The sequence below is a fragment of the Lepus europaeus genome, chromosome 5, assembly GCF_033115175.1.
Source record: "Lepus europaeus isolate LE1 chromosome 5, mLepTim1.pri, whole genome shotgun sequence".
Lineage (NCBI taxonomy): Eukaryota > Metazoa > Chordata > Mammalia > Lagomorpha > Leporidae > Lepus > Lepus europaeus.
This window is the reverse complement of record NC_084831.1, coordinates 148,443,234-148,731,591: the sequence shown is the minus strand read 5'-3', so window position 1 is coordinate 148,731,591 and position 288,358 is coordinate 148,443,234. Positions and strand designations below refer to the sequence as shown.

Sequence of the window (288,358 nt, the reverse complement as noted above, 5' to 3'; positions counted from 1 at the left end):
TTTTTACTCTGAAATACTATGCAGAAATGAAAATGCCCAAGATGCATGACAGATGATGTGTATCGTGTGATCCATCTTTGTAAAATTGCATTCATTTATTGTGTGTATGTGGGAATATAGACACAGAAAACTGGAACAGTCAGCAACTTGTTTAAGGTGCTTTAGATAGTAAGATTTCCTATAGTTCTTCCTTTCTTTTTTGTGATTTTATGTATATCGTTTGGATTTCTACTTATATGCATATGAAACATATACTTTTTAAAAGAGATTTACTTATTTATTTGAAAGGCAGAGTTACAAAGAGAAGAAGGAGAGTTAGAGAGATCTTCGGTCCACTTGTTCACTCCCCAAATGACAGCAACAGCCAGGGCTGGGCCAAGCCAAAGCCAGGAGCCAGGGGTCTCCCACGTGGGTGGCAGGAGCCCAAGCACTTGTGTAATCTTCCACTGGTTTCCTAGGTTCCTTAGCTGGGAACTAGATTGGAAGTGGAGCAGCCAGGACTCGAACAAGCAGGCAGTGCCTTAACCTCCTATACCACAATACCAGCCCCCTAAAACGTATTTCATATATTAATTTTCAGAAGCAGTATTTTTATAAAAGGAAAACCACGAATGACAGGAAGCCCATTCAGAACTCTGCATAGTGGGACTAGGGTGGTAAGAGGTTGAGATAAAGTTGTGTGATAAGCCTAAGAAGTGTACTTTCGTTTCTCTATTGTTGCAACATGTACTGAACACCTGCTGTATTCCAGCAGAACTTGGGGCTCTAAGCCCAGGAGCAGGAAGGCGGGACTCCTTTCCTGGAGGAGTCTAGACCTAGGGAGCAAGGAGCCCCCCCAGATTCTGCCACCCTGGGGCTGTGCTGTGAGGGGCCCAGGCTCCACGCCTAAGAGAGAGGCTTGGAAATCAGGGTGAGAATCTGAGAGGGAGCAGAGTCCAAGGAAAGCTTCCCAGACCCAGTCTCCATGGAGTTAATAGTTGAAGGCGTGGGTGGATGGAGAGAATTCCAGACACAGGAATCATTTCCAAGGGTGGCCAAGACTAAAAAGAAAAAAAAAAAAAAAAAAAAAAGATAAAGCATACTATTTTTAAAGCTTAAGCTCTTCCACATTCTAGGGCTGACAAGAGAATTCCTTTCTGGAACTTTTTTTTTTTTTTTTTTTTTTTTTGCTTATAGAAAGGTAGGGCCATCAGCAGAGTCTAGAAGAAACAGATTGAGACCAAAGGTCTGCAAACTAAGGAGGAAGACTGTTTTCTGTATGAGAAGGAGAACACTTTGTCAGAAATTATTGCAATTATTTTAATTCTTGAAATTCACTTACCTGTATTTTTTTGTTTGTTTACAGATTTATTTATTTATTTGAAAGAGTGATTGAGAAGGGGAGAGAGAGAGAAAGATCTAGCATCTGCTGGTTTACTCCCCATGTGCCAACAATGATCAGTCTGGTTCAGATCGGGGCCAGGAGACTGGAACTCCATCCTGCTCTCCCATGTGGGTGACGGGGCAAGCATTTGGGCGGTGATCTGCTGCCTTTAGAGGCACATCAGCAGGGAACTAGACCAGAAGAAGAGCAGCTGGGACTTGAACCTGTGCTCCAGGAGGGGATGCTATCCTTGCAAGCAGTGGCTGAGACTCTACCACAACGCCAGCTCCTGAAATATATTTGTCTTTATTTATTTGAAAGGTAGAGAGACGTCCCATTGCTGGCTCACTTCCCAAATACCCACAACAGCCAGAGCTGGGCCAAGCCAAAGCCAGGAGCGGGAAACTCAATCCAGGTCTCCCGTGTTGGTGGTGAACATCCAAATACTTGAGCCATCACGGCTGCACCCTCCCAGGGTGCCTATTAGTCCATAACTAGAATTAGAAGCAGGGCCAGGACTAGGACCGAGGCACCCCATTTGGGATGCACAAGTCCCAAGCTGCATCTTAAACCTGCAACAAAGTCAGCTGCTAAAAGTACAAGTGTAACTAAAGAAAGTGGACAGAAACCCGAGACCGGCCCAGGAAGCAGAGGCCTGAGCTTGAGAGGAGACAGACTGGGGCCTGGAGAGGGACCAGCTCATGATCAGTCCTTCCCTTCTCAGCGACTCCTTGAGGCTAAAGGAAAACATATTCATTGTTAGAGTGTGAGTTGTCTTCCTGTGCAAAAAGAGGCCTTGAAGAAGGAACGGGGCAGGGAGTTACCGACTGCAGGGGCTGGCACTGTGGCAGAGGCACCTGCAGCGCCAGCATCCCATACGGGTGCTGCTCCACTTCTGCTCCAGCTCCCTGCTGATGCGATGGAAGATGGTCCGAGTGCATGGGCCCCCACACCCACCTGGGAGACCCAGAAGAAGCTCCTGGCTCCTGGCTTTGGCCTGGCCCCACGCTGGTTGTTGTGGCCATTTGGGGAGTAAACCAGGGGATGGAAGATCTCTATTTCTCTGTCTCTCTTTCTCCCTCTGTTGCTTTGCCTTTCAAATAAATAAATAAACCTTTAAAAAAAAAAAAAAAGGAAGAATAAAAGGGTAGGGCTCCCATGGTTGAGACTAATAGAGATTACCAGGTCAGAGGCCTGTGTAGCAGTGTCCCAGGACACTGGGACAACCAGGACAGGAGGCCCAGGGCACCATGAGGTAGTGGGCTCTGGACTCCTTGCAATCACCCTTGGAGACTCAAATTATTTTATCTGACAACTAAAGGGAACAATCATTGTGAAAGACTTGGAAACATTTCAGAATTAAAAAATAAAAAGCAAGCATCTGGCACAGTTAAGCACCCTTGGGATACCTACATCCCATATCAAGGACTGGTGCAAGTCCTGGTTCCCCTCCAGTCCAGCTTCCTGCTAATGTGTACCCCGCAAGGCACCAGATGGTGACTCAAGTCCTGCTGCCTTTGTGGGAGATGCGGACTGACTTCCCGGCTCCTGGCTGTGACCTGGCCCAGCCTGGGCTGTTGTGCACGTTTGGGAATGAAACAGCCAATAGGACTGTGTTCTCCCAGTCTGTCTCTGTCTGCCTTTCAAATAAAATGAAAATAAAGAAAGAAAACTTAATAAATAAATAAATAAATAAAGCTTGTGGACCTACACTTGACTAGATGTGGTTCGGGGAATGAAAAGAAAAAAAATAAATAACACGACTCCAAAATGTTGAGATCTTTAACAAGGGCCAGCATTGTAGCACAAAGGGTTAAGCCACTTCCCACAAAGCCAGCATCCCATATGGGTGCCTGTTGGATTTCTTCCTACCTGTTCCACTTCTGATCCAGCTCCCTGCTAATGCTCCTGGGAAAGCAGCAGAAGACGGCCCACGTGCTTGGGGCCTTGTACCCATAAGGGAAACCTGGATGGAGTTCCAGGCTCCTGGCTTCAGCCTGGCCCAGGCCCAGCTGTTGTAGCCATCTGGGTAGTAAAACCAATGGATGGAAGATATTCTGTGTGTGTGTGTGTGTGTGTGTGTGAGAGAGAGAGAGAGAGAGAGAGACCCTCTCTCTGTGACTCTGCATTTCAAATAAATAAATCTTAAAAAAAAAAAAAAAAAGATGTTTAACAAGGAGAGTTTAACTTCATACAAACTGGGAAATGGGGAGGGAGGGGCAGTTTCCTTAGGACAACAGAGTTAAGATGTGAGATTTAAGGGCCAGCATTGTGGCTCAGTTACTGCCATCTGAGCACCTGTTCAAGTCCCAGCTGCTCTCTGCTAATGTACCTGGGAAAGCAGTGGAAGATGGGCCCCTGGCACTCACATGGGAGTACCAGATGGAGTTCCAGGCGGGCCATTTGGGGAGTAAATTTATGGGTGGAAAATCTCTCTCTCTCTCTCTCTCTCTCTCTCTCTCTCTCTCACCATCATACTACCTTCAAAATAAATAAAATAAATCTTTTTAGATATGGGGAGAACTGTAATAAATGGGGATTTAACTGGAAATGCCTAGCAGGCGTGGTAACCAGTTACCTAGGACTCTGAAGACCCACAGAGCTTCGAATTCGGGTTTTCCAGCCACCTTACAGCGGGTCAGTTATGGAGCAAGGGGACCGACATGTGGAAAAGCAGTTATGCAGTTGCCTGTTGGGATGCCGGCATCCCACATGGGTGCCGGTTCGAGTCCCAGCTGCTCCACTTCCGATCCAGCTCCCTGCTGATGGCCTAGGAGAAGCAGTGGAAGATGGCCCAAGTGCTTGAGGCCCTGCTACCCAGATGAAAGACGTGGGTGGAACTGCTGGCTCCAGGCTCCCACCTGGCCCAGCCCCAGCCATTGAGCCCATCTAGAAAGTGAACCAGCTTTGTCTCTTCCCCTCTCTCTCTGTAACTCTGACTTTCAAATAAAGAAGAAAATCTTTTTTTTTTTTTTTATTTGACAGGAAAGTTATAGACAGAGAGAGAGAGACATAGAGAAAGGTCTTCCTTCCATTGGTTCACTCCCCAAATGGCTGCCATGGCCGGTGCTGCGCCGATCTGAAGCCAGAAGCCAGGAGCTTCCTCCTGGTCTCCCATGCAGGTTCAGGGGCCCAAGCACTTGGGCCATCCTCTACTGCCTTCCTGGGCCACAGCAGAGAGCTGGACTGGAAGAGGAACAACTGGGACTAGAACCCGGCGCCCATATGGGATGCCGGCGCAGCAGGAAGAGGATTAACCAAGTGGGCCATGGCACCAGCCCAATAAGTAATTATCTTTTTTAAAGGTTTACTTATTTATTCAAGAGGCAGAGCTACAGACAGAGAGAGGGAGAGAGAGAGAAAGAGAGAGAGAGAGAGAGATCTGATCCGAAGAGATCGAAGAAGGGCCTATCTGAAGCCAGGAGCCAGGAGCTTCTCCCAGGTCTCCAAGCACTTGGGCCATCTTCCACTGCTTTCCCAGGCTACTAGCAGGGAGCTGGATCGAAAGTAGAGCAGCTGGGACTCCAACCAGCACCCATGTGGAATGCCAGTGCTGCAGGCAGAGGCTTAACCTGTCGCACCATAGCACTGGCCCCATAAATCCTAATTTTAAAAAATTGAAATGGAGTAAAAGAAGGAACAAACAGTAGGAGATCCCAGATCATGGTACATCACTGTCCTCAAAAGAGAGACTTTCAGGAAAACTTGGTTAATACCATCAGACAAAACAGACAGAGCAGGAGCTGAGAATTGTTCATGATTCACGTGTTGGCGACCTGGGAGAGTAATTGCAGAAGACAGGCGGTGGTCTAGAACTAAAGAGAAACAGCGTTGGGGGAACCCAAGTGCCAGGCGTTGCCTCAGCAATCAAGGAAAGTAAGGCAGCAGCTAGCGGCAAAATTCAGGGGCAGGTTGGAGTTCATGTGGTTTCTGTTTCATTATTTATATCTGCTTGTCCCCGACCTCAGAGATATCATGCATATTTCTAATCAAGAGCCCAGTGGAAAGAAAATGAAAGTGAGCATGTGGGAGAGAAACTGATTGCTATAAGGACGAAGTCTCAGAGAAGGCACGGACCAATGTAACTTTGGAAAGAGAGACTTAGAACTTTTCCTACAAAACGGGGAGGAAGAGAGCTGCAAGCCCGGAGCAGGTCAGGTGTGGGAGCAGCCCTCAATCAAGCAGGTGCTGTGCAGAAGATGGCTGGAGGTGGGACAGTTGTAGTGGATGTTTGGGACTGAGCTACAGCTCAAAAGAAAGGGCAGGTAGCAGAGCAAGTCCTGTGGTCTTCTGTCTTCTGCAGAAGGAGTGAAGAGAAACTCCATCATCCCTTAGAAGAGTTCTAAGGGTGCCAAGCCTTTGGGACTGTTTTGTTCTTGAGGTGAATGGAAAAGGTGCACAGTGCTGGCAGAGGCTAGAGACTACAAACCAGCTGCTTCTGAGTACTGACTGCCTTGAGGGAATGCAGTCCGATGACTCCAATGGTAATCTGTATATAAATGGCTGCTAAAACTTTAATGCTAACTATGCCAGCAAGCCTCAGTTTCCTTGTCTGAGAAATATAAGTGATAATAGCCACCGTACCTGTAACCTACATCAGAAATAGTTCAAATAATAATAGATAGAATTAAAAAGGAGAGAATGACCCAACATGGGAAGCAGGCCATACAGCAGACTCATAGAATGACAAATGCCCTAAACAGCACTCTGGCCTCAGAATCAGCCCTTAAGGCATTCAGATCTGGTTAAAAAGCCCACGAGAGTTTCTCAGGCATGGAAAGCCAAGACACTGTGGCTAGAAATGACCTAAATGAAAGATCTCTGTGAGTGAGATCCAGTGGAAAGAACGGGCCATCAAAGAAGGAAGTACCTTTCTCTGAAGGGAGGAGAGAACTTCCACTTTGATTATGGCCCTGTCTAAATAAGGTCAGAGTTTGTGAACTCAAGAGGCTTCCATAGCCTTGGCAGCTCATGACAAGAGCCTTGGGCGATGACTGACATCAGTGGATGGCAAGGACACAGTTACTTTAGCCATTACCTGCTACATCCCAGAGTACTCCAGTAGGAAGTTGCAACTGGGGCAGAGCTAGCACTGGAACCCAGGCACTGCAGATGGCACAGGGGCTTCCCAAACGGAGTGTTAACCACTACACCAAACACAGACCCCTGACACAACTTTCCACAGTATGGCATTCTGAGAAGCAGATGGAGTTGGGGCCAGGGTGCGGGGTTGGGGAGGGGATGGGAGACGGAGGTCCAGGTCCTCACCCACAAGGCGACTAGGTTCTAGTAGAGAATGCAAAGCACAAACAAAAATGCTCCATTATAACATATTTGCCAGGTGTCAGTGCCTGTATTAAGCACTTTATATGCATTATCACAAGCCGCACAACCACTTTACAAGGAGTGGCTATTATTACACCTAATTATGACAGTAAAAACAGAGGCCGAGAACACACAGCATGCTCCCAGGCATTCTGAACCAGAACCTAGAAAGCAGGTCTGTCTTGTGGCCATCTGGGGGCTGAACCAGCAAATGGAAGATTCTCTCTCTCTCTCTCTCTCTCTCTCCCCTTCTATCTCTGTATCTCAGCCTGTCAACTTCAGATATATAAATAAATCTTTAAAAAAAAAAAAAAAGGAAGAAAGCAGGCCTGTCTAACTCTTGGGACCACACTCCACACTTGGACATAAAATCTAGGTAAATTATACACTGCCTATAAATTAATTACATCCATGCCTGCAGTTTGCAAGTGGTCTCTCTAGGTTCAAGGTAACCAACTACATAGAACAATAAGCACTGTGAATATATCAATGATGGGAATGTTTAACAAAGTGCTCAGGTAAATCAGTTGCAAGAGAACAGACTGTTCAACAATGTTGTAGAACAACTAAAAGCTATTAAAAAAAAATGTGCTCTTGGGGCTGGTTTTGTGACGTAGGGGATTAAGCATTGCTTGGGATGTCTGCATCCCTTCTCAGAGTGCTGGTTCAAGTTCAGGCTACCCTGCTTCTGATCCAGCACTCTGCTAATGTGCCTGGGAGGCAGTAGATGATGGCTCAAGTATTTGAGTCCCTGGCACTCTTCTGAGAGACCCAGATGGAGTTTCTGGCTCCTGGATTCCACCTGGCCAAACTCCAACTATTGTGGCCATTTGGGGAGTGAACCAGGAGATAGAATCAGTCAATATCTCTCGCTAGCTCTATCTCCCTCCCCTCCCTTTTCCCTCACTCTGCCTTTCAAGTAAATAAATAAAAACAAAAAATATATATTTTACCTCATATTGTACATACAAATTAGCTCAAAAGAAATCACAAATCCAATTGTAGATCTGAAACTATAAAACTTCTAGAAGAAAACATACCAAAAAAATCTTTTAAGACTTTCTTAGAGACAAAGCTGTAGTTTTTGTTTTGTTTTTGTTTTGGGGACAGGACTTTTCCATAAAAGAAAAAAATTGATAAACTGGATCTCATAAAAATTGCACACAGTTACGACCATGAAGAGCCAGCTAGAGCCAGCCTGCTCCAGCTGAGGGCCCACGGCTGATGCTGCAGGATCCCCAGTGCTTTGCCCAGAGCCTGGGCTACTCCCATCCATTGAGAACTGCACTTGGAGCCCAAATGACGGAGTTCCCACCAGCAGTGGCCCCAGACTCTGCTGTGGCCTCAGAGGGTCAGCAAGGTGAGCAGGGTTGGGTGGGTCTGTATAGAAAGGTGGGTGTTGTAATAAATCCCATCAGAGCTTTTCAAGATGGAGTGGGCCGTCTTGTGGAGCAACGAGACCCCTCTCACCGGGGGCTTTCAAACAACAAGTAGAATAATAATAAAAATATGTAGACTGATCTTTGCCAAGATTTTTGAGAGGAAATTCTAGTAATAAGGACTGTAGCAGAGGCACTAAACATTCGACTGATTCAATCCAAAACTCGGTGTGTCTATCAGCCCTATAGGTGTAATGACAGCTTAGGGCATGGTGCACTTGGTTCCCTTGACTTTCAGTCTTCCATGCATTTTTCCTTTTCCAAAGATTTATTTATTTATTTAAAAGGCAGAGTTAGAAAGAGAAGCAGCCAAAACTGGACCAGGCTAAAGCCAGGAGCCCAGAACTCTGAATAGGTCTCCCACGTGGGTGGCAGGGGCACAAACACTTGGGCTATCCTCGGCTGCATATCTAGGCTCTTTGGCAGGGAGCTGGATCGAAATCAGAAGTGGAGCACCAAGGGCTTGAACTGGTGCTCCAATATGAGTGTTGCAAGTGGCAGGTTAACTTACTGCGCCACGATGCCAGCCCCTTTAATTCAGCCAACACTTACTATAAACATCACTTGTTTCCTTGTGTATGTCCAGAAACACAGAACCAACAGCAGCAGACCTAACAGGGTCGTAAAGGACACGCACGTGATGCTAAGGGCTTGGCATTTCTGCAAGTGATGGAAACCCGGCTTTATGGGTTTGGGAGAAAAAGGCTTGGATTTACAGCGTGCGAAGCTGTCTCTGGCAATCAAAGGGAGAAAATTCACTTTTGGGATTAGTCACACAGAGCACGTGGCTAGGCACCTGCTTAGAAACCACAGCCTAGGTAGCAAAGCTTCTGATTCTGTCCATTAGAGGACTAAGGTTATCTCTAGATGCTTAGTCTTCCTGTCAATATCTTTGGAAGCAACTCCTGGAGGGAAATTTTAATAAGATTTTTTTATTAGAGAGAGAGAGAGCTCCCACCCACTGGTTCCCTCTCCTAATGTCAGAGATTGATAGGACTGGGCCAGGCTGGAGCACTTCAACCACACAGTTTCCTTCCAGCAACCACACTCAGAGTCGGTTCTCTGACCATGCTGGACGGGTACCAAATCGGTCAGATGTCCAGCAGGAAGAGGTCTAGAGACCACCGGATCCACACACTTCAGATCTCCAGCAGGAAGAGGTCTAGAGACCACCGGATCCACACACTTAATCATCTAGACCCAGGAACTGGCTTTCGCGGCCCTCCTGGGTTCTCAGAATTGGGAGGAGGTGGAGGAGGGAGGAGGAAGTGGAGGAGGGGCCGACGAGGCCCCTGCCCCAGATCACTCATAGGCCACTTTCACTTCAGATTTCCAAAGGCTGGGAGTGTCCCGCTGAGAATAAGAAGGAAAGTGGAGGCTGTGGCCATCACTGTCAGTGTTACACCCTGAGGGTGAGCAGCAGAGCGGAAAAACTGGCAGATCCTGAAGCCCAAACGAAGATGCTCCTTCTCTTCTTCTTCTTCTTCTTTTTTTTTTTTTTTTAAGATTTATATATTTATTTGAAAGTCAGAGCTACACAGAGAGAAGGAGAGGCAGAGAGAGAGAGAGGTCTTCCATCCGCTCGTTCTTTCCCCAGTTGGCCGCAACGGCTGGAGCTGGGCTGCTCCAAAGCCAGGAGCCAGGAGCTTCTTCCGGGTCTCCCATGTGCGTGCACAGGCCCAAGGACTTGGGCCATCCTCCACTGCTTTCACAGGCCATAGCAGAGAGCTGGATAGTAAGTGGAGCAGCTGGGTCTCGAACCGGTGCCCATATGGGATGCTGGTGCCTCAGGCCAGGGTGTTAACCTGCTGTGCCACAGTGCCAGCCCCTCCTTCTACCAAGCCATCCCTCCAGGATGACCAGATGTTTTCTAGCTTTTAGTAAAAGATTAGATGCCCCGCCCCCAAGAGTTATTATTTGAAGGCAGAGTGACAGAGAAAAAGGAAGGAAGGGAGAGGGAGAGAGAGAAAGAGAGAGATCGATTTTCTATCTGTTCACTCTCCAAATGGCTACAATATCTGGGATTGGGCCAGGCCTAAGCCAAGAGCCAGGAACTAGCCAGGTCTCCCATGTGGGTAGCAGAGACCCAAGGACTTGGTCCATCTTCCACTGCCTTCCCAGGTACACGAGCAGGAAGCCAGGTTGCAAGCAGAACAGCCGGGATTGCAACCACTCTCCAATGTATTGGACTCAGATGCCCCACTGCGTGGGACACAGTAAGTGGCAGCTTAACCCACCGGGCCACAGTCCCCAATTCATTTCCCTTTTTAAGTTTAAAATCTGGGGCCGGCACTGTAGTGCAGTAGGTTAATCCTCCGCCTGCGGCGCCAGCATCCTATATGGGCGCCGGTTCTAGTCCCGGTTGCTCCTCTTCCAGTCCAGCTCTCTGCTATGCCCTGGGATAGTAGTGGAGGATTTTGCTAATGCAAACCCTGGAAGGCAGCAGTGATGGCTCAAGTACGTGGGCCCCTGACATCCACGTGGGAGACTCAGATCGAATTCACAGCTCCTAGTTTTAGCCTGGCCCGGTCCCAGCTGGCCAGGCATTTGGGGAGGGAAGCAGTGGGTGAAGCTTTCTCTCTCTGTCTCTCTCTTTAGATTATGAATTAATAAATAATTTTATCACATATCTCCTAAGAATAAAGAAGTGTTCCTACACAAGTTCAATACCATTATTACTCCTTTTAAACAGGATTATGAAGCCGGCGCCGCGGCTCAATAAGCTAATCCTCGGCCTTGCGGCGCCAGCACACCGGGTTCTAGTCTGGGTCGGGGCGCCGGATTCTGTTCCAGTTGCCCCTCTTCCAGGCCAGCTCTCTGCTGTGGCCCGGGAGTGCAGTGGAGGATGGCCCAAGTCCTTGCGCCCTGCACCTGCATGGGAGACCAGGAGAAGCCCCTGGTTCCTGCCATCGGATCAGCGCAGTGCGCCGGCCATTGGGGGGGTGAACCAACAGCAAAGGAAGACCTTTCTGTCTGTCTCTCTCTCTCACTGTCCACTCTGCCTGTCAAAAAAAAAAAAAAAAAAAAAAAAGGATGATGAGAGGTCATTGTTTTATTTTGCACTAGAACTTCTGCTAGAGGTCCTGACAGACCAGAGCAAGCCAAAATGGAGTCATCCACGCTAAGTGCCGCATAAGCAAATCGAGACACTGAAGAAGCAGACAGATGCCGAAACAAACCACTTCCCCCAAAAACAGGACGCTCCAGGCTACCTGAGCCCCCTTCGCCTTTACCTGTACAAAAGAGTCACCTGAAGTAGCCGAAGCGAACAACGGGCTTTGTTTCCACTGCTCACTGGTCCTGGTTCCCATCTTACAGGACCCACGTCTGCACTGCCTAGCTGGGGCTCTTGGCCTGTTTTGTAGAGTAGAGGCTGCCCCAGCTCAGGAAGCACAAATAAATGCCGATCGGCTCTATTACCGAATGCCGATCGGCTCTATTACCGAACGTGCTGCGGTGTCGTCCTCCGACCCTCCCAAGAAAAGATTTATTCAGACAGGTTCTCAACTTTGTTATTACACACAAGGCCCAATAAAACATCACGCATTGCATTTGGTCCTGCTTCTTCTGCCTTCTTCTCTTCTTTAAGATTTTATTTATTGGGGCCGGCGCTGTGGTGCAGCAGGTTAATGCCCTGGCCTGGGGCGCCAGCATCCCATATGGGTGCCGGTTCGAGACCCGGCTGCTCCACTTCTGATCCAGCTTTCTGCTATGGCCTGGGAAAGCAGTGGAAGATGGTCCAAGTCCTTGGGCCCCTGCACCTGCATGGGAGACCCAGAAGAGGCTCCTGGCTCCTGGCTTCAGACTGAAGCAGCTCTGGCCGTTGCAGCCAATTGGGGAGTGAACCAGCGGATGGAAGTCCCATCTCTCTCTCTCTCTCTCTCTCTCTCTCTCTCTCTCTCTGACTCTCCTCTTCCTGTGTAACTCTTTCAAATAAATAAATAAAATGTTTAAAAAAAAAAAAAGATTTTGGCCGGCGCCATGGCTCAATAGGCTAATCCTCCACCTAGCGGCGCCGGCACATCGGGTTCTAGTCCCGGTTGGGGTGCCGGATTCTGTCCCGGTTGCCCCTCTTCCAGTCCAGCTCTCTGCTATGGCCCGGGAGTACAGTGGAGGATGGCCCAAGTGCTTGGGCCCTGCACCCCATGGGAGACCAGGATAAGCACCTGGCTCCTGGCTTCGGATCAGCGCAGTGCGCCAGCCGCAGCGCGCCGGCCGCGGTGGCCATTGGAGGGTGAACCAACGGCAAAGGAAGACCTTTCTCTCTGTCTCTCTCTCTCACTATCCACTCTACCTGTCAACAATAAAAAAATAAAATAAAATAAATAAAAAAGATTTTATTTGTTTATTTGAGAGGCAGAGTTTCAGACAGAGAGAGGGAGAGGTCTTCCATCTGCTGGTTCACTCCCCAAATGGCCTCAGTGGCCAGACCTGGGCCAATCTGAAGCCAGGATCACTCCCATGCAAGTGCAGGGGCCCAAGTCGTCTTCCACTGCTTTCCCAGGCACAGTAGCAGGGAGCTGGCTCAGAAGAGGAGCAGCCAGGACTCGAACCAGCAGCCAGATGGGATTCCGGCACCACAGGTGAGGCTTAACCACAGCTCCTGCCCCTCTTCTGTCCTCTTTATTCTAGCCATCCTCCACTGCCCACCTGCTGCTTTCCATGACACTGGCTCCTGCAGAGTCCAGCCAGGTCTTGGCATCTGTCAGTTGTCCCCTCCTGATTAGGTTCAGGTTGGCAAGAACGTGGGATATGCTGTGTACTTACCAGGTGACCTCAGTGTGTGCTCCTTCCACGGATGCTAACGCCGGCCCCTGGGTGACGTGGGAGGTGGCAGCCGACTTTCTCAGGTGTGAAGACACATGTTTGCTTTGGGCATTAACAAGCGAACCGACAGGCGACTTGAAATAACGGCACAGCCTGTGAGGTCCCTGTTAGTAGGATGATGGATGGGAAAGGCAGCCCGCTGACTTCTGTATCTAGCATCTGAAAAAGAAACAGCGAATGCACGCACAGTTATGGACAGAAAAGCAGCAAGGGACACACGTCACGACCTCTGAGGGACGAGGCTGCAACGAATTTTTAGTTCCTTTGCCCCTTTTTAATGTTTTGGTCGGACTTCGACCATGAACAAGTATTGCTTGTATGGGTGAAAAGAAAATAATGTTAAAATATTTCAGTAGTAGGCCGGCGCCGTGGCTCAACAGGCTAATCCTCCGCCTTGTGGCGCCGGCACACCGGGTTCTGGTCCTGGTCGGGGTGCCGCATTCTGTCCTGGTTGCTCCTCTTCCAGGCCAGCTCTCTGCTGTGGCCCGGGAGTGCAGTGGAGGATGGCCCAAGTGTTTGGGTCCTGCACCCCATGGGAGACCAGGAGGAAGCACCTGGCTCCTGCCTTTGGATCAGTGCGGTGCACCCGCCGCAGCGGCCATTGGAGGGTGAACCAATAGCAAAGGAAGACCTTTCTCTCTCTCTCTCTCACTATCCACTCTGCCTGTCAAAAATAAATAAATAAAAATAATTAAAAAAATATTTCAGTAGTAGAACAAAGGAGGGAGAAGCAAGCCCCTAGGCCCTGCAGTGGAGAGTCTTGGTTGGCACAGGGGGTGGGGCGGGGTCGTGGAGGGGATGAGAGAGACAAGGCGTTTCCTGCCCTGGTTCCCTCCTGGGTGAGGTCAGCACAACTACTCACCCAGTGACTACACCAGGCAGGTTTCCTCCTCCTCCATCTGTCTCCCTGGGCTCCAGCTGTGGAGCCTGTATGGTTGCTAACCCCCACGTATACATTTCTCCTACAGCCAGCAGCTTCCCTGGTGACCTGTCCGTTGTAGTCCATAAACCCACGTGCTTCTCCTAACTGGGATGAACTGCTTTATTTTTATGGGACAGTGGCGAAATGGGGCCCTCCTGTTTCTGCTGCATGGCTGTGCCTGGCCTGCTCCAGGGCTCAAGTCTCCCCTACCACATCCCCTCCAGCCACTACTGACACCAGGTGGTGTCCGGTAGCTGAATGAATGAATGAATGGACATATCCTCAAACAATTGGGTCCCAAGCAGCGGATGCGTATATAGGAACAGGTTGTAAGCTTGATAGACATTTTGGCCCAACTCTCCAAGTGTAAGAGGCATAGGACAGGGGCTGGTATTATGGTGCAGTGGATTAAGCCGCTAGCAACGCCAGCATCCCATAATGGGTGCCGGTTTCAGTCCCAGCAGCTCCACTTCCAATCCAGTTCTTGGGTTAACGCCCTGGCCTGAAGCGCCGGCATCCCATATGGCCGCCGGTTCGAGTCCCGGCTGCTCCACTGCTGATCCAGCTCTCTGCTATGGCCTGGGAAAGCAGAAGATAGCCCAGCTCCAAGAGTTTGTGCCCCTGCACCTGTTAGGTAGGAAGTCAGAAATTGAGCCTTAAGTGTGTATGAGAAAGGCCTGAAGCCCAGCACCCACTGCGGAAGCCCCAGAAGCCCAGCATCTTGCAATTCAAAGTCCTGCCCAGACCCTGATGACCTCCCAGGTGGTCCCAGCCCTTCCCCCAAGGAAAGCTCCGGGGAGAATTCTCTCTCCTCAGGACCAAAGGGGTTAGCTGATAACATGGGGCAATAAAACCTTCTCAGAGCCCTAAGGGAAGCCCCCCTACTCTGCCTGGGAGCCAGCAAATCTGGGGAGAATTTGCTAATTTTCACCCAGCAAAGGACTCTCCATCCTTTGTCCAGGAGGAGAGGGGGAGGTGGGTAAACAGGCTCCCTTAAAAACCGAGTCCAAACAGGCTGCGCCCCCCAGCCCTCTGCTCTCTGCTGAGCCGCCCGCCTGGCCTGCCCAGGTGTATTCTCTCCACTCAACCGTTTAACCTCGCTCTCCCCCAGCCCGAGAGACTGGGCCCTCTCTCTCTGTCCCTTCCGTTCGGAAGGATGCCCTGTCCCCAATAAAGCCTTAGCACTCCGCTCTTTGTCTCATGCCTGAATTCTTTCTTGCGTGAAGACAAGAACCCCACGGCTTCCACGGCCTTAGCTTTGGTAACACCCACGTGGGAGACCTGGAAGAAGCTCTTGGCTCCTGGCTTCAGCCTGGCACAGCCCTGGCCATTGGGGCCATCTGGGAACTGAACCAGCAGGTGGAAGATCTCTCTCTCATTGTATCTATCTAAATCTATCTTTTTTACAAAAAAAAAAAAAAGCATAGGCATAGCACATTGGTACAGAGCTGGGTACTTGACACCTACACGCGGCATCTGGTGCCCTCACATTGAACACCGTGCAGCTTTTTGGAGAGCGATTCCAAAAAGTCTCTCCATTACAATCAGGCACAGTAGATAAATCTCACTGTTGATTCTCAGACATTACAATGTCTAAAACATGGACATTGTATAGAGAAGAACTCCAACCTCAGCTGTGTTTTAAATGAGAAGGAAAAATAAAAGAAAGCTCTCGGCTCTCCTTTATCCTCATCTGGTACTTTTCCTAGCTGCAGAGTAAAAATAGTTTTAAAAGTTGGAAAATCACGGCAATTATGTTATTCATTCATAAGCAATGAAATCATAATGTTCTCATTGTTATTTTGCCCATCGTGACAACTGTTCCTTTTGTGCTGTTAACGAGAGTGTAAGAAGGGCTCCCACGCAGTCTGGCCTCAGGTGCTCCACGTCATGTTTAACCCATGGCCTCAGGTGCTCCACGTCATGTTTAACCCACGGCTCCCGTGTTGCCTTCACCCGCCAACTTAGCGAATGCTGGCTGTGGGGTAGACGCTGCCGTCCTCTCCTTAAGGACTTACAGTCAGTTCAGCTTGGCTCTCAAGACTTCCCCCAGGGGCTCAGCGGGTTAATGCCCTAGCCTGAAGCGCCGGCATCCCATATGGCCGCCGGTTCGAGTACCAGCTGTTCCACTTTTGATCCAGCTCTCTGCTATGGCCTGGGAAAGCAGTACAAGATGGCCCAAGTGCTTGGGCCCCTGCACCCATGTGGGAGACCCGGAAGAGGCTCCTGGTTCCTGGGTTCGGATCAGCGCAGCTCCAGCCTTTGCGGCCATCTGGAGAGTGAACCATCGGATGGAAGACCCTTCTTTCTCTCTCTCTCTCTCTCTCTCTCTCTGCCTATCCTATCTCTGTGTAACTCTGTCTTTCAAATAAATAAATAAATCTTTAAAAAAAAAAAAAAAAAAGACTTCCCCCAACCCCCAAGCTGTGAAGTCCACATCTTCCTAGGCTCACTACCTCATTCAGTTGGCTAAGACGGATTTTATAAACACAATAGACAGTGCTAGAAGAACCAGGAGGAAAAACAAAAAACAAACAAACAAACAAAAAAAAACCGTCTAGTCCCTGGGGAGGACATTTAAATACCTTAAGATCAAATAGTTGGAAATACACCTGGCGCTGGGAGGGAAACTGGCTACCCTCTTTGTGGGGTTTCCGGTGTAGCATTCCTGGAATGGCTGCAAGGCACCTTTAGATCATTCTAGAAGCTCCCCACCGCAGGGAGGCCTTCAGCCCTTCTGCCCATTAGAGGACCCGGGGCCCTGGCCGCGTGGGGGACGGGGGAGCCATCACCCCGCTGGGCTCCTTGGCTGAGGCCAAGAACCATTTTCCCTTTGTTCCTTAGAACGAAGCCCCGGGTTCTAGATTCCCGCCGGCATCCCTCGGGGCGCGCCATGGCCACTGCTGGGCGCTGAGGCTGACCATAAAGCGGCCACCTTCCAGCATGTTCCCCAGGAGTCGGCGGCACACACACAGCAGGTGCGCTGAACCCCGCACCGGCGGGCGGACGGCACCCGGGGCCTGGCCGCCCGGTGCGGGCGAGGAAAGTTAGAAACGCGCGTCCGCCGCTTGGGGGGCCACCGGACGCGAAGGGAGAGCCTCCCTGCGGTTCCCCTCCCCCGCCCGGAGACCTAAAAGATGGAAGGTTAAGATTGAGGACTAAACCCCTCCTTCCCGAGACTTCCATTACAAAGGACTGGTCCGTCCCTGGGGCTCATCCCAATGCCCCCAGGCCTGCTTCCGGGCCCCTGGTTCCCCTACTGATCCCAAAGAATTGAGTGCAAAGCCCACCCTCGGCCTCCCCCCCCCCCCCGAGGATATGCGAGTTTCTGGGGTGGGGGCAGGGCGCCCGTCTGCTCCTCTTTCCCCTCCCCGCGCTGCGGTTTTCCTCTTTTGCATGGTAATCTTTGTCTTTGTTCCGGTTAACCTGGTGAGGGTGGAGGGGAAAGGTGCCTTCGCCTCTCCCCGTGCAGATAGAAGATAAGGGGTGCGGGGCGGTGGTGCCCCAGCCGGGTCAGCGGCCGCCTGCGCCTGTGTTGCCTATGAGAGGTCGGCTGCACTTCCAATCCAGCCCCTTCCCTGCAGCGGAAGGGTCCCTGCACCCCCAGGGGAGACCCCGGAGGACTTCCTGGCTCTGGCTTCAGTCTGGCCGAGCTCTGGTTGGTGCTGCCATTTGGGGAGTGAACCAGAGAATGGAAAGGCTGGCTCGTGCTCGCTCGCTCTCTCCTCTCTCTCTTTCTGTCAAATAATCTTTTTTTTTTAAAAGGTGACTCAAACCTGCAAGTACAGTGGCCCCGGGGTGTGTTGGGAAATAGAAATTAAAAACAAACTAGCTACAGGGCTTTGCTTCAGGGTCTCCGGCTGCAGCAAATTTTAGCAGGAGAAAAACATTTCATTTCTGTATGCATGGACAGGAATTCTCAAAAGGATTCAAAGAAGGGCCAGGCTTATCCTGTATAGCCAGAGGAATAAAGGCTTAGGGCTAAACGGGACAGGGTAGAGACTAGTGATGGGTGAGGTTAGGGTTTGCCTGGTGCTTAGAACTTGCTTTGTGTCAAAGAACAAAATTACCAACAGTTCAGCTTAAAGATCTTAATTGGCTTTATTCTATATTCTAGAACACTTCAGTCCTCAAAACAGAGTTAAGTGTTCCAGAGAGTCAAGCGGAAGAGCTAGCTTACTTTTATAAGACAGAGAGAGAGGGGCTGGTGATGTGGCACAGTGGGTTAAACCACTGCCTGTGAACCCGGATCCCTCATGGGCTGCGGTTCAAATCCCGACTGCTTGTGGCCTCAGGGTGGCCCACCTGCAACAGTGGACAGTCGCAGCTCTCTGGGGAGTGAACCATTGGATGGCCGCTGTGTTTGTCTCTCTCTAACTCTGCCTTTCCCATAAGTAAAATAAAATCGTTAAAAAGAGAGAGGCTGCAAAAAGCACAAAGCAGATTGGCCATTTCAGATAGAGCAGGGACAACAGGACAATAGGGAGACAGTGGGTCCTATGCTGTGCCCTTACGCCCCTCCTCACTCCCCCTTTTCTGTGTAAGGAGCAAGGCAGAGGAACTTCATTAGCATGCACCCTGAAACTGGTCCTCTGGGGGATTTGTGTGTTACTTCCCTGATTCTAATTTCTCAACAGGTCAGATAGCAGATTTGCTTTGGTCTGGTGATGTGAGAGATTGATTGACTGATTTAGAAAGTCAGAGGTACAGAGAGAGAGGAGAGACAGAGAGATCTCTCATCCTCTGGTTCACTCCCAACAGCCAGCACTGGGCCAGGCCAAAGCCAGGAGCCAGGAGCTTCATCTAGGTCTCCCACCCTGGGCAGCCCATATGGGATGCCAGTGTTGCAGGCACTGGCTTTAACTTTAGCAGTGAGTGACTCCACTTTGTTTTTAAAGATGTACTGATTTGTTTGAAAAGCAAAATGACACAGAAACACAGAGTCTTCCATGTGCGGGTTCACTCCCCAAATGCCTATAACAGTCAGGTCTGGGCCAGGCTGAAGCAGGGAATCAAGAACTTCATCCAGGTCTCCCCGCAGGTGGCAGGGACCCAGGTACTTGGGCTGTCATCTGCTGCTTTCCCAAGTACAATAGCAGGAAAGGGGATCAAAAGCACAGAGCAGCCGGGACTTGAACCAGCACTGATTTGGAACCATCACATGGAAGCCCTCTCTCTCTCTCTCTTCCTCTTTCTCTCCCTCTTTCTCCGTAACTCTGCTTTTAAAAAAATGGAATGCTGGTTTAAAAAGAAAGCAATAGCTTAGGACACGGCATCCCCTATGGAGTGCCTAGGTTTGCTTCCCAACTCTGTTCAGACTCCCTCTTCCTCCTCATTCATGCCCTGCGAGGCAGCAGGTGATGGTTCAAGTACTTGGATCCCTGCCACCCAAGTGGGTCACCTGAATTGAATTCCAGTCTCCTGCCTTTGGCTTGGCCATGCCAGGCCTGTTGCACCCATTTGGGAAGTGAAGCAGCAGATGGGAGATCTATCTCTGTCTCTCTGCTTTTCAAATAAATAAAATAAATGAGACCCACAGTTAAACAAAACAAACAAACACAAAGCATGTGAATACTTTTTATTTTTTAAAGATTTATTTATTTGAAAGGCAGAGTTACAGAGAGAAACAGACAGATAGACAGAGAGGTCTTCCATCCCCTGGTTCACAAACCAAATGGCCACAACAGCCAGAGCTGAGACAATCCGAAGCCAGGAGCCAGGAGCTTCTTCCTGCTCTCCCACGTGGGTGCAGGGGCCCAAGGACCTGGGCCATCTTGTACTGCTTTCCCAGGCCATAGCAGAGAGCTGGATCAGAGGAGGAGCAGTGGGGACTCCACGTGGGACGCTGGCGCTGCAGGCGGTGGCTTTTATGCGCTACACCACGATGCCAGCCACAGCATGTGCACCCTAAGCAGCCCCTTGCTGGTATTACAGAAACCTCACTTTTTACATAGCTAAGCAGGCACACAGCGAAGTACTAGACGTGTTTCACAACTCAGGTCAGGGGATGGCTCCTATTACACCCATCTCCCAGGAAATGGCGAGGGTGTTAACTTCCTGGATGTTTCTGTTTCAAAGAGGAAGATCCCAGGAACCTCAGGAGTCATTCCAGGGTTGTGAAACTGGCCGGAGGCCTATGTGGCTCTTAGATCTGCACAGATTTTAAAAGGACAGAAGCTGAAGTTCTGAAAGAGCGAAGGGGCGCAGTGCCTGTGTGTGAGCTGCTGGGCGCAGGGTGCTCCCAGGGGCGGAGCCAGACCTGGGAAGGAGGTCTGTATCAGACTTATGAGTTTGAGGAGTTTACACATCCAGGTGGGCATGCCAGAGGGCGGTCGGGCGTGTGGCAGGGAGGTAGAGGTGTGCCCGGGAATGGTCACTACGCTGGAGCTGGTGGGAGCCGAGCCTGGGGAAGCTCACCTTGGCGCGGTGGGGAGTCTCTGTGTAGACTCTTCTGTATCCCAGCTGGAAGGGTGGCCGGGAAGGCTGGCTGTCCCTGCAGGGCAGGAGGCCCAGAGGAAGCGGGTCGGGTCGGACCCCAGAAGCTGATGGGCGTGGCTGAAGGAAGGGACCAGACATGGAGAGAAGGGAAGCAGCCCTCTGCGGCTGGGACTCAGCGCACCTGCACCGGCAGCCACGCCGGCTGTCCTCACCCCCAGGCCTGTAGGCGCTCCGCTGTCCCTGTGCCTGTGTATCGGAATCCTGCTCCCCGGAGGCTCCACTCTGGCCCCGTGGACTCACTTCACCTGACATTTCTGTGACCATGCGTTATTCTGAAAATCAACTTCTCTAACACCTGGTCAGAGCTGGTCCCCCTGTTTATATGTGTTGGTAAGTCCCTCCTTAAGATGGAGTTTGGCTGGGCCTTGGCACTCCGGGTAAGCCCTGGGCGAGGTGCCCACCACACTCCACATCAGAGTCCCGACTCCCCACTCCGCTCCTGATGCCAGCTTCCTGCTAATGGGCGGAGGAGAAGCAGGTGATGGCTCAAGTACATGGGTCCAGGACCCACGTGAAAGAACTGGATTGAGTTCCCAGCTCCTGGCTTCTGCCTGGCCCAGACCTAAATGTTGCAGGCATTTGGGGTGGTCAATATCTGAAACAGGTGTTTCTTGCAAAGTGATGAAGAGTTGGATCTGTGTTGTAACAAAAATTCAAAAAAATAAAGAAAGAAATAGGATGGTTGGCCGGCGCCGTGGCTTAACAGGCTAATCCTCCACCTTGCGGTGCTGGCGCACTGGGTTCTAGTCCTGGTTGGGGTGCCAGATTCTGTCCTGGTTGCCCCTCTTCCAGGCCAGCTCTCTGCTATGGCCCGGGAAGGCAGTGGAGGATGGCCCAAGTGCTTGGGCCCTGCCCCCGCATGGGAGACCGGGAGAAGCACCTGGCTTCTGGCTTCGGATCAGCACGATGCGCCAGCCACAGCGGCCATTGGAGGGTGAACCAATGGCAAAAAGGAAGACCTTTCTCTCTGTCTCTCTCTCCCTCACTATCCACTCTGCCTGTCAAAAAAAAAAAAAGACATAGGATGGCATTTAAAAATTTTTTTATGGAGGGGCCAGGAATATGTTGCCTACCAGCATCCCATTTGGGGTCTGATTAAAGTCTCGGCTGCTCTACTTCCCATTCAGCTCCCTGCTAATGCACCTGAGAACGCAGTGGAAGATAGCCCAAGTGCTTGGACCTCTGCACCCATATGGGAGACCCAGAAGAAGCTCCTGGCTCCTGGCTTCAGATCAGCCTGGCTCCAGCCATTGCAGCCATTTGGGGAGTGAACCAGGAGATGGAGAATCTCTTTCTTGCTCTTTGTGTCTCCTTCTCTCTCTAATACTCTGCCTTTCAAACAAACAAACAAACAAACAAGTCTTAAGACAAAAGAAGAGACTCAGAGATAGACACATGAGGAAGATAGACAGGGCCACCAACACCGAGGCTTGCCAGGAGCTACCAGAAACTGGAAGAGGCAAGAAAGCTCTTTGGCAGAATCTCAGCCCTGCAGCCACCTTGACCTTGGACTTCTGACAGCCTGACTGTGACGGGGCAGCCCCGAGACGCTGTTACAGAGGGTTAGAGCCATCTCTTCTCTTCAAGGTTAAGCACAGGTGAAATAAGATCTGCCTGTGTTGGTCCTTAGCATCCGCCCGAGGCAAGGAGATGTGGCACCTAGGAAACAACGCAAGGTGGACTTTCTTCAGCTCTCACAGATCCCGGCCCAGACTGAGCTGAAGGTCCGAGAACATTACGCAGTTTCCTTTCTATCAGTAGCAGTTTTCACATAACAGCGTGAATTAGGGTACACACGATTTCATTGCTCAGCAGTTCTGGAAGCCGTGGCAGCGAGCAGCCTCCACAGTCACGCACAAGGCACGCGGGTGACGCCGGATGGCCACCTCCAGTGTGGGCACAGAGCCTGCTGTGAGCCCTGGGAAAAGCCAGACCTCCAGGCAGGAGCCCGAATGGCCAAATACGGCTCTAACTCAGAGTGGAGCGGAGTAGCCACTTGCCGACTGGCGCTTACACACCTAACTCTGTGAAGGTCTGGGTTCCTGGAAAAACCACTTTTTGGCCCTCGCCTAGGCTTGTTCCTGTCGGGACTGCCAAGATAGACAGCCTGTGGGAAGTCCCGTCTCCCACTGGACCTGACCGACGGAATGTGACCTATGGTCCATTTTGAGCGTTGACCAATGAGGACCTAGCGCCTTGCTGCAGGAGTGGGAACCTTTGGAGACAGCTCCTCTCTTTGGTACTCGGGAGGAGGGAGTGCACGTGTGAATTGCACTGTAGGCTGCTCCCCCCCCCCCCCCCCCCCCCGTTTGCAAACTGCTTCTGAAACAAAGTCCCTCTTTATCTAGGGATTCAAAATAAGAGATTTACTTATTTGATTTGTAAGGCAGAGTGACTGGGGTCAACAGATCAAGCCACTACCTGTGATGCCGGCATCCCATGGGAGCAGCAGTTCTGGAAGTATTCACACATGGCTGTCCTCACTGGTGTCTTAACTTCGAGGCCAAACACCTGCCCCCTCAGTGGCGTTCTACTAACACTTTTCCCGACACTCATGCCTGTTTGCCTTGGAGCATCTCTACTCTGGCCTCAGGGGATGGGACCCCGTCTGTCCTCGTCAGATACAAATGTGAGATCTCAGGGGTGGGGGGCGCAATTTGAAGTCATTTATAAAAATTAAAGTTATTGGGGCTGGTATGGTGGTACAGTGGGTTAAGCCATGGCTTGCAGTGCCTGCATTAAGTATGGGGACCAGTTTGAGTCCTGGCTGCTCTACTTCTAATCCAGCTCTCTGCTATAGCCTGGGAAAGCAGTGGAAGATGGCCCAAGTCCTTGGGCCCCTGCACCCACATGGGAGACCTGGAAGAAGCTCCTGGATTCTAGTTTTGGCCTGGCCCACCCCTGGTCATTGTGGCTATCTGGGGAGTAAACCAGCAGATGGAAGATCTCTCTATATATATATCTCTCTCTTTTAAAAAAAAAACAAAACTCTTTAATAATTAAAGTTATTAACAGGAGGAAAAGCATTCAATGAACTCCAAGAAGAGCCAGATGGTTGAGGTTGAAATATCATCTTCACTGGGGAGTGGGGGATTGTGGGGGGGAATAAATGCTTCTTAGGAGAAATGAATGGACCTGGAGAACCACTGGACAAAGGTGCTCTGGGCTCTGGGAGTGGTGGCAAGTGAGGGGTAGACCTGCATTAAGAGCAGAGGTTGTCTTGCCCTGGGGACAGTCCCTCAGAGGGTAACCCACAGAAAGACAGAGAATGGATTTAGTGTAAACGGATGGAGACCTTAGAGTGTTTCTCCTATGAGCTAATTTTCCCTGGTTAATGGGTCCAAGCCAATTTCATTGCTGTTTCTGAGTGTCCTTCCTGGGGTCCAAGCACGTGGGCCATCTTCTGCTTCTTTCCCAGGCGCATTAGCAGGGAGCTGGATCAGAAGTGGAGCAGACGGGACTCGAACTGGCGCCCATATGGGATGCCAGCGTTGCAGGTGGAGGCTTAACCCGCTGTGCCACAGTGTCGGCCCTGAAGCCAATGGCTTTATAGACAGAAAAGGACTTAAGAAAGCAGAAACAGGGAACAAAAAATCGGATTGGTCCTGTTGCTGGAAATAAGCAGGATCTGTAACAGTGTTAACATTTGGTTTATTGAGGGCAATCTATGCATGACCTGTGTCTGGGATAGACACAAGCCCAGGGCCTTCGATGAGTCCGGGGAAGTGTTCCACAGTGCTGAAATTCTAGTCGGAGTCCAAGTATTACACAGCAAGCAGGCATTAGCTGGACCCCAAGCAAGTGGGCTGAATGTCTCACTGGTTGGTTATTACTTTCTCTAGAATGCGATTGGCTACAAGGCCCCTTCAGCAACAAGGAGAGTATTGTCTACTGAGAGGAAGGCTGCTGGCTAATTTTAAAGAGAACATTTCTGGCAACTGATAAGGTGAAGAACAAAGGGTTGCTCAACGATGAGACAGGACAGACCTTGTGTGCGCATCACCCAGGCAAGTCAAGTTGACCTCATAAGCTCCATGACTGTCGGCACTACTCAGGTTCAGGTACGCCTTAGTAGGTGTTTCTATTAAATGCTTTGCAGGTTTTTTTTGAGGGGCAATCTATTGTGAGTTCTTTTACAGTTACTTTATAGAGTTAAAGCCAAGGGGACTTCCTTTCATGCTGTCCCTGGCAAGTGCCCCTTCGGACTGGCTGCTGTGAATCTCCTGGTTTGAAATGCTGACCTGTTTCAGAGTCTGGTCTGGTGACGTGGCCCCTAGCATGAGTGACTCCATTCTGCTTTGGTCTGTCTGTTGGGTCCAGTGCTGGAGCTCAGTCCAAACAGTGACCGCCGTACGTTTCATTCATTCATTCATTCTTTCTTTTCTTTTTTTTTTTTTTTTTTTTTTTTTGACAGACAGAGTTAGACAGTGAGAGAGAGAGACAGAGAGAAAGGTCTTCCTTTTTCCATTGGTTCACCCCCTAAATGGCCACTGTGGCCGGCGCGCTGTGTGGATCCGAAGCCAGGAGCCAGGTGCTTCCTCCTGGTCTCCCACGCGGGTGCAGGGCCCAAGGACTTGGGCCATCCTCCACTGCCCTCCCGGGCCACAGCAGAGAGCTGAACTGAAAGAGGAGCAACTGGGACAGAACCGGCACCCGGACAGGGACTAGAACCCCGGGTACCAGCGCCACAGGTGTAGGATTAGCCTAGTGATCCATGGCGCTGGCCAGAACCAGGACTTAATGCTGGACTTCTCTGCTCATAGTCCTTTTGTCCCTTTCTTGCCCATGAACTTGTTCTACCCCATGACAGCCTTAGTCTGTATCATCTTCAATTTAAACATCTTTAGAAACTTCATGAGGAGCCGCCATTGTGGTGCCATGGGTTAAGCTGCTGCCTACAACCCAGCATCCCACGTTGGGGTGCCGGTTCAAGTCCTGCCTGCGCCACTCCTGATTCAACTCCCTACTAATGGACCTGGGAAGACAGTAGAGGATGGCCCAAGTGCTTGACCTCTGCCACCCACATGGGAGACCTGCAGATCCTGGCTCCTGGCTTCAGCCTGGACCAGCCCCAAGCGTTGTGGCCATCTGGGGAGTCAACTAGCAGAAATAAGATCTCTCTCTGGGGCTGGCGTTGTGGTGTAGTAGGCTAAGCCTCACTCTGTGGCATCCCATATGGGCACTGGTTTGTGTCCCAGCTGCTCTTCTTCTGATACAGCTCTCTGCTAATGCCTCTCAAATAAATAAACAATATCTTTTTTTAAAAAAAATGTTTATTTATTTGACAGGTAAAGTTATAGACAGTGAGAGGCAGAGACAGAGAGAAAGGTCTTCCTTCCATTGGTTCACTCCCCAAATGGCCACAAAGGCCGGAGCTGCGCCCCGAAGCCAGGAGCCAGGTGCTTCTTCCCGGTCTCCAATGCGGGCACAGGGGCCCAAGTGCCTGGGCCATCCTCCACTGCTTTCCCAGGCCATAGCAGAGAGCTGGATCAGAAGAGGAGTAGCCAGGACTAGAACCAGCGCCCATATGGGATGCCTGCGCCAAAGGTGGAGGATTAACCCACTGTGCCACAGCGCTGGCCCCATAAATAAAATCTTTAAAAACTCTATCTCTCTCTCAGGGTGACATTGTAGCGTAGCAGGTTAAGCCACCACCTGCAGCTCTGGCATTCCTGGTTGCCCCAAAACTGCCCAGGGGGAATTTATGACCCTACTCTCTTTATATGTATGTATTTATTTATATGTATTTGAAAACCAGAATGCCAGAGAGACACGTCTTTCATTTGCTGTTTTACTCCCCAAATTCCCTTAATTCCTGGGGCTGGATCAGGCCAGAGCCAGGAGCAGAGAATTCCATCTGAATCTCCCGGATGTGGAGCAGGTACCCAAGTACCTGAGCCTTCAAATGCTGCCTCCCAGAGTATAACACAGAACACCCCAAAACTGGTTGGCAGGGTTGCTATGGAAACCCCCAGCCTGGCCTGAGACCCAGGATGTCAATCACTGACCTCAGGAGAGTGGAAGAAAGTAGATTTATATAGCAGAGTGCAGATCAAGGAGCTGGGTAGTTATTGCTTAATTCCCAGGTTCCCCAAGGGGTTGGGAGTCAAGGTTTTTGTAGGTTGACATTGGGGCTTAGAGGTGCGGCGTGTTCAGCTTGTGTTCAAGTTCCTGGTTGCTCTGCAGTACTCCTGGCTCTTTTTGGTTGGCTAGCAATGCTGCATCCTTTAGGGAATTTTGATGTTGGCAAAGTGGGCTCCAGTTACCTTGTTGCTTGGGGCCTGGGGTTCCTTGTAAAGGAATCTCTTGAGACAAGAGGGAACATGGAGGTGTTATCTATTGGAGAAACAGATGACCTCACGGGTCCAGAGGTTAGAACCTTGTCGGCTGGTGATCAAGGACCCTGTAGAGCCTGCCGCACCACTTCCTCAATGCAGTGAGTTAATTCCAGCATGGAACCCGATGGTGTTTAGCGTCTGCCTTCAGAGCTCTGCACAGGGGCTTGGTTTCAGGTGTGCCTACGGCAGCTGGCTTAGAGGTACAGTGAGGCCGCGAGGCCCAGCACCGGCATGTGGGGTGTAGGTGCTCAGAGCAGTGTCTTAACTGCTGTGCCAGACATGTGCCCTGCAAGCTCTCTTTTCTGGCAGATAAAGGGAGTTTAGGAAAATTTAAAACAAACAAAAGCTCTTCACAGTGGTGCATTCTGAATCCCTTCCTAAACAATTTTATACAAATGAGTCTAAGATCCGTGATATTCCATAATACGAAGAGTACTTAAGAAACATTAATAGAGGCCGGCGCCATGGCTCAACAGGCTAATCCTCCGCCTAGCGGCACCGGCACACAGGGTTCTAGTCCCGGTCGGGGCGCCAGATTCTGTCCCAGTTGCCCCTCTTCCAGGCCAGCTCTCTGCTGTGGCCCAGGAGAGCAGTGGAGGATGGCCCAAGTGCTTGGGCCCCTGCACCCGCATGGGAGACCAGGAGGAGACACCTGGCTCCTGGCTTCGGATCGGCGCAGAGCGCCGGCTGTAGCAGCCATTTGAGGGGTGAACCAACGGAAGGAAGGCCTTTCTCTCTGTCTCTCTCTCTCTCACTATCCACTCTGCCTGTCAAAAAAAAAAAAAAAAGAAAAAAAAAAGAAAAAAGAAAAAAGAAAGAAAGAAACATTAATAGAAAATGGAATTAACAGATAATTTTATTTTGGTGCAGAGAAATTTTGAAAGCCATGTAATTTTTTTCATAAAATGTATTTTCCATGAACTTTTGGAAGATTCTGTCATATGCATGGATTTTATTTTCTTTTGTATCAAGATAAACTTATACTTTAACTCCATCTTCCACAAACTTTTTTTTTTTTTTTTTTTGACAGGCAGAGTGGACAGTGAGAGAGAGAGACAGAGAGAAAGGTCTTCCTTTTTGCCGTTGGTTCACCCTCCAATGGCCACCACAGCCGGCGCACCACGCTGATCCAATGGCAGGAGCCAGGTGCTTCTCCTGGTCTCCCATGGGGTGCAGGGCCCAAGCACTTGGGCCATCCTCCACTGCCTTCCCGGGCCACAGCAGAGAGCTGGACTGGAAGAGGAGCAACCAGGACAGAATCCAGTGCCCCGACCCGGACTAGAACCCAGTGTGCCGGCGCCACAAGGCAGAGGATTAGCCTGTTGAGCCGCAGTGCCGGCCCATCTTCCACAAGCTTTTCCAAGTACCCCCGTGTGTTTCTTATTCAGTCGGACATTGTAGACATCTGCATTAGTTTCCTAGGTGATGGAACAAGCTACCACAAACTGAGAGGCTTAAAAACCACAGAGACTCGTCTCACGGAGCTGCGGGCCATGGTCTGAGGTCAAGGAGTCAGCAGATTGGGTCTTCCCGTCTGCTCTGAGGGGCAGCTGTCCCATGGTGCTCTCCTAGCTCTGCCCGTTGCCAGCAGTCCTTGCTATCCCTTGGTTTGTAGAGGCACCTTTCAGTCTGGCTTCTGTCTTTGCATGTTCTTCTTCCCTGTGCTTATTAATATTTACTATCTACTTGAAAGAGTGAAGGGGGCGGGGTGGGGGAGATCTTCCGTCAGCTAGTTCACTCCCCAAATGCACTCCCCAAGTGCTTACCTGTCTTCACATGACCTTCTATTAGGCCCGCACTGCATGGGGAGCCCACTCTCATCCAGAGTGATCTCATCTTACCCAAGACGCTTGAATGAGCTCCTTTCCAAATAAGGTTGCTTCCTGAGGCTCTGGGTCATCACGGACTTTGAGGGGCGCTCCTCAACCCAGCACATTTTCCGAGTCCACAAACAAGTGGGAAATTCTTAGCATGCTATGTGCTTTGGAATTCAGAATTTCCTTAATTAAATATATATATATATATATATATATATATATATTTTTTTTTTCATCTACTTGAAAGAGAGAGAGAGGGAAAGAGAAATCTTCCATTCTCTGGTTCACTCCCCAAATGTGTCCAATAACCAGGGCTGGGCCAGGCCAAAGCCAGGAGCCCAGAACTCCATCCAGGTCTCCCAGGTGGGTGTCAGGGACCCCAGCACTGCTGTCTCCCAGGATGTATTATCAGGGAGCTGGATCAGGAGCAGAACAGCCAGGACTCGAACTGGAACTCCAATATGGGATGCGAGCCGTGGCTTAACCTGCTGAGCCACACCTGCCCCATCTTCCTGAACTAAACGATAATTAAGTGGACGTACCACAGATTCCACCATATCCCAGAAGAGCCTATAATGAAATGCATGGATGCTGCCTGCAAAAAAAAAAAAAAAAAAAAACTTTATGCCAGATACGTCAAGTTTTACAGCCAGGGGCCAGCATTGTGGCACAGTGTGGCCTCTGCGATGTAGGCATCCCATCTCAGACTGCTGGTTCGAGTCCCAGTTCATCCTCTTCTCATCCAGCTCCCTGCTAACGTGCCTGGGAAAGCAGCAGCAGATGGTCCAAATAGCTGGGTCCCTGCCACCCACGTGGGAGACCCGGATGGAGTTTCTGGCTCCTGACTTCAGTCCGGCCCTGGCCTGGTTGTTGTAGGCATTTGGGGGGTGAACTAGCTGATGGAAGATCTCCCCGACTCTGCCCCCGTCACTCTTTTAAGTAGATAGTAAATATTAATAAGCAAAACCTGGCAGATCCGATGAGGTAGCGTATGGAACTGCCCAGCCCCAAACGCCCCGGAAGTGACAGCACCTGCCATTGTGAAATCGTGTTCTTGGCCGAGCTCTGTTGCCTACAGAGTTTACTAACCCAGTCGTCTGCTGAGGAACCTTCCCATTGTTTCTAAAGTATTGCCATGAGGGTCTGTTCCACATCCATCTTTTTAGATTAGTGAGACCGTGTCTGTGAAAATAACGGGAAAGACTTTGAAATGAGTGAACCGAAGGGTGAGCTATTTAATAGTTATTTATGCATCAGAGTTATTTATGCCCCTCATTGTTTTTTAAATAATTTAAGGCTCTGCAATTATAGACTAATGATAACACAAAGGATGTGTGTCCACAGAAATGCAAATTATGCTCAATAGGATGCAGTCAGTTATTGTCCTAGGGAGACGAAGCTCCAACACTAACCTCATTTCAGACTTCCTCATTTCCCAGCCAGTGTTGTGGCATAGCAGGTAGAGCCGCCGTCTGCAATGCCAGTGCCCATGTGGGCACCGGTTCAAGTCCCTGCTGCTCCACTTCCAATCCAGCTCCCTGCTAATGCGCTTTGGAAAGAAGCGGAGGATGGCCCAAGTGCTTGGGGCCCTGCACACACATGGGAGACTTGAAGGAAGCTCCTGGCTCCTGGCTTTGGACTGGCTCAACCCTGTTCATTGCAGCCATTTGGGGAGTGAACCAATGGATGGAAATCTCTGTCCCTCCCTCTCTCTCTCTGTAACTCTGACTTTCAAATAAATAAAATAAATCTTTTGAAAAAAAAAAAAAGAATTCCTCATTTCCTATAGGCATATGGCTCTTTGAACTCTTTTTTTCTTTTAAAGATTTATTTATTTGAAAGGCAAAGTCACAGAGAAAGAGAAGGAGAGGGAGAGAGGGAGAGAGGGAGAGAATGTCTATCCGCTGGTTCTCTCCCTAAATGGCTGCAACAACTGGGGTTTTCCCAGGCTGAAGCCAGGAGCCAGGAGCTTCATCCAGGGCTCCCACATGGGTGCAGGGTCCCAAGCACTTGGGCCATCTTGATCTGCTGCTTTCCTAGACACATTAGCAGGGCGCTGGATCGGAAGTGGAGCAGTTGGGACTCGAACTTGCGCCCATATGGGATGCAGGCTCTGCAGGTCTTGGCTTAACCCGCTGCACTACAGTGCTGGCCCCTGTTCTTTCAAGCCAGTTGGTAATCGTGTTTTTTTTTTTTTTTTTTAAGTTATTTATTTATTTATTTATTTATTTTATTTTTGACAGGCAGAGTGGACAGTGAGAGAGAGACAGAGAGAAAGGTCTTCCTTTGCCGTTGGTTCACCCTCCAATGGCCGCCGCGGCTGGCGCACCACGCTGATCCGAAGCCAGGAGCCAGGTGCTTCTCCTGGTCTCCCATGGGGTGCAGGGCCCAAGCACTTGGGCCATCCTCCACTGCCTTCCCAGGCCATAGCAGAGAGCTGGCCTGGAAGAGGGGCAACCGGGATAGAATCTGGCGCCCCGACCCGGACTAGAACCCGGTGTGCTGGAGCTGCAAGGCGGAGGATTAGCCTGTTGAGCCACAGCACCGGCCGCCAGTTGTTAATCTTAATTGAGTTAAATAAAATCTTTGACACATGTTCATTTTATATCATGAGTCATGATTATATTCTCTTTTAAAATTTTCTTTTTGTTTATGTTGAAGAGACTCTTCTTTGGGCAGCCTCTCTCTGTAAATTTTATTTGTTTATTTTTATTTGAAAGGCAGAGTGACAGAGGCAGAGACACACAGAGAGAGACCTTCCATCTGCTGCTCTGTCCCCAAATACAACAGCCAGGACTGGGCCAGGCTGAAGTCAGGAGCCTGGAACTCCACCTGGTCTCTCACGCGGGTTTCAGGGACCCAAGCGTTTGGCTGTCACCTCCTGCCTCCCAGGAAGCAGGATGGGGAAAAGAACAGGGACTTGATGCTGACATCGCAAGCAGCATTTTTAACTGATGCGTGAAATCCCCACCCCAAAATTTATTTTACTATCTCCTAAGAATACGTTCCCAAAATAGAACTGCCAGGAGGTGGCTGGCGCTGTGGCGCAGTAGGTTAATCCTCTGCCTGCGGCACCGGCATCCCATATGGGCGTTGGTTCTAGTCCTGGCTGCTCCTCTTCCAATGCAGCTCTCTACTATGGCCTGGGAAAGCAGATGCACCTGCATCCATGTGGGAGACTTAGAGGGAAGCTCCTGGCTCCTGGCTTCAGATCGGCACAGCTCCAGCCGTTGTGGCCAATTGGAGAGTGAACCCGCGAATAGGAGACCTTTCTCTCTGTCTCTCCCTCTCACTGTCTGAAAATAAATAAATAAAAAAAATCTTAAAAAAAAAAAAAAAAAGAACTCTCAGGAGGACAAATAGATACACTTTACGTTTTGATAGTATTGTCAAGCAGCCTTCATTCAAACATTGTAATTTACACATCACGAAACAATGCATGTAAAACCTATTTCCTCTCACCCCGATGAGTATCCCACTTTATGTATCGTTTTAAAAAGCTGTTTATTTATTTATTTTCATGTAGTTTGAAGGCAGAGCAACAGAGAGACACAGAGATGGAGAGACAGAGATTTTTTCCCCCAGAAACCTTTTATTTAAGGAATACAAACTTCATATATTTCATAATTACAACTTCAGGAGCATGGTAACTCTTCCCACTGTGCCTGCCCTCCCACCTACTCTCCCCCCACTTCCTCCTCCCTCTCCTATTCCCATTCTTACTCTTTACTAAGATCTATTTTCAATTAACTTTATACACATGTGATTAATTCTATACTAAGTAAAGAGTTCCACAAATAGTATAAAAAAAAAAAAAACACTGTTGCTCAACAGTCAAGACAAGGGCTGTTCAAAGTTATCACATCTCAAAGTGTCAATTTCACATCTATAGATTACATTTTAGGTGTTCTATTAGTTATCACAGATCAGGGAGAACATATAGTATTTGTCCCTTTTGTGACTGGCTTATTTCACTAAGTATGATGTCTCCAGTTTCATCCATTTTCTTGCAAATAACCGGATTTTTTTTTTTTTAACCACTGTGTAGTATTCCATGGTGTACATATCCCATCATTTCTTTATCCAGTCTTCTGTAGACGGGCATTTGGGTTGATTCCATATCTTAGCTGTTGTGATTTGGGCTGCAATAAACACTGGGGTGTAGATAACTCTTTCATATGCTGATTTCATTTTCCTCAGGTAAATTCCCAGGAGTGAGATGGCTGGGTCATATGGCAAGTCTATATTCAGACTTCTGACAAAGATCTTCCGTCTGCTGGTTCACTTCTCAAATACCCACAACAGCCAGGGCTGGGTCAGGCTCAAGCCAGCGACCCAAAACTCCATCTGGATCTTCCATGTAGAAGATCCCAAGTCCCAAGCACTTGAGCCATCACCTGCCGTCTCCCAAGGTGCTTAACAGGAAGCTGATGGGAAGCAGAGTGGCCAGGACTCAAACCTCTACTCCAGCATGCAAGTGTCTCTTATGCCTGCATCACAACGCCCGCCCCACCATTTTATGTATGTTAGTCTCTGATAGGTGAAAAATATCACTTCGCATAACGCACATGGCCATGGTAGCTATTGTGGCTGTGATGAGTTTACTCTTCTGGGAAATGAGAGCACTTACAGGTACTTCCTGCTAGGTCTTCCTAGGTGGGTGCTTCCAAAACTTCAGTGAGTCAGAACCTCCTAAGGGCTTACAGAGTAGGGATTCTGGGCCAACCCCCAGGGTTTCTGATGCGGCTGGTCCAGGAGGCGCCTGCGAATTTGCATTTACAGCAAGCTTTCCTGGACCACACTCTGAGCACCACAGTGCTGCTCGGTGTTCCTGCCCAGGGCTGCTGCGGTTTGAGATAGCATCGCAGGAAGTGAACGCCGGGGTGAGTCAGCAGGCTGGACAGGCCAGAGACTGTGCTGGGATCCACTTGAACTCGTGGGCCGGGGTCACATTCCACAGTCAGGAATGCCAGCCTGAAGCCATTCCGTGAAAGAGCTGGGGCGGAGACCCGACAAGAAACCCAAAGTCCCCATCCTAAGGGACCAGGCTGTCTGACAACTGGAGTTAACAAAACGCAGTTGATGATGGAGGCTCACCCAAAAGCTGTGCTTGGCAGGGTTTTCAGAAGGAATTGCTGATGGTCAGTCAGTAATTAAGTCCCCCCCCCCCATCAACACTGTATAGTTTTAAAATGCATTTTATTCATTTGAGAAGAAGAGGGAGATGGAGAGAGGGAAATGGGGGGAGAGAGAGGCACACTGTGCTGCCTACAGTGCTGGCATCCCATTTAGGCACCAGTTCAAGTCCCGGCTGCTCCACTTCTGATCCAGCTTTGTGCTATGGCCTGAGAAAGGAGTGGAGGATGGCCCAAGTGCTTGGGCCCCTGCACCTGCGTGGGAGACCTGGAAGAAGCTCCTGGCTCCTGGCTTCGGATACACTCAGCTCCAGCCCCTGTGGCCATTTGGGGAGTGAACCAGCGAATGGAAGATCTCTCTCTCTCTCTTTCTCTCTCTCTCTCCCCCTCCCTCTGTAACTCTGCCTTTCAAATAAATAAATAAATCTCTCTTTTTAAAAATGATTTATTTATTTATTTATTTATTTATTTGAAAGGTGGAATTATAGAGAGGCAGAGGCAGAGAGAGAAAAAGAGGAGAGAGAGAGAGGTCTTCCATCCACTGGTACACTTTCTAAATGGCCGCAATGACCAGGGCTAGGCCAGGTGGGAGCCAGGAGCCAGGAGCACCTTCTGGGTCTCCCACCTGGGTACAGGTGCCCAAGTACTTGGGCTATTCTCCACTGCTTTCTCAGGCCATAGCAGAGAGCTGGATCAGAAGAGGAACAGCCAGGACTAGAATTAATGTACTCTGCCACAGCGCTGGCCCCTCCCATAAATATTTACCCCCCCCCCAAAAAAAAAAGTCACTGTGCCTTTGTAATATATTAAAAAGAGAGAGAGGGCCGACGCTGTGGTGCAGCAGGTTAACACCTTGGCCTGAAGCGCCGGCATCCCATATGGGCACCAGTTCTAGTCTGCTATGGCCTGAGAAAGCAGTAGAAGATGGCCCAAGTCCTTGGGTCCCTGCACCCTCATGGGAGACCTGGAAGAAGCTCCTGGCTCCTGGCTTTGGATCGGCACAGCTTCGGCCGTTGCGGCCAATTGGGGAGTGAACAAGTGGATGGAAGACCTCTCTCTCTCTCTGCCTCTCCTCCTTTCTCTGTGTAACTTTGACTTTCAAATAAATAAATAAATCTTTAAAAAAAGTAAACATAAAAAGAAAGAGAGCGAGATCTTCCATTCATTGGTTCACTCTCCAAATGGCCTTAACAGCCAAATGGCCTTAAGAGCCAGGGTTGGGCCAGGCCGAAGCCAGGACCACGTCTGGGTTTCCCATGTGGGTATCAGGGGCCGAAGCACTTGGGCCATCTTCTGCTGCCCTCTCAGGTGCTTTAGAAGGGAGCTGGATCTGCAGGGAAATAGCTGGGTGGTATGGGATGCTCGGGTCAACACCACAGATTTAACCTGCTGTGCCACAACACCCTTAGACCTTTGAATGGACTGTGATATCCAGTGGTCCAAGTACCTCTGGGATCCGGTTGAGGCCTAGAGACCTGGATCCAGAGCTGCTGGGAACGAACACAGGGCCTTTTGCCTGCAGCTTGGGTGTTGCCCGTCGGAGCACAGGCACAGGACCTCAGAAGTTGAACTCCTTCCTGTTTTACAAAGGCTGATCAGCTCCAGGGCCATTGCTCCCCACATCCCGGCTGGAGTAGCCAGCCTTGTAACCAACACAGCCTCCCAACTCTGTGCCGGCCTCAGGCCTGTTCCGCCCCATTACCCCTGGATTTGGAAGAAGTCCAGCAGGCCGCAGGGCTCCTTCCTCCTGTGCAGAGTTGGGTGGGAGGCAGGCTGGGTCCTCTCCGGTAGCTGACCTCTCTGACCTGGTTCTAAGTAAAACCACTGCACTCAGACGTCAGAATCCTGGAACCGGCAAGGTGGTCATCGGGGCTGGGGGAGTAGCGACGGGAAATCAAGGCCCAATGCGCAGAGAGTTTCAGTTTTGCAAAATGAAAAATTTCCCCAATCTGTTGCACAACAACATGCGCTGACAAGTCACCAAGGTGACTGACTTCATGGTATGGCGTGGTGTTTTTTTTTTAACCATTAAAAATGTGACGGTTTTGCTCACCCTGCATGGAGAGTTAATATTTGGTTACCTGGGACTTAAACTTCCTAGAGACCCGGAGGAGAATCCGGGTCATCATTCACCGACTGACCACACCTTCCTCTTCTTAATCCTTTGCCACCCCAAATTCTGTGCTACCAAGGAAATACTTTCTAGAAATTTGGTAATTAAAATGATTTGCCGAGGCCGGCGCCGTGGCTCAACAGGCTAATCCTCCACCTTGCGGCGCCGGCACACCGGGTTCTAGTCCCGGTTGGGGCGCCAGATTCTATCCTGGTTGCTCCTCTTCCAGGCCAGCTCTCTGCTGCGGCCCAGGAGGGCAGTGGAGGATGGCCCAAGTCCTTGGGCCCTGCACCCCATGGGAGACCAGGAGAAGCACCTGGCTCCTGCCATCGGATCTGCGCGGTGCGCCAGCCACGACGGCCATTGGAGGGTGAACCTACGGCAGGGGAAGACCTTTCTCTCTGTCTCTCTCTCTCACTGTCCACTCTGCCTGTCAAAAATAAATTAAAAAAAAAAAAAAAAAGATTTGCCGGGCAGGTGTCTGGTGCGGGGTAAATGCTTGTATTCTATACTGAAGCGCGCCTGCGTTCAAGTCCTGGCTCCATGATTTCAACTTCCTGCTCCTGTGTGACCTGGGAGGCAGCAGGTGATGGCTCAAGTGGGTAGGTCCCTGTCACCCACATGGGAGTTGAGCTCTTGGCTCCTGGCTTTGACCAGGCTCAGCCCTGGCTGTTGTGGGCATTTGGGGACTGAACCAGTGAATGGAAGATCTCTCTCAAGCACTCTCTCTCTCTTTCCAAATTAAAAAAAAAAAAAATCATTTTTACAAAGCATTACCAGAAGTACAAGCGCTAGAATTCTGTGAATATCTGAGTCTCTTTTTAAAAATTCTTTATTTCTACTGAAAGGCTCAAAAATGCTCCAACATTTGCTCACACAGGTAGAACAAGTTTAGGGGGACAGTGGCACTCGGTCGGCCAGCAAACAAGATGGCGAGCTGGTCGCCCTATGCCGGGCGTGTTTCAGGGAAGCAGGCCCGAGATCAAGGAGGATCCACGCACGGATGAACAGGGGCTCTGACGGAGATGGAAGGCGAGAGACCTAAGCAGGAGCCTGCTCTGACGGGGAGACCTTGGGCGGGGCAGCCTAGGGCAGGGACTGGCCTCAGCCCAGGGCCTGGACATTCTCTCTGGACCCTGAGTGAGGCTCAGCCAGGCTCCCGGGCCTCAGCCCCAGCCCCAGCCACCAAACTCTGGAGGATCTAGTGAGAGTCACAGGAGAAGAGAGGCAAGTGGCCAACAAGCATGAAAAAAGGATGTTCCATTCATTAGTAATCAGAGACAGGGCAACGAAAGGAAGATATTATTTGTTTATAGATGTATTTTTATTTATTTATTTGAAAGGCAGAGTTACAGAGAGAGAGAGAGAGAGAGAGAGAGGCAGAGAGATCTTCCATCTGCTGGTTCACTCCCCAAATGGCCACAATAACTGGGCCTGGTTCCAGACCAAACCTGGGAGCCAGGAGCTGTTTCTGGGTCTCTCATGTGTGGCAGGGGCTCAAGCACTTGAGCCATCTTTTTCTGCTTTTCCCAGACCATTAACAGGGAGCTGGATCAGAAGTGGAGCAGCTGGGACTTGAACTAGCGCCCCTATCGGATGCCAGGGTTGCAGGCAGCAGTTTAACCAGCTACCCCACAAGGATGGCCCTAGGAAGATATTTTCACTAAGCAGATTGGCAAAAACCTAAAAATCGAAGATAGCCACAGTTCTGAGAGCTTTGGGGTGCTCAGGTGAACGCTGTTGGGAAGTATGAATGGATACAGCCTTTCTGTAGGGCAGGTGTGCAGTGTGGATGGAAATTGCAAATACGCATTACCTTTCAATGTCTTTTTATTTTAATTGAGATATATTCCATATGTCATAGAGTTGAACATTTGGCGCTGCAATTAAGATGCTGATTAGGGGTCTGGTAAAGCCACTGTCTGCAGTGCTGACATTCCACATGTGCTCCGGTTCGAGTCCCGGCTGCTCCACTCTGATCCAGCTCTCTGCTAGGGCTTGGAAAGGCAGTAGAAGATGGCCCAATGCCTTCCATCCACTGCTTCACTCCCCAAATGACCACAACGGCTGTTGGTGAAACTGGAAGTGCCAGGACCCTCCGTGGAATACTGTGCAGCCACTGGAGAGAATGGTAGATACCGTGTTCTGACTTGGAAGGTTGTCTAAGCGGGAAGCCCATTGTGCGGGAGGACATAGGTATGGACCATGTGCTAGTGCAAGCTACACTTCTGTATGAGCGAGTGTGTGTCTCAGTCTGGCTGAGACGCCGACTGGCAGGGCCCTGTCTCCTGTATCATCCGGCATTCTTTGACTTCCTCATAGCAACGTGTATTTTATCTAATACGCGAGCCCGTTGTTAACACTGGAACTAAAAAAACAAAGCAAATACAGACAACAAACCGCCATGGTGATGAATAAGGGAAGCCACTCACGGGGCTTATCTGTAAACCACACTGCCAGCTGTCTAATTCAGAGCGAGCACACGCAGGTATGTGCCAGTCCCAGGGCGCCTGCTTCCTGGTGCCCAGCTCCCTGGGAAAGCACCTCTGTGGTCGGCGTTGCTTGGTGAGCACAGCCGCCAGCAAACAGAGCGCAGATTGTTGGTTGTTATTCTGGGGTTAGTTTTGTTTCCAGAGCTGCACACCCCCCCACACCCCACCCCGAGCTGTGGAGAGGCTGTTGGAGCCTGCCACAGCCAGGGCTGAGCGAGGCTGAAGCCAGGAGCTGGGAACTCAGTCCAGGCCCCTCATGTGAGTGGCAGGGACCCAGTCGCCCCAGCCACCACCTGCTGCCTCCCAGGATGCTCCAGGAACTGCAGTCGGGAGCGGAGCCGTACTTGGACCCAGGCGCTCTGCTATGGGACGTGGGCATCCCAAGGATGTCTTAGCTGCTGCACCAAAAGCCTGCCCCTAAAGCAGAGTTTAAGCTTTGCCTTTGAGGCCTTCTTAGGGGCTGAACTGTGTCTCCCAAACATATACGTTGAAGCCCGAGTTCCAGTACCTCAGCATGTGGCTGTTTGGAGAGGTGATTCTAAGGTACAGTGAGGTCACTGGGCTGGGTCCTCATCCAATATGACTACTGTCTTTATGAAAAGGGGAAGTCACTGGGGCCGGTGCTGTGGCCTAGTGGGTAAAGCTGCCACCTGCAGTGCCGGCATCCCATATGGGCGTTGGTTTGAGTCCTGGCTGCTCCACTTCCAACCCAGCTCTCTGCTGTGGCTTGGGAAAGCAGTAGAGGATGACCCAAGTCCTTGGGTCCCTGCACCCACATGGGAGACCCAGAAGAAGCTCCTGGCTCCTGGCTCCAGATCAGCCCAGCTCCAGCCGTTGTGGCCATCTGCGGAGTGAACCAGCAGATGGAAGACCTCCCTCTGTGTCTCTCCCTCTCTCTGTAACAAGTAAATAAATAAATCTTAGAAAAGAAAAGAGAACATCAGACAAGGAGGTTGTCACGCACAGAGGTGAGGGGCTGCACAGAGGCGCAGGGGGCTGACGGCTGCTGACAAGCCAAGGAGAGAGGCCCAGCTCCTGCAGTGCCTGGCTGTGAGTCCCCAGAGCTGTGAGGATAAATTTCGGTTGCTGAAACAACCCAGGCTGCGGCAGCCCCAGAAACGAACGGGGGCCCGGCCAGTAAGTGCTCTCAGATTATATGTCGTATGTTGAGAATTCTGTATTCTATTCCATGAAACAGTTGTGGGCTGCTTAGCATTCTGCTAAATGTGTTGTCAGTGGTTGTGTCATTGTGGGGACATCACAGGATGTGCTTACACAGACATAGCATGTGGCCACGGTGTCACCAGACAGTGTAGGCTATGGGATCGCCGTTGTTCACGTAGCCTGTGGCTGAATGAAATGTTGTTACACGCTGTGTTGTCTTTTTATATATATATATATATATTATTTATTTATTTGAGAGTTAGAGTTACAGACAGTGAGAGGGAGAGGGAGAGAGAAAGGTCTTCCTTCCATTGGTTCACTCCCCAGATGGCCGCAACGGTTAGAGTTGTCCCAATCCAAAGCCAGGAGCCAGATGCTTCCTCCTGGTCTCCCATGCGGGTGCAGGGGCCCAAGGACTTGGGCCATCCTCCACTGCCTTCCTGGGCCACAGTAGAGTTGGATCGGAAATGGAGCGGCTGGGGCTCCAACCTACAACCTATGGGATGCCGGCACTACAGGTGGTAGCTTTACCCGCTACACTACAGCACTGGCCCCAATGATTTCCCCTTTATTTGAAAGACAGAGCATCAGAAAGAGAAAGGGAAAGACAGAGAGATCTTCCATCAGCTGATTCACTCCCCATATGGGTGCAACAGCCAGCGCTGGACCCAGCGAGAGCCAAGAGACAACCTTCCTCCAGGTCTCCCACATGGATGGCAGACGCCCAAGCACTTGGGCCATCTTCTGCCACTTTCCCAGGCCACAGCAGAGAGCCAGATCAGGAGCAGAATAGCTAGGACTCCAACCAAAACTCGGATAAGCGATGCCAGCATTGCAAGTGGTGGCTTAACCCCCTGTGCCACAACACCAGCCCCTTCCATGTATATTCTTCCTCTTCTTCCTCCTCCTCTTCTTCTTCTCCTCCTCCTCTTCCTTCTTTTTCTTTGCTTCAAGATTTATTTATTTATTTGAAAGTCAGAGATACAGAGACAGAGAAGGAGAGAGAGAGAGATCTTCCAGGTCTCCCATGTGGGCGAAGGGGCCTAAGGACTTGGGCCATTCTCTACTGCTTTCCCAGGCGCATTAGCAGGGAGCTGGATCAGAAGTGGAGCAACCAGGACTTGAACTGGCACCCATAAGGGATACCAGTACTGCAGGTGGCAGCTTTACCTGCTACACCACAGCGCTGGTCCCTCCTACTCTTGAAATGACAAAATTTTAGACATACAGAATAAAATAGTGCTCGCAGAGTTAGAGAGAGGAGTGGGGAGGAGGGGAGATATGACAGAGGCAACAGGAGGCATCCTGGGGTGCTGGAACAGTTCAGGGTCTTCGCTGTGGTGGGGTGCATGGGAGCCTGCACAGGTGATGAGGTTAGGTAGGTCAATGCACAGGCCCCGCCACACAAGGTCAGGATGCGTGCAGGGAGAGCTGGAGAGACCTGAATGGGGCTGGTGGATTGTACGTTTCCTGGGCGTGTTAGTGACACCGCACTGTTGTTTTTCAAGATGTTGTCATTGTGGAAAACTGGTTGAAGTGTATAAGGGCTCTCTCTAGAATCTTTCACAGCTGCATGTGAATCCATAATTTTAGTAAAAATTAAAAACCCACAAGACCATTCTACTAGGTTCCTAGGACTGCTGTAGCAAAGTACCATAAGGGAGTGATTTACTTGTTTTTTAAAAGATGTATTTGTTTGAAAGGCAGAGTGACACACACAGAGAGAGGGAGGGAGAGAGACAGAGAGATCTTCCATCTGCTGGTTCCTTCTACTAATGCTCACAACAGTGCCAGACCAAATCCCGGAGCCAGGAACTCCATCCTGGTCTCCCACTTGGGTGGCAGGGGCCCAAGCACTCGGTCATCTCGGCTTCTCAGGATCACATAAGTAGGGAGTTGGGTCAGAAACATTCCAATCTCTGCCTCCATTGTCACATGGCCTGGGGCTTCCACAAGTCTGTTGGAGGAGACACAACTCAACCCAAAACAACCCCTGTGGGCCTTTTTTGCAACTGAGAGAAAGGGCCTCTTATCCTTCCCCTATGACTGGAGAGCACCTGACCGGCGCCTACTAAGTCAGCGGTTCCTCATGTGGACCTCAGCCCATTACTGGAATCATCACCAGCTTGCCTTGCAGGATGCACACCGGCAGGAAGCCAAATGGGAATCGGAGGTGACTCAGAGCCAGGCACCCCAGTGTGGAATGTGGAAGTCCCAGGCAGGAGCTTAACCACGCCTGCCCCTATATGCTAACTCATTCACGATGATGTTTGAGTCTCTTGAAATGTTCTCCTTCCATAAATAACCTAATTGGGGGGGGGGGGGTGCTGTGCTGCTTTGGAGACTCACATCTCCTGTCAGAGTGCCTGGTTCAAGTCCCTGATCCTCTGTACCTCTGACATGGCTTCCTAGTGATGTACCCGGGGGCCAGGGGATTATGGCCCAAGCACTTAGGTTCCTGCCATATGCATGGGAGACCTGGATGAAGTCCTGGTGTTAGGTAGGAAGTCAGTTATGAGCTTATGTGTGTGTGATAGGCCTAAGGAGAAGACATCTATGTCCAGCATATGCATCTGCATCTCAAAGTCATCCTGACAATGTTTCAGGGGCAGCCCACAGTTCGCATCCTGCCTGCCCTGGCCCCTTCTACCTGATAACCTGCCAGGTGGAGGCCCCCACCCCTCCTGCTTCCTGCCTTACAATCTTCCACAATCTCCCAGGTTCAGCCCAGTATCTGCATCTCAAACACCCTGCTACCTTTCTCCTGTCCGACAACATTTGCATCCATAAAGTCCTTTGTTTCAGACCTTCCACAGGAAGAAGCTTCTTAACATTTACATCCATTAAGTCTTTCTTTCCTGGAGGAAGCATGTGAAGACAAAGACCCACTTCTTTAAAAACCCCAGCCTAAATGTAGACTGGGCACTTTCTCTCTCAGGTCCTGTCTGGAGAGGTGCCCATCCGTTTTTACGGATGTCCCTACCATAATAAACTTTGCTACTTTTACCTCCCACTACTCTCTGTCTCACGCCTGAATTCTTTCTTGCGCGAAGACAAGAACCCTGCAATTTCTCCGGTAACACTGGTTCTTGGCTTCAGCCTGGTTCAGCCTGAGGTGTTGAGGGTATTTGGGGAATGAAGTAGCAGCTGGAAGATCTCTTCTCTTTTCTCTCTCTCTCTCTCCCCCTCCCCTACTCTGCCTTTAAAATAAGTAAATCAGATCTTTAAAAAAAACTCACAAATTATAATCACTACTACTTGAACAGTCGTAATAATTAATTTTTTTTATTTGCTTACTTTAATGTGAAAAGTAGGAAGACAGACAAGACAGCGAGATCTTCCATCCATTGGTTCAACGTCCCAAATGCCTACAACAGGCAAGATTGAGCCAGTCTGGTGAAGCTAGGAGCTGGGAACTCAATCCAGTCTCCCAGATGAGTGGCAAGGACCCAACTGCTTCTGCCTCCCAGGGTGCACATCGGCAGGAAACTGGAAGTGGAAGCGGAACTGGAACTCAAACCTACACACTTCTGTATAGGATGTGGACATCCCAGGCAGCAGCGTAACCACTGCACCAAACATCTGCCCCCCCCATGGAAAAAAAAATTTTTTTGACAGGCAGAGTGGACAGTGAGAGAGAGACAGAGAGAAAGGTCTTCTTTTTTGCTGTTGGTTCACCCCCCAATGGCCGCTGCGGCCGGCACATCTCGCTGATCTGAAGCCAGGAGCCAGGTGCAAGGCGGAGGATTAGCCTGTTAAGCCACCATGCCGGCGGAAATTTTTTTTAATGTTAAACATGATTCTCAGGCCGGTGCCACGTCTCCACCTGCGGCGCCAGCACCCTGGGTTCTAGTCCCGGTTGGGGCGCCAGATTCTGTCCCAGATGCTTCTCTTCCAGGCCAGCTCTCTGCTGTGGCCCGGGAAGGCAGTGGAGGATGGCCCAAGTGCTTGGGCCCTGCACCTGCGTGGGAAACCAGGAGAAGCACCTGGCTCCTGGCTTTGGATCAGCGCGGTGCATGGGCCGCAGCACGCTGGCCGCAGCGGCCATTGGAGGGTGAACCAACGGCAAAGGAAGACCTTTCTCTCCGTCTCTCTCTCTCTCACTGTCCACTCTGCCTGTCAGAAAAAAAAAAAAAAAAGCAACATGATTCTCACACTCAGAATAGAAAAGCACCCGGTGACTGTCCAGCTTCCTCAAAGGTAAAATGTTACCCTATAAATGCCTTGGCAAGAGAACTGAGCATTTTGTGGGGCCCTGACCAGTGGTCCATCTGTGATACATCTGCAGTGGCTCTTCTAGCCCAGAATCTGCACAAGAAATGCTGAAGCCCAGACTGTATCCTAGCATCTAAGAAGGGGAATTCCTGGCTAGGTACAGGCAGGTGGATATTGCCCAAGTGCAATCAGCAAGGATATTTGCATCTCCTAAAGCCTTCAGGGGATTTTTTTTTTTTTTTTTTTTGCTTATCACACACTTTGTCTAAAGTCCCCCGTGGAGAGATAAGGAGCTGTTAATGGCAGTGAATAACCCTAATCAAGGAAAGAACAAAGGGAATTAAGGAGCTCCTTGTTCTCCTGAGTGAGGAGAGCCACAGTGGAAGGGTTGAACTCCAGTGGGATGAGGACTGTGGAGGCCCAGCCTCTGGTGCTGGCAGTGTTAGGAAGTCCCCCCTGGTCCCGCCCTCAGGCCTTCGCCTGGCCAATGAGCACAGGCAGTGGCTTTCCTCACTTCCTAGGCATTTTTATGGAGAAGTTTCCAGTGCCAGAGGGGTCTGTATAGTGCAGTGAACCAGGGGTTCCCTCCAACCTCATAACCCAGACGGTTAAGGGAAGGGAGAGGCCTGCAGGCCCTCTGAGACCCCAAGGGCCAACTTTGTCCTGGGTGTTGGGGGTCTTAAGACAATGGCATTGTGGCTGTGGTATAGCGGGTAAAGCCACCGCCTGCGGTGCTGGCATCCCATATGGGTGCTGGTTCTAGTCTCAGCTGCTCCACTTCTGATCCAGCTCCCTGCTAATGAGCCTGGGAAAGCAGCAGAGGATGGTCCAAGCCCTTGGGCCCCTGCACCCATGTGGGAGACCCAGAGGAAGCTCCTGGCTCCTGGCTTCGGATCGGCGCAGCTCTGGCCATTGTGGCCAATGCAGGAGTGAACCAGTGGATGGAAGACCTCTCTCTCTCTCTCTGCCTCCCCTTCTTTCTCTGTGTAACTCTGATTTTCAAATAAATAAATAAATCTTTAAAAATTCTGTTAAACTCAGTCATGTCAATAAATATTAAAAAGCAAAAAAAAAAAAAAAAAAAACAATGGTTCTAATGACCATGGGTGGTTCTGGGGTTGACAGGGCTCAGCTAAGTGCTCTCCTCTCAATGTGCTCTCAGCTGTCACTCGGCCTGCGCCCGTCTGACCTCTGGGGGCGCCCAGTCACCTGGTTGGGTCAGCTGGTGGCCTCTTTAGTGGACTCGGCTTCTCCCAGTGTGGTGTCTGGGCTCTGAGAGAAGCAGCCAGCACAGTTTAAGATGATGTGCCTACCCACCATCCGCTGTCTTGGGTGTCAGAATCCATCCCAGAATCCATCTGTAAGTCACAGAAACAGAGGGAGAGAGAGAGAGAAAGGAGACCTTCCACCTGATTGTTCATCACTCAGATGCCCACAATAGCTTGGACTGGGCCAGGAGCTTAGTCTAGCTCTCTCCTGTAGAGATCAGTTGAGCCAGCACCTGCTGCCTCCCAGGGTGCACATTAGCAAGAAGTACTGCCGGGACTTGAACCCAGGCCCTCTGATATGGGATGTGAGTCTCCCAAGCACTGTGCCAAATGCTGACCTGTCGTCCAGCACCGATTCTGTCCCCCAAGGATGCAAGACACTAGAAGGAGAGTTCTGGAACAATGGGAACAGATGCCCTGCTCAAGGCTTTCCCGCCTGAGAGACCAGAGTGGTGCTCTTAACCCATGCCATTAGCTCCCCCTGGCCTCAGCCTGACCACTGAGTCAGGAGCTTTGAGAGTGGGTCAGGGACAGCTTTTTATAACCCAGGAGTCTAACGCGTGGCCAGGGTTGAGAACGATGCCCTGCAAGGACTTTGTCCCGATGCCTCCTGGGAAGCCTGGTGCCAAGGGCAGATTCCCTGTCCTGGAAGAGATAAGTGCCCTCTGTGACCTTCCACTTTCTCTTTCTTCTTGGCTGATGGGAACCTAGTGGCTGCCTGAGGCCCCGAGGGAGGGCCTGGGCCTCATCGCACAGGGCCCTGGGCCTGAGTCCAGCACAGGACGGGTTTTCCGGGTCTGGTCAGACCTGGGATTTATCCATGAGCAGCCACACCCTGCCTGCCTCTATGGGCTGAGTCAGAATGACAAAGGCCAGGCCTTACCTGGTGCCAGGCGCTGCCGTAGGTGCCTCACCTGCAGGAGCCCTGGAAAGCTCCCAGCCCCACCGATGGGAGGCTCAGTCCCCACTGGCCTTGCACATACCCATTCACACACATATGCTCACACAGTCACAATGCACACACCCGCACGTGAACACATAGCACATACACACCCACTTGCACATTCACAGGCACATCCCCCAGGTCCTAACCCAGGGCGGGCTGCACGGCCTGGGAGGACGCTCGTGGCGCCCTGCACCCCTTGTAAACATGCAGCCCGGCTGAAAACTAGGCACTTGGGGCACAAATACACAAAATGCAGTGGAGAAACCCCTGGGGCAGGCCTGGTCTCCCTGTGAAGGGAGCGGCCGCCTCAATGTACACATGAGGGAAAGGGTCCCCATCCAAGCCAAAATCTCTCATTTGGAAAATTCCCTTCTCCTCCCCTGGCCTCATCCACTGCCATCTCCAATTCACATCCATTTTGATTTGGGATTTGTGCTTTCTTTATTGTGGTGTAATATACATACATACATATATAAATATAAATATATATATATACACACACATACACATATATATATATAAATAGACTGTATGATCATAAAGGATTTTTCCAAGTTTTTATCCTGTTAAAACACATGTAACATAAATTGCACCATCTACACCATTTTTAAGTGCACAGCTCTGTGGGCTCATGGGCGTAGTGCGTCTCTGATGTTGGTTAACCGTTACCACCCTCCGTCTCCACAACCTTTTCCTCTTCCCTCTCTCCAGCCGCTGGCGCCCACCATTGTCCTTTCTGTCTTGTATGGAGCCAAGGATTTTAGGGGCCTCGGAGAAGTGGAAGCCTGCACTGTTCGTCTTTTCACGACTGATTTCACTCAGCACGATGTCTTTAGGGTTCATCATGTTGCAGCGTGAATCAGAATTCCTTCCCTTTTGAAAAAAAATTAATTAATTAATTAATTAATTAATTTGGAGAGACAGAGAGAGCTTCCATCCGCTGATTCACTCCCCAAATGCCTATTATGACCAGGGTTGGGCTGGGGCTGAAGCCAGGAGCTGGGAACTCAACCCGGGCTCCCACGGGAGTGGGAGGGACCCAGTCACTTGAGCCATCGCTGCGGCCTCCCAGGGTCTGCGTTGGCAGGAAACTGGAGTCAGACACAGTGCTGGGACTTGCACTCAGGCACAGAATTTCTGGGGTTGAATAATTTGAAAATGTGCTTATTTATTTATTTATTTATTTTTGACAGGCAGAGTGGACAGTGAGAGAGAGACAGAGAGAAAGGTCTTCCTTTGCCGTTGGTTCACCCTCCAATGGCCGCCGCGGTTGGCGCGCTGCGACCGGTGCACCGCGCTGATCCGATGGCAGGAGCCAGGTGCTTCTCCTGGTCTCCCATGGGGTGCAGGGCCCAAGCACTTGGGCCATCCTCCACTGCACTCCCTGGCCACAGCAGAGAGCTGGCCTGGAAGAGTATTTATTTATTTTTTAAAGATGTATTTATTTGAACGGCAGAGTAACAGGGAGAGAGGGAGAGGCAGATCTTCCATCTGCTGGTTCATTCACTAAATGCTCACAACAGCCAGGGCTGAGCTAAGCTGAAGTCAGAAGCCAAGAACTCTGTCTGGGTCTCCCGCGTAGGTGGCAAGGACTCAGGTACCCAGGCTAACACCTGTTGCCTTCCCAGGCACATTAGCAGGAAGCTGGGTTGTAACAAGAGTGGATGGGGGACTGGAAGAAGCACCCATGTAAGGGATGTCACTGTCCCGAGCAGCGGCTTAGCCCTCAGCGCCACAGTGCAGGCCCTGGGAATCTGGTTCGCTGTGTTCTTGCTGTGTCATCTTGCCACCTACGTCTCCCCACTGTCCTCACCCCACCCTAGCCCCCAGCCCACCTCTGTGCCGGTTGCTGGGAAGGAATTTGGAATGTGGAATTTGTATTCCTAGGCTGCAAACAGGGAAGCTACAGGTGCATGGCAAAGAATAATCACAAAACAGCAGGTGACATTTCTCAGTCCCCCGGGAAGCTGTGCTGGGGCTGTGCAGTCGCAAGCAGCAACCTTTGTCTCACAGGGAAGAGGTTGCAGAACTCAGGTCTGTAGACTTTGGCCTTGACCTTTCCCCTGAACCTTCTCCCAGCTCGGCCTCCCGCTAGGCCCGGAGGTGTGCACACTGCCGCCCTCCTGTCCCTGCCTCCGCCGCCCACCATCCCTCCCCAAGCTGAGGCCTTGCTCTCCTGGCTGGCAGGTGTTGCAGGTGAACGAGCACAGTTTGTGCCAGTCTCTCCCAGGTCACATTTGCATATTCATTGGAGCTTTGATGCCTTATCCGGGGAGATGAAGGTGCTGTGTTTAGTGGGGCCAGCAGATGAGGCGATAGCCGGGGACAGCACGGTAGAGCCACACACCCACCAGTCCCCCGGGCCTGCCTCCTGGCACAACCAGGCAAACCTGTCTGCCTTCCCTGCCCATGACTCACTCCCACCCTATCAGGCCTCAACTGCTCCGGGAGTCCCCACTCCCCCGACTCCACCCCTGCGCTCCTTGCAGGCACAGCAGGGAGCAGCGGCTGCCTCTGCCCCACACCCAGTGCTTCTGACAGCCCCTTCCGGATGCTCCCTGGTCCCGCCCCTGCCCTGGGAGAGGCTCTCCACCACACCGTCATTTCCGTGTTAGCCAGAACAAGCTGACTTTGCCATCTCCCGGAGACAGAAGGGCGCATTCAGGCAAAAGGTGTCAATGGAGCAGGAAGGGGCCAGGCACTTCCAGGAGAGCAGGTCTGGGAGGGGAGTGGCTCAGAGGCCTCCAGTCTCCCAGGGAAACTCCTAGAAGTGAGGAACCTTCAGGCCGGGGTTACAGTAGGGACAGACAGAGTGAGCTCCCACAAGAAGCCCCTACTCCTTATGATTTTTTTAAAAGACATTTATTACTTGAAAGGGTCACACACAGAAAGATTTTCCATTCACTGGGTCACTCCCCAAGTGGCTGCAATGGGCTGAGCCACGCCAAAGCCAGGAGCCCGGAGTTTCTTTCTGGTCTCCCACGTGGGTACAGGGGCCCAAGCACTTGGGCTGCCTTCTGTTGCTTTCCCTGGCCATCAGCAGGGAGCTGCATTGGAAAAGGAGTAGCCAAGAGTCGAACCGGCGCCCATATGGGATCCTGGTGTTGTTTAATCCACTTTGCCGTCCCCTATAGGTCTTCTCATAGAATGCAGACACGTGTGGGGTGCACCTGCTCAGACCTTTGTTCCGTGGCGTGAGTTTGTCTTTTTCCGAGGACACAAAGCTCTGTGTCACGACCTTGCAGATCAAGGGCCCGCAGACCCCCAAGCACCAGGGCTCCAGCGGGAAGGAGGCTGTGTCCTCCTGAGTTGGCAGAATGGGCTTGGCAAGGAGTTCCCTATCCTGGGGTTGGCGGTTCCTCCCACAGCTTGCCAGCAAAGCACCTCGCTCACTTAGAGAACAGGGTTTTGTTCCTTTTGTCAACACACTCCACAGGCAGCCCTCACCCAGAGGTGGAGAGGCCCCCCAGAGGCATTCAGAGCTGGGCCTGGTGGTCCTGGAACCCCCGGGGGACAGCCAGGCCGGGCCCGCCCCTCCCTCAGCCTGGGCCCTTCCTGGATGGAGGCACGGTCTGGCTTCTCCTGGTGTCTCCAGGGGTCTCCGTGCTTTCTGAATTTGGTGCCCCATCAATAAAAGTTTGTGTTGCTGTGCCATGATGTGCGTGCGTGAAATCTGCACCTGCCTCGTGGTGATGTCAACATGCGAGCTGAGGCAAAGCCCTCAAATTGAGAGTGACTGTGCTCACAAAAGCTGAAATTTGTGGGAAAAACAAACCAACAAACACACCAAGTCTGTACCGTGGTCACGAAATCTGTTGAGTATTAATAAGGCCTCAAGTTTGTTACTTTAAAAAAATGCTTTATTTATTTATTTTTTATCATTTTCTTGGCAAAGCAGAGAGGGTGACAAAGAGAGGTCTTCCAGCCACGGATTCACTCCTGAAATGCCCACAGCAGCCAGGGCTGGGCCAGGCTGAAGCCAGGAGCTTGGAACTCAGTCTGGGTTTTCCGTGTGGGTGGCAGAGATCCAGGTACTTGAGCCACCATCTCTGCCTGTGAGACGCGCATTAGCAGGCAGCTGGATCAGAAGCGGAGCCAGGACTCCAGTCAGGTGTTGCATCCGGGATACGGGGTTACAAGTGGTATGTTCAGTGCAGCAGCACTTAAGTGCTCCTTATTTTATTTTATTTTATTTTATTTTATTTTATTTTTAAGATTTATTTGAAAGTCAGAGTTACACAGAGAGAGGAGAGGCAGAGAGAGAGACAGAGGTCTTCCATCCGATGGTTCACTCCCCAATTGGCCGCAATGGCCAGAGCTGTGCTGATCCGAAGCCAGGAGTCAGGAGCTTCTTCCAGGTCTCCCACGTGGGTGCAGGGGCCCAAGCACTTGGGCCATCTTCTGCTGCTTTCCCAGGCCACAACAGAGAGCTGGATCGGACCGAGTCTCGAACCGGCGCCCATATGGGATGCCGGCACTGCAGGCCAGGGTGTTAACCCACTGTGCCACAGCACCAGCTCTTCCTGCTCCTTTTATTTTTTGAATAAAAAAAAAAATCAGTAGAACTTGTCATCATTTTCCTGAGCTCAATAAATGGTCTCCCAGGACCCTGCTTGCTCAACTGGTCCCTGAAAAGGTGGCTCTGGGTTGAGAGGGGCCGAGCCCAGCATTTTGTCCAGTCTCTGAATTTACCCACCCACCCCCAAGGGGCCATTGCAAGGCGCTGCCCAAGCTTACTGTCTCACTGGACGTGATATGGGACCAGCCACCCTGTGTAGGCGAGCGTTGTGAGGGGCAAGGCTGTCCCCAAGACGTGGTTCCCCACATGAGGTCCTGCCCAGCATGTCTCTACAAACTTACATGCTTTTTTCCAAAACCCCAGAAAAAAAATCAGCTGAGAAACTGGCCCAGTGGGAAAGAAGACGATAAGGCTCCAGGAGTTAGAGTTTAGCAACTAAGACAAAGCTATTTCTAGCTGGGGGGGGGGGGGAGCTCCCCTGGTGAGCCAGAGCAGGAAACGGGGCTTGTGAAGCAGCCAGCATTCCGGGAACCCTGGGCCTGGGGCGCATGGGAGAGAGGGGCGGCGATGGGGTCTGCCTGGCTTGCAGAGATGTCAGGCTAAGTGTGTGATTCTGCCTGTGAGTCACTCCTTGGATAAAGCTGGCGCTAGCAAGCCTGCACGCCCGGGGCAGGTGCACGCCCAAGCAGCGGTGTTCCCACAAGCCCCTGGGGCTGGCCATCTGTGTGGCAGGTTCCTTGTCGGCTGTTAGCCATGCCTGCAGAGCTGAGAGCCACGTTGCTTCAGCATTGCCCTAAAGGGGTTGCTGGCATTTCCCAGGGTAAGAGGGCAATATTTCTTTTTTTATAATTAATTAATTTGAAAGGTGAGTGATGGAGAGATCAAGAGAGTTAGAGAGACACAGAGGTCTTCCATCACTCTCCAAACAGCCACAACAATTGGGGCTGGCCCAGGCTGAAGCCAGGAGCCAGGAGCTTCTTCTGGGTCTCCCACCCAGGTGCAGGGGCCCTAGGACTTGGGCCATCTTCCACTGGCTTTCCAGGCCACAGCAGAGAGCTGGATCAGAAGAGGAGCAGCCGGGACTCGAACCAGCGGCCGTATGGGATGCTGGCGCTGCACGCAGAGGCTTAGCTCACTGTGCCACAGGGCTGGAGCCTTCTTCATATTACAGTCAGTTAATATTACTTACAATATAAAAATAAACTATTATACAGACGGCTCCAGGCTTTGGGGGATCTCTGATAATTCCCGGGAATCCTGAATTCTCATTTTCCACATGTGAAGATGAAATCTGTCAGGAGTTCAGGGTTCTGGAACGTTCGTCTGCCTCCACTCGCTGCCTGCCTTACACCACCCCGGCCAACCTGGTATGCCAACTCCCAGGTCGCTGGGCTTACCACCCCAACACGGCCCAGCCAGCTGTATGTGCTAGGCACCCACTGGGGGAGGCCTGGGGTGCAGAGTGAGACTTGGGTCCTGCCCTGCAGGAGGGCACGCAGGTAGGAGCCACAGGACACGGCATGTGGACTGGCTGAAGCGTGTCACCCCCCCGAGGAAGCTGTAGGGAAGACGTACCAAGGACCGCGGGTGTCCCCCAGGCACGGGGTAGACGCAGGGGAGCGAGAGCCTGCCAGGGGCCAGCCAGAGCAGGGAACGCCATGTCTGGGCCAGCACACCCCTGGCTTCGCTCAGGGAGGGGGCGTGGTGTGGCTCAAGGCCCGCACACTGCAGAGACTGGGGGCAATTAGCCACCGCCATTACGTCATGGAGTCTGAGGCCTGCCCACCGGCTGCAGCCCTGATTCACCGGGGCGTGGGCCGGGGACAGCCTGAGTAACCCCCTGCCGCTGCCAGCGCCAGGCTGCGAGGAGGGGGTGGCCTCTGCCAGTGAGGGAGGTACAGCAGCCGTCCCTGCTACAGCGCACCTGTGACACGGTGTGACATCTCAGTTTTCTGGAGTGGAGACACTCAGACATTGGGTAAACCGCTTTTTGCCTTCCCTAAGCCCTCGGCCCGGGTGCTATGGCTTGAAAATGATTTGGCCTCCAAATTCATGCATGGATTTAAAAATTGCATTGATTTATTTTTATTTGAAAGGCAAAGAGACAGAGACACTTGAATAGAGAGAGACAGAGAGATCCCCAAATGCCTGCACCGGCTGGGGCTGAGCCAGGCTGGAGCCGTGAGCTGGGAACGCCATCCAGGCCTCCTAGGTGGGTGGCAGGGACCATCACTGCTTCCCCCCAGGGTGTGCACCAGTGGAGGTTTTAACCGGGAAGTCACACGTTGCTGGTGCTGGGAGAGTGGATGCTCAGGCCCGTTGTATTCAGAGGCGGGGCCTTTGGGGAGTGGTGAGACCTGGGTTGAGCTCCCTGCTCCTGGCTCCTGCCCAGACTGACCCACCCTTGCTGGCATTTGGGGAGGGAACCAGAGGATGGGCGCTTTCTCTTTGCCTGTCTATGTCTCTCTCTGTCTCACAAACAAAAAGAAAAAAAAAAAAAAAAAGGAAAAACTCAGGAGGGCGCTGGGAGAGGCACGCTGGGGTCTTTAGCCACAGGGAATATGGGGTTCCCGAAATGTAAGTCAGGGGTGGGTTTTGGGTGGAGCTGGGTTGGAGTCGGGTGCTAGTTTTGGCCTGGATGATGGTGGTTGCCTGGCACCTCCTTTGTAAGGATTTGTTCCGCTCTGAGTTTGTGTGGTGCCCGTACCTGAGCTCTGGTAGGCAGCAAAGGGGTCTGTCACATCTTTGCTGGGGCTCAGGGACAGCTGGAGCGGTGAGGACTTGTGGGTGGTGCCAGCCAAGCAGACAGGAGACTCAGCCTTGCGCTCGTGGGAGCCATGCAGGCACCAACCTGCGGTCACAGGTGCTCTGAGCAGCTTCCAGGTGGGAGGAACCCGGGTGTGGTCAGCGGGGAGGGTCTCCCTAGATCGTGGTCCCTCCAGCGCCTCCCGGTTGTCTCGCTGAGGCTCTGCTCACTGAGACCGGGGATGCAGCAGGCGGGCGCTGCTTCCCGGCACTCCTCGGGCAGTGGGTTTCTCCCTGGGCCCCCTTCCCAGCAGGCTGTGCCAGCCTCTTGCGTGTCTTGTCGCCACTGGGGTGGGCTGGCCGGAGAGGGAGGGTGTGGGAGCAGGAGACAGCTAAGCTGGCGCTGGGCGCTCCCTGGAGTCTGTCCACATGCAGCTCCATGACCTCACCTGGGCTTTCCCTCCCTGGAAACCTAACTTCAGCCGGCACCCACTCTCCTTTGGCAAAATGAAGACAGGCGCTCCGTGAGGCCGACTTGGCGGTGGCTTCTTTCCCACTCTGTGCCTCCATGGGAGCATGCGTTGGCTGTCACAGCCACACACTGCCCAGCTGAGCGGGCTGCACCGTGTCCTCGCGGGCTCACCGGCCCTCACCCCGGCTGCTCTGGAGACGTGGGGATGCGTGTCAAGTGCTCCTTCCTGCTCCATAATCCCCCAGTGGTTATAAACATCATCAGGGCAGAAAATGCAAGCGTGGGGCTGCCACCCTCGCCTCCACGGAGAAGAATCCAGGTGGGCAGAGTGATGTTCTTGTCATCACTGGGCAGTTAGGGCACCAACGCCACCTCCCGCCTGAACCGCGGACAGTGGCCCCGCGGGTGAAGCCACGGTCTGTGGATGCTGGAGCAGGACCAGACTCAACAGTTGGAAACATGCCATTGGGATGCTCTCAAAACTCACAGCATCTTGGCAAACAGCCCGCTCTCCTGCTGGCTCCTGCAGGGGCACCGCGGCTCCCCGCCCCTGCTCACCCAGCCCCGGGCCTGGCCTGCCCTCTCTGAACCCCTGACCAACTCTGCCTCCTTCCACTCTTTATTTCAGGGAGAATTATTTTTCTTTTTTTATTGTCGTAAAATATACTGTGGTATGGCCGGCGCTGCCACTCACTAGGCTAATCCTCTGCCTGCGGCGCTGGCATCCCATGTGGGCACCGGGTTCTAGTCCCAGTTGCTCCTCTTCCAGTCCAGCTCTCTGTTGTGGCCAGGGAAGGCACTGGAGGATGGCCCAAGTGCTTGGGCCCTGCACCCGCGTGGAAGACCAGGAGAAGCACCTGGCTCCTGGCTTCGGATTGGCACAACTCCGGCCATAGCGGCCATTTGGGGGGTGAACCAATGGAAAAAGGAAGACCTTTCTCTCTCTCTCTCTCTCTCTCTCACTGTCTAACTCTTCCTGGCAAAAAAAAAAAAAAAAAAATATATATATATATATATACACACACAGTAGTAGTGGGCTCTTTTGGGGTGCTGTGACCAGGCGCTGGTTCCTGGGGAGCCTCAGCAGGGCGGCTGCTTCCCCAGCCTGCCCACATCCTGTGAACTGGGCCTCTGAGAACGGTGTGGGCCGGTGGCTGGGCTGAGGTCTGCGGAGCTCCGTGCTCCTCCACCTGCGCTGTATGACCCAGAGCTGCCTGCACCTGTCTCAGGGTCGTGTGCGCAGCAGACAGATTACTGAACAGACCACAGGGGCTTTCAAAAGATGTAAATGTAAATGTAAATCCCTGGTACGATTCTAAAATCCACGGATGCTCAAGCTTCTTATATAAACTGATGTAGGATTCGCAAATAGTGGCAGAGAGAGAGAGAGAGAGAATCTTCTATCCGCTGGCTCACTCCCCAGATGGCTGCAATGGCTGGAGCTGTGCTGATCCGAAGCCAGGAGCCAGGAGCTTCCTCCTGGTCTCCCATGTGGGTGCAGGGCCCAAGGACTTGGGCCATCCTCCACTGCCCTCCCGGGCCACAGCAGAGAGCTGGCCTGGAAGAGGAGCAACCGGGACTAGAACCCTGCGCCCATATGGGATGCTGGCGCCACAGGCGGAGGATTAGCCTAGTGAGCCACAGCGCCGGCCCCTAGATTACTTCTAACACCTGCCACGGCGTACGTGCTATGCAGATAGCTGTCACACTCCATAGTGGGGACTGACGCAAGAAAATCCATCCAGGTTCGCTACGGACACAATCTCTTTTTTCCTGAGTGTTTCTATGGGTTGGGTAAACCCGTGGACACAGGGCCGCCTGTAACTGAAACTCCATCTGAAGTTACCTGGAAGATCGAATGTGCTGTGCAACCCCCTGGAACCCGGCCTCGCAGCACCTGCTTCTGAGCATCAGGTGGTAGGGTTACCCGAGAGCACAGGGCTTCCGGCAGGAGAGGGATACCGGGTGGAGAGCCAGCAGAGAGCTGCCTGGGCCTTGAAACATTCATGGGCGTCGTCCATCATTCATCTGCTGGGCGGGGCTCTCTCTCGGCAGGCAGCATCCCTGACCCCCGCCCACCGAATGCCAGCAGGGAGGGACAGCCAGGAATGTCTCCAGGCACTGCCAGATGTCCCCTGGGGGTGAGGCTGTGACAACCATCTAGGGGGAGAGACAGAGTAAGCAGTGGGCTACAGGGTCCCACGGCGTCGTGCAGGAAGGGACAGTGGTGGCCTGGGACACGGGGAGGGGGCTTGCGGGGTTCAGCTCCTCCCTCTAAGAGGACACCCAACACCAGCTGTGCCCTGTCCGGGCAGCTGTGCCCTGTCTGGGGTGGCCCAGTGGGACGTCTCTCGGTCGCGGCCACGCTGGAGGAGGCACAGGCTGGGCCTGGCCAGGGTGGGCCTGCGTGCGTCAGGGCCCCCAGGCTGGGTTGCCTGCTGTGGAGCTGAGCTGGCTGCCCAGCCGCTGTCATTTCTGGGGTGCGCCGAATTCCCACGAGGAGCAGCTGGGTGGCCCGGGGCCAGTTCCTCAGCTCTCTAAGCCTGGGTGTGCAGTCAAGGCTGAGTCCTGACTCATCCCGGGGCAGCCACGCCTCCAGTGCTCCTGCCCTGGGTCCCCCTGCCCCCCCAACCCGCAGCTGCCCTCCGCAGAGTGCTGAGACCTTAGAATGCCTCCCAGCCATCAGGGGCTCTGAGCCCCCCCACCCTGTCCTCCTCACAGCAGCTGGCTCTGCCTGGGGGGCCCCCCTGCACCGTCCTGGCCTCGACTGGCAGCTCTCTCCCTGGGGCGGAGTGTCCCCCTGTTCAGGTTTCACACTCAGCTCTTTGGGGAAAGGCCTCCTGACCCTCCTCACCCCATCCTGCACCCCCCCCCCCGCCATGACCACCAAACACAGCCGAACTTGAACTCCCTGATTACATCTGTTTAGCTCAGCGCCGAAGCTTTGTGCTTGGACAAGGGCCTGGAATAGGATTCCCACTCAGTAAATATTTATTAGATGATGCACTGATACGGAAGCAACATCAGCCCTTCGCGGTTGGTTAAGGCTCAGGCACAGATGGTCAGTGTAAACAACCAGTGCACGCTGTTTGGACGTCTTCAGGGTCCGTGGTCTTCGGCCCGGGAAGGATACGACAGCCGAGTGTCCCTCAGGGAGCAAACAGCTTAGGGTACCAGAGCGAGCTCCAGGCTCCCAGACAGCTCTGGTGGGTGCGGATGCAGGGGAAGGCTGGCTGCCCTCTGTGGGCTCCTGCTGGCTGCAGAACAGATGGCTTGGGAGTAAGGCGCCCGGGAAAGTGCAGACCGCCCAGTGTCCCCTCCATGGCTCACGATGACATTTTATTGCCATCATAACAGTCCTGTAAGGTGGAACTCCCTCCCCCTTTTCTTCTGTAAAGATTCCTGTATCTTTTTTTTAAAAGATTTATTTATTTATTTGAAAGATAGAGTTAGAGAGAGAGAGAGAGAGAGAGAGAGAGAGAGAGAGAGAGAGAGACAGGTCTTGCATCTGCTGGTTCACTCCCCAATTAGCTGCAATGGCTGGAGCTGAGCTGATCCGAAGCCAGGAGCTAGGAGCTTCTTCTGGGTCTCCCACACAGGTGCAGGGGCCCAAGGACTTGGGCCATCTTCTACTGCTTTCCCAGGCCATAGCAGAGAGCTGGATCAGAAGGGGAGCAGCCAGGTCTCGAACTGGCGCCCATATGGGATACCAGCGCTGCAGGCCAGGGCTTTAACCTGCTGTGCCACAGTGCTGGCCCCTCATGTATCTTTTTGAAAAACAGATGGAGAGAGAGAGAGAGAGAAAGAGAGAGAGAAGATAGCCCAAGTCCTTGGGCCCCTGCACCCGGTGGGAGACCCGGAAGAAGCGCCTGGCTCCTGGCTTCGGATCGGTGCAGCTCAGGCCGTTGCAGCCAGTTGGGGAGTGAACCAGCAGATGGAAGACCTCTCTCTCTGCCTCTCCTCTCTCTGTGTAACTCTCACTTTCAAATAAATCTTTAAAACAAACAAAAGATTTCTGCATGGCCACAGTGGCCATATGGCAGTGAACCACGGACAGATCTCTCCGTGTGTCTCCCCCTTTCTACCTACACCTTTCAAATAACAAAAGAAAAGAAAAAAGCCCCAGTTCTGCAATGGCAATGGAGAAGCCGCCTGGATGTTCCGGGTGGGCCCTGGGTGGTCTGGTGCTCCGTCCACCGGGCAGGGGTTGGGCTCCACACAGAGTCAGAGTGCAAGCAGGGTGTCCCAGCCTCTGCAGCAGGGAAAGGCAGGACGGGGTTCTCCCCGGGCCTCTGGAAGGCTCGGGAAGGCTCTGGAAGCCTTCTGACCGCCCTCCGGACGAGGGAGTGCACTTGGCTTGCATTAAGGCACCTGGTTTGTGGCAATTTTTAAAACAGCAATGACAGGAAAAGCATGCGGTCAGCGAACAACAAAAGACAAGTGGGGACCATCAGCCATGAAATGAATCCCCCACAAACAGCAGGAACTGTTTCCACGGAGCTGGGGCCCAGCGCCATTGACTCCTGCCCCACGTGCCAGCACGGGGCTCCCCCGGGGCCCACCCAGAGCGGCTGCTCTGCTCTCCCTGCAACTTGTGTGGCCTGTGCCTTTGTTGTCCCTGGGAGGAGACAGGTGGAAGGAACCTGCACCCTTCGGAAGCTGTGGACTCCACCCCTGGTGCCAGCAGGTTGGGGATTCTGGGGGGGGGATGTGTCTGCTGGGTCCCAGCTTACCCCCTTTTAGGTCGGGATGCAGTTACTGCTCACCAACTCCGTCCCTTATAAGCAGTTAAAAATCCTGCAGGAACGTCCGGCGACGTGGCGGGGTGAGTTAAGCCACCGCCTGACACTCCGCATCCCGTGTGGGTGCCGGTTCTAGAACTGGCAGCTCCATGTCTGGCCCAGCTCTCTGCTAATGGGCCCCAGAAAGCAGTGGCCCAGCCTCAGACATTGTGGCCACCTGCAGAGTGCCCCAGCAGATGGAAGCTCGCTCGCGCTCTCTGTCTCTCCTTCTCTCTTCCTGTAACTCTGCCTTTCACATAAATAAATAAATCTGCATGTTCCAGCTACATCTTTGCACTAAAGTCTCTGTTTAAAAACTATGGACATCATGGCCGGTGCCGCGGCTCACTAGGCTAATCCTCCGCCTGCGGCACCGGCACCCCGGGTTCTAGTCCTGGTCGGGGCGCCGGATTCTGTTCTGGTTGCCCCTCTTCCAGTCCAGCTCTCTGCTGTGGCCAGGGAGTGCAGTGGAGGATGGCCCAAGTGCTTGGGCCCTGCACCCGCATGGGAGACCAGGAGAAGCACCTGGCTCCTGGCTTCGGATCAGCGGCCATTGTGGGGTGAACCAACAGCAAAGGAAGACCTTTCTTTCTGTCTTTCTCACTGTCCACTCTGTCAAAAAAAAAAAAAAAAAAAAAAAAAAAAAAAAACAAAACCCTACAGACATCATGGAGAAATTTGAAACTGTGGGCCTTTAACTTAGAAAAGAGCCACATGACCAAGCATCGTCCAAAGCGCAGCCCACAGTCCAGGCAGGGCCACTCCAGAGGCTTGGTTTTCTTTCTTTTTAAAAACATTTATTGTTTGGAAGGCAGGGTTTCAGAGTGGGGAGAGGCCGAGGCAGAGACAGAGGGAGAGAGAGAGAGAGAGAGAGAGAGAGAGAGAGATCCTCTATCTGCTGGTTCATTTCCCCCAGATGGCTGCAAGCGGCCAGGGCTGGGTCAGGCTGAAGCCAGGAGCTCCATCTCGGTCTCCCAGGTGGGTGGCAGGGGCCCAGGCACCTGCGCCATCACCAGCTGCCACCCAGGCCTGTTGGCAGGGAGCTGAGGCAGAAGCATGGCGTAGCTGGGACTCCAGCCAGGCACGGGGAAATGGGCTGTGGGTGTACCAGCAGGAGTCTTCCCGGGGCGGCCCGACAACGCTCGTCCTGGGATTTTTTTTTTTTTTTTAATTAGCTGCATTTAATCCACATCACGTTTTCAGTTCACTCACAAGCTTGTGCAGCCATCACCAGTTGGGAGTCCGTCTGGCTGCTGTGGACAGTGCCGCTGGGACTGTTCATGTACAAGTTCTCGCGTGGACGCAGGAGCCCCCTTGCCGGATCCTCTGTAACCAGGTGTAGTATTATTAACAGGCTTGCTTTACAGTCCTGCCGTTTTGATAGACACCTTGTGATGAGGAGACCCAAGTAGCATAGGCCTGCTGATCTTGAGATCACATGGGCATTTCTAGACAGGTCTCCGTCTCCCGCAGTCTTTGCAACCCTGACCGTCAGCCTTTCACCCGTGCAGCCGGCTTACCACGCCTGACCACTAGGTGGAGCCTGTTCACCGTGGACCACAACGCACTTGGCCGCGGTGAGGGAGGCGGGAGCCCGGCGGGAGGGGGCGAGGGTCGCTGCTCAGAGCGCTGGCCGCTCTCTACTGTTCTCTGCAGGCCTGAAGGGGCGGGTAAACTGCCGCAGCCACTGACCGCCAGTCTGGGACTGTGTGTAGGGGCCCACTTGAACTGTCCTGGTTAGCAAAGCAAAGCACATTTTTTTCCAACCAATCTTTATTGAGCACCTGCTGTATACGAGGCATTATTCTAGGTGCCTGGCACACAGCAATGTACTGAACAAAATGCTTATCTAATGACACACTCTAGTGGTGGTGGGGGTGGTGAGAAATAATAAGTCAAACACACGGGTTATCAGCTCTCTGTGTATTAAACAAGGGGCCGGCTGTGGCACAAAGGGTTAAGCCACAGGCTGCAGTGTCCCGGCTGCCCCACTTTCCACCCAGCTCCCTGCTAACACGCCTGGGAAAGCAGTGGAAGATGGTCCAAGTGCTTGGATCCCTGCCACCCAGTGGGAGACCCAGATGGAGTTCAAGGCTTCCAGCTTCGGCGTGGCTCAGCTCTGGCCATTGCAGCCATTTGTGGAGCAACCAGAAGATTCTCTCTCTCTGTAACTCTGCCTTTCACTTTTTCAAATATTTATTTATTTATTTACTGGAAAGGAAGAGGCAGAGAGAGAGAGAGAGAGAAAGAGAAAGAAAGAGAGAGAGAGAGAGAAAGAGAGAGAGAGAGAGAGATCGTCCATCTATCTGCTGGTTCACTCCCCAAATGGCTGCAACAGCCGGAGCTGTGCCGATCTGAAACCAGGAGCCAGGAGCTTTTTCCAGGTCTCCCACGCAGGTGCAGGGGCCCAAGGACCTGAGCAGTTGGGTCTCAAACCAGTGCCCATATGGGATGCTGGCACTGCAGGCAGTGGCTTTACCTTCTACACCACAGTGCTGGCCCCCTCTTTTTTTCTTTAAAGATGTATTTATTTATTTATTTGAATGGCAGAGTTACAGAGAGAGAAAGAAAGAGAGAAAGAGAAATCTCCCATCCACTGGTTCACTCCCCAAATGGCTGCAACAGCAGGGCTGGGCCAGGCAAAAGACAGGAGCCAGGAGCTTCTTCCAGGTCTCCCATGCGGGTGCAGGGGCCCAAGCACTTGGACCATCCTCCTCTGCTTTCCCAGGTGCATTAACAAGAAGCTGGATTGGAAGTGGGGCAGCCTGGTCTCGAACTGGCGACCACATGGGATGCTGGCGCTGCTGGCAGCTGCCTCACCCGCTAAGCCATAACACCAGCCCCAACTCGGCCTTTCCAACAAATCAACCTCAAACATTAATTAAATAAGGGAAGATGGACGTGCTGGGCACAGAGGTCGCAGCTTTTCGCAGGGTGGAGGGTAAGATGATGTGCCTTAAAGAATCCTGAGTCTGGGGCCGGCGCTGTGGCTCACTTGGTTAATCCTCCACCTGCGGCGCCGGCATCCCATATGGGTAGTCCCGGTTGCTCCTCTTCCAGGCCAGCTCTCTGCTGTGGCCCGGGAGGGCAGTGGAGGATGGCCCAAGTGCTTGGGCCCCTGCACCCGCATGGGAGACCGGGAAGAAGCTCCTGGCTCCTGGCTTAGGATTGGATTGGCGCAGCGCCGGCCGTAGCAGCCATTTGGGGGTGAACCAATGGAGGGAAGATCTTTCTCTCTATCTCTCTCTCTGTCTACAACTCTACTTGTAAAAAAAAAAAAAAAAAAGAACCGAGTCTGAAAATCCAAGATGATGGCTTGGGACAGGGAGGTGGCAGAGAAAAGTGGCACGAAGCCATCAGCTTAGCAGGCTTAGCAGGCTGTGGTGGGGGCTGAGGGAGCAATGGCACGCATGGCCCAGTGGCTGTGGTGCAGGGAGCTGGGAGCCACCTAGAGACCTGGTGCTGAGCTGGAGGCTGTACACGTGGAGCCCAGCGTGTGGCCCAGGCCCAAGGTTCGGGCAGCACAGCCTCTGGAATGAGTCCGGACGCTGGGTCAGGTGCACGCTGGAAGCGGCAGCACCCCCCTGCCCAGCCTCCAGGGGGCCCTGGCTGGCACACTTGCAGCTGAGCTGCCGGGTGCAGGAGCTGAGGGCGTCGGCACACTGGAAATGGATTCTGGCTGCTTAGGTCGGGACACCCTGCAAGCCGCGCCCTGGAAGTCTTAGTACCGAAAATGCCTTTTGAGATTATCCAGTTATTTTCCAAAAATCCCCCAGGAAGGATTCTCTGGGGGCAGGTGTGCAGCACCCTTGGGTGCCTTCCTTCCACACTGGAATGTCTGGTTTGAGTCTGGCTCCCCTGCTTCCAATCCAGCTTCCTGCGAATGCACACACGGGGACGCGGCGGATTGGGTCCCTGCCACCCGTGAGGGAGGTAGGGATTGAATTCTCAGCTCCTGGCTTTGGGATTGGCCCAGCCCTGGCTGTTGCAGGCATTTGGGGAGAGAACCAGTGGATGGCAGATCTTTGTCCTAGAAAACCGAAAAAAAAAAAAAAAAAAAAAAAAAAAATCAGGCTTATGGACCGCCACCCCTAGCGACTCAATCACTTCCAGCGGTTTGGGAAACATGGACCCCTAGCAGCTGGGACTAAGTGTCATCGCAGGTGTCGTTAAGGTGATGGTTGGTCTGGAGAGGAGAGTCTTCTGGGTCATCGGGGTGGGTCCTAACTCTAACGGACAGCTGTCTTCCCAGGACAAGGGCAGCGGGTTTCAGACACAGGAAAAGACGAGGCCCTGTGACCGCAGAGGCCGGGTTAGCGTGATCGGGCCCCGGCCAGAGAATGGTGCGGTCCCCAGAAGACCAAGCAGAGTCTTCCTGGAGCCGCTGCAGGGAGTGTGGCCCTGCTGGTCCCTGGATTTCGGACTTCTGGCTTCCAGACCTGTGAGGGAACCCACGGTGCGGTTTTAAATCACTCAGTGTGTGGTGACAGGAAGCTCACGGTACACAATTTAACTTCCTTAAAAAAAAAAATTAGGGGTCCTGCGCTGTGGTATAGTGGGTAAAGCTGCTGCCACCTGCAGTGCAGGCATCCTATATGGACACCAGTTCAAGTCCTGGCTGCTCCACTTCTGATCCAGCTCCCAGCTATGGCCTGGGAAAGCAGAAGATGGCCCAAGTCCTTGGGCCCCTGCACCTGTGTGGGAGACCCAGAAGAAGCTCCTGGCTCCTGGCTTCAGATCAGTTTAGCTCTGGCCATTACAGCCATCTAGGGAGTGAACCAGTGGATGGAAGACCCCTTCCCTTACCTCTGTAACTCTGCCTTTCAATAAATAAATTAAATCTTTTAAAAAAATTCTGGGGTCGGTGCTGTGGCATAGCAGGTAAAGCCGAGGCCGGCAGTGCCAGCATCCCATGTTGGTGCCAGTTCGAATCCTGCTCTACTTCTCGTCCAGCTCTCCACTGTGGCCTGGGAAAGCAGCAGAAGATGGCCCAAGTCCTTGGGCTCCTGCACCCCCGGGGTAGACCCAGAAGCTCCTGGCTCCTGGCTTTGGAACAGCTCAGCTCTGGCCACTGTGGTCATCAGGGGAGTGAACCAGATGGAAGACCTCTCTCTCTCTCTGCAATTCTGCCTCTCAAGTAAATAAAGCTTTTAGAAAAACAAACTTCCATGCTTCAATCAACCATAAAAGATGGGTCCTGCTGTGTCTGCGCTTCTCTCAATTTATCAAGTTGTTTCTCCCACCCTCTTATTGTAGCCCCTCAAATTCTCTTACTTGAGAGACAGAGACAGCTCCTATGCCCTGCTGGGGACTCCATCCAGGTCTCCCACGTGGGAGGCAGGCACTCAGCGTGAACCATCACTGCTGTGTCCCAGGATCTGCGTTAGGAAGCCAGAGTCAGGAGCTGGGGCTGGGACTGGAGCCCAGGTCCTGCAGTGTGGGACGTGGTGACCTAAACACTAAATGCACATCCCCGCCTCCAGCTCCTTGCTTCCGAGGTACCAAGCCTTGTCCTGCACCCAGGCAGCAGGATGCTCAGAGTTGGAGGGCGCGGAGCTCCCGATAGGGGGTGGGCCCTGTGTGCAATCCTGACAACTCGGGGGGATGCACGGACTTTGCCTTGTCCTTCAACCTCAGAAACATTTCCAACCAACATTTTTGAGTGATTATTTGAACAATCTTATGTTAAATTCAAGATGGCAAAAAGGCTACTTCCCTGACAGTCGCTTTTTGGGCAAGTTGTGAGAGATGACAGTTTTTGTTTTCACTCGGCACAGAATGAATGCAACCATCTCCAGTGTTCGCCTCTCCAGGCAGCACCAGTTGGAGGCGGTCAGTGCTCCGACATCCTACGAGCCTGTTGTTTGGCCTCACCCACCCTGGAGGGTTGTGGTGTTGCAGGTGGTCAGAGTTCTCACCTGACCACAGAATTGGTGTAAAATGAAGAGAGCTTCAGCTTACTAGTTTTAAAAAAAAAAAAAAAAAAAAAAAAAAAAAAAAAACACTTGAAAGGCAGAGAGACAGACAGACAGACAGACTCCCATGTGCTGGTTCACTTTCCAAATGCCCACAACAGGCAGGGCAGGGCCAGGCCTAACCCAGGAACCAGGACTCCATCTGATCTCCCCGTGGTGGCAGGGGCTCAAGCACTGGGAACATCATCCGCTGTGTCCCCCAGCGCATCAGCAGGAAGCTGGATCAGCAGCAGAGAGCCCAGGACTAGAACTGGCACTCCCACATGCAGTGGGGGTGTCACACGTGGCGGCTTCCCCTGCTGCGTCACCGTCCTGCCCCAGCCTACATTCTGCACATAACAGAAGGCACTGCATAAATCAACCATCCAGTTAGAAGCGGACAAGGATCCCTTCTGACTGCATGAGTGGGCAGCTGAAGAATCCAACCCTTTGCAGGCCACGCCTGAACCATCATGCGGATTTCCCTCCTACAACCAAGATGAAAGAAGAAAAACGAACGTAAGGGCCTTTTCTGAGTTGCTGACAGTGTGGTACGGCGGGTGAAGCTGCCACCAGCAACACTGGCATCCCTCATCGGAGTGCCCGTCCAAGTCCTGGTTACTCCAGAGCTGACCCAGGCCCTGCCAAAGTGCCCGGGAAGGCAGTGGAAGATGGCTCAAGTGCTTGAGCTCTCGCCACTCATGTGGGAGACCTGATGGTGTCCCTGGCCCCTGGCCTCAACCTGGCCCACACATGGCTGTTGTGCTCATATGGGGAATTGAACCGGGGGATGAAAGACCTCTCCTTCTTGCTTTTTTCAAATAAACAGATAAATCTTTAAAAAATAGGAGAGCATTCGGGGTTAGTTTACTGCCTAGCCCTGCAGAGCAACGTTGCCTTCATAATGCAATACAAAACCCATGTGGTTTTTCATAATACGCATCTCTACAAACTTGGGAAGACTCCCTTATGGAAGCTCAGGCAGGAAATCCCCAGGCTCTAGAACTTACTCTCAAAGTTTCCTGGAGCCAAGGCCTTTGCGTGGTTGACGCATTTCCCCGGCTGCCTGCTGGCTGCACCTCTTCAGGCTGCCACCCACGACCTCCCTGTTGAGTTCCACGCGCCTCGGTGCTGTTCGGGGAGACTCCTAGGGAAACCCTGCTGGGCTTCGAGGTGTGGCCCGGAGGGGCGCCATTTCACACACACACATGCACATGCAAGCTGCAATGCCTTCTGACCCCAGCAGTGAACTTGGAAGAGCTGAGTGGGACCCTGAATCTCTATGACTGGAATTATTACACACATTTAGCTGTTCATTTTTCTTTGAAGCTTGAAAATTCAGTTCTCCCAGGCTTACCACTCAATGCTCAGGAAGTTTCTGGAAGGTGTGGTCAATCCCACCTCAGCCCTTCCTGAGGTCCAAGTCGCGAAGCCCAGCACCCGCCGTGGGCTGCATGGGTGTGTGCAGGTGCAGAGGGCAGGGACTGTGCCCCTCGTCTGGCACTCGGGGAAGCATCGCCATGGTGCAAACCTCTGTGGCTTGCTAATGCCACCTCAGCGAGCCAGGTGACACCAGCCCCCAGCTCCACATTTAGGTCTGAGGACAAAATTACCAGAAATCACTGAAAAGCAGGACAACATAGAGAGAGGCAAACAAAGCAATGAAGCAAGGAGAATCTTCTTTTAAGAATGATTTTTTGGGGCCTGGCATTACGGTTAAGGTGCTGCCTGGAGCACCGGCATTCGATATGGGCGCTGGTTGGAGTCCTGGCTGCTCCACTTCCCATCCAACTCCCTGCTAATGGTCCTGGGAAAGCAGCAGAGGATGGCCCAAGTGCTTGCGCCCCTGCACCCACATGGGAGACCCTGAAGAAGCTCCTGGCTCCTGGCTCCTGGCTTCAGATAGGCCCAGCTCCAGCCATTGCGGACATTTGGGGAGTGAACCAGTGGATGGAAGTCCTTTCTCTCCCATTCCCTCTGTAACCCTGCCTTTTGAATAAATACAATGTCTTGCCTCTGCTTCTGCTCCAGCCTCCTATAATGTACACCTTGAGGCAGCAGGTGGTGGCTCAAGTACTTGGGCCCCTGCCACCCACATGGGAGACCCGGATGGAGTTCCTGGCGTCTGGCTTCAGTCGGGCCCAGCCTGGGCTGTTGTGGGCATTTGGGGAGTGAACACAGCAGATGGAAGATCTCTGTTTCTTTGCCTTCCAAATAAATATAAAGAAATAAATAAACTTAAACATAAAGAGTGATTGTGCTCAGGGGCGGGCGTTTGGTGCGGGGGCTAAGCAGCCATCTGGGATGCCCACACCCCCTCTCTAGGCTCCCTCAGAGGCAGCCAAGCGATGGCCCCGGCAGCTGGGTCCCTGCCACCTAGGAAGCCTTGATTGTGGCTCTTGGTTCCAGACGGGCCCACTGGGGAGTAAACCACCAAAGGATCTCTCTCGATCTGTGTGCCTTTCAAATAGAATTTTTAAAAAAAAGTCCATTTTCCTTCTCAGCCCAGCAAGAGAGCTGGCTGATGGCGTCCGTGATCGCACTGGCCTCGCAGCCAGTGGCCCCGGAGACAAGGCTGTGCGGGAAGGGCCCTGGGCCAGGCCAGCCGCACACTCCTCCCAGGGGACAGCCGGTCCTCCCTAGCCCATCTGGTGTCGCTCACCACGCCGTAGGCCACGTTAACTAAGGACATCCAAACACCAGGGCGCACTCAGAGCTGAGCAGAACGTAACTCATCACAATGACTTGGGGGAGAACTCCAGAACAAGCTTGGGAAAAAAGATTTAATGCCAATATTTAGCCATTAGAACATACAAATAAATAAATAAGCTCAGACTAGCTGAGGAAAATCCACAAATAAGTATAATTGCCAATTTCTCTTTAGTCTCAGATAGTCCATTTCCAAAATACTGATAATAAAAATATACAAATTAACTAATAAGAAGAAATAGAACATTCAACATAAATGACCTCAAATAAAATAAAACCAAGGACAAACCCTAATTCTTTTATTTCTGTATATCAAGACTACAAATAGCATTTAAACACTTAATTTATTATTCAAATTAAGAAATTATACATTTTGTTTTGATAATGGTCATTGTCTTAAAAGTGTCAATCCTTTCCCCACATTTAAAAGTATATTGCTAATTCTGGTTGATTAACTACGACAGCCCGCGGAGCCTCCGGTGACAGTGGAACACCAGACACAGACGACATGAGCGCGGATTCCGCGTCAGCAAAGGGTCACTCTGCTTCCACCACGGGCACTCGGAATCGCCTTCTGTCTGCAGACTCAAGTCACCCAGCAACAAGGCAGGTCCCGATAAAGTGCCTGATTAGAACGGCCGCTCCTCCTCCCTGGATGTGTGTCGGGGCTGTCCCGTCCTCGCGTCAAAGCAGCACCACGAGGGAGACTCACCCCCAGATAACCAGGAAGCCTGGCTGGTGCCACCCAGGGAGGGGCAGGGCGTGTGGGTCACAGAAAGACCTGGCCACGGCAGGCGTCAGGGACAAACACGCAGCCCGCGACTTTGGTTCAAACGGCTTTAATAGATGCTACAGTGTCTCCTCCCCCAGGTCGTCCTTTATTGTAGGTAACACGTACACCGCGGCAGCTGCAGACCCTCGAAAGCTCTCCAGGCACAAAGCAGAGGCAGAGATAGAGCAACGAATGGAGCCCCCCGCTCACGTCCACACACGGCAACAGCCACACCATCATGATGAAGACAAGCATGCTAGTCCCGGGTGGGGGAGATGGCTTAAAAAGCACAGGAGAGATTATCACTGTCATCAATTTTCCAATCCTAACCACTGTGGGAAAAGGCAGCAGGGAAAAAAATGCCTTCAATGTTACCAAGTAGGCTTGTAAACAACCACGTGAGAAGCAGTGGCCCCTGGAAGTGAGGCTGCGGCCTCTCAGACCCTGTCTCCCTGCAGAGTGCAGAGCCCGGGCCGACCCCGCAAGCAGTGGGCTGCGGTTCAGGACGGGCTCTCACCGGATCAGCAAAGCCACAGCTTCATCTTTGGTTAATTCCACTGAGTTGCCACTACTCTACACACTGTGCTCTTCTTGGCAAAACTGCTAAATTAGCCACATGGCACATAATATTTGTTAGTTGTATTTGAAAAGCAACGTCCACCTAAGTAAGTGACCACACTGACATAAAAATCATTTGGAAAATGGAGGGAGGGGAGAATGCCGGGAGGGAGGAAGAAGCGTGGAGAGCCTGGGCCGCCAGCCGGAGCGGCCTCCCGGGTCCGGGTCCGGGGAGGCGTGGCTTCTCCGCGGAGGTCGGATCGGCTGCAGCTCAGCTCAGCTCGAAGCCGGCAGCACATTCAATGGCATAGAGGAGCTTACTCCGCAGAAGTGTCTCATCATAGAACTCAGGCAGCTTCAGCAGGTTCATGCAGGTGCTGGCCGTGGGCAGCCGCTCCAGGTCAGAGCCTCCGTTGTGAATGCAGAAGGCGGGGTACAGCTCCTGAAACACAGCGCGCACACGGGACACGACTTTACCAGCACGGCCGTAAGAGCGTTTTCCAGAGCACACAAGATTTGCTTGCTTCCGTCAGTGACCACTGCTGCGGTCACGTCTCCCCCAGGGCACATCGGCTCCTCTTCGGCTCCCTGACGACCTGGCCCTGGGCAGAGCCAGCATCACACACTGTGCCTCGCGCATAGCCCAGGGGTCCAGAGTAACACCGTTCAGTGGCTGGGCCCTCTAGAGGTTTTGCTGGGCACAGAGGAGAAGAGCTGGCTTCTATCTGCTTCTGTTTCAGAGTGAGACAGTCTCCAAGTATGGGGTAGGGGAGCAGGGGTCAGCCAGACTAACCTACGTGAACCTGCATCTGTAGATCTGACCTAGGGACCATGCACACGCACCCACAAAAACCAAAACAAATCAGTCAAAATGGGAAGAAGAAAGTGATCTCTAAATACTGAAGGCAAACGAACCAAATGACCCCATCTGTGGTGGCTCAGTCATAAAGATGAACGATTTCAGAAATGGTCAGTAAATTACTGGTATCGTTCTAACACCACTATCGTGTTCTGTATAACTACCTGATACGTTACAAACTAACAGGGCCAGCACTGTGACATAGTAGGCTGAGCCTCTGCCTGCGCCACCAGCATCCCATATGGGAGCTGGTTCCTGTCCTGCCTGCTCCTCTTCCGATCCAGCTCTCTGCTATGGCCTGGGAAAGCAGTAGAAGATGGCCCAAATCCTTGGGCCCCTGCATCTTTGCAGGGGACCCAGAAGAAGCTCCTGGCTCCTGGCTTTGAATCGGTGCAGCTCAGGCTATTGCAGCCAACTGGGGAATGAACTGGAGGATGGAAGACCTCTCTCTCTCTCTTTCTCTCTGCCTTTCTTTCTATGTAATGCTGACTTTCAAATAAATAAATGAATCTTTAAAAATAAAAAAAACATAAAACACTGCACAAAGTGGTGTGTTCCATATGTGTGCTGGGCTCAAGTCCTAGCTGCTCCACTTCCCATCCAGCTCTCTGCTGTGGCCTGGGAAAGCAGAAGATGGCCCAAGTCCTTGAGCCCCTGCACCCTCATGGAAGACATAGAAGATGCTCCTGGCTCCTGACTTCGGATTGGTCCAGCTCTGGCCCTTGAGGTCATTTGGGGAGTGAACCAGTAGGTGGAAGACCTCTCTCTCTCTGTCTTAACTCTACCTCTCAAAATAAAATCTTAAAAAAATAAAAAAGAAAAAGAATGCAAAACCCCACCACTTAACAAAAATCCTATAACTTACTACTGGACTAAGCAAATAGCTAACAGGAACCAAGACTAACACTGGCAAAGAGATCCAAATATAAAATCAAAGGAATAAAAAATCTCACAAGGCTCAGTTTGAACTGGAAATACAAGTTTGAACTTGCGATGAGTTTTCCTCTTTTCTGCTTTCGATGCGAACTCCTGGAACACCAGCCTCCAGGAGCAACACCAGGAGTCCCCGGACCAAGTCTCTTTGGACAGAAACTGGGACAACATCTGATCCCAGGTGCGGGCCAGGAAAGGACAAGGTGACTTTTAGTAAGCGCATCATCCAGGCCTGCAGAAAGCGTCCCGAAGCCACTGTGGTCGCAGTAATACAACCACAAGAGCCCTCTTGAAGGGACCCTCCTGCAGCAAAACGTGGCCATCTGAATACAAACGAGCAATGGCGACAGGAGGAGACACAGCAGGCGCACAGCTCATCCGTGCACAGCAGTAACAAAGGAACGTGGACTCGGTGGTTGTCTTTGCAAGGTGCTAGATAAGCCCCTGGTTCTCCTGAAAACTGGTACATAAAGAACCAAGATTTGTCCCCCCTTTCCTGGAGAAACTGCTCCTCACGGTAATCCACTGGCTAAGGAGAAAAGGTGAAGTTCTTTTGAAGTAGAAAATTTCTGCTGACAACTGATAAAGGGACATCCCTGGAAGACGGCTACTGTATAACCATACTCATGGATGCACTTGGGCAGTGACAAGCGACTGCTAAAATCATTAGGGGCATGGGGGATGGGAACTCTGAAACCACAGCCGAACCCCAGCGTGTCAGAGGTGACTCCGAGCACGTCTCCCACGCCGGTCTGAGGACGTGGGAGCTATGCCACGCTACCTGTGCCAGTTACTGCTAAAGAGGAAACCCGAGTCTGGAATCTGGGAAGACTTCTATCAGTTTACGAGCTACACACACAGAGACCCGGTTCCCCCACTCCTTAAATCACAAGGCAGAGCGGTGGGAAGCGGAGTCTACAGATGAGAAGACACTTGGGAGATGGAGCCGCAGGGGCCACGCATGGAATGTGCATGTCTGAAGTAGCTGTGAGGGAGGACGGGTGCACCAGGGAGATCTGAGCGCTGATGGTAACAAGAAACTACCAGTCTTTTACAAATGCTCATTTTCTTTTCTTTTTCTTTTTTTTTAATTTTTTGACAGGCAGAGTGGACAGTGAGAGAGAGACAGAGAGAAAGGTCTTCCTTTTTGCCGTTGGTTCACCCTCCAATGGCCGCCGCGGTAGCGCGCTGCAGCCAGCGCACCGCGCTGATCCGAAGGCAGGAGCCAGGTGCTTCTCCTGGTCTCCCATGGGGTGCAGGGCCCAAGCACTTGGGCCATCCTCCACTGCACTCCCGGGCCACAGCAGAGAGCTGGCCTGGAAGAGGGGCAACCGGGAGAGGATTGGTGCCCCGACCGGGACTAGAACCCGGTGCGCCGGCGCCGCAAGGTGGAGGATTAGCCTAGTGAGCCGTGGCGCCGGCCAAAATGCTCATTTTCATCTACATGAAAGAGAGTGTGTGGGGGAGATAGAGAGATTGATTTTCCATCCACCAGTTTACTCCCCAGATGCCTGTAACAGTTGGGGACGGGCCAGGCTAAAGCCAGGAGGCACTCCATTGCAGGTCTCCCACGTGGAGTACTTGAGCCACCACCAGCAGGAGGCTGGAGTGGAAGCAGAGTAGCCAGGACTTGGACTGGGACTCCGACATGGGGTCTGGGCAAACCAAGTAATGGTTCAACCCACTGTGTCCCAATGCCAGCCTCATGGCTATTTCTTAAGGTATGGCATATATTTCTTAAAAGATTTATCTATCTATTTATTTGAGAGGCAGAGTCATAGAGAGAGGGAGAGACAAAGAGAATGGACTTCCACCCACTGACTAATTCCCAGTTGGCCACAATGGCCAGAGCTGGGCTGATGCAAAGTCAGGAGCCAGGAGCCTCCTCTGGGTCTCCCACTTGGGTACGGGGCCCAAGCACCTGGGCCATCTTCCACTGCCTTCTAAGGCTGGAGCAGAGAGCTGGATCAGAAGAGGAGCAGCCAGGACTTGAACTGGCACCCACATTGGATGCTGGCTCTGCAGGAGGTGGCTTTAACCACTATGGCATAGTGCCGACTCCAATGTATGGTATATTTTTAAGGTACTATATTGCAGACACCCAGCTACCCTTCCCATGAGTGACCCATTCTACAGGTATTGTGTAAGTACCCTTACACAGAGATTAAATGTGCACAGACGAGAAAATATTAGGCTATGCATGGATCTCAAAGATTTTTCGCACCAAAATAAACATGTATTTTAATTCCATTTTCCATACATTTTTGATGCGCTCTTATATGTTCTCCTTACTAAACTATTGTTTAGAAACAAAGCAGCATAAAAATATTAGAACAGGAAGCAAAGGCAAAACAGAATAACATGACGTTTATTCAGATTCCGAGTACGTGAGGGCGATGGTAAGCTACAATGAAAGCAGCACATTTCGAAGCAGAAAAGGATCCCTCAAGGCAGGGGTCAGTGAGCTGGCAGAGGCACTGGGAAAATGGAAAGCTGGAAATACATTTTGCAGTTAAATGCTACATTTTAATGTTTTTTTCATAATGCTAATTGAATTTCCTACTTGGAGTCTTAAAAGTGAAAAAATGAAGTTCTTTATTTAAATTTGAGTCAAGGGCACCATTTTGTGCATAATTAAATACACTACAATGGGAATTTGCATTAATTCACAGTGAGGAAAACCATCCATTTATTATCCGCCTGATGGTAACTTAACAATTTTCTACAGCACTTTAATGATTTTTTTGTCTGTAACAATCACATTTATTAAACATATTAAGCTTTAATTAGCTTTAGCAATGTTATTCTGCAGTCGTCTGGCACGAAGCAGTCCACCACCTTCCTGTTACTTGCCCTCCTCTGCTGTGGATAGCAGAGTTCCCACTGAAAGACACTGCCCTCTTAGAAGGCTCAAGTGGTGCCGCAGCCCTTCCCCAGGCATAATGAACTGACGGGAAAGCCTCAACACAGAGGGGATTTTTCCAGATGTGATGTCTAACCTATGACAACTGCGAAAGCATTTATTATGGAAAACTCTTAATTACATTTCACACTCATGTTAGATCATAAAAAAAAAAAAAAAATCCACAACAGGAAGATGGCCTTGGGGCTTCCGGAAGTATTTTTCACGGTATCATAGGCCGGTTATGACTGCACAGGGATCGTTACCGGGGGTGACAGAACTGGCACTGTTGCTCTAGTGCGCGGTTTAACGCTCCTGCGGGCCCTCTCGGCCTTGCTCTAAGCACGGAGCACTCAGGCAGCGGGGCGGCCGACGCCGAGCCAGGCGGGGCCGGCGGGGCACAGCGGCTCTCAGGGCCTCCAGTCTGCCTTGTCCACTGGCTGCTCGCCGCCTGTCAGAATGTCTAGGACCTACTCCTCCTACAGGATTCCTGACCTTAACTAATGAGCCTGGAGCTGACAAAAGTCTCTGGGCCTACTACTGTTTTGACAGGAGCTTCCTTTCCTGACAACACACGCTCACTATGTTTGACCTCCAGGTGTAGTGTGGTTTTGAAACACAGATACTAGGAGCCCTGTCTCTCCCAGTGTTCAGGGTAACATTACCCAGAGGCACTGGAATCTGAATGCATAAGCATTTGCTTCCTTTGTGATTGTTCATGGGGTCAGATGGTGAAAATCCTTACCCGTACCACCTGCACCCCTCCTGAATTCAGGAGGCAACCACAAGACCCCAGGCGTCCCTGCCGGCTGAGTGGCACGCTTCGTTTAGGTATGCCTGGTTGACACTGGACGCTGGGGGCCGACTGTCGTACCCAGTTGTGCGGGCTGGGGCCAGCACAGCGCATTAAGCACCTGTACTGCAGCACAGATCCAGTCCCAGCTGCCGCCTGCTTCCGACCCACTTCCTGCCTCTGAGCCCAGGAAGGCAGTGGGGGATGGCCCTGTTGGTCCCTGCCACTCAAGGAGGAGTCCTGCAGGGGCGGAGCTCCCGGCTCCAGCCTGGTCCAGCCTCAGCTGTTGCAGTCATTTGGGGAGTGAAGCAGCAGATGAAAGACCTCTCTGTGTGTCTCTGACACTGAGCCTTTCAAATAAACAAATATTTCTATGTGTGCTTCCTCCTGGTCTCCTATGCGGGTGCAGGGCCCAAGCACTTGGGCCATCCTCCACTGCACTCCCAGGCCACAGCAGAGAGCTAGACTGGAAGAGGAGCAACCAGGACTAGAACCGGTGCCCATATGGGACGCTGGCACCACAGGTGAAGGATTAACCAAGTGAGCCACGGCGCCGGCCCCTTAAATTTATCTTTCAAAGATTTATTTATTTATTTGAAAGTCAGAGTTACATATAGAGAGAAGAAGAGGCAGAGAGAGAGAGAGAGAGGTCTTCCATCCGCTAGTTCACTCCCCAAATGGCCACAATGGCTGGAGCTGGGCCAATCTGAAGCCAGGAGTCTGGAGCTTTTTCCCGGTCTCCCATGTGGGTGCAGGGGCCCAAGCATTTGGGCCATCCTCCACTGCCTTCCCAGGCCACAAACAGAGAGCTGGATTGGAAGTGGAGCAGCCAGGAACTCAAACCTGCACCCATATGGAATGCCAGCACTATGCCACAGTGCCCATCCCCAAATTTATCTCTTTAAAAAAGCAACTATGGGCCGGTGCCATGGCTCACTAGGCTAATCCTCCACCTTGCAGCGCCGGCACACCAGGTTCTAGTCCCGGTTGGGGCACCGGATCCTGTCCCGGTTGCCCCTCTTCCAGGCCAGCTCTCTGCTGTGGCCAGGGAGTGCAGTGGAGGATGGCCCAAGTGCTTGGGCCCTGCACCCCATGGGAGACCAGGAGAAGCACCTGGCTCCTGGCTTTGGATCGGCACAGCGCGCCGGCCCGTAGCAGCCATTTGGGGGGTGAACCAATGGAAGGAAGACCTTTCTCTCAGTCTCTCACTGTCCAACTGCCTGTCAAAAAAAAAAAAAAAAAAAAAGCAACTATGAAGCAGACTCTCTACCTTCTACCCGGGGAGAGGGGTTCTATGAAGTCAGAAGCAGTGCTATCTCTCTGGATCGCTGTGTTTAGTGTGTTGTTGTTGACCCGGTTTGAATGTCTTTTTCTTAATAACAGAAGAAAGAGAGACCTTCTATCTGCCGGTCCACTCCCCAGATGCCTGCAACAGCCAAGGCTGGGGCCAGGCCAAAGCTGGGCGTCTGGAACTCCATCTGTGTCTCCCATGTGAGAGGCAGGGGCCCAACACTGGAGCCATCATCTGCTGCTTCCCAGGATGCATCAGCAGGAAGTTAGATTGGAAGCAGAGTAGTCAGGGCTTGATATGGATGTGGGTGTTCCAAGTTGTCCAGTCTTTTTCTTTACTAGGTGAATTTATCCTTGGTACTTCAAAAAAAGATTTATTGATTTGAAAGGCAGAGTTACAGAGAGGCAGAAGCAAAGGCAGAGAGAGAGAGAGAGAGAGAGAGAGAGAGAGAGAGCGCGCTCTTGCATCCACTGGTTCACTCCCTAAATGGCTGGGCCGAAGCCAGGAGCCAGGAGTTTCTTCCGGGTCTTCCACGTGGGTGCAGGGGCCCAAGCAGTTGGACCACCCTCTGCTGCTTTCCCAGGCCATAGCAGAGAGCTGGATGGGAAGTGGAACATCTAGGACTCGAACCGGCCCCCATATAGGATTCTGGCACTGCAGGCAGAGGCTTTACCTGCTGCAACACAGTGCGGGCCCTGGTTCTTGTAACAGGTAAGGCTTTGTTCACTTTTATTCAGTTATTTACTTGCTTATTTGATAGACAGAGGTTGGGGGTGGGGGGGAGAAAATGTGTGTGTCCCCATTTGCTGGTTCATTCTTCCCAAGTGTCTGCAATGGCTGGGGTGGGGCTGGGCACTCAGTCCAGCTTTCCCGCACGGGTGGGAGGGACCCTGCTGCCTCCTAGGGTCTGACTGGCAGGAAGCTGGAGTCCGGAGCAGGACCTCTACTGTGGGATGTGGGGGTCCCAACTGGTGTTGCAGTCATTAATGTCCACCCTCATTTTTATGCTTCTCTTTTATGATCCTTTTTTTTTTTGGTTCTATTTCTGGTAAATATAGTTGGTTTTGTTTGTCTGGGGTTATTTTCTTCTCCAGTAATTTGGAAGCAGAGAAGTGATTTCAATTCTGCTAATATCACTGACTAATATTATTCACTACTTTTTTTTTTTTTGACAGGCAGAGTGGATAGTGAGAGAGAGAGACAGAAAGGTCTTCCTTTTTGCCGTTGGTTTACCCTCCAATGGCTGCTGCGGCCGGCGCATCCCGCTGATCCGAAGCTAGGAGCCAGGTGCTTTTCCTGGTCTCCCATGCAGGTGCAGGGCCCAAGCACTTGGGCCATCCTCCACTGCCTTCCTGGGCCACAGCAGAGAGCTGGCCTGGAAGAGGGGCAACCGGGATAGAATCCGGCGCCCCAACCAGGACTAGAACCCGGTGTGCCGGCGCCGCAAGGAGGAGGATTAGCCTGTTAAGCCACGGCGCCGGCCTCACTAACAGATTTTTATTATTCACTGCTTCCAAACCACAGCAGAGCTGACGATTTACCTCCTAAGAAAAGTGAACTCGGTGCACTGGGCTCCACCTCTTCCCACTGCTCTGCTCTGTCACAGCTCCAGTTCTGTGGGTGCTTCCTGGGATGCTATATTAACCTACCAAGTCCATGTTTATGTTTAGAAATGTTTCAGTTCATTTATTTGGAAAGGAGAGGGAGAGCAGCTGGCGCTGTGGCAGAGCAGGTAAAGCATCCCATGCGTGCTCCAGTTCACGTCTCAGCTGCTCCGCTTCAGATCCAGCTCCCAGCTAATGCTCTCGTGAAAGCAGTGGAACCTGGCCTGAGTCTGGGCCGCTGCACCCACGTGGGAGACCCGCATAAAGCTCCTGGACCCTGGCCTCTGCTCGGCCCTACCATGGCTGCTGGGGCCATTTGGGGAGTGAATGAGAAGATGAAAGATTTTTCTCTCTCTTTTACAAACTGTCAGATAAATAAAATAAATCTTAAAAAAGCTCTGTCCTACCCTTGCAAATCTCCTGTATGTTTAATTTTTCAGGGGTAAGCGTTATGACACAGTGGGTCAGCCTGTTGTTGCTTTGGGACGCCTGCACCCGTACTGAGTGCCCGAGATGGAGTCCTGCCTTTGCTACCCAAGCAACTTCCTGCGAATATATTAGGGAGGCAGCGGATGATGTCCCAAGGCCCTGGGTTCCTGCCCCCTGGCCCAGCCCTAGCTGATACGGGTATCTGGGGAGTGAACCAGCGGATAGAACTCTTTCTCTCTCTAGTGTGCTTTCCAAATAAAGAAATATGTACATGTTAAAAACACTGGGGGGAGGGTGTGCTGCTGCGGCATAGTAGGTTAAGCACTGGCATCCCAGATAGGACTGGTTCAAGTCCTGGTTGCTTCACTTCCAATCCAGCTCTCTCCTATGGCCTTGGAAGGTGGCAGAGGATGGCCCAAATACTTGACCTCCTGCACCCATGTGGGAGACCTGGAAGAAGCTCCTGGCTCCTGCCTTTGGATTGGCCCAGCTCTGATCATTGTAGCCACTTAGGGAGTGAACCAGCAGATAGAATCCCTCTCTCTCTGTCTCTCCAACTCTACCTCTCGAATAATAAATCAACCTTTAAAAATATTTAAGTAAAAAAAAAAAAATTTCAGTTAGAAATACAAAATACTTCATGAAAATTTCTGATCAAAGGTTAATTGAAAGTGAATATTTACCCATAAGTTTCATAAATGCAATATGAAATGCTTATCTAAGTAGATGTTGTTGTATATTAAATAACCACTGTGTACACTTCTAAATATTAAGACTATTTAACTAATGAATATAGGAAACACCATTAAATTTTAATGGTTAAAAATTAAAAGCAAGGCCGGCGCTGTGGCTTAACAGGCTAATCCTCCGCCTTGCGGCGCCGGCACACCGGTTCTAGTCCCGGTTGGGGCGCCGGATTCTATCCCGGTTGTCCCTCTTCCAGGCCAGCTCTCTGCTATGGCCCGGGAGTGCAGTGGAGGATGGCCTAAGTGCTTGGGCCCTGCACCCACATGGGAGACCAGGAGAAGCACCTGGCTCCTGCCTTCGGATCAGCGCGATGAGCCGAACGCAGTGGCCATTGGAGGGTGAACCAACGGCAAAAAGGAAGACCTTTCTTTCTGTCTCTCTCTCTCACTATCCACTCTGCCTGTCCAAAAAAAAATTAAAAGCAAAATAGAATGGGGTCAATATGAATATTTAGAAGTGATACCAGGTGACTAAACATAAAGGAAACAAATGTAAACAATCAAAACAAAAAAAATATTTCTGCTCTTACACATGGTATCAATGCTTTTAGGTTGTATTTTCTTCAGATCGTAATAAGAAGAGCCTCAGGTATGTGATGGATTTGTGAGACTGTGGACTGACACTACAGACAGTCCACCCAAATGTGGGTTTCTTCAGAGGCCACCATAGCCAGAATGTACAAGGATCATACAGTATGAGCACAATAACAATGCAGCAATGGGGTACACATAATAACTGGTCCCTAATTAATTAAAAAGTCTACCCAAAGAGGAGAACACAATAAACAATGTAGTGATATACTATGACTATTTCCCTGAAAACGATTAATCGCATTTGACTCTCTACTGCCTTTGCTGGCTATAACTTGGTTTTTAAAGCAAACGGTATGGAGCTGTGTACCTTAAATCCCAAGAGCGGGGGTCGCGAGCAGCTTGTTACAAACTTGAGCAACTTGCGCTTTTCTTCATCAGTGAAGCCTTCTACAACTCTCCAAAAGAGCTTAATGACAGGATGATCTGCAGAATAGCCTCCTGGGCCGAAATGAAGAAATCTGTTAGCGAACATAACTGCAGGAGCAGAGCTCCTCCGAAGGCGCTAGGGCAGCAAACGGAGAGGAGTGATTGCCCTGTCGCGGTGCAGGGGCGCTTGCGGCTGACAGACAATTTAAAGAAACACCCCCCCCCCCATTTCTTTGGAGATGACGGTGTACGTACAGGGAGGGAGGGAGGGAGGGAGGGAAATTTCAGAAGGATCCAACAGATAAACACTACAGTAAGGGACACTCCGCGGTTATCAGGTGAACACTGGCAGTAAAGGATATGGTAAAGAAGTCTGATTTTTGAAGTATGCTGGCACTCAGAAATAATCATTAGTGAGCAGACCCTACATAAGCACAGGATTCATATGTGGTCACACGCCTAAGGGATTTTTATGTTTCACAAGCCCACACATTTTGCCAATGTATGATCTTGATGCCTGCCTTAATCATCTCTCCTTCATCTCACAGGGAACAGATCATGGCTAACAACCAACCCCAGCATATGATCAGACCACCGTTTTAAAATGTAGTATCGGCTACTCACGGCTTTTAATCTAGTTAAGTGCTTCCTAAAACTAAAATAATTGCTATATATTGTTCCCTCATTGTTAATACACTACAGAAATAACATCAATAAAATATCTTAAGTGCATTAATCGGCACAAAAATGAATATGATAATATTTTAAACCTATTTACCGGAATAGCTAAGATCATTAAAGGTATAAGCTTTCAGTGCAGCCAGGGTAATGCAAACAACGCCTGACAGCTTCTTGGCAAAGCAAACGTTAGACTGATTGCATTTTCTAAAACTCACGACTTGATAGTGGGGACAATGTGACCTTAGGTATTACTTGCCTGTAGAGTAGAGTTCAAATTTAGAGAGCAATATAAATAAGCACAGAGAGGCACACACACACACACAAATACACTTATATGTTAAGAAGGGATTTTCAGCAAATTTAGTCAACAGAAGGGCAGAGGTAGGACTTTTCTTCTTCTTTTAAAAACTGATTAATTAGAAAGGCCGAGTGACAGAGAGGGAGAAACAGAGACACCAACGACAGAGAGTGATCTTCCATCCACTGGTTCATTCCTGTCCACGACAGCCAGGGCTAAGTCAGGTCAAAGCTAAGAGCCAGGCACTCCATCTGGGTCTCCCACATGCACGCCAGGGACCCCAGTACTCGAGCCATTAGTTACTGCCTCCCAGGTGCACCAGGAGGAAGCTGGACTGGAAGCAGAGGCAGGGCTTGACAGGCACCGCAGCCTGTGATGTGGGAGTCCCAAGTGGTGGCCTCACTTGCTGTGCTGCAACATCCACCCCCTGCCTTTTTTTTTTTTTTTTCAATTGTGGTTAACTAGGGAACACAAGATAAACCATTCAAACCATTTTAAAGTATATAACCCAGTGATGTTAACTGCATTTACATTGCTGTGTGACCACTACTATAGACTACCAAGCAAACTTTATCTAGAAAGAATCTCTAATCAATAGGGAGTAAGTCCCCACTCCCCCTCTCCCCAGCTCCCCGTAATCTCTAATCTACTTTGTCTATTTGAGGTACTTCATATAAGGTGAATCATCTAGTCCTTTTATGTCTGGCTCTTTTTATTGAGCATGTTTTCAACATTCACCCATGTTGTAACATGTAACTACTTCCCTTTCAATACTGCAACTTACGGCTATGGACAATTCTTCATTGTCAATAGCCCACAGCACATAAGGCTGCTACAAGTAATAATGCTACGATGGGTGTTCAATATGGGTGTACCTGCTTTCACTTTCCTTGGGTATTTAGGAGTAGAACTGCTGGGTGATAGGGCAATTCTATGTCCCGCTTTCGGAGGAAACGTCAAACTGTTTCCCATGGCAGCTATACTTTCATATGCCTACAGGCAATGAGCAATGGTCTCACTTTCTCTACACTTCCCCAACACTTGCCATTTTCTGATATTTTGTTAGTTTGTTTAATAGTAGCTATCTGGAGCAGGTATTTAGCCTAGTGTTTGAGTTATTGGGACCCCATTTCTGGAGTGCCTGGGCCCAATGCTCGGCTCTGGTTCTTGACTCCAGCTCCTTGCAGCTGCACACCCTGGCAGGCTGTGTTGATGGCTTGAGTAACTGTGTTCTTGCCGCCCACACAGACCTGGGTTGAGTTCCCAGCTCCTGGCTTTGGCCCCAGGCCAGTCCCAGCCACTGTGGGTATTTGGCAATTAAATTACTGGCTGGAAGCTCTCTGTCTCTCAAATAATAACTATCTTTAATAAGTGTGCAGCGAGATTTCATTGTGGTTTTGATTTGCATTTCCCTGATGGTTAGTGATGTTGAGCATCTTTTCAGGCTGGTTGCTTGTATATATTCTTTGGAAAAATGTATATTTAAGTCCTTTCCCCATTTTTAAATCAGGTTCTTTTTTAAACTGTTAAGCTGTAAGAGTTCTTTACATATTCTGGGTAATAGATAATCACTAATTAGATAAGCGATTTGCAAATATTTTCTCCTATTCTGTAGGTTGCCCATGGACCTAGAACATTCTAAATTTTTTTAAAAGATTTATTTATTTATTTGAAAGGCAGAGTTACAGAGAGGCAAAGGCAGAGTTACAGAGAGGCAAAGGTGGAGAGAGAGACAGACACAGAGAGAGAGTGTTTTCCATCCACTCGTTCACTCCCCAATTGGCTGCAAAGGCCAGAGCAGTGCCAAGAGCCAGGAGCTTCTTCCGGTCTCCAACCCAGGTGCAGGAGCCCAAGGACTTGGACCATCTTCCACTGCTTTCCCAGGCCATAGCAGAGAGCTGGATTGGAAGTAGAGCAGCCGGGACTTGAACCGGAACCCATATGGAATGCCGGTACTGCAGGGGACAGTTTTACCTACTATGCCATAGCACTGGCCCTCACAAAAAACTGAGTTTGATGAAGTCCAGTTCATTTTTTCTTTCACTGCTTATGATTTTGGAGTCCTATGTGAGAATCTGTGGCTGGCATGTGCACTCAGCCTAGTGGTTAAAATGGTGCTTGGGATGCCTACATCTCCTAACAGAGAATCCCAGCTCCGCTCCCAATTCCTGCTTCCTGCTAATGTGCACTCCGCAAGACAGCAGTGATGGCTCTAGTAGTTGAGCCCCAACCACCCACAAGGGAGGCCTGGGTTGTGTTCTTGGCTCCTGGCTACGGCCTAGCCCACATCTGGATGTTATGGGCATATGGAGAGTAAACCAGAAGATGGGAGCTCTCTGGCTCCTTTTATTTACCATGTTTTCAACATTCACCCATGTTGTAACATGGAACTCCTTCCTTTTTAATACTGCAATTTACTGCCTCTCCAAAATAAACAAGCAAGCAAATAAATAAATAATAAAATCACTGTAGAATTGTAGGTCATTAAGATCTACCCACCTTTTCCCCTGGGTTTTTTCTCTTATACCCATTTTTAGTTATTTTTGCCTATGGTGTGAGACAGATATAGCTTCACTCTTTGCAAAATGCTACTTGTTCTACATTCAACTTTTCAAATAGCTGCAAATTTTTTGAAAGAGGCGCTACTATTGTGTATTTACGTTCCCAAGAGGGTTCCAGTTTCCTCACATTCTCACAAACACCGGGTATTGATTTTGTTGATAACTACCACTTTAGTGGGTGTGTAGTGGTATCTCATTTGGATTTGATTTGGACTAATTTGATTTGGTGTAAAACATCTCTACATGTGGTTTTTTGGCCGTTTACGTATCTTCTTGAGTGAAACATCTTTTTAATTTTTTTGCCCATGTTTTTTAATTGGGCTGTTTGTCCCACTGTTGAATTTCAAGACTTGTTCATATAACGTGAACACAAATTCATTACCAGATGCATGACTTGTACATATTTTCTTACAAGTGCAGCTTGTCTCTTAATTTTTTAGGTAGTATCTTTCAAAAAACAATTTAAAATTTCCTTTTTACTGGATCATGCTTTTGTTGTCAATTAAGAACATTTTGACTAATCCAAAATCATGAAGGGTATCTCCTGAATGTTCTTTTATGCTTTCTAGTTTTAGCTCTGATCTACTCTGATTTAATTTTGGGGTATGGTATGAAATAAGAAGTTCAGGGGCTGGGGCTGTGGCACAGTAGGCTGTAGTGGTACTACAGCAGCACCGGCATCCCATATGGGTGCCGGTTTGATTCCTGGCTGCTCCACTTCCAATCCAGCTCCCTGCTGATGGCATGGGAAAGTAAAAGATGGCCCAAGTGCTTGGGCCCCTGCACCTGTGTGGGGCACCCAGCGGAAGTCCCTGGCTCCTGGTTTTGGATTGGCCTGGCTATGACTATTGTGGCCATTTGGGGAGTGAACCAGTGGATGGAAGACCTTTCTTTCTATCTCTCCCTCTCTCTGTCTGTAGCTCTACCTTTCAAATTAACAAATAAATAAAAATAAAAAATGAAATAAGAAGTTCACTCACTCTTCTGTGGATACTGTTCCAGCACTACTGAATTTGTTTTGGAAACTTTGTTGATAATCAGTTGACCATAAATAAATGGATTTTTTTTGAACGCCTGATTACGTCTCTATTGATCAATATGCCTAGTCCTGTGCCAATCTCGTACTGCTTTGATTACTTTTACAGTAAGGTTTACATAAGTTTTAAATCAGAGTGTAAGTCTTTCAACTTCGTTCTTTCACAAAATTGTTTTGGCTACTCTAGACCCTTTGTTCCTAAATAAATTTTAAAACGTTGGTGGTCAATTTGGAGAAAATTATTATTTTGATGATACTAAGTGCCGCTAACCATGAAAATGGATAGCTTCTTTATTATCTTTAGGTTTCTAATTTGTTTGTTTGTTTTGTTTTTTGACAGGCAGAGTTAGACAGTGAGAGAGAAAGAGAGAAAGGTCTTCCTTCTGTTGGTTCACCCTTCAAATGGCCGCTATGGCTGGCGCACCGCGCTGATCCGAAGCCAGGAGCCAGGTGCTTCTCCTGGTCTCCCATGGGGTGCAGGGCCCAAGGACTTGGGCCATCCTCCACTGCACTCCTGGGCCCCAGCAGAGAGCTGGACTGGAAGAGGAGTAACCGGGACAGAATCCGGCGCCCCAACCGGGACCAGAACCCGGGGTGCCGGCGCCACAGGTGGAGGATTAGCCAAGTGAGCCACAGCACTGGCCTGCTTCTGCACCTCCTATGCTCTGTGCTGCCATGTTCACCTACCTGTCCATCAGGGGACCCCTCCCCAGGAAGTGCCTCCTCTTACCAGGAAGTAAATACTTCTGTTTATCTAAAGCGCAGAAAAAGCTAGGAAGAGCGGAAGCTCACACTCTCTTCCTCGTGGACTGAGGTCGAGCAGAGAAGGGTATGATAATTCCCATTCCCTGGCCCACTTTCCCAAAATAAAGCCCTGATGAGCCTGTGTATTTTTCTCACTTTGCAAACAGTTTACCACACTGCCTGCTCTACGTAAAAGCCAAGAGGTCTGGAGAACTAACGCAGGCCCAATCTATCCTTTAACGAAAGGATGAACTTGAATCTTGTTCGTCGGAGCTCATCCTATCCTGAGCTCGCCAGCACACCTGAGTGTATATTTCCCCTGTCTTTATTTTTTCTTTTTGTTAGGATTAATTATTTTATTTATTTGAAAGGCAGAATGACAGAGACAGAGGAGGGTAGAGGCAGACAGAAAGAGATCTTCCATCGCTAGTTCATTCCCCAAATGGCCATAATGGCTAGGGCTGGGTCAGGCCAAGGCCAGGAGCAAGGAACTCCATCTGGGTCTATCTAGGTCTCCCAGATGGGTGGAAGGGCCCAAGTATTTGGGCCACATTTTGTTGCTTTACCAGGGAGTAGGACTGGAAACAGAGCAGACAAGACCCACGCTCCAGGAAGAGATGATGTCGCAGGTGGTGGCTTAACCCAAACGGTCACAATGCCAGGCCCCGGGCCTTTTTCTTTCAATAAATCTTGCTTCTTTGCTCAACTTTACCTATGCCTCCTCCTTAAATTCGTTCACACATGGTGATAAAATGTAGCCTGGATCAAACCTAGCCAGGGGCCTCCCCCCACAACATAAGGATTGGGGCAGATGGGAATACGATTAGGAAAAGGACTTACACTGCATTGTATATTCTGCTTTTTGAACCATGTAAAATACCTACACAAAAAAATCACATTAAAAGTTGCCGTGGAAAGATGGTCACTGTAACACGTTCAGGAAAAGTAACTAGGAATGACAACGTACCTGAATAATTTGTGAAGGATTTCAGGTCCTCTAGACTTATAGGAACTTGTGCGCCAGATATTAACACCTGGGGAAAAAAAGTTCCAATTATAGAATCTGAGGTAGATTTTAAGAAAGTACTTTCCTTCACTGAGCAGTGAAATTTGCAGAACCTGAATTTCCTGCTGATCAAACATGCGGAGCCACTCCAGGCTGACAACGTTGGCCAGGCCCTGCCGGAAGGCCAGGCAGTGGGGCCGGATCTGCTTGTTCAGCCGGTAGTCAGCCACGAGGTGGATGTAGGCGATGCGGTTGGCACTGGTGACGGGGATGTCCTTCCCACCAAACTTCAGTTCCACCACCTGTGAGTGCAAACAGAGGATCTCAGAGTTCTCCAGATCTGAAGACAGGATGAGACCAAAGCAAGGAAATGTCATTCATTGCCTTGTGCACAGGAATCTAAATATAAAATAGGACCGATCACCCCATCCTAATGTATTCATGTACACTTCATTTGGAAAAGGTAGGAACAAAAATTTTCAGCATAAGCAAGAGGGAGTAAAAGGATTTTTTTCAGAGAAAATATGACCTATGGAATCAAGGTCTAGTTAAGTGGTAGTGCTATACTTCCCTTTTTCCTTTTCACACTCTTTCGGACCAGCCATACACCTGCAACTGTTAAAAGGACACCTTCCTCTCCTGTTCACATGTAATAAACGAGAGCCGATCAAAATGACCAAGTAGAGGAGGACCTAAAACTTGGAGGTGCCCTCAACAGCAGACCCAGGTAAGGGAGGAATTCACTAATTTCCTACCAAACAAGCCTCTACCCACCCTAGAAACTTGTTTGATAACCTTGTCGAACTCCCCTTTTCCTTTAAATTTCTCTTGCCCACCTGAAAATTGGGAAGATCGTATTTGGGACTGCAAGGTCTGCCCTCCTCAGGGTGGCCACCTGAATGAACCTATTGTTTCCTCGCACTAAATGTCATCGCTGGTGTTCTGACTGTGCAGAGCCCGGCAGCCAGGCCCTACTTGAGACAGAAGCCAGCCTCCAGTCTGTTTCCTTCAGCCCAATGTGCCCTTGCCTAGCCTCTATCAAAGGGAATTCACTACCGTGAGAGAGTAATACTGCTCGCCCGAAAAGCTTCTAATCACAAGACATAAGAAGTCATTTGCTTCTGCCATAAACAAAACCTTGTTGGCCAGTATTGTCCAGAGGGGTTTGTTTAGGCAAATTCCAAGTCCATGCAGGGAAACCAGAAGTCTGGGACAGAAGGTAACTATCATTCCCACGTAACCCTCCAACAACCGGAGCACACCTGGCCATCTTAAATCCCCTAAGGAGCATGGCATCACTGACCCACCAAAGGACATGAGCCCAGAGCGCAGGACCTCTGAGTCCAGTTTCAGTCTGCAAGAACCTTGGCTCCTGCCAGGCGCCTTGCGCTGCACTCTGCAGTCAATTCCTACTTTCCTGAGAAACTGCCACCCGAACGTCAGTGATTGGCTTTCTGCAGATTTGGGGATTCTATAGTAACCCCTCCAACTAGTTTGGGGGTTGCTCAGCAATAATTTTATCAGATAACAATTTAAATGAATACTTCTGCTATATTTGTATCTCCATAATGCTATTAAAGTACTTTAGTTATGATTTAAAAGGTTATAATAATTACATGTAATTTCATATATATATATATGAACAGAGTAATTAAGAACTTTTTCAAAAAATATTTATTTATTTGCTTGAAAGGCAGAGAGAGTTACAGAGAGGCAGAGGCCAGAGAGAGAGAGAGAGAGAGAGAATGAATCTTCCATCTGCTGGTTCACTCCCCAGCTGGCCACAACGGCCAGAGCTATGCTGATCTGAAGCCAGGAGCCAGGATGTTCTTTTGGGTCTCCCACATGTGGGAGATGGAATTCCAGGTTCCTGGATACCGCCTGGCCCAGCCCCACTATTATGACCACTTGGGAAGTGAACCAAGTGGATGGAAGATCTGTCTCTCCCTCTCTCGTTGTAACTGCCTTTCAAATAAATATGTACATCTTTAAAAAAGCAATACGCCCAGATAAATGTAACAAAGACATTGCAGGATGACCATATTAATAAGGAAACTATGGCAGGACGAAACTAACAGGACAAATGAAGCGCGTGGGAAACTTTTGGAAGGAGAAATAGAAAATTTTAGATAGCAGATTATGAGAAAACTATCAGTGGGCCCCCCGTTCTGTGAAATTCTTTTTGAGCTTTAGCACCTCACCCCAGGTAATAGCATTTACACCACAATTTTCTACCACTTTACAGAGAAGTCATTTCAGTATGTGCTGAAGAGCCTCACTTAAAACATTCAAATCTGATGACTACAGGGCAGAGTAGTTTGCTGGTTAGTTCTCCTGTTATAAAAGTTATATAACTTTATACTCGAGTATGAAACCGATCAGATTTGCTTCTTTTAATGTTCCCCATTTAAATAATGATTCAATTATTCCTACTAATTCACTTTCCGGGTTTCAGAACCATCAAGTCTAAGAATGGGCTTTCAAATCCATTGTCTTCACTCTGATTAAAGGTTGTGTTCATTACCTTAATTCCTGGGCTCGTACTCAGCTGACAGTCCATCTGTTACCCAAGCCTCCCGAGGCTGGTGATTATATTTCAATATATAAAACACCACTCCCTTCCTTTAAATGGATTAAAGGCAGGTAATAAATGATGATGTACTTGTGTGATTTGGAAGACAAAGGACCAGTGATCAGTAAAAGGAACTTTCAAAGCCTCCTAATTACCCTGTTTAATCAAGCCAAACTGATATTTCAAACACACTACTTTCGATCTAAAAATCTTCTCTCAGGAAAAATCAAAACAACTATGTATAATTAAAAACTATGTAAGATATACAACTTGGGGTTTGCGGGGCATACTTAGAGCTCCTTTAACTGCAGAACTGGAGCAGTTCTCTGCACACGGGGTGCTGCTCCAGCACCAAGAGAACTCCTACCACCTACTCCAGCCGCTCAGCACCTCGCTCCCTTTCTCAGCAGCGTATGGTGGGCAGGCAAGGAGGCCACCACGATGTGCCCACAGTCTCACAGCAAAACAGAACCAGGGCTAGAACCGAGCTTTCAAGACTCGCGTACAACCTGTTCTATGTAACATGATTATGAGGATCTTCGAGAAGCTGAAGGAAAAATGTGAATTACTAAAAAACTACACATAGATTTCAAAATTTTTAGCACTCAAAGTTTATCCTTCATGAACTTAAGGGTCCAAACATTTGGGCCATTTTCTGCTACTTTCCCAGGCGCATTAGCAGGGAGCCGGATGGGAAGCGGAGCAGCTGGGACTAGAAGAGAGTGCTCACATGGGATGCTGGCGTTGCAGGCGATGGCTTAACCTGCTGAGCCACAATGCCAGACCCTCCATGAACTTAGGAGTCCTCCTTAAATCCTCAGAATTTTCTTCCAGGAACATTTATGCATAAATTAGTAGTCTGAAATTCCATGTTCATAATTAAAGATCACAAACAACCACACTGAATATACCAAAGAAAGCAAATTTGAGATCTGCAGAATCATTATTTTGAAAGGGATGATCAATAACATGACTGCCAACAGCAAAATATTTGCACATTAGAGATCTTTAAACTGTGATATTTTATATCCTCAAACCTATATGGAGCACTACCTAATGTATCTTTTTTATTTAAATATTTGAAAGGCAGAGATACAGGGGTGGGAGTGGGGGAGAGGTAGAGAGATCTTCTATCTGCTGGTTTATTCCCCAAATGGCCACAAAGACGGGGGCTGGGCCAGGCTGAAGCCAGGGGCCAAGAGCTCATTCTGGGTCCCCCATGTGGGTGCAGGGGCCCACGTACTTGCACCATCTTCCACTGCTTCCCCAGGCACATTAGCAGGGATCTTATATGGAGCAGCCAGGACTTGAACCAGTGCCCAATGAGGTGCCAGTGCTGCAGGCGGCACCTTTAACCTCTCTTTCACAGTGCTGGTCCCTAAATATATTTATTTCTATAGAAAACTCTAAGATATCCCTCTGCACTCGGTGGGGTGGGGCCCAGGCTGTTGCGGCCATTTGGGGAGTAAACCAGCAAATGGAAGACACCTCTCTCTCTCTCTCTCTAATTACGACTTCCAAATAAATCTGTAAAATCAATCAATCTCCACAGAAATCTGTACAATATCCTTCTAAATTTGGTGGCTTTACCAGTGAATTTTTTGAATTTTCTAGTTAGACTCCCTCCCCCTCGCTTTTATTTATTTATTTTTTAAAGATTTTGTTAATTTATTTGAGAGAGTTACAGAGAGAGAGAGAGGCAGAGGCAGAGAGAAAGAGAGAGAGGTCTTCCATCTGCTGGTTCACTCCAGAGCTGGGCCAATCCAAAGTCAGGAGCCAGAAAATTCTTCTGGGTTTCCCATGTGAGTACAGGGGCCAAAGCACTTGGGCCATCTTCTACTGCCTTCCCAGGCCACAGCAGAGCTGGACCTGAGAGGAGCAGCCGGGTTATGAACCGGCGCCTACATGGGACGCTGCTGCTGCAGGCGGAGGCTTAGTCCACTGCACCACAGTGCCGGTCCCTCTAGACTCTTTAGTATAATTATCCTTATACATTATCATCTACAATTTGTGAACTCAGTGGGAATGTCTATGAATAATTGGAACATCTTACTTCTCGCTTTTGCTTTTAACAGATTCCAATATGATCAGCAGTGCTTTAATGGAACTCTTGCTGCATGTGACATTTCACTATTGCCATCTATTTCAGGAGGAAAAATGGAAAACTCTCCCATTAGCAAAGGAGTTGGTCATAATCCTGACTTGTACCAGTGCTTTTACTCCACTAGATGGCGCAAGGCAACAGCAGCAAGCAACATCTGCAGAAAATGTCCCTGTGACAATGAACAAACATCACCTTCCAAAAACCATTTGGATTCTGTGTTGTTGAAACTTCAGCTCTAAGGTGTGAACAAAAGCATCTAAGGGAAAAGGAGAGGACACATGATTTGCGTAAGGCCACGCAGCAAATTAGCAAAACTGGGGATAGGAACAGGCCCCACGGCTGGACTGCAGGATTTCCCACCTAACAGATGATTATGAGGAGTCTTCTAAGAGCTCATGGAAAATGTCTATTATTAAAAACTAGGGGGCCTGTGTTGTCGTGTAGAGAGTAAAGCCGGCGCTTGCAACCCCAGCATCCCATGTGGGTGCCAGTTCGAATCTCAGCTGCTCCACTTCCCATCCAGCTCCCTGGTAATGTGCTTGGGAAGACAGGGGAAAATGGCCCAAGTGCTCAGGCCCCTGCACCCATGTGGGAGACTCAGAAGAAGCCACTGGCACCTGGCTTTGGTCTGGTCCAGTTCCAGCCATTGCAACTGTTTGAGGAGGCAACCAGCAGATGGAAGATCGTTCTCTCTCTTTCTACCTCTGCCTTTTGAATAGAAAATAAAACTTAAAAAAAAAAAAAAAAAAAAAAAAAGCCTGTGTGTTATATGTAGATTTCAAAGTTTTATGGGAGACCAATAAAATAAAACACCCACTTTATTTCTCATTCCTATTTCGTAATGCTGTAGGTGTCAGAATGAAGTCCAAGTTTCAAAAAGATCAGCACTTGAAAAGAGTAACCAGAAGGTTTAAACACTGGGATATGTAAGTCTTTGTGTGTGCTTTCCAACTTGGTTTCTGGGTACCTCACGGTGGTAAAAAACTATACCAGAATCCTGCAGAATTTTGCAGTCTAGCAAGGAAGCCAAAAAAAAAAAAAAAAAAAAAAAAAAAAAAAAAAAAAAAAAAAAGATGTTAAATCTTTCAATTTTCCTGAGAAATTTTCAATATTATCACACAGCAGTGTGATTAAAATTAGTAACACTGGGGCTAGTGCTGTGGTGTAGCAGGTAAAGCCACTGCCTGCAGTGCTGGCGTCCCATACGGGCACTGGTTCGAGTCCCGGCTGTTCCACTTCTGATCCGGCTTTCTGCTGTGACCTGGGAAAGCAGTAGAAGATGATCCAAGTGTTTGGGCCCCTGCACCCATGTGGGAGATCCAGAACAAGCTCCTGGGTCCTGATCGGCCCAGCTCTGCGGTCATTTGGGGAGTGAACCAGCAGATGAAAGAGCTCTCTGTCTCTCTCTGCCTTTCAAATAAATAAATAAATCTTTTTTAAAATTATCAATACTAATGTGATACCACTTCAGATCTAGTAGGATGGTGGGGGAGGATATGGAGAAATCTGCACCCTTGTGTGCTGCCGATGGGAATGGCATGTAAAATAGTGTAGGCGTTGCAGTACACAGTTTGGTGATTTCTCACAAAGTTACCCATAGCTCACGGAAGCAAACATCAACCTGCCATCCGATCTAGCTATTCCACTTCTAGGTATATACTCAAACGGAACTGCGAGCAGGGTCTCCAAGACTTGCACACGCATGCTCACTGCAATGTTATTCACCACAACTGAAATACGGACGCAACCCAAATGTCTAGCAGCAGAAGAGTAGATAGCCAGAATGTGGTCTGTCCATAAAACGCAGTACTACTCAGTTACACAAAGGAACTTCTGTAAGTGAACCTTGAGAACATTTATGCTAAATGAAATCAGCCATTCACAAAAATGCAAAAACTGTATGATTCCACTTACATGAGGTATTTGTTTTCACAAACTATTTATTTATTTGAGAGGCAGAGGCAGAGGCAGAGGCAGAGAGAGAGAGAGAGAGAGAGAGAAAGAGAGCGAGCGAGCACTTCATCTGCTGGTTTGATCCCTAAAGGGTTCCAACAGCAGGGGAACATGCCAGGCCAGAGCAGGAACCTAGAACTAAATCCAGGGCTCCCAAGCAGCAGGGGCCCAGGGTGGAAACCCAAGCACTCTGGATATGGCAAACGGGCTCGCCAAGCATCAGCTTAACTGCAACATCAAATGCTCCCCCACTCCCACTCCCACACCCACCCACACGGCTCCAATGCACCTGTTGTGTTAGGACACCTTACACTGAAGTACTGACACGCCCATGGTGAGCTATGAACTCACACAGCAGCTCTCTTCCTGAATCTATGGTCAGTCTTTGTGAAGCTTAGTCTTCTTGGCAGGGTTAGTTCTCCGACACCCAACCCACGTATGCTCTAACCTTCAGCCACTTGTAAATAACCTTCCAGGTAAGCTCCTAATCACCCAGCAGGGTCTATTCTAGGCAGCTTTCCTGGGCATATTTGGAGCTTTGTGCTTGTTGTTTTGACATACTTCTTTTTTTGAAAGATTTATTTATTTTTTTTAATTTGAGAGGTAGAGTTACAGAAAAAGGTCTTCTACCCACTGGTTCACTCCCCAGATGGCCCCAATGGATGTAGCTGTGCTGATACAAATCCAGGAGCCAGGAGCTTCTTCCGGGTCTCCCACACGGGTGCTGGGACCCAAGGACAAGGGTCATCTTCCACTGCTTTCCCAGGCCATAGCAGAGAGCAGGATTGGAAGTGGAGCAGCTGGTACTAGAATTGGTACCCATTTGGCATGGCAGTACCGCAGACAGAGGTTTAAACTACTACGCCACAGCGGCGGCCCCTTGACCTACTTCTAAAATAAGCTTATCTGTTACAGCTTAGGTCATACTGACTCTCTTATGAGAATGTGTACCCTCTTATGCTTAAAAAAAAAAAAAAAAAAAAAAAACAAAAAACAAAAAACCACAAAATATACAGCATAACAACTGAAAGACAGTGCTATAAATGTCTAATGAATGAATAAAGAGATAAAGAATAGGTATGGTGGTAAGGAATAATGTGATACAAAACAATGAAAACTGCATTAATCCAACTTATTCAATATGTGTGTTTACCAAAATGCAATGTTAGAGCTGGCAACTTGGAGGTTTAGGTTTAAGAGTATCCTGTGTCAGTCAACTATTTAACCGACAGTATTTATTTTATATGCAGCTGTTTTTCAAGCCAGGTAAAAAGCTAGAAACCAAGAAATAATATCAACTTAGAGAAAGAATTACAAAGTTGAAAGATAACAATATGTTTTGCAGTTAAAATTCAGCTCCTAGATTCAGAAAAGATCATGACTTTATATAAGAATACCAGAAAACATGTGTCTTCCCTGTCAATGAGGCCTGAAAATCAAATATAAATATAAGTTAGAAAAGCACAGGTTACTGAAGAATCTAGTAAAACGTCAGATATTAAAAATGACTTCAAATGCTGAAGTGGACAAAGTGAGATGATCCCCAAGTACCCACCAGCAGCTTCAGCAAGTGCCACTCCATGGCCCTCGAGGCCAGTGAACTACTGATATCTGAAGCAAATTCCGTGTTAATACAACTGTATGTTGTATACAACTGTTCATAAAAGCTCAGACTCACAAACAACCCAAATGTCCATCACCTGGAAAAGAAAGATGTGGTGTGTATCCACACACTAGAATATCATCCAGCCTGAGAAAGGCATGAAGTCCTGCAACATGCAACAAGTGGAGGCAGCTGGTCCCAAAGACCGCATTCCATGAATGAGATGTGCGGAAGAAGCAAGTGCAGACAGACGGAGAGCAGAACTCTAGCTGCTTAGACTGGAGTGGGGGCTGACTTGCTAATGGGCATAATACAGAGCTTCTTTCTGGGATGATAAAGATGGTTCTAAAATTGGTTGTGATAATGGTAGCACAACTGTGAATATACTAAAAGCCACTAAATTTATACTTGAAAAGGATAGATTTTTGGCCGGCGCCGCGGCTCCACTAGGCTAATCCTCCACCTGTGGCGCCGGCACCTCGGGTTCTAGTCCCAGTCGGGGCGCTGGATTCTGTCCTAGTTGCTCCTCTTCCAGTCCAGCTCTCTGCTGTGGCCCGGGAAGGCAGTGGAGGATGGCCCAAGTGCTTGGGCCCTACACCTGCATGGGAGACCAGAAGCACCTGGCTCCTGGCTTCGGATCAGCGCGGTGCACCAGCAGCAGCGTGCTGGCCACAGCGGCCATTGGAAGGTGAACCAACGGCAAAGCAAGACCTTTCTGTCTCTATCTATTCTGTAAAAAAAAAAAAAAAGGGGTAGATTTTATGGTATGTCAATTATATCTCAATGAAGCTGTTATTAAGAAGGTTAGTTTGAGTCTTCTAACATGGGTCATTGAAAAACAAGATAAAAAATAAGCAGAGTAACTACATGGGTAAGAAGGTCAGAAACGTATCCAAGACATCAGTGTTGGTGCCTCCAAGGTAGCTGAGAGGGCGAAGAACGACTGGACTCGTTAACCAATGCAAAGGCTCCTGTTAGGAAGGTGTGGAGGGGCTGGCACCCACTACGGCTGCCAGTTCCTGTCCCGGATGCTCCTCTTCAGTCCCAGCTCTCTACAAATGGCCTGGGAGAAGCAGTGGAAGATGGCCCCTGCAACCAAACAGGAGACCAGGAGGAAGCTCCTGGCTCCTGGCTCCGGATCGGCCCAGCTCTGGTTGTTGTGGACACATAGGGAGTGAACCAGCGGATGAAGACTTTTCACTCACTCTGAAACGGTCTCTTGAATAGATAGATAGACAGACAGACAGACAGATAGATAGACAGATAAAACTAAGGTGTGGAATAGAACTGGGGCCCCGATCAAAAGGTACAGGACGCTGTCCTCACCTGCGCCTCTCCCAGGTCGTTATTCACCACGGTGAAGTTCAGCCCCAGCTCCTCCACGTCACCCTCATAGCTCTTGAGAAACAGCAGATTCTTGTACACCTCCGGGTCCAGGGAGGCCAGGTGATGGATATCCACATCGGCACTTGTTCCAAGCAGCTTGGAGAGGAAGAAGCCAGCAAAGGGCAGCTCTACCAGCATGTTTTCATAGAGAGCCTTAAACAAGAGCAACGGACAAAGAGTACCACTTACTATAAACTCTTTTTCATGCTTCCTTCAAATAAAAGAATGCACGTTAGAATCTCAATATAGCAGCTATTATTCCCAGAACAGTGACAAAGATGGTGGCAGTTAACAGTATTTACCACATGCCAGGCCACATTTGAAGCATTCAGTGCGTGCAACCAGTATGCTGAAAACTCTAGAACAGGAGCCAGCGCTGTGGCATAGTGGGTAAAGCCACCGCCCACAATGCTATCATCCTGTATGGACACTGGTTCAAGTCCCAGCCACTCCACTTCTGATCCAGATCCCTGCTAATGTGTCTGAGAAGACAGCTGAAGATGGCCCAGTCCATAGGCCCCTGTACCCACATGGGAGACCAGGAAGAAGCTCCTGGCCCCTGGCTTCAGACCGGCCCAGCTCTAGCCATTAGAGCAACTTAGGGAGAGAACCAGTGGATGGAAGATTCTCTCTCTTGCACTACCTCTCCATAATTCTGCCTTTCAAATAAAAAAATCTTAAAAAAAAAAAAAGAACCAAAATTCTAGAACAGACAATTAAGGTTTGAAATCACAGCATGATTATATGAAATGGGAATTTAAGAGCCAAATCCTTCACTGAAAATGGAGGTTGACAAGTGCATTCCACACAGTCAGACTGTCTCGTGGCTCTGCAGGCCACGTCTGAGTCCAGGGTGCTGGCTGGGCGTTCCTGTCTCTGAAGGCTCTAGGAGGATTCCCCACTGCCTCCCTCAGCTCCTGCGTCTCCGGTGATGGCTGGTGTTCCCTGACTCGGGGTGCAGCGCTCCACTTCCTGTCTCTTCATGTGGTTTTCTTCTGGTTGTATGTGTATCTGCTTTATGTCTTAATCTTTTCTTATCTCAAAAAGACAATGGTCACCAGGTTTTTGGAACCCACTCTAATCCAGCACGACCTCATCTCAGCACGAATACATCTGCCAAGACTCTATTTCCACATGAGGCCACATTCACAGGTACAAGCTATTGGGACTTGAACATGGCTTTCTTGGGGTCACAGTTCAATTCACTCCTGACACACCACACCATCTTTGTCACAGCTATTCCACCTTCCCTTTCCAACACAAAAACAATCACAAGGTATGAACAAATGCAAATGGTTGGCTCCAAACGTGGATTTTATGTATTTTTTACATTTCAAGAAATTTTGGATTTTAATGCATGATTACAAGCAGTAAGATACACAAACAGCTTGATGAATTTCTATGTTTGGTTATACTTGTATAATCACTACAGATAAAGATACAGAACCATTAAACCCTGGAAAGTTCTCTTGTCCTTCCAGTCAATCTCTCTCCCAGTTTGCTTTCACCAGAGAAGTTCTGCCAGACCAGATCTTTGTTAAGTGGAATTACAGAGTACGCATGTTTTATGAGCGTAATCTGGTCTTGTTCCTCTTTTATTTTATTTACTGCTGTGTACTCTCTCTAACTTTTCACCTGGTGGTAGGCAAGTGAATTATTTACAGTTTTTGGTTTTAATGAATAAGGCTGCTAGGACCAGTCATGGACACACACACACACACACAAATTTTTTTTCAGTATATACTTAAAAGCAGACTTGTGGAGAGCAGAAGTGTTAGGCATATAACTGTATTAGACCCTGCCCAAGCTGTTTTCTAAAATGCAAGAACCTTTTTTTTAAAATTACCACCAGCGATGTAAGAGGGTTCCAACTCGCCCACACCCTCACTATGACTGCTACTGCTGTTGTCAGCCTTCCTAATTGCAGTCATTCAAGCTGGGTACAATGGGGTGTCCCACTGGGGTTTTAATTTATACTTCCATGACAACAAAAGCCATTGGATTAAATCAAGTGTTGGCATTATTGTATTAATCTCCAGACATTCCCTAGCAAAAGAAGGTGGGAAGTAAAATTATACAAGGTTTCCAACATAATGCCAGGGGCTCACCTGATATAATAAACACTCCAATGGCCTAAGGCTATTAATCCAAAAGGAATCAGAAATGCACTGCAAAATTTGCAAAAATATTCTTAGTATTTTATTCTAACAAATTGACTTGGATGCTAGAACAAATATTTCTTGTCAAAGTTTATTAATAACGATTCTGGTTATTATTTCTTTTTTATTTATTTATTTTTTAAGATTTATTTATTTTACTTGAAAGCCATAGTTACACACAGAGAAAGGAGAGGCAGAGAGAGAGGGAGAGAAAGAAAGAGAGAGAGAGAGAGACAGAGAGAGAGAGGGAGGGAGGGAGGGAGGGAGGGAGGTCTTCTATCCACTGGTTCACTCCCCAGATGGCCATAACAGCTAGAGCTGTGCCGATCTGAAGGCAGGAGCTTCTTCTGGGTCTCCCACGTGGGTGCAGGGGCCCAAGGACTTGGGCCATCTTCGACTGCTTTCCCAGGTTACAGCAGAGAGCAGGATACGAAGTGGAGCAGCCGGGTCTCGAACCGGCACCATTATGGGATGCCAGCACTGCAGGCAGTGGCTTTACTGGCTATGCCACAGGTCTGGCCCCTGGTTATTATTTCTTAAATGTACATGATGTCTAAGTAACACCATGCTGAGCACATAGTAGGACATCAGTTATCTTAATTTCCATTTGCCCTATCTGAGCATTTCCCTAACTTAATGTAAAGAATGAACCTACAGAAACTAGCAGGAAATTTGGATTTCCTTTACAAATGCCATTATTGTTAGGATATCTAATCTACAGAGAGACAGGTATTTATAGTGATCCTATGAAATGCTCTCTCCACTCTATTCTCAGGTCAGGCAAGAAGTATCCCCACGTGGTAGTGAAAAACTTGGGGCCTAGTTTTAAAGTAGACACCCTCTCTGGTTCTCAAAAACCTTGCTCGAGAGTTCCTCGGACTCAGGACTTTTCAGCGGCCCGAGGGACAACAGGAAGGACAAGACAGAGGACGGAGGATGGATGATGCCCATCTTACACATCACTATGATGAGATCTGCTGTAATGCATCCAGAGCCACTTTATCCCACTGTTTTAAGATGCAGTGCTATTATGCAACTCATGAAATGCTGCAACAAAAGCTTCAACAGAAACTTCAACTATGGGGTAACCATTCATTTGTCAGACTGTCAACTCAGAAGTCACTCTTCCAACCAAGAGACCATCACCAGACCACATCGCACACAATACACTTGAGACTTGAGGTCTGGTAAGGCAGATCTGTGTGAATTAACAAACCTGCGGCTCAAGAGCACCCAGGGGGCCAGGCCTTTGCGTCTGCAATCCCGCAGCAATTGAGAAAGGAACTCTTTCTAGGAAGACCGCGGTGCTCTTTGCCAGGTAAACTGAAGTGTTGCAATCTTATGCTTTTATTTCTGATGTGAATATTAATGAGTACTCAGTTAATTTTGGAAAGACAACAGAAGGAAAAAAAAAGTATTTCTAATGAGGAAATGAGTAACAAAATGGCAACTAGCATTTGGTCATCTACTGACAATATAAAGAGCTGTTTTGAAAAGCCACAGTTTGCTTAAAGTTAAGAATGGTTACTACTATTAACCTAGAGCACTTATAAAGACCATTACTTCTAAGTGAATGATGAGTTCAAAGTCAAGAACAACATCCTGCATAAAACCACATGATTGATTCCAGGTGTTGAAGAAAAGCCCTCATTTGTACAGGGGACTTTAAAAGTAAACTGGAAGTGTAAATCATGCTATGTTCAATATACAAGGTCATTGTTTGCCATTTCTGCATTAGTAACAATAAACCAGCAAAATTCTTTTAAATGTATCAGAGCTACCTGCATTTTAAACAGAAATCCCACTGTGACTCATAAAATGTAAATGCATAGGTATAATTTTTTACAGAAGGCAGGTTTAAGCCTTCAGAGCATTTAATATACAAGCACTAATAAATGATAGCACTAAAAACTATGATTGCATCAGCTAAATGGATTATAAATTAAATTTCCATAATGTATGCAACTGAGATACAAATGTAAGCATAAATCAAGGTATTTTCCAAACACAGGTTAATTACACAACTTCAAAAACGGCCTATTTTTTATGCAAAATAATCTACTTAGCATTTTTCACACTGGCTTTAACTCTCAGTCATGCACCACGCTTGTTCCTAGAAGCGTATCAATAACTACTTGTCATGAAAAAATAGCAATAGGTATATGGAAAAAACCTATAACGTATTTTTCAACTGTCTGTCTCTTATGAGTGTTTATAGCTCGAAATTGTGCCAAAATGATTTGAAATAAAAAGGATTAATTATAGTAGAAGCCTTTTAATATAAGTGAGTGCAGTCGTAGTGCAATTAATGCAGATTGTGGCTCTATCAGGAGAATAAATGTGAGGCACACCACAGGCCACTTCTGTTTGCTGCCAAATAACTTCAGTAATTTACTACATTAAGAATCAATAAAAAAATAATGCTTTTCAAATGCATCCCTATCAATCTTCAGGTAGTTCTGAAGTGAACATTTATAACTTAATCTAAAAACTATATAAGAAAAGATGCCTTGCTTTAAAGCCATCCTAATGAGCAAGGAGATAATTTTAATTATTTCAAATCATGCTAACCACACATAGCTTAAAAAATAACACGTGTGGGGAGGCGTTTGGTCTAGCAGTTAAGATGCTCACCCTCCATATCACAGTGCCTGGGTTCGATTCCCAGCTCCCGCTCCTGACTCCAGTTTCTTGCTAACGTGCACCTTGTCAGGCAGTGGTGATGGCTCAAGTCACTGGGCTCCTGCCACCCATGAAGGAGACCAAGTGCTAGACTCAGCCGCAGTCCAGTCCTGGCAACTGTGAGCGTTTGGGGAATAAGCCAGAGGATGGGAGCATTCTCTCTTGTGCTCTCAAAAATACATTTTTTAATAAACACATTTTAAAATGTAAAATAAGGGCTTTTGAGTATACTAATAGTAACATACTATTTAATAGTTATGCTTTAGAATTACTAATTAGATGTTGACACACACAGTCTCTTGCTTGGGACCACTAGTGATATGGTAACTCTGAGCTCCTGCCAGGCAGGTAATACACCCGATCTTTAATGTATCAGTCCAAGCACAACATATGGTACCATTCACTTAACAAACATCCGCTAATGCATATATGCTAGGGACCACTTTAAACACTGGCATTTAGCTTCTAAGAAGAACACGTTTGCAAAGAAAAAAATCCTGTAACTCCTCTGTCCTCCCGGCCACCTTGACATTGAATTAAATGTCTGTGTTGCCACACAGTGTCTCACTTATATGACCATGACCTGGGAGGACACTGCGCTCCCCAAGTGCGGACTGCGACTCCACTCACTGCTTCTTGCCCTGCTCCGCCAAGTGCATTACAGCGCTTCTTTAAATATCAGAAGGGTTGAATGCAATCACTTATTCATGACTCAGCAAATGAGCAGAGTCTAGCTGCTATTTGAAGAAAACGGAATAACCCAGTGGGCACCCTTGGAAACCCTGAAATACCACCCAGGTTGTCAGTACTGACTTCCTAAACCCCAGCAGGCAGCACCACCGGACCTCACTTGTGCTCCCACAGGTAAATCGGCACTACCGAGTGGCCCCTTCTCCTCTTACTCAACTTTTCTTTTCTGTCAGAAAACCTGTAGGAATGCTGGAGGGGAAGGGGGGGGGGGGGAGTGAAGATGCAAACATCACTCCTCACAGTCCATTTTCTCACTGGATGCCCAGAAACCAATCCACAACACGAACATCGTCCCAACCAGCGTGGACGCGACCCTCACTCTCGTCTCTGGCTTCTGGTCCACAGCTCCCAAATTCCGCCTCCCAGAGAAATACACTTCCCTGCTCACCAAAATACTTCTAGGAGAGCAAAACGCAAACACACTTACATCTTCAGGACCAAAGGGTTTATCAAGGAAACAAGCCCACATTCTCATCTCTCCCTTCAAGCAGCAGATATCTGAGCACCTCTGACATTTCTGATACCTCTGCTTCTCAAAGCCACAAGAAGTTAAGAAAACACGGACGTCCAGTCTTGAGTCATAGAACCAAGAACTATCTTTAGTAAGCAAAAGGAAACATCTCCCAGGTTTAAAATTCTTCCATCTTCCAGGAGAACAAAGCCTTAGCCTTTAGAAATCTGCTACACTGCTGTCTGTGAGGGCACTGCGCCCTTTCTGACAAAGCCACTCAGCACTAGTGTGTCTCCCCAACACGCCTCCCAGCTTTGCAGCGAACAGACCCGTGAACTCCAATCTATCCCGCCTGCTTCCTCCTCTAACTCCTTTACTGTGGGCTGTATCACAGTCACTACAGTACAGCTTTATTGAGATACGATCCACATACCTTACACTTCACCCACTGAAAATGAAATCATCAGTTCCTATTATGATCATAGCGTTGTACAATCAGCTTTTGAACATTTTCATCACCCCAGAAAGAAAACTTACACCCATGAGCTGTCGCTCCTCATCCCACCCAGCCCTCGGCCGTCACTCGTCTGCTCTCTGTCTCTGGATTCCCCAGTTCTGGCCAGGTCCTAAAAATGCAGTCATGCGGTATCCATCATTCTGTGCCTGGCTTCTTTCACTTCCCAATGCTTTCAAGGTTCATCCATGTCCTAGCATGTGTCAGTGCTTCATCCCTTTTCGTGGCCGGGTACCCCACTATACAGATGGACCACTTTTTGTTTCTCCATTGTTCAGCTCTTGGGCCTTTGATGAACTTCTACCTTATGGCTATTATGAATAATGTTGCTGCTAACATCTGTGTATAGGTGTCTCTGTGCACTTATGTTTGCTGGATCAAAATGTAGCTAATTCTTTGAGAAACTGCCGGACTGTTTTCCAATGTGGCTGCAGTATTTTACATTCCCATAGCAATGCACAGGAGTTCCAACTCCCCCACAATGCTCGCACTGTGTTGGAGTGGGTAAAGCCACCACTGCCGCTGCCTGCAGTGCCAGCACCCCAAATGGGTGCCAGTTGTAGTTCCAGCTTCTCTACTTGCGATCCAGCTCCCTGCTAATCCACTTGGGGAGGCAGTGGAAGATGGTCCAAGTGCTTGGGCCCCAGCACCCACGTAGGAGACCCAGAAGAAAGTCGAGCTCCTCGCTCCTTCCTTTGGTCTGGCCCAGCCTAAGCCATTGCAACCAAGTGGAGAGTGAACCAATGGTAGGCAGATCTGTCTCTGTAATTCTGCCTTTCACTGTTGTTCTCTTCCACACCCTGATGCCACTGTGAATATAGGTGAGGTAGGATTCCTTTGTTTCTCACCGCCATTTCCAGACTATACTTCTCCACCTCCCATCTAAGATTCCCTGGGCTTTTGAATCACAAGCATTGAGCCAGGGCACCCCTGTACCTCTGTGGACGTCACTGCCTCATTTCAAGACTTCAGTTCCCATAGTCACCATATCTCCAACACAGTCTTGTTCTACTCTTGGGTGACTTCAGTGACCCCCAAGTGATCATCATTCTGACATCCTGGCTGTTCTTGTACTCCAATAGGCCATCTGTTCTTTTGGTCCTATCACCAGGAATTCAGCCCCTTCCATAACTTTAACCACTTCCATTCCCTTCCCTCCTCTGTACAGTGTTCCCTGAATTCCCTCAACTCCTCGGGCTTTTATCTCCAATTCAGCTTCTCTTCAGGTCTCCATTTATGGAATAACTTCCTCCTGAATAGCCTGTTTTATAGGTTGACTTTTTTTTTCCCATAAGAAGTGGAGAGGATGCCTCCCACCGTTTCGTTCCCCAGATGTCCATAACAGTCAGAGCTGGGCTTAGGCCAGGAGCCAGAAACCACCCAGGGTCTGGGTGGTCTAACAGCAGGAAGCTGGAGTTAGGAGCCGGGGCTGGAGCCAAACCCAGGTAGTCAGGTATGGGATTCTCACTGCTTGCTGAGTGCCATCCCCCAAAAGCTGGCTTTTGTTATCATTCCCTACACTCCGTTTGCGTTTGCGCTCCACTCATCTTTCTTTTATTTACATGGTTAAACACACAAAAAACAACAAAAATAAAAAAACCATGTTTCATTCAATCAAACTCTTCCCGTCCCCACCCTAGTCAGATGCATAACTGATTATGGTTGAAGAACAACAACCTAACACGGTTGACTGGTCTCATCTCACTTAGGATCTGACCTCAAGGAAGTCCTGGGCTAAGTGGCAGTCCTATTCCATTTCCCTAGTGCAGCACTTCTCACATTTTAGTACGCATGAGTCCCCTGGAGGGCTCGGGGGCCCACCTCTAGAATTTCGGATTCAGTAGGTCCTCAGGTGATGCTGCTGGTTTGGGAACCATCCTTGGAGCACCCTCCCCTCCCCCAAGCCCATCATCCAAAACAGACACCACCTCACTGATTTCTCATGCCCTGCCTGTTGCAGCTTTGCTCCGGGGGACTGCCCCCACCCCTGTACCTTATGGCACCGCTGGTTCAGTAATGATGCCACACTGTCCTCACGGGTGCTGGCCCTCTTGCCAGCAGCAACTCCACTAACTGATTTCCAGAGCACATACACGTGCTGTTATTCCCCCCGTCTTTAAGAGGAAGCTCTATTTGCCCCACGTCCTTACACAACACTCTAACAGCTTCCTTAGTTCTTCGCTTAGCTTCCTTTATATCTACCTGCAGCCTACTGCAGCACCATGTCCCAATCACAAGTGCACAGCTCAATTTTCACACGAACACACTCACGTAAAAGCACCCAGTCCGCGACACAGAAATTGGCACCCAGAATTCCCTTAGTGCCCTCTTCCAGCCACTGCCCTCCAGGGAGCATCACCATCCTGCCTTACAAACACATCTGGTAGGTCTGCCTATTTTTTGAACTTCCAGGCAGTCTTCTGTGTCTGTTTCTTTCACTCAACACTAGGTTTGTGCTGCTCACCCATATTTTGAGTAGCTGTATTCTACTCACCTAATAGTTCATGTGAACATTCCATAATTTATTACTCATTGTACTTTGGAAGGGCACGTGAAGGGTTTCCAGTTTGGGAGCTATTTTTTGTTATTATAAACATCCTTACACATATATTTTGGTGAACACATAGACACAATGCAGTGGGGGTACATCTATAGATACAGGGTAGAGGATACAAATACTCTCCGTGTGAATCTCTACGAGGATACTGCTGTCACTTTTAGTCCACCTGGTGAGGCTTTGCCTTCATCACTCCATGGAACTGTCCACCCTGCTAAATGACATGGCCACTGCCCAGTCTTGATATTATTCAAGCTATTTTCTACTATCAAATGACATTCATCCCTCTCTTTCCCTGGAAACACTGCTCTTGTTCTGTGCTTCCCTGGTTTTCCTTCTGTCGTTCGAGCTGCTTCTCCAGAAGTCCTGCTGCTACATCTCCCCTCATTCCCTGAACTCTACACCCCGAATGCCTTGGGACGCTGTACTTCAGCTCCTCTTCATCTCCAGCTACACCTGCTCCCTGAGTGACCTCACCCAGTCTGGTGACCTTAAATTCAATCTGAATGCTGATGGCCAAGTCTAGATATTGCCCCTTAACCCCAGGCCTATATATTCACCCGCCTATCTAAAGGCTCGATGTGCACGTGTCACAGTTAATCACAAAATTAAGGAAAACCAAACATCTGCTTATCTGTCCCCAGCTTACACAATAACACCGCCATCCTTCCAGTCTCATAATAAAAACCGTGCAGTCCCTTTGCCTGCTTTGTCTCCCATCTTCATATCTGATTCTTCAGCAAAGCTCCTTGAATATGACTTCTCCCCACCACTAATGCCCAGGACTAACACACATCATCACTCAACCTGAATGACTGTAATACACCTAGCTGACTTCCTACCCAGCCGAAGCTATTTATATCACCAAAGCTAAGGAGAGCCATTAAAACATAATTCAGGTCAAGTCCTCCCTCCGTCGATAAACCCAGGAATCCCCACCTGGTCTGTCCACTTTCCAAAGCTGATCAAGTTTAAGAATAACTAAGCTCAATATTTCATTTGGTTTGCTTTTCCTAAAGTCACATTTACTTAACCTAAATGTTTAAATATTTTAAAAGGATCTAAATGAGTGGTATCTTATTAGATATTTACTGTCCTTATTGCATACACAAAAAAGCTAAGCAGTGAAAAACAGCAGACTTCACATACGACCAGTAAGACTGTTTCTAATTTTCATGTGACAACTCTTAAAACTGTTTCATTTATTTATTTTCATTTTATTTGAAAGGCACAGTGACAGAAAGAGAGAGACAGAGGAGAGAGATCCTTTTCTGACTCCCCCCCAATGCCAACAACAGCCTGGGCTGGGCCAGGCGGAAGCTGGAAGTATTTGCACCATCACTGCTGCTTCCCAGGAAGAATATCAGCAAGAAGCTGGACGGAAGCAGAGTCGCTGGGACTGAAACCCGGAACTGCAATACGGATGCAGACGTCCCCAGGGGCGACCAAACTGCTGCCCCTCAGGTGACAGTCTAACATGGCTCAGAAAGCGGAGAACAGCCTCCGCGGAACACTGACCCGTTCTCAGGAATTCAGATGTTTAACTCTTGCTTGTGAGTGCCTAAAAAATAAACAGGGGTGCGGCTGTTTGGCCTGGAGGTTAAGACGCCAGCGTCCAATAGGTTTGATGCCCCGCTCTGCTCCTGACTGCTTCTCCAGGGCAGTGATGGCTCAGGTGACCGAGTCCCATCATCCACCTGGGTACCAACTCACAACTGGGCCCCAGCAAGGAGGTATCACAGGCATGCAGGGAGTGAACGAGCAGAGGGGAGCTCGCATTAGCTCTCTCTCTCTGTGTTTCTCTGCCTCTCAAATAGTAATAAATAAAATTACATAAAAAACCCTCCGATCTTAATTTACAAGAAGGATAACCTCCAGATCTATTAATACTTTGTTTTTAATGTGAAAGGATATAAACTGTGACTATTAGTATGCTGTAAAAGCAGGTATGGGGGCCAGCACTGTGGCATAGCTGGTAAAGCCACTACCTGCTGACCCCAGCATCCCATATGGGGTCTTGGATGCTCCACTTCTGATTCAGCTCCCAGCTGCTATACCTGGGAAAACAACGGAGGGTGGCCCAAGTGCTTGGGCCCTTGTAAAACTCATGGGAGAAGCATAAGCTGTTCTTGGCTCCTGGTCTTTGGTCTGGCCCAGCTCCAACTGTTGTGGCCTTTTGGGGAGTGAACCAAGGGACAGAAGATCTCTCTTTCTGTTTCTTCCTCTGTCTCTGTAACTCTTTTAAATAAATAATATATATATATATATATATTTTTTTTTTTTGGACAGGCAGAGCAGACAGTGAGAGAGAGAGAGAGAAAGGTCTTCCTTTTGCCATTGGTTCACCCTCCTTAACAACAATAAAAAAGCAGGTACGACTCTCAGAACAGGCAAAATTCAAATAAAGCAATCATCGGTAAATTATTCTCTTTAACTTCAAGAAGTAGGTCAGTAAGAACAAACTCATAATGAATAGTCCACTGCAGACAACTGGGAGATTCAGAGCAAGTTTCCTCGTGAAATTTGCTGATATCAACGTAGAGAACAGTCTTCATATTGCCCGGAAGATTCTGTGCTAAGCATAGCACGACCCACTATCTGTTGAATGTTATGTTTACAAAGTCTAAGGGAAAACATACGTCGGTCTGAGAGATGAGAGCACTAGTCCTCTACCAGTCAAGCGCAGAAGCCCAAGTATACTATCTCATTACGAGCTGAGCTGAAGGTGCAAAGCGACATACTATAATAGAGGAACTCTGCCACCCACTTCAGGGACAAAGGAAATTTAAATTACTAATATCCTCCTCAGCAAATTCAGTGTGCATTTACTAAAGGAACTCTAATGATAAAGAATAAATTTTTCTAACTTTTGAAAATGTCAAGATAAACTGTTAACTGTCAATATTACACTTTATGCACATTAAGTGCATACTGAATTCTACTGAAATACAAAATTATAAACCATGCTGAAGTTACACAATCTGTTAATTAAAACTTGCAAATATATGACCAAGATGTTATCAAACAATCTGATTTATTGGTATTCTGTCCCAATTAAATCAATATTCTGAAGCAAGAAAAAAAAAGAGCCATTTTCAAATAGAATTCAAATATGATAAAGGATTTACTTCAATAAATATTCTGAACTTAATTGGCTTAAATGGACCTAGGTGCTTCTATCAGTAAAAAAAAGTTCAAGATGACATTACCACATCCTTGAGCTGTTTATTTATTCCCTGTCTGGATCCTGATTTACAGGCAATAAAATGCAATCAGGATCCACACCAGGAGCAGGAATCATCTGCTAATGGAACTTTTAATTGAGAAGTGACCAGTGACATGAGGTAATTCTTCCTATGTAGGATCACTCTTGAAGACCTCTTTGCACTTTATCACAGTAAACAATCACTAACATATGCATTAAGGAAAATTTGAATACATTATGACCCAATAAATATCATAATCAATCAATACACAATTTTCTTCTCTTAAAGATATAATGTGCAGGTACTACACTATTAGTGCTATACTATTACACTTACTTAGATCTGGACAATTTTTAGTATGTTGGTACAAAGTTTAACCATTTGTAATCAGACACGTTTTCGAAACTGGTACTCCCTTGGGAATTCCCATGCAGCAAGTATGCAAGGAAAGTCTTAAGTATGTGGAAATAAATTAACAAACGAAGTATGTCTAAACTTCATAGTTTTAAAAATCTCATTTTTGAGAGAAACACTCAGATTACAAATTCTCCTCCCAGGAATCTATGTGAAATATATACATATTGCAGAGCAGAGGAGTAACTGCAACCCACCGTCCTCGGCCCTCCTGAATCTACCATACTGCTAGACAAGGAGACATCAGCTTCAGAATCATGTCAGTCATGGGCAGAGGGAAAAAATGTTTATCCTCAACAGACACATAATTACTAATATTTACATTAATCAAGACAGGGTGATTTACACGTTTACAATGAAATATTTACAGATACACACAATTTTAATAAGATTCAAATAATACAAATAAAGTTAACAATATCTTCTGTTATTGTACTGAAGTATGTATGTGAGAACCACCCACTCCATTTACAGAGTATTTCATGTTAGTTTAGCAAGATAAAAGCTCACCTTTACCTTTATTTATTATTTTTGTTGTTATCAATTTGGAAGAACTGTGGGACATACTTTTGAAGATTTTTATGCAAGGAATTATGAAACTTTTCTCCTGTAAAAGAAAGTGAAACTGATTCTCGATAAGAAGACTGTGTGACAATCAGTAAGGAGATGTCATTTGACTACCCAGATCTAAACTGGGAGATGTTGCATGTCTTAAAATTAATTACAATGAGAAGATGTTCTGCTTAAAATATATGTTAAGGAATCTAAAAAAATTTAAAAAATATATGTTAAGGAATCTAACATCAGAGTGAAGTCTGAAATTCGTCACTGCAATAAGGTGAGTCTAAAGATACACACTGTTACGGTGTATATGACAGTCAAGTCAAGTTGGAGCCCATTACTAAACTTGTAGAACTCTTAAAATCTGTATTATCAGTGATATTAAAAATTTGAACAAACAAATATTAACTTGGCCTGTAATGATGCATCTCACAGATATTCAAATACGGGGGAATTACTTTATTGCCACGATGCACTGATTTTTTTCCCACTATTCTTCTTTTAATTAGACCTGGTGTTCTATTAACATTTATCATTAATGAACAGACACACACCACCACCTGCTTATTACAAAGCTACAGTAATCCAAATAGCATTGTTGGGGCCAATGCTGTGGTGCAGTGGGTTAAGCCATGGCCTGCAACACCAGCATCCCACGTGGGCACTGGTTGGAGTCCTGGCTGCTCCACTGCCGATCCAGCTCCCTGCTAATGTGCCTGTAGAAGGCAGCAGAGGAGGGCCCAAGTGCTCGGGCCCCTGCACCCACAGGGGAGACCTGGAAGAAGCTCTGGCTCCTGGAGTCGTCTTGGCTCAGCCCCGGTTGTTGAAGTCATTTGGGGAGTGAACCAGTGGATGGAAGACCTCTCTCTCTCTCCACTTTTCCCTTTCTGTATCTCTGCCTTTGAAATAAATAAATAAACAAATCTTAAAAAAAAAAAAAAAAAAAAAAAGCCCACCAAAAACAATGTTGTACTGGCATAAAGCTAGACATGGAGATCAACGCTGTAGTATTGCTAGTTACATTTACGGTCGACTAATTTTAGACAAGGAAACCAAGCATTCCTACCTCACAGAATCCACAAAATAACTCAAAATGCCCTCAGCGCCGCAGAATCTACTCCTGCAAGGCCGCCAATGCCACTCATCACTTTCTATCTTTGCTTAAGCTTCATAATCACACTGGGCAACGATTTCTACCCCTCACCCTCAATATATCTTCATTTCTAAGAACCTTCCTCTCTGACTCAGCTCAGGCGCAGTCTTGTGGTTACTTCCCGGGAACACGCAGCCCTCGGGCTGACACCGCCGGTGCGCGCCATCCCTCTACCTGCAGCCACCCAGCAGGGAAGGCTCACAGCCCCGGTCTCCCCTCCTCACCAGTACAGCCAACTGCCCGCCTGTCTGTGCTCTACGCCCGCGCACAGTCACAGAGCTGCCCCTGCACCTGTGCTCTAGTACTGCTCAACACTGCTGCCCTAAGTCACAACGGAGGCTTAAATCTACACGAACGAAAACTAAACCAACAATGGGACTGCCTGCCCTCATCTCTCCAGCACCAGGGGTTCTCTCAGACTTACGCCTTACCACATCATGATGTTCTCTGCTGGGTCTTTGATTGGGTCTTAACCACTGGGTCCCAGATCATGGGTTTCTTAGCTGCACAACGCTACCCTCTATCTTTGAAAACCAACCTACTGGCTGGCGCCGTGGCTCACTAGGCTAATCCTCCGCCTTGCGGCGCCGGCACACCGGGTTCTAGTCCCGGTTGGGGCGCCGGATTCTGTCCCAGTTGCTCCCCTTCCAGTCCAGCTCTCTGCTGTGGCCCGGGAAGGCAGTGGAGTGCTTGGGCCCTGCACCCCATGGGAGACCAGGAGAAGCACCTGGCTCCTGGCTTCGGATCAGCGTGGTGCGCCAGCCGCGGCAGCCATTGGAGGGTGAACCAACGGCAAAAAGGAAGACCTTTCTCTCTGTCTCTCTCTCTGTCCACTCTGCCTGTCAAAAAAAGAAAAAAAAAAAAAAAAAAAGAAAACCAACTACCAACCTGCCTTGCTTTCCCGGACCTTGCTCTTCCTCTGGAGATCCTCCCTCTCCTTCCCTTTAGAGCTGAACTTTCTGAAAAGGCCACCTAAACTTGATCAATCTCTACCTCCCATGTCCTTTTATTCATCACAAATAAAACTCATTTTTATCATACCACTCCATTAAAAACATCACCAAGGACAACCCAAATGTCCACCAACTGATGAATGCATAAGGAAACATGATACATAATATGCTGGAATATTACTTGGCAATAAAAGGAAATACAGTGCTGATCAATTCTACAACCTGGAAAAACTTTAAACATATTACACTAAATAAGACAAGGCCATATACTGCTAGGATTCCATTTATATGAAATGGCCAGAATAGACCAGTTCACACAGACAAAAAGTAATTTGGTATTTGGCTGAGTGGAACTGGTGATGAATATTCTAGAATTGATTGTGGTGATGGGTGAAATGTGAGTTATATCTCAATATAGCTGTTAGAAACTAATGAAACCAACGAAAGCTAGCTGATGAACCCAGGGGGTACTTTCCACTTATCTTACTTGGCCCTTCTTACAGCAAGCATGGCACGACTGAAATGTGTGTCACCCTACAACCTACAGTATGTATCAGATTCTGAATTCAACTTTGACCCTATCCTCTAAAATCTACCCACCTCACAACATCAAAATGTAGATCTGTACCCCAGTAAGCTTTCCATGATGCTTAGTTCATCACTTACTTCCTGGAGCAGGGGCTGCAAACATTTCCTGTGTAGGGCCAGACAGTAAGTGCTGAAGCTTTGCTCAGCTCTCCAATGGAAAGAAAGCAGCCAAACACACGATGCGAGTAATCAGGAGCGGCGCTGCTCAGATAAAATCTTTTTATAACAAAAAATAGGCAGGCAGACTTGTTCTAGTGGCTGTGGTTTGCTGGGCACGGCTTTATAGTAACATTTCTTGTCAATTTTTGACTTTTGGAAGCTGTAAGTATTGTTTGCAATCCTCGTGGCACGATCTAATCTGTCTCTAGCAATGTGTTAAAGACTGAATATTAAGTATCAGGTACAAGGCTGAGCAATCACGCTGGCAGGTAAGACGCCTGTGTCTCTCATCAGAGTGCTTGAGCTGGATTCCCAACTCTGATTCCTGCCTCCAGCCTCCTGGTAATGCAGACCTGGGAAGCAGTGTTGATGGCTCAGCCGGCTTCCTGCCATGCAGAGGAGAGGCCTGGGTAGCATTCCTACTTGCTGGCTCTGGCCCCAGCCCAACCCCAACTGTGGGCATTTGGACAGATGGGAGATATCGGAGTCTCTTTCTGTCTCTTCAAATAAATCATTTTTGTGGGGGAAAAAAAAAAAAAAAAAAAAAAAAAAAACGTCAGCAAAAAGCAATTAAAAGAAATATATAGCAGGCATCTATCTTCCAGTATTTTAAAAATATAGAAGAAAATGCACTCTAAAGACCATTCAAAAATGAATGAATTCCCCCCAAATACAAAAAACTTTAACCTACACATACAATATACCAATGATTCATGGATAACACATTGGTTTTATTTAATAATAATCTTATTAGTAGACATGTTCTGTGCCAGATATATGTAACAAATTTCTACCATAGTATAAAAAATACACCTAACTCCTAAAATAAATACTTAAATAATTTGGGAACAAAATCTTCGGAAAGTAGGTCCAGGTAGTCTGGTAGAACCAGACTCAGGCACCATGAGGGCAAAGCAGAAGGCGAGGATAGCAAAGACACGCGTCTCACTTACAGACCACGTGAGCCATCAGGAGACCTGGGAGCGGAGTGAAGTATTCTCTGTGTGCCCTTACACTACAAGGCATCAGAATGAGTTTCTATGTCAGACAGTAAGTTTGGGGTGAAACCTTTTCAGTCATTATCATGAGAAACTGGCAGTGTGTGTGAATACTTGGGGGATCGTACGTCTCCTCACATGCATCATTCCATCATACAATTCCCTTTAGTGGAATGAATTTGTTCAAAGAAAAATCAAGAATCATTAATTTTCAGTGATACATGGGGACAACGTAATGATTTTTTTCCCCACCATTCTGAACAGCTGAGGCCATATTCAATTCCTGATTTTAACGGAGTAACTGCTACCGACATTTTTCTGGTACTAGCAATTATTAACATTAAAATTACTTCACCTGCAAAGAAGTTAACAAAGTACAACAAGCAACACAACCCTGAAGTAACAAAGAAAAAAACAGCAGTTTTTTGCAGGAGATCTGACTGCCTGGCATACTCACAGGCTGGGAAGCAGCTCAGAAATGCCAGGGCTGCCTTCACTATCCTTACCTTGTCCCCTGTCTGAACCGCAGTGAGCACTCTGAACATTTCACCATTAAATACAAAGTTTCCCCTAGTTACAAGTTATCAATAAGACCAACTGTGAGTAGCTCAAAGATATTTAGCTACTGATACCTATTCTAGCAGATGACTATGGCAAAACTTGCATGAACAATATGTTTCCTACATTTTTCTATACCACATCAGTAAATTCTTTGGATATGTAATGCACAATGATGAACTGTAGTTATTATGTAATTAAATACTATTCAGGGTTCACCAAATTACTTTACCATGAAAATTAAGCATAACTATAGAGAAACACAAGATGCCAGTGCCTCTGGTCTGACAGCTATGTTTATGTAAAGGCTACTTTACCTTTCCAAGCATTCGGCCTAGGAAGTAGTAATGTCTGGCAAACGAATCTCCCACAAGCATCTGGGCAGCCGGGTTGGGGTACAGAAGGCCCTCATTAGTAGTCTTAAAGAACCCCTGGTTAGGGTTAAATCCTGATTTCAGTAGTTCATTTAAAAACTCTCTGAAAATACCACCACCATCAATGCCAGCTTCATCCAGGCCATGGGCATTGAGCAAATGCACACGGATCCGCTTTTTCAAATCAGGCTCTGTTCAAAAGAGGAGGAAGGTAAGGAAGAAAGGTGTTAAAAGAAAGCAATAAAGTAAAGGAAGCAGAGTAAGAGTATTCGGGACATTTTAATACATGACTCAAAACTGTACTGATACTAAAAACAGGTAAGGACATAGACTTAAGATTTTTCTCAGAGCTTATAGTGGAAAAAACATAAAGCAGTTCTTTTACATGCATGTACCAAAAACGAAGGTAGGAGAAAGATGGGTGTTTGGGAAAAAACAGAATTATTACCCTTATTCTAAAGATAAGGTTGAAGAGAAGGGGAGTAGAACTGAGGATATAGAATGGTACTGTAATAGATCATTATTACCAAACAAAATATATGAAGGTGCCAGTGAAGTTAACATTACAAAGCCCCTGGGAGGCGGAAGATACAAGAATTTTAATGAGAATCTGTATTCCAGAACCTATATGATCTTTCAAAAGCTATACTGCTGAAAAGCAAGGAGGGTGGGGGAATTACTGGTTCTATGATTTGCTGCAAAGCTTAAATTTCTAAAAATTACAAAGCAGCTAGATTTCTCACACAGACATTCCTAACTAAACAGGAACAGCAAGCCCCTTGGACTTGCTAGCAATGAATAAACGGGCCTTCAATATAGGTGCCCATATGGGATGCTGGCCCTGTAGGTAGCAGCTTTACCCGCTACACCACAGTGCCAGCCCCCACCTTGACCCTAGCTTCCTGTTCTAATGGGCTCCCGGGCAGGCAGAAGGTGATGGCTCAAGTAGTTGGGTCCCTGCCACCCTCATGGGAGACCTGGATTGGGTTTCCACTTCCCAGCTTCAACCTGGCCCAGCTCTGGCCATTGTGGGCAGAGTGTTGGGTAATCAATCAGCAGATGGAAACTCTGTCTCTTTAATGAATAAAACTAAAAACCAAAAACAGAACACCAAGTCACTGTGGATTCAGATGATGGATGCTAATTTTTTTTATGATCACCATCTTCTAGAATAATTTCCAGCGCTTCCCTCCCCTCCATCATATGCATATGTACAGAATTATATATACCATTTTCTGGGGAAAGCTTGTCATAAGCATCTTCATAAATATAATTTCTTCTTATTGTGACATTAATTCCATCCAGAAATGGGCCATCTCCTTGAACTTCTTGCTTATCTGCATAAATCAACCTTTGAAAGATCTAACAAATAGGGAAAGTTCTGGGGTTATTAGGAACAAAAGACTTTCTGTTATAAACATAATCAAAAGGAAAAGATGCTAAATAAATTTCAAATAAAATCAGAAATGATTAAAAAAGCAGAGAGAGAGAGACTGACAGACAGACAGACAGACAGACAAATCTTTCATCTTCTAGCTCACTCACCAATTGCCCTCAACACCATGGGCTGGGCCAAGACAGGCCAAAGCCAAGAACTAGAAATTCCATCTGGGTCTCAGATGGGGGTAGCAGGGATCCAAGTACTTGAACCATCACCTACAGCCTCCTAGAGTCTACAATAGCAGGAAGTTGGAATCAGAAGTAAAGCCAGGACTTAACACCAGGTACTCTGATATGGTATGCAGGTACCCTAAGTACCCTAAATAGTATCTTAATTGTGCAAAATGTCCACCCCTAAAATATACTGTAGTAGCCAAGATAACAAATATTTATTTTATAGGTACATGTATAATATTTAAGTATTTCTAATATCGCTCCTTTTTTCCATTACACAAATTTCAAAAAATCCTATGCTATATTTTCATGTACTAATTCTTAAAAAAAAAAAACCTTAGGCAATAAGGGTTAGAAGGCCAGATAGCTTTGTAAAATGCGCATACCAGTATCAGTGGGAATGTTTTCATGATGATCAAATTAAAAATTTTTGACGTTAAAGATCCAGCAGAGGGAGCTCAGGAATTATGCAATACCGTGTGTGTATGAATGGTTTTTAATGAAGTACCATCAACAGCTTCAAAAGAACTCTAGGGACAAGCAATTGGCCTAATAAGATGCTCTCATCCCATTATCACAGTGCCATGGTGTGATTCCCAGCTCCAACTTTCTAACAACGTAGATGTTGGGGGATTGCAGGTGATGACTCAAGCAGTTGGGTCCCTGGGAGATCTAGAATGAGCCCCTAGCTCCTGGCTTTAGTCCTGGGCATAATGGGTATTTGGGGAATGAGTGAGTTGATGGGAACACCCTTGGTCAGTTTGTCTGTCTCTGTATCCATCTCTAAAAAATAAAGAAAAAGAAAAAGGGAAAAAAAAAAAAGCCCTGTAAAGAGAGAGCAAAGTCCTACTATTACCCAAGAATAGAATCCAGCGATTTTCAGAAACTTGCTAAGTATACTTATTAAATACAAACAAAACATCTTGAACTAAATTTGGAAACAGATACATGTAGACATTTTTGTATATTTGTCAAAATCACCAGCCATGGAATATAAGACACGCATCCATTTCTTCACTCTTAAAAAAATAAAGTAGTGCTTGTGATAACTACAACATGAATCTGCAGAGCATATCTTTACCAAAATATTCTATTTCTAATAATAATGCAGAATTTATTAATCAGAGAAAGAGGACTTCATACTCCGATTACACGAAATCTGCAGTATAAAAGGCTTTTCAATTAGTTACAACTAAGAGAAAAAAAAACACATTCTGTTTGTATAAAGAAATATTTTGTTGGATTTAAAAAAATCACTGTTAGCTACTACATCTAATGAGCAAAATAAAACTCTAGAACTGACTTGCCACTAGGTTAACCTTAGAGACTGTTTCTGTTGGTGTGCTAATTTTTTAAAACCAAAATAGTAACTGACCTTAAAATGCAGTGATTTAACCAATAAAGAAGGCACCTGCATACCTTCACGCGCTCCTCAAATGGAACCACAAATGGCAGCTCCGTCAGGATGGCGAGCTGTCTTTCCTCAGACACAGACAGTGGTGGGGACTCCAAACCCACTGCAATGCATCAAACACGCAATCAGTTCATCCGCTCGTTCCTTCCCATTTCCACTGCCAGTTACCAAGGTCAGGATTCGCCCCTAAATCATTATTTCATTAATGAACGCATGTTCTAGCCCCCCCGAGAGAGAGCGGAGTGTGGCACAGCAAATTAGTACTTAGCTTTTTCAAACTCACATCAAAGATGAGGAAAAAACATTAAGATTTTCATAAGTTTATTAAAAAAACTTTTACTATGACTCCATTTTATGCTCTGTATACAAGTGAAAACCAGAATATACAAAATGTATTTTATTCAAGTATTCTGAACTATACCACATATTTATTAAATGGATCTACTGACTGCCAACCATGCTACTAACTAGAATCTCATCAGTTTGAACATCTCTAACAGCAACTGAACCCAAGGAAACTGGTTCTTCCATGTGACAATTTACAACTATATTTATTTGTTAGCTCAAGTTTTTTAAGTGCATGGTTATTTGTGCAGAAAAGACCATATTTTCTCTTTATAGCTACCCTTCCAAAAGCCCACTGGGCTCTGAATTCTTCAAATATAATTTTATTTACAACCACAAAATAAATTTATCCTGGCAGTTGAAACTTTTATCATATAAAGTCAATCAGCAGGAAACTAAGTATAATAATTGACTATTTTAAATATCAGTCACTGAAAACACCAATCCAGAATTACTTTTTCTAAATTAAACGGCTCACTGTCCCACCACTGGCAGGTACTGGGGCAGATAATGCTGCCCCTTCTTGGTTACAAACCCCAGACATGGATCAGGCTCTGCAGTCATGAGGTGAAAAGGCTGTAGCACTGTGTGGTGAGCACAGCAAAAGTATATCACAGCATGGGGTCCGGTGCTGTGGCACAACAGGTTAAAGCCCTGCCCTGAAGCACCGGCATCCCACATGGGCACTGGTTCAAGTTCCGGCTGCTCTACTTCCAATCTAGCTCTCTGCTATGGCCTGGGAAAGCAGTAGAAGATGGCCCAAGTCCTAGAGCCCCTGCACCCACGTGGAGACCCAGAAGAAGCTCCTGGCTCCTGATCGGCACAGCTCCAGCCGTTGGGGCCAATTGGGGTGTGAACCATTGTATGGAAGACCTCTCTCTCTCTCTCTCTCTTCCTCTCCTTCTCTCTTTCTCTCTCTCTCTCTGTGTAACTCTGACTTGCAAATAAATCTTTAAAAAAAAAAAAGAAAGAAAGAAAAACATAGCATGTTTCCATCCTGGCAGAGTTGGATTACTGAGAAGTTATAAGATGAGCTAATATATTAACATTGCTTGGAATCAAAAGGACAAGAGCATCAAATTGCAGAACCTATCATCCTTCTAATATTATCCTTAAGAAACACTAGTTAAAAAAAAAAAAAAAAACATTTATTTATTTGAAAAGCAGAGTTACAAAAAGAGAGGGAGAGACAGATCTCTCATCAACCGTTCATTCCCTAAATGGCTGCAGGAGCCAGGTCTGGGCCAGGCAGAAGCCAAGAGTTTCATGTGGGTAGCCCACCTGGGTGCAAGGGTCCAAGTATTCAGGCCATCTTGCACTGCTTTCCCAGGCGCATTAGCAGGGAGCTAGATTAGAAGAGGAGCAGGTGGGACATAAACTAGTGTTCCTATGGGATACTGGAGTCGCAGGTAGTAGCTTAACACCAGCCTGAGAAACACTGAATTGTTTATATTTTATAGAAAACTTTAGTAGAATATAATCCAAGTCTTATTTATTTATTTATTTACTTGAAAGAGTTAGAGAGAGAGAGAGAGGGAGAGGCAGAAAGAGAGAGGTTTTCCATCTGCTAGTTTACTCTCCAACTGGCCACAACAGCCCAAGCTGCACCAATTCGAAGCCAGGAGCCAGGAGCTTCTTCCGGGTCTCCCATGTGGGTGCAGGGACCCAAGGACTTGGGTCATCTTCTTCTGCTATCCCAGGCCATAGCAGAGAGCTGGATTGGAAGTGGAGCAGCTGGGACTCAAACTGGTGCCCATATGGGATGCTGACATGGCAGGCGGTGGCTTTACCCATTATGCTACAGCACCAGCCCCGTAATCCAAGTCTTAAAATGGAACAATTTTAACACCTTGGATACATAAAATATTTAATTATACATTATTAAAAATAAGATTATGCCCAGCAAGTATATTTAATTAGGTCCAACACCTTTTAAATGAATTCCACAACAAGGGTCTTTAAAAGGAATATAAAATAACCATTAATCCCCAGGTATTTAAAAATTCAGGTTTTCCTCCTTGGGAAAAAAAATGCACAACTAAATTCAACTGCCTGTACTTAGTGTGACAACAGCCTAGTAACTAATCTTATACCGGGCAAATTAAGCAGAATTAAGCAAATCACACACTGTCTACTGTGGTTTTCACATGAACATGTTGATGATATTTGTAAAAACAAAGGAGTTATGGGATTGGTGCTGTTGTGCAGCAGGTTAAAGGCCTGGCCTGCAGAGCCAAGTCCTGGCTGCTCCACTTCTGATCCAGCTCCCTGTTAAGGCACCTGGAAAAGCAGCAGAGGATGGTCCAAATGCTTGGGCCCTTGCACCCATGTGGGAGACCCAGAAGAAGCTCCTGGCTCCTGGGTTTGGCCTGAGTTCCTGTTGTTGCAGCATTCCGGGAGCGAAACAACGGATAGAAGACCATGCTCTCTCTCTCTGTCTCTACCTCTTTCACTCTTGTCTTTCAAATAAATAAATCTAAAAACAACAACAACAAAGTAGTATTACAGAAAGAATTTAAAGGACAAACTCTGGTCAAGAAGAAAAACCAATAAAAAGAAAGAAAAGATTTTGGACATTCAAAAGTAGATTTTGGGGCACAGAATGTTTGTCTAAAACATATCATTCTACAAGTTTTCTACTTTTTGAATTATATAATCATGGGACAGTAAATAAAGTTTATTTAAAAAAGATAGTCTAAATCAGTATGTCATACTTCAAGAACGGTTAAAAGACCACATTCAAAAAATTACGATGAATGAGTAAGTTGTTATAATCAAAACAGGGGCCAGCGCTGTGGCGAAGCGGGTAAAGCCACCACCTGCTCCCGGCTGCTCCACTTCTGACCCAGCTCTCTGCATGGCCTGGGAAAGTAGTAGAGGATGGTACAAGTCTTTGGGCCCCTGCACCCACATGGGAAGACCCAGAGGAAGCTCCTGGCTCCTGGCTTTGAATCAGCATAGCTCCGGGCACTGTGGTCATGTGGGGAGTGAACCAGCAGATGGAAGACCTCTCTCTCTATAACTCTGACCGTCAAATAAGTAAATCTTTAAAAAAAAAAAAAAAAAAAGGAATGTTATACCTTATGATTCCATTTAGAGGCACCTGAGAAAAGACAAAATGGTAGGGACAAAAGATAAATCAGGAGCTAGGGCTGGGGGAAGGAGTTGGCCATCAAGGAACATAATGTAATTTTGTGGAGTGATAAAACTAGTTTGTAGGATTGATTCTGGTGGTGGCTACATAATTAAGTTTATCAAACATCACAGAACTATACACTAAAAGGAGTGAATTTTACAGTGTGCAACCAATATACACATAAACTTCAATAAACCCGTATTGGGCTCATATTGTGGTATGGTGGGTAGAGCTGCTGCTCACCACGCTGGCATCTCACATGGGTGCCGTTCAAGTCCCAACTGCTGCACTTTGGATCCGACTCCTTGCTAATGGGCTGGGATGAGTAGCAGAGTTGACAAGTGTTTGGGCTCCTGCCACCCATATGGGAGACCCAGATGAAGCTCCTGGCTCCTGTTGTTGGCCTGACCCAGCCCTGGCTGTTGCAGCCATCTGGAGAGTGAACCAGCAGAAGATCTCTCTCTTCTCTATGGCTCTCCCTCTCTGTAACTCTGACTTCCAGATAAGTAAGTAAATATGTTAAAAACCAATAACCCAAATAGCAACCTGTATTGAAAGAGCACTGCCAGCTCTCGAGGACTCACCCTCTAGGGTGGACTGCAGCGGGCCTATCCTCCCCATTCGCCGGAACCTCCACACGTGCCTGGATGCTGGCACATAGAGCTGGGTGACCTGCGGGGAGAGCACCGACGTTCATTGCTTTCTTTTTGCCAGCACAGTTTTTCCCCAGAGCCAGTGTCTGATATTTACGAACAACAAACAGGTCATCTTGGCATGCGCTTTTCAGGACTTCTCTCTTACACTGGCTACCCTTTCATACTTTTATAGCTTAATTACCTTTCCTAAGATACCCCATAGCAATTGACATAGTAAATTATAATAATATAATTCTTTTATGAAGTGAAACATATCACACTTTAAAAAACCAACAACTTCTTGTTATTATCAATATCCACTTCCCATAAATGTTTTCAATTAATTTGACTGTCTTAGTATCCAAGTAAGATAGGAACAGAATACTTCCATTTAAGGTGTTTTTGTAGTCTGTTAGTTCCTCTCATCCCTTATTTTTGGCTCTTAGGAGAATTTGTGCCCAAGTATAAAGTAATTATGTCACTAAGTACTTTGGGGTCAGCTAACATTTTTCTGCAGCAAAACTTTGGAGTAAGGAAAAGACGCTGAGATTTATGTTCCGGCACGAGCTCCTCCCCAAGGCCCAGTGCATGGACAGTATCTGGAGCAGTACCACCGAGGCCATGTACGTGAGCACCTGCACAATGGGATCAGGCATCCTAATTCACAAACACCTTCTCACGTAGTCCTTGCCAGGACTCTCCTCCCATTTGCAAACTGTCTGGCTAACACGAGGTCCCGTTCACAAAGCAAAGGCAGTCTGAATGCTCACTCTTCGGCTCACCACAGTTACTCAAATAATGTGGTGGTTCCTTTGCCTCCTACAAAAACAGCGAACAAAGTTCTTGTTCTTCTTAGTATCATTATGAACTCACTGAGTAAATGTACCTGAAGTTTGAGTTCACGGAAATCTATCTTTGCTGCTGTTCAAATCTTCTACCTGGGAGCAGCAGAAGCCAGTCAGATGCCTGTGACCCCTTCACAGGTGCCAGCCTCCTGCTGTGGCCTCACACTCCAGTGTGACAACAGGGCTTCAGACCCAACTTGTAAGGTCTTTTCCCAGACTCGGCACCAACTGCTGTGCCAGAACTGTTTCTTTTCTGGGTATTGGAGCTGTTCACGCCACAGGACCTATCACTGTTTCGAGACCGTGTCAGTGGGCAGGGCCAGAAGCTACATGGTTAATTCAAGGATGAACTACCACATGAGAACCCCCCCCCCAGAAAGTTAAAAGATGAAAAATAATTTTTAATGAAAAACATTAAAGTGATGTTTCAGTAATACCTTATCTGCTTTAATATCTTCTTGCTCTGACAGCCAGTGGTTTGGAGGACAAAAATTTCTTCTTGTGTCTCTGGACTTCAACATTTTCACTAGATTGGTGATCACCTGAAGAAATGAACAGGTGTGTGTCATACAAAGGAGCTCAGAAACTACAAGGGCACAAAGCAAGCACCGCCGCCGACCAGATGTTAGAGGAGCACATGCCGGTGGGAGAGGGGATGCTTCTGTTATCTAAATGTCTCAAAGAACACAGGACTCAGGAAGTGAGACCTGGCCTTAGACCACCAAATACTTCACAGAAAAGTGTTTCCTTCTGCCATCCCAAGAAAGTGCTGGAAGTACAAAGAAGTTAACCATCAGCAAACAGAGAAAAACCAATGCAAATATGTGCACGTGATGATTCTTTAATTACAAGGGAGGGGCAGTGGTTAAGATGCTGGCTGGGATGCAGAGGCTGGATTTCATTATTAACTCCCAGTTCAATCTTCTTGTCAGTGCAGATTCTAGGAGGCAGCAGGTGATGGCTCAAGTAGTTCTGTCCCTGCCACCGTTATGGGAGATCTGGAATGAATTCCCTGCTCCCAGCTTCGGAGCTGGCACACCCTGCTCCTGCAGGAATTGAGAGTGAACTGGTTCTATCTCCCTATGTCTCCGTCTCACAAATAAATAAACAAAATTATAAGGGAGGCAGAGACTAAGTTTTGAAACACAAATTTAAAAATGTATCAGCTCACATGGGCTATAATGAAAAGTATCTCCAACTGTTGCAATGCTTGTAAAATGTTTTCCAAAGATAAAACAATATTTCTGTTTTTTCTTTTTTCTGAGAAATAAATATTACATCAAGGTCACTGACAGAAAATGAGAAGCATGTCCTTCTCATGTCTTCCAAAGAGAGAAATAACTGGGGCTGGCATTGTGGTGTAGTGGGTTAAAGCCTTGGCCTGCAGTGCCAGCATCCATATGAGCGCCAGTTGTAGTCCCAGCTGCTCCACTTCCAACCCAGCTCCCTGCTATGGCCTGGGAGAGCAGCAGAGGATGGCCCAAGTACTTTGGCTCCCGCACCATGTGGGAGACCCAGAAGAAGCTCCTGGATCCTGGCTTTGGTTCGGTTCAACTCCGGCTGTTGTAGCCAATTTGGGAGTAAACCAGTGGATGGAAGACCTCTATGTCTTTCTGTCTTTCCAATAAATAAATCAAAAAAAAAAAAAAAACCAATAAAGATGCTTATATAACATTTCTCTTACATAAGCATCTGGAGTTAGACATGTCAATGGTCATAATTCCACAAAAGTCTGGACTGATGTCAACAAAATTTCTAAAATGGGAGCTGGTATTGTGGCTCAGTTTGCTAAGCCAACATCCCACATAGGCACTGCTTCGTTTCCCGCTGCTCCTCTTCCCTCTTTAGATCCAGCTCTCCACTACCGCCCGGGAAATCAGTAAAGGATGACATGTTGAGGCCACTGGAGAGTGACCCAGCTGAAGGAGGACCTTTCTCTTTCTGTCTGTAACTCTACCTCCCAAATAAAAAAAAAAATCTTAAAAAAAAAATGCAGCAGCATATTTATTTGATATGTTAACTCCTGTCTCCCATATCATGTTCTTCCACATTAGATAAAAACCTTAAATAAACTAATGAAATTATTCAAGTCAATATTTAGAGATAAAAGCAACTGTTACACAAGCTTTGTTATGTAACTTAAAAATAGGTTTCTCTTAACTCCAATATTAAAAAGATCAAGAAAATAATCTCTTAAAAACATAGACTCCTATAAAAGAAAATCACAAGTGGCAACTTTCCAAGATATTTTTCACATGATCCCTCTATGTTTGTTAGTTCATTGCCTAAGTTGATCATAATTAGAAAATCTTGCTCAATTGATCTCAGGGAAATATTCTTAAAGGTTACTTGTAGTATTGTATCTTAATATATTATAGTATCATTGTATTAAGTTAACAGATTAGAAGCTATGAATGCTAAATTACAGTATTTCTGAATTGAGATATAATATTGCAACTAAAAAAGTATATATAGTCCAAGTAAATAAAAATCTCCTTTATCTTAAGTCTGCTGTGTAAAATCTGATTAGTAAAACCAATCAGCACTGTCAACTCTTTAGAAAGCCCAGTATAAGGCAAACATCGTAAGTTAATTAGATGTGGTAAGTGTGTAATGTGAGGAGCATGTCAAATGAGAGCAGATTTTTAAAAACTTGACTCTGCAATAGATATGTAAAAAAGGAAGTATGACGAAAGGTGGTGGTGCACCAACTCTGAGAATATCATTCACGGGAGAATGACGGTTTTCTCAAAGATGATCAAAGGTGCGACAGGACATTAGTGCTTGCCGTTTTTATCCTCTATGTTTCAACAGTACTGACCTCCTAGTTTTGTTTTGTCCTCAAAAGAATTAACTGAAGGCGTGTCTTACCATTTAGGGATACACTATGAACAGAGGCATGTTTGAGTTCATTTATGATCCCCAGGCACAGGACTGGGTTAACATGTGTGGGATAAATATTGTGGATGTTTCAGCAACATCCCTAACCTCAGGAAATCATGAATAGCCGCATGGACTGCTATTGTCGAAAGGTTAATCAAGGTTTATACGGTCCTTGGTTATCACTTGTGAAATCTGGTATATTTTGAAAGATGACTGTATGCTCAGAAAATCCATTTTAATTAGTCAAAAAATAAAAACAATCAAACTACCAAACACACAAAAAAAGATATGGCACACCTCCACAAGAACAAGAACAAAATGTTAGTCTTCTGCATCTGTTGCTTTACAATGACAGTTACTGGTTGCATGTCAGGACAATAATTAGGGCACTATTTTTTTTTTTTAGAAAGTTTTTTGAAACTAAACACATGAATCAACTACCAACTGAATCATACTCATTCACACCACAGACCTCTCCACATGCATGTATACAGACATGAACAGGTAAGGAAGCTCAACGCTTTCCTCTTCATTTCTATGATACACTGTCCTTGGACGTAACTGCCGTTGAGTTTGGTAGCTTCACACAAACACATACCAAAGTAAGACTTCCTAGCTCCTCAAAGAGCTAAAGCAATTATAGCTACAAATTACATTTCAAGAGGAGTTTACAAATTTGATAAATGCATAAACTGTTTTAGCAGTGTCAATGCAGGGCTTAGAAACTGACCTCAATTCTTATGGTGACAAAGAAAGATGGCTCTATGCACTTAAAATTCTAGGTTGTGACCAGCCAATAGAGCCTCTCACACAAATTGGCTTGGGAAGACCATCATAAGACTGAAAAAGGAAAACGGCTGGTGTTGAAGGAGTCAGGTCTCATCATCTGCAATTCTGTCAAGATCAACAGAAGGCAGAAAATCATTGGCAAACTGCTTTTACCTTCCTTGGTTGATTGTACCTTTAGTTCTTCCAATTTGGCATCATAATACACAAAGAATGCTAATGAAATTTTATTTTAGTACTAGTTTTACAGAAGGAATATAAAATAGCAGCTGGCTCTCTGGAACTACTAGGTACACAGCCTAACCTGTAAAATAGGGATAATTATAGCATCTTCCTTCCAAAATCATTGTATTAAATGAATTAATGTGAGTACATGCAAAGATCTTAGCACACACTGTGAGAACATAGTAACCATCCAGGTATAAATTCTTATTGTTTCTTTCTAATATTAACTATTCTCAAGGATGATGTCTTGACTTTTTATTATTCTGGGAACTCAATTCCACTAACAAGCAGTAAGGTCTGGGGGAGATAGGAGGGTAGAACCAAATGCTTTCCAAAAATTGCCTTGAAATATTTCTACTTGAAAAATCAACAAGCCTTTGTAATAACTTATTTTCAAACCTAAAATAATCCTGCAACCAAAAAAAAAAAGTTGAACTTTAAATTCTTAAGTCTTTGAATCATTAATTAAAGTAGCAATGACTTATTCTGGGGTATAAGAAAAAAATTACCTGCAAAACTTTCATTTAATGTTTATGTAAAGCAAAATGGGGCTGGGAATGGAGAGAGAAAGAAAGAAACAAGAGATATCCCATCTGCTGACTCACTCTCAAAAGCTGCAAACCCCAGGGCTGGGCCAAGCCAAATCAGGAGCCCAGAACACCATCCAGGTCTCCCATGTGGGTGGCAGGGACCCAGTTACTTGAGTCATCACTTGCTGCCCAACTCTCACATTGGGATGCACATTACCAGGAAGCTAGAATTCTAGGAGAGCAGAGCTGGGACTTGAACCCAGGTACTTGAATATGGGGTGCTGGGGTCCCAAAAAGCCTCTTAACTGCTGCACTAAACACCTACCTTGGAAAACATCACATATACAGCATTATTAAATTAGGAGATTTCCATGTGCAAAAGATAAGCCTGTTATATGAAAATTATGAAACTTCCAATAGGTGCTATAAAACAGTGGAATTATCTCATACTGTACACAAAACCTGATATCTTACTTAATGGAAAGCTTTATTAACAAAGATCATAGAGTTTAATTAAACACTAAAAGAAAACACACACACTACCATAATACCAATATCCAGGAAAAGCTAACAAGTTTATATAGGTGAAAAAGCTTAGTTTTAGCTTAGAAAAACTGCAAAATTGTCTATCTTTAAGAATGGATATATTAAGGGCTCAACATATGACCTTTCAAGTTTACTCAGGAATATAGAGATGGGTCATTAAAATAAAGTATGCAAACATATATTACATTAATCTGCACGAATTATAAATTCAATGCTGCATTAGTACTGTATTCAGTGCAATCAAAACATTATCAGTTCCTCTCACGGCTCCTAATGCTCATGCTCCTAAGTGAAATGTGTTGTAAAACCAGGCAGAATGGGCTGGAGAGAGACTCTCGTGGGCTTGTAGGATGAATAAGCAGTCCTTAATTAGCCCATCAGGTTAAGTGCAAGCGTTAATGGGCCTTTCCTAAAGTCTAGCTTGACATCTTTCTCCAAACATGGCCAAGAAGAAAGTTCCATTAGCAATATTAATACAAGCTTAGTTGATCATTTTCATTCAATTAACTTCTTTCAATTAAATAGATAGCTTGACAAAAGCAGTGATAGAAGACCTGAGGGGCAGCTGATGGCTCGAACTGAACATGAGTGTGCGAGGGTCGCTGGTGTTAAACGGACTGTAAATCCAGCACTCAATTTGGAAAATGCATTTCTTCTGCTCTCTCTCCTTTAATGAGCAGTTTTAGCTGACTAGAAGTGTTTGTGCAGAGATTTCACGGGAAGCCAAGCACCCTGTTTCACTTCTCTTATTCTGCCCGAGTAGTTAGATTTTCAGTGGAAGGTTCCTTCCAACACTCCAGTCATGGCAATTCATAACTTCTCTTTCTGCATGGCTAAAAATAAAAATATTTCAAAATAATTTACACACAACTTCTACTTTAAATTAAATGGCCATTCCACTCTTGTTAATTAACTTTTTAAAAGATTAAAATCTTTTTTAAAAATCTGTAAGAGATCTTCTCTGTGGGAAATAAAAATGAAAACATTAAAAATCTTTTATTTATACTTCACCTCATCATATAAAGTACTTAGAATAATTTACAAAAGATACACGTAATAATATAAAAATTACATAAAATGTGGCAAATAAAAAATAAGCATGACTTTTCTTAATTAAAAAAAGATTTGCAAATTAAACATCCTGCCTGAAATACACCTGCATTTCCAGTCTCCTGAAATGAGTCCTGCCAAAACAAATGTGTATATATTTCAACCTCAATAAGAAGAAAACAAACTGCACCTTAAATAACTGAATCCATCGTTTTTGCTCCATCTGTATACACTGTTGCATTTCAGAACTGGTAGTAACTCCAATACTTTGAAATGCTGCGATATACTCCTCCCGCACTTCAGGTTTTGTTTCTGGATACGCCAGCTTGATGATCCCTAAGCACGCATCCCGAAGGCAGCGAGACAACATAATTAGCTCTTCTAAAGTGAAAGGCATCATGGATGATTGTCTTTGACCTACAACTGGAACATAAGCCAATTTTACATCACACACACTCTGTTCATTTGTCAACACACATTAAAAGGCTCAGTAGGCATAAAATCTTTCTTTCTTTTTTTTTTTTTTAAACTTTTATTTAATGAATGTAAATTTCCAAAGTACAGCTTATGGGTTACAATGGCTTCCCCCCTCCCATAACTTCCCTCCCACCCGCAACCCTCCCCTTTCCCGCTCCCTTTCCCCTTCCATTCACATAAAGATTCATTTTCAATTCTCTTTATATACAGAAGATCAGTTTAGTACATATTAGGTAAAGATTTCAACAGTTTGCCCATATAAAAAATATGGAACGCTTCACGAATTTGTGTGTCATTCTTGCGCAGGGGCCATGCTAATCTTCTCTGTATCGTTCCAATTTTAGTATATGTGCTGCTGAAGCGAGCACGGCATAAAATCTTTCTATCATCTATGAAAACCAACAGGCCACGTGGCAAGCAACCAATTGATTCCTCAAAATTCTTACCTTCTATGGGATCACCGAAGAATTCATTATCATGTATGGAAATTAGTGAATGACTAAACAAGGAGCTAAAAAGGTAAAAGAGTGGGATGATTCGACTAGAATCTTCAAAAGACATGGGAGAACCCCTTGATATCACCTGAAGCAATGGTACCATAGACCTTGAGTTGGGGAAAGGAAGGAAAAAGAAAAAAGTTATTTTAAGTGGTTTTAGCACGGGAACTAATAAAGAGATGACATCAGACAAATACAAACGAGGAAAATAATACTTACATTAACAAAGTACTGAGAGACAAGGTAAAGTCTCTGTGACCATACAGGTTAATAAGCAGCAAAGGTTAACAACAAATAGCACACTAACCCACTACTTTCATTCATACGCCTGCTAGTACTTAGAGCAACTGGGCAAATTTAGTTACTGAGAGCAAGCCGGTGGCACAAAAGCTGAGCTGCTAAAAAGAAGCCTGTAATAAGTACGCCACTAGAAGAGACACATATTTTACTTTTATGAATAACACCATTCCCTTCCCCCTCTACTTAACATATTTAACAAAGGTAAGTCTAGCTACCAACTCTGAAACACTTCAACAGTGAAGTCAGATCTTCGGGAACAGTCTCCCTCTTCTCCCCTGGGCCTTGTTTCTGCTGAGTATATTTACTGCTCTGGTCACAGCTGCTGCTCCTACATGAAGTGACCACCCAAGCAGTGATAAGATGAGATGGCCTTCAGAGAACTTTTGTGGTCTCTTGCAGCTACCAACAACTACCATCTATCAAATGCACTTCTGCACCTGGAACGTGTTCCTTTTCTCTCTCATTTCAGCCTGGTTCCTTTAACTAGTAGAACATTTAGCTAACAGGGGTTCACCTTCAAGATCTTTCGGAACTGTAAAGCCCCAGTGACTTCTCCAGCCTCCATCTCAATCAAGTGAGCTAGCAGACTCTGTGGGTCATCCCCTTCTCACCTCCTTGAGCAGCCTTTTTCACAAACTACAGGTGTATCTTAGATGAGACCTGGCTGGGAGTAAGGACTCACAGATTACGCCAGAGCGAAGTGGCTGCGGTGAGCTGGCTCTGCCAGCTGGAGCTTTCCAATCTCCATGATGCACAGTCCAGAGCAGGGCACTCACTGCCTTTAACAGTGTGATGACAGCAAGGACTCAAACATATAGCCTAACTCCGCTCCCATGAAGAAACACACTCCTGCTACTGCCACCATCTTATACATCCCAAAATGCCTGATGTATAAGTCCAGATGCAGCATTTCACATTCAGCACTATGCTGAATGGCTTCCTCAGTCAATGGACAAAGGCATTCATCCAAAACAAAAATGCAGCAGAGACATATGGATAGTGACCACGTGCAGCTGTCCTCATGACCACAGCCAGGGTGACGGAAGACAGAAGAGCTGCTCTCACTGTGCAGCGGGCACTTAACTAACCATCCTGTGAGAGCAGCAGCACTCCAGTATTTCCGGAGTCACTCCCCACAGGCCTAGTACTTACTGGGCCATCCACTGAAAGTTTTGCTGACATACAGAGGAAAACCTCAATATCACATATTTTGTTGGTATTAGTAAAATAGTGGTTGGTATCTTTTAGTTCCCTTACCACTAAATACTGAGAAGTATTTCTGAATCCAAAAAGGTGATGAACAAGCTTGCAGCTATTACCCTCATTAAGAACACTTGTACATAAAGTTACCATCATTTTTTTTTTGACAGGCAGAGTTAGACAGTGAGAGAGAGAGAGGAAGAGAGAGAGAGAGAGAGACAGAGAGAAAGGTCTTCCTTTTTCCATTGGTTCACCCCTAAATGGTCGCTATGGCCAGCGCGCTGCACCAATCCAAAGCCAGGAGTCAGGTGTTTCTCCTGGTCTCCCATGGGGTGCAGGGCCCAAGCACTTGGGCCATCCTCCACTGCCTTCCCGGGCCACAGCAGAGAGCTGGACTGGAAAAGGAGCAACTGGGACAGAATCCGGCGCCCCAACCGGAACTAGAACCCGGGGTGCCGGTGCCGCAGGTGGAAGATTAGCCAAGTGAGCCGTGGTGCCAGCCAGTTAGCACCATCTTATCACCAGTTATGCACACACATATGCCAGTAAAAAGCAAAAAGCCTTACTTTAGTTTCTAAAAAGATTAAGGCAATCAACCAACATTAACTTGTTCTCTTTAACACAGGGGTGGGGAACATCTGGTCTATGAGCTATGTCTACAAGACAGCCCATAGGCCTGTGAAATCGGGGCCACTGTTGTGGCATAGTAGGTTAAGCCTCAACCAGCGAAGCTGGAATCCCTTATGGGCATCACCTGCGATCAAACTCCCTGCTAATGTGCCTGGGAAAGCAGTGGAAGATGGCCCACGTGTTTGGTCCTCTGCACCAACGTGGGAGACCCAGATGGAGATCCAGGCTTTAGCTCAGCCTTGACTGTTGCAGCCATTTGGGGAGTAAACTAGTGGATAGAATTGCTTGCGTGCACGCGCGCTCTCTCTCTCTGTGTCTTTTCCTACTCTCTCTGCAAGTTAGCCTTTCAAATAAATATAAGTATTTTAAAAAATATAAAAAGGACTTGCAAAATAATTTGGTCTGGCCCTGCCAAGGCAACTGCAAGCAAGAATCAAAATTCAATAAATCTACAGCAGGCTAATTTTTAAGTTGATTATTTTGTATAGCCCACGGATGATGTTATAAGTATATAAATAGACCTTGGCAGAAAAAAAGGTTCCCCACTCCTGCAACGCTGTGAAATACACAAGAGGCAGTCATCATTTTCACTTTAAAGACAGAAAATGGGCCTGGTAAGAAGGGTCACATATGCACCAGCGTGCCCCTGCGGCTGGGGCACAAAGGAAACCCAGGCCTCCTGATTCTCTGCTGGTCACTTGAGCTACTATAAATACTGAATCGAAAACTCTTCTGAAAACAGGTCCATCTCAAAGACTTACGGACAAATAACAAGTCTATAATGTACTGTACTCGAAAAGACATTGATTTGTAACTGAGGGAAGTCGCTTGACTTACTGATTATCAATGAGGCAAATCTCTGGCTCTGTACATATCCACAGGACAAAGGTTTTCACTTCTGTGTCTGTAGGAACCAATCCTCTCCTCTCCCTTCTAACTGCAGGAGCTGCTTCCTTATAAGCTCCCTATTGAGTGGATTCTTGCCTTAAAGTTTTAAAAGTACTATCGTAGCCTATCTGAATAACAATGGTGCTCAGTATCCGCGCCAGTGACACATGGGCAAAGTAAAAGAATGTCTAACAGAAAACAGTAACCAGCTGGCTGTAGGTTCCTTCATGTTTAACAAGCAGGAAGCTAACTTGGCTGATTCCAACACTAAATATTGAATACAAGGTACATGAAGGAGAATGTTGTTTGTGATATTTGATGGCGATAGTCCACATGCAGTCTCCCTGACTGTGTGAGAAGCAGCAAAGTCTCTCAGGTCTTGTACCAACCTGCATCTAAATTACCTACGAGCCTCTGAGGTCACAGCTGACAATTCAGGTTTCAGGTTTAGGACCTGGAAATCTGCATCTCAGCCCACTCTGCCGATGAAGCTTCTGACTGCTAAAGCTCAAAGTCCTGGCTGTGTAAGTCTTCTTGTGAAACCATTTAGGGGCCAGTACTATTGCACAGTAGGCTAAGCCTCTGCCTGTGGGGCCAGAATCCCATATGGGCGCAGGTTTGTGTCCTGGCTGCCCCATTCCAATTCAGCTCTCTACTGATGGCCTGGGAAAGCAGTGAAAGTTGGCCCATGTGCTTGGGCCCCTGCACCTGCACGGGAGATCAGGAAGAAGCTCCTGGCTCCTGGCTTCATATCGGCCCAGCTCTGGCTGTCTGTTGTGTCCATTTGGGGAGTGAAGCAGCAGACAGAAGATCCTTCTCTCTTTGTAACTCTACCCCTTAAATATATAAATAAAATATTTTTTTAAAAAAAGAAGCTGTTTAAAATTAAACTCAATGCCATTTTCAGAAAATCAGGTATTTCATCTTAAATTTTATTCCCGATAGTAAACATGATGAGACATATTAAAGGATACTTCAAAAAGTTTATACAATAATAGAATCAGAAAACAACTCTATGTTGGTGCATAAACATTTTGAAAAAGTTCATGTATAGTCTTCATAATATACTATATTCAACAGTGCCGGCCCCTCATTAAGTTTTTCAAGACTGTCAGATTAGGACTGTATTAATACTTTGTTTTTTGAGCGATTTTATAGTACTAAATACCAAATAAACAAATTCTCAAATTGTCTTTGATGAAAAAGTTTTTACCAACTTATCAAATATTAATATTTTAAAATAATTAACAATATCCCATTTTTCTTTCACACCATGACTCCATTTCCGCACTAAGAGATAAATGCCATAAACAAATAAATAATTATCAGACAGAACTATGGCTGTATCTCTGTTGCTAAGCTGAGACACTTACAGGTTAAATGATAATTTCCTGTCCTAATGAGCCCCAATCTCCTTTCGCGCTAAACAAACTTCTCCTTCATGAACATCAAGGCTGGCATAGTCAGGAGTGGTTGAAATGCACAAGACAAAACAAAACAAAATGTATCTAAAACCTGATTTTTTTTTTAAATGAAAGGAAAAGGGATTTTTCTAGACACTAAGTTATTCTAGGTGTCCTCAACAATACACTTTTGTTGCTAACTGTTAACACAAGATAGATTACTTATCCTTTATGAGTTTCAATAGTCACTACAGTGGCATAATTGAAAACTTCTTATACCCACACAAGATTCAGTAAATGAACAACATGAGAGTCATTCAAAGTAATGGTAAACATAAATAGAATTCACCTTTTATTAACAGCACTGTACAGACAGTTCAGACTCAAAAGTTTCATTCTTCAAAGGGCAGCCCCACGGGGGAAGGGCACTAAAATGTGATGAGCTGCAGATCTTTTTCTCCACCTACTGTGCAGAATCCAGAAATCTCAACAGAAGACCGTCTAGCACCACCTGACACGTTACTGAATACTTTGCAGATGAGTGCATATTTAAATCCTGGACACCCACCAAGAATTCTTTCTTCCAATCTCGTGCTCCAAAAAAGAAACACACATTTCCTTTTAACATCTTCGCCTCCCACTGAAATGTGCCTTTCCTTCACGGGACAAGCTGACCCCTAGCCAGGACCTGGCAACCATAACTGCTGTCAGTACTGGTACAACTGAGTTCCATGTCTTCCTGTGTTTACAGGAGAGAGGGATGAGCTTAGACTTCCAACAGAGGAGAAATTCAACAACACTGTGAGAGGCCAAGTCACTTCTGTATAAAGGGTTTTTGAATATGAAATTTCTACTTGCTACATGTACATTAAAGATCCAGTTACATAATGATTCATATATGCAAAAACAAATTTGAATAAAATTTTAGAAACTTTCATACGTTTGTAAAACCATAAAATTTGCTTCTAAATTTCCCTTTCAAAAGCACATTAAATTCATATAGAGCAAATAAATTCAAAGTCTCTGGTTTTTAAAAAATGACTAGGATTTTAAAATCAAACTTACCTTATGTAATGCCATTCTCTGAACATATACACACAGAACTATGAAATTTGGTACTTTTTTTTTTTTAAAGTTAACACCATCTAGAATTTTCTTCCAATTTGAAACAAGTCAAGTAGTACTTAACAATGCCTTCTCAAAACAGTTTTATTTGGTTGTCAATTTCCATATTCATAAGCTCAGTTTATTAAGTGTGTAACACATACCCTGTGATCATCCTTGTTGTCATGGAAGATATTAGAAACCAAAGATGTCTCAGAAACCTGGCATTAAAGGCTAAACTGTAGAGAAGCCTAAAAAGAAATTGGGAGGAAATAAGACAGATTAAGCATATATATAGAAATATCGTCTTCAAAAATAACAAATAGCTATCCCTATCTGAGTGCTGGTTCAAGTTCTGACTGCTCAGCTTCCAATTCACCTTCCTGCTAATGTGTCTGGGAAGACAGCAGAAGATGGAGATCATGGCTCTTAGCTTCAGCCTGGCCCAGACCTGGCTGTTGTGACCATTTAGGAAGTAAACCAATGGACAGATCTTTTTCTGTCACTCTACCTTTTAAATAACTTAAAAAAACAAAATCACTTCAAAGAAGAGCATCCTGTTGAAAAACAGAGCTTTCTTAAAAAATAACGGGGCCGGCACTATGGTGTAGCAGGTAAAGCCAGCACCTGCAGTGCCAATATGCCATATGGGTGCCAGTTCGAGTCCCGGCTCCTCCACTTCTGATCCAGCTCTTTGCTATGGCCTGGGAGAGCAGTGGAAGATGGCCCAAGTCCTTGAGTCCCTGCACTTGCATCAGAGACCGGGATGAAGCTCCTGATTCCTGGCTTTGGCCTGGTCACTGTGACCATTTGGGGGAGTGAACCAGCAGATGGAAGATCTCTCTCTCTCTCTCTGCCTCTCCCTCTCTGTGTAATTCTGACTTTCAAATAAATAAATGAATTAAAAAAAAAAAAAAGAAAAAGACAATTAAAAAACATGAACTTCTAACATGAAAAAATCCTAGAATATGTTTAGGTTTTCCTCTTTTATTAAGAAATTGTTTATAAACACGTATTTGCTATTTTTCCTAAAAACAGTTTATGGCAAAAGAGATTTATCAATACTAAATCTCTTCTATTTAGACATAATAAAAGCTGAATATTATGCTATAAATTCATCTTTACATATTTCTTTGTATACATGCTCTTATAACAGTTTTTCACTAACATTTTCATGTGATATGTATCTAGGAAACATCATTTTAATCGGTATAGCTTTCAAATGTTACATTTCAAGGTAACTTTAAGATAGTCACTCAATAAGTAATAATAAAAAATTATTAAATTATTGAAGGTTTTAGCTTTGAGTTTTACTTCTAGAAGGTAAAGTGACAAATTCCATATACTGGAATAGATTTTAAAATTTAGCTTTATTTAACTGTACCATCCCTGTGAGTACAGTAGTGAAGGAAAGTAACTTCCGCCCAGGCCATTGTTTCAGGCCAGCTGAGGACTGTCCAGAGGGCTGGCCAGAGGACTGCTCAGAGGACTGTCCAGAGAGCTGCTCAGAGGACTGTCCAGAGAGCTGCTCAGAGGACTGTCCAGGTTATGGGGCGCCAGCTCACACACAAGGCGGCAGAGGTGTACTCACAGGCTTCCTCTGCGAGTCAAGGTACTGCAGGTAACAGAAACACAGCCGAACACCAAGGACCACCCACCTCTCCCAGCACACGCACACTAAGGCACTACTTTGTGTTTTTCCAGACAGCCATCACCTTACTGGCCAAAGCAATATTAAATGATATATCAATTCACCTCTGCAATAATGCAAGATTAAAAATAAATTCTAAATTTCCTTAGTACTAATAACAGTTTATAGACATATTTTAACTTGACGCAAGCTGCCAAAAAAATTTGTTTTTCCAGACAATCTAGGAGACTCAGAAGAAAAACACTGGACACAGTTTTGTTAAATTAGCATTCCAATATTAAAAACATCGCCATTTTAATGACAGTTCTCTTTTTACTGGTAGGTAACTTTAATTATAAAATTACCAGACTAAAAAAAAAAAAATACAGTTTTCCTGATGCTTCAGTTCAAATTAAAATTGGGGAAAGGTAGCACTCATAACCTCAGATGCCGTTTTTGATATTCCCTTTCCTTATAATTTCTTTCTTTTAAAAATATATAAAAATCTATTCACTTATGTGAAAGAGTTACAGAGAGAAAAACAGAGAGATCTTCCATCCACTGCTTTACTCCCCCAGATGGCCACAACAGCTGGGGCTGGGTCAGGCTGAACCCCGGAGCTTCTTCCAGTTCTCTCACATGGGTGGCGCCCAAGTACCTGGGCCATCTTCTGTTGCGTTTTCCCAAGCCACCAGTAGGGAGCTGAATCACAGGTGGAGCAGCCAGGACATGAACTGGCACCCACATGGGATGCTGGTATCACAGGCAGTGGCATGATCCACTGCATCTCAACACCAAATCCTCCTTACTGTTTTTGAACCCCATTCTTAAAACAGGGAGTGGAAAATATAAAATAACTTTGTTATATGTTTTTTCCAAGTTTACCTATATTTCTTTTGAATCAATTACCATTCAAAAATGTTTAGAAAATTCTTAGAAGTTTCAAAACTCACTATTATTGGTAAATCTGACTAAAGCAAGCCTCATTTATTGATGTTGCTAGCAATATTAGATATTAGCTTGTAATCAACACATGATTTTACAACAGATTTAATAAAATCATTATCTGAAATGTTTAAAGACTCATCAATTTCATTTCTCTATTAAATAGAATGCAAATATTAACATGAAACACTGATTAAATCTACTTGTTATATTCAAAGATGCTGATAATAAAAGCAACATGAATACAAAAAATAAATTTTTCTCTCCCAGTTACATCTTCAATACTTTTTCTAAATTATTGTAAAAACTTATTTACAAGCACACGAACATTAAGTATATAAATTTAATCTAGCATATACAATGAAACACAAATCTATATTTTCTCCATTTGAGACAGCTGAATAATCATTTTATCCCAAATTATTAAAGTATAAGATATGAATTTATAAATCAAAGCTAATGATCACTCATTAGCACAGCCATATTTAACACTGCTGAGAAACCACATGGGGAAACATTAACTAATTTCCAGGGCATACAATGGTCTAAATCATCATGATTTAAGCTGGTTATTCGATCAGGTTTTGATGGAACAATAAGTAGGTGGTGAAATAAAACTGACCTGTGATACCTTATAATTTGATTTATTAGAAAGTTATAGGCAAATTATAATATCAACTTTTTTATGCCCTAACACATGATCTTTAAAATTCTGTCTCAAAGCTTGTAGATCAGTTGAGACCTGAAGAATGACCAGCCCCCTCAACGCAAGTGTAAGAAGAGGAGGAGGAAGCAGCAGCCTGAACAGTTCCTTAGGGTGGAGACATGAAACCACACAGAAGCACAGAACGCACACAAGGATCAGGAAACGCGTGTGTAATCAAGCACGGTTGGGGTAAAAAGCATTCTGTGGCTGGAGACAAAACCAGAGATCACCAGGTGCTAAACAGCAACAGGAAACCAATAATCTAAGGAATGGGAATTTTTGACCTGAAAGTAAAGAAGATCCATGTTTAAACAATGGAATGAAATAATTAGGACAATATTTTCAACAGTTCGGCCTAGCAAAACACATAACTTTTAACAAGTCAAGAAGACCGAACACACAAAAGAACAACTAGGAAAGGCACGAACTAAGCCTAAACCCCCGTAAAGTAAGTGCTGTTCAATCACATTTTCTGTGAGAACGACCTTGTTCTTACATTTTATTTATTTTTGGCCAGCGTTGTGGCATAATGGTTTAAACCACTGCTGCCAATGCCAACATTCCACATGGGCACCAGTTTGGGTCCTGGCTGCTCCACTTCCAATCCAGCTCCTTGCTAATACACCTGGGAAAGCAGTGGAAGATGGCCCAACTTCTTGGACCCCTGCACCCATGTAGGAGACCGGAAGACGTTCCTGGCTCCTGGCTTCGGCCCAGCCCCGCCCTGGACATTGTGTTCATTTGGGGAATGAACCAAGCAGATGGAAGAAGACCTCTCTCTCTCTCTCTCCCTCCCTCTTTAAAAAAAACCAAAACAGAAACAGAAAATTTGCCCTTCAAATAAAACAAAATGATTTCTTTTCTTTTTTTAATCTGAAAGGCAGATAGACTGAAACACACAGTTTCTACCCACTGGTTCACTTCCCAAATATCTGCAAGAGCTAGGGCTGGACCAGGCCAAAAGCCAGGAGACAAGAACTCAATCTGGGTCTCCCACATGGTGGCAGGGACTCAACTACTCAGACTATCACCTGTTTTCCTCCCAGTAGCATACCACCAGCAAGCTGGAATCAAAGTGGAGCCAAGCACTCCAACATGGGATACAGGTATACCAAGCAACTTTTTTTTTTTTTAAAGATTTATTTATTTATTTGAAAGCCAGATTTACAGAGAGGCAGAGGCGGGTGTGTGTGTGTGTGTGTGTGTGTGTCCCCCATCCACTGGTTCACTCCCTAAATGGCAGCAATGGCTGCAACTGAGCAGATCCAAAGCCAGGAGCCAGGAGCCCCCTGCCGGGTGAATTAAAAGAAGGTCTTTGGGCAAAGATACTGAATTCAATCTTCCACAACGTGTAAGGAGTTTGAGGACAGCGTGTAAGGTACCAGATGCTATCTCAGGTCTGCAGGTGAATAGGAGTCCTGAGTATCACAAAGTTATTTGAACTAAAGGTGCAAATTCAGGAGTTATTAGAATACAGGAAGTCCACCTATATGAAGGCAACAGGTCAAATGGCGTCAAGACAAGGAAGGACAGGAATGTCAAATACCACAGAAAGGTTTTGTTAGCTGGCAAGCCTGTGGACAGGCAGCGTGGGAACTGTGGAGGCCCGGCTGGCTGTCCAGGCACAGCCACACAGATGTGGGCAAGCAGCACAGCCAGGTGAAAGGGTAACCGCGCTCACCTCACTGTGGAACATCTGCAAACCAGGATGCAGAAAATAAAGCACTGAAATAACATTCACTAAAAATTTTAAGTCTGCCAGGGTTAAAGGTGAGCATTTGTTAATTAGGCTATCTTTAAGTACCTGCTCAATATCCCACTTTCTGATTTTGGTTATCTGGATAATGGAACAGTGCCTTTTTTAACCCAAACACACACACACAAACACAACACAACCAGTCAATATTCACTGGTGTTTTAAAATAGTGAAAATGTTTTTTAAGGGAAAAATAATCTAAAAATTAAATTGCATTCAAATTCCCATGTTCAATGGTAGGTATAAAAATTTCCTCTCAAAAAAAGGGGCTGGCAACTCATTACTTCATTGATTAAAAAAAAAAAAAAAACTTTCATTCACCTAAACCAAACCTCAAAACAATGCCAGTAGTAGCATAAACAATTACTCTCCTCCATGCCACCTTCTCCTGTACATTCAGACACGTGAGCAGTCACTTTTGTGAGTTTCTTACACAATGCTTCCAAGTTTCTTTATACAAATACAAATATACATATTCCACCTTTATTACACAAAGTATTATTATACAATGTTCTCTTTTGTTATGTAAACATCTACCTAGGAAATCTTTTTGTAATATTCCTTTATACATCCTGACAGAAATGAAATCTGCAAATCCTATCTCTGAAAATAGGAGGAACAAATATTAGCCACAATGAGTTATCAACTGAGAATATACTAATCATCTTTTAAATACTTCTTTTAAAAAATCAAAATGGGAGTACTTAAGATCTACAATAGGTAAAGTAAGCCTACTTGCTATTTCATGAGCTATAAAGAACATTCTAAATACTTAATACCTAATACACTTAAATCATCAATGAAGTTCCCAGAGTAGCTTCTCAGAGGAGACAGGTGCTGTACTCATAAAAGCCGGCTTACACAGAGAGCTCCTTCCCCACTGAACACCTGCTCACCAGTCACCCTCGGCCCAGGCAGCGGTGCATTCAACCCAGTAATTACCACCCAAAGCAATGGACTCTGTACTGCAATAAAGGCAAGGGTGCTGGCTCAGCCGCTGGGATCCTCCTCTCACATCCGACTGCACTGCACCCCCTACAAAAGCTCCCGACCCAACCCAGGGTCATTTTCCCTGACATCTTACTTCCTCTGGTGGTAATTAACACCAGGGAACCAAGACAGCACCTCATTAGTCTGCGGCATTAGTGTTTACAAGGCAATTTCAACCACTGACTCATTTCTTACTTACAGTTCATTTCAAAGAATGCTTTCCTAACCAACAGGCTGCATTTTACAAAAACAATTCTCCAGGGGGACAGGAACTCACACGGGGCCTACTCACTGAGAGTGCCTTCACAGTTTGCTCTGAGCATCAGGCCCTCAGAACCTAGCAGAAATACTATGTATTTTTTTTGCACTGCAAATATTTTTCTATTGAATTTTTAAGAAACTGCTAAACTAACACTCAAAATGGAGGGAAAGAAAATAGTTCAAGACTAATATCACAATTATGCACAAATTTGCTAGTCTTGTTTTGACCTAACCAAATTTATTTTGATGCTTCAAAAAACAAAAATTTATTTATAAGAACAAACTGTCATGGACAACCTGATAAAAAGGGTGCCATTTATAAACCCCTAAAATGATGTGTAATATGTCAGTTCTATAACGCAGCTGTGAATTCAACTGTTAATATGGGTGGCAAAGACTAAACTCTCAATTCAAGATAACTACAGAAATAGAAGCTGATTTCATTCATTTGTCTGAAAGACAGCATGAGAGAGAAAGAGACAAGAAGACACACACATGGGGTTGGGGGGAGGAGAACCGCCCAAATGCTTGCAACAGTCAGGAACTCCATCAGGGTCCCCCATCTGCGTGGCAGGAAATCAAATACTTGGCCACCATGCACTGCTCCCCAGGTGCATGAGCAGGAAGCTGGATCTGAAGTGCAGAGCGCCCAGATGCCAAGCCGCACTCCATGCAGGATGCAGGCATCCTGAGAAGTGGCTTAACCTGGTGTGCCCAAATGCCTGCCCCAAGACCTGATTTCTTAACACTTCACCCACACAGCGTTCTTCAGAGCCTCATAAGCAAGGAAAGGATTCAAATGGTATTTGATTTGATGGTTTGGAAAAGATAAAGCTCCATCTACCACGAAATGCTTGAAAAACAGAATATTCTACGTCTTATTCATCAGAAAATAGCAGATAAAAACTACCCGGGTTATGAGCAAAGTAAATCCCAGGAGAGGGAAACGTGTTTTACTGTTTGCATCCTATTAGCATCAAAGCAGACTCGCCTGACTTTCGGCACCATCATGCGATGCTGCACCATCAGCGTGTGGCAGATGGACGCCATCCTGGTGAAGACTTCCTCACTAGCTGAATCCCTCCACACTAAGTTTAACAGGGTGTTGGTCTGCTGTTTCGTATCCAACTTCTTCAGACATTCCTCTGTTATGTACGGGACCGACAGTCGACCATCCTCCTAAAACACACCAGGAAAATCAGTTTAAGTTAATGATATTCTGGTACAACCTATTTCTCCATTACAAGCGTTAACAGAATTGTACTTTTCATCCAGTGAAAACACAAGGTAGGTATTACCTAAAGATCATCCACATCACAATTAATTTATCAACATCTGTATTTATATATCCATTGAAGTAATCTGAAGTCCTCTAGAGAGCCTCAGTCACCAACAGCTATCAACTGTGCCCAGGATGGTAACACACGATACTGTCAACAGTCAGCTTTTGCCAACTAATGACACTTTGGTATTTACATATTACATATTTTAGATCAAGTTCTACCAAGACAGCATAAACACTGAAACTAATATCATATGATGGTATTTCCACTTAAAACTGAGAATTCATAGCTGAAGCGAAATAAGAATCGTTAACAATATTTTTAATTGAAGAATATACATGATAAATATATTATGATATCTCTTAATTTACTCGATGATCTCATCCACTGAATAAAACATGAGTTAGGGGCTGGCATTGTAGCAATGCAGGTGAAGCCACTGCCAGCAACGCCAGCATCCCAGATGGGAGCTGGTTCATGTTCCAGCTGCTCCACTTCTGATCCAGCTCCCTGCTCATTGTCTGCGAAAAAGCCGCAGAAGACAGCCCAAGTGTTGGGCCCTGCCACTCACATTGGAGACCTGGATGAAGCTCCAGTTCTGGACTGGCCCAGCATTGGCTACTGCAGCTATCTTGGGAGTGAACCAGTGGATGGATGATCTCTCTGTTTCTTCCTCTAACTCTGGCTTTCTATTTTTTTTTCTTTTTTTTTAATTTTTGACAGGCAGAGTGGATAGTGAGAGAGAGAGACAGAGAGAAAGGTCTTCCTTTTTGCCATTGGTTCACCCTCCAATGGCCGCTGCGGCTGGCGCATTGCGCTGATCCGAAGCCAGGAGCCAGGTGCTTCTCCTGGTCTCCCATGCGGGTGCAGGGCCCAAGCACTTGGGCCATCCTCCACTGCCTTCCCGGGCCATAACAGAGAGCTGGCCTGGAAGAGGGGCAACTGGGATAGAATTCGGCGCCCCGACCGGGACTAGAACCCGGTGTGCCGGCGCTGCAAGTCAGAGGATTAGCCTGTTAAGCCACGGCGCTGGCCATAACTCTGGCTTTCAAAATAAATAAACAAATCTTAAAAAAAAAAAAAAAGCTATTAATATTCTATGAAACATACTCATCTGGGGTATGATTCAAAGACATTCTTTTTCTCTTACCTATATATACATATACACTGAAAAATGAATGTATGTGGCCGGTGCCGTGGCTTAACAGGCTAATCCTCCGCCTTGTGGCGCCGGCACACTGGGTTCTAGTCCCGGTTGGGGTGCCAGATTCTGTCCCGGTTGCTCTTCTTCCAGTCCAGCTCTCTGCAATGGCCCAGGAAGGCAGTGGAGGATGGCCCAGGTCCTTGGGCCCTGCACCCGCATGGGAGACCGGGAGAAGCACCTGGCTCCTGGCTTTGGATCAGCACGATGCACCGGCCGCAGCAGCCATTGGAGGGTGAACCAAAGGTAAAAGGAAGACCTTTCTCTCTGTCTTTCTCTCTCACTATCCACTCTGCCTCTCAAAAAAAAAAAAAAAAAAAAGTATGTTTTCTGTGCAGTGCTGTTTGGAACCCTGCATATAAGCAATCTATAATAACTTATCAAATAAAACATTGCATTAGAAACTACAGAAATAAATCACATCTGTCAAATGTGGATCTTTAAAATGTACTTAGTAAAGATGTGTTAGAACAAAGGTGTATCACACTGAACCACTATTTAAAAAAAAAAAAAAAAAAGATTTATTTACTTATTTGAAAGGCAGAGTTAGAGAGAGAATCTTCCATCAGCTGGTTTGTTCCCCAAATGGCTACAATAGCCTGGGCTGGGCCAGGCCAAAGCCAGGAACCTGGAACTCCATCAAGGTCTCCCACATGTGTGACAGGGGCTCAAGTACTTGGGCTTACCTTCTGCTGCTTTCCCAGGTATATCAGCAAAGAGATGGATCAAAAGCAGAGGGGCCAGGACACAACACAGCGCTCATATAAGATGCTGGCATTACAAGTAGGGGCTTAATCTGCAACGCCACAACACCAGCTCCATATATTTGCAGTGTACAATTGTAACGTAAATTACACATGAACAGTAAGCAAACAGATTATACAGGAACTTAAGGACAAAAGAACTTACAAAGGGCAAACTGCGACTCTCGAAAAATGTCATAAAATCAAATTTAATTCTACATAATTAAATATCACAGGAGACAAATGGCAATATATAAACATGGATATAAAAGACCCGGCACAGAATGAACTGGAGTCAAATCCGTCAAATCCATAAGTGCCTGGTCTACAACTGGGCCATTAATTCCTAACCCAAATGTGGATAGAAAAGAAGAAACAAAATTTAAGGCAAGGGGAAAATTAAAAGAATGAAAAAGGAGTTAAGTTTAATAATAAACAGATCTTGAATGTACTAAAAAAGAAAATGGAGCAACATTTTCCCCTAAATAATTTAAAAATTCATAAGCTGTTTCTCTTTTTCACGTTAAAAGTGCAGTCACAGCAAGAGGAACTGGGGACTCTTTCTGCTCGTGAGTCTTCATGCTTGCCTTAATCACGTTTGCTGGGTAACAGTAAGGGTGGACTTTGACAGCTCTCTTGCTATCATGTCACATGCATACGGAATATACTATGTGTGTGTGTGTGTGTGTGTGCATATTTCAGATTCTCTGGAAGGTAATTATTAAAGATTTAACTCTCGGGTCTGACACTGTGGCATAGTAGGTTAAGCCACCACCTGCAGTGCTGGCATCCCATGTGGGTGCTGGTTCAAGTCCCGGCTGCTCCACTTCTGATCCAGCTCCCTGCTAATGTGCCTGGAAAGGCAGCAGAAGATGGCCCAAGTATTTGGACCTCTGCATCCACGTGGGAGACTTGGAGGAAGCTCCTGGCTCCTGGCTCGTCTGGCCCAGCTATGGCTGTTGCAGACATCTGGGCAGTGAACCAGAGAATGGAAGATCTGTGTGTGTGTGTGTGTGTGTCTCCCTCTCTGTAGCTCTGCCTTTCAAATAAAAAACTTAAAAAAAACTTAACTTTCTAATGAAGACATAAATTTTATGTACATTCCACTTACACAGAATTCCCCCTTCCAGAATATTTTTTGCTTTTCTTTTCCTTTCTCTTCTTTTTTTTGTTTTAACAGGCAGAGAAAAAGAGCTATCACCCATTCACTGGCCTGGATGTCCACAAGGCTGAGGGGACGGATTGGGCTAAAGCCAGGAGCCAGAAACCATTCTAGGTCTCCCCCATCGGGGCAAGGAACCTGACTACTAATCTATCACTGATTGCTTCCCAAGGCACACAGAACACGGAACCAAGCAGGGCACCAAACCCAGGCTCTCCAAACAGGATGCAGACGTCTGAAACACTAATCCAAACGTCTGTCTCATAACTGTAACTGGAAAACAAATTTCATACTTTCTGTTGTATAGTTCAGTTTTTTAACAGATGTAACAGTCCTGGTAAGAAAAAATTCAGTTTGATCCCTTTGTAATCAACCTTCCCATCACCTATAAACCCCAGCAATGAAAAATCTGTTTTTCTTTTTCTTACTGTACTCATTTTCTTTCATTCTAAGCTAATGCACCTGTTTGTATCTTGAAGGGAAGTATTAACAAACCCTTTCACTTCCCTAGAAAACCTGAGCTACTCAAGCATAGTATGGGATTACACTGAGTATTAAATCAACATGAGGGGCCGGCACCGTGGCATAGTAGGTTAATCCTCCGCCTGCAGTGCCAGCATCCCATATGGGCGCCGGTTCTAGTCCTGGTTGCTCCTCTTCCAATCCAGCTCCCTGCTATGGCCTGAGAAAGCAGTGGAAGAGGGCCCAAGTGCTTGGGCCCCTGGACCCGCATGGGAGACCCAGGAAGAGTCTGCTGGCTCCTGGCTCCTAATCAGCTCAGTTCTGGCCATTGTGGCCAGAGGGGAGTGAACAAGCGGATGGAAGACCTTTCTCTCTGTCTCTCCCTCTCACTGACTGTAACTCTACTTATCAAATAAATAAATACGAATTCTGTAACAAAAACAATTTAACATCTTACTGTAGCTGTACCTTAAACCATTTCAATTGTTCAATTAAGGCAAAAACTCAGTGGAGACAACTCTCTTAAGTAAAACATGCAAATTATGTGTGTGTGTATACAATTAAATTTTCTTACATAATAAATTAGTAAACTCTTAGTAATATAAAGGGACAAAAAGAACTTCAGGATGTGACAATGCACTTAAAACTAATGTAAAAGTAAGTTAACATTCACCCTCTATAAAAGTAAAATAAAAGACATTATTTGGTGTTCATGTGACACGAAAGAAGGAACTTAACTTGGAAGTTAGTGTTGCTGCAGCAGGTTCAGCCCCCTGTCTGCAACAACAGCACTCAATATCAGAGTGCAAGTCCTGGAGCAGTGGATGTCGGCCCAAGTGCTTGGCCCAAGCCACCCACGTGGGAGATCTGCCTGGACTCTTTGGCTCCTGGCACCAGTCTGGCCCAATCTTACTTGCTGCAGCCATTTGGGGCATGAACCAGCAAATGGAAGATCTCTCTGCAGGGCTGTAGGACTGGCATCCTGTATGGGCACCGGTTTGAGCTCCAGCTGCTCCAATTCTGATCCAGCTCTCTGCTATTGCCTGGGAAAGCAGTAGAAGATGGCCCAGGTCCTTGGGCCCCTGCACTGCATGGAAGACCCAGAAGCTCCTGGCTCCTGGCTTTGGTCAGCTCAGCTCTGGCCACTGCGGCCATTTGGGAAGTGAACCAGTAGATGGAGAATCTCTGTCTCTCTGTAATTCTGCCTTTTAAATAAATAAATATATATTTTAAAATGTGTGTGTGTGTGGGGGGGGACTTTTGATCCAACAATTCCACTTCCAAGACTTCCTAAGTAATAATTGAATTAGTGTACAGTTTGACTCAGCTTTGCATATAAAAAGAATTTTTTGAAAAAAAATTTATTGAAAGGTAGAGCTACAGAGAGAGGAAGAAACAGAGAGAGACAGTTCTTCCATCCACTGGTTCACTCACCAAATGGCTGCAATGGCCGGGGCTAGGCCAGGCTGAAGCCAGGAGCCAGGAGCCTCATCCAGGTCTCCCACGTGGGTGCAGGGGCCCAGGGACTTGGGTCATCCTCCGCTGCTTCCCTAGGTACACTGGCAGGAAGCTGGATGGGAAGTGAAGCAACTGGACTTGAACCCGGCACCCATATGGGATGCTAATGTTGTAGGCAACAGCTTAACACACTATACCACAATGCTGACCCCAAAAATAAATTTAAAAACTATGTATTTCTGTAATCATTTTCCACAGATGTACAGAGAAAGCTATGGAGTAAGACAGTCCAATCCCTAGGGAAGAGTATGATGAAAGTAGAGGTACAGGTTAAGGCTGAAAGTTCTGCTACAAAACTGCGTGACTGCCTAACTTAAGTGCTGAAGAATAAGAACCAGCATTTAGCCTGGAAACGGAAACAGCCAGGCCTGAGATCAGAGAGCCTGGGTTTGATTCTCGGCTCCAGCTCCTGACTCCACCACTCTTACTAATGCAGAGCCCGGGAGAGGGCAGTGATGACTCCAACGACTGGGTTCTTTGCCGCCCAGGTGGGAAACCCAGACTGAGTTCCCAGTTTCTAACTTTAGCCCCAGCCCAGCCTTGGCTGCTGCATGCATTTAAGGAGAAAGCAGCAGCTGTGAGCTCTCTCTCCCTTCGCCTCCAATATATACGCACACATACAGATAGCAGACAGACAGCTAGAAAACGCCTTCCCCCTGGAGCCGCTGGCAGCGCATGCTCAGGGCACAGACACTTTGGGGACTGACCGGGCTTTTGGGCTTGTCCGCTTCTTCACTCTCGTCTTCAGAGTCACTGGCGGAGTCGTGGCAGCTCGCGCTGGCGGGCGAGACTGGCAACTGAGAAAGGAAGGTTTGGAGCACGCGCAAATACACCAGCAGGCCTTCCTCAGAGAGCGCCCCTGGCGAGACAAGGGAAAACCTTCTCACACACGGCGGGGCATTTCTGCTCAAAGCCTGGCTTTTAAATTTCTGTGTTACAGTATGAAATATATTTCATCGTTGTTCTGGGTAACGTCACAGAGCACCTAAAACTCTCAGAATAGTCTTTCTTTTCCTTTTTTTTAAAAGATTTTTATTTGAAAGGCAGTGTTACAGAGAGAGAGAGAGAGAGAGAGAGATCTTCTATCCACAGGTTCACTCCCCAAATATTTGCAGGGGCTGGGGCAGGCCAAAGCCAGGAGTCAGGAGCTTCCTCCAAATCTCCCACGTGGGTGCAGGAACCCAAGGACTTGGGTCATTTTCCACTACTTTTCCAGGTGCATTAGCAGGGAGCTGGATTAGAAGTGGAACAGCCGTGGCTTGACCTGACCCTCACATGGGATGCTGGCATTGCGGGCAGCAGCTTTACCCAGTATGTTGCAACACTGGCCCCAACAAATTCTTCTAATTCCAACTGAGTTTATGCTAATGAAAGGACTTTGGGTGGAGCTCCTGGAGAGATTCTGGAAGGAGCTCATCACAAAAAGACCAGTGATCAGAAGGTTAGCACTGTCAGAGCCGCTCCCCTACTGCAGGAAGGGAGAGGTGGGACCCGCATTGTGATCTAAGCGGGTTAAGCTACTGCCTGTGACCCTGGCATGGCAGGTGGGCGCTAGTTTGAAGTCCCAGCTGCTCCACTTCTGAAACAGCTCCCTGCTCATGTGCCTGGGAAAGCAGCAGAGGATGGCCCAAGTACTTAAGCCACCGACCTCGGAGACCGGAAAAAGTTCCTGGTTCTTGGTTTCAGCCTGGCCCAGCCCTGGCCATCATACTCATTTGGGGAGTAAACCAGCAAATGGAAGTTCTCTCTGTCTCTCCCTCTCTCTGTTAACTGTGTCTTTCCAATAAAATAAATACATCTCTAAAAAACCAAACCAAACCAAGACCTGGAGGTATAGGAAAGGCACCCAAAGAGGGTACAGAAGCTGCACCGGTCCCCACATGCCTTGCCCTGTGCATGTTGTCATCTGGCTGGACAGCTGCATTCGTCATCAAAAATAAGTCAACACAGTGTTTCCCTGGGAGCCATCCTACTACATTATCGAACCCAAGGAGGGGTTGTGGGAAGCTGAATTTCTGCTGGTTGGTCCCAAGTGCAGGTGACAGCCTACTACAGGCAATTGGCCTCTGAGGAGGTAGCAATCTTATGTGACTGACCGCAGCCTGTGGGAACTAACTGAATTACAGGACATGCATTGGCAGCCACTGAATTGTTTAGTATGTAGGTAAAACTTTTCACATACCCAATTATAGACATGCATGCTATACTGAATCTAAGAGCAGGAAAACCAGTTTGATTTTTCTTATCTTTCATTCTTTTTTTTTTTTTTCTTAATATTTACTTATTTGAAAGGTGGAGTTACAGAGAGGCAGAGAGAGAGGTCTTCTCATTCGCTGGTTCACTCCCCCAAATGGCTGCAACTATCTGAAGCCAGGAGCCAGGAGCTTCTTCCGGATCTCCCACGTCGGGGCAGGGGCCCAAGGACTTGGTCCATCTTCCACTGCTTTCCCAGATCAGAGCAGAGAGCTGGATCGGAAGTGGAACAGCCAGGTCTCGAACCGGTGCCCTTTAGGGATCATGGCACTGCAGGCTGCAGCTTTACCCACTAAGCCACAGTGCCAGCCCCGCAACCTTCGTTTCTTTCTTCCTTGAGTGAAGGCCTGAGCTTGTTGAGGAAGCAATTCCCGTTTCTACCCTCAATTGCTGCACTTTCTTTCATTCAGTGAATACAAGTTTTGACTCTGCCTGCTCTTTTTTAGATGGACGTCTACTTTGGTATCTGATTGTTGACCATTTCACTCACTACTACTTGTTTTAACTTGTACTTCAAGTTTTATTTTCTCATTTTCTGCTCTGAGGACTGCTCTGAAAGTTCACTCTTTCAAAAAAATAATATCTTTTTCACATTAGTGATTTTAGGCATTATTTGCTGAAAAGTGATCTCCTACTGCATCTTGGTAAGCTTATTTTTGTTGACAATATCCACCGTGGTCTCCATGATCTCAACCAACACTGATAAAATGATTTTCTCTTTTGAGTAGTAAAGACATTTACTCAGAGTAAGCACACTAAGGTGCGCCACAGCAGAGCTTCCGGGGTATGCACTGAGGCACGGCTGCAAAGCCCGCATCACATATGTACGGTTCCAATTCAAATCCAGGCTACTCTGCTTTCCACCCAGCTTCCTAGTAACACATCTAGGAAGGCAACAGAAACTGGCTTAAGTGTTGGATCTTTGCAATCCACTTGGGAGACCTGGATGGAGTTCCCGGCTCCAGGCTCAGCCTGGCCTAGACCTAGCAGTGGTGGGTGTTGGGGAAGTGAAACAATGAATGGAAGACCTCTCTTTCTCTGTCTTTCCCTCTGTGCTACTCTGCCTCTCAAATTAAATAATAAATAAATCTTAAGACAACACAACAAAATAGAACTTCCTGTATCTATCCTTTTCACTCCATCAAAAGGAACCCGCAGACAGGACAAGTTTTCTTTTTTTTTTTTATTATTAATTTATTTATTTGAAAGGATGATAGAGCAGAGCAACTAGGAATGGCACTAAGGTAGCAGTTTAGCCTGTCACACCAAAATAATAGTCCTAGGCTTAGCTTTCTTTTCAGAGAAATCAGGGTTGGGGCTCATGTAGTGGCATAGCAAGTTAAACTGCCACCTGCAGCACCCACGTCCATATGGGTGCCAGGTCATGTCCCAGTTGCTCCATTTCTGATCCAGTTCTCTGGTAATGCTCCTGGGAAAACAGGGGAAGATGCCCCAAGTATTTGGACCCTGCCACCCAATGGGAGAAGTTCCTGGTTCCCACACACTGAGGCCATTTGGGGAGTGAACCAGCAGATGGAACATCTCACTATGTCTCTCCCTCTCGTTCTGTAATGCTGTTATTCAAATAAATAAATAGAAAAGAAAAGGCAACCTCCTGGTCAAAGCATAGGTGAAGGCCTGGGGCGAGGTTCAGTTCATAGCCCCTAACAATGCAGCAGTTGGAGTACATCAGTATCTCTTTATATTAACAACTCATGTATACACAATGCAGCTTCAAAAGATTTATGGAAAACCAGAAAAGATAATGTGTACTCTCCATGAACTTTATGAAGCTCTCTTAATATTACATAACTGAAAACAGACTCCAGGAAGACACTACGTTTCTAGAATAGGCACATTATATTCCTCCCTGAAACCCCACCTAAAGCCCATCCTACGTGACACTTGCCACTGCATGGCCTCTTCTTGGCTAGCCTACTAATGCTCCTATCTAGAGTACAAGCAAATATATGTTATATCACATACCCAAATAACTTTCACCAACAGTTAAAACAAAGTAAAAAAGCCACGGTGCTCCACCACTCTGTCTTGAATACCTCCTCTCTAGTAACAACAGTGCATCCAGAAAAGGCTCATAAGGGAAAGTGGTCTGGACATCTGCTAACGCCGGAATGACAAAATGAAAAACCTGATCTGTAAAAGGTGCTGCCAGAAACTCCTCTGTGAAGGCTGAAAACACCTGCTGCCTGGAAAAGAAAAACGGAAGAACTGTGTAAAGTCAAAATATATTGCTCAAGTCACCGATCAAAATTATCTTTCAAAATATCTTCCTAAATAGAAAATCTGCTATTGCAAATTAACCAAGTTAGCTATTTAATATCAATCAGATCAACCTGAGATCAATTTAGTGTCTTCTCCATTAAGGTAACTCCACCACGTTCTGTATCTTTTCACAGCTAATAGAAAGCAGGAAAATAATCATGTTATCAGAATTACAAACTTACATTAGGTTGCAGGGCAGATACACAAAGGACAGTACACAGTTTTCTATAAACAAAGTCAGTAATAAAGTAGACATCTGACTCTCAAGTCTATATTTAAAATAGCATCCTATATAAAAGTTACTGTTAGGTTCCAAGCTCTGGAAATGACAAAACCAATTAAGACTACCCCATTCTCACCTGGCACCTTCTGGACAGGAGCTGTAAGTAAAGTGCAATGGTTTTAGAACATTCTCCAGCAAAGTTTTTGCTATAGGAACTCGAGATAAATCAGAATATTCAATACTTGATGGAAGCTTACTGTTAATCAACAAATAGAGAGATCTATAATATCCTAAAAGAAAGGAAAAATACATATTTAAAATTTAGCACCTTTTCGTATAACAATGGAAAAAACAACTTTGTTTTTTTTTACAAATCTTTTTACAAATTTTTTTACAAATTTCTGAATTTAACTTTTCTTTAATGTTTTGTTAAAGTAAACTTGGAACAAACACATGATTAACCTGGGTGATAAACAACACACACCTGTTACTCAGTGTCAACAATGACCAACTTTGATCTTTTCAGTTATGTTCGCCCTCATTCAAAAGCAAATCTAAGATCCAATTCTTTCAGAACAGCACCAAAAGATAATTTTTAAAAACAAATCGGTATCACAGTGAAAGTAAGTAGTAATTCTTTAAGATCATGAACACCTAACCAGTATTCGAACATGAATCCAAATACAAAAAATATTACGATCTTTGATATGTTGCCAAAGTACTCCCCAAGTATTCAGTTGGTTTGCATGGTTTTTCGGAAGGCAGGCAGAGAGAAAGAGACCTGCCATCTGTTTATTCACTCCCCAAATGCCTACCAAGGCTGGGACTGAGATGGGACTTAGTTCAGGTCTCCCATACAGGCTTCAAGGACTAGCTTACTTGAGCTACCACTGATGCCTCCCAAGGTCAGCATTAGCGGGAAGCTGGAATCAGGAACCAAAACAGGTACGTTTTCAAATATCCTACTGATATGATGTTAAATTCATGGATTTAAACACATGGATTTATCTCAATCTACTGCAGCTGTCACCCTCACTGATCGCCCCTGCCTGTGGTCGTGGGGAACACCTGGATCTCTGACAGACAGGATGCCCATCTCATCTCCTGCACACTGACCACGTCCTGCAATCCGACTTTTCTCGGAGGACTCCTAGTTCCTCACCAAGGTAATGATACACTTGGAGATCACAAGCTGAGTGCCAAAGAGGTTGAGTGCTTAAAAATCAGTTTATACAAGAGGGCTCTAAACAGTTCATGGCAAATACACATTACCTTTTAGTTCTAGTTCCCCATGAACATTTTGAAGCCCCTTATGTATATAAGCAGAAACAACATTCACAACCTTTACTAAATTTTCCTTCTTAAGTTTTGGATCATAGCCTAATTGTGCAATGAACAAAACCTGTTATCACTATATTCTTTTAGAAATATTTACCTCCTTTTTTGTAAAATCAGAATATTGTGTAGCATATTTGAAGGCACACACTAAAAAGCCTAGTCCACTTGCTTGGGATTTTTGTTGTTGTTGTTGTTAATATTTGTTTATTTGAAAGGAAGAGTGAGGGAGAGGGAGAGGGAGAGAGAGACAATCTTCGATCCACTGGTTCACTCCCCAAATGGATGCGACAGCAGGAGCTTGGCAGATTTGAAGCCAGGAGCTTCTTTCAGATCTCCCACGGTGGGGGGCAGGGGTTCAAGGACTTGAGGCATCTTCTACAGCTTTCCCAGGCCATAGCAGAGAGCTAGATCAGAAGTGGAGTAGCTGGGACTTGAACCAGTGCCCATATGGGAGCTGGCAGTGTAGGTGGTGGCTTTACCAGCTACACCACAGCGCGGCCCTTTAGGATACTTTTTAAAAATAGAACTGTATATTTTGTACTGTCACAAAACAAAATACTCAGTGCTCTAGCATCACAACTACTTTGTAATTAGCCCAGTCTATTACACAATGGATTACCAATGAAACCCAACAAAAAAGCCTGAAAGTGCTTTTGCTGTGAGGCCAGCACTGTAGCATAGCAGGTAAAGCCGTCTGCGACACCAGCACCCCACATGGCGCTGGTTCGATTCCCAGCTGCTCCACTTCCGATCTAGTCCTTGATGGTGCAGCTGGGAAGGCAGCGGAAGATGGCCCCTGCACCCACGCGGGAGACGAAAATGGAGTTCTTGGCTCCTGGCTTCAGACAGGCCCGGTCCTGGACGAATGGCCATTTGGGGAATGAACCAGCAGATGGAAGATCTCGCTGTCTGTAACACTTTCAAATAAATAAATTGATCTGGAAAAAAAAAAAAGTGCTGGTAGTACTGGTCATCTTCAGAGCACAGAACATCCAGAGGCCGACAGAAACGCGCATTGTGAAACATCACGTGGTTTTAAAAAATCTCAGCACCAAAATATGTTTATCTTCAATTTCATTTTCCACAATCTTTATGAAGTCCCTTGTAATTAACAGCTAGAATGTTAAAATCATAGGCTAATGTCAGGAAATAATTTATCAGAACAACTTAAAAATGTAACAGAGAGGACATTAGAAGCAGTTTCAGTTACAGATTTTCAAGCATTTTCTACTGTTAAACAGATTCCAAATAATGAATTATTTCTTTCTACTTCTATTAAGTAGGAAAAGCAAAAAAAATTCCCATCAAATGCTTAGCCTTAAGTCAGTACTACATAACGATACATCAATTACAAAGGGCCACTTAGAATTATCAGTTTCAAAATCTGGGGCCTGCTTTGGGGCACACGCGTTAGCACCTGTGGCGTCAGCATCCCATATGAGTACCAGCTGGAGCCCTGGCTGCTCCACTTCTGATCCAGCTCCCCGCTATTGCCCCTGGGAAAGCAGCAGAAGATGGCCCACCTGCTTAAGTGCTTGGTCTCCCGCCCCAACAAAGGAGGCCATAATGGAGTTCCTGGCTCCTGATTTTGGCCTGGCCCAGCACAGCCCTGATCATGCGGCCACTGCAACCATTTAGGGAGTGAACCAGCAGGTGAAAGACCTCTCTTTCCCTCTTTCTCTTTCTCTCTGCCTTTCAAATAAATAAAGGTCAGAAACGAAAATAAAAATCCACAAATTTCAATTTACTTTTAATTAGCTAAAGTTACCGTAAGGTTAATAGACTAAGCAGTTTTTTAAAACCTAATCTAATGGGGCTAGCACCTGCAGTGCCAACACCCCATATGGACACTGGTTCGAGTCCTGGCTGCTCCACTTCTGATCCCGCTCTCTGCTATGGCCTGGGAAAGCAGTGGAAGATGGCCCAAGCCCTTGGGCCCCTGCACCCCCATGGGAGACCCAGAAGAAGCTCCTGGCTCCTGTCTGGCCCAGCCCCAGTTGTTGTGGCCATTTGTGGAGTGAACTAGTGGATGGAAAACAGCTTTCTGTCTCTCCCTCCAACTCTGCCTTTAAAATAATAGAGAGAGAGAGATGTACATGACAGCCAGCACTGGGCCATGCTGAAGCTAGGAAGCAGGAACTCGATAGGGTCTCCCGTGAGGGTGGCAGAGACTGCCTCCTGGAATGGAAAGCACGGTCCAGGCTCAGAACCGGGCATGTGGCATCTTAACAGCCGGGCCAAATGCCCGCTTCTAACCTTTGAAGTTTTAAACTAAATCAGCTAAATTTTAATGCAGATCACACCCTCACATCAAGAAAACAAAAGCTAAGTTATTTATTGGTAACTTGGCTTTCCAGAGCAACCTGTGGCTTGCTCCTTCCTTCCTTCCAATTTATTTATTTGAAAGGCAAAGTGACAAAAAGAGAGAGGGAAAAGAGATTTTCCTTTTGCTGGTTCACTCCTCAAATGCTTCGACAGATGGGTCTGGGTCAGGCCAAAGCAGGAGCCATAAGCCACCCCGCTCTCCCACGGGGGTGGCAGAGTCCACCTTCTACTGCCTTTCCAGGAGCATCAGCAGGAAGCTGGAACAGAAGCAGAGCAGCTGGGGCTCAGACCGCACTCTGCTATGGGACACCAGCCTAGAGGTCGTTTAACACGCTGCGCCACAATGCCAGCTCCTATGGCTCCTTTTCTGACTAATCACACACATACACTTTCTTTTTCAATGCTGACCACAGGCTTTCTACCTGCGAAGACACTGGAACTGAGGGGCTTTTAATTTTAGATTTCAGATTGGTCAATTCATAATAAAACATTTTAAAATCATACTTACTCCAAAATAGTGTCACTAATGTGTATTCAGGGGAATTTCAGACTTTAGTTATTACATCCTATGGAATATAGTCACTTTAGGAACAGTAATAATGCACAAAAGTTTTAACACTGAATTAGAAAGTTCAAATAGGGCTGGCGCCATGGCTCACTAGGCTAATCCCCACCTGCGGCACCGGCATCCCATATGGGTGCCGGGTTCTAGTCCTGGTTGCTCCTCTTCCAGTCCAGCTCTCTGCTGTGGCCTGGGAAAGCAGTGGAAGATGGCCCAGGTCCTTGGGCCCTGCACCTGCATGGGAGACCAGGAGGAAGCACCTGGCTCCTGGCTTCGGATTGGATTGGCACAGCGCGCCAGCCACAGCGGCCATGTAGGGGGTGAACCAATGGAAAAGGAAGACCTTTCTCTCTGTCTCTCTCTCATTCTGTCTAACCCTGCCTGTCAAAAAAAAAAAAAAAAAAGTGGCCCAACTCTTTGGGCCCCTGCCACCGATGTGGGAGATCCAGATGAAGCTCTCGTCTCCTGGCTTCAGCCTGGCCCAGGTCCAGGTGTTTCAGCCATTTAGGAAGAGAATTAGCAGACAAAAGATTTCTCTCTCCCCCTTTCTCTGTAGCTTTCAAGTAAATCTTATTTTTTTTTTTTAAGTTACTTTTTAGGAGATGGCACTGTGGTGCAACAAGTTAAGTCGCCCCTTGGGACACTGGTGTTCCATATCACGTTTGAGTCTCGGCATCTCCAAATCCAATCCAGTTTCCTGCTAATGTACCTGAAGCAGCAGAAGATAACCCAAGTACTTGAGCCCCTGCCAACCAACTGGGAGACGTGAAAAAGCTCCTGGCTCCTAGCTTCAGCATGGCCTAGCCCTGGCCATTGTGGTCATTTGTGGAGTGAACCAGCAAACGGAAATTATCTCCCTCTCACTTCACCTTTCTAATAAAATAAATATTTTTTTAAAGTTTACTTTTTAAGTAAGATAGGCTCTTCAAATGAAGTAACTTATGAACGAATGGTATTTTCTTTCCTATCCATTTAGGAAGACAGTGAAGTACAAATCCTTTCCTAAGAATCTCACTGCAAATCTTGAATTCAAGTACACAGGACAATTTCTGAAAGCACACATTAGTTTTCTTCATCGCTAAGCAGAAGGAAAAGTAGAGAGTAAACGTGTCTCCAGTTTGTAGATGGGGCAGAGCTGAGTACAGCTGTTAGAATTCACCACTCCTGATAGGCATCCCCTTGATCAAGCAGATGCTCGTTATAAAAGTTACATTTTTACATTCAGAATAATGGCACAAGCTCTTACTTTATACATTAATGCCAATGCACAGTTCTGACCCTACCTATTACTTACTTACCATTTTGAATCATGTAGTGCAATATTTGTTCAATTACTGACACTACATAGCTAGCATCTTGTAAAATAGGCAAGTAAGTATTCTCAGATGAAAACACTTCAAGCATTCTCATTGGAAGTGCAACATTCAAACTGTCATCATTACAGTTTTGTAGTAACCTGTGAAAATGAAAAATGTATTCATACATTTACTGGATAGCAACTGTCAGCAAAGTTTCCCCAAATTCCTCTCAGTCACTCTGTACCATCTGAGCCACTCAATTCTAGTACCAGAGTATCTCGGAAATAGGGGCGACTCAAAGACACAGTAATGATTGAATCAATTCTGTCGTTTAGACTTTCTAAGTCCCTATTATGGAACTAAGTTTATAGAGATGAAAAATATACAATGACAAAAAGAAAAATGAACATGAAAAAACAATGACTGGGGGTTTGGTGTTTGGCACAGCTGTTAAAACTCTGCCAGAGTGCCTAGTTCATAGCCAGACCTGCTGATTCCAACGTCCTGCTGACAAACACTCTGGGAGGCAGCAAGTGAAGGATGGGTCAAGTACAGGAGACCCAGATCGAGTTCCCAGCTCCTGACTTCAGCCTGGCCCAGCTCTGGCTATTGAATACGAATGAGGAGTGAACCAACAACTGAGAGAGCTCTCTGTGTCTTTTTCTCTGTCTTTCAAATTAAATAAATAAATGGATGGAAAAAAGACAGACCAAAGATTGCAAACACAGTGTGAAAAGTACTGTAACTGCCGGAAGGACTGCAATCCACAGATTGCATTAAGCGAAGCTCCGTCTAATTAAACTCAGATAAGGATCTCTGTTAAGGTGTATTTGCTCCTTAAATGATGCCTTCAGCACTTTCCGTGCCTGCAATATTTGCCACGTAAAACAGACAGGAATATATTTCTAGTCCTTCAGCAGAAGGGAAAGCTGTCACAGAATTAAGTCCTATTTCAGTTTTTTAAATATGTTCATTTATATTTATTTGACAGGCAGACAGACACAAAGGAAGGAAGGAAGGAAGGAAGGAAGGAAGGAAGGAAGGAAGGAAGGAAGGAAGGAAGATCGATTGATTATCTAGTCACTGGTTCACTGCCCAGATGCCCACAACATCTAGGGCTGGTCCAGGTTGAAACCAGGAGTCAGGAACTCCATTTCAGTCTCCCATGTGAGCAGCAGGAACCCAGACACCTGAGCTATCATGTACTGCTTCCCAGGTGCTATAGGGAGCCGGCCTGGGAATGGAGCAGCCAGGACTCAAACCAGCACTCCAGCACTGCAAGCTACAGCTTCACCTGCTGCGCCTCAATGCCTGTCCTGCTTCTCTTCTTGTGAGGACAATCACAGTGGAGCAGGGTAGGCTCTCCCACCTCAGCTAATTCCATCTGTAGTCATCTACTGGCAATATGGATAAACTGCCCTTCCCCATTCCCAAGGTTACACCCTATAACCCTGAAGCCAGCCCCTGTCCTCTCTCTCCCATTCAGAAGCGTTGTACCAGCAAGTCTTCATCCTGCATCATCAAGTTCTCTTTCTTACCAGAGCTACAAACAGGCTACTAGCTTTTCCAAAGTAAAGAGAATCCCCCTGCACTGTTCTCACCGACTATGTCATGTCTCTGCTTCCAATCCCCTCCTCCCACATTCCTAAACTGAAGCACAAGACCTTCCCCCCCAACTGCTCATTAGGTGCTACTGAGATAATTGTAAAAGACGGGGGGGTGGGGGGTGGGTGTCCTTATTCACAATAAAAACAAAGAGGAAAAAAAAGAAAATCTATGTTCTGTCATTCTTTGCTCAAAGCTCTGGCTTCCCTACTCTCAGCAAAAACCAAAGTCCTGGAAGCCCCACTGGAGGGCCCTCTCACCCCTGGGACTCTGAGCCCAGGCCGATAGCCTGCACAGCAAGTCAGCCCCTGGGTGAGACTTTGCTGCTACACTGTCTAAAACAAGGCATCCTCCACCATATCTCCCCAATACTTGAAGGGCAAGGACTCCCGAACGTGGCACGGCTTTCTCCCGGTGCTGAGCGCTGTGCCTAGCAGTCAGCGGGACTCACCAATTCTCCTAATAAAGGATGACTGGCCAACCCCAAAGTTGTTCCTCGGGGATACTCATGTACAAGGTATGTAAACATTCATTCCTTCAAAAAGTTATCTTTATTTTCAAAATAAATTCACTTGATTTAAATAAGTAGGTTCTTACAAACTAGATGTTAATACTAAATAAAAATTGCACAGAAAACTTCTATTTTAAGAGTCTGGGCCGGGGCCAGCGTTGTGGCACAGCAGGTGAAGCTGCCAGCAGTGACACCAGCATCCCATACGGGCTATAGTCGAGTCCTGGTTGTTACACTTCCGATCCAGCCCCCTGCTAACGGCCTGGGGAAAGCAACTGAAGATGGCCCAAGGGCTTGACCCCTGCCACCCATGTGGGAGACCTGGAAGAAACTGCTGGCTCCTGTCTTGTCCAGCCTCAGCCATTGCAGCCACTTGGGGAGTGAACCAGTGGATGGCAGATGTTTCTTTTTCACTGTAACTTTGACAAATGAATGAATGAATGAAGAGCCTGGGCTAAACAGAAATGCTAACAGCCATGATGGTATCAAGAACATTCAGTATACAAGAGGTTCTGAGACTGGAAAAGTTTAGGAACAAAACAAAACAAAAAAGCCAATTGCTTGAAGGGTGAGGCAGACTATGAACACGTGATGAGGAAACCATTTACCCGTCATCCTAATCACCCAGCAGAGTACTGAGATAGTGAGCCTTGGAAGAATCATTCCAATCTCCTCGGAAAAGTAGATCTATTCCCTCAGGTCCCTAGGCCAGTAGCTGCAATGCAGGTTGTCTGGCTTCCACTTCAACACTGCACTGATCCAATTCCACTCTTCCTAAAGTTATATGGCATCAACTTCTGTTTTGTATGTTAATTCATTCATTTTGTATGAGGTATGCAATTTCTAAAGAAGAAACTCTCCTTCTTCCTATTTTCCTAGTTCTCCAGAAGTTATCCTGGGGACTAAGAGATCTTTAAGAGCAAAAGCCAGTGCACGCACCCTTTTCCTGGTAATCTCATTAAACCATGACCTTAGAAAGTCATGCACATGACTAATTTTGGGCTCACACATAATAAGAACTTGAGGGACTGACGCTGTGGCGTAGCGGGTAAAGCCACCACCTGCAGTGCTGGCATCCCATATGGGCGTCAGTTCAAGTCCCTGCTGCTCAACTTTTTTTTTTTTTATTTTTAAGATTTCTTTTATTTATTTGAAAGAGTTACAGAGAGAGAGGTCTTCCATTTGCTGGTTCACACCTCAGATGGCCACAACAGCCAGAGCTGTGCTGATCTGAAGCCAGGAGCCAGGAGCTTCTTCAGGGTCTCCCAGGCGGGTGCAGGAGCCCAAGGACTTGGGCCATCTTCTGCTGCTTTCCCAGGCCTTAGCAGAGAGCTGGATGGGAAGAGGCGCAGCCAGATTCAAAGCAGTGCCCATAAAGGATGCCAGTGCTTCTGGCCAGGGCTTTAACCTGCTGTGCCAAAGCACCGGCCCTGCTGCTCCACTTCTGACCCAGCTCTCTGCAGTGGCCTGGGAAAGCAGTAGAAGATGGCCTAAGTCCTTGGGCCCCTGCATCCACGTGGGAGACCTGGAAGAAGCTCCTGGCTCCTGATCAGCGCAGCTCCAGCTGTTGTAGCCAACTGGGGAGTGAACCAGCAGATGGAAGACATCTCTCTCTCTCTGTATAACTCTGACTTTCAAATAAATAAATAAATCTTAAAAAAAAAAAAAAAAACTTAATAAAAGGAATATTCTGAGTGGCTATCAAACTATATTTTGGTAGAAAGCCTTACAGAACAGAATCAATGTCACAGTAGGAGTCTTCTTGGCCATTCTGTTCACAAGAATGTCTAACATTTCCCAAAAGAACTCTAGGATATTCTTGAAAAATACCATCTATGCTTTGATTTCTACGTCATCTGGACAGTAGAATTACCTAGAGCAAAAATTGCAATATGCAGAACATTCCATTGTCTCCCCCTCCTTAAAACGTGGAAAACAGTCTCAGAAAACAAAAATTAATAAGCTGTTTCTCAAGACATTCAAAGTGATCAATACATTGTTATGTGTAAGTCACTACTGGGACTGAATTTACCTGCAACAGAGGCTCATCAACCTTTTTATTTGAAATAAACATGTAAGTCTCTCAGATCCATCCAACTGCTTAACAAACAGAGAGCTGTGTTTAATTAAGTTCTGATACAGCCATATCTGAAATAGCAAAACACAGAAAATACAACTCTTAATCAATAAAAATTTAACTGTTTGCTACTTTATGTAATACCCCAAATCTCCTTAAGTGGCTACACAAAGTTAAATACAATCAAAACCCATTAAAGGGGCAGGTATTTGACCTTGTAGTTAACATGTGGGGGGACACCCATACCCTGCTATCCGAGTCCCTGGTTTTGTGTCCCGACTCCAGCTCCCAATTTCAGTTTTCTGCTAATGTCGACCCTGGGAGGCAGTAGCTCATGTAGCTGGGTTCCTGCCACTGATTTAAGGCCTGAATTAGGTTCTTTACTCCTGGTTTCAGCCTGGTCCAGCACCCACTTCTTCCACTTCTGATCCAACCCCTTGCCTGGGAAAGCAGGAGAAATGAGACCCAGATGGAGTTCCAGGCTCCTGGCCACTGCAGCTATTTGGGGAGTGAGCCAGCGATGGGATTAATCTTTCTCTGACTTTCAAATAAATAAATCTTTTTTAAAAGTGAGGCATTTATGAGCTCTAGCACAGAGACAAACTATACACAAAAGAAAAGACAATCACGCTGTTGTTGCGGTGCAGACTAAACTGCTTCTCTGGCTCCTGGTTCGAGTTGGCCCAGCTCCAGCCGTTGCGGCCATTTGGGGAGTGAACCAGCAGATGGAAGATCTGTCTCTCCTTTCGTTTCTCTCTCTCTTTCTCTAACTCTGCCTTTCAAATAAATAAATAAATATTAGAAAAAGAAAATTATTGCCCTTGAATTTTTGTCTGCAAATTAAGTCAATAGGGGCCGACGCTGGGGGAGAGCGGGTTAATGCCCTGGCCTGAAGTGCCGGCATCCCATCTGGGTGCCGGTTCAAGTCCCGGCTGCTCCTCTTCCAACCCAGCTCCATGCTCTGGCCTGGGAAAACAGCAGAAGATGACTCAAGTCCTTGGGCCCCTGTGCCCACGTGGGAGACCCAGAAGAAGCTCCTGGCTCCTGGCTTTGGATCGGCACAGCTCTGGCTGTTGTGGCCATCTGGGAGTGAACCATCGGACAGAAGGCCTCTCTCTCTCTCCCTGCTTCTCCTCTCTCAGTGTAACTCTGACTTTCAAATAAATAAATAAATCTTAAAAAAAAAAAGTTTGTGAGAAAGAATAAAATAAAAGTGTATTTAAAAAAATTAAGTCAACAGTTAAGTTCATACTCCTTATAGGAAACCGGTTTGATGACATTTAATTCTATCTAGGATTTCAGAATGTGCATATGAAGTTAGGTTTGTTTGTACTTGAGGCCTGGAGTCATGGGCCATATAAAATTATTAACTTAAAAATTAGCCTACTACAGACTTACTGAATTTTGAGTCCCACCAGCCATGGCTTTGGCAGAGTCACGCTAACTGATTTCATGGGCCTTATAAGGCACAAGGGCTGGATGTCCCTACCCCACATTTACAGCATGGCATTTTCCACCCCTATATCCACCTGGTAATATTCATTATAGATATATAAAATATATAGGAGCAAATACATATTTAACCCAATAATTATATCTGAATCCCATAATATTTCTTGGGAAAACAATAAGTTGTGTTTTTTAAAACTACACATCTATGCATGCTTATGTATGTTTCATCATTAATACATACTGTTCATCACTGATTATATCAAAAGTGTATAAAATTTTTGGAGAAATACAATTGTATTTTGGATGTTTTAAAAAGAAATGCCCTAGGCCGGCGCCGTGGCTTAACAGGCTAATCCTCCGCCTTGCGGCACGGCACCGGCACACGGGGTTCTAGTCCTGGTCGGGGCGCCGGATTCTATCCCGGTTGCCCCTCTTCCAGGCCAGCTCTCTGCTATGGCCCGGGAGTGCAGTGGAGAATGGCCCAAGTCCTTGGGCCCTGCACCCACATGGGAGACCAGGAGAAGCACCTGGCTCCTGGCTTCGGATCAGCGAGATGCGCTGGCCGCAGCGGCCACTGGAGGGTGAACCAACGGCAAAAAGGAAGACCTTTCTCTCTGTCTCTCTCTGTCTCGCTATCCACTCTGCCTGTCCAAAAAAAAAAAAAGAAAGAAATGCCCTACACACAGAAATTTGATTTGTGGCCAAATTTGATGAAAAAGATGAGGTTCTAAAATGGTGGCATGAAGTCAAAGACCCTCTCCCTTCTTTGTAGAATTAAGATAACTTTGATTTTATAGCTTTTGAGCTAAAATAACTTTTGTAAAGATTAAGCTCAATTAGATTTTTTTTTAAGTATTTCAGCAGGATCTGCTGCAGGGGTTTTTATTGTTTTATTTGTTGCTTATTTTTAAATTAACAGTTTCAAGCTTTGGATACTTAAGGCTTTAGAGGGAGAACCCAATTTTCAATTATGTTGGCTTTTTATAAAGCTTGAGTTATGTAAGATTTAAATAAAAGTTTGCTACCAAAAAAAAAAAAAAAAAGAAAAAGAAATGCTCTACATTTTAGAGACTGGTAATCAAGTATTTACAGATGAATATGTGATATTTAGGATGTGTTTCACAGTGACAGAGGCAAAGGTGTAGGGGGCTGTGCATGAACAAATGTGCTAATAACTGCTGAGTCTGAGTCAGGTACGTGTAGGTGGGCCAGCATAGTCTGTTTTTTTAATATTTGAAATTTCCCATAACAGAAAAAGTCAATTACTCTGAAATTTTAAGGGATAAAACTTATCACCCAAAAGGTAACTTGTTACAGATAACTGAAAAAAATGTTCACAAAGATGTTCATTAGACTTATCTGTCTTCTTGATAATTCACCATATCCTCTTAAATAAAAAAGAAAAGGCTGGAAAATACATAAACGAAGACAAGTGAAAACACCGTTCACACTCACCAAACGTTTTGAGTCCTCATTTTGTTTGTAAAAAAACAGAAGCTGCCTCACCAAAAGGGTAAGGTTGGGACCATTAGCAATGGGAAATGTGCCACCAGACTGTGACAAGTTAGCACAGCGATCAAATGCACTTCTTTGGATGGAATACTGAAAGCAAAGAAAGAAATACATAAACATGTTATCTGGACACACAATTCTTTTCATCTGAGTACAATGCTCAATACTTTTACATCTGTGGTGGAAGCTAACAAGATGCTGTTACCACAGTTATCAGTAAAAGGTCAGATTTCTTCCACAATTCTTTTTGATCTGTAGCTGTGTTCTAGACCTCATTTGCATTATTTAAAAATTATCTAGAAACTCATCTATCAGTCTTTACATAGATAAAGCTAATAAAATTATGTATTGGGAAAAATATCATTTACACTTGCATTAAAGACATGAAAATACATACAAATGATAACATTTGCCAATATTACAATATAATATATAAAAAAGCTCCTGCATTTCTTTCCCAGTTTTAAAAGAAAACAAACTTACTTGCTGTTTTCTGTCTCTATAGCCTCGAATAAATGATTGGATGATTATTGCATTTTTCAATCTTCGCCTTTCTTCCTGAATTATGGAGGGAACAATTGGTTAGTACCAGCAAAAATAACATTTCACTAGTAAAGATTTCTTAAAATGCCATATAATTCACGTAACTTAAAATACACTCTACAGGGCTGGTGTTGTGGCATGGAGGGTTAAGCTGCTACCTACCACAGCAGTACCCTATATATGGTGCTAGTTTGAGTCCCTGCTGTTCTACTTCTGATCCAGCTCCCTCTAATGTGCCTGGGAAAGCAGCTGAAGATGGCTCAAGTACTTGGGCCCTGAAATTCCTGCATTCTGGTTTCGGCCTGGCCCAGCCTTGGCCACTGTAGCCATTTGAGGAGTAAGCCAGCTCACTCTCTGGCTCTCCACCTCTCTGTAACTCTTTCAAATAAGTAAATCCTTAAAAAAATTACACTCCTTCAAAGTAAATCATTCAGAGAATACGTTTTTCACCACTGTCACCACTACCGAATTTTAGAACAACTTCATCACCTCTACTCTCCCGCTCCTGGCTCCTGGAAACCGTTAGTATGCTTCCTGTCTCTACCACTTGTCTCCTCTTGGCATTTCATACAATGGAATCATACGGTATACGCCTTTTTGTCTGACTTTTTTCATTTAGCATGATGTTTTCAAAGTTCATCTATGTTTTAGCATACGTCAGTACTTCCCTCCTTTCTATAGCCAAGTAATATTTCATTGTATGTATATTTCTCATTTTGTTTATTAGCTGATGGACATCTGTTTCCACTTTGAGCTGTTATGAGTAATGTTACTATGAATATTCATGTACAAGTTTCTCTATAGATACAGGTTTTCATCTCTCTTGGGTATATACACAGGAGTGGAATTAACATTTTTGCTACAATGTTTCCCAAAATGGCTACACTATTTTACAAACTCAACAGCACAGTAATTTTGCTTTGAGTTTTAAATACTAAGAATACAAACAGCTAACACAAACATCAATTTTAAAGGTCACTTTCTTGTTTCAAGAGAAAAGCCCAGCTTTCATTGAATCAAGATTGTTTTACCTAAAAATTTAAGACAATCAGCATTCAAACTCAGGTATGACACTAATCTCTGAGCTCCATTTTACTGTAATCTATTGTTCTGTGTCTTCTGTAGCACCTGTACAAACCTGAGACACACAAACACCCAGCCAATGCTGGGAGTAAAGAATACCATCAGGCCATGCTGAGAAGGAAAGACTAAGGTGTGCTGGAAATAAGTCAGTCCCCACAAGGGCTGAAGGTAAGCTTCCAGTCAGCTCAATCCTGTGTTAGTTAACAGTGATTTTGTTTCTCTCTTGACTTCCTCCTCAACGTAAATGTAACATTCGCCAAAAGATGTCAAATTATAGAGCTTGAAACTAACCTCCAAATTTGTAATATACAATATTCAGTATTCAATCAAAAGTAACCGGGCATGCATAAGAGAAAACTAAAAATTGAAGACAAACAACAGAAACAAAAACACAGAAGACTCAATTACTAGGGTTTAGACACTGTTTATAAAAATCTACAACTATGTTCAAGAAACTAAACAACAAAGGAACTGGAAAACATAAAAGAATAAAAGCAAAATTTTAGAACTAAAATTAAGATCAATGGATGTATTTTTTAAAAGATTTATTCAAAAGATAGAGTGACAGAGACAGAGAGAGAGTGACAGAGAGACAAAGACATTTTTCCATCCATTGGTGCACTCCCCCAAATGGTCACAATGAACAGGGCTGGGCCTGACCAAAGCCAGGAACCAGGAACTCCAGAGTCTCCCACATGGGTGGCAGGGGTCCAAGTATTTCAATCACCTTCTGCTGCCTTCCCAAGTGCATTAGCAGGGAGTTAGATGGGAAGTGGTATAGACGGGATTCAAAAAGGTGCTCATATGGGATGCCAGCATAACCTGCTGCACCATAACTCTGGCCCCTCAAATGATGTATTTAACAATAAGACATTGTTAAAGATAATTTGTAAATTAGAAGTTAGGTCAGAAGAAAACGGCTGAATCAAAGCACAGATATTCAAAAGAATATATAAAAGTATAGAGGCAACATATGGTATACAATACAAACATCAAATATGCAAGTCTGGGACAGGTGCTGCAACATCGACATCCCATATGAACGCCAGATGGAACTGCCACTGCTCCACTTCCAACCCAACTCCCTGCTAACGCACCAGGGACAGCAGTGGAAGACAGCCCAAATGCTTGGGCCCCTGCACCCATGTGGGAGATTCAGAAGAAGCTCCTGGTTCTTGGCTTTGGCCTAGCCCAGACTTGGTTTTTGCAGCCATTTGAGGAGTGAACTAGTGGTTGAAAAGATGTCTCTCTCCTCTCTCCATTAACTCTGCCTCTCAAATAAATAAAATAAATCTTAAAAAAAAAAAAATATATATATATATATATATACACACACAAACATATACATAGATATATGAGCATCCAAGGAAAAGAGAGGGAAAACGCAGCAAACACATTGGAAGATTATGGCTGAGAAATTAAAAACTTTAAAAAGAGAGAGGAAGGAAGCAAAGAAGGGAGGAAGGGAAGGAGGAAAAAAAAAAAGCATGGATCAACAAATCTTTCTTGGTTGAGCGATGATTCTTGATTTCTATCCAGGTGATTTCTGGAGACACTTCTGGTTACAAATGAGGGAACAGAATACTGCTAACACCCTCCGATGTAGAGGATAGTCCCCCAGGACAGAGAATCATCTGGTCAGAAATGTCAACAGGGAGGAGGTTGGGAAACCTTTCCTCTGCTGTGCATTTAACCAAGAATGCTCCTTCCAGGTTTTCGTAAAGCAAGTGCCTTTTCATCCTCAGGAATGACACTCTAACCCCTCAGGGAGCCCCTCCTCTGAACACCGTATCTAACGAAGGCTTTCCCAGCTACTGTCCTATTACTCTATCGTCTTTATAGCTTATACCATTATGTCAGCATCTTGGCTACTGTCTGTGCCCCATCACTGAGGAAGAATCTGTCTTTTCTATTTCTTATTTGCATATCCAGCATGACAAGCTCTCAATAAATAGTTGCTATAGGTATGAATGAACTGTGAAAATAACAAATAAAAACTATCTAGAAAATCCCTAAGATAGTATAAATGCTAATGAACAAACCAAAGCTATTTTAAGAAATCACCAGAAAGATAAAAGGTAAATCCAAGAATGTTATTAGTTCTTTTCTTTTACTGCATTCATAGTTAAAACACATGCTTTAATAGTGAGTCTCTCTTCTTGCTTAACAAAATAAGAACATTATATATTAAGCCTTTACAGATCTTCTGGAAACCATATCATAAGCAAGTAGGTTAACTAAAAGGCCATACCTCCTCTCGAGTCTGGAAACTGCCTTTTAAGCCCATTTTTAAAATTGGTTTGAGGACAACAACTGTAAAATCCAACAAATTCAGAAATTTTCTAAAGCTAAATACACACATATATGTCATACAAAATACACACACACACCAAGGTTTGTTTAAATGCTATGGAAAATGCTTATCTATAGAGTACTGCAAAGCTGTTTTTACCTCTCTCTTTCTTCTTTCTTCCTGAGTACGATGTAAAAGAGAAGCCTTTTCTTCCTAAATCCAAAAAAGAGAAAAGGAAATGAAGGTTGCAAATTCAAATTTAACATCCTCATCGAAGAATTATAGAAAGGATGGGGCCGGCACTGTGGCACAGAGGGTGAATTTGCCACCTGCAGTCCCGGCAACCCATATGGGAATAGGTTCTAGTCCCAGCTGCTCCACTTCCAATTCAGCTCTCTGCTACGACCTGAGATAGCAGAAGATGTCCCAAGTCCTTCGGCCCCTGCACCCACATGGGAGACCCAGAGGAAGCTCTGGGCTCCTGGCTTTGGAGCAGACCAGCTCCAGCCGTTGTGGCCATTTGGGGAGTGAACCAGAGGATGGAAAACCTCTCTCTTTCTCTCTCTGCCTCTGCCTCTCAAGCAAATAAATAAATCTTTAAAAAAATCTTTTAAATATTTTCATCACAAGTAAAACTAAATGTTAAGCAAAATTAACTTAGTTTGTAGAAGAAACTGAAATAAGAGAAAGTTAAATACTTCAAGTAAATGAAAAAAAAATTAAAGGTTCAAGACACTGCATATGAATCATTAGAAAAAGTAAAACTAAATCTCATAACAGATACATACCACACCAGCAGACTGTCAGAGAATAATTAAGCTGATTTTTTAAAAAGATTTATTTATTTATTTGAAAGTCAGAGTTACACAGAGAGAGAAGCCACAGAGAGAGAGGTCTTCCATCTGTTGCTTCATTCCCCAATTGGCCGCAATGGCCGGGAGTTGTGCTAATCCAAAGCCAGAGCCAGAGCCTTCTTCCGGGTCTCCCCTGTGGGTGCAGGGGCCCAAGGACTTGGGCCATCTTCTACTGCTTTCCCAGGCCACAGCAGAGAGCTGGATCGGAAGTGGAGCAGCTGGGAGTCACCCACACGGGACGCTGGCACTGGGGGAAGTGGCTTTACCTGCTACACCACAGCACTGGCCCCCAAGCTGATTTTCATATACAGTGCTATTTGAACACAACATGCAGAATCAAGTTTCTCACTGTTAACATGTAAAGCCAAAGAAATAAATCCTCCATTATCATACAAATTTTCAATTAAAAGCTTTATACAAAGTTTCAAATCAAAAGCCTTTATTTACATGTCCAAAGGTAGAAAAAATTTTTAGACTTAAAGTATTAACCATTGCTTACGTAAACAGTGTTCTTTAAATTGGCTTTTTGTTTTGTTTTGTTTTGAACCAATTTTAGACAAAGAAAAGCTGCAAACGTGGTATGTGAGTCCTTTACTATGTCTTATCCACTCCCCATATAACCAGGTACAATCACCAACAGAAAATACTGGTACAATAGTATTAACTAAGCTCATATTTGGTTAGAAATTCTCCATTTTCCCACTAATGATCTTTATGTGTTCGAGACTCTTGTCCAGGTTCCACAATGCATTCAGTTACTATTTCTTCTTAATCTGTCTTTGTCTTTTATGTTCTGGTTGCTGTCTCTCTATTTGGGCTTTTTCAATAATTTCTTATGATTAGAGTAAGGTCTGTATTAGATTTTAAACAACATAAAGTGACTATATTTATAAATAAAGGAACAGAAAAATCACTTCCTCACAAAAATCAAGTAAATAAATGTAGAGAGGGAAAAAAAAACCACTAAACACTACAGTAATCAATTTCACAGACAAGATCTACTGATGCATGCTAGAATCCGGGAGCAATCAGGATATCTCAAAATATCTAACTCAGGGAAAGACAGCAAACTTGCAGTATACAAATCCTTCAGACACTAACCAAGTGATCAGGGAACCATCACCAGTAATATAACACAAGGAAATCATGAACTACTATCACCATCCAGTGTTCAAATATCTCAAAAGGCATTTTGGGATTCATTTCTATTTTAAGACCCTAAAAACATCTGATGTTGTCCAGTGTTGTCTTTTAGGTATTTCAGTCACTTTCAGCCACCCTGGACTAGCCCAGACCCCACTGCATGAGCAACAAAATGTATCCAAAGGTCACCTTTGACTTCATTTTAATATTAGTATCTCTCTCCCAGAAGGAGCTCAAGCCTTATTACCATAACATGCAACTTAAATTGCAACATGTTTCTGAACTGCGCCTGTGTAAACTTGTATCCACCCCTACATACAATAAGTACCTTCCCTCTTACATACTCACTTTCCCCCTAAGATAATAAAAGACACCCATTTTCCCAGAGAGTCTTGACTTTGGGAATGATTCCCTGTGGTCTCATTATTTGTTGCTTAAAATAAATTACCAGGGCCCATGTTGTAGCTTAGTGGGTTAAGCCGCCGCCTGCAATGCTGGCATCCCACATGGGTGCCAGTTCAAGTCCCAGCTACTCCACAGCCGATCCAGCTCCCTGCTAACAGCCTGGGAAAGCAGCAGAAAATGGTCCAAGTGATTGAGCCCCTGCAAGCACGTGGGAGACCCAGATGAAGATCCTGGCTCCTGGCTTCAGCTTGGGCCAGCCCTGGTCTTTGTAACCATTTGGGGAGTGAACGGCAAATGGAAACTATCTCCCTTCTCTCTCCCTTTTTATCTACAACTCTTCCTTTCAAATAAACATATAAATCTCTAGTCCTGGTCAGGATGCCGGATTGTGTCCCAGTTGCCCCTCTTCCAGTCCAGCTCTCTGCTGTGGCCCAGGAAGGCAGTGGAGGATGGCCCAAGTGCTTGGGCCCTGCACCCGCATGGGAGACCAGGAGAAGCACCTGGCTCCTGGCTTCAGATCAGTGCAGTGCACCGACGGAATGGCCATTGAAGGGTGAAAATGGTAAAGGAAGACCTTTCTCTCTGTCTCTCTCTCTCACTGTCCACTCTGCCTGTCAAAAATAATAATAATAATAATAATAAATCATTTTGTGTGACAACTGGTTGCGGTACACTTCTTGGAATTCACCAGGAAGTGGGCCCATACTTTTGGGTGGATAATATCACTACTTGATGCAATGCAAAGGATACAAAACAACCAATGTTAATCTTGCAAAAAAAGAGACTCATTTTAAATTAAATATATTTATTTCAAGGATAAGCCTTATATCACTATCCCAAATGGAAAAATAATCATTTGTCATACATTAGAAATCAGAAGGCCCCTCGCAAATAAACACAATGAAAACAAAACATTATTAACGCAGCACTATTCACAAGTCAAGACAGGGAATAAACCAGAGTGTCCATCAGTAGAAAAATGAAAAAAGAAAACGCAGTAGATATACAGCAGAGCATTCTTCAACCACAAAACAGAATGAAATCCTTTCAAGTGCAGCAAAATGGATGGAACTGGAGAATATTAAGAGATTTAAGCCAAAGAAAGAAAAACAAATTCTACATGTTCTCTCCCTCATATGTGGAAGGTAAAAAAAAGTCAACGTGAACTAAGAATATGTGAACTACAGGAGGCCAGGAGGAGTGAAGGGGAAGAGAGGGAGATGGATGATAGGTACCAAACATGAGCTAGACAGGAGGAACAAGTTCCCGAGAGTGTTACACAGGATAATGAGAACATTTTATAAACATTCTGAGCAAACAGAAGGAGCTCAAAGGCTCTGATCATGAAGTGATGACAAAGAGGAAATGTTAACTACTCTGATTTGAGCAGTACATATCATATAGAAGAACTGAAAAGTCACGCTGTATCCCATAAACATGTTCAATTATTTATAATTTATAAAACTTTTAATATTTTGAAAAATAAACGTAAAGATAAAACTAAGGCACATAAGAATCTAATCGATTTACATATGAAAAACCCCATCTGAAACTAGGTTTCTCAGAAAGAACTGCTTATACTGGGGGCCTGCATTGTGGTGCAGGGGGCTAAGCCTCCAGCTGCGGTGCCAGCATCCCAGGAGCACCAGTTCAGGTTCTAGTTGCTCTACTTCTGATCCGTCTCCCTGGTAATGTGCTTGGTAAAGCAATGGAAGATAATCCAAGTGCTTGGGCCCCTGCCTCCCACATGGGAGACACGGATGGAGTTTCCAGTCTCCTGGCTCCAGCTAGGACAGGTCGCTGCAGTCATTTGGGGAGTAACCAGTGGATGGAAAATCCTTATCTTTCTCTCTCTCCCCTCCGTACCACTAATTCTGCCTCTCAAATAATTACCAAAAACAAAAAAACAAAACAAAACAAAAAACCTGCTTACAATAACAGAAAGGAACATGAGGTTTAAGATTGAGTCCAGGAGACAACAATATTTTTTAGACTTTGACACTAACAATTAAATTAGAAAAACAATATTTTTAAAAAAAATACTTAATTATTTATTCAAAAGTCCGGGTTACAGAGAAGGAAGGCAGAAGCAGAGAGAGAGAGGTCTTCCACCCACTGGTTCACTCCCCAAATGGCCCCAACAGCCAGGGCTGGGCCAGGCTGAAACCATGAGCCAGGAGCTTCATCCAGGACTCCTATGTGGGTGCAGGAGCCCAAGCACTGGGGCCATCTTCCACTGCTTTCCCAGGCATATTAACAGGGAGCTGGATCAGAAGTGGAACAGCTAGAACTCAAATGGATACCCATATGGGATGCCGGCATTGTGGGTTGCAGGTTAAACCACTACCCCACAACGCCGGCCTCTTTGTCACTTGTCTTTGGTAATGATATTTTTCTGCACAGAAAGTTTTGATTTATCACTCTTGAACAATATCTTTATGCCCTTGGAGAAAGTGTTACATGTTCAAAAGTACTCGGTACAGATTACATAGTCACACTGATAGGAAGGATTCCTCTGCACTTCATGCATTGTCATAGGTTTGTAAGTTTATTTTCAGCAGCATGGGGCATTTCCTTTTAGAAGTTGACAGTTAGTTACTAGTGTGGGTCATCTATAGGTATTCATAATTGTGAATTAGGATTATGCCTATGCCTTTATTTTTTCCCCTCTGATTGCTGGGCCTGGTGTGGTCAATGAAAAAAGTCATTTTTAAAGTCTAAAGGTGAACACGGTAATACAAATGAAGGCGTTAATTATAATCACAGTCATTTTCATGCGTCTTTATAAGGACAGTGTTAATAATGCCCTAGATTCAGCTTTTAGTCTTGTAAACATGATGGCTGCAAAGAAAACACAAATCAAACCAACATGATGAAGAATTTTTAAATTTAGTTTTTCATGGACCAGCTCAGAGAGTGAGCTTATCCCATTATATGTATGCCAGATACAGGTGTGAGACTATCAACTCAAACTTTCTTTTGAAACCATAATGTGCATTACCTAAAACTTCTGTTAAACTTTAGGGAACAAACAAGAAAGACTTCCAAACAACCTGAGAGTATGTGCACAAAGAGTGTCCAGGGAGTTAAAATGCAAATACTGAAAACATTCTGTCTGTGGTATTATATTTAATTGCAAAAGCTAGAGCTGCTGATAGGTCAAATGAGAAGCATGCTGCCAAAGTTATGATTAAAGGTGATGATTTGTGACAAAGCAAATAAAATAGCTGATAACATTCCTTTGTCTAATAACTTAGTTCATTGTCCATCTGCAGATAGGGCCAAGTAGGTCGAGCAGCTGTTACTCTCCTGGGAAAGACAACGTTGGCTCTGCTCACTGCACTTCACTGATAGTCTGACCTCACTAATCTGCTGCTGTTTGTCAACCATGAGCTGAATAAACACGTCCATGAAGACTTTTTTCCCCCTAACTCATAAATTAGAGGAAACCCTTTAAATTCTATTGATGAGTTCAGGACAAACACTAACATAAAATGTGTTGTAATGGGAAAAGCAGAGGTGGAGTATAGGTTAAGTACGGGGATCTGGTATCTGGTCCAGTGTATTTCAGCATTAGTAATCTGATCAAAAACAAAATCTACTTGTATCCAGAGGCAATCTCGCTAATCTCACCCATGTAGGAATATTTAGGAGGATTACTTAAGCCTGTCAAATAATCACTCATGTGATAACCTCAGATACCTTAACTCTGGCCTTTTGAAAGGGCGAACATCCACTTTTCTCTCACACTGACAGCATACAGAAAAAAACCCTTGCTTTGTTATTTCAAGAATATCAGATCTATGTGAAGTAGACAAAAAACAAAACAACAACAACAAAAACACCGGAACTGAAAGCATGGATAAGCTTCTCACGAAGGGATACATACTTTGAGAAAGCTGAAAAAGTGTTTTGAGTATCACATGTTAAAAATAAAGGTCACTGTCTGGGCTTTCTGAAGCCACTTGGCACTGCTCAAGGGATAGACAGCCTTTCCCAGTCCCTTTTATTATGATGTGACTATTACTGAAAAGAACACATTCAGAAGATCAGACCCTGTTTTGTTTTGAAGCTTAAGTTTCCCAATGAGGAATGTTATTAATAGCTCTAGTTTGTTCTCTCCCAAAAGATCAACTGCAACCAAATGAAATGAACAGTGATCTGAAGATTTCACTGTCTACAATAAAACAGAAGACGAAGCCTAGACCTGGATCACGTCACCCTTCTTCTTCTCATCTCCTCTGGTTCAAATGTTAACACATCTTAAGAGCCAACATTCTCCTAGATCTGCAGCTGGACTCCACATACACAAGCCTCAGCAAAATCTCTGAAGTCTGAGCCCTTCTCTGGAAAGCCGGCTCAGTCTTCCTGCCACAGCCATTCTGCTTTCTATCGACGCAGCTTTCCCCGGAGTGCACAGAGGATCTTTGCCCTTCTTACGCTGTGTCACTCTGTGGGGTTGGTGCTTGCCACACTTTTACATATAGTCTGGCAGGTTGTAGGAACATTTGCCAAGTTTGTCATGCCAGGGCGCTGTTAGCCTCTGAATTGTTTATTGAAATAAAAATTTGTTGAACCCAAATGATATTTTGGTTTGAAATTTTGAAATTCAGTTCTTTCAGAGAAGGTGATCAAGTACTACTGGGGGGAGCGGGGCGCGCATGGCGCAAAGGCATAGAGGGTAAAAGCGCCTCCTGCAGTGCTGGCTCCAGGTTTGAGTCCAAGCTGCTCCACTTGTGATCCAGTTTCCTGCTAATGGCCTGGGGAAGCAGTGGAGATGGCCCAAGTGCTTGGGCCCCTGCACCCACGTGGGAGACCTGGAAGAAGCTCCTGGCTCTGTTTGGCCCAGCTCCAGCATTGCAACCATTTGGGGAGTGAACCAGCAGATGGAAAATCTCTCTCTCTCTTTCTCACTATGACTCTGCCCTTCAAATAAATAATAAATCTTAAAAAAAAAAAAAGTTCATGGGAAAGTGGAATTAAAAGATAAGTTCATTAAAAAAAAGACAAGTAACAAAGTAGGAATATACATACCATAACAAAAGTGATCATTATTAAAAGCACTCAATACAAAAACAATCAAATAGAAAAATTAGCAAAAGGTACAAACAGTACATAGGGAAATAATTATCTTTTAAACATAAGAACTTCAATTTTACTCACTGTAAGAAAAGATGCAACAGAAACAATGAAATCAGACTTTTTATCCCTATTTGAGAAACATAAAATTTAGATGGTATACTGTGCAGGAGGACAAGTCACTTTTTCACACTGATACAACCTCCTTAAAGGGGAATTTGGAAAAATCTATTCAAATTCAAAACATACATAGCCTTTGACCTAGGAGTTTCACTTCTAGGAATGTGACCTACAGATACTACTGGCACATCCTCAAGACATTCACTGCAGTGCTATTTGAATTAGCAGGAAACTAAAAACAACCTGAGCAACCATTAAAATGGCAGCCAGGTGGGACTGTTGAGTAGTGCTTTTTAGAAGAATGAGGTAGTGGAGTGGGCATTCGGCACAGCAGTTAAGATGCCAGCGGGGAAGCCTGTGTCCACTATCGCGCTGCCTGGGCTCCAGTGCTGACTGCTCCCGACTGTAGCTTCCAGCTAACATGCTCCCTTGGAGGTAAGCAGATGATGGCTCAAATAGTTAGGTCACTGTTACTGGTATGGGTGTCTGCATTATGTTCCTGTCTCCCAATTCCCAGGCAGATTCTGCCACTGTGGACATCTGGGTAGTGAGCCAGCAGGTGGGAGTTCTCTGCCTGTTTGTCTCAAATAAATAAATCATTTTTAAAAAGATTTTGTTTATTTGACAGGTAGAGTTACAGATAGTGAGAGGGAGAGACAGAGAGAGAGGTCTTCCATCTGCTGATTCACTCCCCAGATGGCCAAAGCAGGCCATCAGCAGAAAGCTGGATCTGAAGAGGAGCAGCCGGGACTAGAACCGGCACCCATATGGGATGCCAGTGCCATAGGCGGAGTAACCCACTGCACCACAGCCCTGGCCCCAATAAATAATTTTTAAAAATGTAATAGACCTATTTATAATTGATCTGAGACTGTCTCTAAGAAGTACTAAGAAGGAGCAGAGAAATTAACATGCTCTAACGTTTTTAAAGAAAGAGGGAAATACGCACACTTGTATGCTTATTTATATAAAAATCTGGAAGTAGAAAATCTGAATGATTAGGATTGGTGAGAGAAAGGGAGAGGTGAAAGGAACATTTTTAGTATTTATTTTTCACTCTGAATTATTACCCATCTATGTGCATACTCATGTATGTGAAATATTTTCTTAGCATAGAAAAACTAATGAAAATGTAAAGTTTTAAAATCAGATCACTATAACCATGAATAATTCCCAATTAAGTGAGAGGGAAAGAGCAGTAAGATTGTAAGAGACACATGTAGATTCAGAAAAAAGACTGAACTCCTTTTGATTACTCACAAGTGTTTAATTTCAATTTATTATACTCATACTTGAAAACATCTATTACCTTTTAACTTCTTCAGATCTAGAAAAGTTAGGGGCTCTAAGTAGCAGTTTTATGTCAGTCTCATAAACCACACTAAGTGTTTTTGGAATGACTAAACCTATTGTTCTTACAGCATACAAGCTACTTTCAATGCTAATCTCAGGTCCACAGCTGTGACACCAGCCTATCCGTCAATATGTAAACAGTAAATGACAGCAAACTTCTCCATTTGCTCTGTAATCTTGAGGCACATAGCTTAACCTCTGACAACTAAGCAAGGCAATTTTTACAAATACCATTTACAAAGATTTTTTTAAAGGGAAAAATGCTTTCTTCACTAAGTAAATTCAGGGGTAGCAATTTTGAAAAGGCATATAGTTTTAATCAGATTACATTAAACCATCAGAATAAAAAATTTTATGATCAAAAACTAGAGTGCATGTCAAAGTAAATTTACATAACATGATAATTTTAAAAAATTAAAGATCAAAACAATTGCTAGTCAGTTACAAAAAGATTTTTAAAATGGTTCCTAGTATCTCGATTTTTAGAAACAATTGTAAGATTTCCTTTATCAGACTTTGCTAATATAAATGCAACATGTAGTTTTACATCTTTTTCAGGTCAGTATTTCCTGGCTCTCACAAACATGATGTTAACAATTCAAATACTGCAGTGAATAAAATACTTCTGAGGAAAAGAAAATGTTAAAAATTTACTGAAATATTTGTAAGTAATGCATACCCTAAAATGTGTAGGGCCTTTCTTTCTTTGTAGACTTAATTAAGAATGTTTATGAAAACATAAAAGCAATCAATTTCATATAAGTAAAAAAAAAACTCTTAAAGTTGCATCATAATAAGTCACTAAAATCCAATTTATAAAACTAAATATACAATGTGATTCCCAAGTTAAAAAAAGGAAAAGAAAATGTATTAAAATTCAGTTATACATTAAATAGGTAAAATTTCATGGAAAATTGAATTAAAGGGTAAGCTTATTTTGCTGCAAAAAAATTTGAAATCAATGTGTATGAGGATCTTCAAAAAGCTCATGAAACATGCATATTATGAAAAACTATACATAGATTTCAAGATATTTTGCACCAAAATAAACATCTTTGGGGCTGGCGCTGCGACTCACTTGGTTAATCCTCCGGCTGCAGTGCCAGCATCCCATATGGGTGCAGAGTTCTAATCCCGGCTGCTCCTCTACCAGTCCAGCTCTCTGCTGTGGCCCAGGAAGGCAGTGGAGGATGGCCCAAGTCCTTGGGCCCTGTACCCACATGGGAGACCAGGAGGAAGCACTTGGCTCCTGGCTTTGGATCAGCGCAGCGCGCCGGCCATGGCGGCCATTTCGGGGGTGAACCAAAGGAAGGGAAGACCTTTTTCTCTGTCTCTCTCTCACTGTATGACTCTGTCAAATAAATAATAAAAAATAAAATAAACATCTTTAATTACATTTTGCCAAGCACAATTCAAAGTACTTTAACTGTCTAATATGAACATTACCTATAATCAGAACTCATTTTTAAAAATAAGGTATCCAAACTAAAATGCAATAGTTTGAATCCCATTGTAATAAATTCCAAAAGATTTCCTTTTTCACACCAGAATTATATGAGTATAGTAAATACAGCAATGTTTTAGTGGCAAAACCTGGGGAAACAGCACACGCATATCTAGCAATTACATTAAATGATATAAGCTGTGAAACAGCATATTACACTGCATATCCATGAAAAGTACATGCTGATAGAGTACTTAGGTGAAGAACACTATGTCCTCTTTATTTTTTAAATGAGGGAGAAATGTTTACGTTTAGACTAGCTCTGAAAGGATACTAATGAAGTGAAAATATTAGAAAATTAGGGGTCCTAGCGACAGGAAGACCCTTTAGAAGGCCTGACTGAACATTCTTTTTAATAAAAAAAAGCTAGCATTTTTTAAAGGCCACTGATGAGACTGGGAATACAATCATTTTAGAACAAGGAAGATCAGTTATAATCTAGTTTGGCTTTCTCAATATCAAGAATTATGAGTTTCACATTACAAGCAACAATAAAGAGAAGCCCAGAAAAGATGAACCAATGCAGACATTTCCAAGTACCCATTATATTTTTTACAATATAATCATTTGCAGTAAGTGATTTCAGTTGAAAGAAGTGATATGAACTGTGATACTTGCCAACATATTGGAGTTTACTAACATTTCTGAAAAAATTAAATCAAACAGCATTATAAGGAAAATCAGTCCCAGATGCAGGACAACACAGCCCCCGCCTCAGTGCCTGCAGGATGTGGGTGGGCCCCAACGTCAAGCAGCCCTAGCACTGCAGAAGTGAAGTAGGAGGGGCCGGCAGCAGCGGGTTGAAGCCCTGGCCTGAAGCACCGGCATGCCATACGCTCCTCTTCCTATACAGCTCCCTGCAATGCCTGGGAAGGCAGGGAAGGCAGTAGATGGCCCAATTCCTTGGGCCCCTGCACCCATGTGGGAGACCTGAAAGAAGCTCCTAGCTCCGAAGCCAGGAGCTTCTTCTGGGTCTCCCATGCGGGTCAGGGGCCCAAGCACTTGGGCCATCTAAGAGAAGCCAGGATTAAAGGAGAGCATACAGGTTAAGCACCTTGCAGGAAGGTACACACTGAGTACAGGAGCATATCCAACTGCCACAAGTAAGACACAGAGACAGCCCTGAGATGCTCTGTGAAGCCCAAGGCAGCTCAACTGCGCAATGAAACAAGGATGCAAAGGCTTAGCTGCTTGCTCAGTCCATAACTGCTTAGGCCAGCAAAAGGCCATCGATACAGTTTTTCCACAGGAACAAAGGGTATCAGAGGTCGTAAAAATGTGAACATTTTGAGAAAGCAATTTAACTGCTTTGAGCAATTTATCCTAAAAAAAATGCAATTGTCAGCTATTACAACGTTCACAATAAAACAATCCACATGTCCAAAAGCACAAAATTAACATGTATAATCCATTCAAAGTTCACACAATAAACATGTGTTATCATTGTTAAATGAAACAAAATTTTAATATCAGAAAACAGAACAATTCAATCCTCAGCTTTGCAATAACCTACAGCACAAATGTCTCTGGTCAATTCAGAGGACATAAAATTGTGGTTACAGCAAGCAGGGCCTCAAAACCTGCGCCTGTGGTATGGCTGCCCCTCCAGCCAGTCCTACTTTTATACACTGCCTATGCTGGCTCTGCCCTCAGGAAAACTATCTGAAAACCAATGTTTCCACTCACACACCAGAAAGGCACCTGGATTTCCAATCACAACTTGCTAACAATTCAAAGAATATTGAAGTGAACGAGCTATTTCCTTCTGAGTAAAAGAAAATGTTAAAAATTTACTGAACTATTTGTGAGGAACGCATACCCTAAACTTGGATGCCACAATCCTTTGTACATCCCTCACTCTGCTTTTTGTGCAGATAGCTGCGTCCTTTAGAGTTCCGTCTGGAGCTCACATAGCTTCTCAGACAGAACACCGTCCCCTGATGATTTCACCTCACCTCACCTCACAATTTAACTACAAATTACTTACTCATGCGCCCTCTATCTCTATCCAAGTTCCAGGCCAGAACATGAAACTGCCTGCTGTATTTCCACAAGCATCTCTAACTTAACATGGTAGTAGGATGTAATCCCTTCTCCCCTCCCTAAGCTACCTCATTTCATCTCTGTGTAGGAGAAGTGATCCTAGTCTCTTTCTCCCCCATCTGCAGCATCCTATCGTCAGCAATCATTAATTCTGTCAGCAACCCTTGAATCTGTCTCCTTCATTCAGGCTCCTCTTATTTTTTTTTTCCCAAAGATTTATTTATTTGAAAGGCAGAGTTATAGAAAGAGAGAGAGAGACATCTTGCATCTAGTGGTTCATTCCTCAAACAGCTGCAATGGCTGGAGCTGCGCCAATCCAAAGTCAGGAGCCAGAAGCTTCTTCCAGGTCTCTTTTAGCCCCCATTATCCTTTGTGCATAACTGTGGTTATCTCCCACTTCCCCACGCCTTCAGCCTTTCCCTTCCTGAAATCAACAACCAGGCAGGTCCCACACTCCTCTCCCTAAAACCTGAATTTGTTCAGTGCCTAAAACCTTTCAGTGACTCTACAAAACGCCCTCCAATCCCCTCTATCTCTGGCCCCTGAATACCTTTCTCTACCAGCATTCTCTTCTACCATTCTCACGCCTTTTGCAAGTCCCCATTCCAGGTACAAACAGTGCAACCTACAGCTGATCACATCTCCATGGCTGGACACCTTTGATCAGGCCATTCTTTTAATTGGAGACATCAGTGTTAATATACAAACTCTAGTAAGAATCCTAGTCCAGCATTAAGAAGCTGAAGGCATTAATGTGCTGTCATCCTGGGAACAGAAGGAAAGCAAACTTCCTCCCTCTACCCTGGTGTAAGTCTATTCAGAGAAGTTCTTGGACAAATTTTACTTCCACACTCTCCCCCATTTCCCATCTTGATGCATCTACTGCCTACCCTCCTACTGTCATGGTGTCCCAGTTGCATAGTCCACCTTCCCCCAACACACACACACACACAATGCAGGGGTGGTTGAATTAAAAAGCTAAAGTAGGGGCCGGTGCTGTGGTATACTGTGTAAAGCTGTGACCCGCAGTGCCTGCATCCCATATGGGCACTGCTTGGAGTCCCAGCTGCTCCACTTCTGATCCAGCTCCCTGCTAATGCACCTGGGAAAGCAGCAGAAGATGGCCCAAGTGCTGGAACCCCTGCACCTACAAGAGACCCGGATGAAGCTCCTGGCCCTAGCCCTGACCATTTTGGCCACATGAGGAGTGAACCAGCAGATGAGGTAGATCTTTCTCTCCTCTCCTCTCTCCACTCCCCCCACCCCATTTTGCCTCTCCATCTCTGTAACTCTTTCAAATAAATAAATGGATCTTAAAAAAAAAAAAAAAAAAAAAAGGTTGGGGCCGGCGCTGTGGCTTAGCAGGTAAAGCCACGGCCTGCAATGCCGGCATCCCATATGGGTGCCTGTTCGAGTCCCGGCTGCTCCACTTCTGATCCAGCTCTCTGCTATGGCCTGGGAAAGCAGTAGAAGATGGCCCAAGGCCTTGGGCCCCTGCACCGTGAGGGACATCCGGAAGAAGCTCCTGGCTCCTGGTTCAGATCAGCACAATTCTGGCCATTGCAGCCAACTAGGGAGTGAACCAGCGGATGGAATACTCTCTCTCTCTGCCTCTCCTCTTTCCTGTATAATTCTGACTTTCAAATAAATAAATAAATCTTTAAAAAAAAAAAAAGCTAAATGATATCAACAAGCAAATTTAAATTTACAGTCTCAAATACATGACAGCTCCTTACAGTTCTATGAGGCTTTTTTGAAGACCATGCTTAACTCGTAACTGCCTAGTAGCATTCCAGGCACGATAATACGACGACGTAACACTTTTCAAGCAGTGTTGTGAGCATGTGGGGTGTGAACCAAGGGACGAAAGCTCTCTCTGCCTCTCCCCATCTCTCTGTCACTCTGCCTTTCAAATGAACAACAAATATTTTTAAAAAGAGCAAAAATCGTCAGCAACATTGTTTCATGGCATTTTGGCACAACTTAGTTCACCGGAGAAAACGGTGTGGCTCTTTGCCTCCTGTAAGACTCTACCTGCTACACAACGCCGGCCCCTCATTAAGGCTCTTTACATACACGGTCTTCAAAAAGTTCAAATCCACATTAGCTTTTAATTCCTTTTCTCCATAAACTTCTTGGAGTATCCTCAATACTGTTGTAACTGTCCTCAAGTAAACTCTACCAATTTGCAGTCCCACCCAAAGTCACTGCATGTGCTCACCACCAGCAAGCATTACCATCTTCTAAAGATGTTCATCTTCACTCTTGAAAGGCAGAATGAAAAACAGAGAAAAGATCTTATGGCCACTGGCTCACTCCCCGGAGCCACAGCAGCCGCTGATGGAACGAGGACCTAAGCCTCAGCCATGCTCCCTCACTGCCCAAAGGAGATAAACACAGGAACTATTCCTTGCCCTTGAAACTCAAGTGGGCCTCACACCCCATTGCCTTCATACCCCACCCCCCACAGCCACCTGAAAGACCAGTTCCAGGAATTCCCCTCTGCCTGCTGCCCCCCTACCCCACTCCACCCCCAGCCCTCCTAAAACAGAAAAAGGCCCGGCCCCTGGGGTCAGGACCTTCTGCCACGTGTTCTATCAGTGTGCATGTGGGCAGCTGGTCACCCACCTCTACGGCTTTATTTTCTCTGAATAAATTCGGTTTCGTTATAAATTTGTACACTGCCTCGTCTCTATTCCGCACCTCTTTTTCTAACATTTTGGTGCTCCGTGTGAGGAGGCACCAATCTGCAACTCTTTTCCTAACAGCCATGGCTAGACCAGGCGGAAGCCAGGAGCCTAGAACTGCTTTCAGGTCTCCCACGTGGGTGGCAGGGACCCAGGACATGAGCCATCACTTACTGCCTCCCAGAATGCATCAGCAAGACACCATACCAGAGGGCCAGCACTGTGGCTGCTCTGCTATGGCCTGGGAGGGCAGGAGAAGATGGACCAAGTCCAGGGGGGCCCTGCACCCGCGTGGGAGACCCAGAGGAAGCTCTTGGCTCCTCGCTTCAGACTGGCACAGCTCAGGCTGTTGCGGCCATTTGGAGAGTGAACCAATGGATGGAAGACCTTTCTCTCTCTCTCTCTCTCTGCTTCTGCTTCTCTGAAACCCTGCCTTTCAAATAAATAAGGAAATCTTTAAAAACAAATAAACCAGACCAGAACTGGAGTAGCCAGGACTTAAACCCACACTCTGATATGGGATGTGGGCATAAGCAGCACCCACTGCATTACAACCCCATTGGTCTGATCAACACTGACAGTGATAGGCTATGGAGACATGCCAACAAAGAACACTACCATGGGGCTGGCACTATGGCATATGGGTGCTGGTTCAAGTCCCGGCTGCTCCACTTCTGATCCAGCTCTCTTCTGTGGGCTAGGAAAGCAGTAAAAGCTCAAGTCCTTGTGCCCCTGCACCTGCATGGGAGACCCAAAAGAAGCTCCTGGCTCCTGGTTTCAGATCGACTGAGCTCCGGCCGTTGTGGTCATTTGAGGAGTGAACCAGTAGATGGAAGACTTCTCTCTGCCTCTCTCTTCTCTGTAACTCTGCCTTTCAAATAAATTAAAAAAAAAAAAAAGACCACTACTGCTTCTCTTTCATGTTGACAAATGTTGTAAGTGAAACAAGGTATCCAGAGGCTTGAGTCAGGAGAATAAGGACATGTAGAAACTAGCTACCTTAATGCTATTATAAAACAAGGGTCACAGTGCCTGGGTGTTGCTGTGGATTTGTTCTGAGAGAAGGAGCCAGGTGGGGGCAAGAGGCTGAGTCACCACACAGACCCCAGGAGCCAGGTGAAAGCAGGCCAGAGGCGAGCAGCCTGCAGACTCGTTCATTTCAGTTGCTACAGCAGCTTATATAGCCAAGGCAGCCAATCTGGTCAAGGGGTGGTCTATGCCCTAACCAATCACACCCTGTTGCTAGGCGGTTTCTGAAGTCATCCAATCACAGCCTGTTGCCAGGCAAGCTCCGTTGTCTTGTGGTTTCCGAAACCATCCAATCACAGCCTGTTGCCAGCAGCCATCTTGGCATGGCCTTCTCATTCCACCACATTTCCCCCTTTTCATTTATTTTTGAGCAATGGGAGGCATGATTCTTGGCCATACCACTGTTGACCCCATTTCCATGTGGTCTCCGTACGCGGCTGTGCCTGTCTTAGGTTGTCCCCCAGGGGATCTTACCAGTCATTGACTAACCAGCGCTACCACAGGAGTGCTTGCTCAGATGGGGGTGGGAATGAGGAACAATGGTTATCAGGAATGGCATGACCGCACACAGACTGAGGGCCGTTCAAGTGGCTGACCAGAGCTAGTGGGGTATAAAACAGTAACAGATGTGGCTATGGGCAGTTTCTCGGGGTAGGATGATAGGGCAGGTGCGTCTGCTAACAAGGCAGACTCTCAGTCTTGTTCTGCTGGTTCTGGTTGGCTGTCAGTTGCAGGCTTGATGTTTCTGGCTGGCACCCAAATGGGCTGTCCCGCATTCTCCGGAAAGACACAAGCATATCCTCGGCCCTTGGTTAGCAGAAGCCTTTCTATGGGCGTTGGAATCCAGGGCCTGAATTCTGCATCTACTCCTACATTAACGGCAAACATGTGGGTGGCATGGGGTCTAGTGGCTGCCCTGAGAGCCTGGGGTGCCCAGGGACTGCTACAAATGTGGGGATCCTCACTGGGTGTGGATGGGATGACCTCGCATGGGTTACTGCCTCGAGGTCGTCTAAGTTCATCCCACAGATATTTGGGGGGTGCTGACTAGGCATTGCTGCATTATCTGCTGTCATGTCACTTTCACTGTCCGAGCTCTAAGTCATCAACTGCCACCTGTGAGGCAGAGGCCTGGAGTGACAGGCTCTGATCACTCGAATTCATTGTGTTTGGTAATCTGTGTGGCTTCTGAGAGGGGGTATCTTTCCCATGTTTGAGTGTTTAAGAGTGGTGCACCATGCCAACTCTAGCCAAAGGAAAGACACGCACAGCACTGCTGCCATAACAAAGCAAATTCTTAGCGCCTCAGCGGCTGATGGCATTCTGCAGGGGTTCCCTACCTTAGACGGACAGTGGTGTATCCAATTGTACATATGTCCTGTGCTTAGTGGGGGACTTCCTTGATTCGTTAGGTCAAGGCCATATGCCCACACGGTGTCTCCAGAGCATCACCTCTCTCAGTGAGGGGAAGATGACTTGGTTCTGAATTCTGGGATGATCAGTCCCTTATGTGAATTCGCAGGGCGAACCGAAAGTAAGAGGAGGAGCCGAGAAGCGACGTGCGCTTCTGGGCGGTGTGTGCCTAACCTGGGGTCACTTAGACAGAGGACAAGGACAAGGAGAGGGGCGTAGGAGGGGGTTCTATGCTCACCCTCACAGAACTGAACAGTACACACAACACCGAGGGGACTACCTGTCAAAAGCAAGGGGGGACCTCGCCGAGTCCGACACAATGTCTTTCTCTCTCAGTCACATTGGCAAGCCAGATGTTGCTGTTGATCTGCTCTGAGAGAAGCATGGTAGGGGCAAGAGGCGCGGAGGCACCACACAGACCCCAGGAGTTGGGTGAAAGTGGGCCAGAGGTGAGTGCCTGCAGACTCGTTCATTTCAGTTGCTACTGCAGCTTAAATAGCCAAGGCAGCCAATCCGGTCAAGGGGTGGTCTATGCCCTAACCAATCACAGCCTGTTGCCAGGCAGTTTCTGTTGCCAGCGGCCATCCTGGCATGGCCTTCTCATTCCACCACACCTGGGAAAGCAGAAGATGACCCAAATGCTTGGGCCCTTGCACCAGCGTGGGAGATCTGGAAGATCTTGGCTCCTGGCTTTGGCCTGGTTCAGCCATGGTTATTGTGGCCATTTGGGGAGTGAACCAGCAGATGGAAGACTCCTCTCTCTCTAACTCTGCCGTTCAAATACATAAATAAATCTTTAAAAAAAAAAAAAGTCAACTTCTTCTCTACATATCAACAATGAAAAATTAGAATTTGACATTCAAAGCACAATATCATTTACATCAGCACCAAAAAGAGGTACATACTTAGGTGTAGATCTAGTAAAATATGTAGAAGGTCTATGTGAAAAGATAAAAGAACCAAATAAGATTTTCCATGTTCATGAATGGTTACATTCAACTTTCAAATTGTTAGTTCTTCCCAAGTTAATCTCAGATTAAACTGATCCCAACCACAATCTCAACAAGTTATTCTGAGAATACTGCAAAACTGACTCTCATGGCTCAAATGAGCCAACACAATATTAAAACAAAGCAGAGAACTGACACTATCAGACTTCAGGATCTACTACAAAGCAATAAAGATGGTGTGGTATTGGTCCAAAACAAACAAACAAAAAACAATGGAGGGGCCATGCTGTGACAGAAGGTTAAGCCTCTGCCTGCAGTGCCAGCATCCCACATGGGTGCTGCTGGTTCAAGTCAGCTGCCCCACTTCCAATCCAGCTCCCTGCTAATGCACCTGGGAAAGCAGCAGCAGCTGGCCCAAATCCTTGGGCCCCTGCACCCAAATGGGAGACCTGGAAGAAGCTCCTGGTGCCTGGCTTTCAGCCTTGCCCAGTGCCAGCTGTTATAGCCATTTGGGGAGTGAATCAGCCGATGGAAGATCTCTCTCAATCTCTCTCTCTCTCTGTCTCTCTCTCCCCCCTCTCTCGTATCTCTTTCAAATAAATAAGTAAATCTTTTTTAAAAACGGGACAGAATAGGGAGCTCAGAAGCAGACCCACAAAAACATAGTTTACTGAGGCAGATACTCAGCCCGACCGTCAAGAAGCTGCTGGTATGCCTGCATCCCACACCAGAGTGCCTGGGTTTGAGTCCCAGTCTGTTCTGGATTCCAGCTTCTTGCAAATGTGGACCCTGGGGTGCAGCACATAATGGCTCAAATAATTAGGTCCTGTCACCCACGTGGGAGACCTGAACTGAGTTCTCAGACCCCAGTGTTGGCCTGGCCCAGGCCGAGCTGTTGCAGGAATCTGGAGAGGAAACCAGTACACAGGTCTGTCTCTTGAGTAAATATAAAATCTAGACATAAATCTTATAATGCTCACAAAAATTAACTAAAAATTAATCTGCTATAAATTTAAAACATAAAACTACTAGAAGATAACTGGGGGAAAATCTGGATGATACTTTTTAGATACAAGACCAGAAACATGATCCATTGGGGTAAACTGGTAACAAACTGGACTACATTAAAACAATTGGGCTGGCGCTGTGGTGCGGCAGGTTAATGCCCTGGCCTGAAGTACCCGCATCCCATATGGGCACTGGTTTGGGATCCGGCAGCTCCACTTCTGATCCACCTCTCTGCTGTGGCCTGGGAAAGCAGTGGAGGGTGGGCCAAGTCCTTGGGCCCCTGTACCCACGTGGGAGACCCGGAAGAAGCTCCTGGCTCCTGGCTTTGGATCGGCGCAGCTCCGGCCATTGTGGCCAGTTGGGGAGTGAACCAGAGAATGGAAGACCTCTCTCTGCCTCTTCTTCTCTCTCAGTGTAACTCTGACTTTGAAATAAATAACTAAATCTTTAAAAAAAAAAAAAAAACTAAAAATTTCTTTTCTGTGAAAGACACTGTTAACAAAATGAAAAGACAAGCCATAGACTGGGAAAAACATCTGCGAAAGACCCAAGTAAGGACCTGCATCTAAAATACAGACATAATACACACAAAGAACTCTAAAGAGTTCTTTAGAATCAACCAACTTAAAAAAAATGGACAAAAGATCTGGACACCTCATCAAAGGACATGTACACACAGCATCGAAACATGACAAGATGTTCAGCACCGTATGTTATCAGGGTATCACACATTAAAACAATGAGGTTCCACTATATTAGAATGGTTAATATAAAAACACTGATACCCACCCAATGCTGGTGAGGATATGAAACAACAAGAATTCTTTTACTGCTTGTGGAATATAAAATGATTCAGTCATTGTGAAAGACTGTTTTAATATATGATCCAACAAGTGCTCCCTATGTATTTCCCCAATGAGCTGAAACTTATGTCCTAAGACATACCAATATTTACAGCAGGGGCCAATGTTGTGGAATAGCGGCCTATGATGCCAGCAGCCCATATGCGTACCCGTTAGAGTCCTGGCTGCTCCACTTCCCATCCAGCTTCCTGGTAATGCACCTGGGAAAGCAGCAGAAGATGGCCCAAATACTTGGGTCCCTGACACCCATGTGGGAGGCCTCGACACAGTTCTAGGTTACCGGCTTCCATCTGGCCTACCCCTGGCTGATGTAGCCATTTGGGAGTGAACCAGCAGGTGAAAGATCTCTCTTCTCTCTCTCTAACTCTGCCTTTCAAATAAATACATCTTATAAAAATATAGCAATTTTATTTGTAACTACCAAAATCCAGAAACAACCACAATGTCCTTCAATATGAGCATCAAGAAAATTATTCAGTAAAGGGAAAAAAAGATTTATCAAATTACAATATGACATGGAGAAACCTTAGAAGCATATTACTAAGAAGAAGCCAACGCAAAAAGGTCAAAACCCACATAATCCTTGATGCCAAGAGTGAACTCCAACAGAAACTCAGGACTTTAGTTAGTAATAATGTATCAATCAATATACTAGTATATCAAGTGTAACAAAGGTGCCCACAAATACAGAAGAAGGTGTGTGTGGAACAGGAGAGAATGCGATCTCTGCATTTTCCCATCACTCTTCCTGTAAACCTTAAGCCCCTCCGAAGCACCGCATCTGTGATTTTTTCACCAGACACCACCCCGCTTACATACTCAAGAGTCCTTCCCATCCCAAACTCCAAGTCCTCTTTAGTTGACAGCATTCTGAGCTGCCAGTGTGCTGAGAGCCCCCCAATCAGCAACTCTAGCTCAGATTCCTGCCCAAGTTCCACAGCTCTGACAGTCCACAGGAACCCAGATAGTCCTTCACAACCACTTCCTCCTCTTGGAGTCTTCCCCACCCTACAGACATTTAGACTGCTCCATCTGTAACACAAGTACAACTCATGAGAGGGAAACCTGTCCCAGGCCAATGAGATTTTCCCCGCCGCACCTGAATTAGGAAATCACATACAGCCAAAATCATGTGAGAATAAATGAGAAATCCTGTCTGCAAGGCCAAGAATGAGGAAAACAGAGGGCACACAGCTCCAGAATATTGAAAATAACTACCCTGGTCTGATAACTTGGTATCTGATTAAGTTTCTGACTTTTGGGGCCAGAGCTGTGGCGTAGCAGGTAAAGCCGCCACCTGCAGTGCCGACATCCCATATGGGCGCTGGTTCACATCCCGGTTGCTCCACTTCCAATCCAGCTCTCTGCTATGGCCTGGGAAAGCAGGAGAAGATGGCCCAAGTCCTTGGGCCCCTGCACTCCTGTGGGAGATCTGGAGGAAGCTCCTGGCTCCTGGCTTTGGATCAGCTCAGCTCCAGCCACTGAAGCCATCCTGGGAGTGAACCAGCAGATGGAAAATCTCTGTGCCTCTCTGTCTCTCTCTGTTTAACTCTGACTCTCCAATAAATCAATTTTTTTTTTAAAAGTTTCTGACTTTTACATTCTGAGACATCATCATATTCTCTCATAAACTTGTTTTTCTTTTGTCTACTAACCTAGTTTCAGTGGATTTCCGTACTTGTAACCAAATGACCCCAATGAACAGCAAAAAGTGGAGGGGTGGGTGTGTGTGGTGAGGCAGTTAAGGCACCTTTACCTCTCAGTATAGTCCCGAGGCTCTAATTCCTGGCTCTGGCTCCTGATCCCAACTTCCTAAGAGTGCAGACCCTGGGAGGCAGCAGGGATGGCTCCTGCCACCCACATGGAGACCTGGATTGTGCTCCCAGCCCCAGCCACTCCTGTCTCTCTTACCTCAATATTTCAAAAACAGACGTATAAACTGTAGTGTGCTGATGGACCAATGCTGCACAACAAAACGGAAGGAATCTATCTCAGAGACTGCTGAGCCAAAGTCAAGCACACTGGAAGGACAAGCTGCTTGTGACTCCATGTACACGAAGGTCCAGGGAAGTAGAGGTTTGAATAGCAATCACCACAGGGAAGGAGAGATACCAGGGGTGGGAGCACAGGAAGTCTGTGGAATGCTAGGAATGTTCTTTATTTGACCCGAGAGTTGATTTACATATGAGTGCGCTCAACTCTTAAAGCTGAACACACAGTTGGGTCCCACCCAGATTCCTTTCTCAGGTCAGTGCACTCCTTCCCTAGCTGCTGTAGGGCAGCTAACACCGGCTGGCAGCAGTCACAGGCCTACTCTTACCCCAGGGCAGCCTGCAGCCACCAGCCCCAGTGCTCAAGAGGAAACAACTTAGGCCGGCGCCGTGGCTTAACAGGCTAATCCTCCGCCTTGCAGCGCCGGGTTCTAGTCCCGGTTGGGGCGCTGGATTCTATCCCGGTTGCCCCTCTTCCAGGCCAGCTCTCTGCTATGGCCCGGGAAGGCAGTGGAGGATGGCCCAGGTCCTTGGGCCCTGCACCCACGTGGGAGACCAGGAGAAGCACCTGGCTCCTGGCTTTGGATCATTGAGATGTGCCAGCCGCAGCGGCCATTGGAGAGTGAACCAACGGCAAAAAGGAAGACCTTTTTCTCTGTCTCTCTCTCTCACTATCCACTCTGCCTGTCAAAAAAAAAAAAAAAAGAGGAAACAACTTGACCTTGGTGGGGTGAGGCTACAGCCAGATGCTGGCTGAGTGGACTCCACCGTGCTCTACCTGCTCCCCTCCTAGGGCCCTCCTAGAGGGCAACTACCATTGGGGACCCTTATTACATATCAAGTGTCTAAGTTTCTAAAGGTGGTGGGCGAAGATTGCTTTGAACAACTAGACAGCAAAACGTGCACTCTTCCCTGGAGAGTCTGATCAACGGTTAGTGGCTTCTTGAGAGAAGAGATGTGCTACTTGGCAAGAAGGACCAACTGCCATCAGGAGTCCATAAACGAACGGCCTGGATCCTAAGGTGGTCACTGCCACTAGCTTGCTCTGTGAATGTGCAATCGCTGCACATCATCTTCCAAACTTGAAAACCAGGAGATCTGGCCCTGAGGTTCAAGTGCCTTCGGGCTGAAAAAATCCTTTGATCTCATCTAAGAATCTTCACTAAAGACAACCTCCTTAACACTACTCACACACTCCACCACGCCTTCCAAGAAACTAGCTTTAGTGCCCAGTTCTGCAGCCAATCAGCATCAGGCAAGCCTACAGCTTGGAAATCCACAGCACTCTCCTCTCCCAACTCCCTACACAGGCCCCTTCCTCTCCCCTCAGAAACCACCATACAGAGACTCCTACAGCACAAGGTAAAACGCATGTTCCTATCTGCACCTGGGCACTCACTCAGGGCTTTGAGGCGTTTATTCAAGTGATATACACAATGTACAATAAGACTGGGCAACTGTTTAGTAACAGGTAGCTAGTTAAGTTCAGACAAACTTTTCACAAGGATCAAGCTCGGGGATCACACGTTTATTTTCAATTCGACCCGGAGGTCACTCTGGAGAGGGAGGGACATTGGCCATTCCACCGACCCAACAGATGCCCGTCACCGGCGCGGGAGCGCTGATGAGTCTAGAATCAGAGATTACAGAGTAATGAACTGTCTGTCATGAGCAGTTAATGACCCGGCTCGTCACAGCAGAAGCGAGCCCCGGAGTCTCCCCGTAGATGATTCCCGAAACCCAATAAGAAGCGCTTCCCATGGTCTTGGCCTCGGAGCAGGTGCCTAGCGAGGAGCCGTGTCTCCACCTCCGAGATGACACAGGCTCCTGACCTTGCACAATGGACGCTACCCGGTGAGAGCGACTGTGCCCGACGGCAAACGTGACTAAGCGTCGAAAGTCCATCTCTAAACGCAGCTCTATCCTGTGCCCCGTCTGCGCAGAAGGGGGACCGTCGCCCTTAGCGCAAAAGAATAACAAAGTTGACCGAGGGCTGCGCTTCAAAGGCTCCGGGGATGCCTGCGGCTTCGGAAACGCGATGCGCAGCGGCCCCAGGTGACCCCGGCGCGCACGAGCCCCTGCCGGGTGGTCCGCACCCAGGACCCGGCGCCCGGCGCCCGCCGCGCACGGACCCCGCGGGCCCGGGGCGCCCCTCGCCCGCCGCGCACGGACCCCGCGGGCCTGGAGCGCCCCTCGCCCGCCGCGCACGGACCCCGGCGCCCCTCGCCCGCCGCGCACGGACCCCGCGGGCCTGGAGCGCCCCTCGCCCGCCGCGCACGGACCCCGGCGCCCCTCGCCCGCCGCGCACGGACCCCGCGGGCCCGGGGCGCCCCTCGCCCGCCGCGCACGGACCTCGGCGCCCCTCGCCCACCGCGCACGGACCCCGCGGGCCCGGGGCGCCCCTCGCCCACCGCGCACGGACCCCGCGGGCCCGGGGCGCCCCTCGCCCACCGCGCACGGACCCGGGCGCCCCTCGCCCACCGCGCACGGACCCCGCGGGCCCGGGGCGCCCCTCGCACCCGAGCGCTCTTACCTTCCGACTCGCGCCGCCGAGGGACACCTTGGGCCTCGTTTTGAAATCCCCTTCGAAACTGAACATCTTTGCCGCCTATCCCATCTGGGAGGAGCCCGCGACCCTACTTGCAGCCCGGGCAGCGCGGAGGCCGCGGGGAGGTCTCGGGGCGGATCGCGGGCGCCCGCCCTGCCAGCCTGGGCACCGGAGGACGCAGCGGCGACCGGGAGGCGACCCCGAGCGCAGCCTCGAACCTCGGCCCGCCCAGCCCTGCCCGCGGACGGCGGGGGGAGGCGACACCGGAGGCACGGCCCTTCCTCACCTCCCCCCTCATCCACGCCTCCCGCCGCTCCGGCCGAGGCGTGGGCTGCCCGGCTGGGCCGCTGACCCCGCTTTTGCACCGGGAGCAGCCGCCTCGGGAGGAAGATGGCGACCGGCCGCAGCTGCCGTGCGCGGCGCCGCGAGCGCGCGCGCTCACGCCATCGACGGCGCGGCGCTCCTCCCGGCACCCCCCGCGAGCGCGAGCCCGACCGCCATCGACGGCGCGGCGCTCCTTCGCCAGCGTGCGCGGCCCCGTGAGACGCGTCGCCGCCTGGAAACGGGGACCCGGGGAGTCCAGGGAGGCGGGGCGCGGGGCGGGGCCCTGACGACCGCAAGGGGCACTGGGAAGCGGTCGCCTAGCTTCCAGGGTGATGCCAGACGTGACTGGCTGTAGCCAAAGAGGACCGCCTCCCAGAGGCCAGCACTCACAGCTTACTTGTGGCCTGATTGTTTTTACATTTTGCATGTGATATATATCATACCACACACGGTCACACAGATATTTACCGTATACACGCATGCATAAGCATGTATGTATCATGTGTGTCATGTATGCACAGCACATAGCCACAACCCTTGTGCACACACATCCTGACTACACATGTGTATCATATACACGCGTGTACATGGTGGTGAGGATACATAGGTACCCATAATATACACATGTGAATCTCATGTACACATAGTTAAATCTATCACGTGCACATAAATGTAAATCAGACACAATGTAAACTTTCACAAATCTCACACTTAGGCACGACCACATACGTAAATCTGTATCACACACACAACAAATATGCAGAAATAATGCTAATTTACATATGCATGTCATACAACATACATATACATAAGCATAACTCACACCCACACACAAATACATAGACTTAAATTTATGTCTCATATACGTACATGTATGTACATATATGAGAACTTCCCAGAGTTCATGGAAATGGAATTGAAGATTATTTTGGTTCAAAAATTTTCAAAATCCACACATTTAGGGGTCTTAAGTCATTTTTGGAAGTATTATGAACAAACTATGCATGGAATTCAAATTTTTGCACCAAAATAAACGTCTTTAATTTGAGCTTCTCGCAGACTTTTTAAAGCACTCCAGATATAAGGGGTCTTCAAAAGCTTCATGAAAAATGCATATTGTGGAAAAGCTGTGCATGGATGCCATTTGTTTTTACAACAAAATAAACTTGTACTAACTTGTTATAGCATGTCTGAACAGGATCTAGTCTGACTCCCTATGAAGGGTGAGACATCGGTTTGAAAAGAACCCCTCTCAGAACATGATGCATGGGCAACAAAAGCAAAACTAAACAAACAAGACTAAATCAAACTCGAAGCTTCTGCACAGCAAAGGAAACAATGAATCAACAGAGTGAAGAAACATCCAACAGAATGGAAAAATATTTGCAAGCTGCCTGACAAAGGTTTAGTATCTAGAATGGATCAGCAGCTTAAAAAAACTCAACAACGACAACAAAAAATCAATCCAGTTGAGAAACAAAGGATCTCAATAGACAGTTCTCAAAAGAAGAAATACAAATGGCCAACAAATATATGAAAAATGCTCAACATTGTTTGCCCTAAGGAAATGCAAATCAAAACCACAATGAGATATCACCTCACCCCTGTCAGAATGGCAAAATCCAAAGAGAGTAACAAATGCTGGTGAGGCTGTGGAGAGAGGTGAACACTTAGCCACTGCTGGTGGGAATGTAAATTAGTGCAGCAGCTGTGGAAAATCATATGGAAATTCTTAAAAAACTGGAAATAGACTTGCCAGATGACCCAGCAATCCCATTGTTTATAGCAGCACTGTTCACAATAGCCAAAATCTGGGATCAACCAAGGTGTCCATCATCAGATGAATGGATAAGAAAATATGGTAATATACACAATGGAACATAATTCAGGTATAAAAAATGAAATTCTACCATTTGCATTAAAATGCATGCATCTGAGGGACATCATGTTGAGTGAAATAAGCTGGACCTAGAAAGACAAATACCGCATGTTCTCCCCTATACGTGGGAGCTAAACAGTTTTTAAAACACATACACATTCAGAAAAGAAAATGCCCTGTATTTCAGTATTGCTGCAAATATATTTTGGTGAAACTAAGTTTTATACATTTGTCAAACTTAGTTTTATACTAAGTGTAAACTTAGTTTTATACCTTTGTCAAACCAATGATTAAGAATGTTATATGGGGTGGCGCTACGGCTCACTAGGCTAATCCTCCACCTGCGGCGCTGGCACCCCGGGTTCTAGTCCCGGTTGGGGCGCTGGATTCTGTCCCGGTTGCTCCTCTTCCAGTCCAGCTCTCTGCTGTGGCCTGGGAGTGCAGTGGAGGATGGCCCAAGTGCTTGGGCCCTGCACCCGCATGGGAGACCAGGAGGAAGCACCCGGCTCCTGGCTTCGGATCAGTGCAGCTCTGGCCATTGCAGCCATTTGGGAGTGAACCAACAGAAGGAAGACCTGTCTCTCTCTCTCTCACTGTCTGTAACTCTACCTCTCAAATAAATAAATAAGATCTTTAAAAAAAAGAAGAAGAAGAAGAATGTAACAGGTAAAGCCACTGCCTGCAGTGCCGGCATCCCATATGAGCACTGATTCTAGTCCCGGCTGCTCCACTTCCAATCCAGCTCTCTCCCATGGCCTGGGAAAGCAGTAGAAGATGGCCCAAGTCTTGGGCCCCTGCACCCATGTGAGAGACCTGGAAGAAGCTCCTGGCTTTGGATTGGCGCAGCTCTAGCCATTGCAACCATTCATGGAGTGAACCAGCAGATGGAAGACTCTCTCTCTCTCTCTCTCTCTCTCTCTCTCTCTGCCTCTCCTCTCTGTGTAACTCTGACTTACAAATAAATAAATCTTTTAAAAAAAAAAACTCTTAGTGATTTTAAAAATCTTTTGTGTTAAAATAAACATCTTTTTTTTTTTTTTAAGATTTATTTATTTGAAAGCCAGGAGCCAGGAGTTTCTTCCAGGATCGCTGGGCAGCTCCACTCTGTTTTCTGTAATGATTTCCCCAATTTACATTCTCACCAAAAATGTAAAAGGGTTTCATTGTCTCCACACAGGCTGAGAATTCATTTGTTGAAACTTAATCCCCAGTGTGGCAATAGGAAGAGATGGGACAGGGGAGATTCTAAGTCGTGAGGACTCCACTCCTATGACTGGGAGACAGCCCTGAACAGAGGTCCAGGGGCCTTGCCCTTTCTGCCAGGCACGGCCATAGTAACCAAATACTGTCCAAGGAACAGGTGGCCCTCACCAGACACCAGATGCACTGGTGTCTTGTTCATGCACTGCCAGTCTCCAGAACAGTGAGAAATATATTTGTGTTGTTAATAAATTACCCAGGCCTAGTGGGTAAGCCTATGCCTGTGGCACCGGCATCCCATATGGGCACTGGTTCTAGTCCTGGCTCTTCCTTTTCAGATCCAGCTCCCTGCTGATGTTCTGGGAAAGCAGTAGAGGGTGGCCCAAGTCCTTGGGCCCCTGCACAGCATGGGAGACCTGGAAGAAGCTCCTGGTTTTTGGCTCCAGATCAGCCCAGTTCCAGCTGTTTGAGGAGTGAACTAGTGGGTGGGAGACCTTTCTCTCTCTGTAACTCTCTCTCTCAAATAACAAATAAAATCTTGAAAAAAAAAAAAGAAGTCCTTGATTCATCAAAAACATCCACATTTTACCAATTTTGAAATTTTATAGATTTTTGTCAATGAAAAAGTCATACTTTTTTTTCCAAAATTATCAGATCAGCTAAGATTAAAAATATTAGTAACATCCTGTATGTGACTTCAGTAGTCGAGTGTGCCCCAAAGTCTCAGACTTTGCTCAAATACAGTCTTCCAAGGTCTGAACCAGGGAGTGAGGGGTTAGGGCATTTAACTCTCACGGGAGGTTCACTCTCCATTCTCAGCATGGCTGGGTATCTAGCAAAGGTCCTAATTGGCTGAGCGCATGGACAGGGAGCAGGGAGCTGTGTACTGGGCCCCTGCCAATCCTCCAGGCTCAGTTTCCACGTGCTACACGTGATGTGAACATCTCAGTGCTAATTCTCGTGCTTTTGTCAGGTGGCCCTATGGCGCTAGCTGACTCCCTCACATGATTCCCCACTGGGGAGCTGGTAATCCATCCCCACACTACTGGAAAAACTGGTTTGTCCAAAACCATGTATTCGTCTCCAACATGATTCCTACAGAAAGATATTCAAGGGCTGTAAAAAACTTTTAGTAAAAATTTCTTTTTTTAAAAAAAGAAGATGTATTTATTTATTTGAAAGTCAGAGAGAGAAGGTGAGGCAGAGAGAAGAGAGGTCTTCCATCTGCTGTTTCACTCCCTAGATGGCCTCAATGGCCGGAGTTGCGCCTATCTGAAGCCAGGAGCCAGGAGCCAGGAGCTTCTTCCAGGTCTCCCACATGGGTGCAGGGGCCCAAGGACTTGGGCCATCTTCTATTGCTTTCCTAGGCCAGAGCAGAGAGCTGGATTGGAAGTGGAACAGCCAGGTCTCGAACCGGTGCCCTTCTGGGATGATGGCATTGCAAGCCGCAGCTTTACCTGCTATGCCATAGTGCCAACCCCCTCAACAATTAAAAAAAAATTTTTTTAATTTGAGGGATAGAGTTAAGAGCAGAGAAAGAGAGATAGAGAGAAAGGGCTTCCATCGGCTGGTTCACTCCCCAAAATGGATGCAAAGGCTACAGCTGGATTGATCTGAAGCCAGGAAGCCAGGATCTTCTTCTGGGTCTCCCATGTCAGTGCAGGGGCCCAAGCACTTGGGCCATCTTCTACTGCTTTCCCAGGCCATAGCAGAGAGCTGGATTGGAAGAGGAGCAGCCGGGACTTGAACTGGTACCCATATGGGATGCCAGCTCTGCAGGAAGGAGCTTCAACCACTACAGCAGAGCGCCAGCCTCCATACTCAGCAATTTTAAAAGAGCAAACTATTAGGCCGGCGCCGCAGGTTAACTAGGCTAATCCTCCGCCTGCGGCGCCGGCACACCAGGTTCTAGTCCCGGTCGGGGCGCCAGGTTCTGTCCCCGTTGCCCCTCTTCCAGGCCAGCTCTCTGCTATGGCCCGGGAGTGCAGTGGAGGATGGCCCAAGTGCTTGGGCCCTACACCCACGTGGGAGACCAGGAGGAAGCACCTGGCTTGTGGCTTCAGATTGGTGCGGCCAGCTCATCGCGCTGATCCGAAGGCAGGAGCCAGGTGCTTCTCCTGGTCTACCATGCGGGTGCAGGGCCTAAGCACTTGGGCCATCCTCCACTGCACTGCTGGGCCATAGCAGAGAGCTGGCCTGGAAGAGGGGCAACCGGGACAGAACCTGGCGCCCCGACCGGGACTAGAACCCGCTGTGCCGGCGCCGCTGGCAGGCGGAGGATTAGCCTAGTGAGCCGCGGCACCGGCTATATTCCATTTATATGAAGAGTCTGCAGAGAGGGAGACCAGATCAGCAGGGTGAAGGGTTAGAGGTGAGAGGAAGAGCTGCAGGAGGAGTGTGACAACCATCGGCAGCAGGAGGAAGGTCTTTGTGGTGTGCTGTGGTTCTGCATCCTGACTGCGGGTGTAGACGAATGACAATACAGATGTGATAACATGATCCAGAGCTACCTCAGGCGGTAGGTGTTGGACACATCCACTTAGAGTGTAGTGATGGTAATACAGGTGCTTGCTTCTATCCAAACCCATCAAGGTGTCCACATTAAACACGGTGGTCAACGCCTATCCATGGCTCTACTTCCTGCGGTTTCAGTTACCCACGGTCAACTTTGATCTTAAAAATATTAAATAGAAATAAACCATTCATCAATTTTAAAGCTGTGTGCCAGTGTGGATAGCGTGTTGAAATCCACTGGCACTCTGCTGCGTCCTGCCCAGGACGCAAATCATCCTTTTGCCCAGCGTGTCCCTGTTGTGGACACTGAGCTGTCGACATCACTGGCCCATTTGTTTCTTGGTAGCCATGTGGGCCATCAGAGTGGCTGCTTGTGTTCAAGTAACCCTTCTTTTGTTGAATAAATGCCCCCAAATGCAAGGGCAATGATGCTGTCAGTCCAGAAAGGCTAAGGTGAAGCTTCCTTTAAATGACAAGGAGAAAGTTTATCACAGTATGTATGCATAGGAAAAATATATGGTACAGTTGTACAACACAGAACTACAGAAACCCATTTCGAAAATGATTCACTGGGGGGTTTCCTCATTGTGTGAACATCACAGAGTGTTCTTACACAAGCTAGGATGGCTGCAATGTTACTAGGCAATACAATCTTATGAGATGTCATAGATGCAGACCACCATTGACCACAATGTTGTTATATATTATGTATAACTCTTCATATAGAGCTCAGTACTCCCCATGGTGTCACTCATCCACCTAGGATGCTGGGACATATCTCCCTCAGATAAAGGGGAACAAATGTTTGTGCAGCTCTAAAATTCCTAGTATGTTAATCAGATCTCAACAAAACTGTCAGAAAATGATCTAGAACTACAAACATGCATTGTACCAAGGTAAATGTCCTGATTTAAATATTGTATTATAATTACATAATAATATATAACCTTTGGGGGAAAACTGTATGAAGACATCTCTATACTATTCTTGTTTGTTTGTTTTTTTGTTTGTTTGTTTTTGTGATAGGCAGAGTTAGACAGTGAGAGAGAGAGACAGAGAAAAAGGTCTTCCTTTTCCGTTGGTTCACCCCTCAAATGGCCGCTACAGCCGGCGCGCTGCACTGATCCGAAGCCAGGAGCCAGGTGCTTCCTCCTGGTCTCCCATGCAGGTGCAGGGCCCAAGGACTTAGGCCATCCTCCACTGCCTTCCCGGGCCACAGCAGAGAGCTGGACTGGAAGAGGAGCAACCGGGACAGAATCCGGTGCCCCAACCAGGACTAGAACCCAGGGTGCCGGCACCACAGGTGGAGGATTAACCTAGTGAGCTGCGGCGCCGGCCTCTATACTATTCTTACAACTTTTTGTGGTTCTATAGCTAGTTCAAAATAAACATTTTTAGGGGCCCCTGCCACCCACCCATGTGGGAGACCCGGATGGATTTCCTTGTTCCTAGCTTCAACCTGTCCCAGCCCCCAGTTGTTGTGGCCATTTGGGAAGTGAACCAGAGGATGGAAGATCTCTGTCTCTCAATGTAACTCTGCCTTTCAAATAAGTAAAAATAAATCTTCAAAAATTAAATAAAAGTCCTGAGCCATGCCCCAAAAAGACAAATATCATGTTTTCTCTGATATGTAGTAGTTAACACAGAATACAATAAAAGCAATGGCTAAGAATGGAACTCACATCTGATGATTTGAAGAGGAGGGAGGAGAAACAGAGGGCCGTACCCACGTCCATAAAAGCTCCTGACAACGCAGACTGGATGCTCAGTTCTCCACTGAGATGGCCCCCGGTCCTCCCGGGCTTCGTCTCTTCATTAGACTCCGCTGGCATGCTCACTGCCACTCTGTCTCTCGTCTGAAAGTCTTTCCTAGTGCTGAAGTAATGGTTCCACCTGCTGCACCGCTTCCTGGTCCTCGCTTTGGGATCCATCCATCCAACTTTCCTACCAGTGTGGAATGCAGAGGCTTAAACAACTCGCCTGGGTCATCTCGCCGTTCAGAGGTCAGAAGTTTGACGTGGGTCTCACTGGGTGAAAGCCAGCCACACTTGTTCTGTCTGGGGGCTCAGGGGTGAAGGGCTGTGTCTTCGCCCCTTTTCAGCCTCTTGCGACCCCTTCCAGGGCTCACATGGCTCTGCCCTGCTTCTGCGCTCTCATCTCCTTCTCTGGCCCCAGCCTCCCTCTGTGAACACCCCGCGACAACAGCAGGTCCTCTTTTTTTTTTTTTTTTTTTTTTTTTAGATAGATATGGCCTTTGATATAAAGGGGAGATACATGAGATAGACAAATTGTTTATATTATTAAAGGATGAAAGCCAAGCTGTACAGCACCACGTGTACATTTCCTTCTGGGAAAAACAATGAACATAATTTGGTTACACACACACACACACACTCGCGAAGCCACTAGCAAGGAAGGAACTTTGGCCATTTCAAAGTTCACAATAAGCAAGCATAAGTTTTATAAACACACAGTAGGTTCTCAATAAGTGTTAGGTTTTGTTTTCTTTTATGGCCATCTTAAGAATAAAATAACAAAATTCAATTTGTTTGAAAATGACTCCTCTAACCTTTTAGCATTCTGACAAATTCTGCTAAATCTAATTAAAAAAACACTCCTCTGTTCAAAAACAGAATTTCAGTAAATGTTCTCAAAAAATTCTCAAAATGTCCTCAACAATCTCCAATCCTTAAAACTGAAATATTATAATGATTTGTAATGAAGATAGACAAACTTTTTCTATAAGGGCCGGAGAATAAATGGTCTCTTACATTTTCTTTATTGTCTTCTTTTCTTTTTCAACTCTGTAGGATTTTTTAAAAAATTATTTATTTATTTGAAAGGCAGAGTTACACACACACACACACACACAGAGAGAGAGAGAGAGAGAGAGAGAGAGAGGTCTCCCATCCACTGGTTCACTCCCCAGTTGGCCTCAGCAGCCGGAGCTGCACCAATCCGAAGCCAGGAGCCAGGAGCTTCTTCCAGGTCTCCCACTTGGGTGCAGGGGCCCAAAGACTTGGGCCACCTTCTACTGTTTTCCCAGGCCATAGCAGAGAAGCTAGATAGGAAGTGGAACAGGCAGGACTTGAACCAGTGCCTATATGGGATGCCGGCACTGCAGGCGGTGGCTTTACCTGCTATGCCACAGCGCCAGCCCCAGGATTGCTGCTGTTGTTGTTGTTGTTTTAAATTCTTAGCTCAGAGCCACGCAAAAACAGGCTGCAGACTGCACGCACGTTGCCAGCCAGTGTTTGCAGACCGCTGATTCACAACAACAGAACCGCACTTGGAAATGTGCTATTTAAAATATACAACATCAGGCCAGCGCCACGGCTCACTAGGCTAATCCTACGCCTGTGGCGCCGGCACCCCGGGTTCTAGTCCTGGTTGGGGCACCGGATTTTGTCCCGGTTGCTCCTCTTCCAGTCCAGCTCTCTGCTGTGGCCCGGCAAGACAGTGGAGGATGGCCCAAATCCTTGGGCCCTGAACCCACGTGGGAGACCAGGAGGAAGAACCTGGCTCCTGGCTTCGGATCCGCGCAGTGCGCTGGCCGCAACTCACCAGCCGTAGCAGCCGTTTGAGGGATCAACCAATGGAAGGAAGACCTTTCTCTCTGTCTCTGTCTCTCTCTCACTGTCTAACTCTGCCTGTTAAAAAAAAAAAAAAATACATATATATATATATACACACACACATCAAAGACCACATCAAAGGTCACAAAAGGGTCAGTTTTATTTTACATTAAGTAAATAAAGGTGATGTTATAGCAATTAAAATTCCAACTTGACTATTCATTGAATTCTATCTCAGACAAAACAAATGGTGAAAAAACACAGTAAATGGAATTTCAAGCCTTCATAATACATAACCATGATCACATGAAGACTTGAAAAAATGCAGCTGGGCCAGCCCTGTGGGGTAGTGGGTAAAGCCACCGCCTGCAGCACTGGCATCCCATATGGGCGCCGGTTCTAGTCCCGGCTGCTCCACTTCTGATCCAGCTCTCTGCTGTGGCCTGGGAAAGCAGTAAAGATGGCCTGAGCCCTTGGGCCCCTGCACCCATGTGGGAGACCCAGTGGAAGCTCCTGGCTCCTGGTTTCGGATCAGCCAGCTCTAGCCGTTGTGGCCATCTGGGGAGTGAACCATAGGATGGAAGACCTCTCTGTCTCTCTCTCTGCTTCTCCTTCTCTCTGTGTATAACACTGACTGGCAAGTAAAAATAAATAAATCTTAAAAAAGAAAACAAAACACCATGGTCAGATTTAGAAAGTATTCCTAATGAATACCTTTCCTCCTGGAGACTGTCTTGATCATTCAATGTGATAACACAGACAAGGTATTTAAAACAGTGCTTGACTCATAGCAAGCATTCAATAAACGTTAATGATTACCACAGGTTTCTAAAAAAAAATGCAGCTGAAATTTAAATACTACATATCAAAGCTCACATCTCCTTTTATGATAATTAAAACCATTCACGAATTTACAAAATCAAAACTAGCCAGTCATTTGTTTTAGATGTTATCAACTGTCAAAAATTAAGAACTGAATTCAGCCTGGTAGTGATTTAGCTTTAATTGTAAAATATTAATCAACAGTCTGAAATGTTACTTTTTTAAAAGTTATATTCTTGAAACCTTTTAATAATTATTGCATCCATAACCATGTCTATATCCTCTTTTCTTTTCTTTTTTTTTTTTTTTGACAGGCAGAATGAACAGTGAGAGAGAGACAGAGAGAAAGGTCTTCCTTTGCCGTTGGTTCACTCTCCAATGGCCGCCGCGGTTGGTGCGCTGCGGCCGGCGCACCGCGCTGAGCTGATGGCAGGAGCCAGGTGCTTCTCCTGGTCTCCCATGCGGGTGCAGGGCCCAAGCACTTGGGCCATCCTCCACTGCACTCCCTGGCCACAGCAGAGAGCTGGCCTGGAAGAGGGGCAACCGGGACAGAATCCGGTGCCCCGACCGGGACTAGAACCCGGTGTGCCGGCGCCGCAAGGCGGAGGATTAGCCTATTGAGCCACGGCGCCGGCCTATATCCTCTTTTCAAGATGACCTTCCTATATTTTATATTGTCTAACTTTAAAAATTCTTTTTATCATCTTGATGCTACTACCAAATATAAATTTCTTTTTTTTTTATTTGACAGAGTTAAATAGAGAGAGAGAGAGAGAGAAAGTCTTCCTTCCATTGGTTCACTCCTCAAATAGCCTCTATGGCCAGAGCTATGCCAATCCGAAGCCAGGAGCCAGGTGCTTCCTCCTGGTCTCTCATGCAGGTGCAGGGCCCAAGCACTTGGGCCATCTTCCACTGCCCTCCGGGCCACAGCAGAGAGCTGGACTGGAAAAGGAGCAACCGGGACTAGAACCCGGCGCCCATGTGGGATGCCAGCTCCGCAGGTGGAGGATTAACCAAGTGAGCCACGGTGCCGGCCCCCCAAATATAAATTTCATGATGGGTAATATACTGGGTCAAATTAAACATCTAGAATGAAAATTTTAACCACAAAAATTAACCAATTAACCAAATACATAATAACCAAATTACATAATAACCTTACCTAGACCAGTGAGTTTTACCAGTTCATCCAATAAATCATAAAATGGTGATTTTTGAAGTTTTATATCTGGGTGGACTGGGTGAAGAGCTGATGTAAGGTGTGGCAGTTCCAGTTCGTGTTTAGGTCCCCGAAGAGAAACAGAGAGTAATGGCGATGATGCAAGATGACCATCCTAAGTGAGCTGCGGTATGGTAGATGCAGACAAAGTTGCTGGCATTGGACTTGCATGTACGTGGGGGATGGATAAGTCCTCAGGCGTCATGATCTTCCGGGGGAACTGCTGCCTGTTGAGTTCTTTAATTTTCATTTGTACGGCAGGACTACAGCCAGCCTTTAGCAAATGCAGGGATTTTGTGAGAAGTTCATGTCTGGGTCTATGCTTGTTTCTCCCAGAGTAGCTCAATGGTATTTGGAGCTCAGAAACTAAAGCTCATAACCATTTGCCATCTGGTGAGATTATCCAACACTGGCTGGAATTGAACTCGAATTGGATCCAGGTCACGTTAGAGTTGTAATCCGAGTCATGGCACCAAAATGGCAGCAGAGAAAAGATTACCTCAGTTCTTTGTCTCACGTGGAAGAATAATTTCCAAGTGGACAAGGCAGAGAGAAAAGCAAGATTTATTTAAGTCAGAAACATCCATAGTGGCATAGTAAGCTAAGCCTCTGCCTGTGGTGCCGGGGTCCCATATGGGTGCAGATTCATGTCCCAGCTGCTCCTCTTCCAATCCAGCTCTCTGCTATGGCCTGGGAAAGCAGTAGAAGATGGCCCAAGTGCTTGGGCCCCTGCACCCATGTGGGAGATCCAGAAGAAGCTCCTGGCTCCTGGCTTTGGATCAGCTCAGCTTCAGCCACTGAGGCCATCTGGGAAGTGAACCAGCAGGTGGAAGACCTTTCTCTGTCTCTCTCTCTTTCTGTATCAGGTCCTCTTGAGCAATCCAGCACACTCTCCCCATCACAAGCTCCCTAACCGAACTGCACCTGCAAAGTCCCTTTTGCCATATGAGTGATATTCACATGAAACTGAGATTAGGACATAGACATTTTTATGGGGCTATTATTCTGTGTGCCACCATTGCTATCTAGGATTTTTCTGGTTTTGAATGAGATCATATCATTCTTCTGCCCAAAAATCTTTCCCTTTTTTGTGTGCCAGACATATTACTTTTTTTTTTTTTTGAGGATTTGTGTGAAAGGAAGAGTTACAGAGGGAAAGGAGAGGCAGAGAGAGAGAGAGAGAGAGATAGAGAGAGAGAGAGAGATCGTCCATCCTCCTCTGGTTCACTTCTCAAATGCCCACAATGGCCAGGACTGAGCCAAGCTGAAGCCAGGAGCCAGGAGCTTCATCCTCATCTCCCACGTGGTTGCAGGAGCCAAGCACTTGGGCCATCTTCTGCTGCTTTTCCCAGGCCATTAGCAGGGAGCTGGATGGGAAGTGGAGCAGCCGGAACACAAGCCGGCATCACAGGGGATGCCAGCATTGCAGGAAGTGGGTTAGCCTGCTGTCCCCCAACACCTAGCCCAAGGAATTATTTCTAAGACATGAAATCTGGCGCACACTCAAACCACAGCACGAGGCTTTGTGCTCAACACAGCACTTACATTTCCTTCTTTTTCTCATAAATGGCTAAAATGAAAGGCTATGGTTTTGGTTTTGGCTTTTTTTTTTTTTTTTTTTTGCTAAAAACTGAACTATATCCAATGCAAAATGGCCTGCAGTACCATAATTGCACAATGATGTCCCATAGATGGCTGTACTACTCTTCAGAAGGCCTTTTAAACATTGCATTTTAAACAATGTTCATAAATACCCATGCGTGATGCCAGCTTGCAAAGGAAAATCAAGCTGGGAGTGTTTTCTAGAAGGAAAGCATTGTTCAGGGAGACGGGACTCCCATCCCACCTCTCCTTGGTCCCTCTGCATGGCAAGACCTGTGACGACTTCATCAGTTTCCTCTGCCAAGTGGGAAGAATGCCACACTGGGCTGAAGGCACAGCGGCCACAGGTACGCTCTTGAGGTCTACATTTTGCGGACACAAATATTAAATAAGCTTGGTTGTTACCAACCCTACACATCTGTACTCAAAGGGCATTTTATTAAGTTCATAGGCCAAAAAAATTTTTTTTGACAATAAAAATATTAAAAAACCAAGCATTGAAACTATGCTGTTAACATTCTACCGACACTATTTTTTTGTTTTTGTTTTTGTTTTTTGACAGGCAGAGTGGATAGTGAGAGAGAGAGACAGAGAGAAAGGTCTTCCTTTTTGCCGTTGGTTCACCCTCCAATGGCTGCTGTGGCCGGCGCATCTCGCTGATCCGAAGCCAGGAGCCAGGTGCTTCTCCTGGTCTCCCATGCGGGTGCAGGACCCAAGCACTTGGGCCATCCTCCACTGCCTTCCCGGGCCAGAGCAGAGAGCTGGACTGGAAGAGGGGCAACCAGGACAGAATCTGGCACCCCGACTGGGACTAGAACCCGGTGTGCCGGCGCCGCAAGGCGGAGGATTAGCCTATTGAGCCACGGCGCTGGCCCCGACACTATTTTTATGCATGATCGTCATCATCATTTTAATCATTTAAAAAGGTTAGACAATTAAGAGTGTGTTTGGCCACTACTGAACAGGAGGGAAGCAGGAGGCCAAACTGCAAATGCTCCACGTTGCCTTGGGCAGCCCTGAGCTACCAGGTGGTCAAGGAGAGTCGCTCAGCTAATGCATTCAGTCTCAAGGCACGCTGAGTTTTGGAAAGACGTCCCTACTGTCTTATTCAAAGTCACCTACAAATCAGGAAGTGTGGGAGCAGGTAAACACAGCTGTGAGAGATGCAAGCTACTATTTCTTGAGCTTTCCTATTCTGTGGGTCTCACACTACAGAGACTCTCCGACTTCTTACACTAACCCTGGGAAGCTTACAGGGAGTTAAAGAAGTTTCCCCCGGGCGGGGGGGGGGGGGGGCCCACAACCAAGACTCAGGACCAGAGTTGCAGTGTCACCCCGAAGCCCAGTGCTTCCTCCCAGAGACACACGTCTTCTTGCTCTGCAGTCAGCCAAGGCTTCATTTCTAGCCATGGAGATGAGGCTTTGCTTCAAAGACGCGCATAACTCTCTCTTGGTTTCATCTGCAGGGAGGGGGCTGTACAACAAGCCGGTGTTACACAGACAGTATTGCAAAGAGCACTCCACTTGAGTACTTTCTGATGCTCAAACACCACGGCGGCATATGCTGCCAAAGAATGAAGACATTTTATTTAAAATTACACTGGCGCAAGACCATCAAAGTATCCTTAACATTTTCATTAAATTGAGATACGAATATACTTAGCGTAGTAAATCTCTTCGGATACAAGGAGTTCACGCAAGAGCCAAGGCTTGAGGCAGCAGTGAGCCTAAAATAATGAGTAGTTGCACGAAATCCAGAAACATCCAAGGCTTTATTCTGAGTTGATTGTGAGCGGCCAGGCCATGCAGTGGTCAGATGGGCACTGGAGCAAGACTGCAGCGGCTGAGGCCTCCCTAAACCCTCACAGGTGGCAGACAACTGGCATGAGGAATGGGGGGAACAAGACCAGGTATCTTTTCTTTTTAAAGATTTATTTATTTATTTGAAAAAGTAACAGAGACAGAAAAAGTGAGAGAGATTTTCCATTCACTGATTCACTCCCAAAACTCCAAAATGGCTGGAGCTGGGCTGACCCCAAGCCAGGAGCCAGGAGCCAGGAGATAGCAGCTTCTTCCGGGTCTCCCATGTGGGTACAGGGACCCAAGCACTTGGGCCACCGTCCACTGCTTTCCCAGGTGCATCCGCAGAGAGCTGGATTGGAAGAGGAACAGCCAGCACCCATTATGGGTTGCTGCCATTAGAGGCGGCAACTTTACCAGCTACACCACAACACCAGCCCGTCTCTTTCTCAATATGGGTTTTATTGTGGTGAGGTCAACAGATCTGGGGACGGCAGCCATCCAGGATTGTTACAAATTCAGGGGAAGGGGGCATGCACGCCAAGGGGCTCACGACCTGTGCAGGAGGCAGAGGGGAGCAGCAGAGCTGGCAGGAGCCCTGAGTGCGGTTTCCATGGGGAGGAACCAGGCTCACGGTGCCGGTTTGCACAGTTTCAGTGGGTTCTGAGGTGTGCGGCCGGCCCTGGGGTGGCTCAGAGAGGAAGTGGGGGTGTGGGTCCTGGCTGCTCCATTTCCAATCCAGTTCCCTGACAATGTACCTGGGAAAGCAGTGAAGGATGGCCCAAGTGCTTGGGCCCCTGCAACCACATGAGAGACCTGGAAAAAAGCTCCTGGCTCCTGGTGTTGGCCTGATTCAGCCCTGGCTGTGCAGACATTTGGAGGGTAAACCAGCAGATACAAGATCTCTCTCTTTCTCTCTGTCTCTCCCTTTCTCTTTGTAACGCTGCCTTTCAAATAAATAAATAAATCTTAGAAAAAAACAAAAAAACTCTGCTCTATTCTATTCCTCTTCAATCCCATTGTTTATCAATGAAGTTTGTTTAAAAAAAATGATGAATGGATGAATGGAAATCCATCCATCACACTTCCCCCAGAATATTTCTTTCTCTTGTCTTTCCTGTCTTACTTCACAAGGCTCAGAACTGTCTGGAGTTGACTTAGGATCATAGACTTCTTGAGAGAGATTAAATTGTCAGGACAGGCTAAGCCACACTCAGAAACACCCCTCAGACCCACAGGGCCTCCAGATGAGCAGTTTACCCAGTGCCAGCTCTGCAGGACAGCTGTCCACCGTGCGGCCACACCACAGTTCAGGCATCTCCTGTTCCGCCGTCTCCGCACACCCCTTCCCCTGTGTCTCCCAGGCACAGACGAGATCACGGAGGACCTCAAGGTGGTAGCTGGAGGCTTTGGCTCCAAGTGCTGTGGGGACCTCCCACTCATGCCACATGGGTGATGGGAACCCAAGTACTTGGGCCATCACTTGCTGCCTCCCTGGGTGTACGCTCATAGAGAGCTAGCTAGATCAGAAGCAGAGGAGGGGCCGGCGCTGTGGCGTAGCGGGTAAAGCCGCTGCCTGCAGTGCCAGCATCCCATATGGGCACCGGTTCTAGTCCCGGCTGCTCCACTTCCAATCCAGTTCTCTGCTAATGGCCTGGGAAAGAACTAGAAGATGGCCCAAGTGCTTGGGCCCCTACATCTGCGTGGGAGACCTGGAAGAAGCTCCTGGCTCCTGGCTTCGGATAGGTGCAGCTCTGGCCATTGCGGCCAATTGGGGAGTGAACCAGTGGATGGAAGACCTCTCTCTCTGCCTCTCCTTCTCTCTCTGTGTAACTCTGACTTTCAAATAAATAAATTAATTAATCGTTTAAGAAGAGGAGGAGGAGGAGGAGCAGGAGCCGGGACTTGAGCCAGATACTCCAATAAGGAGTGTAGGCCTCCTGACCACTGTGCCCGATGGCTGCCCCATCTTTTTCTTTTAATCTTCTTGCTGCAAAGCCTCATCCCCAGAAATGTAGTCTGGCTGATTAACAGATGCAGCTCAAATGCTATCTAATGGCGCAAATACTCTGGAAATTTCTTGTCAGCTAAGAGCAAAGGATCCTACCAGAGTTCTCCCTGCCAAGTACTATTATAAACTAATTGGAAAGCGAAGGAAGGGATTGATTTTTTTTAAAATGATGGTGAAATATTTCAGACACACAAGATGATTAAGAGCATAAAATTCCAAGTTCCAATGTGCCCATTACCCAATTTGCACATAAAATGTTGGCTTCTCTAATGCAATCGCCTTCCTGCTTCTCTTCATCATTCGAAGGCATTAGAAGCAGAGGAGCAAATGTCTCCCACCTGGGTTTACATTATTACTTTTCCCAATTTGGTGCCGATTGTAGAGCATTGAATTAAACGTGATCAATTGCATTTGCATAGCATGTTCAGTTTACAAAATACTTCCAGTTATAGTTTCTTTCTTTTCTTTTCTTTTTTCTTTTTCTTTTTTTTTGACAGGCAGAGTGGACAGTGAGAGAGAGAGAGAGAGAGAGAAAAGTCTTTCTTTTCCATTGGTTCACCTCCCAATGGCTGCTGCGGCTGGCGCTCTGCAGCCAGTGCACCACGCTGATCTGAAGCCAGGAGCCAGGTGCTTCTCCTGGTCTCCCATGCGGGTGCAGGGCCCAAGGACTTGGACCATCCTCCACTGCCCTCCCGGGCCACAGCAGAGAGCTGGACTGGAAGAGGAGCAACCAGGACAGAATCCGGCGCTCCGACCGGGACTAGAATCCGATGTGCCGGCACCGCAGGTGGAGGATTAGCCTAGTGACCATGGCGCTGGCGCAAGCCTGTTTTTAATAAGGAAATTAAGCATGATGACATACGAATACTTTTTCCTATCCTGACCATTCTGTCACATGATTCTTCAGTCTTGGTCCTCTGATCTTCACTTGCAACCATTAAGTGCTGAAAGCAGCTTATTTATTTGTTTATTTCACCTTTAGGCATATATGGCTAGTTAGAAAGTCCTCCGGCCGTTGCGGCCATCTGGGGAGTGAACCAGCAGATGGAGGACCTCTCTCTGTCTTTACCTCTCTCTATAACTCTGCCTTTCAAATAAATAGAATAAATCTTTCTTTTAAAAAGAGAAAGAAAGTCCTTTAACCTACAAAGAGGGCCTTTCTTTTTTCTAGTAACAAAGATTTTGTATCTCTGCTAGTATGACACTTGTCAATTATGTCTTAGAAATATATATATACTATTTATGTATAAATATTTTTGGATATTTAGAAATATAAATATATGAGAGACTTAGAGAGTCAGAATGCATTGGGTTTATTTCAACTTTTTAAAAAGATTTATTTTATTTTGAGGCAGAGTTCCAGAGAGAGAAGGAGAGACAGGGAGAGAGAGAGATCTCCCATCTGCTGGTTCACTCCCCAAATGGCCACAAGACCCATGCCTTGGTGGTGAGTGACAGATGGCTTCACATGCCTGGGTGTTTCCCTCTTGAAATCGGAACTTGCGATTGGTGATCAAAAGGAGGGGATGAGTTACTGTACAATGGAGATTTAAACTTAAAATTTTACAATGACATCCTAACCATCTCCTGAAGTCTGGGTTGTGCAGTCACCCCTACGTGAAATACAGAGCGCAATAAGAAACTGAATGGAGCCTAGAACTGTACTGCACACCCAGTGGCGAGACATCGCACTGGAAAACAGCCCTCCTCAGCCCATTGGTGGCTCGTCTTCAAATTAAATTGGGAAGTAGGTTTCTGATTATATTTTCCCTGAGGAAATGTGATTACTTTAAAATACTTTATGTATTTTTGAGGTGCAAAGACTGACATGCAGATATTAAATAGATCAATATTAAGTAGACCAAAGATTGATAGCCATGGATCTTGTCCAACCCCCTCATTTTACAGATTAAAAATCTGAGCTCTGAGAAGTAAAGAAAATTATCCAAGTGGACGCAATTTCCAACTATCCGCCTTTCCATTAATATCATGATGGCTTGTTTATTACCCTACAATTATCTCAATCATGTTTTAAGGAGAGCCTCTGCCTTACTTTTCAGGGTTGGGAGAGTGTTTAGCTCAGCACACCCAGAACGGGGCCAAGAAGTATGTCTGCCTCCCTCTCTTTTCTTCGCCTCTGCACCCTGCAAGGGGCCCCATCCCTCCTCCGCTGACTTTCTTGCTGCTATCCAGCCATCCGCTGGCTGATTCCCCAAATGGCCAAAACAGCTGGGGCTGGGCCAGGCCAAAGCCAGGAGCCAGGAGCTTCCTCCAGGTCTCCCACGTGGGTGCAGGGGCCCAAGCACTTGGGCCATCTTCTGCTGCTTTCCCAGGTACATTAGCAGAGAGCTGGATCGGAAGTGGAGCAGCCGGGAATCGAACCAGCGCCCATATGGGATGCTGACACTGCAGCTGGAGGTTTAGCCTTCTATGCCACAGTGCCAGGCCCAGGTAGGGTTGCTCTTACTGTCCATCTCATGTGTCTTCACACTGTCTGGGAGATTTCTTTCAACTTTTCTCTTCTCTGCTTCTTCACGACTCTTTCTTGTTCTCTGTTCACTAACTTGTATTTTCCTGTGCCTTAAGTTTTGTTATTTTTTCTCAGCCTTAAATTATTGTAATTTCTTTCCTGTTCTTTCTAGCTCTCTCTCTTTTTTAAAAGATTTATTTAGTTATTTGAAAAGCAGAGTTACAGAGAGGCAGAGAGAGAGAGAAAGAGAGAGAGAGAGAGGTCTTCCATCTGCTGGTTCACTCCCCAGATGGCCGCAGCAGTCAGAGCTGGGCAGATCAGGAGCCAGGAGCTTCTTCTGGGTCTCCCACGTGGGTGCAGGGACCCAAAGACCTGGGCCATCTTGTACTGCTTTCCCAGGCCACAGCAGAGAGCTGGATCGGAAGAGGAGCAGCCGGGACTAGAACCAGCACCCATATGGAATACCGGCACTGCAGGTGGCAGCTTTACCCGCTATGCCACAGCGCCGGCCCCTCTTTCTCTCTTTTTAAAACAGATTTATTTATTTGAAAGGCAGAGCAACAGAGAGAGAGAAGAAGAAGTGACAACTCAGTCCCCAAACGGCCACAAAAACCAGGGCTGGGCCAGGCTGAAGGCAGGAGCAACGTCTCTTCCGCTTTTTCTGAGATTCCTTTCTCTTTTGCCTCGTTTTCACCTCTTTCCCTCCTGTTGGAAACATCCCACAGTGCTCTTGGTTGTCCGTACAACTGACACAGGCACACAGACCTCGAGATATTCCGCGTGTGGCTGGAAGGTGGCTTGATGGAGGCGGGCTCTTCTGTTACTTGGTGCCTGTGTGTTCCTTAAGTAGAAAGGGCCCCCAAGGGCCAGCATCTGCCCATCTCTGGAGTCTGGCCCTGCCCAGTGGTGTCTCCTGTCTGGAGGGTATAAGGCCCAGTGTTCCTGCAGGAAGCTGGGAGAGGGAGTAGGGGGTAGGGGGCCCCCGGGCTGAAACTTCCTTCCTTCTTCTATCTTCCTGGTTCCCAAGCTGGGGTCTCTCTGGTTCAATTTCTCTAAATAATAAAGCTCCAAACTCCCTGGAGCAATGGGGAAGGTGGCTGAGAACTGGGCGTCTACCTGGTCCTTAGCCAGACTAGCAGACAGTTCTCCCAGCAGTCGCCCCTTCCCTGGCTTCACCGCCGAAGGTGCTCAGAGCTGCCAGCACCCTGCTCTGTCATGGCTCCGTGGAAGAGATCACTCGTGGCTCCTCCTTTGCCCTCTGCTACCATTCTACAGTGACGTCCGTCCGACTCCCGCCCTCCCTGATCTGTTGTCGTTTCTTTTATTTTCTTCTCCCCCTCCCTCCTTCCCCCCCTTCTTTCCTTTTTATTTGTGCTAGCGCTGTGGTGCAGCCCATTTAAAGTCCCTGCCTGCAGTGCCCACATCCTATTATGTGTGCTGCTTTGAGTCCTGCCTGCACCACTTCCTTTTTTTTTTTTTTTTTTAATGAATATAAATTTCCAGTGTACAGCTTATGGATTACAATGGCTCCCCCCCCCCATAACTTCCCTCCCACCCGCAACCCTCCCCTCTCCCGCTCCCTCTCCCCTTCAATTTGCATCAAGATTCATTTTCAATTCTCTTTATATACAGAAGATCAATTTAGTATAAAGATTTCAACAGTTTGCACCCACATAGAAACACAAAGTGAAACATACTGTTTGAGTACTAGTTATAGCATTAAATCACAATGTACAGCACATTAAGGACAGAGATCCCACATGAGGAGCAAGTGCACAGTGGCTCCTGTTGTTGACCCAACAAATTGACACTCTAGTTTATGGCGCCAGTAACCATCCTAGGCTGTCGTCATGAGTTGCCAAGGCTATGGAAGCCTTCCAAGTTTGCCGACTCTGATCATATTTAGACAAGGTCATAAAAGACAGAGTGAGGATAGTAACCAATGATCCTAAGAGTGGCATTTACCAGGTTTGAACAATTATACAGCATTAAGTGGGGAAGAGGACCATCAGTACACACAGGTTGGGAGTAGAGCCATTGGAGGTAGAGTAGAGGTTATGATTACAAAGGAATGACAAGCAGAGTTAGACAGTGAGAAAGAGAGACAGAGAGAAAGGTCTTCCTTCTGTTGGTTCATCCCGCAGTGGCCGCTGCGGCCAGCGCACCGTGCTGATCCGAAGCCAGGAGCCAGGTGCTTCCTCCTGGTCTCCCATGCGGGTGCAGGGCCCAAGCACTTGGGCCATCCTCCACTGCCTTCCCGGGCCACAGCAGAGAGCTGGACTGGAAGAGGAGCAACCGGGACAGAACCCGGCGCCCCAGCAGAACCTGGGGTGCCAGCGTCACAGGCGGAGGATTAGCCTAGTGAGCCCCGGCGCTGTCCTGCACCACTTCCAACCCAGCTCCCTGCTCACGCGTCTGTGAAAACAGCAAGAATGGCCCAAGTGTTTGGGCCCCTGCCACCTACGTGGGAGACCCAGAGGAAGCGTTGGGCTCCTGGCTTTAGTGCCGGCCGTCGTGGCCATTTGGGGAGTGAACCAGCGGATGGAAGACCTCTCTCTCTGTCTCTACCTCTCTGTAACTCCCTTCTTTGGAGGGCATGGCTGTGCAGGTGCAGATGGAACCTAGAGCAGGGAGGTGCAGGGCGCATGTGCACAGGTAGGTGGGGTGGGGTAGGGAGGGTCACAGGCCTCGACAGTTGAGGCCCCCCTCCCCCCAGCCTCTCCCTACCTGATCTGTAAAGCTTCCCCTGGCCCTGCCCCCCGAGCTGGGGCAGCAGATAGACATGGCCCTTGCTTCTTATTCGGGAGTAAAACAGTTCTCTCCCCCAAACGACCACCTTCGTGGAGCCTGACTGAGCATCAGGCGGGAAACTCAGATGGTTGTTGGCCGACGAAGTCACGGAATTTTGAAATATTTGAAAGGAAGGGAGTTCTAGCAGGTGCTACACGTGGGTGCGCGTTGAGGACCTTGGGTGGGTGGTGTAAGCCTGGCAGGAAAGGACAAATGCTATAGGATTCCACTTACATGAGGACCCCACAGCAGGCATATTCACGGACACAGAATGTAGAATGGGGAGGGGGGAGTACCACGGCTGGGAAGGGTCCATCGGGCTTTGTGGGTATGAGGGGAGAGGTTTGTGTTGGGAGGAGGAAGGAGTTCAGGAGCTGGGTGGTGGTGATGGCTGCTCAACAAAGTGAACTGGTAAACCCAAACTGTCGAGTCTGACAGATGTGTGAAATACAAGGGTTTGAGGGTTGGCACTCTGTAGCCGGTTGAGCTGCTGCCTGCAGCACTGGCATCCCATATGCACACCAGTTCAAGTCCCTGCTGCTCTGCTCCACTTCTGATCAAGCTCCCTGCTAATGCACCTGGGAAAGCACTGAAGATGGCCCAAGTGCCTGGGCCTCTGAACCCTCATGGGAGACCCGAAGGAAGCTCCTGTCACCCGGCTTCACCTGGCCCAGCCCTAACCAATGCGGCCATTTGTAGGGTGAGCCAGCAGTTGAAAGATCTCCTCTCTCTCTCTCCCCCCAACCCCCGTCTCTCTCTGTAACTCGGCCTTTCAAATAGATAAAAACAAATTTTTGAAAAATAAGAAAAAACAAAAAAGAAATAAAAGGGTTTTTGAAGCCATGATAGATACTAGCCAAAACAAACAAGCATGGCCGGCACCGTGGCTTACCAGGCTAATCCTCCGCCTTGCGGCGCCGGCACACCGGGTTCTAGTCCCAGTCGGGGCACTGGATTCTATCCCGGTTGCCCCTCTTCCAGGCCAGCTCTCTGCTGTGGCCCGGGAAGGCAGTGGAGGATGGCCTAAGTCCTTGGGCCCTGCACCGCATGGGAGACCAGGAGAAGCACCTGGCTCCTGGCTTCGGATCAGCACAATGCGCCGGCCGCAGCGGCCATTAGAGGGTGAACCAACGGCAAAAAGGAAGACCTTTCTCTCTGTCTCTCTCTCTCTCACTATCCACTCTGCCTGTCAAAACAAAACAAAACAAAAAACAAACAAGCAAACAAAAACAAAACAGAAAAAGGGACTGTATCCTGAGACACGTTCTCGTAAGCACAGGTAGCAGTGCTAGAAAGAGACTGGAAATGGCCCAGATCTTAAAGCCAAGAGGACTGTGTCAGCCCTGAGGATGGGGAAGCATTGTCTTTGCTGAGCCCACCTTGGCTACAGACAGAGGGCCAGGATCACTCCCAGTGGGGAGCTTTGGAACAGGAGGGCCGCCCACAAGGAGAAGCAATTGCTGCTTTTGGATCGGTGGCGGTAACAGTTTGGAAAGTTCATGGGCAAACAATTTTTTGTGGTTTTTCCTGGCAGCTGTTAACTGATTAACTTCTCCCACCACCCTCTGGCTCTTGTAGTGAATTTTGGGATATCTCACATGTTTTCTTTTATTGCAATGTACTTAATGCCACTCTACTGTACTCTTAGAAATGGTTAAAATGAGGGGCAAGTGTTGCGGCACTGCGGGTTAAGCCACACCCCACATTAGAATACCTGGATTCAGGTCCGGCCTCTGCTTCCCATCCATCTCCCCGCTAATGCACCCAGGGAGGCATTGGCGATGTTTCAAACATCGGGGGTTCCCTGCCACTCACGTGGGAGATCCAGACGGAGTTCCAAACTGCTGGCTTTAGCCTAACCCAGTTCCTGATGTTGTGGGCATTTGGGGAGTAAATCAGATGATAGATCTCTCTTTTGTCTCTGTCATTCTACCTTTCAGATAAATCTCAATAAATAAATAAATGGTTAAAATGTGTTATACTATTTTGGCACATTTGAAAATAACTTCTTTTAAAGATTCATTTTATTTATTTGAAAGACAGAGTTACAGAGGGAGGTAGAGCCATAGAGAGAAAGAGAGACAGAGGTCTTCCATCCTCTGGTTCACTTCCCAGATGACCGCAATGGTCAGAGCTGTGCCAACCTGAAGCCAGGAGCCAGGAGCTTCTTCCTGGTCTCCCATGTGGGTGCGGGGGCCCAAGGACTTGGGCCATCTTCCACTGCTTTCCCAGGCCATAGCAGGGAGCTGGATTGGAAGTGGAGCAGCCAGGACTTGAACCGGCGCCCATATGGGATGCCAGTGCCGCAGGCTGGGGCTTTTACCCGCTGCACCACAGCGCTGGCCAGAAAATAACTTCTTTAAATTAAGGAATTTGGAGGGAGTTTTGAGTGCAAAGAGAGAGAATTTGTAGAAAAGACAGGTGAGTGACAGGTCCTCCCCCTCCTGCCAATCACATCTCACCATCGGGAGCTCACACCTCTGCCCGTCTTCTAGGGGCCAGGTCCTCATCCCCTCCTTCTGCCCCCAGGACCAGGGAGGTGCAAACAGCCACATCCCAGCAACTGATGTCCCCTCAGAGAGTTTTTCTGTCTTCTTCCCTCCTTCTTCTCTCACTGTCTCTCTCTCTCTCCTCCTTCCCTACCTTTGGGCTGGCTGATGGTGAGCTTGATGGCATTTGGGGCTGGAGCGAATGATCTTAGTATTATTTAGTCTGCTGCTGGGGAGGAAGGAATCGTTTCCGAGAGATGTGGAACAGAAGGAAACCACAGCCTCTTTCAAGAGATGCGCAGAGCTCCGATCAGCACACGTGTGGCGGGGCCAGCAGGGCTGTGGTAGATGCCCATCAGAGGTATGAGACCCCCAGCCCGGTTCCTGCTTGCTTCTGGAGAAATATTTTAGGTCCCTGAAATTCAATCAAGAAATCTCTTGCTGGTCTGCTACAGATGAAGGTCTCAGATAGATGCTGGGGCACGGCACACACAGGGAAAAGATACGAGGTGTGTATTTTACATAGCTAATATTTTTTCAGAAGAAAAGGGAAAAAAGAAAGAAGAAAAATTCCTAAAAGATAGCAAAAAGGATAAATGAATTTCAAAGGAAGAGGAAAACATTTACAAACTCTGTTGCTGGCAAGGCCCGAGTCCCTCTGAGATAATGTCACTGACCCGAAAAAGGAACTCATTTTCAGAAATTATTTTTAAAAGCTTCAGGCTTTTCCAGGAGTCTCTAGCATAAATCATGCCTATCACCAAAGCCCATAAAATATAGTCAGCTTGTGAGATGAAATGAAATCAAGACGAACCTAATCTGTATAGGTACTAGCATGGCTCACAGCCCCAGAGAAAGGCCACAGCCAGAACTCACTGCTCCTGGAGAAGAGATTCATAAACCAAAACAGCAGCTTCGTGTTGTTCTCGCTCTGATGCTGCCATCCTCGACACACTTCACCTTGTGCTTGCTCTACGGCTTGCCTTCTTCCGTATCCTGTTGGTAACACAAGTTTCATCTCCTTGCTGATCGACACGCTGCGAGGAATTTGTGCAATTTCAACAGCGTTTTGTCACAGAAGCAGCACATATGTGAGTTTTTCTTTCTTTTTTTTTTTAATATCATCTCGATCAAGAGCAGCACAGCCTGGAATAGGGGGTGTTTTCCGCACGGAACGAGCCATATGTTACTGCTAATAAATCATGTCCCTGGGTGACAGTCACCATGAAAAATGGCAGTTTGTCTGCTCCACCTGTCAGGCCCTAAGCTGGAGTTGCTGAAACCCTGGAACCTTCCTGGGGATGTCAGAGTCTTACGACAATCAGCTGAAACAATTCTCCACATTTAAAAAATATATATTTATGTATTTATTTGAAAGTCGGAGTTATAGAGAAAGGGAGAGAGATACAGAGAGAAAGAGAGAGAGAGAGAGAGAGAGACAGATCTTCCATCTGCTGGTTCACTCCCCAAGTGGCCGCAACGGCCAGGGTGGAGACGTGCAGGAGCCAGGAGCTTCTTCCAGGTCTCCCACATGGGTGGCAGGGGCCCAACATTTGGGTCATCTTCAGCTGCTTTTCTGAGGCCATTAGCAGGGAGCTGGGTTAGAAGCAGAGCAGCCGGGACTCGACCCAGCACCCGTATCAGATGTTGGCGTCGCAGGCGGCGGCTTTACCTGCTTCGCCACAGCTCAGCATCAACACAAATTTTAACTCTCTTTGACTTACAAGAAAGTACCAGCATCAGAAGATGTGGCTGTGTCAGGATGTCAAGTACATTGTAAGTGCAATAAAAAGCGCAGAATGTCAAAACCCCAAAGCAGAGAATCTTGCGTCTGCATTTCCAAAATACCTCAATGGTGTTGATCGGACGATTGGTTACTACTATCGTGTTGGACAATCGCAGGCTCACCTGCTTGTTACTCTAAGGTAACAAAATAAACCGCAGAAGCCAATCTAAGCGCCTGCAGTACGGGCTCAACACCACGCTGTCATAAAGTGTCATAAAGTGACTGGACAAAGCCAACCAAGAGGTGGCAGGTGGGGAAGTCCTCCCAGGTCCTCACTCCTCTGACAGCAATGCCGGGCATCTGCCTGGGTGCTGCTGGCTCCACCTGGGCACTCTGTTCCCTGAGAGGGTATCACTCCCCAGAGACCTAACAACTGTTTCCTTTTTATTTGGGTTGGGATCCAGTGGAGGGGAAAGGACAAAGAGATGTTTCATCCAATGGTTCCCTCCCCTAATGCCAGCAATGACCCAGGCTGGGCCAGCTGGAGCCAGGAGCTGGGAGTTCAATCCAGTCTACCACATTAGTGGCAGGAACCCAACCACTTGGGCCCCTACGTCTGCTTCCCAGGGTGCCGATCACCAGCAAACTGAAGTCAGATTGGAAGCCGGATGTATCAAACCCAGGTACTCTGATAAGGGCTTGTGGGTGTTTTAACTGCTGGTCCAAACCTCTGCCCTTGTGCAAAAGTTCTTGATTCTGTTAAACTTCGCTCTGATGGAGCAAGGAGAGCTTGAGCTTTCAGTTGTAGGAGAAGTTTCCAAAGTTTCCAAAGGCTGCCCTAAGAAACGCACACACATCCAATTGCTTAAAACAGCACCCACAGCTCTGGAAGGCAGAACACTGGCGTGGTCTCAGGGGGTGATGTGCTTTGAGCATGATTTGACTCCTCAAACGCATACAGACCTTAACCCCCCCCCCCCCAAGTCCTATGTTAACAGTTAATGGATTCATGTTAATGGGTAATGGGTTAAGACTTGATCTAACAATAGCGTCTGGGAGTGGGCCCAGTGGGAGGTGTGTAGCTCATGGGGGCGGGGCATGCCCTCACTGGTAGCTCCTGCCAGATAATTAGTGTTTTGGGCCTCCTGTCCCTCCCTGCTTCCTGGCTCACCTGGTCCTCCCTCTGCAGGGAACCCCAGACTAAAGGGAGCTGCCTGACCTGAGACTGTGGACCACGGGAAGTGCGAGCCGAAACAAAGCTCCTTCCTTCTCACAGAGGCTCCCCTCGGGTGTGTTAGCTGTGATACTGAAAAGCTAGCTAATGTGCCACGCTGCAACCCAGCTGTGGGTGGGCTCTCCTTCCCTCCCCCGGGCGGGGGGGGGGGGGTGCCTCCGGGGGAGGCTGAGTCTTCGCCCTTTTTCAGCCTCTTGGGGCCCCCAGGTTCCTGGCGCTCAGTCACACGGCTCCGCCCTGTGCTCTCATCTCCTGCTCTGGCCCCTGCCTCCCTCTCCTGGGCACCCCGGGACAACATCGGGTCCTCTTGAGCAATCCAGGACACTCTCCCCCTCACAAGCTCCCTAACCGAACTGCACCTGCAAAGTCCCTTCTGCTGCATAAGTGACATAGTGGCAGGTTCCAGGAGCTAGGATGTGGACACCGTTGGGAGCCAATCTTCTGCCTGCTACAAGCGCATCTCTCGATGAAAACATTGGAGAGGCTGTCACATTGAAGAGGGAGCAAGTTTTTTTTTTTTTTTTTAAGAGGATCTAGGAGGAGGAACCAAGCATTATCTGAGCAGAAAACCAACTGCTGATACCATTAAGGAAGTTTCTAGGGAAGCCTCTAGTCCTTAATAAGAAATAGTACATAATTCCATTCAATGATTCTTTGTTGGTTGCTTTATAGAAATGTCTTGCCAACAAAATGCTAAGGTTTTCTGAGACCAGGAAAAGACCCATTCACTGATCAAAACTTTTTTTTTTAAATCATTACTGTTTTATTTTATTTATTTATTTATTTTTATTTTTTGACAGGCAGAATGGATAGTGAGAGAGAGAGAGAGACAGAGAGAAAGGTCTTCCTTTTTGCCGTTGGTTCACGCCCCAATGGCCGCTGTGGCCGGCACATCGCGCTGAACCAAAGCCAGGAGCCAGGTGCTTCTCCTGGTCTCCCATGCGGGTGCAGGGCCCAAGGACCTGGGCCATCCTCCACTGCACTCCCGGGCCATAGCAGAGAGCTGGCCTGGAAGAGGGGCAACCGGGACAGAATCCAGCGCTCCAACCAGGACTAGAACCCGGTGTGCCGGCGCCGCAAGGCGGAGGATTAGCCTATTGAGCTATGGCAGCGCCGGCCTGTTTTATTTTATTTTAAAGATTTACTTATTTATTTGAAAGACACAGTTATGTAGAGGCAGAGGCAAAGGCAGAGAGAGAGGTCTTCAATCCACTGGTTCACTCCCTAAATAGCTACAATGGCCAGAGTTGAGCCAATCCGAAGCCAGGAGCCAGGTGCTTCTTCCCAGTCTCCCACATGGGTGCAGGAGCCCAAGGACTTGGGTCACGTCCACTGCCTTCCCAGGTGCATTAGCAGGGAGCTGGATCAGAAGTGAAGCAGCTGGGACTCAAACTGGCGCTCCAGTGTGGGATGCCAGCATTTCAAGTGGTGGCCTGACCTGCTGTGCCCCTGTTCTAAGGATGCACGCCCATTACAGCGTGCCCAAACACACATGTCTACGCCATGCGCACACTGGCTAGGCAGCATGCTGGCATGCATAGCACAGAGTACTACATGGAACAAAAGAGTGATGCAAATCTGTATATAATGACATAAAAGAATTCATAAGATGTATTATCTGTAATAAAAAGGAAGGGGGCCCGGCGCTGTGGTGTAGCAGGTAAAACCTGCACTGCCGGCATCCCATTTGGGGACTGGTTCAAGTCCCAGGTGCTCCACTTCTGATCCAGCTCCCTGAAATGGCCTGGGAAAGCAGTAGAAGATGGTCCAAGTCCTTGGGCCCCTGCACCCATATGTGAGACCCAGAAGAAGCTCCTGGCTTCAGATCAGCACAGCTCTGGCTGCTACGGCCAATTGGGGAGTGAACCAGCGCATGGAAGGCCCCTCTCTCTCTTTCTTTCTCTGTCTTTCTGCCTCTGCCTCTCTGTAGCTCTGCCTTTCAAATAAATAAATAAATCTTTAAAAAATAAAATAAAAAGGAAGTTAGAGAGCAATGCCCACACTGTGACCTCAGTAGGGTTTTTAAGGTTCTGATCACACCCATGTGGGTGGGTAAATCCAGAGAAAGCCTGAAGACACACAGAGCAAACGTTGGCCAGCACCTCTGGTGAGCATGGCTGAGCAGTTCTCTCCCTCTGTTGCCCACTCGCCCCATCTACGCAGGAGACAACACTGCACTGCACTGGGCACTGTGGGGTAGGGGTTCTCACTCCCTGGTGAGTGAAGCAGTTATTGAGCACCTGCTAGGTATGAAGATAGGATGCAGTGCGTGGCGGCACTCAACGCTCAGCCTCTACTTGTGTGTGTGTGTGTGTGTGTGTCTGCTTTGGCTCTCCTAGCGGTTCATCACACACTCACATACACACTCCACGCATGTGCCGACAGATCACACATTCAGGCAAGCATGCACAAACACCACACACCACATGCATGCACTCCATGGACTCACACACAGCACAATACACACATGTGCACACATCAGCACACACATGTGCACACACGTACACCATACACACATGCATGCACCATGTATACTCTCACACCCATACACACATACACATGTGTGCACACCCATACATGCACACTCACACCAGCACATACATACACCATACACACATGCATGCACCATGTACACTCACACATACCACACATACACACGTATGCACACACATACATGCACACTCACACCAGCACACACTACATGCACACACCACACATACCACACACATTCACACCAGCACACACATGTGCACACACATACACCATACACATATACATGCACCATATACACTCACACATACCACACATACACATGTGTGCACACATACACATGTGTGCACACATACATGCACACTCACACCAGCACACACATGTGCACGCACATACACCATACACACATGCATGCACCATGTATACTCTCACACCCATACACACATGTGCACACCCATACATGCACACTCACACCAGCACACACATGTGCACACTCACACACACATACATGTGCACGCACATACACCATACACACATGCATGCACCATGTACACTCTCACATACATACACACACGTGTGCACACCCATACATGCACACTCACACCAGCACACACATGTGCACACTCACAGACCACACATACATGTGCACGCACACACCACACACATGCACACATCAGCACACACATGTGCATGCACATACACCATACACACATGCATGTACCATGTACACTCTCACACACACACGTGTGCACACACACACACAGCTCCATCAAGCCCTGCCCCTGCTGCTCCTTTCTGGGCTTCTCTGCACTGAGGTAGCCCCCTGGGGAGTGCCACCTCCCCCTTCTCTGGACCGTGCAGCTCCCAGTGCTCACCCGTGGGAGCTGCTCTCCTTGGCTTCTCCGGATCTCGCCGCCCCACAGCTGTGGGTGCCCCATGGGCATTGCAATCCCAGCCTCGAGGGGGTTCTGCCCTGGGGTGTCTCCTCAGCTCAGGACCTCTGCACCTGCACTGGGCTCTTCTCTCCCCGAGCTCACCTCTCCTCTGCCCTGCCTGCACCAGGCCTCAGACCTGCCTGCCGACCCCCTCCCTCCCCAGGCTCAGCCCTGTGGCCTCCAGAAGCTGTCCTTGCCACTTCAGGACCCTCAGTGTCTCGGGGACACAGTCTCTCCCCCGCTGACTGCGTCTGGAGTCCTCTGCCTGGGGCCTAGGCTCAGGTTAGGGGCCTGTTGCTCTGTGGTTCTCAGGGGAGCACAGAGAGGCCTGGTCTGCCAGGGGACCCTCCCACCCCAGCAGCACCAGAGGGTGGCCAGTGCTGGAGCCACCGCGCCCCCTACAGGGACCCCCTTTTCTACTCCGCCCCTCCCACCGTGGTGAACTGCAGTCCGTCACTCAAATCCCATTCTGTCCTGAGGACAAAGCGCATTGGCTGGTTGGAGGCCAATTCCTCCATCTCTCCACCAGCCAGCTCTGGACCAACGTCAAGGCTGATGGATCAAGATGGCTGCCATCCGGAATAGTCAGAAAAATGCCAAGCACCATTAAAAAACTTTTATTTTAAAATAAATTTTCATCACGCAGGCAACAGGAAATCCAGCCTCTTTCCTTGGGCTTCCAGAAGCCTGGGTGCTGCGGAGCGGGGAGGGGCCCCCTGGAGACCGGGCCTGCGCATCCCCCAGCCAATTCAGGGCCAGATTCTAGAGACATATTTCACGGCCGGTTTCTAACCGTCTGTAACAAAATGATCTAAGGACCCTTTATCAGTGTGATTTTGGGCATACCAGGGCAGCCTTTGCTACGTGAAATAAATCAAGATCCTTAATGAACAAAGACCAGCATGATTGCCAAAGCAATGAATTAGTTTGTGCACTACCTACGGGATCACAAAAGTACAGTAGTTACAATTAATGGATTTAATTTTAAATGCAAGGGCCTCCATATCGGAGTGCTAAAGCAGTCCATTTTGGCATTCTTATTACTCTTTAATTATAATTGATGTACCTGGGAAAGATGTCAGCTGTGACCAGTTTTATACAGGTGTTAGCCCCCGTCCCCCTCCAGCTCCCCGTGCCTGCTAGCAATCGCCAATGATAGGCAACATGGTTTTGATGAAATCCAAATTTATTAGGGTTATTAAATGTCATTAATTATTTGGCACCATCTAGATTTCATTTGCTCCATCCTTAATGAAAATTGACAGCTTTATATTTTTAGGTGTAAAAAGTGGGATTTGGGTTTAAATGCTTCCTGTCTTATTTGCAGGGCTGTCACCGCCCCCATCTTTCCCTCATCCCCTACCCCCGACCTTGCTTCCCCAATATTGATTTGCAGCCCTTTCAAACCAATGAGTGATTTGTCTTCCCCTGCGTTCCTCTCCATGGGCGCCTGTGGGAACTCCCCCAGCAGACCCAAGGACAATGGTTGTCAGCCAGCATGGGCTCCCAGGGCCTGACTCCCACCACCCACTGGATGCAGGCGGAGCTGAGGGCTACAGGGCCTCCATATCCTTAAAAGGGGGCGTTTCTGGTCAAGTCGCTGCGCCCCCTGCCTCTGGGGGGAAGCAGCCTTGTCATTGTCAGTGCAAGACAAGGAAGCCTTCTGTGCGGCCGGCTGGAGGAAAAACCATCTGTCCTGTGCTCCCGGGGTGAGGCTTGGCAAGTGAGGGTGTCCGTGCTGTCAGGGGTGCCCTGGTCGCAAAAGCCTGTCCCTCCAACAGGGGCCCTGGGTCAGGAAGCCCCTTTCTGGGCCATGGCTCTTAAATGTCTCATGTTTCTTCCAAAGCCTAAAAGGCTGGTGACTTCCGGGAGGGGGGGTGCTTCATCGCGAGCTAAGTGAATGACTTCGCACTCATTCTTCCCCTGAAGCTACCCACCAATTCAAAGAACAGCGGCTGTGGGTCTCCATGCTGGGTGCATTTGGGTTTGCAAAATGGACACGTGATTGAACATGCCCAACACAGCAGTTCTGTTGTGATTAGAAGTTGATTTGGGGCAGGGGAGGGAGCTCAAGAAGGAAAACTTCAATCTTGGCAGAACTCCATAAATACTCACGTTCTCACTTTAGAAACTTAAAAGCTAGGGCTGGTGCTGGGATGTAGTGGGCTAAGCCTCTGCCTGTGGTGCAGGCATCCCATATGGGCACCAGTTCAAGTCCCAACTGCTCCTCTTCCCATCCAACTCCCTGCTAATGCACTGGGAAAGCAGTAGAAGATGGCCCAAGTGCCTGATCCCCTGCACCCACGAGAGAGACCTGGAAGAGGCTCCTGACTCCTGGCTTCGGCCTGGCCCAGCTCCGGTCGTTGCAGCCATTTGGGGAGTGAACCAGCAGATGCAAGATCTCCACCCCTCCCCTCAACAACTCTGCCTTTCAATACATTAAAAAAAAAATTAAAAAAAGAAATTGTAAAGCCACCTACCAAAGACACAAAAATTTTTTTGAATATGTATTTATTTATTTGAAAGGCAGAGTTACACAGGGAGAGGAGAGGAAGAGAGAGAGAGAGAGAGAAAGAGAGAGAGAGAGAGAGGTCTTCCATCCGCTGGTTCACTCTCCAGATGGCCACAATGGCCGGAGCTGCACTGATCTGAAGCCAGGAGCCAGGAGCTTCTTCTGGGTCTCTCACACAGGTACAGGGGCCCAAGGACTTGGGCCATCTTCCACTGCTTTCCCAGGCCATAGCAGAGAGCTGGATCAGAATTGGAGCAGTTGGGATTCGAACCAGTCCCCATATGGGATGCCGGCATGGCAGGCAGAGACTTTACCCGCTACACCACAGCACCGGCCCCTATTTGTTTATTTGAAAGGCAGAGTTACACAGAGAGAGGGAGAGACAGAGATCTTCCATCTGCTGGTTCACTCTTCAAATGGCTGCAACAGCTGGAGCTGGGTGGATCCGAAGCCAGGAGCTTCTTCTGGGTCTCCCATGAGGGTGCAGGGGCCCAAGCACTTGGACCATCTTCTGCTGCTTTCCCAGGTGCATTAGCAGGGAGCTGGATTGGAAGCAGGGCAGGTGGGTCTTGAACCAGTGCCCATATGAGATGCTGGTGCTGCAGGCAGCAGCTTTACCCACTATGCCACAGTTCTGGTTCTAAAAGTTTCTTTTTAAATATTTATTTATTTATGTGAGAGGCAGGGGAGAGAGACACACATGAAGAGAACTCCCATCCACTGATCGGTGCACTCCTGAATGCCCACGGTGCTTTGAATCAGGGATCCAGGAGCTCAGTCCAGGTCTCCTGTGTGGGTGGCGGGAGCCCAGTGGCCTCAGATGTCACTGCTATGTTCCAGGGCCTGTGCTGGCTGGAAGCCGAAGTCAGAAGCTGCAGCTAAGCTTCGTGAACCCCTGAAGGAGGACACAGGCGTCTTAACCACTGGCTGGGCTCCATGCCTATTGAAGGAAGGTATGAAGGGTGCGGGTTGCCCCGGGCTCTGTTTTCACCAGTTTTGCTTTGCAGCAACAACTGTAGGTTGGTTGAGGAAAATACAAACAGAACACACATGGAAGAAGATGGTGGCTGCTCCCGAGACACCCACACTAGGGTGCTGACAGTAAGGTGCCCTGGGTGCGATCGTTCTGAGTTGCTTGCATTCTGATACGAAGGAGTGAGCGTCTTCCCGAGTGCCTTCTGTGTTCGGCTGTTCTACGCCACTCAGGCTGTGAAAAGGGAGTGCGTGCAGGAAAACCCTGTGCTACATGGAACTCAACCCTTGTCACAGGCGTCACCTTGGTGTACACAGACGGCGCTAGCTCTTCAGGTGTCACCCCGAATTCCCCAGAGACTGTGTTGGCCCCAGCCTTATTCTCTGCCAATGGGATTGAAACCAACCCCTAGTTCTTAAAGAGGTTTCTGTGCCATGATTCAGTTTTACTCCCAAGTCTACAGAAACTTGCTAACACTTTCTCTCTATTCATCCTCACGTAGACAGTATACCAACCAAGGCTGGCACTGGGGAGCAGCGGGTTAAGCTGTTCCCTGGGATGCCAGCATCCCATTTAGACACCAGTTCAAGTCCCTGCTGCTCCACTTCTGATCCAGCTTCCTGCTAATGTGCCTCAGAAAGCAGCAGAAAATGCTCCAAGTGTTTGGCCCCTGCCACCCAAGTGTGAGATCCAAATGAAGTTCCTGGCTTTGGCCTGGCCCAAACTCTGCCATTGCAGCTATTTGGGGAGTGAAACAGCAGGCGGAAGACCTCTCTCTTTCTGTAACTGTATTTCAAATAAATAATGAATACATCTTTCAAACAAAACAAAACATAGGGTTGGGAGTGGGAGTTTAGCCTGGTGGTTAAGATGCTCAGGACCCGTAGCAGAGTGCCTGGGTTTGATGCCTGATCCCGCTTTCTGCTGTTGTAGACCCTGGGAGGCAGCAGAATGGTTCAAGCAGCTGGCTCCCTGCCAGCCACCCAGGAGGCCTGGACTGGGTTCCTAGCTTCCAGGTTCAGCCTGGCACGACCATGGCCGATGCAGATATTTGGGGAGTGAACCAACAGTTGAAACGCTCTGTTTCTGCCTTTTCCTTATCTCTGCCTCTCAAATAGAGTTGTAAAGCTTCATGGAAAGTCTGTACTATAAAAAATTTTGTATGGATTTCAGACAATTTTTTTTTTGACAGGCAGAGATAGACAGTGAGAGAGAGAGAGAGACAGAGAGAAAGGTCTTCCTTTTTCCGTTGGTTTACCCCCCCCAAGTGGCTGCTATGGCAGGTGCGTTGTGGCCGGCGTGCTGCGCCGAAGCCAGGCGCTGATCTGAAGCCAGGAGCCAGGCGCTTCCTCCTGGTCTCCCATGTGGGTGCAGGGCCCAAGGACCTGGGCCATCCTCCACTGCCTTCCCAGGCCACAGCAGAGAGCTGGCCTGGAAGAGGGGCAACCGGGACAGAATCCGGTACCCCGACCGGGACTAGAACCCGCCGCAGGTGGAGGATTAGCCTAGTGAGCCATGGCGCCGGCCACAAATTTTTTAAAGATTATTTTATTTTATTTATTTTTTTATTTTATTTTTTTTGACAGGTAGAGTGGACAGTGAGAGAGAGAGGCAGAGAGAAAGGTCTTCCTTTGCCGTTGGTTCACCCTCTAATGGCCGCCGCGGTAGCGCGCTGCGGCCAGCGCACCGCGCTGTTCCGATGGCAGGAGCCAGGTGCTTATCCTGGTCTCCCATGGGGTGCAGAGCCCAAACACTTGGGCCATCCTCCACTGCACTCCCTGGCCACAGCAGAGAGCTGGCCTGGAAGAGGGGCAACCGGGACAGGATCGGTGCCCCGACCGGGACTAGAACCCGGTGTGCCGGCGCCGCGAGGCAGAGGATTAGCCTGTTGAGCCACGGCGCCGGCCTAAAGATTATTTTATTTGAAAGGCAGATGCAGAAAGAGGGAGAGAGGGAGAGAGAGAGAGAAAGAGAGAGAGAGAGCTTTCATCCACTGGTTCACTCTCCAAATGGCCACAAAGGCCAGAGCTGGGCCAGGCTGAAGCTAGGGCTCTGGAACTCCATCCAGGTCTCGCATGTGGGGTCCAAGCACTTGGGTCACCTTCCACTGCTCTTCCTGGCACGTTAACAGGGAGCTGGATTGGAAGTAGAGCGGCCAGAACTAGAACCTGTGTTCAATTCGATTGCCCGTGTTGCAGGCAGCGGCTTAACACACTGTGTCACTATGCTGACCACGGTTTCAAAAATGTTTGCACCAAAGTAAACGTATCCTTTAATTCCATTTTATCATAGACTGTTTGATGTACCCTCGTATGCATGTGTGTGCATGTATGTCAATGTACCAATCTATGTAGGGGTGTGTGTGTGTGTAGGTGATTTGGGATGTACACTTTCTTGGCTGAACCACTTGAAAGTGAGTTGTAGACATTTGTGACTTTTCACCCCCACCTCCTCTAGCATCACCCCCAAAGTAAAGCGATTCTCCTACAGTACTACAGTGCTATTATCACACCACACAATTCCATAACACCGTGTGGTAGTTCATCCCGGTGGTCCCCATACGTCATACAAGGCTGAGTTTTTAAAACTTGCCAGGTAGGGGCCAGTGCTGTGGTGTAGCAGGTAAAGCTGCTGCCTGCAGTGCCGGCATCCCATATGGGCGCTTGTTCGAGTCCCGGCTGCTCCACTTCTGATCCAGCTCTCTGCTGTGGCCTGGGAAAGCAGTGGAAGATGGTCCAAGTGCTTGGGCGCCTGCACCTGTATGGGAGTCCCAGAGAAAGCTCCTGGCTCCTGGCTTTGGATCGGCCCAGCTCCGGCAATTGTGGCCAATTGGGGAGTAAACCAGCGGATAGAAGACCTCTCTCTCTCTCTGCCTCTCCTCTCTCTCTGTATAACTCTGACTTTGAAATAAATAACTAAATCTTTGAAACTTGTCAGGCACTCCAGGTTCATACACTGCGCCTGGGGTCCCTCCTGGCCATTTTCCAGACACTGAGTTGTTGGGAGGCTGGGTCTTCTCCCCTCCTCCTGACGGGACGCAGTGGAGGCGATGCTCCCACTGAAGAGCGTTTGTGCCTTGGCACGCAAGGGATGGCCGGGCTCACACTCGTGCTCAACACAGCTCCATTCTACCATCTTGTAGCCGATTATCTGCCTCTCCCCTTTACCTGCCTGCACCCCTCACATGGGCTGCAGGAAGGCTGTGGCCACACTCAGTGGGGCCGGCCCGGGAAGGAGCATGGAGCTGCCCACTGGTAAATCTCACCTCTACCAAACTGACTGCTCTGGGCAACGAAGGGGCCTGTGAGGCAGTGTCAGGAGGTCCCTGGCCTCCTCTTCCTACACTTGCAAGTTCCCAGAGAAGCCATGGATTCTTCTGGAATTCCAAGAATCATCAAATAAAATACAACCCTATATGATCTATAGAGATGTCATTACATGTTGGGACATGTTTGCACATGCTATCTCATTTCCTTCTTTCTTTTTTTTTTTTTTAAGATTTATTTATTTGAAGGACAGAGTTATGGAGAGAGGTAGAGCCAGAGAGAGAGGTCTCCCATCACTCCCCAAATGGCCGCTCAGCTGATCTGAAGCCAGGAGCCAGGAGCTTCTTCCCAGTCTCCCATGTGGGTGCAGGGGCCCAAGAACTTGGGCCATCTTCTACTGCTTTCCCAGGCCATAGCAGAGAGCTGGATCGGAAGTGGAGCAGCCGAGACTCAAACTAGCGCCCATATGGGATGTCGGCGCTTTAGGCCTGGGCTTTAACCTGCGGCACCACAGCACTGGCTTGTCCACATGCTATCTGATTTCAAAAACAACCCCATGAGGTGTCTATTATTTGCAGGCGGGAAACCACCAAGGAGGTGAAAGTGACTTTTCAAAGACGAACAGTGACTGGCACAACAGCTGTGAGAATGTGGGTGTTTGAACATTCCGGCAATGTTCAATCCACAAACGCCGCCCAATACAGACAGGAGAGATCGTCTAGGTCTTTCTAGCTGGTGCTAGATCTACCTATGTTAATGGCCACTTAACACAAACAGCAGATGCCGATCCTAGTGGTTCTACTAGGGATGACTTCAACTCCATGAAATCAGACCTGCGTATGTGATAAAACAGCACAGTTTCTAGGAGACACTTGGAGTTTACAGAAGATATGTATATTTAACAGAATTTATGAGCTGCCATTTTGCTTTAGGATGGTAGCTGGGCCTTATCTGGATACTCCTAAGTTACCCACATTTCATCAAAATGCATCAACTAATGTAAAAGAAATCAAGGCTGGGTGTTTGGCTTGGCACTTAATTTTTTTTTAAGATTTCTTTTATTGGCCGGCGCCATGGCTCAATAGGCTAATCCTCCGCCTGCGGCGCCGGCACACCGGGTTCTAGTCCCGGTCGGGGCACCGGATTCTGTCCCAGTTGCCCCTCTTCCAGTCCAGCTCTCTGCTGTGGCCAGGGAGTGCAGTGGAGGATGGCCCAAGTGCTTGGGCCCTGCACCCCATGGGAGACCAGGAGAAGCACCTGGCTCCTGGATTTGGATCAGCGCGGTGCGCCGGCAGCAGTGCACCGGCCACAGCGGCCATTGGAGGGTGAACCAATGGCAAAGGAAGACCTTTCTCTCTGTCTCTCTCTCTCGCTGTCCACTCTGCCTGTCAAAAAAAAAAAAAAAGATTTCTTTTATTTATTTGAAAGACAGAGTTACAGAGAGAGGGAGAGTCAGAGAGAGAGGTCTTCCATCCTCTGGTTCACTCCCAAGATGGCCGCAACGGCTGGAGCTGCGAAGATCCAAAGCCAGGAGCCAGGAACTTCTTCCACGCAGGTGCAGGGGGCCCAAGGACTTGGGCCGTCTTCCACTGCTTTCCCAGGCCATAGCAAAGAGCTGGATCGGAAGTGGAGCAGCTGGGTCTCGAACTGGCACCCATATGGGATGGCGGCGCCTCAGGCCAGGGCTTTAACCCGCTGTGCCACAGCGCCGGCCCCAGGTTTGGCGGCTAAGATGCCTGTGTCCTGTATCCAAGTACCCGGCTTCAGACTCCTGCCCTCCACTCCTGATCCAGCTTCCAGCTAACACAGACCCTGGGAGGCAGCAGTGATGGCTCAGTGATTGAGCCACTGCCACCCACGGGGGAGACCCGGATGGAGGCCACAGCTCCCAGCTTCAGCTTCAGCCTGGCTGTTGTGGGCGTCTGAGGATTGAACTGGCAGATGGGAGATTTCCCTCTCTCCCTCTCTCTCTTCCACTCTCAAGTTAATTAATTAAAATAAATTAAACTGAGGCTTGTGTCATGGCCCCGCAGGTTAAGCTGCCACCTGCGATGCCAGTATCCCATATTGGAGTACTGGTTCAAATCTGGGCTGCTCTGCTTCCAATCTAGCTCCCTGCTAATGTGCCTGGGAGAACAACAAATGATGGCCGAAGGACTGGGGCCCCTGACACCCTCGTGGGAGACCAGGATGGCATTCAGGGCTCCTGGCTTTGGCATGGCGTGGCTGAGTGCTGGACGTTGAGGCCATTTAGGGAGTGAACCAGAGGATGGCAGATTTCTTTATCTTTCCGTCTCTCTCTCTCTCTCTTTCTCTCTCTCTCCCTCTCTCCCTCTCTCTCTCCTTCCCTCCCTCCCTCTCTCTCTCTCTCTCTCTCTCTCTCTGTTACTCTGCCTTTCAAATAAATAAGATAAATATTTTTAAAAGGAGAAGGAGGAGTAGGAGGAGGAGAAAGGAAATTCAATTAAATGGATAAATTCTGGTAACTGAGTGACTGGCTGAGAATAGCAACTTCTTGCTCATCCGGTGGGTTCTGGTGGATGTAGAGTTGAGTAAGGAACAGCCCCGGTGTGGAGGGGCTCTCGGTGCAGTTCCAAGACTGCCCAAGAGCAGGCGCTGTGGAACAGTGTGAGAAGAAGGGCCGGTGTGCGTGGACAGGAAGCAGGTTGCCCCGTGTGGACACCCAGGGCCGGGAGCAGCGTGGGGTTTCTCCAGGAGGACTTGCTGACCCATGAGAAGCCCGGATAGGTGACAGCTTTCACACGCTAGTCATGTGCTGTGCTTCGACAGGAAAGAGGGAAGGGCCCACCTGCTTTACCAACCTCACAATTTCACCTTGAGCCTGTCCCACACGCGACAAAAATCTGAGCCTGTGTTTAGGAAGAAACCACAAGGGACCCATTCCCAAAGCTTCCCCGGTGACAAAAACATTCACCTTTGGAAGCCACTTGGGCCCAGGTGGAATGCATTGCCTGAAGGACATATATGTGCTCAAGGAGAACATGGGATTCATCCATGTGAACCAAAACCCCGGAGAACCAGGCATACAAGCAGCAGGTAGCACCATCACCAGCGGCTCTGCACTCTGCCTGTATGTGAGAACAAAAGAACATTTTCCCGGTGTTTCAGCTATAAATTTTGTGATAAATAGGGCAGCTATTAAATTAACTCTATGTGATATTAAAGTGATTAGGCTGCAAAAAAAAAAAAAAGGAGAAAGAAAAAGAAAAAAGTCCTTAGTTGAACAGTGCTCCTGCCAGGGCAGTGTCCCAGTTTCCACGCGTCTCCACCTGCTGTCTGGGCGAGGCAGGAGCGTGCGGCGGGCTGGCTTCCAGGCCCTCCTAGGACTCTCAATTAGGGAAAAAGTTTAGGAGCTACAGAAATTATGGGAGGAATGGAGCTTCATCAGTCATTTCCTGCGGGAACAGTGGCAAGTTGAAGAGTGTTAGCACTGTGAAGGTCAAGATTAAGAAGCACGGGATTTATTATCGCCGATTTAGAGATTAACATTGTGCCAATTAATCATCTACTCAATGTGAGGAATTGACAATTAATTGACATTTCAGTTCCAATCTGGCAAAGCTTTGTGATTTCCATAGTGAATAATATGAGATCTCCAAATTGAAAGGTTATAAGGGTTTCTTCCAACCAAGCTCAAGATGAAGAATTTCTAAAAGGATACCGAAGAATAACCATTCACAAAACATGACCGTGGGAGGGGCTGGCGCTGTGGCACAGCGGGTTAAAGTCCTGGCCTGCAGCACCAGCATCCCATGAGGGCACCGGTTCCAGTCCCAGCTGCTCCTCTTCTGATCCAGCTCTCTGCTATGGCCTGGGAAAGCACTGGAAGATGGCCCAAGTGCTTGGGCCCCTGCACCTGCATGGGAGGCCTGGAAGAAGCTCCTGGCTTCGGATTGGCAACCTCCAGCCATTGCGGCCATCTGGAGAGTGAACCATCGGACGGAAGACCTCTCTCTCTCTCTCTCTCTCTCCCTCTCTCTCTCTCCCTCTCTCTCTGTAACTCTTTCAAATAAATAAAATAAATCTTTTTAAAAAAATGAACGTAGGAAATAGATGCTACCTGGTTTTATGAGTCAATAAGCCAACCTGAGCTCAAGCCCGATGAAGGGGCGGCCATCTGACCCAGCAGCTAAAATTCCACGTGGGATTTCCGCATCCCATTCACAGTGCCTGGTTTTCTAGTTCTGACTCTGCCCCCAGTCCAGCTTCCTGCAACTGCAGACCCCAGGAGGCAGCAGGTGGTGACCCAAGTAGTCAAGTCCCTTCCACCCTGTGGGAAACTTGTATTGAGTTCCAGGCTCCTGGCTTTGGCCTGTCCCAGCCCTGGCTGTTGTGGGGTTTTGGGGGGATGGAACCAGTGCATGGAAGACCTTTCTCTGTAATTCTCTTCCTTTGTCTCTCTGCCTTTCAAATAAAGTGAAAATAAATATTTTCCTTAAAAAATAAGTCTATGGTATTTTTTTTTTTTTGAGATTTAAAAGTATTTATTAGAATCAAAGATCTCCAGCCAGAATGGCAGGGGGAGCGGATTCCAAGAGAGGTAAAAACCCAAAGGGACTGGTGGTCATGGGGTTTTTAAGTACAAGTTCAAAGGAAAAAAAACTTGATAATCAGATTGGCATTCAGTTACCAGGTGGGGACAAAACCCAAGGACCTGATTTACAATTCTCCATCTCGTCTGGTCTGCTCAGGATAAAACAAAAGACCAGAAGGGTGGGATAGGTGAATTGTTCCCACAATAAGCTGTGAGCTCAGGAAGAGCCCTTCGCTATTCTCATGGTAAATTTGGAGATGCTGAAAGCAGGGGAGTGGCCTGTTTGTTCTTGCTAAAGATAAAGCAGCAAATATTTTACACCCCAAATTCCAGACTACCCATTAACCAGTCTATGGGATTTGTAAAATAAAAAGGCACTGTGACCTTCATAAATTGGCATAAATTGTATTTGCCCATTTTATGCTCTAAGTAAGGTCGATTTGGACAACATATGCTCATGAGTTTGGTGGTTTTTTTTTTTTAAGTTTTATTTATTTACTTGAGAGGCATAGTTACAGACAGAGAGAGGGAGAGCCAGAGAGAGAGGTCTTCCATCTGCTGGTTCACTCCCCAAATGGCCACCACAGCTGGAGCTGGGCTGCTCCAAAGCCAGGAGCTAGGAGCTTCTTACAGGTCTCCCACGTGGGTGCAGGGGCCCGAGCACTTGGGCCATCTTCTGCTGCTTTCCCAGGCCATCAGGAGGGAGCTGGATCGGAAGTAGAGCAGCCAGGACTCAAACTGGTGCCCACATGGAATGCTTGAGCCATAGGCGGATGATTAACCCTTCTACGCCATAGCCACAGTGCCAGCCCTCGTGAGTTTATTTATAAACTCATTGCCAAGAGCGTTGAAGCTGGGCTCTCCATAGCATCCAAGCCCTTATCAAACAGAGTCCACAGACAAAGGCTCTCCTCAGGGGGGCTTACATGCCACGGAGCAGAGTTGCATGCTGTTCATGGGACTGGGGATCAAATCCAAGGCCAGGACAACCATCTTCTAAGTGTTCATCAGAGATGACCTTGCTCCCTCTCTGAGCAGAATGCAAAGTGGCCCCTGGCTGGCTTGCAGGGAAAAGGCCCAGAGCTCAGCTGAGCCACAGCAAGGGAGCAAAGCCAAGAGGTCTGCTCTGAATGCAAACCAACAGTCAGCACACAGGCAGAGACTCTTCCAGAAAGTCACGTGAGAGGCACAGGGAGCCCCTTGAAGTTTGCAAAAGATCTTGCTTTCTCCTCCAACTCTGAGGCTCATTTTTGTCCACTCCATTTTCGAGCTCGTCTGGCCCTGATTCTCTGATCTCTGTGTCCCTGATGTGGGTCGGGAGCCTCTCTCTGTCCCCCGCATCTCGTCCTGTACTACTAACCCCCTCAGCCGAGACATCTGTTCCTTATCAGAGAGGATGGAGGCCCAGCAGCTATGAGGAGGAGCCACAGCAGCAGTAGGATGGCATTCAGCTCCCAAGAACCCAATGCAGTGCAACCAGGCGAAGGGACCGGCGACCCCACTGCAGGGAAAAATCAAGTCCTGAAATGGAGAATCCGCGTGCAGGAGCGATTTCAAACGTGTGCGAGAGTTACTGGACGCTCTCTCTGGTTCACAGCTCTGGGAAATGGATTCAATCATCAGGGGCCAACAGCTCACTTTCCCCCAAGGCCCTTTGTTGTTTTTTTAAAAAAAGTTTCTTAAATTTAATTTTTAATTAGTTTTTAACAGATTCAATGTGATTTGTAGATACGATTCATATCCCCTTCCTACCTCTCTCCCTCCCATCCCCCTTCCTTCTCCCTTTCTCTCTTTTTTTTAGTATTTGAGATAGCATGGTTTAAATTTACATCATAGTCAAAAAGATTAATACTTCACTGAATAAGAAGTTTAACAAGTCAAAAGCAAAAAGACCCTAGTTTAGTGGGAATACAGACGACAGCTATAAACAATAATTGAATGGAAAAATGACCATGTCACCCATACACAGTAAATTTTAAAATAATCACAGGTCATAAAACTATAGTATGGGCCCCATGCTGTGGTTTAGCTGGTAAAGCTGCCGCCTGCAGTACCGGCATCCCATCCATATGGGCACCAGTTCGAGTCCTGGCTGCTCCATTTCTGATCCAGCTCCCAGCTAATGCACTTGGGAAAGCAGTGGAAGATGGCCCAAGTGCTTGAGTCCCTGAATGCATGTGGGAGACCTGGAAGAAGCTCCTGGCTCCTGGCTTCAGGCTGGCCCAGCTCCGGCCACTGCGGCCATTTGGGGAGTGAAGCAGCAGATAGAAGACCTCTCTCTCTCTCTCTCTCTCTCTCTCTCTTTCTCTCTCGGCCTCTGTCTCTCTGTAACTTTACCTTTCAAATAAATAAATAAATCTTAGGAAAAAAACTATAGTAGTATGACATTCTTTACCATCTGTTTCTCAAAGGTATAAAACAGTACTTGCAGTAATACTGATGCATATAAACATTCCTCTTTTGGTTTGGTTTTTAAATTTCAGCTCTCACAGATGAAGGAGAGAGGCCCTTTGTTGTTAAGCCTCCCTTGATTTGCTCAGAGAAGCAAGTGAAGCCCCTGGATGGAGGATTTAGAGAAAGAAGGAAGCCGAAGGGTGTTATCAGCGCTCCCCGTGGGGCCCCGGTGCACAGCTCCCTGCCAGCTCGGGGGTCCCTGTTCTCGCTCTCACACCGACCTCATCTAGAGGCGAGGGGCTCTGCTTCCCTTCTCAGGACGTCAGGACAAGGAGCCAAGGCTGGGGTGGGAATCCAGCAGGAGATGCTGGGAAGGGAGAGAGAGGCTTCCAGCCCAAGTCAAGATCAGGGACGCCGTGGTCAGAGTCATTGCCAAGCGGCCAGGACAGTGGGCAGGAGGAACTGAGGGGGCAGGGAGTGTCAGTGTTATAACCTGGAAAGGGAATTCAGACAGGAGGCTGGCACTGGCCAGACTGGCTGCAGGCAGTGCTCAGGCCCATGCAAACCTACAGAGCAAGCGCCGCTCACGCAGCCCAGCGCTGTCCCGGATGAAGTCTTGCTCCCCACAGTGACATCAACACCTGGGAATCTTTTGTCTACCTTTTTTTTTTTTTTTAAGATTTTATTTATTTATTTGGGAGGTAGAGCTGCAAAGAGAGAGACAGAAAAGTCCTCCATCCACCGGTTCACTCCCCAAATGGCCGCAATGGAGTTTCTTCGGGGTCTCCCTCGTGGGCACAGCGGAGCTGAGATGCTGCTGGAGATGCGGAATCTTTCCGGTTCTCTGCCCCATCTTCCCTGGCAAAGGAGCTTGCCTTCTACGTAGTGTCTGGGGGTTGCAAGGTGCAAGCACCCTGCTCAGGGGTTACACCTGGCCTGGCTTCAGATATGGAGAAAAAGGAAAAGGAAGGAAGGAAGGAGTACTTCCGGTGTCCGGTGAGCTTCCCCAGACATTACCCATACTTCCACTCATACTGCTCAGAACGCTGTCATGTAGTTCCATGGGCTATCTCAGGGACCACCACTGTGCTTCCACATTGTTCCATGGGCTATCTCAGGGACCACCACTGTGCTTGTAGCCATTATCACAGGACCACCACAGCTGCAACAGAGTGTTTGGACAGTCAGTGTTTTATTTTTATTTATTCATTTTTTTAACAATAAACTTTTTTTTAAAGGTTTATCTTATGGATCTGAAAGGCAGAGTTACACAGAGAGAAGGCAAGAGAGAGAGAGATCTTCCATTCACTGGTTTACTCCCCAGATGGCTACAACAGCTGGGGCTGGGCCAGGCCGAAGCCAAGAGCTTCATCCAGGTCTCCCCCATGGTTACAAGGGCCCAAGCACTTGGGCCACCTTCCACTGCCTTCCCAGGTGCATTAGTAAGGAGCTGGACAGGAAGTGGAACAGCCCAGATACAAACCCAGTGCCTATATGGGATGCTGGTGTCATAGGCAGTGGCTTGACCTGAGTCACCACAGTGCCAGCTGCAGGGCCAGTGGTTGAGCTGGGCACATTGTTCTTTCAGTAGGGAAGGGCCTAGGGCTCAGGCACCGGGATGTTACAGTCTGGGAAAAGCTTGGGTGACAAGAGAGAGGGGCAGTGAGATAGAGGAGAGGGATCGGCATGGCGCAACTCAAGCTGCCACAGGCTCTGCCCCTCGGTGCCCAGGGATCTCAGTGGTGCCCGCGATGGATGCTGACCTGGAAATTTGAAGTCTCCATGGGGACACTCGGTTTCTAGACCAAATTGTTCTTTGAGCAAATTACAGAGGGAGTCCGATTGCATCATTTCTCTTAATTAGCAAACCTATTTCTTGCAGAGGCTGGGAGTCTGTCACTGCAAGTTCTCTCTCTGCTCGCTCTCCAAGCAGAGAGGAGGAATGGTGCAGGTGTCGGGGCCCCTTCTGAGTGCAGGGAGCCCACCCAGAGGAGGCAGGGAGCCCAGGGCATTGGCACATTGGCAATGAAGAAGCCCGTTAATGTCTGGAAACCGAAACAGGCACACAGCAGCCATAAAGCAGCTCTTCAAATGTGGCTGGAGAGCGTCCATAAAGAGGATATAATGAAAAGGACTGCCCAAATGTGCAAGGATAATAGAGTTAATGTATTACTTCTTTTATTATTTTATCATCTTTCATTAATTGCTGGCAGCATGCCTGCAGGAGTTGGTTCTGTAGAAAGGGCTTTTAGTTAAATGTCTTCAATGAAACGACCACTTAGAACCCGAGAACAAGGTTGAACCAAGGTTCACTTGACTTCAGTAAATCTTCTCTTCTGATGGAGAGGCAGGGCAGGGAAGAGGGGCTTCGCTCGGGACAAGCATGGCAGGGAAGAGGGGCTTCGCTCGGGACGAGCACAGCTCTACAAGCGCCCGGAGACCCCAGAACCGTTCCTAACCGACTGGCTTAAATTTTCAAGCGCATGGGTGTGATTTCAGGAAAAAGAACTTAACCTCTACCGTCAGCACTAATAAGGCTCTGGGTGACCTTGAACAAGTGGTTTGCAGTCTCTGAACCTCCACCACCACCCTTGGCAAAGACTTTCCCTGACGCCAAGACAATGCCCGAAGGATTTAAGGATCCTGATGGAGGGTGAGGTCGGGGAGAATGGGGTGTAACCCTAAACCAAAAGGCAGCCGCAGAACCTGGGTGCTGCCTGGCCAGGGCTGCTCCAGGCCCCCAGCACTCACCAAAGTCCCGCCTTCAGTGTCCCAAGCTGTCCATCTTCTGCTTGCTCTGCAGCTCCTCTCTGTAGGCAGAAGAGCAGCACGTGTCAGGCAGAACCTAGGGACCAAGACGCTCCTGCCTCCTTGGCATTTTGTGACCCATAAACCTCCTCTTGCTGCCGAACACGGAATAAAGATAGAAAAAAGCCGTCAGCCCCTGGTGCAGCACCTGGACACGCCCCTCTCGGCACACTTCTCCGCACACATGTATGAAGTGTCTACTGCAATGCACCTGCACAGCTCATGTCTCTTGTCAGAACTCTTCACTTGCAAGGAACAGAATCCAACTCGAGCCAGCTTCTAAACAAACAAGGAGGATGTCAGCAAAATGAAGAGGGTCCTGGGGATGCAGGGTGTGATGGGCTGCGCAACCACCACTGAATTGCGTCACTGAAAATTGCTAAGATGGGGCCGGCACTGGGGCATAGTGGGCTAAGCCTCCACCTGCTGTGCCTGTATCCCATATGAGCACTGGTTCGAGTCCCAGCTGCTCCTCTTCCCATCCAGCTCCCTGCTCACGGCCTGGGAAAGCAGAAGATGGCCCAAGTGCTTGGGCCCTGCACCTGCATGGGAGACCCAGAAGAAGCTCTTGGCTCCTGGCTTTGGATGAGCCCAGCTCCCGCCATTGTAGCCATTTGGGGAGTGAACCAGCGGATGGAAAACCTCTCTCTCTGTCTCTCCCTCTCTCTGTCTGTAGCTCTGCCTCTCAAGTAAATAAATACATCTTTTTAAAAAATTGTTAAGATGATGAATTTTATGTGAGGTGTACTATAGAGCTTCAAAAGGAAAAAGATAAAAGGGTAGACTTGGTATAATGAACATCAGTAGAAGAGTCTTTTGAGTTAGCCAAGGAAACGCGCCCATCCTGCCCGGGAAGAAACCCGGAGTCGTGTCTCTGTTCCTTCCTGTGGGTCAGGTGCACCCTAGTCTCACTACAAACAGCGTTCCTGCCCTTCCGTCATCCCCCGGAGACCCGGGTCTGTACAGGCTCACAGGCTCCACCCCTTGAAGAGACCGACAGCCCCGAGGTCCAACCCCAGCTTCCCAGAACAGAGAATCTGTGTGGCCCGGCTGGGTGGAGGCGGGACCCTGCCCTAGGTCAGCCAGGGCGCACAGTTCTGGCTCCGTCCCTGTGGCTGCTTATGGAAGTGTGGACACTCTTGCCCTTGGACACACTCATTCCAGAGAGAGCAGGCAGCCTTTCTTTACAAAGCCGCGTAGTTCCCCGAGAGGCGGGGAAAGGTCCTCCTTAGGCTTGGTGGCTAACAGCAGAGCTGCTGCTCTATGAAGTAAGCATTTTCAGTGCAATGGAACTTTGAAATAGGCTGTCTCAAAAACTAAAAATCAAACAAGGGGAGAAGGGGATGGGGGCGAGGGAAGGAGCATGGGGGAGGGAGGAACTAGCATTATGTTCTTGTATCTACAAATCACGTTGAACCTGTTAAAAAAAAATAATTAAAAAGGGGCTGGTGCTGCGGTGTAGCAGGTAAAGCTGCCACCCGCAGTGCTGACATCCCATTTGGACGCCGGATCTAGTCCCGGCTGCTCCACTTCCGATCCAGCTCTCTGCTGTGGCCTGGGATAGCACGAGAAGATGGTCCAAGTCCTTGAGCCCCTGCACCCACATGGGAGACCCGGAAGAAGCTCCTGGCTCCTGGCTTCAGATTGGTGCAGTTCCAGCCGTTGTGGCCATCTGGGGAGTGAACCGGAAGATGGAAGACCTCTCTCTCTCTCTTTCTTTCTCTGCCTCTCCTTCTCTTTGTGTAACCCTTTCAAGTAAATAAATAAGTCTTTAAAAAAACTAATTAAATTTTTTTTAAAAAAATCAATAAAAAAATGAAAGCCTTGGCTGCAGTCTAATACAGAATTGGTTGTATAATTTCAAACTCAGAAAAGTACAGGAAGTTATGTAATAAACACAATGTATCTATATCCACATGTAATAATGTTTTATCATAATTTCTTTAAATCTTTTTTTTTTAGATTTATTTATTTATTTGAAAGCAATGTTACAGAGAGGCAGAGGCAGAGAGAGAGAGAGAGAGAGAGAGAGAGAGGTCTTCCCTCTGCTGGTTCATTCCCCAGATGGCTGTAACAGCTGGAGCTGCACTGATCCGAAGCCAGGAGCCAGGAGCTTCTTCAGGGTCTCCCACACAGGTGCAGGGGCCCAAGGACTTGGGCCATCTTCTACCGCTTTCCTAGGCCATCGTAGAGAGCTGGATCAGAAGTGCAGCAGCCGGACTTGAACAGGTGCCCATATGGGATGCCGGCGCTGCAGGCGGTGGCTTTACCTGCTACGCCATGCGTTGGCCCCTGTACTTTTTTTAAAGTTACTGTTTGTTCTTGCTCCTCATCCTGACTCCAGCTTTCTGCTAACGCAGACCGAGAGGCAAAGTAATGACTCAGGTAACTGGGATCCTGTCTCCCCACGGGCAAGGCCCGATGGAGCTCCGGGCTCCCGGTTCTGGCCCTAGCCCAGCCCCAGCGGCGGTGGGCACTTGGGAAGTAAAGGAGCAGCTGGGAACACTCTCTCTCTCTCTCTCTCTCTCTCTCTCTCTCTCCATTCGAGTCCTTGCACACATCAAGGATTCATTCCTTTTCACTGCTGAGCCCTGCTGCGGGGTGTGGGTGCACTGCGCTTCCTTTACCCATTCACCCCCTGAAGGCTCCCAGGGTAGTTTCCAGTTGGAGGCTATTACAAACAGCACTGCTGTGAACATTCGTGTACAAGTTTCTGTGCAAAAATGAGCTTTCATCGCTCTGGAATATGTGAGTGTACTTCAAAACATTTAAGGAAGGTGGGATTAAAAGATAAACTTATTTCAGTGCAAAAAATGTGAAATCCATGCATCATTCTTTTTATAATATAATATACATTTTCATGGACTTTGTGAAGACTCCTTGTATGCATAGATTTCAAATTAAGCATATCTTTTCATTCCATTTTACACAAACTTTATAAAGGATTTAGTTAGTTAGTTAGTTAGTTAGTTGAAAGGCATAGTGACAGAGAGAGAGAGGACGAGGCAGAGAGTCCTTCCATCTACTGGTCCACTCCCCAAATGTACATGAGAAACCCTGGCAAGGCCAGGCTGCAGCCAGGAGCCAGGAACTCCATCTGGGTCTCCCATGTCGGTGGCAGGAGCCCAAGGACTTGGGTCGTCATCCCCTCTAGTTGCAGTTGCATTAGAAGGAGCTGGATTGGAAGCATGGAGTAGCCAGGACTTGACCTGGCATTCTGATATGGGATTCGGGCATCCCAGATGGCACTTACCTACCGCACAGGTTTTTTGAAGGACTCTTGTACGCCCGAAACCTGCTAAGGACATTTTTAGTGTTAAAAGGAACAATTCTGGGGCTGGCGCTGTGGTGTAGGAAGTTAATCTTCTGTCTGCAGTGTTGGCATCCCATATGGGCGCCAGTTCGAGTCCCGGCTGCTCCTCTTCCAATCCAGCTCTCTGCTATGGCCTGGAAAAGCAGTGGAAGATGGCCCAAGTCGTTGGGCCCCTGCACCTGCGTGGGAAAGCCAGAGGAAGCTCTTGGCTCCATCAGTCCAGCTCCAGCCGTTGCACCCATTTGGGGAGTGAACCAGCAGATAGAAGACCTTTCTCTCTGTATCTCCCTCTCTCTGTCTGTAACTCTACCTCTCAAGTAAATAAATAAAATCTTTATTTTAAAAAATGAACTCTCCTATTCCTCAGTTTACATTTCCACCAGCAGTGTGTGACTGCTCCAGTTCCGCTACATCCTTGCCAGCACTGGGTATTTTCACAGTGTTTTATTTCAGCCATTGTGGTAGGGATGTGGCGACATCTTACTGTGGTTTTTTCCTTCTCATGCCTCCAGTGCATAGCAATGTTGAACACCTCCCCGTGCACCTGCTGTGTGTCAGTCATAGGATGGCTTGGAGATGCACACACATCAACCGAAGTCTGCCATGTCTCCTCCCCTACCACCTTCAATGGCCTCCTTACAGGAGATTTCTTCTCTGGAGAAATTGAGCCACAGGGACACCAACGTCGCAGGAGGCGGGAGGAGAGGTGAGCTCTCAGAACAAGGGCAGCGGCGTGCTGTGCCACCTTCTACCAGGTAGCCAGGCAGGAAGCAGACCACATCCCTTCTCCAAACACTGCTACCTGGGAGCTCCCTGTCCCAAAGGCCAGCTTACCACCTGACCACCCCACCGTGAGTGTCACCGATCGAAACGTCCTGCCCAGACACACAATCCAGTGGCCACTGCTGAGTAATAAACCACTTCCAAGTGAAGTGATTTATAGCAATCACTCTTTTTCGTCACAGATCCACAATTTTGGCAAGATTCCATGGGGTCGGCTGATTGCTCCCTCGCGTGGTAATTTCTCCCTCATGTGGTTTTGCTGAGACTGGAGAATCTGCTTAGAGAACGCCTCGTTCACATGGCCAGCCACTTGGTGGGCAGCTCAGGAAGCTGGCCCGACGTGCCCCCGACGTGCCAGCTCATCTCCGTATGGGCCTCCCCGTGCGGCTGCTGGGGCTTGCTCCCAGCATGTGTGGCTGACCAACCTAAGTGAAGGTTCTAAGAAGCCTGGGCAGACTTTTTATGATCTGGACTTAGAGGGCCTAGGAACCACCTCTACCACGTTCTGCTGGGTCAGGCAGTCACTCAGTTCCACATAGGTTCAAAGTGCAGGACCAGATCCGCCTGTCAGTGGGAGGCATGGACAGCACGTGTGGCCATCCTTGTCCACCACACACACGGAGCGTTTGTAGATCTTCGGGCCCCTTTCCCAAGTGTAGACCGATGGCCAAGGCTCACCAGGCATTTTAGGAGGGCCTCCAAAGTGGAGGCAGAGACAGCAAGAAAGAGAACAAAGGAAAACTGATAAAAAGCAAAGGCACTGTGGTGCAGCAGGTAAAGCTGCTACCTGTGGCTTGTGTGGGTGCTGGTTCAAGTCCCGGATGCTCCTCTTCTGATCCAGCTCTTTGCTAGGGCGAGGGAAAGCAGCAGAAAATAGCCCAAGTGCTTGGGCCCTGCATCCGTGTGGGAGATCCGGAAGAAGCTCCAGGCTCCTGGCTTCAGATTGGCTCAGCTCCAGCCATTGTGGCCATTTGGGGAGTGAACCGGTGGATGGAAGACCTGTCTCTCTGTCTCTCTTTCCCTCTGTCTGTAACTCTACCTCTCAAATAAAATAAATAAAGTAATTTAAAAAAAAAAGAAAAGAAAAGGCATTACGAGGAATAGAAGGAAAATTAAAAAACAGATCCTACTGAATTAATATCTTCAGAGAATTAAGAAGATACTGAATGTAGGTAACAAGGAAAAAGAATGCTATTTTAAAAGGAAAGAAACAATAGGTGAATGAGAAAACACTCTTAGATATTGATAATACAAGAATCTGAACAGAAAATTTCAGAAATTTTGAGAATTTGAAGAATCTTTCAGAAAAAAAAGATATAAAAAGATAAGGAGATGGAGTGAGAGGAGGAAAAATAAGGAAATTGGAGGATTGACCTAAAAAGGCAAATGTTAGACTAACTGGAGCTCCAAAAGAGATGAGGACATGAAACAAAGAGGAAGAAACTACCAAATAAAAATACTAACACATTTCCCAAGTCCGAGAGACACAAATCTCTACATGGACAGGGCTTGATGAGTCTATAGCACATTACATTTTAAAAATAGGCTTTATTGTTTAGACAGTTGGAGATTCAAAGCAAAATTAGGCAAAAGGTACAGAGATTTCCCATACATCCCCTGCCCCAAAATACTGACAGCCTCTCCACTAGCAAACACAATTCATTGCTTCATTTAAAGTTTTGTATTTGAAAGGCAGAGACAAAGATCTCCATCCACTGGTTCACCCCCCAAACACCTACAATGGCCAAGTCTGTACCAGCCTGAAGCCTGGAGACAGGAACTCAATTCAAGACTCCCATGGGGTAGCAGAGACCCAAGTGTTGGAGCCATCACCTGCTACCTCCCAGAGGTGTTCTAGCAGGAAGCTAGAACAGGAAATGCAGTTGGGATTCTTTAAAAAAAAAAAAAAAGATTTATTTTATTTTTTGAAAGACAGAGTTACAGAGAGAGGTTAAGCCAGAGAAAGAGAGGTCCTCCATCCACTGGTTCACTTCCCAGTTGGCTGTAATGGCTGGAGCTGTGCTGATCTGAAGCCAGGAGCCAGGAGCTTCATCTGGGTCTCCTACACAGGTGCAGGGGCCCAAGGACTTGGGCCATCTTCTACTGCTTCCCCAGACCATAGCAGAGAGTTGGATTGGAAGTGGAGCAGCCAGGAATTGAACCAGCACCCATATGGGATGCCGGCGCTGCAGGTCAGGACTTTAACCTGCTGCGCCACAGCGCCAGCCCATGCAGTTGGGATTCTTGATATGAGATGGGCATCCTGAGTGGTGTCTTAACTGCCAAGTACGTGCCTCACAATTCATTTTTTTTTCTAAAAGTTATTTAATTATTTGAAAGGGAGAGGGAGCGGGAGCGGGAGCGAGAGAGAGAGAGAGAGAGAGAGAGAGAGAGAGGTTTTACATCTGCTGTTTCACTTTGCTAATGCCTATGACAGTCAGGGCTGATTCAAGCTGAAGCCAGGAGCCCAGACCTGCATCTGGGTCTCCTACATGGATGGCAGGGACTCAAGGCTTGAGCCATCATCCGGGGCCTCCCAGCAGCATTTTCAGGAAGCTTGGCCAGAACCGGAGTCGCCAGGACTCAAACCAGGCACTGTGATTCAGGATGTGAATTTCCTAAGCAGCACTGTGCCACAATGCTCAACCCCACAATTCATTTTTTTTTAAGATTATTTATTTGAAAAGCAAAGTTATAAGGGCAGGGAGGGGGATCTTCCATCCACTGGTTCACTCCCCAAATGGCTGCAATGGCTGGAGCTGGGCCAATCTGAAGCCAGGAGCCTGGAACTACTTCCAGGTCTCCCACTTGGCAACAGGTGCCCAAGAACCTGGGCCATCTTCTACTGCTTTCCCAGGCCACAGCAGAGAGCTGGATCGGAAGCAGAGCAGCCGGGACTCAAACCAGCACCCATACAGAATGCTGGCACTGCAGGCGCGGGTTTACCCTCTATGCCACAGTGCTGGCCCCCACAATTCATTTTTAAAGAAAATTTTTCATTGAAGTATGTTTGAGATAGAAACCCATGTTATTATATAAAGCAATGGTTTGCTCATCTTCATTTCTGTCCTGCGTGTCATTGTTCCATAAATCATTTATCCATTCTGTTGTTATCAAATTGGGCACAACTTAATCTACCATACTGTAAATTTTAACTTGATTCTACAGGCACTGGAAGGTCTTTGTTCGTACTGAAATATTATATTTCTTTCAATTTGGGAGATGGATTGCAGAAAGTCAACATAAATGCAGGGAGAGCAGCAACCTACTGCAGGTAGGTACAGAAAAAGACAGACTAGGAAGACGGAGGTGAAGATAAATCGAGTCAGGAGCTGTTTATATAGAGACTCCATGCATCTTGGTTATGGATAAGGTGTGCAGACTGAGCATGAGGGAGAACAGAGTGACTCTTGTATGGCTGGCTTAGCCAACCCAGTGGATGTCAGAACTCCCCACTGATACTCTTACAAGAAGAGCGAAGATTTAGGGGGTAAGGAGTTGAGTCCAGTCTTGGGCAAGTTGGGTTTGAGTTGCCTGAGAGACATTCAAATGAGACAGCAAAGAAATAGTTGAATATTTTCGGTCTTTAGCTCTCAAAGACTTCTTGGGTAAAGAGAGATTTGGAATCACAACATGAAATTAGATTAGTTGTACAAGAAGACAGTTTAGAATAGAAAGTGCGCCTAAGCCTGAACCTGGAGAAAGCCCGATGTTTTGTAAAGTCCAGCAAGCTATTGTAAACGTCCAGCCGGGTGCTGGCAAGAGCGTAGGTGGGGAGGCGGGAATGAAGACAAACAGATTCCAGAGCTGCTAAGGTGGGAGCCTCTGCTTTTTGGTGATGGCAGGGACGTGTGGACTGAAGTGGCCTCTGGGCAGAAGAGAAGGCCAGCAGGGGAGCCAGAGCAGGACAAAGGGAGGGGGGCGCCCAGCAATAAAGTTTCTTTTTAAGAAATTCTAGATCTTGGAACTGGCATTGGGGCACAGCAAGTCAAGCTGCACTTTGCAACTCCTGAATCTCATAGCAGAGCATCAGCTACTCTGGCCCCAATTCAGCTCCCTGCTAATGCACCTGGGAAGGCAGCAGAGGACGGCCCAAGTACTTGGCCCCCGGCCACCCAAGTGGTGGGAGACAGATGGAGTTACTGGCTCCTGGCTTCATCCTGGCCCAACCCTGGCTGTTGAGGTGTTGAGGGCCTTCAGGGAGTAAAGCAATAGATGGAAGATCTCTCTCTCTCTCTCTCTCTTTGTCTTTTAAATAAATAAATCTTAAAAAAAAAAAAAGGGGGCCGGTGCTGTGGTGCAGCGTATTAATGCCCTGGCTTGAAGCACCGACAAGGGTGCCGGTTCGAGTCCTGGCTACTCATCTTCCAATCCAGCTCTCTGCTATGGCCTGGGAGAGCAGTAGAAGATGGCCCAAGTTCTTGGGCCCTTGCACTTGAGTGGGAGACCAGGAAGAAGCTCCTGGCTCCTGGCTTCAGATTGACATAGCTCCGGCTGTTGTGGCCAACTGAGGAGTGAACCATCAAACTGAAGACCTCTCTCTCTCTCTCTCTCTCTCTCTCTTTCTGCTTCTCCTCCTCTCTCTGTGTAACTCTGACTTTCAAATAAATAAATAAATCTTAAAAAAAAACCTGACATTGTAGATCTTGGATTCTTCAGTGTCAAGGGACTCCCCTTTCCCTAAGCCCCTCCCACTCACCACATTTCTGTCCTAAGCAGCCCCCTGGTCCCTTGGGGAGCCCAGATGGCGATGAAATGTTGGTTTTGACCTGAATGTTCCCAGTGGGCTTTGCGTGGTCAAATGTGTTTAGTGTGTGACATACCAGACCCAGAAGTTTTCTTCTGCAGGTGGAGTGGTGTGCTCTTTCCCCGGGCTCTTGGCCTCTGTGCCCTAGTCTGTGGCTATACTGGTTCCTGAGAGAGCTCACTCCGAGGGCAGCTCCACCCTCCTGCAATTTTCCCAGACAGCACCTCAGGGGAGAAGACAACCGGAAGCAAAAATGCTCTGAAGACTTCCAGGGTTGGGGGGAAATCAAAAATCCCAAATAGCCAAAGTGACCTGACCCCTCCCAGGAGGTGTCCTGAGTAGCTGTCACTCACGTCCCCAGAGGACAGCAGCTAGCAGCACTCCTCATGGAAGTCACCAAGGTCATTTTCTACGGTGACCATTCACTTGAACCCAAAGCAGGGCTAAAATCGGAAAGGAAGAGACGCACAATGCAACCCAATCAGACCCCATGCACAAAAGGGCGGACTTGTTGAGTGTGGTGACCCAGAAACCTGAGACGTGACATCTGCAAGGTGTCCAATTTATGATGTCGAAAACTGGGGCAGGCTCATTTGTTTGTGTGAAGTTGATTGCCAACGGTTAATCACCAAGGGTAAGTGGAAGAAATCATTCCTGTTCATTTGCAAATGGAAATCAAATGAGCACTGTGCTTAAATGCATCAGCAGTTTCACTTCCAACTGCAAGGATTTCAGAAAGACAGCTGACCTTGGGTTGCCTGGCAGGCACAGGCCTGGCGGTGGGAACCTCTGCTCAGAGCGAGTTTTGGTAAAGCTCTGAGTGTTCTGGGACATTCCAGCTCGGCCCGGAGGCAGACCTACTTAGTCAGGAAAGTGGGAAACACCTTCAGATGCTGCGGACTTGTGTGCACACACCAACAGCCACCTCTCACTTTTTATCGCTCTGTAGAGACTTGGAGATGCACTTCACCTTGCCTAAGGGGCTGGGCAAATTATGCTGAAATCCTTCCAAGAGTTGAAATGATATGTTTATAAATTCTCCTTGCTGAACTGTTGGCCCCAAGAAATTTTATAATAATAAAGTGTTTATGTACTGGGTGGTTTGGATGGGTTCTTTCCCCTCCGCCCCCCGAATGCACAATGTTTTGTGTTTATGGGGCACTTTGTTAATACCACATTTTATGCCCTCAAAGACACGTGCGTCAACTACTGAAGTAATAGCCCTGTGTATCAGAAGTGTAATGGATTTCTCTCCATGCTGCGGGATTCATTACCGTGATTTATGGGTGTTTTAATGTACACAGCCTTCTTAAACAACTTAGAGTTGATTGTTCTGGAGCTAGACCTGGGTCCAAGATAACTCTGGAACAGTGCCATTGTTCAGGAAAGGTATCCGTGTCCCTGAGGAGGTAAACAACCTTGGCTCAAAGGCTTTCGCTTACCTGCAAATGGACAATCGCTCTAGCACCTCAAGTGGTGTGCCTTGCAGTGGGCAGGAGGAAGGCAAGAGTGCCCAGAGCCACAGGGCAGCGAATCCCATGTGTCCTTAGAGCCTGGAGGGCTGGTGTCAGGCCACAGGAGGGCTGAGTATCCCCATAGCTTTTCCCAGACAGAGCCCTTCATAGACCAAGTGACTAGCGACCTGGGAATGAGCCCTGCCCGACATCAGGTACACGTCTCTCTCTTCTGTAAAGCCACCAGGACACAATCATAGAGGCTCCACCCAATGCCTTCATCCAGTCTCACCACCTCCAAAGGCCCCTCCTCTGACACCATGATTGGATCAAGTGTCCATCCTCTTAGCGGCATTAGTGTAAGACTTTGGGGGCTAAACGCCTGAATTAAGGGGGACACATATTCAAACCGTAGCACTCTCTTTTATTCAGGAATAATTCTAATAATAATAATAATTCGAACTTGATTGCTTAGAGAATGGCTTTAATACATTGTCCAGGTGCAACATTGTGATTCCAATCCAAAACAAGCACCTGCTGACAAACCAGGGGGGTTGTGTTCAGAGGTTGGGGAGCCCCAACAGGGTAGAAAGCCATGGAGAAGAGGAGCCAGGGTTCACAGCATGCATAGGGCTCCTTTGTTTCATGTAAATGCACAAGAGACAACTCCAGAACACAAAGAAGTCTTCAAAGAGTAGCGGGAGGGGCGGAGAGTCACTAGGAGGATCAGGGACCACACGGAGTCCCCAGGGCCCTCTCTTTCATTGGAGGCAGGGAGAGTGGTGGGGTCCACCTGTGCCCAGGTGAGAACTCTCAGGAAGAGTAAGGGAGTCCCCGATTCCCAAGTTAATGACCTGACATTTAACACGCCAACCGCCTTGGAGTCCTGAAGGTCATGGCCCTGATGTTTTTCACACAGCTCATCACAGTGGAGCAGAATCTGTATAACCAGGGCCAGCTGTGTGGTCCAGTGGGTTCAGCCACCACCTGGGGCACCGGCATCCCATATGAGCCGCGGGTCGATTCCCAGTTGCTCCACTTCCCAACCAGCTCCCTGCTAATCTGACTGAGAAAGCAGTGAAAAATGGCCCAAGTGCGTAGGCCCCTGCCACCCACTTGGGAGATATGGGTGGGGTTCCAGGTTCTTGATTTTGGCCTGGTCCATCCAAAGCCATTGCAGCCATTTGAGTAGCAAACCAGCATATGGAAAATCTGTGTGTGTGTGTGTGCGTGCGTGTATGTGTTTGTGTCTTCCCCCTCCTCTTTTCTCTATAACTGCTTTTCAAATAAATAAATCTTTTAAAAAATAAATTAATGAAAATATAAAACTGAAATTAAAACTTCACTTGATCCACTAAAGACTGCATTTTTTGAAGTTTCATTTATTTATTTATTTATTTTTAAAGGTTTATTTACTTACTTGAAAGGCAGAGTTACAGAGAGGCAGAGGCAGAGAGAGAGAGAGAGAGAGAGAGGGCAAGACAGAGAGAGAGAAGTCTTCCATCCGCTGGTTCACTTCCCAAATGGCTGCAACGGCTAGAGCTGGGCCGATCAGGAGCCAGGAGCTTCATCTGGGTTTCCATGCTGGTACAGCAGCCCAAGTGCTTGGGCCATCTTCTGCTGCTTTCCCAGGCCACAGCAGAGAGCTGGATAGGAAGTGGAGCAGCCGGGACTCAAACCGGCGCCCATATAGGATGCCGGCACTGCAAGTGGCGGCTTTACCCTCTATGCCACAGCGCCAGCCCCTATTCTAACACATATTTACCTAGTGTATACTTAAGATTCAGATTCGGTGGCTAGCATTGTGGCATATCGAGGAAAACCATCACTTGTGATGCCAGCACCCCATTTGGGTACCGATTTGTGTCCTGGCTGCTCCACTTCTGGTCCAGTTCTCTGCTAATGGCCTGGGAAAAGCAGTGGAGAATGACCCAAGTGTTTGGAGCCCTGCATCCACGTGGGAGACCTGGAGGAAGCTCCTGGCTCCCGTCTTTTGCGGCCCAGGCTGTAGCGGCCATTTGGAGACTGAACCAGCAGGTGGAGGACCTTTCTCTCTGTCTCTCCCTCTCTGTCTGTAACTCTACCTTTCGAATAAATAAATAAAATCTTTAAATTTTTTAAATATATAAGAAAAACACAGAATCAATTCAACAGGTGTGATACTCAGGATATTTCAGAACTGATATTCCGGGGCATAGAACAATGAGGAGACCATGGGTATGAAAACACATGACCTTCTCATGTGTGACGGTGTATTAATGCACATGGTAACCGAGAAGGGATGGCGGGCATAGTCTTAATAATCTCAGAGAGAGAAAGGCACTTCTAAGACAATATAAAATCCAGAGGCCAAAACAGGTTGATAAATTTAACTAAATAAAAGTGTACCACTTTTACAAAGAAAAATGCACAAATCAAACTAATAGACAGTGACACAGTGAGACTAGATATTTGTAACACACAGAATATGCTGAGAGCTAACTTTCTCAATTTGCAAAGAGCTCTTAAAAATCAATAAGAAAAAGACCAAGAATCTAAGAGAAAAATGGGCAAAAGACTTAAATAGATGGATGATTCTTCAATATGTGAGAAGATCTGCATACTCACTCATAATAGAAAATTGAAGAAAATTAACAGTAAATTGAAATACTATTTCTCACCTATCAGACTGCCAAAGGTCATACAGTTCAGGGTTGAGGATATAGGGGAACAAGCATCTTCAGACGCAGCTGGTGGAAGGCTAAATTGATGCAGTCTCTTTGATGGGCAATTTGGTCTTATCTATGAAAATTTCAAATGAACTCTCTGGCCCCAGAATTCCTCTGTAAATGTCCGTATAATTATGTGCAAAGGCTTTTTTACAAGGACATCTATCATAGCTCTGTTTTTACTAGCATCTTGGGCCAAGGGCCCTTATCTTTGTGTACAAGGTAAAATATGCATTTGATAAATGCAGGAGCAGGGCGCTGAAGCCAAGGCTCATCTCCCTCACCGGGTTGCCCACTGCAAACCCTATCCTGATCTAACAGAAAGATAACAGGCTCTCAGAGTTCCCACACTGGCCTATGACTGATGGTTCACAGAGGAATCTATGCTCCTTAAAACCACTGCAGGGGCTGGCGCTGTGGCATAGCAGGTAAAGCCACCGCCTGCAGTACCAGCATCCCATGTGGGTGCTGGTTCGAGTCCCGGCTGCTCCACTTCTGATCCAGCTCTCTGCTGTGGCCTGGGAAAGCAGTGGAAGATGGCCCAAAGACTTAGGCCCTTGCACCTGCTTGGGGGACCTGGAAGAAGCACCTGGCTCCTGGCTTCGGATCAGCACAGCTCCAGCTGTTGTGGCCATCTGGGGAGTGGGTCAGCAGATGGAAGATCTCTCTCTTTCTCTCTGCCTCTCCTCTCTGTGTGTAACTCTACCTTTCAAATAAATAAATCTTTAAAAAAAAAAAAAACAGTGCAGGGACTTGCACTGTGGCGTAGTGGGTGGAGCCATCGCCTACAGTGCCAGTATCCCCTGTGGGTGCCTTTTCAAGTTCTGGCTGCTCCACTTCCGATCCAGCTCTCTGCTATGGCCTGGGAAAGCAGTGGAAGATGGCCCAAGTCCTTGAGCCCTTGCACCCACGTTGGAGACCTGGAAGAAACTCCTGGCTCCTGGCTTTAGATTGGCTCAGCCCCGGTCGTTGCGGTCATCTGGGGAGTGAACCAGTGGATGGAAGACCGACCTCTCTCTCTCTCTCTGCTCTGCCTCTCTGTAACTTTGCCTTTCAAATAAATAAATCTTCTTCTTTTTAAAAAAGATTTATTTATTTATTTGAAAGAGTTACACAGAGAGAGGAGTGGCAGAGAGAGAGAGGGGTCTTCCATCCACTGGTTCACTCCCCAATTAGCCACAACGGCTGGAGCTGCGCTGATCCGAAGACAGGAGCCAGGAGCTTCTTCCGGGTCTCCCACGCAGGAGTAGGGGCCCAAGGACTTTGGCCATCTTCTACTGTTTTCCCAGGCCATGGCAGAGAGCTGGATCGGAAGTAGAGCAGCCAGGTCTTGAACAGGTGCCCACATGGGATACTGGCACTTCAGGCTAGGGCATTAACCCACTGCACCACAGTGCCAGCCCCTAAATAAATAAATATTCTTCTTTTTTTTGACAGGCAGAGTTAGACAGTGAGAGAGAGACAGAGAGAGAAAGATCTTCCTTTTCCGTTGGTTCCTCCCCGAAATGGTCGCTACAGCTGGCACTCTGCGCTGATCCAAAGCCAGGAGTCAGGTGCTTCCTCCTAGTCTCCCATGCCGGTGAAGGGCCCAAGCACTTGGGCCATCCTCCACTGCCTTCCCGGGCCACAGCAGAGAGCTGGTCTGGAAGAGAAGCAACCGGGACATAATCTGGTGCCCCAACTGGGACTAAAACCCAGGGTGCCGGCACCGCAGGTGGAGGATAAGTCACGTGAGCTTCGGCGCTGGCTAAATAAATATTCTAAAAAATTACTGTAAATCTTCTTTGGCCACCCCAAGCCACCTTGAGTTCCCTAATTTATTTAAAAGAATCACTTAGTACATGCCAATTTAGTTGTGGTTTTCAGCTGTAAGAAATAGATTTGATTAGTTTAAGCAAAAAGAAAAAAAAAGGAAGAAAAAGAAAGAGAGAAGTTATTGGGAATACATTAGACAGTTCATGGAATGAATAGGAAAACTTGAGAACAGGTTCAAAAAGAGGGACGAAGCAGAAGGAGCCGGCAGGGGACTCACAGCCAAGACCCCCAGCAGGGAAAGGCTCTGCAGGGGCCACCTGGCGCCCCCCTGGGATGTTGCTCTGTGATGCATCCTGGCTCCTCTTTCATCATGGGGCCCCCACCTCCAGTGAAAGGACAAGCCTGGGCACAGGGCTGGCAGAGGGTGGCCTGGATGGCTCTGGCCCCTGTGGGGGATGTGGGGTCCTTTGTTCCACTCAGACACAGAGGAAGGGGTTCCCCGGCACTCACATAACATGTGGACCCTGGGCAGCCGATAGAATCAAGTGTCTGCTGCGATGTACTGCAGCTTTGGGGACTCATTGTGCAATCAGCCAATAAGCATTTGTTGAGCATGGAAACAGAAATCCCAGAGGTTGTCTTGGCTCCCCTCCCACACCTCTCCTAAGAGAAATTGCCCCCCACCAGCATCTCCCTTTGTCTTCAAATTCCTCCCACAGCTGACTACACCAATGGTGAACACCTCACCCAAGGAGAATCAACATGGGTGGGTACCAGGGCCAATCTGTTTCTCCTGTCTCTATACTTGGACCAGCAGATGGTAGAGTCAACAGCTGGTGGTGGGTGCTGGAGTGGCAGGTCAAAGTGAGCTGAAGCACAGCCTGTGCTGAGCTAAGCCAAAGGCAAGTGTGTGTGGTGTGTATGCATGTACGCATGTGTGTGTACAGGAGGACCATGTGTCCCCATGTATAGGAAGAAGTCTTGTCTTCAACTGCCCAAGGCATCTGGGATACTCACGGCCCAGTCCTGTTCAGCCTTGGGTATCTGTGAGATAGCATTTGTGTCCTCTCAACAAGCCCTGTTCTACCCAAGCTAGGCTGTCTGGGTTCCTATTCCTTGTAACCAAATAATCTCTTGTTAATACAAATGTCCATCCCATGCCAGGCACAATCTGGGGCCTGCCTTTGGGAAGGATGACGCCTTGAAGGCAACAACACTAAGTCCCTCTGGGGAAGATGTAGATCCATTCCCTGGCAGGTAGCAAGAGCACAGAAGAGTATGAAGCCTGGAAGGGCCCAGAGAGTTCTTTGATCTCATAAACGGTTTAGGATACGGACACTCGAGGTCCACAGTCAAGCAGTGGCAGAGCTGAGCCCAGAATGCACTTCTCCAGTTTCCGGTGTTCTCTTCCCAGAATGCACTTCTCCGGTTTCCGGTGTTCTCTTCCCAGAATGCACTTCTCCAGTTTCCGGTGTTCTCTTCCCAGAATGCACTTCTCCAGTTTCCCAGTATTCTCCCCCCAGAATGCACTTCTCCAGTTTCCCAGTATTCTCCCCCCAGAATGCACTTCTCCAGTTTCCGGCGTTCTCTTCCCAGAATGCACTTCTCCAGTTTCCCAGTATTCTCCCCCCAGAATGCACTTCTCCAGTTTCCCAGCATCCGGTCATGATTTGTGGACGCTCTCTGCTTGTGCTGTTTGCCCTCGGATCAGCTTCCCCTCCAGCCTCCACCACGCGCTGCCTTAGGGTTGCCCAGGAGGTGAGCTGATTCAAGTGCTCTGCCGCCACTTCCTGTGCGTGAGCAGACACCTCCATTATGCCGGGGCGATGCTGTGACCCATCTCAACACCGCTGACAGGCATTAATCACCCGCGTGTGCTGATAAACGGCTCTGACACGCCATCAGTTTTCACTCTGCTTGTTTACAGCTCCCTGCCAAAGCCACAGTTGGAGGGAGAAAAACAACTGGATGTGCACGCACTGCAGAGAAACAATCTAGTCCAAGGTGAGTCATTCCCATTGGTCTCTACTGCTCCCAGTCTTTGGCCAAGTGACCTGACTGTGGAGGACCTGCGGTCTGAGCTAGTATTAGCCCAATTCCGTCACGCATCTGAGAGATGAGAGAGAGTTGCACACATTTTCCTGCTCTGAGAAGCTTCAAACTCTCATAGGAGATAATGTGGGGGACTGGTGTTGTGGTGCGGTAGGTTAACCCTCCACTTGCGGTGCCGGTATCGGATATGGGAGCTGGTTCTAGTCCTGGCTGCTCCTCTTCCGATCCAGCTCTCTGTTACAGCCTGGGAAAGCAGTAGAAGATGGCCCAAGCACTTGGGCCCTTGCACCCACGTGGGAGACCCGGAAGAAGATCCTGACTCCTGGCTTCAGATCAGCCCAGCTCCAGCCGTTGCGGCCAATGGGGAGTGAACCAGCGGATAGAAGACCTTTCTCTCTGTCTCTCCCTCTCAAATAAATAAATAAATAAATAATCTTTAAAAAGAGAGAGAGAGAGAGAGGTGTAGCTTGTGAGAAGGTGTGAGTTGAATTATGTGCTCTAAAATTGACATGTTATAGGGCCAGCATTGTGGCACAGTGGGTTAAGCCACTGCCTAGGACGCCAGCATCCCACGTGAGCACCAGTCCTGGCTGCTCTACTTCTGATCCACCTCCCTGCTCATGCACCTGAGAAAGCGGTGGAAGATGGCTCAAGTGCCTGGGCCCCTCCCACCTATGTGGGAGACCTTGGTGGAGTTCCGGGTTCCTGGCTTTGGCCTAGCCCAGCCCTGGCCTACCCCTGGCCTTTGCAGTTATTTGGGGAGTGAACCAGCAGATGTAAATTCTCTTTCTCTATGTTATCTCTGCTTTTCAAATAAATAAAGTCTTTAAAAAACAATTGACATGTTATAGTCCTAACCCCCAGTGCCTTATTTGGAAATAAGGTCTTTGCAGATATAATCATGTTAAGATGAGGTCTTTAGAATGAGCACTAATCCGGGGCCAGCATGGTGGCTTAGTGGGTGAAGCCACTACCTGCAGCACCGGAATCCCACACAGGCACCAGTTCGAGTCCTGGTTGCTCTACTTCCGATCCAGCTTTCTGCTATGGTCAAGGAAAGCAGTAGAAGATGACCCAAGTCCTTGGGCCCCTGCACCCACGTGGGAGACCCAGAAGCTCCTGACTTCAGATCAACACAGCTGTAGCTGTGCTGGGAAGTGAACCAATGGATGGAAAACTTCTCTCTCTCTCTGTCTCTCTGTTTCTCCTTCTCTCTCTGTGTAACTCTTGACTTTCAAGTAAATAAATAAATCATTTTTTAGAAATTCTTTTTCTTTTTTTTTTAAAGATTTGTTTTATTTATTTGAATGAGTTACACAGAGAGAGTCTTTCATCCGCTGGTTTACTCCCCAGATGGCGCCGATCCGAAGCCAGGAACCGGGAACTCTGACTTTCAAGTAAATAAATAAATCTTAAAAAAAAATAATGAGCATTAATCCAGTATGGCTGCGCTTTTGTTTTGTTTTTTAAAGATTTATTTATTTTATTTGAAAGCCTGAGATACAGAGAAAGAGGAAGAGACACAGAGAGGCAGACAGAGATCTTCCATCTGTTGGTTCCCTCCCAAGATGGCCACAATGGCCATGGAAGATCCAGGCCAAAGCCAGGATCTAGAAGCTTCTTCCAGGTCTCCCACATGGGTGGCAAGGACCCAAACACTTGGGCCATCTTCTGATGTTTTTTCTAGGCCGTTAGGTGGGACCTGGATACTCAGTAGAGCAGCCAGGACATAAACTGGCCCTCAAATGGGATTGCAAGCAGCTTTACCCACTAGGCCACAATGCCAGCTCCCAACATGACTATGTTGTTATAAAGTGGGAAATTTGGCCAGAGAGACAGACATACACACACAAGGATAACATCATACAAACTCCCAGAGATTGGTGGTGCATTTACAAAAGACACCGAAGACTGCTAGCAACACCAGAGCTGGGAGAACCAACCCAGCCTGCACCTTGATCTTGGACTTTGAGCCTGCAGAACCGCGAGACGATGCATCTCAGTTGTATGAGCCACCCAGTTTGAAATATTTTGTTACAGTAGGGATGGGAAACTAATAGTACCATGTGTTAAGTTATGGAAGCAATCGTGACATCTTGGCTCCATGGGTAAGACTACCCAGCAGTGTGCTTGGGTCACCTTGGGTTTTGTTTTGTTTTTTAAGGTTTATTTATTTATTTGACAGAGCTACAGAGAGGGAGAGAGACACACAGAGAGAGAGGATTTCCATCTGCTGGTTCACTCCTCAGATGGCCACAATGGAAGGAGCTGGGCCAAGCCAACGCCAGGAGTTTCTTCCAGTTCTCCCATGTGGGTGGCAGGGGCCCAAGCACATGCACCATCTTCCACTGCTTTTCCCAGGCCATTAGCAGGGAGCCGGATCGAAAGTGGAGCGGCTGAGCCTGGAACTGGTGCCCATATGGGATGCTGGTGCCACAAGCTATAACCACTATGCCACAGAGCTGGCCCCAACTTGGATCTTTCAATGGAGGAGCAGTCTGCTCTGTGATGCTGGTACCAGGGTAACAAAGGTCTCTGAGGCCAGCTGCAGCTGGAGGCAGGGCTCTCTGAGCCTCTGCTCTTGTGAGCACCGCAGAGCCCCTGACAAAACGCCCGTCTCTGCGACCTACTTCAGAACCCTGGTGAGACCAAAGACGCAGGCACATGACTCCATTAGGAAAGAAGGCTGCCCGCACCACAACTGACTAATGGGTTGTTTGGGGCCAGAAAACTGTCTCCCATGAGAAAATATATTATTCTATAATTTCCCTAAAATATTAAAGTGGAATTCCGCTTCGAGGGACCAACCTGCACTTATTCCCACCATCCTGGGGTGGACATGCCAGATGGACTTGGGATATTAAATCAAGGCTTTCAAATCCAAGAAGCCGTCTAGGCAAAGGTGGGTTTCTCTTGTATCCAGGCACCGGTGCCCGCTGAGAATATTAGTCTTCAAGGCCAAAAATCTTGGAGTCCACAAGGAGTTAAACATGGATGGGGTTGAGGCTACACTGTGTGTGACATCTATGGAGAGGGAAAGCAGTGGTCATTGAAAACCCAGGTAACTGACCGGCACCGTGGCTTAACAGGCTAATCCTCTGCCTTGCGGCGCCAGCACATTGGGTTCTAGTCCCGGTCGGGGCGCCAGATTCTGTCCCGGTTGCCCCTCTTCCAGGCCAGCTCTCTGTTATGGCCCGGGAAGGCAGTGGAGGATGGCCCAGGTCCTTGGGCCCTGCACCCGCATGGGAGACCAGGAGAAGCACCTGGCTCCTAGCTTCGGATCAGTGAGATGCGCCGGCCGCAGCGGCCATTGGAGGGTGAACCAACGGCAAAAAGGAAGACCTTTCTCTCTCTCGCTATCCACTCTGCCTGTCAACAAAAAAAAAAAAAAAAGAAAGAAAGAAAAAGAAAACCCAGGTAACCATGACATAGCAAGTTGGGGAAAGACAGCAGAGGTCACGTGGAGAACCCGAGGCAAGGTTTGGCTTTCTGAAGCAAGGCTTGTTAATCTGGGTTTCAGAGACCCCCAAGACATCCCTGGATAAAGTTCAGGACTCCCTGAATGTGAATGAGAACTAGTTATGCCTTTATTTTCACTAACCTTCAACTAGAATTTAGCAGACTTTTCCTTATGAATGTGTGCAGCGACCCACAGTTTATTAGCTCATCCTTTGATTTGGTCACTCCTAGGAAGCCGAGGCGCTTTCTCAACCTCATCATTGCAGGTTCCTGTGCCATGTTTCTGTAGACATCTCACAAAATTACTTACACAGGTTGTTCTTTGAAAACAGTGGCAGGGGGCTGGCAATGTGGTATAGTGGGTAAAGCCACCACCTGCAGTGCCGGCGTCCCATATGGACACCAGTTCAAGTCCTGGCTGCTCCACTTCTGATCCAGCTCTCTACTATGGCTTGGGAGAGCAGTGGAAGATGGCCCAAGACCTTGGGCCCCTGCACCTGTGTGAGAGACCTGGGAGAGGCTCCTGGCTCCTGGTTTTGGATCGGCACAGCTCCGGCTGTTGCAGCCATCTGGGGAGTGAACCAGCAAATGGAAGACCTCTCTCTCTCTCTCTCTCTCTCTCTCTCTCTCTCTCTCTCTCTGCCTCTCTGTAACTCTGCCTTTCAAATAAATAAATAAGTACATCTTTAAAACAAATAAACAGTGGCAGATCCTCCATGAGACCTTGTCGTTTAATGCACTGACAAAGAGGTGCTCTTGTTACTCTCACCTTTGTTTAAATGTTTGGTCTATTAAATATCATTGTTTTCCTTCTTCATCCCGTCTGTTTTGCATTATGCACAGAAGGACTCTTCTGGAAAACCGTGCCTGGGTCCCACCGGACAACCAAGCTGTTCAAGCACTTCATGGGGACCTGGTCTGGGATAGAGCACTGGAGTCAAGTTCCAATCAGGCGAGCATGACATCCTTGAAATGTTTAACATAAAGGGAAGCGGGCGTTTAGCCTACGTGTAAAGACACTGGTTAAGATGCCTGTTCCTAAAGAATGGGGCCATCAAGGTAGGAGGTACCTTTCTCTGAAGGGAGGAGAGAACTTCCACTTTGACTATGACCCTGTCAGAGTAAGATCGAAGTCGGCAAACCGTAAACACTTCCATAGCCTCTGCAACTCATGACTAGAGCCTAGGGAGATTACTGACGCCATAAACAAGAGTGTTAAATTGTTAAATCAACATCAAGAGTCACTGTGTACTTACGTCCCATGTGAGATCTGTCCTTAATGGGTTGTCCAATGGGAAGTAATGATATAGCTAGTACTGAAACAGTATTTTTACACTTCGTGTTTCTGTGTGGGTGCAAACTGATGAAATCTTTACTTAGTATATACTGAATCGATCTCCTGTATATAAAGATAATTGAAAATGAAAACAAAACAAAACAAAGAACCTTGGTGTTAAATTGGAAATTACATAGAAAATTAATCAATTTTAAAAAAATATATCATGTAGGATCTCTGTCATTAATGTGCTGTACACTGTTATTTAATGCTATAACTAGTACTCCAACAGTATTTTTCACTTTGTGTTGCTATGTGAGGGCAAACTGTTGAAATCTTTATATATACTAAACTGATCTTCTGTATATAAAGAGAATTGAAAATGAATCTTGATGTGAATGGAAGGGGAGAGCAAGTGGGAAAGGGGAGGGTTGCGAGTGGGAGGGAAGTTATGGAGGGGGGGAAAGCCATTGTAATCCATAAGCTGTACTTTGGAAATTTATATTCATTAAATAAAAGAAAAAAGGAAAAAAAAGAAAAAAAGAAAAATAAATAAATAAATTAATTAATTAATTAAAAAAAAAAAAAGATGCCTGTTCCTAGATGCTGGTGTTGGCAGCAAAGAAGGTAAAGCCACTGCCTGAATGCCAGTGATGCCACCATCCCACCAGGGTGCCAGGTCACGTCCCTGCTGCTCCACTTCTGATCCAGCTCCCTGCTAATGGCCTGGGAAAGGCAGCAGAAGATGGCCTGAGTATGTGGGCCCCTGCCACTCACAGGGGAGACAGAGATGGGGCTCCTGGCTTCAGCCTTTGTGACCATCTGGGAGTGAGCCACCGGATGGAGGATCTCTCTGTCTCTCCCTTTCTTTCTGTAGCTCTTTTAAATAAATAACTAAATCTTAAAAAAAAAAAAAAGTGATGCCTATCCTTCACATCAGAGGACCCGCCCACCTCCACCCTCTGACTCCAGCCTCCTGCTAATGCAGACCCTGAGAAGCAGCAGCGATGGCTCAGGTAGCTGGATCCCTGCCATCCCTACCATTTCTGGCTCTTAGCTTTGGCCCCAGCCAGGAGCTATTGAAGGCATTTAGGGAATAAGCTAGGAGATCACAGCTCTCTCTTTCCCTCTTTCTCTCCCTCTCTCAAATAATAGAAATAACTAAACTAAAAGCATGTTTAAAATAAAATGACAGGTACTGATGCCGTGTCACCTATGATGCCATCATCCCGTATGGGCGCCGGTTCAAGTCCCGGCTGCTCTACTTCTGATCCAGCTCCCTGCTAATCTGCCTGGGAAAACAGCAGGAGACGGCCCAAGTGTTTGGATGCCTGCCAAAGCACTTGGGAGACTCAGATGGAGTTCCTGGCTCCTAGCTTCGGCCTAGCCCAGCCCAGCCCTGACCGTTGCAGACAGTTGGGAAGTGAACCAGTAGATGGAAGATCTGTGTGTGTGTGTGTGTGTGTTTCCTTCTCTCTCTGTAACTCTGCCTTTCAAATAAGTAAATCAAAATCAAAAGATGTGATGAGGGGGAGTGGCTACTAAGAGGCTGGCAGAGGTTGGATGCCACGTGGGGAACGGTGAGTCCTGGGGAAATCTACAGCAGCTGGGAGACACACCATTCATTTGTACAAAGGTGATCTAATTTTTGAGAGGGGGGCAGAGCGGGGCTCCCACTCACTGGCTCACGCCCCCAGATGACTGAATTGGCCTGGTCTGGGGTGGGTATCAGGAACCCAGCTACCAGAGTCATTGTTGCTGCCCCCCAGGGTCTGCACTAGCAGGAGGCTGGAGTGAGAAGCCAGGTGTCCAGGGCCCCAGTGAGTCCCCTGCTCCCTGCCAGGGCCACTGCCTGTCACAAGAGGAGAATGTTCTGGCTTCTGCCTGTTTTTGGTCTCCCACCTGCCCTTGGCAGAGGAGCTCCGGGGCCCAGGGCAGAGCGGGGGTGGGGTGGGGAGCAGGGCCTTCACAGCCAGCAGCTGCTTAGAGCTCTGCCACCTTGGCTGTTGGGGCTGGGGGTGGAGGGGGCTGGGGTGGACATTTCCAGAGAGTCCAAGCGTCATCCCCGGCTGGACGGCCTCATATGGTTTGAATGCAAAATTTATGTCTCGGGGCCAGCACTGTGGTGTGGCAGGTGGGGCCACTGCCTGCAGCACCAGCATCCCATATGGGTGCTGGTTCAAGTCCCAGCTGCTCCTCTTCCAATCCAGCTCTCTGCTGTGGCCTGGGAAAGCAGAAGAAGATGGCCCAGGTCCTTTGGTCCCTGCACCCATGTGGGAGACCTGGAAGAAGCTCCTGACTCCTGGCTTCGGATTGGTGTAGCTCTGGCTGTTTCAGCCATCTGGGGAGTGAACCAGCGGATGGAAGACCTCTCTCTCTGTGTAACTCTTTCAAATAAATGAATAAATCTTTTCTTAAAAAAAAATTTATGTCTCAACATGTGCACACGATGGCCCTGCCCCAGGGTCTCTGGTAGGCATTCCACAGTGGGAGGTGCAACTCCACAGCAGGTGTCTGGCAGGGCGGGCAGGCCCTGGTGGCAAGGGCAGCATCAAGTATCACATCCCAGCGCCTTCATCTGTGAGTCTGGATGCCAGCTGCTGCTGGGCTGTCTCCACTGCCGGCCTCCAGGCTCATCCCACACATTGCAGCACGCCATGCCTGGGCCACAGACACTGCTGAGGGAGAAGAAATGAAATAATGAGACGCGCTTATTGATTTATTCAACAGCAGCCAAGCTTGATGCGGAGAATACAATAAATATTGGTGGTACCTAATATGAATTCAAACAATCACTGACTTATTAGCGTTTGGCACCAGAAATACCGTCAGGATTAATGTGCTGGGATGCCGACTGCTCCCTCTAATCTTATCTATATTGCAAGCAAGCTCTTTGCCTTCTGAGTTCATCGTAAGAATTGCAGTTTTACATCAATTACATTTCCATTAGCATTGCAGATCTCTCTTTGCACATAGCATTGTCAGATTGCAGATACACAAAACGCCAATATTTTCTCTCCCTTCATTATGCTAATCGCCTGTGAGCTTAGTGGAGTCTGAGCTGTAAACACGGATGCACCATTTACAAGCAGTTTGTCTGCCGGGGCGGCTTCCCACCCTCACAGATGCAGCCCAGGGCTAATGGGCTGGGTGAAAGAATGCGTCTGCCTGCGCGACCTCCTCATCTTTCGCGTAGTTTAAGATCCATCATATGGATCCGGAAGTCCCGCTGCTCCTGGGCTGCTTATTTATCAGCTACTTTGATGCTTGTGTAAATGAGGAAAGTGGAAAGAGTTTAAACGTAAAATCAGACCTAGAAACGGGTGTGCTGCCCTGTTTTCAATGCCTACCCTCCCCACCCTGGGCTCCAATCCATTCTCTCCAAGAATATAGAAGGAGAGAAGAGTGTCCCACCTCCCAAGTCCCTGTGTTGAACCGCCCCTCCTCTCTTCTGCCTGCCTGTGGGTCGCCAGACTCCATTCTGGCCCTTGTTCCTGCCGCTGAACCACACATCTGGACCTGGTTTGGTGCCGTCTCCTTTGGGACTTTGCCTCTTTTTTAAAGATTTATTTATCTATTTGAAAGGCGGAGTTACAGAGGCAGAGTCTTCCATTCGCACGTTCTTTCATTTAACTAACATTCTGAAACTTTAACGCCTAATTGAGTATTGATACTTCAAAGTGGTCATCTCTATGGATCTATGTTCTCCGTGTTCCAAGTCTACAGCACTAGTTCATATATTTCCAACTCTTTCTAAAGGTAATTTGAATTACTGTAGAGTTCATGGACAATTTCTTATAAAATTTTTTTTTTAAATATTTATTTGGGAAGCAGAGAGACAGACAGACAGACTCAGAGCTCTCACCCGCTGGTTCACTTCCCTGAAGCCTGCAGTGGCAGAAGCTGGGCCGGGGCCAAAGCGGGAGCCACGAACTCAATCCACATCTCCCACATGGGTCACAGGAACCCAATTACTTGAGCTGTCATCACTGCCTCCCAGGGTCAGCATTAGCAGGAAACAGAGTCAGGAGCCCAGGCTAGGAGTCAAATTCAGGCACCCCAAAAAGGGAGGTGAGCATCCTGACTGCTACAATAAATGTCCACTGCATACTACATTCTTTTTTTTTTTTAAGATTTATTTATTTATTTGAAAGTCAGAGTTACACAGAGAGAGGAGAGGCAAAGAGAGAGAGAGAGGGAGAGAGAGAGAGAGAGAGAAGTATTCCATCCAATGGTTCACTCCCCAGCTGGTTGCAACGGCTGGAGCAGAGCCAATCCAAAGCCAGGAGCCAGGAGCTGCTTCTGGGTCTCCCACGCGGGTGCAGGGGCCCAAGGACTTGGGACATCTTCTACTGCTTTCTCAGGCCATAGCAGAGAGCTGGATCGGAAGTGGAGCAGCCGGGTCTTGAATCCGCGTCCATATGGGATGCTGGTGCATCAGGCCAGGGCATTAACTTGCTGTGCCACAGTGCCGGTTGCCATGCTACATTCTTTTAACATTACTCAGTAATAACACACACACACACACACACACATGATTCTTTGAAAGGAAAATAGATTTCTAGAAGGATCCAAATATGAATGATCAAGCTGGGTTTCGCATTGTATTGGGTGGAGAATGAAGTGGGGATAGAAGCTCACAGCGTGGTGTGATAGTCAAACAAACCCACAATGGCCCCATTTGCAGGGTGAACTGAATGGATGCTATGTTAGGGAATTGGAAGGAACACTGAAAACCAACACTCACATAGATATTGTTGAAGCTTGTTTTAGGTGTTATATTTTATAGTCCTAACTTGTATATCCTTTAAAAGACCATCTCATAGCATTCTGAACGCATAGAAAGAATCAGCAAAAACGTCTGATTGGCTACATGCTTCTGGGAATGAGGGCAGATTTGCGGTGGGAGTCTATGAAATTGTATGGAAATGGTTGAACTAGTACTTTCTGCCATAGTGAGGCTTTAGCATGACGGCGGTTTCTAAGACCATGTTAAGAGGGTTTCCAGGGCCTTGGGCCCCTGCGCCTACGTGGGAGACCCGGAAGAAGCTCCTGGTTCCTGGCTTCGGATAGGCCCAGCTCCCACTGTTGCAGCCACTTGGGGAGTGAATCAGTGGATGGAAGATCCTTCTCTCTATGTATCTCTGCTCTTGCAATAAATTAACAAATCTTTTAAAATAAGAGAGAGAGGAATGGGTCCAAAAGGGTGTGGGAGCTCAGCAATGAGCAAAACTACCCGGGAAAAGAGAACAACGTGGGAGAACGCCTGCTTCCTCATTTTGAAACACACCACGGAGCCGCGGTCATGAGGATAGACGTGTGGGTCAGTGGCAGAGAATCGAGAGTCCAGAAATAGAGCCTCACGTGCACGGTCAATTGATTTTCAACAAGAGCATCAACACAGTTTGATGAGACAAGCAGAGTCTTTTCAACAAATGGTGCTGGCACAACTGGGTCAACACATGCAGAAGAGTGAAGGTGGGCCCCTTCCTTACCCATAAAAAACACAACACATACAATGGGTCACTGACTTAGTTTAAGAGCTAAAACTATAGACGTCTTAGAAGAAAACATAGGAGCAAATCTGCACGACCTGGGTTGCACAAAGGCTTTTTAAATATGACACTAAAGGCATGTGTAGCCAAAGGAAAATAGGTGATTTGGATTCCATCAAAATTAAATGTTTTTGTGCTTCAAAGGATGCCATCAGGGCCAGAGCTGTGGCTTAGCAGGTAAAGTCACCGCCTGCAGCACCAGCATCCCATATGGGCGTCTGTTCTAGTCCCTGCTGCTCCTCTTCTGATCCAGCTCTCTGCTATGGCCTGGGAAAGCAGTAGAAGATGGCCCAAGTCCCTGGGCCCCTGCACCCACGTGGGAGACCTGGAAGAAGCTCCTGGCTCCTGGCTTCCGATTGGTGCAGCTCCAGCTGTTGCGGCCATCTGGAGAGTGAACCAGTAGATGCAAGACCTCTCTCTCTCTGCCTCTCCTTCTCTCTCTGTGTAACTCTGACTTTCAAATACAATAAATAAATCTTTAAAATCCAGGCCAGCTCTGTGCTGTGGCCAGGGAGTGCAGTGGAGGATAGCCCAAGTGTTTGGGCTCTGCACCCCATGGGAGACCAGGATAAGCACCTGGCTCCTGCCATCGGATCAGTGCGGTGCGCCGGCCGCAGCGCGCTACCGCGGCGGCCATTGGAGGGTGAACCAACGGCAAAAGGAAGACCTTTCTCTCTGTCTCTCTCTCTCACTGTCCACTCTGCCTGTCAAAAATTAAAAAAAAAAAAAATACTGATAAATGTTAACAATTAAATTATAGATAAAAAACTGGAGGAAGTGCTTGCCATATATGTGAAAATAATTATATTTATTAAATATATAATACATAAATTATAGTTATAAACCAATAAGAAAAAGCTGAACATCCCATGGGAGAAAAAAAAATGGCAACAACATCAACTAAGAATGTGTTTATGACCACAATTTAAATAAAGGAAAAAAGATTGAATTACTGATCTATGACACCATACGGCTGAATGGCAAACTAATCTGAGTGAAAGAAACCAGACCAAAAACGAGTCCATACTGCGTGATTCCATCTGCATAAAATTCTGGAAAATGCAAACAAGCAACGGGGACAGATAGTAGATCGCTGGGGACTTGGAATCATATGAAAGATGAGCGGAGGGGAGGCGAGTTCAGAGGAATTGCTGGACACAAGAGGCCTTTCAGGGGTGAGGTTCGTGCTCACTACTAACTTCATGATGGTTTCACCCACAAAGATACATGTGTGAAGACTTAGCAAACTGCACACTCAAAAGTTGTACAGCTTACCGCATATAAAGTATGCTTTCATAAAGCTATTAAAAAACAGAGGGGAACTATCCAAGAGGAAACACAAATGGCCACTACAGTTATATACACATATGTATTTTTTAAAAAGACGTATTTATTTATTTATTTGAGAGACAGAGTCACAAAGAGAGGGAGAGACAGAGAACGAGAGACTTTCCATCTGCTGCTTCGCTCCCCAAGTGGCCACAACGGCTGGAGCTGGACCGATCCAAAGCCAGGAGCCAGGAGCTTCTTTTGGGTCTCCTACATGGGTGCGGGAGCCCAAGCACTTGGGCCATCCTCCACTGCTTTCCAAGGCCATTAGGAGGGAGCTGGATTGGAAGTGGAGCAGCCAGGACCCGAACCAGCGCCCATAAGGGATGCTGGAGCCGCAGGCGGAGGCTTAACCAGCTACACCACCGTGCCGCCACTACATATGTATTTTAAAGTTCAACATTTTTTAATAACCAAGGAAAGAAAAAAAATGAGATACAACTTTAACCTACTGTCTTGGCAACGATGTTGACACAAATCCTATTCCGTCTTGACATGGATTCCAGGAAGCAGGCACACACACACCGAAGCCCGGCTTCCCCTTCAGTTTCAGGCTGGAATCAAATCTCCACTTGACCTCGCATGCAGCCCAGGCCTGCAAGAGTCTAGCAGTCTCCTACCTTACTAGACAAAGCTCGGAAGTAGAGACGCAGCCGGCTCAGCACGTGTTTGTGTGTCTGTAGGCAAAAAATGCCAGGTTAAAGGCCTGGGCGCAGACGTGAGTAAGCAGGTCTGAGCTCCTCTGGCTGGAAGAGTCCTTTTGTGGGGCAGGCAAAACAGGCAGACACGGGCTGCTTCTCAGAGCAAGGCTGTGCGCCATCGAATGCCTATCCGCCGAGAAGCCCAGCCTCGGGGCAGCAGCCCAAGCACAGAACATAAAACCTGATTTGAACCCCAATAATCAGAAAACAGGCAGCCCCAAATGGGCACCCCTTTGCTCAGGCAAGACTGCCGCGAAAGGAATGGAAAGGTGTCTCTAGCCACCTTCCCTGATGGGCTCTGCCACTGGGTGAGATGGCAGAGGAATATTCCTTACAACAGAGACCTGCTCTTCAAGAATCCAGAAAGGCTAGTATCCAAGGTCGAACAGATCCCGGGGCGAGGTCTCAGCTCAGCCAAGCGATTCTTCCAGGATTTAAGCTGACCCAAAGGCAAGCAGGAGGATGGTTGGGCTGCGTGGAGGGGCCAGCTCGCCACTGGATGGGAGCCAGCTCCGGGGGCAGCAGGCAGTGGGTAGCGGCCACACTTGCCCCAGCAGCCACAGTGAGAGAAAGAGAAACTGAACCCCAGGCAAGGGCAGGGATGACTCGCCAACGCAGCCATCGACCCTGGATAACGGAGAAATGACTAAAGGAACATTGGCAGTCTCACTAATAATGATAAATATATACGGGGCCCTTTTGATAAATGTTTATGGCATGGCAAAGCGGATGAAACTGCACCAAATAATGATCTTCATTCGTTCTTAGACCTCTCTGCTGAAATTGCCAATTAAGATAGTGCTGGAAGAGGGATGTGGATTCCCATCAGCGGAGAAAATGGCTCTAAACCAGCGTCCCAGCCACACGTGCCAGACGGCACTCAGGTGGCCCGAGCCGAGCAGCAGCTGCTGACCTGATTCTGACCCCAAGGAGCCACGTCTTGGAGAAAGACGCCCGCTGCTTTCCATCCTGGATGTTGCCAGCAAAACTGCCGTGGTGTCACCGTTCTCTCTACTGTCATCACCGACCTTGACCTTGCACGTGCGGAGATGGCTGTATGGGACTTACACCCTCAGGACCATGTGGATGGTGACCCCAACCTGCCTCGGGGCTGTGCCAAGAATTCCACAAACAGCAGAACCACAAACGCAGTGGGGTCCTCAAAAAGTCTGTGGAAATGGGAATTCGGAGAAAACTGCATGGATTTCAGAATTTTTTTTGCACCAAAATAAACTTTTTTTTTTAAAAAAAAGGTTTATTTATCTGAAAGGCAGAGTTATATATAAGAGAGAGAGGTCTTGCATCCGCTGGTTCACTCCCCAAATGGTGACAATGGACAGAGCTGGGCCAATCTGAAGCCAGGAGCTAGAAGCTTCATCTGGTCTCCCATGTGAGTGGAGGGGATCCAAGCACTTGGGCCATCTTCTACTGCTTTCCTTGGCCATTAGCAGGGAGCTGGATTAGAAGCGGAGCAGCTGGGACTTGAACCAGTGCCCACATGGAATGCCGGCTTTACCTGCTACGCCACAGCACCGACCCCCAATAAACTTATTTTTAATTCCACTTTTCCATGAATTTTTTAAGTCCCCTTATACAAGCACTGGAGAAGGTGGGCAAGGCAGGTGTCTGGGTGACCCGGGATGCTTTGCTGAGGTTCGCAGCCCTGGGAGGACACACTGCTGAGACTCCGACACAGTCCCCCTGTTATAGACCCATCACCCACACCTCCCTTCTGTGACATGGTGTGAATGGGGTTCCCCAGCCTGTGGAGATGGGTCCCTCTCCTCTCAGGCCTACAGGGCTCATATTAACCCTTACTGAACCCCACAGAAAACCAGCAGAGCCCATGTGATCACACCTTCCCGCAACCCTGGGCTCTGCAGCATCTACAGCATAAAGAAAACAGGGGGAAAACAGTCCCGGGGCGGCTGGATGGGAGCCAGCTCCGGGGGCAGCAGGTGAGAGTCGGGAAGGGCCTCGCCCAGCCTGCAGCTGGAAGTTAGCGATCAAGGCATTGGCAGGGCCCGCTCCCTCCAACAGCAGTGGGGAAGGGTCTGTCCCAGGCCTCTCTCTGGCTTGTGGGGGTCCCCTGGTCTGCAGGGGACTACAACTCAATCCGTAAGAAAGGAAAAAAGCAGACAAGTTGTCGAATTCTGTGAAAGAAATACAGTAGTATATAATCCAGATAATTACACCAGCAATGAATAATTTGATATGTATGCAAAAGGTTAACCAAAATCAGTATATGGTACAGAAATGCATTGTCCAGATCTCAAATGCCCCAGATGGATCTACCAAGAGTACATAGATTTACCTCGCTCTTACTCCGACAGGTTCGCTATCAGAATTGAGGCAATCGATTAGATATACAGCTTCAAGAAAGCTCAGTATTAAACTGTCATTTTGTCAATAAAACGTCATTTCATCAATATAATGTCCGTGAGCCTGAATGTTTCTGCATAATTAATTCTGCTGATGCATTAAGCAATGTTATACACAATATTAATCAAAAAGGAGTGTCAATGGGAGGGTAATATATAAGCCCAGATATCAAGATTACAAACCTCTCTGAAAGCCGTATTCCCACCGAGACACTTCGCATCTAGAAATATTTGTATTTTTTCTTTTCATAAAACTGCAATTTAAAAAATTAGTCGGTCAAGGAAAGGCAATTAGAGTAATATAGAGAAACCTCTTGGGAAATTAATATTTTGCAGAACATTGTCTAATAAATTGCATTGAGCGTTTGGAAAGTCCTTCAAAGACAGAGACGGCTGTGTCCCCAGTGCCTGTGGACATCCAGTGATGCCACCTGGGAGCTCCCAGTGCTGTGTCTCCCTGAGCCACACCACGGCTGCGACGCTGCGGTAGGTAGTGTTGTCACCCTCCGGTAGACCCCGCTGGGCTCCTCCCACTGCACTGCCAGACCCTGGAACAGACCTGGGGCTCTGCACATCCTTCCAAGCCTGGGGAATGTTGCTGCACAGTTCATTCAGAACCTGCTGTGGCCCAACGCCTGTGGACAGGCAGGTGCTTAGAAACTGCAGGGAAATCGGGGCACCGGATTCTGTCCTGGTTGCCCCTCTTCCAGTCCAGCTCTCTGCTGTGGCCCGGGAGTGCAGTGGAGGATGGCCCAGGTCCTTGGGCCCTGCACCCGCAATGGGAGACCAGGAGAAGCACCTGGCTCCTGCCATTGGATTAGCGCGGTGCGCCGGCCGCAGCACGCTGGCCACAGCGGCCATTGGAGGGTGAACCAACGGTAAATGAAGACCTTTCTCTCTCTCTCTCTCTCTCACTATCCACTCTGCCTGTCAAAAAAAGAAAAGAAAAGAAAAGAAAAGAAGCTGCAGGGAAAAATTAACCTGACCTTGGGGGCCAGTGCTGTGGCTCAGCTGGTTAAAGCCCCAGCCTGCCGTGCCGGCATCCAATATGGGTGCCTGTTTGAGTCTCAGCTGCTCCACTTCCCATTCAGCACCCTGCTGATATGCCTGGAAGGTCAGTATAGGATTGCCCAAGTGCTTGGGCCCCTGAGCCCGTGTGGGAGAACCAGAAGAAGCTCAGTTTGGGGAGTGAACCAGCAGATGGGAGAGCTCTCTCTGTCTCTCCTTTTCTCTCTCTCTGAAACTCTACCTTTCAAATAAGTAAATAAATCTTTGGGGGAAAAAAAAGTAATTGAACCCTCCACACAACTGTCCTCCAGCTGTGCTCCCCTGTTCCCTGTTTCTGCTCTAGCCCTGGTCTGGAGCTCTCAGCACCTCCCCCTCTACGGCCTTCCCCACGCTGCTGTTCCTGACTCCTAGCAGGAGTTCCAAGCCCGGGTCCCACAGTCCCTGCTGCGCACCCCTGCAAGCCCCGCTGCTCAACTCCCCAAGCAGCCACAGCCTCCAGGCAACCTTGTCCCAGTCTGCACTCCATGGACAGTGTGAAAATCACCAGTAGCTGAAACCAAAGAGGCTGGGGACATCCTCAGAGCCTTCTCAGTGAGACCCTGGCTTTGGGTCATTGTTAGGATGTGAGACTGAAGACTGGCGCTGGCCATACTTTGGACCAAGTCAGAACTCCCCAGGTTGCCCCTCCAAGGGTACCTGTATCTCCAAAGTGTAACCCCCCCTTCCATTTATTTTTAAAGTCACATTGTTTTTAAAGATTTATCTATTTATTCAAAAGCCAGAGTTACAGTGAGAGAGGAGAGTTACAGGAGAGAGAAGACTTTCCCAAATTGGTCATAGCTGCACTGACCCAAAGCCAGGAGCCAGGAGCTTCTTCTGGGTCTCCCATGTGGGTGCAGGGGCCCAAGGACTTGGGCCATCTTCTACTGCCTTCCCAGGCCATAGCAGAGAGCTGGATCGGAAGTGGAGCAGCTGGGACTGGAACCAGCGCCCATATGGAATGCCGGCACTGCAGGTGGTAGCTTTACCCGCTATGCCCTAGCACTGGCCGGCTGCCCAACCCTCCCATTGATTCTCAGTTCTCACAGTGAAGTCCTGAAGGAATCCAGCAAATCACACGCAGACTGTGGGTGTGAATCAATTTGCCTGCCTGGTGATTTTTGGATGCCTTATCTGATCTCTCTCTCCAAGCCTCAGTCTTCTGATCTGTGACATAGGGCAGCAGCAGAATCCATGTCATAGAAACACAAGTGAATGAGGAAATGCGCTTTGTGGCAGGAAAGACTGCACATTTAGCTTCTGGAGTTTCGCTCTAGTGTCCAGGCACACGCACACACACACACACATAGATTCCTCCCACCTCCATGACTTACAGTGAGTTATAGGAGCCAGCGCTGGGGCCAAGTGGTTAAGCTGCCGGCTGTGACACTGGCATCCCGTATGGGTGGCCGGCTGAGTCCCGGCTGCTCCACTTCTGATCCAGCTCCCTGCTAATGGCCTGGGAAAGCAGCAGAAGATGGCCCATGTGTTTGGGCCCCTGCACCCATGCGGGAGACCTGGAAGAAGCTCCTGGCTCAGGCCTGGCCCAGCCCTGACCTTTGCTTCCATCTGGAGAGTGAACCAGCAGAGGGAAGATCGGGTCTGGCTCTCTCTTTCTCCCCCCGCCCCTGTAGCTCTTTCAAATAAATAAGTCTTTATATATAGATAAATCACTATCCCACAAAGAGATAGCTGCAAAGTCAGGCTCCTTCCGATAGAGCACACTGCCACCGTGCAGCCAGCCCGCGACCTGTGTGTCACGTACGAGGTAGAGAGGCAGGCACGCTGCTGGGAGTGTGTCACTGATTGCTAAGATCCTGTGCTGAGACACTTGGCACAGATTTGGAAAGTCCATTTTGCAAAGGATTTGTAAAATTGAAAAAGCCACAGTCTATGGAAAATTACCTAATTTCTATATGCAACAGTAAAATAGATATTGTTGTGAATGATTTTAATTTGTTTTCTTCTTAATATTTCCAGAGACCATACTTCAATGCATCTTAACGTAAAGGTTAATGTTGCATTAATAAAGAGCAGATAGGTACTGAGTTGTGTCACCCAATACAGTCTTTCAAAACCTCTTTAGCTGGCAAAGCAGATATTATTGGCTCTGTATATCATTAAAAGGCCCAGGTTTGAATCAAATAGTTCTTATTAATTTAATTATCAAACCAAATTTGCAATCATTACAGTCCCTTTCAAAAGAAAAATTGTATTATCAATATATTTCCCATCAAGTATTCCTGGGAGCTTACAATTATCTACAGATATATTCCTGCTCTGGCTGAGGTCCTCCATGTGAAATATTTTATCGGCCTCATCTGATACCCTTCCTCATCTGAAAACACTTTATAATAGTTTGGGGAAAGCAAACTCTCTCTTAAGTTATAGGCCATCAGCTAGAAGGAAGGTTACTTTAATATATTTAAGTCATAGAATAATTCCTATACATATATTATGTCTGTCTCGGAGCAAAGCAAGCATTTTCCTCCTGTGCTAATATAAGCAGGCAAGATTCACTAACTAAAAATAAATGTAGCTTGGTAATCATTTAGAATGATGAAAAGGTGACAGGGTCGCCAATGACGAGAATGTTAATAAAATGTGTCCCAAACCGCTCTTTAACTAAATCAATACATCCCAACCTAGAATCCGCAGTCCTCCGAGCCTGAGGGGCAGTGTTGGGCAAGGGGCGAGCAGTGCACCTCAGATCACTTCAATGATCAAACGCTGGATGGGAGCCTGCGTCTCCCCTCCCTGAGGGAGGTCTGAACCCGAGTCCTCAAAATCTCCAGTTACAACTGGAAGCAACTGAGTTCAATGTAGCGTGCGTCCGCACGTGAACAAGAAGTTCAATACGTACTTCGGGGCTGGCGCTGTGGCACAGTGGGTAAAGCTGCCGCCTGCAGAGCTGGCATCCCATAGGGGTACCAGTTTGAGTCCCAGCTGCTCCACTTCCGATCCAGCTCTCTGCTATGGCCTGGGAAAGCAGTGGAAGATGGCCCAAGTCCTTGGGTCCCTGCACCCCCATGAAAGACCTGGAAGAAGCTCCTGGCTTCCTCTCTCTCTCTCTCTCTGCCTCTGCCTCTGCCTTTGTCTCTCTGTAACTCTGCCTTTCAAATAAATAAATCTTAAAAAAAATCTTTAAAATATATATATATATATTAAGGGAATTCATTATTTTAAATGTAACATGGTATGCAAATTTGGTGTACAGTTTAGAGGGAAAAATGAGAGGAGTGTTTTGTGGAGCAGTTTAAGAAGAAATACACCAATTAGTTCCAGAAACGTTATACACACCAATACAGAGATTACAAATGCTCATTACCGGATATGTGGCTAAGGAACCACAAATTCATAAAGACTAAATAAAACAGACTACTGATAACTAATTAACTTTAAAACGGGTTGAGAATGCCTTACCTGAAATGCTTGGGGCCAGAAGTGTATCATATTTCAGACTTTTTTGGTGTTGGAGTATTTGCATGTATCTTGAGGATGGGACCAAGTTTAAACATGAAATCCGCTTGTTTCCTACACGCCTCTCTCACACACACATAGCCTGAAAGTGATTTCATTCAATACGTTCAGTGTGCCTGCATTTTGGCTCCCACCTGTCACGCATGAGGTCAGGTCAGAAATTTTCCACTCTGTGGTTGCACCAGCACTGAAAAAGAATTCCAAATTTTGCAGTATTTCCGATTAAGGATGCTCAGTTGTAGTCCCTGTCCTAGCAAATCAGCACTCATCACTTGGAATACAGGGCCTCCATCCTACAGAGTGTTAGAGAGCAAGAGTTCTGGGTTCTAGGTATTTGAGAACTGGCGTGATCCTCATCTCCAACCTCTCAAGGCCTTTCATTATCTTCTCCCTTCCCTTACCCCACAAAAACTAAAGACAGCACTCATGTACTAAAACCTGCCCATGGGGACCCAAAACTTTAGAATCTGTCCTAAGTCCACCAAAGACCGAAGTGAGGTGAGAATTCCTGTGATGAAGTAAGGACTATGGGTCTAAGAACTGTGTCATGGGGTAGGTGTTCCGCCTAGCAGTTAAGATGTCCATATTCCTAATGGGAGCATCTGCGTTCTCCACCGGCCTCCGGCTCCTGACTCCAGCTTCCTCCTGCTCATGTAGACCCGGGGAGGCAGCGGTGGTGAGGTAAGTAATTAGGTCCCAGGGCCGGCGCTGTGGCGCAGCAGGTTAAAGCCCTGGCCTGAAGCGCCAACATTCCGTGTGAGTGCTGGTTCGAGTACCGGCAGCTCCTTTTCTGATCCAGCTCTCTGCTGTGGCCTGGGAAAGCAGTAGAAGATGGCCCAGGTGCTTGGGCCCCTGCACCTGTGTGGGAGACCTGGAAGAAGCTCCTGGCTTCAGATCAGCACAGCTCCATCCGTTGCGGCCAACTGGGGAGTGAGCAGAAGACCTCTCTCTCTGCCTCTCTGTGTAACTCTGTCTTTGAAATAAATAAATAAAATAAATCTTTAAAAAAAAGAATTAGGTGGGAGATCTGGATTGAGTTCCTGCTTCCAGCCTCCTGAGCCATTGTGGGCATTCGGAGAATGAACCAGCAATTAGGCTCTCTCTCAGCTAAATCAGTAAAATTTTAAATCTGTTGCTTTTTTTTAAAAAAAAAAAAAAAAAAGTTTCTTGTGCCATTTTACCAACAAAGTGACGACGGCCATGAAAGGTAGCGACTCAGTCCGGACACAAAGGAAATCAGTGTTGACTTCCCTTTGGATACCTTTAGTTTGTTCCGCAGCATCCGAAAACCCCCAGACGATGCATCTCCAGAAAGAGCTGCTGGATTATAGAATGACCCAGAAGATTTTCTTAGAATTACTAAATTTAAATCTTGGCAACTAGAGACAAAAACCCCAAAGCAATTAGCAAGCTGGATTTTCAGAACAGCCATGTTCTCTGGCTCTCCTGAGAACCCCCAACTCTGAAGTTTGGTGGGTTTAGGTGAAATGCAAGGTCAGGCTAGGTTGATTTAGTGCATTATTAGCTGTTTATACAGTACCGAAGCAGCACATGACGTATGAAAAATGACTTTCCGATCTCAGAGAATAAATCAGAGCCAGCGAGTGATTCCACTTAATACTTAACTTGAGCCAGTAAAATATTACACCTGTTATTATTCAAGGCAAACACAGCCCCTTCCATTTGTTTATTGAGGAAACAATTTATTTGAGGACATTTAATTGTAATAGTGAAGGCTGACTTGGGGGTTAATCCCAGTTTATCGATGCAATTAAAAGCAGTGTGTGCTGTGTCTCATATTTATTATCTACAGGTAGAATGTTGACACAACCTGGGTGTTGAGATGGGCGTGCTTGAGAGTGTCCGTGCTGTGCGAGGTGTAAGGTGGAGGTTGCTGTCATGGGTACAGCAAACAAAACGCTGCTCTGTGTCAGCGTTTGCATAATCTAATTGGGGAAAGGCTTCTAATTTGATTTTACTTGGAGCAATATGGGTTCAAATTGTTATATAGATGCAGCACTGTTTGGTTTCTTGTCAATGATTCATGGTATTTTAATGCCCAGCAGACAAACACTAAAGCACCTCATCGCACAGTTGGCAGCATTCCACGATTACCTTCCTCTGAATTCCACCCCCTGCCTCCCTCCCCAATGCTGGATCCCTGCTGGATCCTCCTCTGTCTCAGATTTTGCTAGTGATTGTCTAAGGCAACATCCGGGTGTCTGTGCCTCTCCCAGGCCAGCAAGCTCCCCGCAGCTGCTCGGAGCCCCTCTCCCCTGCACACACTCAGGCCAGATGCTTTGACTGGAGAAGGGAAAGACTGGGATCTGTGGTCACTCTGTCCTTTACCGCATCCTTCATGAGATGAAGCCAAGGAAGGCAAGTTTAAAGACCTTAAGAACATCTGTTTTTCAGGAAACGCTTCCCAACTCAAGTATGTATCCAGCGCTACACGGACACTGAAGCCAGGTAAGGACACTACAAGAAAAGACCAGTATCCCTGATGAACATAGACACAAAAATCCTCAAGAAAATATCAACCAACTGAACTCAAAGACTCATGAAAAGGATCATTCACCATGACCAAGTGGGATGGATTTATCCCTAGGGTGCAAGGATGGTTCAACATAACAAGTCATAACAACACAACAAGTAACACAAATAAATGTGCTACTTCACTTTAACAGGATGTCGCACAGGAATCATCTCATTACACACATAAATCTCATCACACGTACAATCATCACATTACATGCATAAAAAGCATTTGACATCTCATGATTTAAAAAAAAAAAAAACTCAAACAAATCACATATAAAAAGAATGCACCTCAATGCAATAAAGACACCTATGACGGGCCCACAGCTAACATCAAACTCAGTGGTGAAAGCCAAAGCTTTTCTGCCCAGATGAGGATGTCCACACTGAACACTTGTATTCAGTTCTAAGGGGTGTCCGAACTGGAGAAAGTAAGCGAGAGAAAGAATAAGAGACATCCGAATCGGAAAGGAGAAGTAAAATTGTGTCTATTTGAGAATCTAGAAAACTGGAAAAGAGTTCCCCAAAAAGAAAAAAAAAAAAAAAAAAAAGAACTCTGTTAGGACTAAGAAAACAATTCAGTGAAGTTGCAGGATACAAAACCAGCATACAAAAACCAGCAGCATTTCTGTATACTAACAGTGAACTATCTGAAAAGGAAATTAGAAAGTCATCCCATTTGTAACAGCATCAAAAAATACTTAGGTATAAATTTAACCAAGGAGGTGAAATATCTATGTACTAAAAACCATAAAACATCGATGAAAGAAATTGAAGAAAATGGAAAATAAATGGAAGGCATCCCACGTTCATAGATCGGATGCATTAATGCTGTTAAGACGACCATGCCACCCAAAGAGAACCACGGATGCCATGCAGTTCCTATCAAAAGTCCAAAGACATTTTCCACAGAAAAAGAAAAGCAATCCTAAAATTCATGTGGAATCACTAAAGACCCCAAATTGCCAAAACGATCTTGAGGAAGAACAAAGCAGTAAGCATCACAATTTCTGATTTCAAACTTTGTTGCAACACTGTAGTGATCAGAGCAGTGTGGTACTGGCATAAGACGGACGCGTAGACCGATGGAACAGAATTGAGGGCCCAAACATGAACTCAGAGGACAGGCTCTTAAATACCAGTGGTGCCGGGAAACCTGAATATCCATGAGAAATGGAATGAATTTGGACTCTTATACACTCACAAAAATTCACTTGAAGTGGATTAAAGATTTAAACGTAAAACCTGAAACTGTAAAATTTCTGGGAGAAAATCTCCTTGGTAGTGGTTTTTTGAAATTTTTTATTTTATTTATTTATTTTTTATTTTTATTTTTATTTTTTTTAATTTTTGACAGGCAGAGTGGACAGTGAGAGAGACAGAGAGAAAGGTCTTCCTTTTGCCATTGGTTCACCCTCCAATGGCTGCCGCGGTAGGCGCGCTGCGGCCAGCGCACCATGCTGATCCGATGGCAGGAGCCAGGAGCTTCTCCTGGTCTCCCATGGGGTGCAGGGCCCAAGCACTTGGGCCATCCTCCACTGCACTCCCTGGCCACAGCAGAGAGCTGGCCTGGAAGAGGGGCAACCGGGACAGGATCGGTGCCCCGACCGGGACTAGAACCCGGTGTGCCGGCGCCGCAAGGTGGAGGATTAGCCTAGTGAGCCGCGGCGCCGGCCTATTTTATTTATTTTAAAGGCAGAGAGACAGGCAGAGATCATCCTTCAGCTGTCTACTTCCTAGATGCCCACAATGGCAGCGCTGGGGCAGAATGAAGCTAGGAATCAGGAACTCGATCTAAGTCTCTCCCCACTGAGTGACAGGGACCCAGCCACTTGAGCCACCACCTGCTGCCTTCCAGGGTGCGCACTGGCAGGAAGCTGGAATCAGAAACAGAGCTGTGACTCTCAGCCAGCATTCTGATAAAGAATCCGGTGTCCCAAGCGGCATGGCAACTGTTATGCCAAATGCCTGTCCCAGATTTTTGCTTTATTTGACGATGAAAACACAGACAACAAAAGCAAAATGGACACGTGAGATTACATCAAAATAGAAAGCTGCTGTGTGGCAAAGAAAACAGTCAACAAAATGAAAAGACAGCCTGGGGAATGGGAGCAAACATTGGCCAACCGTATGTACCTGAGAAGGGTTAATACACAAGTATAAAGAACTCTTGCATCTCAATACAAAGAAACAAAAAGTGAGATAAAAATTGGGCAATGGACCCCAGTGACCCTTTCTCCAAAAAACATACACAGGGGCCGTGGTGCTATGGCATAGCAGGTTGAGCTGCTACCTGCAGTGCCGGCATCCCATATGGGCTGCATCACTTAAGATCCAGCTCCCTACTAATGGCCTGGGAAAGCAGCAGAAGATGGCCCAAATGCTTGGGCCCCTGCACCCACATGGGAGACCTGAAAGAAGTTGCTGGCTCCTGTCTTCAGCCTGGCCCAGCCCAGGCCACGGGGGCCATTTGGGGAGTGAACCAGTGGATGAAAGACTCTCTCTCTCTCTTCTCTCTCTCCTCTCTCTCTCTGTACCTCTTTCAAATAAATAAATAAATCTTTTTTTAAAAAAAAGATATACACAAATGGCCAACAGGTATATGAAAAGGTGCTCAACATCATAATCATCCAGGGAACACAAATCAAAACCACAGTGAGACTTCACTTGTCACCTGTCATCAAAAACACAAGAGCTGGGCTGGCGCTGTGGAGTAGTAGGCTAAGCCTCTGCCTGCAGTGTCAGCATCCCCTATGGGCACCGGTTCATGTCCTGGCTGCTCCTCTTCCAATCCAACTCTCTACTGATGGCCTGGGAAAGCAGTGGAAGATGACCCAAGGGCTTGGGCCCCTGCACCCTTGTGGGAGACCTGGAAGAAACTCCTGGCTCCTGGCTTCGGATCAGCCCAGCTCCAGCTATTGTGGCCATTTGGGGAAGTGAACTAGGGGATGGATGACCTCTCTCTCTCTGTAACTCTGCCTCCCAAATAAATAAATAAATAAATACTTTTTTAAAAAAGAGCCACTCCACCAGGTCATGGTTGACAAACATCTTTTTAAAAAAATCATATATGAACGTTCACTTATATTAGATTCTCAGTCACCTTCTTCTCCATAGAACTATCTGCCATTTTTAAAAGTCACAGGTGAAAGTGATTCCCTTACACTTATTTTATAATCTTCATAATAACTGTAAATATGGCAAAATGCACTTTTCACAGATGATGAAATTGAGACCCAAAGAAATTAAGCAAATTGCCAAGGTAACAGTTAATACAGTGACAAAGCAGAGCTCAGACAGGATTGGGCACACACCTTCTGTTGTCTAAGTACAAAGAGAAACAAAGTTCTGACACAATTCCCTGTGCATGCTGGTGCCCTTATCCTTCCAAAGGATTCTGGGTACCATTCTATGATGCATAAGTCTGACTATTCCTGGAGCATTGCTTCGGTCCCCACGCTCGTCCTTGAGGTTGAAGGTGTTCTCTAAAGGTTTCACACCGCACAGTTTTTCTCCTCCAAGAAGGTACTGAGTTCTCTGAGCATGGAAAGGATACTCATGTTACCATTTTACCCTTTAGCATCAAGCTGGTCACACAGAGTGGCTTAGTAAGTACTTGCTGACTCCCATTAAATAGCATAGCTGGGGCCGGGAGACCAGAAAAGATACCTGCAGGTGTCACTCAGAGAGCGGGGGTAGGGGTCTCTGATTCCTCCAACCACAGGTGAGCAGCTCTTCCAGGACTGGTGAGCAGCGGGGAGGGAACATTCCAGAATGTGACCTCAGCGAGCTCTCACTCACACCTGGCCGCTCACCCTTTGGGGGCCTGTCTCTGGCCATGGCTCTGATCACGTACAGACCCAACATGAAAACAAAGCTGATCGATCATTCTGCCCCCAGCATAGCCCTGTTCCTGGGTGGACCAGGAGGCTGCTGGGGCGGCGGCGGCGGCGGCGGTGGTGGGGTTGTTAGCGAATTCTGTCATCTTGGGCTGTCGAATTGCCAAGGCTTACTTTTTCCGTTTAAACCGTCAGCAGACCACCCTGGCTAATAGCCACAAACAGGAGATGAGCACATTTTGACTTCACCCAGCAGATGGACTAAGGTGGATTTTTAAGGAGCTGTGGTCTGGGGAAAGCGGGCGGATCAGCCCCATCCCCGCCTTCAGGGAGCCGAGCCAAGGGCCGGCACCTCCGCCGAGCCCGCCCGGGAGAGCCAGTCTTGGCTTCTGCCCCTTGCGGGACCCGGTCCTTAGCAGGAAACAGAGGTCTCAAACCGGAGACCTTGGCGCACGTGCTGTCGGGGGAGCCCGAGGGAGGGAAGGGCCATTCGGAGCTGCACGAAGCAGCTTTCCAACCTGGCTCCCCACAGAGGGCGAGCGCAAGGGGGCCAGGGCCTCCCCAGCGGGTTCTCGGGGCCCGGAAGCCGCGGCTGGCACACCCCATGGCCGGGCACGGGCCGCGAGAGGCTTCGGCGGAGAGGCGAGCCTGCAGAGTCGTCGCCCCGCACCGCCTTCCCCGGGGCTGGGGCTTGGGGGTGCGACCCGGAGAGGGGCGAGGGCGGCTGCTGTGCTGCGCCCGGGGCGCTCCTAGGTCTCGCAGCCCGAGTCCACCACCGGAGAGCCGGCCTGGGGGCTGGGGCTTGGGGGCGCGGCCCGGAGAGGGGCGAGGGCGGCTGCTGTGCCGCGCCCGGGGCGCTCCGAGATCTCGCAGCCCGAGTCCACCCCGGAGAGCCGGCCCGGGGGCTGGGGCGCGCGCCGGAGACCCGGGGGAGAGGGACACCGGCACCCAGCAGCTGCCTGCCTCGTAAATCTGCCGGGGAGGGGTTGGTTACGTTGCCAAGAGTTAAGGGCAGGTGGAGCCCCGCTCGCGTTTAAGTCGAACCCTCGGGTCAAGGGGGTCTCCCGGCTGAGAGCCGCCGAGGTCGCTTCTGCTGCGGGGTGCCCATAGCAGAGCGCGGGTGAAGAGGTCGTGGAGAAGGACACCGGGCCCGGCGCCGCAAGGTGGGGGGGGGAGGCGGAGTGGCACAGAACATTCTAGGAGCGCCCCGCCCGGCCGCTCCGCAGCTGGACCACCGCTCGCGCCGCTTCTGCGGACAGACCCGTCCTGGGCGCGCGGGAGCCACGCGCAGCGGGCGCAGGTGCTCCGGGCCCACGTGGCGCCGGGCTCGTCTGCGGGACCTGCTGCTCCCGCAGCCACTGAGCTGAGATCAGGTTTTTAAAGGAAAGATTTCCTAGGAAAGACTCTGGCCCGACACCGCTGGCGGGCTCCGGCCCGTGGCCCTGGGCAGCGGGAGCCAGGGTCCACCTACCCTGGAGGGGAGCTGCGAGGCGGCCAGATGTTTAAGACAGGCGAGGAACGAGTAGTTAAAACCCAGATTATATAGTTCTGTCGGGGATGAAATGGCATGTGCTGACCCATATTTTCTAACTGGAAACGGACTCGAGTCACTTAAAATATTGCAACGTCGATAGGACTAATTAATTGGAAATAAGAAACGAAAGAATACAATTAAACGAGAAGAGAATCATTTTCTAATTTAATAGAGGGACATTTATAAAGATCACAAGCTAAAAGGCATCGAATGATTCTATCGACATTCTATTAAATCAGCCCCCGCGGCCAGCGCCGCAGCGGGGCCCCGAGTTCCCGGCCCGCGTGGGTTGGCTCCTGCCACAGACCGAACGCCCCGCGCCTGATCCCGCGCCGCCCTTCCCGCAGAACGTATCCTTCCTCCGCCCGAGGCTCGGACCTCGCCCCTCCAGCTGCCCCCTCCCTCCCCCACTGGCCGGGAGCCCCAGGTTCGCAGATATATTACAACAAAATTACTAATTGGAAAATGAAATTGTCAATAAAGCACCCCCCCTGCGTATACAATATCCTTAAATATTAAGATATTTTATTAGACCCATTTCCTAACAATAATTTATTGCAATAAAACAGACACTGCAGGTCCCCTTAAATTGTCTTTTCATAATGAATAAATTTAAGCGGGCTAATTAATATATAAACTAGCCCAATTTGTCAAGTTGATTTGTATTTTAGTTAATTGTGAAAGTAATTACCACATGGTCAAATTAACAGCTTTCTGGAAATGACCAAGCCTGAGGTTTTATTTCCTTCCTGGGTGAAGAAAATTCATTTTTCCAAGCTCTTGATGTGATGAATAAAAGTCATAAATCTGGGTGATTGGTGCAGGCAGAGTCTAAATGGCTTCATATTTCATTTTAGGTTTAATAGAAATATTCATGCTCTGTTTTAATGAAATTAAATTGAAGGGGGATGGGGCCAGGGGCCGGGGCCAGGAGGCTCTGGTGGTTGGGGGGGCTTAAAGGGACAGTGCATGTTTCCCTGCCCCGCCCACAGGCCGCTGTACAAGGTCACTTCGCTCACTCCTGCCAACGGGAGCCAAGGCCTGGGTGGGCTCTTCCTGCAGCTGGCTCACGTGGAACTCGGATGGACACAGCACCACAAACCCCAGCCCAAGTACACTCCGGCTCCTCTGAGCAAAGTCAGGGTCAGCCGTGAGCACCGGAGGGATTTCACCCCAATAACACCCTTCTGCCCGGCAGCCAGGGCCCATCTTCCGCCCCCTGCCGCAGCGAGTGCTGGGGGTCTTGTCCTCTTGGCCCTCGTGAGCCCTGGTAGGGACGCATTGGTGGGGCGTCTGTGCCGATCCCTGAGCCCTCCGTCACACACTCTGCTTCCCAGTGCCCAACGACATCCCTTTAGGCTCAGTCCACTTTGCCTGGAAAGTGCCCCCAGCCCAAACCAGACTGCCAGGGTCGTGCCAGGCACAACCAAGAGAGAGGAAGGAAGTCTCCAGCCAGGCAGCTTTGCCACATTCACACCTAATCTGGGGCTTGGAGTTGAACCCCCCCCCCAAGCTGTCAGTCACCCCGGGTAGCTCCAAGAAGGCCTGGGAGCAGTTGAGGGTGTCCCTGGGCACCCAGGACTGTCCTGGCCAGCGGGCCCCTTAATGGCACCGATCTGTGACTTGTTGATTTCCCCTGAGCAAATAAGGCTTTGATGCAGTTCCAGCAAGAGTGGTTAGCTGATGAATTGACAAAAACTAATCAGCTTTATTGGGAAACAGGTTAAGGGCACAGGCGTGTCAATAACTCTCAGCCTGACCCCCTGGTCCATTAGCCGCGGCAGCCTGATTAGAGTAAGAAGACCCTTTCGCAGTTTGCTCTGAAATTGCTTTCATAAACTCACCATTATTAGCAGTCGATGCGAGCGGCTCATTTAGAGAAGACATCCAGGCAGTCACATCTATCATCCGGGTTTATGTATCATTATCTCATTTACAGAATGTCGCAGTGTAATATGTGTTTTTGGCAATAGGCTTGGCCAGGCGCCTAAGCTGCACGGCTCCTTTGTAGCCGCACATCGGGGACCTCCACAGCTCCCCGCCGATCCAGCCCTGGAAATCCGCGTGGAGCTGGATGCTTCTTCCGCGGGAAAGGAAGGCACCGGGAGGCAGCGGGCACACACACCTGCACCCGCGCGCGCACACGCAATGCACACACGTACACTCTCACAGGCACAGAACACGGGGGTCAGGGGTCCTCCCGAGCGCCCTCTCCTGCAAGGCCGGGCGGGGAACCCACCAGATCCAAGCTGGGGTGGTGACACACACACACACATCCCACCGGAGATTGGCAGCCTTGGTCCAGTGAGCGGCCATCCGCCCACCGAGGAAGACCCCTCTCCGTCCTCTGGGCCCTGGCCCACGGACCTGACCTTTCTTCCCCTGGGAGGCAGCGGCGGCGGCGGCTCCGAGGCCCAGATGCGCCCGGGTGCCGGGAGTGGGCCACCTGTTCCGCCGGGTAATTATTTTAATGTAAGGGGCCTAGCGTCACGGAGTTCGCGCCTCTTGCGACGACAGACGGCGGCGGAGCTGAGCGAGGCTCGGCCGCGTTTCAAAGGAATTTCCCAGATGGGCCGCCGGGAGGCCAGGGCGGGTCACCAGGGGCCCTTTAACGAGTTCATTAGCCAAATTATCTTGCCCGAGGCATAGGGCCCGGGAGACTTCGGGAGGCTGCCGGGAGGGGTCGGCGGGTCTCTCTCTCTCTCCATCCCCAAGGTCTCAGCAGAAACAGCCGAGAGCTGCAGAGCGCTGGACCCCAGCCCACTTGCGTGAGGACGAAGAGCTCTCTTAATTTTTTTTTTCTGTGAACTCTTTGAAGTGCCGTGGTAGGAGCCACGTTAAAGGCCAAGTGGGGGAAAAAAGTTATGAGAGCCGTGTAACAAGAAGTTGTACTATGGTAACCCCCTCCATTCACCCGGGCCTGCCGGGTTGCCAGCAGAGCAGGTGCAACTTGAGCCAAGGGCCATGGCTTCCGGCAGCCTTGGTTTGCCCGACTGTGTGAGGTGGGACAGGGCACTGTCTCATCGGTGTTGTAGGTGTTGGATGAGACTGTACGAGAAGATACAGTGAAACCTGGCGGGCAGTGGGGGCGTCCTGGCAGAGGTGGGGCCTCCGGACACACACACACACACACTCAGAGTGAGGTGGCGACCTCCTCTGACCTCACGCTCCTCTGGGGTACAACAGTCCCAGCTCACACCGTGGGGACAGAGTGTTCTGGATGGGCTAGCTTCCTTCTGTCCTCCATGGCACAGCTCTCCCCAACTCCAGTTAGAAAACGCGGGTAGGGGAAGGGCATGTGGCCAAGCAGTTCTGATGCCACTCACGATATGCCTGCATCCCACATTAGGGGGCCTGGGTCTGAGTCCAGGCCCCGCCCCAGACTCCGACTTCCTGCTGAGGTGCACCTGGGGAAGGAGGATGGCAGCGGGTGATGGCCTAAGTAACTGGATTCCCACCTGGGAGGCCTGCACTGACTTCTCAGCTCTGGCTTTGGCATTGTGGGTATTTGGGGAATGAACCAACGCATAGATTTCTCTGCCTCTCAAATAAAGCAAGTCAAAGAAAAACATGGGTGCAGGAGGGAAAAGCTACCCTAAGAAAGGAGTCGTCTAGGAAGAATGAATGAGTGAGGCAGACAGCCAAGTCCTGGTGGCGAGAACCAAGCCTGGGGTACGTTGGGCACCATCAGGGCCCCTCTTTGAGTGTGTGTGTTTGTGGGAAGAGGCTCGGGAAAGGTTGAACGAGGTGAACTGGATCACACACACCATTTGCTCATCCCGGGCAAGTGGCATAGGAAGGTACACTGCATCTCTCTCTCTCCCTCTCTCCCCACCCCTCTCCCCCATCCCCCCCTCTCGCTAGCAGCCTCAGCTTCTGCCGCCTCAGCAACTACTAAATAGACCAATTAGCTAAGGCTTCCTGCCATTATCTAACATGGATTTGGACATTAGTGTGCTACTATTCAGCCATAATTTCGAGTCGGAATGTACTAAAAAATTCACACACTGAAGCATTAAAATGTCCCCGAGCAACATGTGTTGCAGTGTACTTGTCCTGTTTCCCTGGATTTCCACCCCCCAACCTCCACCAGCAACCTGTAGGTCAGTAGTCACAGCCCAGGGTGGGGTGGGGGCAGCCTTGTGGAGCAGGGTTGTGCTGTTTTACCCGTGTGTGTGTGTGTGTGTGTGTGCGTTGTTCCCCTGGGGTGACGGTTGCTAGTGGCAGGCACTGGGACCCTCTCCTCCTCCTGCTGGTGTGAGTGCTCCATGAACAACAAGGGGGAGCCTTTCCCAAATGAGTGAGCGTCTTCGAAGCCTGAACACATTTTTGCACGAGCGACTGGAAGCCGTTCCCAGTCTGAAAAATGCAGGCTTCCTCGGGGAAGACCCACAAA

The 288,358-nt window shown here is 47.5% G+C and overlaps 1 protein-coding gene and 1 non-coding gene across 2 annotated transcripts; both read right to left on the bottom strand.

Annotated features, from left to right (window-relative positions):
• Positions 1-67,097: 67,097 nt before the first annotated feature.
• UBE3C (ubiquitin protein ligase E3C) lies at positions 67,098-192,819 on the bottom strand. The gene is made up of 23 exons (XM_062192930.1): positions 192,409-192,819; positions 167,593-167,646; positions 163,998-164,072; positions 163,458-163,604; positions 160,506-160,621; positions 156,358-156,515; positions 150,971-151,124; positions 150,315-150,535; positions 146,783-146,934; positions 140,698-140,885; positions 133,583-133,669; positions 127,843-128,000; positions 127,110-127,342; positions 121,337-121,441; positions 120,004-120,091; positions 115,944-116,041; positions 114,140-114,272; positions 112,854-113,101; positions 94,774-94,986; positions 85,329-85,517; positions 85,177-85,243; positions 78,831-78,961; positions 67,098-68,814 (listed from the first exon to the last, which is right to left on the bottom strand). Exons 1-23 carry the CDS (start codon positions 192,472-192,474, stop codon positions 68,644-68,646), a joined length of 3,252 nt encoding a protein of 1,083 aa, XP_062048914.1. The 5' UTR covers positions 192,475-192,819; the 3' UTR covers positions 67,098-68,643.
• Positions 127,658-127,764, bottom strand: LOC133761251 (U6 spliceosomal RNA). The gene has a single exon (XR_009866050.1). It is a non-coding gene; the product is annotated as a U6 spliceosomal RNA (small nuclear RNA).
• Positions 192,820-288,358: the final 95,539 nt, after the last annotated feature.

Bases quoted from the DNA above. Each gene is read 5' to 3' on its own strand.
- UBE3C (XM_062192930.1), bottom strand. From the start codon at position 192,474: ATGTTCAGTTTCGAAGGGGATTTCAAAACGAGGCCCAAGGTGTCCCTC. The intron at 160,622-163,457 runs GTGAGTGTGAAC...TTGCTATTTCAG, and splicing joins ATGAGGACTCAAAACGTTTG to ATATGGCTGTATCAGAACTT. The intron at 151,125-156,357 runs GTAAGTAAGTAA...CCTTTCTTTTAG, and splicing joins GCACTACATGATTCAAAATG to GATATTATAGATCTCTCTAT.